Below are 277,432 nucleotides of genomic sequence, written 5' to 3'. Positions count from 1 at the left end.
TGTTGTGTTGAACACAGAATATTTGAAAACCTGGGATGTTGAGAGATGATTCCAGAACTTCCCCTTATGGAGCTCACATCTACCTAAGGTGGTCAGTTTAAGACAGGTCAAATTAACTCAAATTAAGGCAGAGGAAACAACTGGAAGAGAATTGAATGGTAATTCTAAGAACCACAGGCTCCTGGAAGTGAAACAAAACCCCTGGAAGAGGACACCTGACCGGGGCGGGCCTTAAGAGGCTGAGGTTTTAGTCAGGTGAAGACCTCAAGGATGACTCTGTAAAATGGATCTTGGTGTTCTTATTTTACGGACTTAGAAACTGAGGCCCAGGAAATTTCTGTAACAGTGAAAGCTTCTCATTGGCCTCTCTGATTGGGATCACATCTTTTTGGAAAAGGAGAAATGATTCTTGCTGCAAACAAAGGTTCAAGGGACCACTGAGCCCTTGAATACCACATGGATGCTATTTCCTAGAGAAATAAACAAAGCCTGGGGAACATATACAGAAGTATTATCTTCACTACCAATTAGTGTTGTTCATTGGGGCAAGAGAGCTCTTTTAAAGAGTCTTGCAAGCAGATTGTAGAACACAACTTAGGACAGCAGAGTTGAGACTTGGGCCAACAGTACAACAGATGTACCTGGCATCTGTTAAAGGGCAAGGTGCTCAGCCCAGAGGTCCCTGAGTAGTCCAAGTGGAAAAAGCATCTGAGATCTATTTTTTCTCCTAGAAAAGAAGCAGTGCATCTCATGGTTCCATAAACATAGCTATTAACATTTAATAGTTTATGTTACACCCAGACAGCAAAAGCTAAGGGACTTACGTTACAGTGAGTAAGATTTCAACTCCATGTATCTGCTCTCATTTTCTCTTCCTTTCCCTTTTAAAGGTTCATCCCTAAGGAGGGTTAGCTGGGTGGTAATATGGTGAATACATTCTGGGTTGTAGGTCCCTGCAGGCCCCTTTCTTAATTTCCTCCCTCCAGTGCCAGATAAGATCAGCATTTCTACCACTAGTGTTTCATGACTGTGGTTAAAGCATCTCAGTGCTTAAATGCTAATAATACTCTTATGAAGAATCATAGCATGAATGAATTTCAGATTTCTTCCTAATAGCAAATTTCTCCAGCAGAGAGAAAAACAGAACAAGGGCTCTGCACACCTCACAGGTGTCTTGAAGGATTGTTTTCATGATGTGCAGATGAAGAAAACAACGAGGTTGGAGGGGGTGCCAAAAATGAGCTCTGTGCTTCCCAATCCTCCATAGTTCCTAGGAGCTCCTGCAGTGGGTCCACGGATTGAATATAAAACAGAATTTACAAATGATATATATATAAACAGAACAGAATTGATAGCTTTTCCTCTCATTGGTTACTTGTTTGTCATCAGAAATGAGTATGATCTACAGTTTTTTATTATTCTTTCCATTGGGAAAGAGAAAAATTTCACTCAACAAACATCTATTCTGCACCCACTTTGGACTGGGCACTATGTCAGGTTTTAGGAATGCAATTTATAAAACATATGATTCCATCATTTGGAGCTTACCATCTAGTAGGGAAGACACCCTAATGCAAGTAAATAAACAAAATCATTACAAATTGTCGTAAGTGCCAAAAAGGAAACAGAGAAATGCTAACAAAGGTGGAGGAGGGATGTTCCTCAGAGAGGACTGGAAGAAAGGAGGTAACACAGAGGCTGAGATCTGAATGCTGAGGAGAAGCCAGACACTGATGACTAGAAGAACTGAAGTAGGAGAACCCAAATTCCTTCCAGGAAACCCCAAAATGTGAGTGACCTTAACCTCAGTCTGATCCAACATTCTTGAAAGACACAGAATTCAAGCAGTCTGTAACTAGCCCCTAAAACAACACCACTTGGCACCACGTACCTTTTCAGTAAAAGCCTCAAGGGACAGAAAACTCTCTTTACTCAAAGAAGAGAAGGGTGGTCTTAATTAAAACAACTAAATATCCTATGTCAACATTCTAAAAAGCTCTATTTGATGTTGCAACTATGATTTCCACTGGGATTGATTCTTGTAACACGCTTGGGGACTTCTAAATCGGGCCCATTCCCTAGAGTCCAGGCTGGTGGGCAGAGAAGACTGGGAAAGAGCCAGCAGGGTGTGGTCCAGAGGAGGCTTGGCATCAGAGGAGTCAAAACAGTTAGACTCAAGTGCACAGAGTGGGGGCAGTGAGGAAGGAGGGAGAAGCACAGCGGTGGGGAAGCCAGGCCACAGAAGTTGTACAAGACGCCAGGCACGCAGGCATCACTGGGGACATCTCTCAGCCAGCAGCAGGGTAATGACCCTTGATCTGGTTTTTTGGGGAACTGGGCCTCTAGACTCAGAGGGGGGTGTTGACATGGGCAAAGCACAGCTTTAGCCTAGGAGCTGGGTAACTAGGCAATGCATTGGGACAGAGCCTTGAACAGAATACAAGGTGGGTACTCATTATCAGAGTTGATGTGAGGTGCTGCTAGATATATTTATTGATGGTAACATATACTAGATGACTTCAAAGTCATAAATCTAAGGAATGGCCAGTAGTGAGACTTCCACGCACCTCATCAAGCCAGGTGGTCTTTGATGGTGGGTGGGAGATGATTTTTGGCAGGGGAATCTGATACTGATCTGAAATCACCCCAAGCTGGCATCTCCTTCAATTCCATGGAAGGCTAACACAGCCCTGGGAGGTCATGGCCAGGAAATGGCTTAAGTCCCCTCTGTCCCTTTAACCTAGCTAAATTTCCATCACTCTGACTCAAGGCCTTATGGAATGGGGTGCATTCACTTGTGAACAAGGGTTTCCTCTGAGAGAAACTGAAAGCCAGGCATGAACCCATTCTGGGGAGCTCTTACCCTGGGCTCTGGAGCCTGACCAAGCAGAAACCCCCTGGGCAGTGGACATTCAGAGCAGGGTAGGAAGTTGTTCTATGCCTTCCTGGGACATTTTTTTTTTTTTTTAAGGATTGAAATATCATGTAGAGGGGCTTAAGCTTACAAACATTTAAGCCAAAATTGTACATTTGGAAACCAGTGTCAAAACCTACGGAGGGTGTCATTAGCTGGGGAAAAGCCAATTAAAAAAAAACCAAAACCCAAAACCCACCATCTATTTTGGAATTGTTAAGTGCTATTTTCTAGGCTCTGTGCTAAGAGATTTTATGAATTCATCCTTACAATAATCTTATGGTATCATTTGACACACATCCCCTTACAGATAAAGAAACAGATTCAGTAACGTGCACAATTAGTAGGTGGTAGAAGTGATATTCAAATACTTCTCTTTGTCTACAACCTGCTTTTTTTAAGTGCTTCTCATATATTTTTACGGAAAAGAGCAAGATTCAAAGTGTACCCCATCACAACTCCAATGTGTAAAGTAGGCAACTAAAAGAATAAAGATTTGAGGGGCGCCTGGGTGGCTCAGTTGGTTAAGTGACTGCTTTCCACTTGGGTCATGATCCCAGGGTCCTGGGGTCGAGCCCCGCATGGAGCCTTGCACAGGGCTCAATGGGGAGCCTCCTTCTCCCTCTCCTTCTGCTGCTCCACCTGCTTGTGCTCTCCTGTTCTCTCTCTGTCAAATAAATGAATAAAATCTTTAAAAAAAAAAGATTATTAAAAGAACAAAGATTTGAAAGAAACAAAAATGAAAGTGGTTGTGCCAGTACAGTGGATCTGTGGGAACGCTTTAATTCTCCTTATTTCTAAACTATTTTAACTTTATCATGTTATTTTTATAATTAAAAAATTTAAAGTATATTTATCTTCAACCTTCGGGCTAAATTTGGTGTTCCCCTGGGGTGACTGCTGGAAGCTGCCTCTCTTCATTTCCGCAGTACTCATGCCTGGGAAAATCTGTCTTTATTTGGGCTCTGAATGCCACCCTTAAATGGAATAAGGTTAGCCTGAGGCACCCACCCCAGGGTTGGGGCTGTCGAAGGTCGGCCCGCTGCACCTCTGGATGTGGCTGAGCATTGCAGGGAGTGCAGGGGCGCTACCCAGCCGCACCATCCCCCTGCCCTGAGCTTGCACCCCTCCCCCCAAGTGCAGTGAGTGTGGGAAGCTCTTGCTCTATGTCAGGTCAGGGCCACGGGCAGGCGCTGTTTGGGCAGCTTGGGAACATACCAGTGGGAGAGTCCCCAGGTGCTCAGACCCGGCAGGAGAGGAGAACCATGCCATATTCCAAGGGAGAAGCTGCATGTGGTAAGTGAGAGGAAAGTGGCACTGTGGGGCCTTGGGGCAAGGCAAGGACCAGGGAGAGCAAAACCGCAGGAAAGGCTTTGTAGAGTTAAATGCCATCTGAAATTGACTGTGAAATATGAGTAGATTGTATGTTCCAGGAACCACAAGGAAACGGGATGGGAAGATGAAGCCAGGAGGTGGCAAGTGCACACGTGGAGATTGCTGGAGAGTGTAACTGACTCGGAGGGCAGTAAGGAGCTATGGAGTTTCTTTGGGGAGTGGGGTGACCAGCGTGGTACTCGAGGCTGACTAGAGACAGAAGCTTGTCAATAGGCTACAGAGGGAAGATCCTAGAGGCTGGGAGGCTGTGGTCATCCATGAGGCTCCCTTTTGAAGCAGGGATGAAATGAGATAACACAGAGCCATGGAGACTAGGTATAGGGTGGGGGTTGTGGTAGGAGAAGGAAGCCAGAGATAATGAAGAGGTTTCAGATCTGTGTGACCATTTATTCATTTATTTCAACAAAATTCATTCCATTCATTTAGTTAATAAGAATATAACATGGGCCTGCTTTGTGCCTCACTCAGTGCCAGGACCTGGGGACCCAGAGAGGAAATCTGTGGGAAGACAGTGATGGTTATGCAGTAGAGGGCTAATTTTAGACCCTTTATCTCCATCACTTCAGACCCTCTTAGCCTCACCTGCCTCTTGTTCCAGCTGCCTGTGGGTGTGGACCCACTTCACACAGATGCACCTGCCACCCCTCCAGGCTTCCCTTACTGACATGGGTAGAACTCTGCTCAGCACCTATCCCAACAAATGAACAACCCAGAACTGCTGAGTAATCTGTGCAATATAGGGCAAAGCTCTGACCACGAGGGGACAGAAGCTCTTCTTCCACTCCTACCCCCACCACCCTCATGGTTCCGAGACCTAGTTCTTAGCACTTCTTCAGGGTATAGTTAGATTGAACAACCGGTCCCACTTAGCAGTGCCTAGCTTGATAATACATCTTCCTATTGGATCTACTGCCCTCTCTGTCTCTCTCCCCTTATTGCCTACTCTTGCTCCCAGAACTGTACACCTTAATAAGGTGTCAGCACATCAGTCTCTGCCTCAGACTCCACACCCTGGGGAATCCAGATTGAACCAATGATTCTTACTTGAACTCTAGCTGTTCTCACTCTAGGCAAAATTACACAGCATTCAGACCAAGCCTGGAACATCAAGGTTAATAGCAATACTTCACTTCTAGAACAAGTACAGTATAGGAGTGTAGGTAAAAAATCCTGACATTTCTGTTCAGCATTTATAGAGAATCCCATAGTTTCTTGTGTGTTAGTCTTGTCTGCCTCGATAGATCTTAACTCCAAGACCCTGTGTCTCACAGCGTTTAGACAGTGCTGGGCAGGCAGAAGATGCCAGAAAGCATCTGCCAAGTTGAACCAAAGTTGTTCTCTTTAATTTCCCTGGATTCTACGTTGTCTTTCGCTGCCTCGTTTTATCTACCAGCTAGTTTCCAAAAGGGCATTTCCTTCCTCTCCTTGTACTGCTTGTGTACGGTAAAATAGCACTGTTAGAAACTTCCACCTAGTGTGAAAGTGTGACCATGCTCCAACAGATACCGTGGGATTATACAATGTTTTATCCAAAGAGCTCCCCCTTCCCAAGCAGTGGCTTTAGAGGTTTTGCCTAGGAAATATCCAAAGCTGATTGCTGCTGTCTGCTTCTGTGTCCCTCTTCCCAGGACAAGTCCCCTCTCCCATCCACCCTTACCAACAAACCATAACAATCTCCCTAGTTTTGTTCAGCTTTTTAGTAGGAAAGAAAGTTAAAGTGTAGAAAGAAATTATTTTCCCCTCCCCAGTTAATTAAGGACATCACTGCCACTAACTTGTCTTTCTTCCTCTCCATCCCTAAAATAGTCTCAAGATTTGGGGAAAATAAAAAGTTGCTCTCTAGTTCTCTCTCTCTCTCTCTCTCTCTCACACACACACACACACACACACACACACACACACACGACAGGGCCCCTATCTTAATATTTACAACAGCCCTTAACCCAAAGGGCTTTCTGGGAGTGGGAGGTAGCCAAAGCAATGGTGGCCTTTGTCTCGGCCTCCTCTGCCAGGCTCAGGTGGAAGACCAGGGGAGGAGGTGTTGAGTCTGGGACATCCAGGGCACTTCGGCTGCTGAGAGAGTAAAAGGCACCCTCTGACTGCTGGGGCTGGCTGTTGTTAGGGCATGGATAGAGTTGCTCCAGTGGCAGCTAAGCTTTCAAGGAGAAACACGTCTGGCTTTTCAAATATGCACACTTTCTGTTTCCTTTTCCTGGCACCCACTTAGACCCTGCCATTCCAAACCCCCTTGCTCATTCCTTCCAACACTTTCTGTCCACCCTGCTGACTTTCCCTGCCCACCAGCTGAGCACTGGGTCATGGGCAGCTAGGTTCATGAACAAATGACTCGTCTTCCCAACTAAACCCCGGGACATTAGAGAGTACATATGACATTTCTTTCTGCCACCCTCTGTCTCCTGCATCACAGGATTTTTAAAACAGAAAGGAATCTCTAGCAATTAAATTCAAGTTTTACTTTCCAGGAAACAGCCCTGGAGAATGAAGAATTCTCAATGTTGAGCAGTTGCCCAGCCCAATCTCCTAATTGCTGCTGCCATCTCTCCCTTGCCTGACAGCAGTCATCCAGTTTCTTCTGAGCACTTCCACTGGCAAAATAGCAGAGTGGTTAGGATCAGTCAGCCTGGTTTCACAGATCTGGGGTCAGAGCCCAGTTTTCTACTTACGCAACTTTTTGAGTTCTTGTTTCTCATCTATGAAATGGTGTGATAGCTTTTAACTCATAGGCCTGCTATGAAAAGTAAATTAAGCAAATAATACCTAGTATCAAATGATTACTAATTAAATATTAACTATTATATTATTGAGCCATTTCCCAAGACAACCCAGCCCATCTTCAGGTAGCTCTGTTAGCAACTTCTAAGGTTTCTTTTAGTTGAAATCTGTACTCATGGAGTTTCCATCTTGTGTGAGCTGCCCTAAGTCATCAAGTGAGTTAGAATGAGTGGCAGAGTTGGGACTAGAATGGGCCAGGCTGTCTGTGAAATACATGCTCCATGAATCAAAAAAGAAAGCAATTTGCCATAATAAACTGCTATTATAATTATTCCCATAGAAGCAAAGTGATTTCCACCAGCCTCAGGGCTGGTTAATGAAAGACTCAGTTAAAATCAGTCTCCTCTCGGGGCACCTGGGTGGCTCAGCGGGTTAAAGCCTCTGCCTTTGGCTCGGGTCATGATCCCGGGGTACTGGGATCGAGGCCCACATCGAGCCCCACATCAAGCCCCACGTCGAGCCCCACATCAGGCTCTCTGCCCCACAGGGAGCCTGCGTCCTCCTCTCTCTCTGCCTGCGTCCTCCTCTCTCTCTGCCTGCGTCTCTGCCTACTTGTGATCTCTGTCAAATAAATAAATAAAATCTTAAAAAAAAAATCAGTCTCCTCTCTAGTCTGGTGCTGTTCCACTACAGGTAGACTTTAATGAGTTTCTCTCTGTTCCATCTTCACAGATCAGAGAGGGAGGTGTTTGTAGATGCAGCTAGGTAGCAGCCCACCAAGAGAACCCCCCCATCTCCCCTGCACACTTTCTTATGCTAATGAATGGGTTAAAGGACAGGAATAGTTCTGGCCTACAAGTATAGTGGAAAGACAAGATTAGTTCTTCAGTTCCAGAGGGGATCTTACATCAAAACTGCAAAAACCTTCTGCTTCCAGAGAGCCTCTTCTGTAGAGATGGTGGTACAAAGCATAGGATAAACCACTGGGAGCATCCTGGGGAGTTGAGGACAGGATAAACACCCAGAACATCTGAGAAGGTTGCCAGAAGGTTGTTTGGAAAAGCATTTACCAATTCTATGGCAATGGGGTGAATTCAGCACAGGCTGAACCTCACACTTTCATCCCCCACCACATATGATAAATAGAACATTTAAAAATCCATCCATACATAAAGTACTAGAAAGAGAAGTCTTCATGGACCAGAAATAAAGTTGTCACCCTAAAAGAGGAGAGGAGAGAAAAAGAAGAAGAAAAAAAGAGGAGAAGAAAATATATGGAAAGAACCTACAGTCACAGGCAAGGACTGGAACCTCATGATCCATGGAAGGAGGAAATTCATAAACACCATCAAAACCACAGTTTTGAAAACAAACAAATAAACCAACCACAGTTTTGATGCCCAAGCAAGGATAAGGTCATTGTTCTTATTGGTAGCTCCCTTACTGGCAATGGGTCTGAATCAGAATTCTTGAGTAAGGTGATATCTAAAAAAGGGAAATTAGAATAACTCTACCTTTTCTCCTGAAACTGCATTTAAAAATGAGGTACTACCAGTGGCTAAGGAAGAAGAGTCACCAGCACAACACACAGGCACAAACCTCTATGATGAGTTTAGGCTTTCGTATGACTCTATTTTCTCAGAGCCTAAGTCTTGAGCCAAGTCTCAAGCAAAAGATCCGCTTCGGTGCTTTGCATTGGAATTGCAAAGTCATTCCACAGAGAGGTCATCATAGTATAGGAGTGCATATGGTACAAAATGTCATGGAATGGGTAATGAAAAATTGATTGTGGTGATGGACACACAACCTTAAATATCCTAAAAGCAATTGAATTATACACTTTAAATAGGTGAATTATATGGTAGATAAGTTATATTACAATAAAGCTGTTAGAAATGTTATGGAAGATAAGCTTGCAATTCTTTATAAAGCATTTGGGGAAAGACAAGACCATGATACAGTCATCATATCCAATAAATCAAAAGAAACACATCTGAGAAAAGAGAAGTAACAGAGCAAGTTGAAAAAGACTTTAAAAATGCATGTTTAAAATCCTCAAAGGAGGACACCTATGTGGTTTAGTCAGTTAAGCATCTGCCTTCCGCTCAGGTCATGATCTCAGGGTCCTGGGATCGAGCCCCTCATCGAGCTCTCTGTTCTGTGGCTAGTCTGCTTCTCCCTCTGTCTCTGTGATCTGTCTTTCTCTCTCAAATAAATAAAGTCTTTAAAAAAATAAAATAAAACCCTCAAAGGGATAAAGGATGGAGTAACATCCACCAAAGAAACTGGACTTACAAAGCAAGAACATGCAAATATGAAAAAAAAATTCAAGTGTGTATCTTTAAAATGAAAAATAGAACATTAAAATTAAAAAAAAACATCTAAGTTAAAGATTGGACAGAGCTGAAAAGAGAATTACTGAATTGGGAAATAGAACTGATGAAATTTCTTAGAATTTCAACACAGTTAATTAAAAAACTAGAAAATCTAAAAAGGAAATGAAAAGACATGGAGGAAGTCCAATGTGGTCTAATGAAAGAGTTTTAGGAGAGACTTAAGAAAATGACAAAGACACAATAATTGAAGACAGAATGGTGGCTATTTCTAGATCTGAAGGAAGTCATAAGTATTCAGCTTTATAAAGCTCATCAAGTATTAAATATGATAAATATCCAAACTCCATATTACAGATAAACTATAAAACACAAAAATAACCCAAAAAAATCCCAGAATTTATGGAAGAGATAGACTAACTGTAAAAGAACAATGGTAGACTCCTCATCAGCAACAACAGAAATTCTTCGGTAAAATGCAGAGGGAAGAATCCAAAAATTTAGCGAGATAGGAATGTTGGAGGATATATCACATAGAACCCCACTCATTTACCTCTTAACTTTGTCCCTGAAGAGGGCTCAAAGACATTTCTCTTTGCCACCATATTGAGAAATGCATGCCTTTTAGAGTAAAGAAGTGACATGACTCTGGAGAACTGATGTAATTCTGTAGCAAGATGGAGAAAACTGTCATTTTCCCACATGAAAGTTACTTGATTGTGGTGTTTTCTTTTTGTTGTAGAAATAGAATCATTTTCCAGATGAACAGCTGCATACTAAGTGCCAGGGTATGTATTGACTTACTATGCTAAAAAGATTATGTTTGGAACTAAATGTAGCCTCCACCTGATTTAGTTTATGAGGGTCCACTGTCATGCTCCAAGATCTGTCTTTTACATAAGCCAAACAAATAAAGTAAATGGGAGTGTGAGGATTGTCCTCCTTGCCTCTTTCAAGGTTTTATTAGTTCTAGTCTCTGTGATTCCACCATCGTAAACAGAGTGCTTTGGTTTGTCATTTCACTAGGGTAGCTTCAAGGATTCCACTTTCTTCCTATCATGATAGCCTTCACAGTACAGGTCAGGAGAAAAAGAAGGATTTTTTTTTTTTTAGTTTTTGAGTATCTTTATTCCCAGTATATACTAAGGAATATGGGGGTGGGTGGGTGGGATGTATTTGTAATCTACTGGGACTACTGTGATATGGACAAAGCTACAAATTTCATGTGTTTCCTTCTTACCATGTTGGCCAGGGAGGAAGCCTGAGGTAAAGTCACCTACCCTGATACCCTATGACATGATGCCCTCCCCAGAGACTCCACCCTGGCTTATGTGTCAGAGAGGTATTCTGGGTCCTCAGGGTTAATCTCAGAGCCAGCATTCAATAACCTCTGAAAATGTCTGGGTATTTCCTTCCACCACAACATATAGTTACCTCCCACCCCATCATTATATCTAGCTCAAAGACGAAGGCCTACTTGGGGAAGACTAGAAAGATTTGTAGTATATACTGGTGGCAATATCTCCGGCTACTTTCTCAAGGATTTTCAGCCTTTCTTTCATTCAAAGGGCTCTGGGTCTTTGAGTTGATCCTGATCTAGATTTTCTACCGTGGTGATTCAAGTCAGGCTTATATTTTTCAGACCTAGAATTCCTTGGATTATACAGATCAAGAAGGAATGTATTGAGCTGCTCCTCCATGTTGCTCCTAGGGATGCATTATTCACTTAACACAAGGATTGCTGTGGGTCTAACTTGCTGATTTTACTCTGGCCCTGAAGCCATTTATGGTAACCATGCCCATCCTGTCTCTGATGGCTAAGTGCTGCTACATTGCCTCTCCTACTTCAGGATCCCATCATCTCCTATGAACTCAGGGAACACATTTCAGTTGCAGCATCTCCCACCTTCAGTCCTAGCTTAAAAGAACATGGTTTACAGATGGATCTGCACAATATGCTGGTGCCAACAGTTAAGTGGACTCCTGTAGTAGTATAGTTCTTTTTAAGAGGTGTCTCTGAAGGAATGTAGAGGAGAGAAATCCTTCCATGTGCAGAGCTTTAAATGGTACTTTGTCTGAAAGGAGAAATGGCCTGAGATCTAGATCTAAGCCAATTCATGGACAGTGACTAATGGTTTGAAAAAATAGTTAGGAACTTGGATGGAGTAAGTGAGGGATTTATGATAAAGCATTTCTGGGAAAGGGGCTTATGAATGGATTAATCACAATGGGTCCAGGATGTGAAAATGTATTTATTCCATGAGAATGTTCTCCCAAAGCTGTCCACAATGCAGGAGGCTCTCAAACAGTATACAAGATGTCTTGCCCTATGAATGTAAGTCAGCCTCTCCTAGTCACCCTCATATTTAATCATATATTTAATCATATATTTAATCAGTGAGGTTATGAACATCATCACAGTGGCAGGGTTACAATTACAGATAGGATACAGCATGCGTTTTCCTTCATGGAGACTGACCTGGCCACCATCATTTCTGAGTATCCATCTTCCCTGAAACAGTTACTAATATTGAACCCTCAGTATGGTACCACGACTACAAGATACCAATCTAGGGCTTGTCTGAAAGATTAAATTAAATCCTTTAATGGTGGAGTAGGCAACAATTTGGTTCTCACTGAAATAGGTATTTATCTGGATTTGCATTTTTCTCTCTGCCTACCATGATGTCAGGAACATCAATTAAGGCTTTAATGAATGCCTGATTCAGTGTCATGAAATTTTACATGACGCTGTTTCTAGCATTATGGTAATGCTAGTTTGTGTAACCCCCAAATTGTGGTTTAACCTAACCTACATTTATTTCTTGATCATGTAATGTTCAGTGTACACGTTTCATATGGGTGGGTTTCAACATTCCTTTATGTGGTGTTTAGGAGCCATCTTGTGGCTCCATTATTCCCTAGAAACTCAGAGTTCTCAACACTCAGATGGTAGACTAGAGGAGAAAATGTGGATATTCCCCATTATCTTCTTCAAAATCCCAACCCATAAGTGATACACATTATTTCTACTCAGAGTCCATTGGTGATAGCTAGTTATATGGATCTAAGGGATGCTGGGAAATGTAGTCTACCCCAACATCAATCCTATACCATATGAATATTGGATGGACAGCTAGTCATCTAGGTATAATGTTATCAGCTTGTCAACAAGGTTGACTGGTCATCAATACTAGCTCACACCTTTCTTTCCATACTTACACACTTAGCATGCACACACACACAAACACACCCAATCTCCCACACCGTCACTATATCTAGCTCAAAGACGAGGATGTATGGGTGATATACAGTAATCTCTAGCAAGTCTAGATGTAGCTCCTTGTGGTACAGAGACCTATATCTCAAAGACAACTATCATCTCTCCACTAACAACCACTCAAAATACAATGTGGAAGCAGGAACAGGAAAACCAAAATAAAATTCCATTTTAGAAGAGGGAAGAAGTAGCAGGGCAGTCACTTATCCACAGCAATGATAAAGTCTTGCTGGGTAGACACAGTAAAGACTGTTTGCTCCATTGTGTGAGGGTGGAATTCCTTGACTAAACCTAAATTCTGATCTCTGGAGGAATTTCCTTGTCCATTGTTCTCTCTGGGGTCTGACTGCAGCTTTGACCCTGAGATCGTGACCTGAGCCCAAGGCAGAGGCTTTAACCCACTGAGCCACCCAGGCGCCCCCCCATGGGGTCTGACTACAGCTTTGAAAGACTGGTCCATGTCCATTTTTCCTCCACAGCTTTATCTGAAGTGAGGATTGCTGAGCTGGCCATCCTTGGGACTCTTATAGCATTCACAGCTTGGGGAAAAAAAAAAATATATATATATATATATATATAGCTGGAACTATATAGCTGGAAAGCTAGCGCAAATTTAGAAGAATGACAGTTAGTTGTCTTATCTTACAAGGTGTCTGGGGGGAGTCGTTTTATTTTTGTTTTTGTTTTTGTTTTTAGAATCAGGATCATGATTTCTCAGACAACAGAGTTCTCTCAAATACAGTAGGCTTCTGGGGCGCCTGGGTGGCTCAGTGGGTTAAAGCCTCTGCTTTCAGCTCAGCTCAGGTCATGATCCCAGGCTCCTGGGATCGAGCCCCACATCGGGCTCTCTGCTCAGCAGGGAGCCTGCTTTCCCCTCTCCCTCTGCCTGCCTCTCTGCCTACTTGTGATCACTCTCTGTCAAATAAATAAATAAAATCTTTAGAAAACAAACAAACAAACAAACAAAAACAGTAGGCTTCTAGTCTATTTGCTTCCGGTCAATTTCATGTGCCTATAGACATGCCCAGAAATCTTTCCTAGACATAAGTCTTGATACTGCCTCGTTTCTTTGCTTCCTCATCCTCATGCCTCTGTCAACTCATTGGAGGCTACCCTGAGGCCGTCTGAAGCAAAAGCTTGAATATAAAGTTGAAGTTGATCTTTCTCATAGACTGAGTCCCTCTATGTAACTGTGAAATCTTAATGAACCTTTGGACCTTTGCTGCACACACATATTTTGTGTCTTAACTCCCGTTGTTTGGGGATCAGATGATTTGACTTTTCCTATTCCATAAGGTCCCGTATCTCTACTATCCCTAACACCTCCCATTTCCACTTCATTAGATCACTAAACCCAAATCATTTCAGTGTCTGCCTGTGAGGAACCTGACCCAAGATCTTTGTATATGTCTGTCTCCCTTTTGGGATATAAATTCTACCATGGTGAAAACTTTTTATGCTCATTACTGTATCTCATTGCTTAGACTAGTGTCTGGCACACAATTTAAGGTGCTAAATAAATATCTATTGATCGAATGAATGGAATAGGAACAACTAAACCTTTATTTGGTAAATGAATGAAATAAATTTAGTGCTCTCCTTGAAAGATGTTCTGGTAAACATATTTTCTTTCATTTCATTATACGCAGTGATGTTTTATAGGCTGTAATGCAACCCTTATGGATTGGCACTTTGGAAGTCTGCCTGGTTGGCCTATGCCCAGCTCTCACTGAATGAATGAACATGGTGTGTGCCTACAGCTAGGAAAATAGCAGAGGACACACAATGGGGGGAAGTGAGGTAAAGCAGGGCTTGCCTTCTAGGTGCAGTCGGGTTGGGACAGCTCTACCATTGGCAATCAATATGGACAGAGAGTCTGCAAGCTGCCACCACCCTCTATACAAGCAGTCACATTTCCTTTTGGCCAAGCAAGGAAAAGTCACCCTTTCCTTGTGGAGATGTGGGAGAGGAGGGATTATGGCAGTTCTAGGTGTTTCCCCCTGATAAGACAAACCCTGGGGCCTGATGCCTGGTCCCATTGTTAATCCATCGCTTCTTTAGAACTTTGCTGAGGGTGGAACAGGGGTGGGTTCAGTTAAAACTGGCTAAAAATAAGCCTTGAAACAGACACTGCCAGGAGCAGGTGTTTGGGGAAAGTCGAGTTTGACTTCTGAAAAGGAGTACCTCATAAGGCCTTTGCAAGGGGAGAGTGGGCACCTGATGGCAGTGATGCCCTAGGCCCCATTAAGGAAGGCTGTCCAAGACTTCCAGCCCACCCCCAACCTCTAATACCACATACCACACCCCCATCATGGCTAGTCCCCATGACTTTACTACCTCTTGCCCAATATAGATTCACAAAGTCACCACCTTCTGACTCAAGGATTATAGAGACTCTCAAAATAAGTTGCACTGAACAACTGCTGTACCCAGAAACAGACTGAGTGTAAATTCCAAGGCCCTAGTTCCAACCCCCTCATACTTAAGCCCCTGTCTTGTGCCCCTGTAGGTACCTGACTGGGAAGCAAATAGATGCAGCAAGTCTTTCTGACCCTGTACTCCATTTTTATACCAAGAAGAGGGTTGGCCACGTCTAGGTCAATGCATTTACAGCTCTCTGTAGTGTGAAATTCTTCAAATACAATGCCCTATCAGCTCACATACAGAACTCACACTGAACAGTCCTGAATGAATTGCGGAAAAGGTACGGCTGAACTTCAGCCACTTGGTTCCTCCTCTGTCTCTCCCTCCTGTGGGCCTGGGCAAGCTATATAAGCAACCCTTCTGTCATACTCAGGGAAGAAAAGTGTGAGGGCCAGAAAGCCCCAGCAGAAAGGGACACACTGAACAGAGCCAGGACCTGGAACTAGATCCTACCTCATGTCAGTATTATACCAAGGAAGCTGGGCCAAGCTAAGCTTTTAAACCTGTGTGTGTGTGTGTGTGTGTGTGTGTGTGTATCTAGATCTAGATCTTGATCTAGATAGATAGATATACATCTATCTATATATCTAGATATTGATATCTACATATATAGATAGATGTATGCGGGGTGTCAGTGGCCTCAGCTGAGAGGAGAGAGGCCTTGAGGGTCAGGGATTCAGGCAGGGCCAGGGACTATGAGCAGACTGTCTTGGCCCAAACAGAACTATAGTGTTTACAGTGTTAGCATTTGCAGATGACAGTGGAGAGGAAATCATGAAGGATCCAGTTTCCAGTTACTGGACAACTTTGAAGGTCAGAATGGGAAGCCTGGATCTGATCCAGTGGGCAAGAGGGAACCACTGTAATTTTCTGAGCAGAGGAATATCTCATGAAAGAGATCCCAGAAGAATAGTGTCCATGTCCTCATAAAATTGGCCCTAAAGAGGCCTGTGTCTGGACTATACAACTTTTGATAATCACTTCATAATGTCTCTTGCATCCTCTCCTTCCCTTCCATCATCTCTGCCCCACCTAAGTTTAGTTGCCCAGTTGTTCCGCCCAGGCCCTTGCTCAGCTTCCTACTGGTACTCACCTTCCCTCCCCCTGTATGAGTCCATCCTCCTTTCTGATGTGGCGGTCTCCCTGAAACACAAACCTGGCACAATATGTCACTGCCTCCTTCAGTTCCAAAGCCTGGCTTTGAGAGTCCTCCACGGTGATGCTACAAGCCTCCCTTTCCAGCATTCTCCTCACTACCCCCACCTACACCTGAGGCTCCCCATGCTCTTCCCTGTCCCTGGCTGACGCACGCTGCTCCCTCCACCCACTCTTCTTCCCCTCTCCAGCATCCTTTACCTTCTCTCAGAGCCTCTGCTGAAGATCTGCTATTCCTTAAGGCCTGGTTCTAATCTCGTGCCCCTCAAAAACCCTTTTAAGATCCTCTGAAATAGTCTCTCAAGGCACTGTGTTTGTAAATCTAGTGTATCTGGTCTAGCACTTATCTGTCTGCCTAGTGTCAGGGTTATTTATAAATGTCTGTTTCTCCTATTATGCTGTACATTCTAAGAAAGCAAAAACCGAGTTAACAAAATATATAGTTGAATTTCTTGTACTGGCTAGCAGAGCTTATTAATTTTGGCAGGTGGGTAGCTCTATAGAAATTTTTAAAACTAAGAAGAGCCATGCTGAGCCCAGGACACTCTGAACTTTCAAGACCCACACACTTCCTAGCCCTGTTCTATGGTAGGTGAGGTCAGCACCAGATAAGAGACGCTGAGTAGGCCAAGAATCTCCCACACCTCTCCCAGCCCAGTGTTATGTCTAACAGTGGAGCCAGGCTGGCGATTTGGGGACAGGCATGTCGTCAATATCATAACACTAGGATGTTACCCACCACGTGACTTAAGTCCCTTTGCTCCCCCTCTGGATCTATCATCTGACTATGGAGACTGGGGGGAATACAAGCACTTAGCAATGAGCAGAATGGTTATTTAGAAGAAACAGTAGCCATCTGAGATAATTTACTGATCCTGTCTACATGAAGGGCTCAGGACCACAGACTGTAGGAGACATAATCCTGAAACATTAAGAATGATGATAAAGTACAAGTCAGTTCACAGCCTACAGATAGGTTGTGGTCCTGAATCACATGTGTTGGAACTTAATAGGCTTACTTCAGAGAAACCTATGAACAGGAGAGGGAGGTTTCCAGGCTATTCCACAGGAACTTATTAAACTCACAATGTAACTAACTATAGTACCTTAACATTACAGACCTCAAGCAGCCTTTAAAACCTGACTCCAGCAGAAAAAGCCATTCACTGTAATAGGGAAAGCTATCTCTGCCAAGGGCAGCCCCAACACGGACTTGGAGATCATGTCCTCTGCACAGGCCGCCACAGTGACAGAAGTTCTGAGTTCCTACTGCCCTCTGCTAGCATAAATGGCTGAAAGGGAGAGTCTCAGGAGTTTCCAGTGTTTGTAAGTGGGTGCCTAAGTGTCCCCAGCAGCAAGAAGAGGGGACTTCATCTGTTTCCTTCAGATGGGAGTCCTTGCCCAGATTGGATGCTTATATGGAATAAATGTTCACTGAAGGTGATTTGCAAGCTGAGAAGAGTCTATATGCTGAATTAAGTGAGTTGGAGAATGTCGGAGGTGAAAAGACTGTTTAAGGTTGGCTAATCCAATCCCCACATTTTATAGAGCAGGAAGCTGACAGTAAAAAAGCCAGATGACTGCCCTATGGTTCCACAAAATGAGTGGCACAACAGAGCTGTGAATCCAGACCTTCCACGGAGCAAGTCATTTCACTTGAGCTCAGTTTCTTCTGCTGCTAAATGGGAAGGATACCCCCTCCCCTGCTGTGAGGGTTATTGGGAGGTTCATATAAGAACCAGCACATTTAGGAAATCTTTACAAACTGCAAATGCCATGGAAATGGTAGCTACTTTTACTTCATCTACTCTGCCTCTAACTGCCTCATTCTCCAACTTGGTGCTAAAATAAGTGACACGGGAGCCAGGATGTGTGGTGGCAGGACACCCCAGAGGCAGCAGCCCTCAAATCCTGCTGGCCTGCCAGCCTAAAAAGTGGTGTGGCTGACACCTCTCTTTGGATAGGCAGTAGAAGTGTGCCCCAGCAAGAGGGGCTGATCTCCTGGAGAAGGTTTCTGAGCTTCAGAGAAGACATGCTTGTGAGGGACAATACTAGAAGCACCCCCAGATGTCTGTCAGAGTGGCTCTGGGAGCACCCTCAGTGTCCCAGGAGGCTCTAGAGAGCCAGGAGTGAGTCCTCAGCAGAAGACCCTCCTTAGAACAAGCTACTCTCCTCCATATCCCCACTTTGCCCTTTCAAATAGACTGGTTTAGGTTGCCTGCCCATGTTTTATCCTCTCCCACATGCAGATGTTCTTGGAATAAGTTAAACAGTATCTTGTAATTGTTTGCCATTGATGGGTTCCTTGTTTTTTTCCCCCATCACTCTACACTACTCTATATCACTTTTAGAAGTGTTCCATCCACTACTGCTACTCAGTTAGTGGGTTACAATGGCTGGTGGGAGCTCACACATCTGGGTGCCAATGGCTTGCCGAGTTCTGATTGATTGGTTTTCCTTGTGGCCCTGTTGATCCCAACATCTCTCTGTGCTGAGTGTTCACAAGATGGCAGGTAATGATAACAACCTCTCTGACAGTGACGTCACATGGCAAGTATGTTACCTCTTGTAAAGCGTGGAACAGCTCTAAGTAGAAATCATAGTGGGAGTTAACTTTTATTGAGCAGTGGATGTCAGTGGGTGATGTGGGTATTACCTGGAAGATCTTATTTAAACCTCACCACAGCCCTCTGAGGTGGCTGGACTATTTTTATTTACATTTTACAAATGAGGAAACTGAGACTTCAATAACTTGTCCCAGGTCCCACAGCCAGCAGAGGAAGTGGGATCTGGTAATGTCCATTTAGGTCAGTGGATTTGGTATGTGGAATTACCCCAAACTGGCTTAAAAATAAAGGTACCTTTAGGCTACATCATTTATGAAAAGTGCTCTCATGTGCACAACATGAAAAAATGATCACCCTTAACCATTCTTTTGTTTTAGGCCAGGAAGGGGTTCACAGTGGTCTGATGTGAGCCTGTGGCCCAGAGAGGATCTTGTGTGTAGCAGGCTCTACGTGGACACCAAGTTCTCCTGATGGTAGTCGCCTCTGTAGGTTAGTCTAAGGTACCCCCAAAAGGGCTGAGCTGGACCCCTCCAAGGTCAGGTGACTTTGAACAACAGGAAATCATGAGAGAATTCCAAGGAGTGCCTACCTGCCAGAGTCCCCGTGAGCTGATCCTCATGGGTGCCTATCGAGTCTGATAGGGCCGTGGGCTCTAGTGGGCGCGACATCTGAGCCAGCGTGTTGCCTCACATGCGACAAGGCTGATGCCAACCCACGCAGCCTCTCTTCCTGTGGCCTCTCCCCCTTCCCTCTCTCCCTCAGGAGACCACGAGGTGGGGTATTTTGTTGGCAAGCTCTGTGAATAGGGACCTGTCAGGATAGGAAGGGGGTGGGCATGAAAATCTCCTTGTCACCACAAGCACAGCTGAGACTGGGCCCCATCCAGTCACACTCTGACACCAGCTCCCACAGCAGCCACGCCCTCAGCTCAGTTTCCAAGAATCAAAGTGGCTGTGCCCAGTGACTCCTGGGGTGCTGACAGAGCTGAAAACTCGGGCTAAAAAGTGACTCAACACAAAGTCAGAGCCTAAAAACAATGCTTTCTCAGCCCATATCCCCATTCTGTTCCTGTTTCTATGTCTTACTCAGGAGATATTCAATCTGTCTGTTACATGCTAAAGAGGAGTACCACACACACAGCAGTGTCAACGTTGTGATGGTCCTGTAGAACTTCTCTGTAAAGGATTTCAGCGGACATGTGTCACAGACACACAGGAAGCCCAGGAGGCCAAAGGTTTGTGTCACACGGAAAGCACGACTTCTGCCAAACTTTGTGGTTCGTTAAATATTAATCCACAAAGGCTCATTCCATCTCCTCCAAAAGGGGATGGCATGATAAAAAGGATAGGAAGACATCTGGAGAGAGGAGCATTCCAATTACCAAGCAGAAGACTTTTACTCCAAGGTGAAACAGCATCCCCTTTCCTTTGCCCTGACCAACCCCTCCCCAGCTCCCTTACAGGCAATGGTGGAATCTACAGAAGCCTGAGAGTGTCTAAAGCAATGTTATCGCTAAGCTTGATAGTGATTGTCCCGGCCACAAAGGGACTAAAGGTAGTGAGCCCACAGTTCTGACCTCTTGTGAGCTGGAGAATTCCTTTCTCTTTGGGGATGCTGAGACTTCAAACTTCACGGAGGAGTCTCTATGATGAGAACAAGGCAGGCATTGGAGAACCACTCAGCCACTCAGAGCCCACATTTCCTTCCTCTGATGGATGCCTTCTGTACTGCTGCTTTGCTCACTTCCTGATTCGCCAGCAAAACTAGGTCAAAGTAACTTTAGCTCAGTGTGTGTCACTATTCTGGCCAGTCCTCCAACAGACCCACTCTATGTAATAAGTGTATGGACAGTGAGTCCAAAGAACACACATTAAAAACACAGAAGCAGTATGGAACAGGGAGAGGGGATAAAAAAGAAAACAGTGTGGGACAGGAATCCATGGGACAGGGAAAAAGCAGTTAGTAGTTTAAAAGGTTCCTGAATAAACCAGCAGTGATGAGGAGCCATAAACTGAGGAGTGTGACCACATCAATTCACTACACCCGAGGGTCAATAGAAAATAAATGAATAAATGAATGAATAAATAAAGTGGCCTGCTTCAGAATTAAACTCTGAAAGAGTACATTGGACTGAGACAAAAAAGAAGTCACCACTCATTCACAAAATAGTCACTGGAGGTTTGGGGAAAACACACTCATGTTTACACTCTGGTTCTGATTTGATATATTTAAAAATATAGGGGCGCCTGCATGGCTCAGTCGGTTAAGTGTCTGCCTTCAGCTCAGGTCATGATCTCAGGGTCCTGGGATCAAGCCCCACATCTGGCTCTCTGCTCAGCAGGGAGTCAGCTTTTCCCTCTTATTCTCCCTCAGTACTCTCTGTTTCTCTCAAATAAATAAATAAAATCTTTAATATATATATATTTATATATCTTTAATATGCAGATTAAAGATTTTATTTATTTATTTAAGAGAAAGAGATATATAAATAAAATATATAAATAAATATATATAAAATATATAAATAAAAATTTTAATTTATATATTAAAGATTTATATATTAAATTATATTTATATAATTTAATTATATTTTAATTTAAATTATAATTATATATTTAATTTATATATTAAAGATTTATATATTAAAATCTTTAATATATATTAAAGATTTTATTTATATATTTTATTTATTTACATATTTTATATATATATATATAAAATATCCCTGCAATTACAACATAGTGGGAAAAAGTCAAAGTCATTGTAGAAAATTCTGCCACTTTTCTTCTGTTGAGTGCAAAGAGATATAGTAAAAGTGCCAAGAAAGAAAGAAATACCATGTGTGTGCCTGGTATACAGCAAATACTTAATAAATATTTATTGCACAGTATACAAATTCAGCAATGCATATTTTGTATGCTATATGTATTAGAGATGCACACTATTGTGCATACTTTATGTATGTTTTCTTGCACTTTCTTTTCTTAAATTTTTTTAGAATTTTTATAAACATATAATATATTTTTATCCCCAGGGGTACAGGTCTGTGAATTGCCAGGTTTACACACTTCACAGCACTCACCATAGCACATACCTTCCCCAATGTCCATAAGCCCCCCACCCACTCCCTCCCCCCACCAACCCTCAGTTTGTTTTGTGAGATTAAAAGTCTGTTATGGTTTATCTCTCTCCTGATCCCACCTTGTTTCATTTATTCTTTTCCTATCCTCCAAACCCCCTATGTTGCATCTCAACTTCCTCATATCAGGGAGATCATATGATAATTGTCTTTCTCTGATTGACTTATTTTGCTGAGCATAATACCCTCTAGTTAAAAATGGATGATTAATAAGAATTCTAAGGTTAGTTTTTAAAAGACACAGAGAAAATGTTTCTTTTTTTTTTTAAAGATTTTATTTGTTTATTTGACAGACAGAGATTACAAGTAGACAGAGAGGCAGGCAGAGAGAGAGAGAGGGAAGCAGGCTCCCTGCTGAGCAGAGAGCCCAATGCGGGACTCGATCCCAGGACCCTGGGATCATGACCTGAGCCGAAGGCAGCGGCTTAACCCACTGAGCCACCCAGGCACCCAAGAAAATGTTTCTAAATAGAACTTTTTACCTGTTATTTGTCAAGATCTAAAATATGGTTTTCTTGCAGGATACAAAATTCAATGTGCAGAAATCTGTTGGGTTTCTATACACTAATAATGAAGCAGCAGAAAGAGAAATTAAGAAAAAAAATCCATTTATAATTGTACCAAAAATAGTAAGATACCTAGCAATCAACCTAATCAAAGAGGTAAACTATACAACATTGATGAAAGAAATTGAAGACAACACAAAGAAATGGAAAGACATTCTATGCTCATGGATTGGAAGAACAAACATTGTTAAAATGTCTGTATTACCCAAAGCAATCTACAAATTTAATGCATCCCTGTCACAACACCAACAGTATTTTAAGACAGTCTCTTCAACAAATGGTATTGGGAAAAGTGGTTAGCTACATGCAAAAGATTGAAACTGGACCATTTTCTTAGACCTACACAAAAATAAACTCAAAATAGATTGAAGACCTAAATAAATGTGTGATATGAAATCATAAAAATCCTGGAAGAGAACACAGACAATAACATCTCTGACATCAGCTGTGGCAACATTTTTCTAGGTATGTCTCCTGAAGCAAGGGAAATAAAAGTAAAAATAAACTATTGATATTACATCAAAACTAAAAACTTCCGCATAGCAAAGTAAACAACCAAAAAACTAAAAAGCAACCTACTGAATGAGAAAAGATATTTACAAATGGTATATCTGATAAAGGGTTAGTATCCAAAATATATAAAGAATGGATAAAACTCAATACCTTAAAAAAACAAATGAGCCAATTAAAAATAAGGCAGAAGACATGAACAAAGTCTTCTTTACAAAGAAGACATACAGGTGGCTAACAGACACATGAAAAGATGCTCAACATCACCCATCATCAGGGAAATGTAAATCAAAACTACAATGAGATATCACCTCACACCTGTCAGAATGGCTAAAACAAAAAAACACAAGAAGCAACAAGTGTTGGCGAGGATGCGGAGAAAAAGGAACCTTGGTGCACTGTTAGTGGAAGGGCAAACTGGTGCAGCCTCTGCGGCAAACACTGGAATTTCCTCAAAAAGTTAAAAATAGAACTACCCTACCATCCGGTAATCGCTCTACTGTGTATTTAACCAAAGAATACAAAAACACTAATTCAAAGAGATACATGCCAATACCCAAATTATGGAAGAAGCCCAAGAGTCCGTTGATAGTTGATAGATGAATGGATGAAGAAGAGGCGGTATGTATATACAACGGGAAAATAGCCATAAAAAAGAACAAAATCTTGCCATCTGCCACAACATGTATGAAGTTAGACAGTATTATGCTAAGCAAAATAAGTCTGTCAGAGAAAGACAAATACCATATGATTTCACTCATATGTGGAATTTAAGAAACAAAACAGATGAGCAAAGGGAGAAGAGAGAGAGAGAGAATATCGCCCTCGGCCCGCAAGAACGACAACCAGCCTGGCATGGTGTTAATACTTCGTCTCTTTATTTCGACAACTTTCTTAGCTTGTATGTGTCAGGGTGACCAATAAGGGGCCAAACAATGGGGAGAGCCAATGAGAGTCCTGTTACTATGCTGATTAAATTTGAAACAGCCAATGACTATGTCCTCCTTTAGGCGGGCTTCACCAGAAAGTTCGTTGTTTACTTGCAGCGTATTTTGCTGGCAGTGAGCCAAGCGCCATCTTGTAATGGCGGGGATTTTCCCGGCCGGAGGCGGTCCCCGACAAGAGAAACCAAGAAACAGGCCTTAACCATAGAGAACAAACTGATGGTTACCAGAGGGAAGGGGGTAAAAGAATGGAGGAAACAGGTGATGGGGATTAAGGAGTACACTTGGGGTGAGCACTGAGTAATATATGGAACTGCTAAATTAGTATACTGTGCATCTTAAACTAATATAACACTGTATGTTGACTGCACTGGAATTAACATTGAAAAATTAAAATAAAATGCAATGACAAAATTAGCATTAAAAAACAAAACAAACAAACAAATAAATAAGTTACAGTTTTCATGATTGCTGAATGTCTGTCAACTCATTGTTTTGGATAGTCAACTGAGAGTCCTGCCCTAATAAGTCCTGGAGGGAATACCACTGAAATATTTTAAGTAAAGTGATGCCCACAACAATACTAGATTCTGGACTACTACCACTAGTCTGGACTAATCCTATCCCATCTTTAATTTTTTGCCCTCATTCCCTCTCCCTTCAGGTCCAGCCACCTCTGTCTATGAATGTTCACAACTTTGTCCATGTGGCTCTCTGTGCCTGGAATGCCCTGACTGAAACTTACTTCAAGGCTGGCCTCAAGGTCACTTCCTTTGTAAGGTGGCCTCGGTAATCCATGACAGTAAAAATCATTCTCTTCTCTGTACTGCTTGGTACTCCTGTGGCGCTTTTCACCCAGAGATGTCTGTTTCCCTATGTGACTTCTCCTTTGGCTTCAGGATTCTTGAAGACAAGGACTGGGACTTATTTGGCATTTTATTTCCACATGGTGCTTGACATATGGTAGATAGGAAACAGGTAGTTGCTGAATAGACTTACTGAAGAATTTTGGGTCTGCATTCAGCATTCTCTGTTTCTCTACTAACTAATGATGCCCTACAGCTGTGGTCAAAGCCAACCCCACCTCAAGAAGCAGAAGCCAGATGTCCTAACTCCTTTGTTGGGTCTGCTTCTTTGGCAACAGCCACTGGTCCTCCCAGTTTTCTCTTTCATTCTGTTTTCTACTCATCTCTATTTTGTGCTTCCCCAGAAGTGAGAATGAGTGAAGCCTCTGTAATGCACACTATTTGAAAAGGTTTTCCTATTAAAAAATGATTTTGTAGAAATGCAATTAAGCTACATTTTACATACTTCTGTAGCCCTCCCAGCACTGCATACCACAGTTCTTGCCTTGAAAACTATTTGCTCAATTAATACGTGGTTTTACCTAATGCTATATAATTCCAGGGAACTTAAGATGTTTAAGACAGTCAAATGATTCATTATGAGGATACCATTTTTTTGTGGGGTATGTAAGTGGGGTTGGGGAAATGAAGTGCCTGAAAATTCTGTGCCTGCCCTAACATTACTCTGACAAGCTACTGGGAGACTTGACATATGCAATTGTGGTTAGCAAACCTGTTTCATGAATGTAGCAAAGATGGACTTCCATTCAACCCATGTAAAAATAAGAGCAATTTTGAATCATTTGTATCAAAATGGATGAAAGTTGATTGTACTGTACATAGAAGCACAGAAAGTCCCCACATGCCCCTCTCACATCTAGCCTATTTTAGCCCACTAATATCATAAGAATAACATAAATTTAAAGCACTTTTGGAGAAGGGGCTTTAGAGATCACTTAGTCAAGTTGTTCTAGCTCAGAGACTGTACATACTCTGGACAATGGTAGAGCCAGAGCTATCTGTAATATTTCAAAAAGTCCAGTGAAAACCATGCGCTTACCAGGAATAATATGACAAAACCTCTAAAGAAGTCTGGTCTATTGATATTTGCTTCTAGTTAGGCTTTTGTGAATTCAGGGTTATAAAACTGGATGATTAAAATCTCTGATTAATTACAGATGGCAAAATAAATTCTTTAAAATACAGAGGATTTTTAGAGGAAGATTAGTCTTTCAAAAAAAGACGTGCATGCAGAGAGAGACAATAAAAGAGGTCCATGGTGGTGAAAAGTTTGCAAACTACTGATTTCACCCAACACTTTCACTTCACAACCCAGGAAAGGAAACCCACTGCGGTAGAGAGACTTGCCTGGGTCACATGGCTATTTGGTGGCAGAGTTAGTCCTCTATTTCCTGAACCAGTGCTTTTTAAAAGCTCCCACACTGGAACATTATCAGCTGCCTTCCCTTCATCTGTTTCTGCTTCCTGCTTTTTCCTAACATCATTGTGTGGCCCAAAGAAGCAGGAGTATACCCCACCCAGAGGGAAGAAAAATGAAGCAGATAGCCAAGAGCAGGAAAAGCTGGAGACCAGCGACACCCACTACTTAGGCTATGATGAGAAGTGCAAGTGTCCTGGGGAAATCTCTCAGGACAGGAGCTCAGAGGGATGGTGCAGATGACTGACAGAGGTGGCTGAAGGAAGTACACTTGACAAGAATAAAAATGGCTTCTGTTTCCTAGAAGCGAGGTCTTCCTCATCAAAGGGGCATTGAGAATGGGAGACTCATATACTCTGCTGGCTCATGATGGCAAATCACTGGTCCTGTGGGGTGGGGTGAGTAGGCGTGTGTTTTGGTAGAGAGCCAGAAAATATAAAGAGAAATAAACACAAAGGTGTAGAATGACTACCAGTTGTGTAGGGGACACACTTGCTTCTTGAGATTTCTAAGATTTCAGGAGCCCCCACTAGCTGGGATAGATTTTATTCCCCTATCTCTACCCCAAACCCTAATCATCCAACAGGGTTATTCTCATGAGCAGTGTTCCCTACTCAGAATATTTCCTTCTCTTTCTCCTCCCTCCACCCCTCAAAATCCTACAGGACCATTTGACAAAATTCTACACTCAGCTTTCAGAAATACTAGTATTTTATAACATGTTGTCTCTCTTGATGAGATTTCCTAGCCCAAGTGGAAAAATACAAATTCATGAAGGGGGACAATTCAATTCTTTACAGTCTGATTCATGGAAGATTAAAGAAAGACCAGTCTTTAAAGCTCATCGAGTCCAATCTCCTTATTCTACAAAGCAGGCATCTGAGTCCTGGGGAAGGAAGTGGCTGGTTTTCAATCATGTAGCCAGTTCGAAGGAAAACCAGTTCTCTTTAGCCTTTACTGTTGGATAGGAAATGGTTCCTTCCCTTCAAGAAGTTTGTGGTGAAAGAATTGCTGCAGGTACTAGAAGGGTGGGTTTGGGATAGAAAGACCTTCCCAAATCATTCCATGTAGGTGGCTACCTACTAGGTGTCCCCTACCTAGGGCACCTAATGGTGGTTCCTAAAAATCTGGATTAGAGCTGAGGACCCTGTAACAGATAAGTTAAGGTATCATCACAGCCAGAGCCAAGCATCACAAAGTCCCGTCCCTTGCGTGCTTATGGTTTCAGGGCAAGCAGCACCAACTGTCTGCAAACTTATTTTCAGATTTTTGAATTGATAGAACAGATCGAGAAGAAGGCATTTGTCTCAGGTCTTAGATTTGGGGGAACATTCCAGTTCAGTATGGTTGTCTTGTAGCTTTTCTCTGTTGGCTGTCTGTAAAATGTGGTATTCTTCATGGCTCTGTTCCCCTCCTTTCCCTTATACACTTCTTTTGACTAATCTCATCCATTCTGTTACCTCATTTGATTATCTCCTGGCAGTTTCCCTGCGCCCCAGGTCTCTAAGTTGAATGGACATCTTCCCTCAGTTAAACTGTTAGACTCCATAACTTTCAGGGAGCCTTCATCAGTCCTTTCCTCTGAGGCCTACCCTACACCTACCACCCTGACTGATTGATACCCTGTGATCTACCATTATAACAGGCTGTGCCCACAGTTTATTATCACTGATAATGGTTATGATGGTTAATTTTATGTTTCAACTCCATCAGCTACTGGGTATCCAGATAACTGGTCAAATCTTATTCTGGGTGTTTTTGTGAGGGTGTTTTGGGATAAAATTAACATTTACATTGGTAGATTGAGTAAAACAGATTGCTCTTCCTCATGTAAATGGGCTTCATCCAGTCCATTGAATTTTTGAATAGAAAAAAAGCTGACCCTAATGGCTTAAATAAACAACTCCGGAAACAATAGATGTTGATGAGGATGGGGAGAAAGAGGAAGCCTCTTACACTGTTGGTGGGAATGCAAGCTGGTGCAACCACTCAGGAAAACAGTATGGAGGTTCCTCAAAAAGTTAAAAATAAAATTACATTATGACCCAGCAATTATACTACTGATATTTATCAAAAGGATACAAACATAGTGATTTGAAGGGGCACATGCACCCCAATGTTTATAGCAAGAGTGTGCACAATAGCCAACATATGGAAAGAGCCCAAGTATCCATCAACAGATATTGATAAAGAAGATGTGGTACACACACACACACACACACACGAATATTAGCCAACAAAAAGTATGAAATTTTGCCATTTGCAATGACATGGATGGAACTAGACTGTATTATGCTAAGTGAAATAAGTCAGTCAGAGAGAGACAAATACTCTATGATTTCACTCATATGTAGAATTTAAGAAACAAAACATAGGGGAAGGGAAGGTAAAATAAAATAAAATAAGATAAAAAGAGAGAGAGGCGAAACATGAGAGACTCTTAACTCTAGGAAAAAACTGAAGGCTACTGGAGGGAATGGGGGTTGGAGGATGGGGTAACTGGGTGACGGGTATTAAGGAGGGCAATTGATATAATGAGCATTGGGTGTTATATGCAAACGACAAATCACCAAAACTCTATCCCCGAAACTAATAATATACTACAAGTGAACTAAATTGAATTTATTTTTTAAAGATTTATTTATTTATTTATTTGACAGAGAGAGAGAGAGAGGGATCACAAGTACGCAGAGAGGGAGGCAGAGAGAGGAGGAAGCGGCTCCCTGCTGAGCACAGAGCCCAGTGTGATGTGGGGGCTCCATCCCAGGACCCTGAAATCATGACCTGAGCCAAAAGCAGAGGCTTAACCCGCTAAGCCACTCAGGTGCCCCCTAAATTGAATTTAAATAAAAAAATTATTAAAGAGAAAAGGCTGACCCTCCCCTGAGTAGGGAAGAATTTGATGGCCTTTAAACTGGGACATTGGTTCTTCCTGGTTCTACAACAGTCTGCTGACTTTGGGACTTGAACTGAGACGTTAATTCTGCATATTTTGGACTTGATAGCCTACACAGCCATGTGAGCCAGTTCCTAATAATAAATCTCATATACCTTATTGATTCTGTTCCTCTAGAGAACCCAAATACAATAGTTACAGTTATTTATTTCACTGTTTTACTATGTGCTAAGCACAAACACATCCCAACTGCCCTTACTCCTCTATATACCCATTCATGATGGGTATTAACTCTATTTTATAGATAAGGAATCAGGCTCAGAGAAGGACAGTAGTACGTTCTAGGTACTCTCATCCCAAAGTCCAGCACCATGCTATATTAATAGGACTCATCAGTTTTCTGGTCACTCCTCTGTGACCCTCACCAAATAAGAGGTTTCTTTTCCTCTCTCTGCACTGCTGACACTCATTAGATCCCAAACCAAATATTTTAACTTTACTTCCAAGTTGCTTTTGACAGACATTCCAGTCATCTAAAGATGGAAGCTAGGGAAATTGGAGAGCACTAAAGATGCTAGATTTTGGATATACTATCAAGTGTTACTCTAGAATGTTAAAGAAAAAAAACTGATGGGAATTTCCCACTACCACCTTTCTCAGCACAATGCCTCTTGCCTATCGACCATATTAAATTTTCCTCATCAAGATCTTCAAGTCTGTCCACTAATTAACTTTTAAATGTTAATCCAGAGAAGACAAAATTCCCATTTCATGATGAAAGTCAGTGGGAAATAGAATGCACTTCATTCAAGCATTTATTCGTCCATTCATCACTATCCAGTGGCTACCATTTTTCAAGTATTGGGCTAGGTATTGAGGTTGACGGATATTTCTAGATTATAGAGGATAATGTGTTCTTATATGTTACCAGGTAAACTTTATTTGCAGAAATAGAAATAATATGAGATGCACTATACAAATACAAGATTTTAAAAAATCTATTCTCTTTCAAAATCTTTCCTTTTTTTAAAAGGAAATTTGAAGTGATTGGAGGTTTTTGATTAGTATTTAAAGACTGACAACATTCTGCAGAATGAATTAGAAAAATAAATGAGAAAGAGAGAGAAGGCAGAGAAGCCAGGAACATATATTAAGGAGCAACTAGAGTAAGTTGGAGAATTTTGTAATTAATTTTCTAGCCCTAGGTACTGAAAACAAAAATGAAAAGGGGATGGGGTGGGTGAAAAAGTATCACAAAGAATTCACAAGATGTGGTAACAACCAGATGTAAAGGGAAGGGAAAAAAAGTGACTCTTGGGTTTTGAGAGGGGGTGGCTTGAAGAATGGAATTTGGAAGGAGGGAATGGTTTGGAGGAAAAAAGCTCTGTTTGAGATATATTGAGGGTGTGGGAATTTGGTTTCTGGAGGGGCTACCTGGTGAGAGATGGATGAGGTGGAATATAGGACCGCATGAACCATGCTCTCTTGTTCCATTCAAATACCCCTTTAGGGGGCGCCTGGGTGGCTCAACAGGTTAAATCCTCTGCCTTTGGCTCAGGTCATGATCCCAGAGTCCTGGAATCTAGCCCCGCATCGGACTCTCTGCTCAGCAGGGAGCCTGCTTCCTCCTCTCTCTCTGCCTGCCTCTCTGTCTACTTGTGATCTCTGTCTGTCAAATAAATAAATAAAATCTTAAAAAAAAAGTACCCCTTTAGTTGATTCACAGGAATACTATATGGTCATTTAAAGTGATATTTAGAGGGTGATGTATGGAATTGTTGAATCATTATATTATATACCTAAAACTGATACAACACTGCATGATAACTAACTGGAATTAAACTGAAAACTTTTAAAAACTTAAAAAAAAATAAAAATGTTGATATCTTCATGAAAAAAAAGTGATGTATTTGGGAACATATTTATTAATATGAAATAAAGTTTGTGTATTAAGTGGAAAAACCAGTGAAAAGAGAAGTCTGGAAGTATTTACCCCACATGTTAACAGTGGTTATCTCTGGGTGGTATGGTTATGGGTGATTTTTCTTTCTTCTTTATGAGTGGCATTTTTAAACTTTTAGCATAAATATGCTACTTTTGCCCTCATATGAGACTGTCCGCAGGTCACAGGCTGAACGGGATCTGCTGCTCCCTTCGGTCAGTGTAGCTCCTTCCTCCTGAGCTGGTGTCTGGGAACTTCCCACAGTTCTCTTCCTGGAGAACACTCCCTCCTCATAACAGGGCAGTCAATGAAACTGCAGTGGCCACAGCTGAGTCATCCTCAGCAACTTCAGTCCTTCGTGGGGGAGCAGAGCTCCCCCAATGCAATATGCAGTGGGGAGGGAAGCAGGGACATCTTGGGGCTATGAGGACATGAGGTCTTCCCTCAGCCCCACACTAGAAGGCATCTACCTCTTTGAAGAAGTCAGATTAGGAAGCATGGGGAGATGCCTGGATGGCTTAGTTGGTTAAGTGAGTCCTGGTATCACTCGGGCTTCTACATCAGTCTCCCTGCTTCTCCCTCTGCCTGTTGCTCCCCCTGCTTGTGCTCTCTCTCTCTTCAACAAATTAATTAATTAATTAGTTAATTAATTATGAAAAAGAAGAAAGCCATATGGGGACAACTGGTGAGGGAGATTTTGGTCCTGTTGGGGAGAGAAAGCTCAAACTTCTTCTTCTGAATGGGCTAGGAGTCCTCTGAGTGGCCTGGGGTGGCCCTGCTCAATCTCTTTTTTCCTTCCCCATTACCTAGGAGCTCTCTGAATGTGGAAGCCTTTTTCTTTCTAGGCCTTCCTGGTGCAATTGAATGAGCACATGATTGGCACCCAAGGATGAGAATATACATTCTGGCTCCACCACCTTCTAATCAAATGGGTGCCAGGCATTGACACTCTACATCTATTAACTCATTTAATCCTCATACCAATCCTAAGAGGCTGGTTAGTCACCATAAATATTATGTTAATATTTCTCCCAGAGTTGGGCCATTGGAATGCTCTTCACTCCAACTGCGTCTGCAAAGTCCTTCAATGATTTTCATGCTGCCAACTCATGTACATTTTCCTCATTTTACATCATCTCTCTGTGCACGTAAGCTGACCAGTATCTCTTATTCAGCTTCCAAGATTCTCTCTGTTTCCCTCCACTCCCCAGACCTAGATTTACCTGTTGTCTTTCAGAATCTAGTTCAGACTCCACACCTCTGGGAAAAAATCTCTGACTCCTGCCTCTCTCCTCTCTAACCAATGATTCTCTCTCCTGTGTTACCTCCTGACATTATATTGTTGTATTTATTATATTAATTTATTTATTTATCCGTGTCCCCTATTAGGTATAGAGTTCCTTGAAAGTTAAACCATACTCCATTGTTCTATTCCCAGTATGTTATATAATATAGGTCCTCAATAAATTGCTTATATGAATCAATAACTTAATAAACTGATGAGAAAGCCAGGCATATGAACAGCTCATTTAATAAGTTTGCTAGGGAAAGACGAATGATGGTTGGAAATGGGACCAAATGGTAAAGGAACATGGTTTTATATGTGTGTGTGTGTTCATTTTACCTGGGAGGTGGCTAAGACCTGAGAAAAAGTGGTCTGAGGAGAGAGGAAAGGTTTTTAGGAAAGGGGAGAGTTAATCATGTTTGCAGACTGAGGGGGAAAAGTTTGTGGTAAAGAAAGAAGAAAGGAATGTGTATGGGGAAATGGCTGAAGCAGGAGCATGTGAGAGAAAGTCAGGATGGGCCCAAGAGCACAGGTGGAGGGAACAGCTGTGGATGGAGGAGAAGCCAGGGCTCTCTCCTCACCAGCTCGCACTGCCACCTGCTCTTTCACTACTCTCCTCAGCTGGGATTCCTACCTCCTCTGGCACCAGCATGTCCCCTACTACCTCAGCTGCCTGCCAGCACTGCCAAGACCCAGCAGAAAGGAAACAGATGCCGCTTCTCCTCTCAGTAATTCCTGAACTCTGGTGGTGGCAGGATCACCACCCAGATTCTAATAATTCCTCTTAGACCACAGAACAGAGCTACCATGTGCCTTTGGTTCTCTTGCAGCTACCCTAACCCCAGAGATCCTTCCTTTGATTTGCTCCTTCTTCTTACCATCATTTCTTCCTTAGCTACCTAAACTTGACTGAGAAGATATCATGAGTGAAACCTTATTACTTTTATGTATATACTTACTAGGCATGAAATGGTCAAAGAAAAACATTTACTTACAGTGTGAGTGTGTATAGTGGTGGTGGTGTTGGGAGGGGTGGTTTCCATTGGCAGAGAGTTTGTTTTTAGCTCAAATCTCAATCAGGAAGTTATTCATTCCAGCAAAGGCACTAAATAGACTGGGTCAGAAAACAAAGATGGGTCACCAAATGCTCAAAGAAGTGTAGATTCCGCTGAAGCTGCAGCTCCTTGCAATTTAAGAGAGAGAAGCTGCTCCAGAATAATAATCAGCTGGACAGGCAGAACTTTATAGAGCTTTATATTCAATTGCTCATTTGACAAATATCTGGGTGCTTACTATATGGCAGACACAGTGTAGACACTAGAGATTTAATACTCAATGAAATAGATCCACCACCAGATCCACCACTCAGGAAGATTACATCCCAGTGAGGGGAGACCAAAAGTAAACATCTGATATGTGGGTAAATGATATGGTTTATCTGAAGATGATAATTACTATGGAAAGAAATTGAGTGGAGGTATGGTGGTCGGTCTTCAAAATGGTGCCCAGAGACCTCTCTTCACTGTGTTTCCTCCCACACGAAATATGTCTGGCCTATGGGACCATCAGGATACTGCAGAAGGGATGGTGTGTAACTTTCAAGACTAGGTTAAAATTGATGTAACTTCTGCTGGCTATCCCTTGGATCACTTGTTTTGGGGGAAGCCAGCTGCCATGTCATAAGGCATACTCAAGTACCCTGGGAGATGTCCACGTGGAGATAAACTAAACTAAGGTCTCCTGCCCATAGCCAGGTGCATAAGCCATATTAGAAACAAATCCTCCAGCCCCAGTCAAACCTTCAGATGACTGCTGCAGCCTGGGGTGATGCGTGACTGCAACCTCATGGAACAGCCCAAGCTGGGACCCACTCAGCACTCCTCATTCCAACAGAAACGATAAGAGATAAGACATACTGCATTGTTCCTTTAAAATGCTGTTTGGGATAATGTGTTAAGCAGCAATCATAACTAAGACAAAGGAGAACCAGGAATAACAGCAAGGTGGGGTGGGTACTACTGCAATTTTAAGTTGAATGGTTGAGTAAGCATCCTTGAAAAGGGAGCACTTGAGCAGAGCTTTAAGGCATGGCTTGCATGGAGCACTGGGTGTGGTGAAAAAAAGTAATGAATAATGTTTTTCTGAAAATAAAAAAAAAAGAAAGAAACAAGATGGGATCAGGAGGGAGACAAACCATAAAAAAAAAAAAAAAGAGAGAGAGAGAGAGAGAGATCTGGGAGAGAGGCATGTATATAGCTGGAGGAAGAGTACCCCAGGCTGAGGAAACAGCCAGTACCAAGTCCTGCAGAGAGAGTGTGCTGGAAGAGTTGAGGAACTGTGAGGACTGTGTGTGGACTGGACAGACAGGGAGAAAGTTGAAGGTTAGTTTGAAGAGGTGATCATGAGAAAAGAGAAATGACTACTGGATATAGCTTCGTAGAAGTCATTGTTGACCCTGAAGAAAGAAGTTTCGGTGATCTAATGGAGATGAACGCCCTCTTGAAGTGGGTTTACGAGATAATGGGAGAAAGGAATTGGAGGCAGCATCTCTTTCAAGGAGTTTTGCTGTAAAGGGGAACAGAGAAATGAGATGTAGCTGCAGAAGGAAGTGGGTTCAAGAAAAGATTTATTTTTTAGGTGGGAGAACAACAGCACGTGGACATGCTGTCAATAGAGGGTAGGGAGACAGGGACAGGGAGAACTTCTGGCACTGTGCTGGAGTAGGTAAAAGGCAAAAGATGGGATTGAAGGTCCAAGTGGAGGAGCTGGACTTGGAGAAAAGACAGAGACATCAAAGTCAGAAAGGCAGCGTATACGCTATAGATTTGGGAAGGTGGGCCAGTGTTCTGGTGGCAACTCTTGTCTGATTATTTCTCTTTGCTCATAAGGGTGAGTCAGCAATTTTCTTGGCAATACAATGACAAAAACTGTGCATAAAGTGAACAGCATATAATAAAGACAGGAGAAGAAAGACACATCTCAGTATGGCCTCTAATTCAGAAAAAATGGCATGGCACATAGAAGAGAATCTACAGAACTAGAATAAGAGAATTATGAATTGGACCAAAACACAGGTCATTCTCTCAGCCAGACCTGATGATTTTTACCAGTACCATAGCAAGTCTACTTTATATCCTTTGTAGTTTGTGTATGCATTTATGTGTGCATTAGCCATATGGTAAAATGTAGGAAATTCTAATTCCAGAATGTGAACTTAGTCATTCTTAATTCTTCCATCTTCATAAAGTCCTGGGGTAAAAAGACTTTTTTAGTTCTTATTATAGAGCAATATCAGGATTGGATGGACCTTACCTGATTTTTGAAATCAATATGAGGGTGTCCAAAATGGTCAAAACCAGGCAAAGACAGAGAACCGCCTGAAGTTTTACTCTCAGGGATATCATACTCTACATCGTTATGCGAAGTTATACTCAAAACCCTCCTTCCCCTCACCCTATACATCATCCTTGGGTTGATGTAGTACCCTTGTTTGTCCTTTTTCTCCAGGTAAAGTGTTTCAGTTTGGGACATTCAAAAGTATCCCTTTCACTGGCTGCAGTTATTAAAATAAGAACTAGCTCCAACTGGTTCTTATCCTCTTCCTTGAGGCTCATTAAGCCCACACTCAAACATAAACCACGACCAGCTGCCCTCAAAGTTCTGACATGCTCTGATATGTTTGAGCTCCTTAAATGGGCAGACCCACTCAGCTCCTCCACCTTGGACTCTCCTACACTTGCTTTGTGCTATAAACTGAGGGGAGGATAATTCTTTATTAAGACCCATCTAGGTTAAGTTAAATAGCCTGCTGATTTTCCCTGAAATACCATGAGTTATTTTCAAGTCTCCTTACATGGCACTGGGGGAGGTTGGTGGAGAAAGGGGTGGGGAGAATGTTTGACTCATGTGTGAGAATTGTTCTACAATAGAGATTAAAAAAAAAAAAATTCTTCTGTATGTGATTTTCATTCAAACACAAAGCTTTTCTTTATTTAAGAAAGAAATCCTTAATGTGCTAACAATTGTGCGTTACCAAAGCCCTCAAATTAAATTGCAAGAGAATTGAGAAAATAGGGCTATTAAAATATTTGGGTTATTTAGCGAAGTTGAATGAGGAGGGAAAAAAAAAAGACTATTTCAGTTTCCTCTTGCCTTTTACCCTCGCCCACATTTCTTCCTGCATCTCTGTCCCACTCTCTCTGTCTTGCTCTGTCTCTCAATCACACTGACACGGGAAATAGCTTTAGAAAATGATATGAGGGTACCTTGGGAACAACATCTTGCCACAGCTTTAACTGACCACCATATGGACCCTCAGATGGAGTGCAGGGTTTGTCCTCCATCCTGCTCAGCTCCTCCCTTTCAAATCATTCCAACTGGAATCATTCAATCCATATGCATTGAGTTCCTACTATGCTCAAAGCTCTATAATCTGTAATTTGGGGTGAGGAAAGGCCTAAGTAATTGAAACATATAGACTCCTTAGAAGAAAAAAATTTTACAAAAAATAAGTAATGTACTAGACTTCATAAGTTTTTACTTTTTTTTTAAAAGTTGCAGTATCATAATGAAGGAGAGGAGGACCAAGATTTTTCCTTTGCCTCCTATTTGCCAGGCACTGTGCTCTAGAGGCTTTATCTCTTTCATTGACCTTTCACATCAAAACTATGTCATAGATACAGCCCATCTTATAGTTAGGGAAAATAGGTCTTGGGAAGAATGAGGAACCCACCCAAGACTGCATAGATGATATAGAAGGAGGGGTCACTTTCAGTGTATCAGAATAGATGAAAATGCCAGAATTTGAAGAATTGACAGGGAAGAGAGGGGAGAGTAAGTCAGGTTGAGCCTAGAAGCCAGGCCAGAAGCAGCGGAAGTCTGGGCTGGCAGGACTCAAGGAACAAAGTCAAAAGCCATTCTACACACAATGCAATGAACCAGTATGGGACAGAGTCCTGAACTTGCTGGGAAACACAGGAGAAGAGATTTCATGTCTCCTGAGGGAATACAGTCTCATACTCATCAGCATCCACTATCTATTAAAATCTAGACTGTCAGACCTTATTGAACTGGCTGCCTGGAGAACTGCTTTTATTGAACTGAGCTTTGGTGTGGTTACCCCTAATGAGTTCCATCCCAGTGCCTACCTTAAGAACTGTTGCTCTTGGTGATGGCCTCTGTGATTACATCTTCTTTAGAACATTCTTTCAGAAACTTTTTCTTTCTGGCTTTAGTAATAGGAATAGGTTGGTATGCTTGTTTTTATCTCATGACCCCTGTGATTAGAGCAGTTGATATGCTCTCTTCTTTCTGAATGATCTTCAACGATTTTGGACCAACTGAGGGCCCACCAGTAACCAAGAGCTGGGACTCTAAGGCATATATGCTCATATCCCACTTATTACTATCCTTGTTTTTCCTTTCTTTTATTTGTCTACTTTTAATTTAATTTAAAAATTTAAATTAATTTATTATCTTGATCAACTATATCTCCAGCATCTTAAATCCTTTTCTAGAACAGGGGAGAGGAGGAAGAAAGGATGAGGTAAGGAGAACAGTCAGAGACCACTAAAAGTCCGAGGATACCATGACAAGCTAAATCAGAATAGAAGGCCAATTCCTAATAATCACAGGGTGGTGAATAATGTAGAGCAAAGCAAAAGTCAAAAATAGAAACTGAATCAGGGCACAACATCAGAGCTAGTCAATTGCATGAGCCATGAAGCAAGATGGGCATTTATTTATTTTTCTTTTTTTTTTTTCTTTTAAGACAGGCAATTTGAAAGAGCTCCAGAGAGCACAGGGTCCTGTTTGAACCATGAGCAAGGACTGTTTGACCCCACTCAGATTTCAAATTGTAGCAAGAGAAAAGAGGGGGAAATAAATGAAATGTCATTCTTGTATTGCTTATTGTTAATAATGGTTTGGAAGTGCCAGATTACTAGTTTTATCCTTGGATTATGCTTCTGCTTGTGATAGTGTCAGTGAGTTTGTTTGCCCTATGGTATAGAAATGTTAATATTTATATAACCCAGAAGTGCTCAAATCTTCTGGCCTTTAAGTCCCAAATAACATTAGCTTGAGCTCTGTCCTCTATGGCTGCAAATTCTAGCCTTTTTTCAGTCTCACCTTCTTGAGTACCTGCAGTGGTCACTGACAAAAGCTTACCTGTTCCGTAAATCGTGTTTGCCGTATGTCTTCTGAACCAAAGTCCTTGTTCTAGACTATCAAGGGGTTAAGACCCTGCTTTCACCTCTTGTCATCTTATGACTTGATTCTCCAGGAGTAGCAGCTCATGCCATATCCTGTACCTTAAGTGTGAGCATAATCATATTCTGTAACCCTCCAAATGTGGCTAACCCTGGTCTGAATGTGTAATAAATGCTCTGGGTACAAGGGACATAAAACAGGGAGAGTAGCTAATAGACGTCATTACGTTTCCATGTTTGGAACCTCCAGCAGACCCAAAGTTCTTCCCTTCCTCAGTGTGAAGTCTGTCTTATCTCCTTGTCTCTATGTCTTCCATTGTCGTATATCATGGCCCCTGTTTGTGACCAAAAATGGCCTTTTTGGTACTAAATAAAACCAATAGCACACCACCCACCAAGTCCAGACCTTCTCCATCTTGTTGTCTGATGTGCAGCAAAGAAGCAATCAGGCCTGTGTGTCACACCTGCTAAAACCTGGTCTTTTGGCCTTAGAGTGCAGGTACATGAGCAAACCCCACCCGTGCCTTTCACACACGCACAATTTTCAGAATGCACAGCTCGAATGCAACCGTAGAAGAAAATGTCCTAGTACTGCAGGTAATAGATCACACTCCAGGAAACAGATCTAAACAGCATACTTAATATATGTGAAGCAGGCTTCCCTGTGGACAATGAGTGGATATTTCCATCTCCTCGACCACATTGATCACTAAGAAGACCCTCTCAGAATGAGAGGAAGGTATTCTCAAGCACACTCCAGCTCCCCCACCCAGGAGTGCAGACACAGTTACAAGTCCCCAGCTCTATCAGCATTAGGATCTGTTCTTTACTTGGCAATCTATTACCCCTTTATGACTCCTTTATTGCATCTATTCCTGATTCTGGTTTTAACACTGTTCAAGGCAGCAAAACGTCTTACACACAAAACATGAATATATGGAAATGTCCAAGTCTACCTGCAAACTAAATAATTATCATCAGAAGCAGTGCAGTCGTGCTTGTGATGTGTTGCCACTCATGCTTTCCCAATATAAACTTGATCGTTTTACCTTAAGGTTGTGTCTCCATGTACAGTCAGTTGAATATGAAAATAAGTAATAGTTTTCTAATCTTTATAACAGTTAGTGACTGAGGAATGGATCAATCCCCGGAAGAGTGAGTCAATCTAGTTAGCCTAAAGATTAAAATAACTATGTGAGTTGCACTGGCATGAGTCAGCCTTTGAAAGCTTGGACACTCCAAAGGTACCGCTAAAATGGGCCCTGTGAAGCTGAGAACCACACTCCATATTCCTGATGAGCTGGCACAGTGCGGCCATGGCATGAGGACCTTTCTGAACCATCACCTGGCCTCTCTCTTTTTGACATCTCTTCAACAATAGGAGCACTCAGGTGCCAGTTAAGGATACTTTTCATAAAATAACAAGGACCTTTTCATCAAATGGGGTTTGACTGAATAAAACTCCCAGTTGCAGAATGCCCTAAGATTTATTTTCAGCTCTTGACCACTTGCTGCTGTTGTGGTTAGGTATCAATTATTGAGTTGTTGTAAGTGTCATTCTCTGTGCTAAGCTACGTATGTATCTCTAATCTTTAAGAAAATCCCATGAGGGGGGCATTATTTTCCCATTATATAGATGATAACTTGCAAGTTCATGAAGTTCAAATGTCTTGTCTCAGGTCATACTGAAGTGGCAAAACAGGGATCCAAATAAACATCTGCCCAGCTCCAAAGCTTTCTCTTTTTCTTATTTCTTTTCTGAGTCTTTCCTACCAGCCTATTAGAAAATAGATGTTAGGGGCACCTGGGTGGCTCAGTGGGTTAAAGCCTCTGCCCTCGGCTCAGGTCATGATCCTGGAGTCTTGGGATTGAGTCCCTCATTGGGCTCTCTGCTCAGCAGGGAGCCTGCTTCCTCCTCTCTCTCTGCCTGCTTCTCTGCCTACTTGTGATCTCTGTCAAATAAATAAATAAAACCTTTTCAAAAAAAAAAAAGAAAATAGATGTTAGTAGGCACGTGTATAAATCAAAATACAATAAAGAGAGATATCACATAGTGATTTGAACAGGGTAAGTTTAATATGAGGAAATATTAACTATAACATACAGGGATTGGAATAACAAGGAATTTCCTAAGAAGCCCTCTTAAAACTCAATAATAAGAAGAAAAACAACTTGGGGCACTGGGTGGCTTAGTGGGTTAAGCTTCTGCCTTCAACTCAGGTCATGATCCCAGGATCCAGCCCTGCATTGGGCTCTTTGCTCAGTGGGGAGCCTGCTTCCTCCTCTCCCTCTGCCTGCCTCTCTGCCTACCTGCGCTCTCTCTCTCTCTTTCTGTCAAACAAATAAAATCTTAAAAAAAAGAAAGAAGAAGAAAAACAACTCATTTTTTTCAATGGGCAAAGGATTTGAATAGATATTTTACCAAAGAAGATATATGCATAGCTAATAAGTACTTGGAAAGATGCTCAACATCACTAGTCATTAGGAAAATGTAAATTGAAACCACAAATGAGATATCACTTCATATCACTAAAATGTTTGTATAATAAAGACAGATAATACCAAGTGCTGCAAAGATGTGGAGAAACCAAACCCTCACACATTGTTGGTAGGAATGTAAAATTGTTCAGCTATCTTGAAAAACAGTGTGGCAGTTTCTTAAAAAGTGAAAAAAAAAAAAAAACCTTACCATATAATCCAGTGATTCCACTCCTACGTATTTACACAAGAGAAAAGAAAATATACATGTACATAGACATGAACATGAATGCTCTGAGTAGTATTATTCATAACAGCCAAAATCTTGAAACAACTCAAATGAATTGTGAATAAATAAATAAGTGGGATAGATACATATAGTAGGCCATTATTCAGCCATAAAAAGGAATGAAGTATTGAAACATGCTCGACATGGATGAGCTTTGAAAACATTATGCTAAGTGAAAGAAGCAAGAGGCAGAAGACCACATATTGTATGACTTCATTTCTATGAAATTTCCAGAACTGACAAATCCAGAGACTGAAAGTAGATTAGGGGTTGCCTGGGGCTGGGGTAGAGAATGGGCACTGGCTGAAAATGGGTATGAGGAGTTTTAATGGGGTGATGGAAATGTTGATAAAATTGCCTTGTGATTCTGGCTGTACAGCTCTGCAAATGTACTAACAGTTACTGAATTGTACATTGAAAATGGGCACTATAATTTCTAAAGAAGTAAAGGACACTCTGAAGAATACAGGAAGAGCGGATATAAGGAGAAGCCTCTACCCCCGGGGCCCAGATAGAGCCCCCAAACAAGACCACTCTCCATATCACAGATTCCACACCCCAATCCTCTCCTCCAGCCACCTGCCCTTCCTCCAACTTCGAAGACATTTGAAGCAATCAAGCCTGAATTCCAGCTCCCCACCTCTTTACCTGCGACCCTCATCTCCTCTTTTCTCTACACCCAGCAGGTGAATGGTCCCTTTCTCCGATCTCAAAGCTGGCCATGCGCTTTGCATTCCACCTGTACCGTCCTGGGCTCTTCTCCATGCTTCCTCCCCACCCTTTAGAGTCATCCTTCCTCACTGCTTGCTGTCTGCAACAGGTCAAAATGTTCACACCTCTTCCTCCTGAAGAAAAAGAGAACACCCTCTCCAATTCTCCAATTCCTCTGTCCTACTTTTTATCTTCGTTCCTTCTTTCTATCTTCTCAAAAGAATAGTTGGCAACTAATTTCTCCCGTTTATATGTCAACTCACAGCAATAAGTTTCCTGCCTCTACCCCTCCAACTATTGTTCTCTGAAAATAAAACAATGACCTCTTCCCCAAATCCCAATCAGATAGATTCTTTCTTTCACACCTCATATGATGTGGCCTCTTTAACCACTCCCTTCCAGAATCTGTCTTCTCTCTGGGCTTCTGAGGCCCCAGCTTCTCCTGGTAGCTGCCATGCCACTGTGAGAAGAAGACTCTCTTCTCACTTTCTACTGACTCTGCCTCTGCCTGGTGCTCCCTAATATTCTGACCTAAGCCCCATTCTCTTCTCAGACTGCACCCCCTCCCTGGGTAATGTCTGCATTCTCATGGCCTCATCAACCACCTCAGAGCTCAAACTCTGTTTTCAGCCCAGACATCACCACTGAGCCTGGGAGTCAGAGATCCAACTGTTTTCTACATTTCTGCCTCTGGTGGTAACCCAAAACCTGCTCCTCCTCCAGGGCTCCCTTCTCAGTAAATGTCACCACAACCTATCTAGTTATCGAGCCAGAAATCTTGGAGATATCCTGGTCCTCTTTTTCTCCCTCACTCCCCATAATCAAATTACTAAACTCCATTGCTTTTATAATACCGTTCAATGATCTCTCTTCATAACTGACCCCTCCCTTCTATCCTTGGTGCCGCTGCCTGGCTAAGAAGCAGTATCACTTGTAGTGTGTGTGTGTGTGTGTGTGTGTGTGTGTGTGTTTTCTTTTAAAGCCAGACATGGAATTATCATCACTGGGTATGAGGACCCTGAAGCTGGAACCCCTTTGGTAAACCTCTGTTCTGAGTCAGGATTTGTCATAGAAAAAGAATCATAGATTCGGTCTATAGGACTGACGCAAGTCACCCTCAGCAGTAAAGTTGGGGAGATGTGTAGACAAGAGAGAGGTAGGGACAGAAGTGAACTGGAGAACACCCTGTCTGAGGGCAGTGATCCTGTTCTGCTTCAGTCAGCTGCACAGTGGAGATGCAGGCCGAGCGTTGACAAATATTCTAATTTTTCCCCACAGTTAGAAATTTGGATTTTTTATCTACAATCTTCCCTGTTCAACATTGCAAACAAATTCAAAATATCTTCTAAAATATCACATAGTCAAAGAAAGCATATCTCCAGGACTGCTATGACTTGCTTATGAGTTCCACTTTAGAAGGTTTTCTATCTGGGGAGGGGCATGGTAGAAATGGTGTTTGGGGAAGATGTTTCCAGCAGCAGTGTGCACAGTCCCAACTGCAAGGAGAGGGTGAAGACAGAGAAAACTAGCTGCAAACCCAGGTATGGAGAGGAACAAATCTGGGCTTGGGGGTTTGGTAGTAGTGAGAGCATGCCTAGCACACCGCACATCACAAATCAACTGAACAAGACCCAACCAGAGATGAGGTCTCCATGGCACCATTTTGCGAAGGAATCCAGTGCAGTCTGAGTATCTGCCTCCATTTCAAAGTCCACTCATCTACTGACATTTGCCTGCGTTCCTCACCCACATCCTATCCTCTTGAGGTGCCTGAGGGACCTTGGCGCTGTCCATATGGCACTGATGAGGAAGTCTGCCTGCTGGTCCCAGAGCTGCCATTGTCTCACTCCGTTACCTTATGCAAATGGCAGGCATACAGAGCCTGTTTCTCCATGTGGATACCCAAAGGAAAGCCTTCTGGACACCCTGACCTTCCTCTCGGAGATAGCAAAAGGAGCAATGAGGAAACATTTGCAAAGCTCCCACACCCACCTGTTGGCAGATGAAGGAGAGTTGCTATATAAATTATTAAGGAAACCGACCTGAGCCAAAGGGAGTCATGGAAACTTCATTGTTATGCGTGGTGCATGGCTGTCTTTTGAATATTCTGCTTCCTTGGTTTCCAGTTTCCTTTTCTTAGTGACTCTTTCTCCCTCATAAATCTTTGCATCTCAATGTTCTGTTCTTTCTTCTTTTGTGTTCTGAACTGGGAGTTCTCACAACCCCTCCATGGTTAATCTACTCCTCCAAACACCGCAGGCTCTGAATGGCATTGTGCACAGTTATTGCTCTGGAAGGCAGGTGACACCCTTCTGCCTCCACTCTCTGGAAGGCCTGCTGCCCTGAAGGATGGGTCCTGGCTGGAAGCAAAGGGAAGGGGCGTTAAGAAGAGCCAAGTGGGCAGGGAATGCTCCCACCACTCTCTCCTCCTCTCCTAGCTGGCCAAGGAAACACTCTCCAACCATTCTCTAGAACAAACAAATCAAGTGCCTGGAGCTTTTTGTAAATCTGACGGCCAGTGATCACAGAAGGTGGAGTTCCAAATCCCCCTGGAACGGCCCTTTGCCCAGAATCAGCATCAAGTGCCCTCTAGTGGGAATCAGAGGCATCCTCTCTTGAGAGGCAAATTCTCTGTCCTGTCTGAACTGGGGACTCAGAAAGTATTAGCAGATGATGGGGAGGAAATGCAATTGGTATCTTCATCACTAAAACCAGAGAGAAAGGCTTTCTTTGGTATCACGAGGAAGCTAACATATGAACAAATGTATGCCACTCTAATTAGGCCCCATGTCTCTGGCAGCAGTACATACACATGGGAGGAACCAGTATTGCTCTCTGGTTGGGGTGTGAGTGTGTCATAGGCACATAGGGTGCCAGACCTGAACTTGTGTCCCCTTTGCCCCCCACTTTTGGAATATGTTGAGGCAGACACAGCTGTTTAAACTGGCATCCCTGTTTATCTTTGTGTTCCCAGTGCCTAATAGGTAAGTGACTGAAATGAATTTAAATTGCTCTAAAGCTTGTTAACTGTAAAGGGACAAGAATATTTCAGGGGGATGATGGTTGGGCTGCGTTTCTATCACTCTGCTTTCTTATAGAGACACCCCACTCCACAGAGCTTCTGCCAAGAATCAAAAGAACAGGGTTGGTGTTGGGCTTAATTTTTTGTGCCTGGAGGGTTAACATAGTACAGTGAAAATCATGGGTTTTGGAGTCAGAAGCGACTACAGCTCAGTAAGAGTTCCTCCACTTACTTGTTGTGGTGCCTGTACAAATTTGTAGAACTTTTCTGCACATCCGTTTCCTCACGAATTTATTTAGTCTGATGAAACATAATTAAATCATGTATGGACATATTTAATGACATGGAGAATTTATGATATAGTAAGTAAAAAAGAAAAGGCTATGGATCAGTGTTAGAGAATATCTCCTTTTTTTTTTTAAGATTTTATTTATTTGACAGAGAGAGAGAGAGATCACAAGTAGGCAGAGAGGCAGACAGAGAGAGAGAGGGAAGCAGGCTCCCCACTGAGAAGAGCCCGATGTGGGGCTCGATCCCAGGACCCTGAGATCACAACCTGAGCCAAAGGCAGAGGCTTAACCCACTGAGCCACTCAGGTGCCCCAATATCACCATTTTTTAAAGTGAAATAACACCACCATGTGGGTGTCCCAAGTTTTCTTCTGTTTTGGGTCCATTGTTACCTCATGTACATAGCACCATGACAGAAACAAGGGGACTCACCTAGTCCAGGGATGCCTGTCCCCTGCGGCAGTGTCTGCCTGGCTAGTTCTTTTCAGGGCCACACCCTTGTGATTGGTCTCTAACTGCTTCCCAGGGAGGAAGCTTTGTGCATTTACCATCACACCTATACCTCTTTCCCCACAAAAACATCCTCTGAGGGTTAGCATTCCATACATGGGAATAAAGAACACTGGTAAGCTGATGAGAAGAGCTACTGTGCATTTTGGGGTTTTATAGACATTTGGGCAAAAGAGAACTAATTTAATTTAAGATTCAGGAGACTTTGTACTGTCACAAATGGCTCTGTAAGTAGTAATTATCTCATCTATGAAATGAAAGGGAAAAAATCACTGAAATGGGCATCCTATTGTCCTATTGTACTCTGTTGATAATAGTAAAAGCTGGTTCAACCCCTGGAAAAACTATCCAACGAGAGCCTTTAAAATGGCACACCCTTTAACTCAGTAATTTTGGGAATCTATTCCAAGAAAACAATTCAGGACACATAAAAACTTTATGCGCAAAGACATTCATTGTAGCATTATTTATGCTGATGAAAAACTAAAACATAAAAAAAGAAACGATAATAATCATTCAAGGCATAAGTAAATTATGATACATGCAAATGTTAGAATAGTTACTTAACCCAGTGAGAAGTGGTTTCCAAAGACAGTGGACAACGTTACGAGTGATTTTTTTTCTTTCTACTTAAATATTTACCGCATTCTATAAGAACTGAGGATAATTTTGAATTTAGAAAAAAGTAACTTCCATTATTTAAAAAAGAGTACAGATTAGATCATCACTAATGTCCCTCATCACAGGCTGGGTTCTCTAGAAGCAGATGTTGAGTTGCAGTTCAGGTATAAGGTGATTACCAGGGATCAACACTTGGGCAAGGGAGGGAGCAGAAACGGGACTAAAAGAAGTTAAACTGCAGTACAGACCTGAGGAGACTTTTGCCACCCCATTAGAGAGCTTTATAGCAAACATTATCCACATGAGGGACCCACATTGGGTCAAAATCACCTGACCTCTTTCAGTCATCAAACGGAGGCTGCTCGCAGAAGGGCACAACCTCAGGGGAAGAGTGGCCTCTGTAGCTGAGGCAGAATGAGAAGGACCTAATAGCTGGAGGCTCCTTTTGATGACACTCCTTGCAGCTGGGCAGTAAGTCTTTCCTGGAAGGGAAATCTAAGTAATGCATTTCCATATCTACTACTTCCCTCCTTCATCCAACTTCTTATGCTCTCATTTTACACACTTAGTAAACAAAATACAATCTTATATAGCACTTCTATAATGCTTTCACACATGGCATGCTTCCCTAATTCACAGAACAGAGCCAAGGAGAAGACTGTGAGCAATATTATTTAAAAGCACTGTGCAGTTTTTTCATGACATTTGCTTTCCCCACTTCAGTACAGCCATTTCATCTAAGTTTGGTTCAAATTGTGAACTACGTAATGTTAGTGCTTCCTCTTCTCAATGCATCTGTTTCCGCTGCTAGCAGCTCTTCCCCTTCTTCTGGTCAGACAGCTGTTGGTCTAATATTGGCAAATATCCCTTCACTCATTGTAATATCTGACCCTGGCCTCTCCTTCAGGTAGCTCCCTCTCTCTCTTCTACAACTGGCCAAGGCTGGAAAAAGACCAATATATTAATGCACCCATGTTCTAAGGACTAATTGCAATCACTGTTCTCCCAAACACAGTAGCATTTCCAAAGTGATTCTCATATATAACACCAAAAGTGCAGGCAACAACAACAAAAAAAAATAGATAAATTGGACTTCATCAAAATTCAAGACATTTGTATATCAAGAGGCATCATCAACAGAGTGAAAAAATAACGCACAGAATGTGAGAAAATATTTTCATATCACATATCTAATAAGGCAAATGATATCCAGAATATATAAAGAACTCCTATAACTCAACAACAAAAAACCCAAACAACAGAATTTGAAAATGAACTTTTTGACTTGTATATATTTTTCTTCAAAGAATATATGCAAATGGCCAATAAATACATGAAAAGATGCTCAACATCACTAGTCATTAGGGAAATGCAAACCAAAATCACAACAAAATACCACTTCACATTCATTAAGATGGTTATTATAAATAAACAAAAATGAAAACAAAACAGAATATAAGTGTTAGCAAGGATGTGGAGGAATTGGATCACTTGTGCATTGCTGGTGGGAATGTAAAATGGTGTAGGTACTATAGAAAATATTATGGTAGTTCCTCAAAAAAGTTAAACATATAATTACCATATGATCCAGCAATTCCACTTCTGGTTATCCATTCAAAAAGAACTGAAAGCAAGAACTTGAACAGATATTTGTGTACCTACGTTTGTAACAGTATTATTAACAATAGCCAAAAAATGGAAATAACCTATTGATGGATGAAGTGGTATTTATACACAATGGAGTATTATTCCACCTTAAAAAGGAAGAGAATTCTGTTATGTGCTATGGTGTGAATTAACCTTAAGGACACTATGCTAGGTGAAATAAGCCAGACACAAGAAGGCTACATATTATATGATTCCATTTATATTAAATGTCTATAATTGGTTAATCCATAGAAAAAGTAGATCAGTTGTTGCAAGGGGCTAGGGGAGGGGAGGAATGGAGAATGACTGCTAATGAGTTTGAGATTTCCTTTGGGGGTAATGAATATATTCAGGAATTAGTAGTGATGGTTGCACAACTTCGTGATCATACTAAAAATCACTGAATTGTGTACTTTAAAAGGGTGAATTTTATGATATGTAAATTAGAGCCCTATTTAAAAATTTTTCAGATAGTTCCAACTCCACGAAGACTTCCCCAGGCCTTCTAGTTAGAGTTAACTACTCCTTCCTGTGCACAACCTTTATATCACAACTTTATTGGGGATTCATGTAATTTTTTGTAATATACCAGCCTCTTGTGATAATTATGAGCTCCTCCTAGACAGGGCTATGTCTTGTCTATGCCTGTATCCTCTATTGGGCATAGTGCTTAAAACTCAGCACATATTCAATAAAAATAGGTTGAATTGAAGATACTGCCTGCTTTCCAAGACTTTATAATACAAGCAATATTGAGCAATCCATTTGTATTTATAACAAATAATATCCACACATTACGTGTAAGACTTCAGTGATACAAAAACAAAGGATGCGGGGCACCTGGGTGGCTCAGTGGGTTGAGTCTCTGCCTTCAGCTCAGGTCATGGTCTCAGGGTCCTGCGATCAAGCCCCACATCGGACTCTCAGCTCAGCAAGCAGCCTGCTTCCCCGCCCCCTGCCTGCCTCTGTGCCTACTTGTGATCTCTCTCTGTCAAATAACAAATAAAATCTAAACAAAACAAAACAAAAAAAAGAAAGATGCTTGGTCTCTACCCTTAAGGAACTTACAAATTTTTGGTGGAAATAAGTGCACACAAATACAGACATACCTCATTTTATTGTGTCTCACAGATATTTTGTTTTTACAAACTGAAGGTTTGTGGCAAGTCTATCGGTGTCATTTTTCCAACAGCATTTGTGTCATTTCTCTGTCACATTTTGGTAATTCTTGCAATATTTCAAAATTTCCATTACTATTACATTGGTTATGGTGATCCATTGTCAGTGATCTTCGGTGTTATTATTGTAATTGTTCTGGGGTATCATAAATCACACCCAGATAAGATGGCAAACTTAATCTATAAATATTGTATGTGTTCTGACTGTTCCACCTACTAAACATTCCCCCATCTTTCTCCCTCTCCTCAGGCCTCACTATTCCCTGAGACACAACAATATTGAAATTAGGCCAATTAATAACCCCACAATGGCTTGTCAGTGTTCAAGTGAAAGGAAGAATCACATGTCTCTCACTTTAAATCAAAAGTTAGAAATGGGGGCCACCTGGGTGGCTCAGTTGGTTAAGTAACTGCCTTCGGCTCAGGTCATGATCCCGGAGTCCCGGGATCAAGTCCCACATCGGGCTCCCAGCTCCGTGGAGAGTCTGCTTCTCCCTCTGACCTTCTCCCCTCTCGTTCTCTCTCTCACTCTCTCTCTCTCTCAAATAAATAAATAAAATATTTTTTAAAAATGTTGGTTGTACATTCTGACCACATTTAAAAAAAAAGTTAGAAATGACTAAGCTTGGTAAGGAGGTCATGTTGAAAGCCAAAGCCATATCCAGAGCAAGGTCCTGCTTCTCTTCAATTCTTTGAAGGCTCAGAGAGGTGAGGAAGCTGCAGAAAAAGAGTGTGAAGCTAGTAGAGATTGGTTCATAAGGTTTAAGGAAAGAAGCTTTCTGCATAACATAAAAGTGCAATATGAAGCAGCAGGTAGTATGTAGAAGATGCAACAAGTTTTCTAGAAGATCCAGCTAAGATAATTAACAAAGGTGGCTACACTAAACAACAGATTTTCAATGTACACCAACAGCCTTATGTTAGAAGAAGATGCCATTTAGGACTTTGGTAACTGGAGCGAAGTCAATTTCTGCTTTCAAAGTTTCGAAGGACAAGCTGACTTTCTTGGTAGAGGTTAATACAGCTGGTGACTTTCAGTTGAAAGTGATGCTCACTTACCATTCTTTTTTTTTTAATTTTTATTTTAAAATTTCTTTTCAGTGCTCCAGAATTCATTGTTTATGTACCACATCCAGTGCTCCATGCAATACATGCCCTCCACAATACCCACCACGAGGCTCACCCAACCCCCAATACCCCTCCCCTCCAAAACCCTCAGTTAGTTCCACAGAGTCCACAGTCTCTCATGGTTCATCTCCCCCTCCAATTTCCCCCAACTCCCTTCTCCTCTCCAGCTCCCCATGTCCTCCATGTTATTTCTTAAGCTCCACAAATAAGTGAAAACATTTGACAATTGACTCCCTCTGCTTGACTTATTTCACTCAGCATAATCTCTCCCAGTCCCCTCCATGTTGATACAAAAGTTGATACATCCTTTCTGATGGAGGCATAATTCTCCATAGTATATATGGACCACATCTTCTTTATCCACTTGTCCGTTGAAGGGCATCTTGTTTCTTTCCACAGTTTGGTGACTGTGACCATTGCTGCTATGAACATTGGGGTATGGATGGCCCTTCTTTTCACTACCTCTGATTCTTTGGGGTAAATGCCCATTAGTGCAATTGCAGGATCATAGGGAAGCTCTATTTCTAATTTCTTAAGAAATCTCCACACTGTTTTCCAAAGGCTCACTTACCATTTGAAAATCCTAAGGCCCGTAAGAACTATGGTAAATCTGCTCTGCCCATGCACTATAAAGGGAGAAACAAAGCCTGGCTGACAGCATATCTGTTTACAACATGGTTTATTGAACATTTTAAGTCCACTGTTGAGGACTACTGCTCAGAAAAAAAGATTCCTTTAAAAATATTACTGCTTATTGACAATGCACCTGAGTTCCCAAGAGCTTCAGTGGAGATGTATAAAATTAAGACCGTTTTCATGACAGCTAACACAACATCCATTCTACAACCCATGGGTCAAAGAGTAATTTCAACTTTTGAGACCTATTATTTAAGAAATACATTTCATAAGACCATAGCTGATGAAACTGGACAAAGTCAAAGGAAAATCTTCTGGAAAAGATTCATCTTTCTCGATACCATTAAGAACTTTCATGATTCACGGTAAGAGGTCAAAATGTCAACATTAACAGGAGTTTGGAAGAAGTTGATTCCTACTCTCATAGATGACCTTGAGGGGTTCAAGAGGAAGTAGAGGAAGTAACTACAGGGTGGTGAAACAGCAAGAGAACGAGATTAGATGTGGAGCCTGAAGATGTGACTAAATTGCTATAATCTCATGATCAGACTTGAAGGGATGCGGAGTTGTTTCTTGTGATGTGCAAAGAAAGTGATTTCCTGACACAGAGTCCACTCCTGGTGAAGATGCTGTGAAGACTGTTAAAACAACAACAGAGGATTGTTGTGATTTATTACATAAACTTCATTCACAAAGCAGCAGCAGAGTTTGAGAGGACGGACTCCAGTTCTGAAAGAAGTCCTACTATGGGTAAAATGCTGTTAAGCAGCAACACACACTACAAGAAATTGTCTGTGAAAGGAAGAGTCAATCAATGTGGCAAACCAGTGTTGCTTATTTTACGAAATTGCCACAACCACCCCACCTTCAGCAACCACCCCCCGATCAGTCAGCAGCCATAACAATGAGGAAAGACCCTTCACTAGCAAAAAGATTATAACTCACTGAAAGCATAGATGATGGTTAACATTTTTAGCAATATTTTAAAAGTGAGCTGTGTGCATTTAAAAAGTTATAATACTATTGCCTAATTTACTACAGTAGAGTGTGAACATAAATTTTGTACATACTAGGAGATCCCAAAATTCATTTGACTCATTTTACTGCAGGGGGTCTGGAACTGAACTCACAATATCTCTAAAACATGCCTGTAACTATGATACAAGGTAGAAAATAGTGCCATGTGAATGGCATGAAGATCCACACCAAACAGCTCAGTGAAGTAAAAAATGACTACCTTGGGGGTGATGGTGAAGATTTTATTGAGGTAGAGGCATGAAAGTGAGCTTTAGGGATGTAACAAGATGTGTAAATGAAAGCCTCTGGAGATGTAAATGATAGCCTCTAGAGCTATGTGTTGGACCAAACTACAAACACCTTCAAAGCAGGTGGTAAAAAGCGGGGCAAGAGAAGAAGGTAACTCTTAAATTGTCACCCACATTGATGGCATGCAAGGCCGCTGTATCAGAGAAAGGAAGACTTCTGAAAAAGGATTTTTTTGGAGAGAACTACAGGGTATAAAGCATTCTATATCCCTCCCCAGGGGTGAAGGAAGAGAGACAGGGAGATCCGTTCCTTACCTCAAATTAAAGGGCAGGACTTTGAGGGAACCACCTACAGAGCCTAATGAGTGTCTCTGGCAGTTTGAAGCACACAGGACTGTCGCCAGGCATGCACCTGGGAAACATAAATCTAGAGGGCTGGGCTGTGGCAAAGGAGCTGCTCTCCTGGAGTCCACCTGGGCAAATGATGCTTCCTTCCAGGGGACCAGGGGAGGTCCCAGAGGGAAAGGGAGTCAGTGTGATATTGCTTAGGCTCTGCTCAAAATGACCTCCTGCAGGGGTGGAGGCCTCAGCAGAAGTGAGCTGGAGGTGAACTGCTGCTCGAAACCTCTCCCTCTTCCTCAGTGCGCTCTCTCTCAAATAAATAAATAAAAATCTTTTAAAAAAATATTTTTATTTATTTATTTGACAGACAGAGATCACAAGTAGGCAGAGAGGCAGGCAGAGAGAGAGGGAGGAGGAAGCAGGCTCCCCGCTGAGCAGAGAGCCCGATGCGGGGCTCGATCCCAGGACTCTGCCTGAGCCAAAGGCAGGTCATGAGCCACCCAGGTGCCCCAATAAATAAAAATCTTAAAAAAAAAAAAAAGATTCCATTCTACCAGTTGTTCTTGTTCAATGAAAACATTACAGGCAGAAACGGGAGAAGGAGCCTCCAGAAAAAGAACAGAGGTAGCCATATTCAAGCTTTCTTCGGAAAAGGAGGCAGAGATAAGCACATCTATCCCAGGGATGGGGGCAGTGTGAGGGACACTGTAAATATAGACAGGGGGTTGATTGGAAGGGCCTCCAGTGCAAACTAGAGAGTCATTTCAATATTGAAGTAAAGGGGCCCCTGGCTAGTTCAGTTGATAGAGCCTGCAACACTTGATCTCAGGGTTATGAGTTTGAGTTCTACATGGGGTATAGAGATTAAAGAAATCTTTAAAAATAAATAAATAAATAAACATTTCAGTGTATTTTAGTATATATTTTACATAATGAATTTTAAGCACAAGAAATCAGTAAAACAAAGTATTTAAAACATTTCAAATAAAAAAATTCATAATTGTAAGTAAAATATAAATATACTTAATATATATTAAGCATTTTCCAATATAAAAATAAAATGTTGCTTAAAGTTAGCTTTACCTAAAGAAAGTTTAAGTAACTTTTTAAAAAAGATTTTATTTATTTATTTCACAGAGACCGAGATCACAAGTAGGCAGAGAGGCAGACAGAGAGAGGCAGACAGAGATAGACAGGGAAGCAGGATCCCCGCTGTGCAGAGAGCCTGATGCAGGGCTTGATCCCAGGACCCTGAGACCATCACCTTAGCCAAAGGCAGAGGCTCAACCCACTGAGCCACCCAGGCGCCCCACATAAAGAAAGTCTAATTGGGATTAAAAATGAAATAAAATTGAGATCTTTTTTTTTTTTAAGTGTTCTTAGTCTCTCAATGATATCACCATTGGGTAGTGAAAAACTCTCCAGTCCCTGAAAGCTTCTTTCTGAATCTATACTGGTTAAGGGAATGATAAGGAGATAATTGTTAAGTTGTTCTTAAATATTTTTCTCTAGCCTATTATCTTCAAACAGTCCTATCTCTTGGGTAATAACTTTGAGGAAATTTGGGAGCAGGAGGCAATGTTTGGTTTCCCTGCAGAAACAACAATTTCTTTTATTGGTAACAAGACAAATATATATATATATAAATTTTTTTTAAAAAAAGAAGTATTTCTCAGGGCACCTGGATGGCTCAGTCAGTTAAGCATCTGAATCTTATTTCAGCTCGGGTCATGATTTCAGGGTCCTGAGACTGAGCTCCTCATGGGACTCCCTACTCAGCAGGGAGTCTGCTCCTCTCCTTCTCCCTCTCCCTCTGAACTTCCCCCAGGGCATGTTGTTTGCTCGCGCGCGCGCTCTCTCTCTCTCTCTCTCTCTCTCAAGAAATAAATAAATAAATCTTTTAAAAAAAGTATTTCTCATTTGTCATCACTTCCTAACATCATAAAAATAGAGATTTTTAATGCAGATACCATATTAATACTAATAGTGCTCTGTTCATATTCCATCTGTTGGAAAGTCATTGTAATAGACAAGAATTATTTCTGCCCTAGAACTTTGCTTTGTGGGTCCTACTTTCTTCTTTTGCTTGAAGCTTGTGGAAGTATAGAAGACAGCCTTCTAAACAAGCTCACCTATATTCTGATTCAAAATTAATGAAGCTTATTTCTGGTATGTCTCAAGACACAAATGATTGAGTTTTTTTTTAACTTCAAAATAATGTTATGACACCAACAGAAACCAGTGTTCCAGGGCTACAAAACATCACAGACTCTAGAGTAGTGGACCATTGGACACTGATGCCGCAAATCATTCCATGGCCAATGGAGGGCCAACAAATGTTTTAAACAAGGACTATAGACGTAGAGGTAGACATATTTCATTAGAGTTGTAAGAGTTACAGAGAGTATTTAAGCCCACCTCCCTCTACTGAAAGGTGAGCAACTTCACCTGACAATGTGCACAGGGGGTCGATTCATGAAAGGAAGAAAGATGGGAGAAAGGCATGGAAGGCATCTCTTGTGTCCCCCAACCCCCATTCTCCCTTTTTTTTACTAAGAAGAGCTCTCTGAGTTTCCTTGGAAGAACTGCGTGCACCCCTCATGGCTCCCACAGTTTGGGTGGGTTTGACTTCCCCTTCAACTCCAGGGAAGGTCAGAAATGATTTTTTCAGGAATTAAGGATGTGTTCCAAATCTGGCAAATGAGTTTGAGGCCCAGGATTTCTGTTCACACAGAGCGGGGAGAAGCATGTTGTTTCCGGTTAAGCTGAGTGGGGAAGAGTGAAAACAGCCGTGGCCACTGTCCACCCAGAGGTAGCCTAGCAGTCACCAGTCTGAGAATAAAAGCAGTGGAGTGAGAGATGAAGCTGGAAGCTTTGAAAGAAACCAGAAACCGTCTGTATGTCTTCTCTGGAAAATATCTATTCATGTCTTCTGCTCATTTTTTACTTAGAAACCAATGTTATCTGTGCTTCTACCCAGCTAAGCCTGAGGCAGTTCTGAAGTTTTCTGTAATGTGGGCTAACTGATTCCTTTTTTTCCCTTTTTTCCTGTTAAACTAGCTTGAATCAAATTTTCAGCCACTTGCAACAGGAAGAGTTCTAAATGATATTTGAGAAAATAAGTTAATCAATCACTGAAGTAATAACAAGAAGAAAGAGACTTATTGGTGAGAAGTCATGAAGGAAAACCAATGTTCTAGTCTCACATGTTGGATGGATATCATACATACTCTATAGCACACAAATTACTAACCCTCTCCCCAATATAAATTTAGCAGTATAATCTGTGGCTCATATTGTCAGTAATTCAAACCACCTCGTAATCCAATCATAATTATATACTTACAATTATATAATTATATTATATATTTATAATATAATACGTAATTGACATTATTATTACTGATGGTTTTTCTCTTTCACAAGCTTGTGGGACAGATCACTAGGGAAAAAAATTCATTGAAGGTGAAACTATCAATCTTACCTGCCTCGATGTGTATCTTTACCTCTTTTCCCATCTTAATGGAACAGGTGACCCTTAATGAAAGACATAACCCTTCTGTCTAGGCTGATCTTTTTTTTAAAGATTTTATTTATATATTTGAGAGAGAAGAGAGTATGCACATGAGTGAAGGGGAGGGGCAGAGGGAAGGAAGAAGCAGACTCCCTGCTGAGCAGGGATTTGAGGCAGGGGGCCTTGATGCCAGGACCTTGAGATCATGACCTGAATGAATCAAAAGGAGACACTTGACTGACTGAGTCACCCAGTTGCCCCTCTGGCTGATCTTAATTGGAGCGGTGACACTTCTGTCCAAGGCTGATCCTTCCTCCTTTCTTTATCACAGCTTCTCCCATCTCCTGAGGGATTTTGCTCTATCAGTGATTCCTTTTTGTCTTAATTGTTTCCTCTCCACTGGCAATTTTCTTCCACCTTTATAAAAATTCCCCCATACTAAAATAATGCCCTCCTAGACTCTTCATCAATAGTTCTCAAAGTGTGATCTGAAGAGCTCCTATATCAGAAGCACCTGGGATGCGTCTTTAAAACACAGCGTCCTGGCCCCACCCTGATCTAGTAAGACACATTGGTTCTCTGGAACCTGGCCTCTAAAAAACACTCCAGGTGATTCTGATGCACCACGCAATTGGAGAAAAGTGTTTAGTTACCTATTCATTACCCAATCTTTTATATACTGTGTATGTTTCACTTTCCTATAGTCCTCAAATCTTCAAAAGTATCAAGCCCAGCACCCCTCCCACACACATACTGATTTGGTAGAAAAAAAGAAAACATTCAAGGAGAAAATTCCCACACTAGAAATGTAACTTCATTCATACCTAGTCTTTCTACTTTCCCTCCTGTCAACATGGAAAATACTTTCTCCTTCTGAGGCTAACTATGACATCTGAGTTCATTTTTCATATATTTCTACCCTTCTAAGCACTTCATTCACTTTTTATCCTGTCTCTTATATTTTTAATCTTTTATATTATATATATAATATTATATATGTCTCTTATATTTTTAATCTTTCCTTCTCTAGAGTCTTCCTTTATCATTTAAACACATGAACAGTTGATCCTTGGACAACATAAGGGGTTAGGAGCACCGGCCCCTCCCTCCTAGCATCCGCAGTTGAAAATTCACATATAACTTTTTTAACTCTCCCCAAATTTAACTTCTAATAGCCTACTCCTGACCGGGAGCATTACTGACAACACAAGCAATCAATTAACACTTATTTTGCATGTTATGTGTATTATGTACCATATTCTTACAATCAAGTTAAGCTAGAAAAAAAGAAAATGATGGCAAGAAAATCATAAGGAAAACACATTCAGTACTGTATTTACTGAAAAAAAAATCCATGTGCCACTATACTCATTCACCTCCTTTTCTCAGCTAAGCTTTTTGAAGATTCTACGCTGACAGCCCTTTTGCTGCCCACTTCTATTTAATTTCCACCCCACTATTTCCTTGAGACTGCTCTCACTAAAATGATCCAAAATTACTTTGTTGTTAAATCCAGTGGACACTCAATCCATACATTATTGGACTTCTCAGTCCTATCTGACACTGATATCTATTCCTTTCTTGGAACTTTTCTTCTGTTGGCTTCCTTGCTATCTCTTTTCTTCCCATCTCTGTGCTGCTCTTTCCCTCTCTCCTTCTCAGGTTTCTTTCCCTCTGCCCTTCCCTTAAATGGTGGGCTCCTAGAGTCCTGTCCTAGCCTCCCTTTTTTCTCTCCCCACTCATCCCAAGAATCTTATCCATGCCTATTGTTTCAATTAATAACTAAGTGCAGAAAAGTCCCATGTATAGTTCCTAGTCCAACTCATTCTGAGCTCCTGACCCACATAATCAATTATGTAGAATGCATTTCTACTTAGATGCCTCACAAGTCCCTTATAACATATAACATATATACCTTGATAACTTCCACTCAGCTTCCTTCTAGGTGAATGGCATCCTCTGCAAGCTGCCCAAGCCGGGAACTCCTTCTTCCTTTTCTCTCTTGTTAACCCACACCCAGAATGCTTCAACAACCTCCTAACTGACCTTCTCCTCCTTGGCGTCCTTCCAATCCAGGGTGATACCCTGGAAGAGAAGACCACAGTTGTACTGGCCATTAGGTCCTAAATATTTGCCATAGGTTAGGTTTGAATTTAGGCTTCGAGCTTCCTGCAATTAAGGCAAAAATGAAGGAAAAGTAATCTTCATCTTTTTTTAATGCTTGTTCTAATGCTAACACATTTCTCTAAAAGACATTTTTTAGGAGGAGATTTATATAGGAGGCAAAAAGCAATGAAATGGACAACGTCCTCCACAACATTCCTGTGATATATCCTACAATTTCATTCAGCAAGTATTTATGCAATACTTGCTATAAGCCAGGCACCGTGCTCACGACTGCAGATAAAGCAGCAAATGTGGTTGTTTTTTATCTAATCTCACGATTAAAACCAAGTTTTGGCATCATATTAAAAGCGACTCTCTGTACACAATTTGGTGGGAGGAGGCTGGTTTCCCAAGATATCCCTGCATGATGGCAAAACCAGGGGCACAAAAACAGTAGTTCAGTTCGTCCACCTCCTCTCTCCTCTCCTGGGGCCATCCCTGGAGCATGATTTCAGGATTTCTAGCCTTTCCTTTAAACTGCCGTTTACCCACACTCCCAGCACCACCACACAACCACTTACTCAAGATTCACAGGACTCCCGAGTGGTTGTCTCCTATGTGCCGACAAACAGTACTCTCAACTACCACATGGAATCTGTCATTTTCCAACTTACCTGCTCTGGCTTCCCGCAGAGATCTGCTGCTGAGACATCACCAGCACTGTTACCCCACTACACGTATATGTCCTATCCAGACAAGCCGCTGCTGTTGCTCATACAGGTCAGAGGTGCTGCTCGTAATGCTTGACAAATCTATGCTGAGGCTGCCAGAGTGCAGGGTGCAGACCTGGGTTGCCTGTCAATTCCTGCCGAAGGTACTGGCACCCGGATGCCAGTGTTACATCACCTTGAAGCTGCTCTGATGTGCTAAAACTCCCAGGGCTCAGGGCCCTTCTGCACAAAAGTTGTACCATGTTTCTGCCAAACTGCTGAGAACAGCTCTCTCTAACCACTGGGATTACATTTCATCACACGGGCTCTGAAGCACTGTTGTCTGAAACTCTTGATGCCTTATTTAGGCTACAGAAAAACAGTTTTCAGTTTATAATTACATCAGGATGCACAGTAAGACTCTGAAGAGTGAGTCCATCCATGGGCTAGGCTAGTGGGAAAGCTGTGACAATGTGCAGTGTTCCAAAATGATCCTTTCCCCACAGTAGGGCATTCATAACATTCTATCTTGGTGAACAAGTTTAGACCCCCGGCAAGAGTTGTACTCCATAATTATGTTTATGTTGTCTTCAAGTTTGGTCCAGTTTGATCCAGGACTAGAATTTAGAAGGTTTTAAGAACTCATTAGAGGACATACATTTAGACTCTTTTCACAAATGTCCCTCCTCTCAACCTGACCTTTGCCTTCAGATAGGCATGGCTGGTTCCATTGTGCCCTGTTTGTTGCAAAGATCTGGAACGCAGGCTTCAAGCAAGCCTACACGCAAGAGAAACCAGACCAATAGGCACCTATGGGTTGTTTAGCACTGGACACCCACAGGCAAGACCTGAATTTTTCCACAAGAAATACTGTGGATATGAGTGAACACATCAATGAGCTTAAAGTTCTACATGTTTGCGACAGTTTAGGCTTCTTTAAACTTAGAAGGGGTGTAGTAAGTGAAGATTAAATATAAAATGCCTAGTGCTGCCCTTCGCAAATAATCATCACTCGGTAAGCTGGTGTTGGGGCTCTTAGCTTCAGCGACCTTCCAGGACTTCAAGAAAATCTACACACCTTAAATTACTCCCCTCTGCCACCCAATTCTACCCCAGTCTTCACTTGTCCTACCCTATGGACCAGGGAAACTGGCGGATTCACTCCTACTACATTGGCCACCAGTCCTTGACTTGCCCTGCTGGTGCTGAGAAGCGAGGTCCACTGTACCGGGCTACCAAACACCTCTAAAGCGGGGGTGGGGGGTGGGGGCGGTGTCCGCCGCGCGCGGCCTTGTGGGAGTTGTAGTTCTCAGAACTCAGACCCTCCAAAAAGGCGTCGCCGCGGCACTCGTTTTCCCATGCTCCCAAGCGCGGATCCTCTTGGGACGAGTCCTTGGGTGGGGGAAGAGGTGTGTGGGAGCTTGCGGACAAAAAAGTGGAGCGTAGTCGTCTGTGTTCGTGGAGTCTGCGGCCGAGGAACTCAGGGCTGGTTCCCGTCCCTTCGGAGCCCTGGAGGCCAAACTTGGATTCCAAGTTTAAGGTTCCCCAGAAGGTGAAAGATTCGGAGCTGAGCTTCCCCCTGCCGGGTCTGCGGCGGGAGCGGCCAACCCCGACCCGCGTTAAAACTCCCAGGGAGTCCTCACTTCTCCCACCGCCGCTTCTCCCACCACTCTCCCACTTGGGGGGTCTCCCTTAGGGCCGGGAATCGCTGCAGTCGCTGGATGTGCGCTCCGGCGGGTTCCCGGGAACTTGGGGGCGGCCGCTGAGCCCCGGCGCGAGCGCAAAGTTTGTATTCGCCTTCTGCAGCCTCACGCCCGGGGGCTTCCACCATGATCGGCGGTGTGTTCAGCGTGCGCATGTGGGCGCCGGTGGGCTTCCTGACCTCGCTGGCTTACTGCGTTCACCAGCGGCGGACGGCCCGCGCCGAGCCGAGCAGGGCGGAGAACCAGCATCCCGTCGACCGGAGTCAGCTGGAGTTGAAAATGGTGCAGGTCGTGTTCCGACACGGGGCTCGGAGCCCTCTCAAGCCGCTCCCGCAGGAGGAGCAGGTGAGAGGTTGGCCTGGGCAGGGGTTGGTGGGACAAGGACCTCGTGGTCGACCCGGGCCAGACCAGACGCCCTGAACACTTCATCTTTGGAGATTTACCTTCACTGAGCTGGATTCTGGCAGGGTCCAGACCAAGGGAAAACTGCAGTAGCCAGTTCCGCCCTCAGCTCTTGAGCAGAAGCGTTGCTGGCCTGGTACTCCTAGCCCTCTTTCCTCTTAGGACCCTTCATGTGTAAGGCAGCCCTGGAACTTCCATTTGTGCCCTTGATGGCTATGGTGTAGCACAGCTGGTAACACTTAGGTGCTTATTAAAGCGCCTAGGGATCTTGTTAAAATGAGGTTTCCAGTTCAGCAGGTATGAGGTAGGCCTGAGATTCTGTATTTTAACAGATACTGGGGTGAACTTGAGAACGAAGGTGTAGTGCGTTTCTGTATGACTGTTTTGAAGGTTGCAGGAACCTTCTTGGCAGGAACCAATGTAACTGGGAGCAGGGGTCACAGTGGGTAACAGAGCTCAACACCTTTGGAAACAAATTTTTACAGCCGCTTTCTCTTAGGGTTTGCTGGAGACCATTTGAGATCCCTTGAAGGCTGGTTTTTTGTTTTTTGGGTTTTTTTTTTTTGGTAATAAGTGCTATATCTGGGGGCTCTCCTTTTCTATTTTGGGTTTCTAAAACTCTTGTGGAAGGGACTTCAGGTAGGAAAGCATTTTTAATTGGCTAGTCTTGCGGCTATAATGTCTTAAAATCTACCTGATTTGGTCAGGATAATTATGATTAAAACACAAATAATTAGTTTTTTTCAAGTGATTAACCTTCCTGGCTTTGATTTTTGGGGAGAAGCAGTGAAGGTCTCTGACCTTTGATACCAGGCAGGCCTGTAATTGAAGAATTCTGGCTTCCCAGTGAGGATAAAGAGGCAACCTAAAATCCTCAGGCCCCCTGACTGTAACACTTAACTGTGGAGTGCTTTTGCATTATTAGTCCTCCAGGTTAATGTTGGAGCAAGTTCAACAGACGTCCAAACCTGTTTTTTGGCATACTTTTCATGATCATAATTGGTTTCCAGAAACTCTTAGGATTGTGTCCTCACACTGTACAATGGAAAATCCAGCTTTTAAAGCTGGTCAGACATGAACTCAAACTTGTAAAGTTTGTAAAGTCTTACCACATAAATAAATAAATTTTGGCAGGCAGTTAATTCCATTATCAGATTTCTAGTTAGTCTTTCTGAATGGCTATACCACTTTCTAGTATTGGAGTATCTAGTATCCACTTTTTGGTATTGGAGTTTCTTTTTTCCTCTTCCTCCTTCCTTCACCCCTCTTCCTTCCTTTCTTTTTGATGCTTTTTCAATCCCTTACTCTGCCTTTTTGTATTGGGTCACTAAATTTTCCTTAGGATTTTTGTACATAGCTTGTCTCATTTGCACTCTCTTCTCCATTTATTCTTGTTACAGAAACTGGAAAATAATATAGAGGTAAAAGACTCATGTTAAAAAACAAAGTTATCAGTGGTAGCAGGACAATAAAAGTCTGAATGTCTAGGCTTAGACCTAGTATATGTATACTTCCTTAAGGGGCTGGGAAAGATTTAGATTCTTACAGGACTTTATCTTGAGCCGGTATGTGTGTGATGGGTACCTTCTGCCATTATGTTGGAAGGGGCAGTTTGTAGCTCAGATAGAATGCCATCTTCATTCATCTTCTGTCTGTGTAGGCACAAAATAAGCATCTGAGCCCAAGGCCTTGCTTTGCAGTTAGGGAAGGCACATTACCTCTCCTGCCTGTTCACATTCTCAGACTTCAGGCAAATGTATTAGACATCTTTGATTATCTCCTAAAAGTTGTATGCATAAAAGCCGGGGGTGGAACCAAGCCTCTTTCAGTTTAGGCTATGAGCAGGTGTCATCTGCTTCCTGTAATTTGTTTCTGGATGTTTTCTCTCCGATTTTCTTTTCAAGATCCAGTTTGGTAGAGGTTGTTACTGGGATTTTCTAATCTTCCTGCTTCTGCTATTAACTGTAGTTAGAAGGACTACCTGGCAACAATTCTGAAACTACAGCTGCCTTTGGTAGATATCTTCAGACTTGTGACTGGTTTATAGATGAACAAAAGTGACAAGTCACTTCATTCAGTTATCTCTTGCAAATCTTGCAAATCTTCAGAAAGTAGCATTGTCTAAAATTAGATTTTTTAAAAGTTTTTTAAATTTATTCATTTGAGAGAGAGAGAAAGAGCACAAAGAGAGGGGAGGATCAGAGGGAAAGAGAGAAGCAGACTCCCGTCTGAACAGAGCACCTGACACAGGACTCAATCCCAGGACCCTGGGATCATGATGTGAGCCGAAGGCAGATGCTTCACTGGTGTCTGGTGTTAGCCAGACAGGTGTCCCTAAAATTAGATGTCTTACTGAGTTGTTTTCTTTTGGCTTCAGTGGCAGTTGACTTGTCTTCCTCTAGCAGTGCTTGGGAAATAAAACTCTGGAACTTGATTGGCTCTTTTTTCTGATTATTAGGTTAGATCCAAGTACACATTGACAAGATAAAAGAGGCCCTACTTTCAGAGTTCCCTCAGCTCACCTCTAGGCAAGATGGCCTCCAACTTAGGCAGGTTCCTCAGTTTTTTATAAAACAAAGTCCAACTTAGCTCAACTCCGCTATTGATTAAGGAATTTGGGTTCCTATTTACTTGGTAATGTAGGCAAGGTGGGAAGTATATCGACAGTCTTACTGTTACTTAATACTTACCCGAAGCTCAGCTAAGAAGCAGTATTCAGGAAGCAGTGCGTGAAGGATATGCCAGTGAGTCCATTCATTACTCTAGAACAGTGTTCTTAACTGCTTGTTCTTGACAGGACATTGGATTCAACTGGGGAGCTTTAAAACGCTAAGGCCCAGGTCTCCCTCCTAGAGATTCTGATTTAATTGCCCCAGAGCATGCAGACATGGCAACAGCCTCTCTGGTGAATCTTTAGAATTATCTGGACTAGACAGCATTAAAAGAGCTGAGGCCCCACCCCAGGAGATCCAGATGTGATGAGCTCAGGATGGGGCTCAGGCATTAGTTTCTTTTTAAAATCTTTTTTCATGATGCCAGTGTGCAGCCAAGGTTTAAAACCATTGCTTTATTCTAAAATCTACACCCGGAAGGGTTTTGCTTAGTTTTATGTAGGTTTTTTTCTTTTACCTTTGGAATGTGGCATATCAATCTCAGTATAGTATTGTCTTCACAGAAATGTGCTTTGGTGAGATCCCATCATTCTGTGTTGAGGAAACTGAGAAACAATCCCACAGAACTCATTGCTGTGACTACTGAAAAGATGTTCATTATATTACTCTATCCTCCCAAGGACCCTTGGGAGGAATTTGTCTGTTAGCATTAGAAATGGTGTGCTTCTCCCGAATAGTTGTCTTGCTTTTATCTTTAGGCTTGTCTAGCTGATCGAGTTTCTGCTTTACATAAAAGCCAGAAGGCTTAGTGCTGAATCTTTGGCCCACCTACAATTAAGCATAAGGATCTTTATAGTCTATGTTTTGGAGATACATTATTCTTATGTCCAGTTTTTTTGTCCCTATACTTGTTTGCTTTTGTCTTTCTCGCTCACCCTGAATTGGTTGTTTTACTATACTTTAGGTCTTGCTGTCATCTACTTTATGTTCTTTTAAAAATGGGGCAAAATAAGTAAGTAAAATTATAAAGTTAGCCTTTGCCACTAACTTGGAAGCTGAAGAGCCAGAACAAGAGTGAGAGTGTGTATATGGGGTAGACACCATGTATAGAACTGGTGTATCATCTGTTAAAATTTTGAAAACATGTACCGCAGATTTGACATGACCTAGATTTCCAGGAGTTATCTCCTGGGAAACAGGAAAGACCCTCTGTTGACTGATGTCCTTAACAAGAGGAGATTTCTCTCTCTCTTTTTTTTTTTTTAAGATTTATTTATTTATTTGAGTGAAGGTATGAACAGGGAGAGGGGCAAAGAGAGAGGGAGAAAGAATCTCAAGCAGATTCCCTGCTGAGTGAGGAGCCAGATTCTGAGACCATGACCTGAGCCGAAGTCAAGATTCAGATGCTTAACCAGCTGAGCCACCCAGGCGCCCCAGGAGATTTCACAGTGAGGCTGACTAGGCCCTGTGGACTTGGTGTGAGGACCTGGACTAAACATTGGACTTACAAGATTGGGTAATTCAGCATTGGGTGTAAAAGAGATATGCTGAAGGAGAGTAAAAAGAGATTCCAATTATGGGAATATGCTAGAAGCCCTGGGAACACAAAGGAGGTACCTCAAACTTAAAATGTCCAAAACTGGACTCAACATGTCACCTGTCTTCTGAGCTGGTCTTAGTTTTTAGTCACGGAGGATGTCTTGTCACCTTAGACACCCAGGCTTAAAATCAAAGGAAGTTTTTTCTTTATTCTTCCTCATTCACCTACCAACATAGGCCCCAGATAAAATTTGATGGACTCACTTGCCAGGTTTGACTCACATGTCTTGCATCTACCCCTTTAGATGAGGCCTTAGGCCCTCATCAGCTCCATTGCAGACATCTTGAAATTGGCTTCTGCATCAGTCTTCCCATTCCAGTAATGATCTAGGCTGTTGGTTTTCAAACTGTTCTTTGGAGCCTGTAATCTAGAGAGATGCCTAGTGGCTGGGGCTCTGTACTCCCACTCCTACTTCAACTGGAGGAACTCCAGTTTTTGGCTTTGTATATGGAAAACTAAAGTCAAATTCTATTTGGTATTTGCTAATGAAAAAATCTGAAAACTGCTCCCAGGTTGAGGCAAACCAAACCATTTCTTTCCTACATGCATTCTTCACCATCTCTGTTTTGCTCAAACTTCTACTGACTTTGGAATTCTGAATACCACCCTCTCCTTACCTACCTCTCACTCTCAAGTCCACATCTTTGCTTGTCTAAATCCTCTTCACTTCAAAGGCCATTCTTGCGTGAAACTTCTTGAATTCCCAGCCAGGAGAGAAGGTCTTTCTTGTCTTTGAGCTACTAGTGGCCTTCATCTGGTTTCTTGTAGTACATAGTTTATTTTAGTGCTATCATTTATATTCATAGCTCGCTGTCTCTACCGATCTAAAAACCCAGAAAAGGCAGGGTCCTGTTATCTCCGTCTTTGTGTCTTCCACAAGGTCGGGAGTTGTTAATTGTACCTACTGTGTGCCAAGCCCTTTGCTAGGCTTTCAAAATGCAGGAGTAATAGACAACCTCATCTCTGTTCTCAGAGCAGGACTACTGAGCAGGACAGACGTAGTAAAGGAACTCTTCTAATCCAGTTGGTAAAGGCTACCAAAAAGGGCCACTGAGGCTGCATTGAGAGGGTGGGACATGGTCACAGCTTCCGGCAGCGTTGAAGCCATCTTGTGGAATGAGCAGAAATCTTTCCAGATGAAAGGAAAAGGAAAATTTCACGTAGAAGAAACACGAGGTTGAAAGGCCAGGAAGTGTGAGGATTGGTGAATTGGAGACAAAGTTCTATGGCTAGAGACTAAGTCTGTAGGACTGGGAAGAAATGGTGAGGAGATGGAGGGGCATAGGCCCTTGTGAGCCCTTAATGGGTTTATGCAGGGAAGTTATAGGATCAGAACTTTGAAAGGAGCCACGAGTAAAAGACAGTGGGAAGAAGGTCTGTGTTCTGAACACCCAATCTTCTGATATCAGTTGCTGTAACCCCTGGCTGCAGGTGGGAGTGAGACAGTGCCTTTTGAAAGAATGGAGGGCTTCCTGAAAGGAACCGGGGATTCCCAGTGGTGCTCTCCTGGGCTGTTTCTGGGAGTGGCCAAGATAAATATGATGATCCATGACAGAGTTAAGTTTTCAGATGTTAGTTTTAAAACAAAACAAAGTGTTGGGGGAATAGAGTTAAATATTATTCTTGTGCTTTTTAAGTGCTGTAGTAATTCAGATGAGAAGACAACACGCTAAAAGCTGGAGTAGTCCGTGGTGGAAAGTAAGACTTGAGCTATCATTGGACCTTGAAGAGAAACTGGATGGGCAGGAGAGACAGGAATCTCTCCAGGCAAGGGACGCAAGCTAAAAGAAGATGCAGAGGAAGCAATGAGTATGGTCTGGTTTGGAGAGGAGAGAGGCATAGTGACAGTACAGCTGGGGACAGGGGCTGGGCCAAGGTATAGAAGTTGTGGAAGGCCAGGTGGCCAGGTGTTTATCTCTTGAAACATTGGGAAAAAGCTATTGATATGATGGAAGTGGCTTAACAAGATTCATGGAGGGGGGTAGATAATCTGTGTAATAAGGTTTTACACTCTGACAGAAAAAAGAAGGACCTTTGGGAGTGACTTTTTTCTAGCCAGTGATCAACAGAGTCTAGTGCATGGCTGGTGAAGCAGTAGGGGAGAGCTGGAAGTTTGAGTTTTGGGGCCTAGCAGAATTATGGCATCATTGTGAGTGATGTAGTATGTTGAGAAGAGGAGCTGGTATATGGGAAGAAGAAAAGACTTTTGTTTTTAAAATTGAAGTCATCACATCTGACTCAATGAATGTAAGAGTTTCATGGGCAGTTGGAGCTCTGAGACCTGTGGCTACTGGTGATGTTTGGAAGCCATTATAGTACAGTGGAGCAGGAGCCACATTGCAAGGAGAAAAGGAAGATGGTGAAGAAGTGAAGGTTTCTTGGGGGCAACGACTTGTTTGAGAAATTGGATGAAAGGAAGGGAAATAGGTGGTAGTTAGAAGGGACATTGAGTAGAGCCTTTAAGGGTGGGGAGCCATAGAAGCCTGCATGGGGTTGATTCCTAAAGTATATGCTCACTGAGATTATATTATGCTCATTCATTTGTTTGTTCATTCATTCACCAAGTGTTTGCATGCCAGGCATTCTGGCCATTTCTCCCCTTTACTGCAGTCTGGGCTTCGTGCCAGAACAACATCTTAACAGTGAGTACTAGTGGAGCAATAACAGGACTTGAGCGAGGTTCGGCTGGAATAATCAATTACAGTCTTTTCTTCCCTTAATTGGAGCTAAAGTTTCTTTCCTTCCCATGGGAAAGTTGTGGGTGATTCCAGCTATGTCTTCCAGGTGGTGCTGGGTATTACTAAGTTTCAAGAGCCTTCTAAACAATGTGTTGTTTTTTGTGGTCACAGCAGGCAGAGTGGAATCTCCGGCTACTAGAGGTCCCACCCGAAACTCAGTTTGATTACACTGTCACCAATCTCACTGGTGGCCCAAAACCACATTGTCCTTTCGACTCTCAATACCCTGAGACCAAACTGAAGGTGAGCAGTGCTTCCCTCCTCTGGGAAGCCCACTATAAAGTTTCCATGGTTCTCTCTGGGCTGAGTTTAGCAGGCTGTGAGGTATTTTCGTTCTTCTTTATGTCTCTGCCCCACATTAGGGGGGCATGTTTGCCGGACAGCTGACCAACGTGGGCATGCAGCAGATGTTTGCCCTAGGAGAGAGGCTGAGGAAGAACTATGTGGAGGACATCCCCTTTCTTTCGCCAACTTTCAATCCAATGGAGGTCTTGTGAGTCACTCAAAAAAGGGGTATTGCACCCAGTTTAAGGTCTTAAGCATGAGGAAACCCATACTGACCCCCCAGATGGTTCCTGTTCTCATCCAACATAGTTTGGGGCAGTTACCTTGTATAATAGGATCCTGTGAACATGTGGTCGATGGAGGTGACATTCATTGGCTTTTGGGTCCCTTGGGGCAGCCATCCCACAGAGAGAGAAAGGATTCTTCCCAGCCCCATAGCTCCCCCTATGTGATCTTAAAGCCTCCTGGGTGCTCTGTAGGATAGGGTAGTATATATACTTGAATCTTCCTTTTATGAATGTCTCTGCCTTTTTTTTTTTTTTTTTCTTCCAGCGTTCGTTCCACTAATATATATCGAAATCTGGAGTCTACCCGGTGTTTGCTGGCTGGACTTTTCCAGTGTCAGAAAGAAGGTTCGAGTTTGGAGTCTAGAAGTCAGCCCCTATCCCAGAGGACCTTTCTTCTTGCTTCCAAAGCCCTCCCCGCCCTCTTCCTTGGTGCTGTTCCTTTGGTTTCTCTCCTGCACGTGTGGCTTCCATGCTGTGCCTACTCTAGTGGGCCTTCCGCTGCCCTTGCCATCCTGTCCTCCACACCTACAGTGATGTGTCAGCCACCCTGATGTGCCCGTGGCTCCTGACTTCTCCTCTTAGGCTTCTCCACAGGCTGCATGAGGCAGCCCTAGCCAGGTCTTGTGAACAGTGTTGGGGCTTTTTGCTTAGGTAAGACGCTACTGAAAAGGAAGGCAGGCAGGAGGGATACTTAGCTGGGACCCAAGCCTGTTGCTATTGCTCTGGTCTTGGTTATAATCCACAGCCTGACCCAGATGGTATTAACAGTATTCTGTTCAGTCTCGCCTCACTGAGGAGGTCTAGTGAGTTGGGGTTTTGACGTGTTCAACCCGTGAATGATCACAGCTAATAGTACTCAACCTTTCACCACTGAGGACCACATTTATTATTTTCCCTCATGGATCTCATGTCTTGAGGCCCTTTGACTAGCAAATGGAACTGCATTTTGTCATTTGTACTTGATTCAGATTTACATTTAATTGCCGGTCTGAGTTTCGTATCAACATGACCTCACCAATATTAAAATACTAAAATGGTGCCATAAGGCAAAGGTTCTTGCTTCACTTCTTTAGCAGTATCTCAAATAGATACAAAATTTCCGTCGGCTTTTAGAAAAATAAACTATGTAAAATAATAGAAACCTCCAGGCCAGAAGAGGCTGGCCTTCCCCACTGTGGGTTGGGTACAGCTGCCAATTCCCGCAGCAGTTGGATGCCGAACATAGACAGCATGTGTCTGCCGAACATAGACAACAGAGAGCAAACAGAGTGTGCTGCCCTTACTTCCTAGAGGCTGCTGGACTTCTGAAAACTCTTCGCTTGCCCATCTTCTAAAAGGCAAATGTCCTCTCCTCAGAAACAGCGGAAGTATGATTGGAGTAGCAAAGCTGTTTCTTAGAGGCAGCCTGACTTACCAGCAGGCCTCAGACTGAGACTGCCCCATATTCCCAACAGGGAGGGAAGTGGTAGCATCGCTAGCCACTGGACCCAAACATCCTGGGACTCTAATTTGACCGTGTATCAAACCTTTTTTTAATTGCTTTTTTATACTAACCTGTTTAATTCTTTTTAATAACCCTACGAGGTAGGTAATATTATTCCTCATTTACAGATAAGAGAATTAAGGCACAGAGAGGCTAAATGACTTTCCCAGGGCCACAAAGCTGGTAAATGGTGGAATAGGGATTCAAACTCTGGCAGTCTGGTTCCAGCATCCATACTCTTCACCTTTATGCTGTGCTGTTCAGAGGACATTTGGAGAGGGCCAAATGGTCATTGGTCATTTGCTCAACAAAGTGTGTCTGAATTTTGATATTATGGTAAAGTTACCATATGCTACTGGAGTTTTGACTATCAACAATTGAGAACAGCAACTCTTTGGGGTTTAGATTCACCTAATCACCCCACATACTGACTTCAGTGAGTTCCAGAGAGCTGCTGATAGAAGTTTTTTCTTTTGCCATCAGAGGTCAGGCTTGATTTGAGTGGAAAGGAAAGCTACCACAGGCCCTTGCCATATCTGGCACAGAGCAAAGCATGGGAAGGTGTTAGGGCACCTTAATGGGAGGGGATAAAGGTACTTATAAGCTCTGAGCAGCAGCAAGCTACTGGAAGGTATACAGTTGACCTTTGAACAACATGGATTCAAACTGCATGAGTCCACTTACACACAATTTTATTTTTTTATTTTTTGGTAAATACTGTACAGAACTACAAATGTATTTTCTCTTCTTAGGTTTTTCTTAATCACACTTTCTTTTCTCTAGCTTACTTGATTGGAAGAACACAATGTATAATACATATACAAAAGATGGGTTAATCACCTATTTATGTTATCAGTAAGGCTTTCAGTCAACAGTAGGCTGTTAGTAGTTAAGTTTTTGGGGAATCAGAAGTTATATGTGGATTTTCAACTGTTGGAGGGGGAGATCAGTGACCCCAACCCTCAGTTGTTCAAGGGTCAACTGTATAAGAAACTTACTTTGTAGCCTAATGTGTGTCTCTTGACAGTTCATCTAGAAACCTGGCTTTCCTTTTGGGCAAGGCTCTGGGGCTGACAGGTCTTGTGACCTTATGGTCACCTTTCTTACATTATCATGTGCTGAGTCATCGTATTGGTCTAGAGGATTGGACTTTGAAAAGCAGGAAAGTCACCTAGTTCTGATAGAGTTGGGGATAGCCGGTTCTTTGTTAGAATGCCTAAAGGCAGGAATCTTTGGGAAGGGGTCAGGAAAGTGCCAGTCTGATCCAGGTCTGTGCCTGCTCTAGTCTATATGTGGCCCAGTAGGAGGGGCTGTGCCAGATAGAACAGGCTGCTTCTTGCTTTCTGTCTTTTCTCAGACCACAGGAGAGCTCCTGTTGGCAAGGCCAGGGCATGTTGAAGTTAGTAGCCTGGATGGTCTGCCTCCTCTAGCAGAGAGGAGAAGACAGGGGTGGGGATGCTGGGTGAACAAGCTAAAGCCTCTTCCTGCCTGCGCTCCCACCTTCCCTCCAGGACCCATCATCATCCATGCTGATGAGGCAAGCTCAGAAGTCTTGTACCCCAACTACCAAAACTGCTGGAGCCTGCGGGAAAGAACCAGGTAACTGCCCTGGCACCTTGCTCACCAGTTGGGGACAGACAGCCTTTTATTCTCGCTGGCAGCCTGTGCCTGAACTCAGGCCCTGCCGAGGCTTACCAGGTTGGTGGATAAGGGTGGGAAGGATTGCTTTACATTAAGGCTTGACCTTGCTGTCCGGGAAAGGAAGAAGCTCTTGTTCACAGTGACAAGCTCATAGTGAAGGTGCAGCAAGCTCTCTCCAGCCACATCCCGGGCCGGAGAGATGGTATGTACAGCCTGAGCCCGGTGCGCCTTAGAAACCATTGTCCCTGTGACCATCATGGGCTCAGAGAGGGCAGATGAAAACACCAACAGGTTAAGTAAAAGGTGATTAAGCCAGTGGTTGAACTACAAATCCATATTGGCAAGCAGAAGACACAGATTTCCCTTCTCTTACTAATTTGCTGCCTTGCAGAAGAGATTGGTTTGGACTGATGACACTTTTCAGTGTTAAGATATTTCTGGGCCACCCGAAGTATGTGTTCCACAGAAGAGAGAGAAGGTTGTTTGCAAGTGGACCTAGGCTGCTGTTGTATTGTTTTTGGTGGAATGGAAGAAGATGCTAGAGTGGAATCTGGAAATTCAGGCTTTTATTCTGGCCCTAGTCCCTGCTATCTTACTTTCTTTCTTTCTTTTTTTTTTTTTAATTTCTTTTCAGCGTAACAGTATTCATTGTTTTTGCACCACAGCTATCTTACTTTCATAGGTCATGTGAACTCCTAGAGCCCCAGTTGACTCGTATAAAATGGGAATACCAACTAACCCCAATGTCTTGTTATTGAAGAATGAATGAGATCCCAATTGATGAATGAGATATGCTTTGTAAACTGTGTATTACTCTATAATATACAGGATTACTTTTTATTTTTTTGCAGAGGCAGGAGGCAGGCTGCTTCTTTGCAGCCAGGAATCTCAGAGGATTTGCAAAAGGTGAAGGAAGGAATGTGCATCACCAGTAATGATGGAGTAGACTTCCTCAGCCTCTTTGACAATATGGCTGCTGAGCAGGTTGGATAACTGTTCTCCAGCCCCTGGGGGTCGGGGGGTCAGCGATAGGCACCTAGGCAGGCTGGCTTCTGAGTTAGAACTGGGTAGAGGGGAGTGGGTGGAGGCTGCTGTGGTAGGATTTATAAGTGGAATGGCTGTCGGAACTGAGGGCTAGGCCACAATCAGGGAGGAGTCCTCATTTGGTTAGGCGCATGGATATTTAACTCTAAATCAGAATTTCTTAAGGCATGTTCTCCAGAATACCGGTGATGTAAGTGTGAATATTTTGGGCAGGTGTGGGGTGGGTGACGGGTAGCGGAGAGTAGAAGACAGGGGTGGTCTTGTCTGAAAGTTGTTGTCTGAAAGTTTTGGAATCCCTATTATATCACTTTTTGAAGAGTCTGTATGCACTGAAGCATATTAAAGAATCTAAGCAGTAAAGAAAGCTGGTCAGTCTTTAAATCTATTTCCCCCAAACTTACTTAGCCTAGAATCTTTTTTCATCTAATAAATATTGAAGACCACACGATGTGAAAGTCTTCTGCAGATTCAAAAGCCAGACTCCCAAAGGTGCAGTGTAGCCTGGCTCCTTCTTCCCTCTCTTGTCAGGATGACAGTGTGCCCTGAAGGCAGAAAGGTCCTGTGCTTGTGGGTAAAATAGGGATACGGTTATAAGATCAGGGTTTATATAAGGTATTTACGTGGCATACTTTGTAGAAAACCATTTTGGGGAAAATGAAAGTCGTGTAGAAATTTATGAATTCCTTACTCTATATTTTATTATTTTTTATGGTTTTAAAAAATACAGATGTTTTAAATAGGTGGGGAGCCATCAGAAGGGGAGGAAAAACAGCTCTTTTTCTCCCCCTTGAGCCTTCAGATCTCTAGGAATTGCTTCAGAAGGGCCTTGGGGACATAGCTTTTCTCCCTCCCCAGGAGAAGATAGGCCCCCGAAGGTTGTGTGAAAGCCAAGCAGCTGCCAAGCTCAGTGAGTGAAAAGTGTTTCTTTGTAAAACTGTCCCCGTGGTCCTTTCAGGTGCACAACCTCCTGAGCTGCCCCACGCTGCAGAGATTTGCACGAATGATTGAGCAGAGAGCAGTGGACACAGTCTTGTACGTTATGCAGAGGGAAGACAGGTGAGCAGCCTCGTCAGCCACCCGCATCAAATCATGCTTGGCCACACCTCTCAGCCTGTGGGCATGGGGTGGGGGCGGGGGGTGTCCCCTGGCCTGCTCACACCTGCCAGCTGGGTCTCTACCTGTGCTGAGGTAAAAATCACTATGAATGGATACAACACTTAAGTCCTTAGCCTTTGGAGCAGGGACTGGTGCCATGGGGCTTCTGTTTGCTGTTATATAGAACCAGGAGCCACCACTCGGCTGAGTTTCTCTTAAATCACTGACTTCCTCCCCTTTAACTTTACCTTTCAAAGGGCTTGGGTCGGGAGAGCTGATGGAAGACTACTGACTGCTCACTTTGTTCATCAGTCTACAGCTTACAAGGCATTTCCCTGATCTCGCTCCAAGGGAAATGTCATTATCCCTGACCACGGCTGAGTCTGCCTTTATAGATGAAGAAACGGCCTGGGTGATGATGCGGGCTTTCTCACCTAGGCTTGGCTAGCATGTGGCAGAGCTGGGACACAGACCAGATCTTCTGGCAGTCCTGTGTTTTTTATGTTGTTGGGACTCCGTTTCTTGTCTCCCAGAGGGGAGTTCCTCTCTTATCAAATGAAACAAAACAAAACAAAAGAAAAGAAAACACCTTCTTTGATTGGTTAAGAAACATTTGGCTTGCACTTAGAATAGGTAAGTTGATAGAGGAGGTGATGGGAAAAAAAGGATCAGTCCTGGGGAGGAAAAAGCAGCTAACATGTCAAGAATTTTCAGGGCCTGGTACCGTAAGAGTAAGATTAACCTCTGGCTGCTTCTCTCCTGCTCAGTGTCAGTGTGTCCAGAAGGCTCCTGCCATGCCACCCAGCTTGCGACTACTCACTGTGATTTTTGCTCCCTTCCTTCATCTGTTCTTGAAGTAGCCCCACCAGACCTAAATTGTCACACACAGTCCCCCCCTACACACACACACACAGAGCGTAGGTACTTTAAGCTTCGCAATCCATGCATTATCTGTTGCAACTATTCATCCCTGCCCAAGTGGCACAGAAGCAGCCATAGACGACATACAAATAGCTGGGCACAGCTATATTCCAGTAACACTTTATTTACAAAACAGGCAAATGGCTTGGATTTGGACAATGGCCATAGTTTTTCTCCCCAGTGTAAAGCATTTTAAATAAGATCTGATTCTTCTTTCCATTTCGGTTAGCCCTGATTTCACAAAACTGATGTTTCTTCAAGGACGAATTAGAAGGCCTCGCAGTGCCATCCCAACTTGGCCTGGCCTACGTACATTCTTCTGGAAAGTGTATGTTGCATGTGCTTTGGTTGCCTACTCCTCATCCACTGCTTCAGCGTTCCTTGACTTAGAAAGGTTGTCCTTTATTTACCCAGTCATCATGAAAGAAGGATTGGTCTAACCAGTCATGATGACCCCACTCCCTTTGGTCCATGACTGGGCTCTGGGAATTCTGGAAGAAGTGTTTTCCTCATCTTTGATCAAAGGGGAGAGGCACCAAAGCCAAGCCTTTTGGATGCTTGCCAGCACAGCTCCGTGCTTTGTTTAACACTGTGGGATGACAGGCGTGGAGTTGCGGTAACTGCCTTGTGATCCTAAGGTGGCAAAGCCGAGGGTGAAAGTGGCGAAGCCACAGCACCAGCCCTGCAAGTGAGCACTGCCACTGAGCTCTGTGTCACACCACATAGATAAGACGGGTCCCTGCTGTCCAAACTCCAGAGAAGAGAGTCTGGTCCCTGGGAAGCAGAGTTCAGGATGCTCTTCCTTCTGATTGCTTGTCTAAGGGCCTTCTGTAATTCTTGGAATAGTTAATTAATTAATTAATTAATTATTGAAACAGCCTGTCCTTCCCAGCTTTGTTCTTTTATTCCTGGAGGCCTAGTTCTTAATGACTAATCCCGGGTACCAGTCCATTACAGCTGTGTTTGTACCAGGTCTGTGCCCTGGTGCTTTTGTTGTTGGAAGTCTCTGTGTGCACAGAACCCTCAAACTGAAGGTGCCATTTCTCCCCTTCCTGCCTGTTGCTGTCCCTCATGCATTTCTTGTCATCTTCTCAGCTCTGTCTGATTGGGCTTCTGAGGTCCTTGGGGGCAGGCCCAGCCTGCCTTCCTGTATGCCAGTGCCCAGCAGCTCCAATGTTGTTTTCTTGCCATAGGGAAAGCCTTCAGATGGCCGTAGGCCCACTCCTTCATATTCTGGAGAGCAACCTGCTGAAAGTTGTGGACCCTGCCACTCCAGCAGACAAGACCAGGTACTGCCACAACAACTCCACTTTGTGCAGCTGAGGCCAGGAGGGGCCTCTGGCTGTGGGGAGGGAACTCTGGTTTTAGGGGGGGCAAGAACCAGGCTGACAGTGCAATTGTTAAAGAGGCCAGGAGTCCCAGAGATATTCACAACATTGTTACCTTTCTTCCTGTGGCACCCATCCTACCATGGTTTAAAATTTTTATATTAACAAGAAAAAGCCTGTATTTGTTTTTTTCTTTTCTTTTCTTTCTTTTTTTTTTTTTCCACTATCTGAACATGTGTGAAAGAGTAGCTAATTATGATGTCACATGGACACATAATAGATGGTTTTGTTCGAACACCTTCACTGAGTGTAGAGAAGGGTATTTTAAATGTTGGCATTTTAAATGTTGGAAGTAATTTCTGAACGTTCAGTGCTACTTTTGTAGTGCCTGGAACCCCAGTTAGGGGCACAGATTTGGTGTGTTATGTGTCCTGGGCCCTGACGGAGCAGAGCATGGTCCACGGATGAGAAAGAGAGATTGTACGATAGCTAGAAACTCACGAGCCTGAGAACAGGAGAGGCCGGTGAGGTGCAATAGGAACATTCAGGAACTTTGGGCCAGATTTATTTATTTTTTATTTTTTTATTTTTTGGCCAGATTTATAATAGCAGATTGTGCCCATGCCCTTCCCTATCCTTCTCAGCACCTGCAGTGACAGTATATTTCTAACCGGTCCTTTTCGCCTTGCCCCCCTTGCCTTGTATCTGTAGAATACTAGTGCTACTCTTCTAGTTCAGGAGTGAACACATAAAATCCTTGATCTTTCCAAAGAGAGAAATACAGGGGATGGGCAGATAAGATTAAAATGGCTCCATTTTTACTGATGAAAGCCATTTGGAGACTATGTTGAAGGCCATACAGGCTTCTTAATATTCCTTTGAAATGAACTTAATTCCCCCAAACTACAAGCTTCCCAACAAGGAGGAGAGCGTGCTCTACTAAACTCATCACACGGCTGAGCATAGGAAGAACATTTGCCACAGGCAGGCAGATCCCAAGGAGGGAAGGGAGAGGTAGGGCCAAGCCATACATACTTAGTCTCTAAAGCTCACCTGGGGAGGAACGAGTGGGTGGGTGGACAAGCAGATGGGCTGGAAGGGACCAGGAGAGCTACTCCAGTGGGGATCCCTCCTTATAAAAACATGGGAGTGGGAATAATGTCTCCCCCCCAACCATCTCTTTCAAAGAAATTTTATACCAGGCTCACTGACTTCTAGATGTCACCTGATTTCCGGGTTAAGTGTTTCTTACTCAAAGGAGGCAGGCAGTGTTCTGGCCTCCAGAGTCCTGAGGTAAAGGACTGTGGACTGTCTTCTCCTTGCAGAAAGCTGTACCTCTACGCGGCTCATGATATGACCCTCATGCCTCTCTTAATCACCCTGGGGATTTTTGACCACAAGTGGCCCCCATTTGCTGTTGATCTGACCATGGAACTCTACCAGCACAGGCAATCTAAGGAGTGGTTTGTGCAGCTCTATTACCGCGGAGAGGTAAGTCCCGTGAGGTGCAACTAGGTGGTAGCTAGGCACCCTCCCTCCAACCCACCCATCTGCTTTAGCACCAAATCCCCCTCCTTGGGCTCAGGGGAATCTCCTTGGTACAGTCAGCTCTGTAGATCCAATGGAATGACTCACCACCATGACCAGGGATACGGCAGAACTGAAACTGTGGTGGCAGGCTGAGATTTGGGCCTTATGGCATGTCTGCTACAGACTGCTTCTAGAAAAGGGACTGCCCTCCTCTTCCCCTGAGTGTCTCTGTCAGGATGTAACACCCTGACTGGGAGGCCTGTTTTGAAAGTGAATGATGATGTCTTTGGGAGGCAGTGTGCGTTGTCGGTGTTGCGGGGGCTTTGCTGCACCGCAGGCTGCTATCTAGGGCACATGCTAGAGCACCCCCCAGAGATTAGACCTTTTGCTCTCCCAGCTTAGGGGTGTAACGTGACTGTGTCTCCCCAGGCAGCTCTGCAAGCAGTTCTTGAGTAACAATAAGCAGGGCGTGGTGTTCCTACTCTGGAAGCTGACCAGGTGGTGGGGCCTTCTCAGCTGCTCTGTGTGTGCATACGCACTCCATTGGGTCAAACCTCTCAGACCTCTGGGCACAGGGGAAGATAGTGGGCTGGGGTCCTTAGGGGCCTTGCTGAGTTTTGTCTCTTCCACAGGAGCAGGTGCCAAAAGGTTGCCCTGACCGGCTCTGTCCTCTGGATAAGTTCTTAAACACCATTTCAGTTTATACCTTGAGCCCAGAAAAATACCACACACTCTGTTCTAAAGTCCAGGTGATGGAACTTGGAAATGGAAAGTGACTGATTTCTACAAACAGGATGTTAGTTTTTCAATAAATGCCTTTACACACTGCTTCTGGCTGTCATGTTTGGGGAAGACAGGAACAAGGGTTAATGTATTTTAGCAAGGGTTGTATTTCCTTGCTGTGGTTATACCAAGGTCTCTTCTTGAGAGGAAGAGAGGTGTTGAGACCAAAGGGACATTTCCTGTTTTGTGGCTTGATTTCCATGCCTGGAAGCCTCTGCCGTGCTGCAGGCTGGGGCCATCAGGACCTTGCAGAATTGTGTTGCTTCTGGGACTTCAGTTCTTTTTTCCTGTCTTCATTTCACAAACATATGTTGAGCACCTACTAAGTAGTGGACATTATACAAATGAAAAGGTTCTGCCAAGCTGTTTCAGCCTTGTGGGAGAGGCAGATAAGTCAATGATGACAATGCAGTTGCAGTATGTTTTATTCTGTGATAAGGTGCATCAGGGGCTATTTGGGTACAGAGATTACCCCCCAGCCCCAGCCGGCAGGAGCCGGTGTGAGGTAGGGGGAAGCAGTTTAGAAAGGCTTCTTGGGGTGCGCCTGGGTGGCTCAGTTGGTTGGGCGACTGCCTTCAGCTCGGATTATGATCCCGGAGTCCTGGGATCGAGTCCCACATCAGACTCCCTGCTCGGCAGGGAGTCTGCTTCTCCTGCTGACCTCTCTCCTCTCATGCTCTCTCTCTCTCTCTCAAATAAATAAATAAAATCATTAAAAAAAAAAAAGTCTTCTAGGGAAATTCCATCCTGATCTGAGTAGGAAAGGTGAGTAGGAGTTAACCAGGTAAGCAAGGATAGAGTGTTGTGTGTGGGTAGAAGGTGAGCTTGAAGGTTAGGGGACATTGCTGGTCAATGAGATGAGCTCTGCAGTGAGGACCCAGCTGGAAGATGCACGGCAGACATTTGGCTTCTCATGGCTGTCTGGAGTGGGGATGAGGCCTCTGCAGTGGTGGGCTGGAACCACTCTCAAAATAAGAACTCCACACATTTAACTCGGCCTCCTAAGGTTCCTGATGAGCCCTGCTATTTCCTGATCCTTATCAGTTTTGTCATTCTTCCCCAGAAGCTCTTTCAGACTTGCTCTGATCTCAAACCACCAGTCTCTTAGGGAAAAGAGCAATCAAAAAACCTTTCCACTTCCAACTATCTTCATGTTGATGACTCCCAGACTTCTTCTCTAGCTGATGTTTTCTCATCTGAGCTTCATGACCTTATGACCACTTGAATGTCCCAAAGGAACAAAATTTTCCACATCAGAATCAAACTCCTCTTTCCTCTCAGACCTGCTCCTCCAATCTGAATGAAAGACACCCCCACCATCTGCTCAGTTGCTAAACCAGAAACCCATCCTTGTATTTTTCTTCTCACATTTTCCTGTGTCTAATCAGTTAAGTTCTAGAAGTCTCTCCTATTTACTGTTTCAGTCTCCACATCTTTCCATCTTTGAGCACTGTTGTCCTCTCGCCCATCCTCACTCTAATTACTATTATTTCTTATTTCACTAAGAAAGTGAAAGCAATCAAAAGAAGATTCCTTATCTCTTCACTCCTGACTACCAAATCTCAACCCATAAGACCTTCCTTCCTGTTCCTAAGAATGAACCATCCCTACTCCCACCTAAGACCAACCTTTAGCTTTGCACTGACTCCTATAATTATCTTTTTTCTGCAGTTACTTTAATCTTCCTACCCTAATTATTCCCATTAGCATACATATATACAGTAAAAATCTCCTGTCTTAACACTTTTTCCCACATCTTTGAACTATTTGCTACTTTCTTTCCCCTTCACAGCAAAACTTACCAGAAGAGTCGTTTATACTTGCCATCTTTGATTCTTCCCTTCCCTTTCTCTTTAGAACCAGCTGTGATTAAGTATTCACCCCACCACTCCATGGAAACAGCTTTTGTCAACATCATCAGCGACCTCTGAGTGTTAAATCCAATAGCCAATTTCCAGTCTTACTCAGCTTCTCATCAGCAGTCATGGAATATTTTCTTCATTTGGCTTCCATGACAAATACTCTCGTGGTTTTCTTCCAAATTCTCAACTTCTTAATTTTTGCTGAATCTGCCTTTTCCTTATCTCTGAATGTAGGAGTATCTCAGGGCTCAGTCCTTGGATCTTTTCTCTACCTTTTCTTCTGTACTGTCGTCTCAAGTAGTTCCATAGCTCATTTTTTTTTAAAGGGTCTGATTCTGCTTTTTGTTTGTTCATTTGTTTTGTTTTTATTTTTTTAATATGAATTTGAGTTAGTGAGCATGCAGCGCAGTATTGGTTTCTAGAGTAGAATTCAGGGATTTATCACTTACATACAATACTCGGTGCTCATCACGGTACCCTTTCTTAATGCCCATCACCCTTTTAGCCCATCCCCCACCCACCTCCCCTCATCAACCCTTAATTTGTTCTCTATATTGTTAAGAGTATCTTATAGTTTCTTTCCCTTCTTTCCTTTTTTTCTTTTCCTCTGTGTTCATGTTTTCTTTCTTGAATTTTATGTATGCCTGACACATGTATTTGTCTTTGTCTGAATGACTTACTTAGTATAATACTTTCTAGTGCTATCCATGTCATTGCAAATGACAAGATTTCATTTTTTTTCTTGATAGCCGAGTAATATTCTATTGTATATACATACCACATCTTTATCTTTTCAACAATCAGTGAACAGTTGGGCTCTCTCCATAGTTTGGCTATTGTTAATAATGCTGCTATAAAGATCGGGGTGCATGTACCCCTTCGAATCTGTATTTATGTCCTTTGGGTAAATTCCTAGTAGTGCAATTGCTGGGTGGTAGAGTAGTGCTATTTTTAACTCTTTGAGGAACCTCCATACTCTTCTCTAGGATGGCTGCACCACTTAGCTTTCCCACCAACAGTGCAAGAGGGTTTCCCTTTGTATCCTTGCCAACCCCTGTTGTTTTCTGTGTTGTTAATTTTAGCTGTTGTGACAGGTTTGAGGTGGTATCTCGTGGTTTTGATTTGTATTTCCCTTATGATGAGTGATTTTGAGCATCTCTTTATGTGTCTGTTAGCTATCTGAGTGTCTTCTTTGGAAAGGTGTCTATTCATACTGTCTGACCATTTCTTAATGGGATTACTTGTTTTTTGGGTGTTGTTTGATAAGTTCTTTATAGATTTGGGATACTAACCGTTTATCATATATGTCACTTGCAAGTATCTTTTCCCATTCTGTAGGCAGCCTTTTAGTTTTGTTGATTGTTTCCTTCACTGTGTATAAGCTTTTTCTTTAAAAAAAAGAAAATTATTTGTGTAGAAGTTTTTTATCTTGATGAAGTCCCAACAGTTCATTTTGCCTTGCCTCCGGTGACGTGTCTAGTTAGAATTGCTATGGCTGAGGTCAGAGAGGTTTCTGCCTGTGTTTTCTTCTAAGATTTCAACGGTTTCCTGTCTCACATTTAGGTCTTTATTCATTTTTTATTCATTTTTGTGTATGGTGTGTAAGAAGGTGGTCCAGTTTTATTTTGCTGCATGTTGCAGATACTGCCTTTTTTTCCCTTGGGTATTTTTTCAAGTTGTTCCATAGTTTAAAATATTTTTACACAATGGCTCCTAAATTTTTACCTTCCGTCTGGACTTTTCTCTTGAATTCTAGTCTTCTTTCAACTGTCTACTCAACATCTCTACATGGATAGTTAAGATAATTTCATTTATATTAAACTTGCCACTGTCCACAATAACCTAATTCTCCTGCCTCTACAAACCTACTTTGTCCCACAGGCTTCCCCAGCTAGGTAAATGGGACTGTCTTTCATACAGTTGCTTGGGCTAAGAACTTGGGAATTACCCTTGCCTTGAGACTTCCATTGCTACTTAGTTTCAGTGTTATCGCTCTCCTTTTTTTTTTTTTTCTTTTTTTAATCTCTCTCCTTTTCAAAGTCTCCCTATTTCTGCCCTTCCCTTCTTCCCCAACTTATTCTCAGCATAGGTACTTCTAAAGTGTTGTCAGATCATGTCACTCTCCTGCTCAGAATTCACCCCTGGCTTCCTATCTCAAAGAAAGAGCCAGTTGTCAAGGCCTTATGACATCCTCTTCTAGGTCTTCTGTCCTCCAGCTGCACTAGCCATCTTGCTGTTCTTGTATGCCACATAGCCATGCGTCATTTCCTCACCTCAGCTCAGGACCTTTGCACAAGCTGTTCCTTCTCCTTGGAATGCTCTCCTAGACATTAGCTTTCTCTCTTCATTCATAGCTCAGCTCAGTGCCAGCTCAGAGAGGCCCTCCCATATTATCCTATGTAAAATATTCCAGACCCCTGTCTTCCCTCTACCTGCAGCCTTAGTTATACTGTCACCTTGTGTTGCAGGCTGAATTATGTCCTCTCAAAACTGATATGTTAAAGTCCTAACTCCCAGTACCTCAATGTGACTATGTGTGGAGATAGGGCTTTTAAAGAGGTAATTAAGGTAGATAAGGTAAATTAAGGTAAAAAGAAATCATATGTGTGGGCCCCAATCCAATGACTTAGGAGAATCCTCTTGTAGGAAAATTAGGACACCGACACAGAGGGAAGACCACGAGAAGACACAGGGAGAAGGTGGCTTTCCATAAGCAAAGGTGAGAGGCCTCAGAAGAGACCCACCCTGTTGACACCATGATCTCACATGTTTAGCCTTCAGAACTGTGAGGAAATACATTTCTGTGGTTTAAGCCACCTGATCTGTAGTATTTTGTTATGGCAGCCCTAATCAACCAATACGCCTTGTTCTGTTGGTTTTTTTCCTCTGATGGTATTTATCAGTACTTGATATTACACATCTATGTATTTATCTTCTTGACTAGAATGCAAGCTCCATAAAAGACAGACTTCACCTTGTAAAGATGTACCTGCAGCATCAATAGTGCCTAGCACATGCTAGCACTCAAACATTTGTGGAATAAATGAATAATCCCCTTTTTCACAACTATCCTGGGGCCCATAATCATCCTCCTGGGTTACTTGGTGGCTTCCTAATAAGCCATATCCTTTCTTGCCTTTTGTTTCTCTGTTAGACCTGGCCCCTGCTTACCTCTCCAACCTCATCCCTCACACCCTGGCCAGACTGAACTGTTTTAGGAAAAGCCAGTCCCGCTCCTCTGGCCTCTGGTGCATATTGTTCCATTCCTCCAACCCTTGACACACTTCCTTTGCCTATCTAATCCCTGCTCATCTAGTTGCTTCTCGTTTTTCTGCTTGTCTCTCAGTAGAGAGCTGTCTGTCTGGTTTATTCTTGTGTTCCTAGAGCCAAGTATAAGACATGGTACAAAGTGGGCTTCCGAAAAGATTTATTGAATGGTTTCTGAGCTCCCTTTGCCTGGCGCAAAGGTGGCTTCTGTGCACTCTTCCCCACTCACCACCAGGGGGAAGCATGGAGTAAAGGAAAACAGGCAGGTTTCTGCTGGGTTCTAATTCTGGCGCTACTTTGTGCAGAAACCCTGACAGGGTTTTCTGAGCCTGTTTTTCCTCTCATGTAAAATGGAGATGATTATACCTACTAATTAGGGGTGTTGTGAGAAATAATCGAGTAAATGTAAGGGACTTCAAAGAGTCTTTTGTGCCCTCTTGCTGTCTCTGCCAAGTAGATTCTGAGCTGTGACAGGTTTCCTCACCTGGTGGGGAACTTTGGGAGAGTATTTTCCAGCTTTTTTCTCTGCAGACTGCCTCCTCTCTTACCCCTCACCAGGGGGAGTGTGCCTGTGTGTACAGCGGAACCTTGGCTCCCTTGGGCTCACCAGTAATGTGACTGTGGGCAAGCCACTTAACTTCTCTGAACTTCTGTTTTCCCAGCTCTTACACAGGGATGTTAATATTTGTCTACTTGACAATCTGTCCTGAGGATGGGTGTGAAAAATGCTTCATTGGCTTTGGCCTTGACTTCTTTCTCGTAATGTTTTTAAAATGAGTACTGTGCTATTAAGATTAAAAGGATTTGCAGAGTGGGTCTCTCCTTGGATGGCCAAAGTTAGGGGCTCCCAAGATAGAGTAAAGTGGTCACTCTTCTCCCACATACCGGGGCTTGCTTGGGTAGATTTACTTCAGTGGGAATTTACCTGACAGATCCTCTGGAGGGCCACATGCATTCTCTTACTTACAAAGCTCTTGGCTCTGGCAGGCACTGGAATGAAATAACTGTCTTTAGACAAGGCCAGTCACTGTTATGTATGAGTCCCCTTTAATAGTTTCATGTAGATGGTTCAAACGACAGCTAGGTGTTCAAAACTCTGAAGGGCCCACCTACAGAGAAGAAGGAAGAGAAAGAGTCCTCGTACCGCCCTACTCCTAGTCCTCAGAGCACCAGGACCTAGCATGCTGACCTGTTTGAATTTATTATAAGCAACTCAGGTCTTTGCAAGTGGTACCTGACACTCCTTCTCCTCAGCTGGAATCCTCAAGGGTGCTGCCCATCTATCTGTAGAGGAGGCTGGGAGGAGTTAAGAGCAACTATTTTGTTCACTATATGCCAGGGAAGTATCATTCTTCAACCTTGGCACTAAAGCTGTGGTTCCCTGTGTACCCTGGGGCTGCTAGAGAAAGTGGGAGTCCCTCTGCCTGGCTGGGGAGTACTTCAGGAAGAGGGCTGTGTGCTCTGTTCAGACCCTGCCCTCTAGTGGCCCAGGGGACTGTCCTCGCAGTCCTGACCCTCCCAGTCCATCCTGCCAGCCTCTAGGAACCTGGTCCCTGTCTATGGGTTGGTGGAAAGAGAACTGAAATGCACTCTGCTCAATAAACAGCAGGTCTTCCCAGGACTCCTTTTTTTCTACCTGGCTTTTGAAATATGAGCTTCCAGCTTCCAACTTTGAATCTGCATCTTCATGTGTTTGGGCCTTAAAGAAACTAGAATTCATGGCTCACTCTGTGCCTGGAAGTTTATGTCACAATGTGTGGTGCTGAGATTTTTAGAGAAGGCAGGCATGTGCTTTGAAATCAAAGGGACGACCTAGGTGAGCCAGGAAAGGACAAATGCCCTGAGGCTGGGGCCAGTGCTGGTGGGGCTGTTTATACCGGCTGGGAAAGCAGGACATTTTTCTCTGAAGCAGGCTTTCCGCAGAGGAAAATCTGGATTTGAGAGAGATTAAAAGTCTCAAAGGTAAAGGAGAGATGTAAGGAAATGGCCTGCACTGAATCACGGCAAAGGACAGTATTCATCAGAGAATTAATTTGGAAGGAAATAGAGTGTGAAATAGCAGCAAGGCTTTCAAGTCTGGGCACTGTGGCCTTAGAAACCCAGTCGGTGCTTCAGAGGCTTGCCAAGGTCCAGTCTGGGAGCTAGCTCCAGAGAAACAGCCGGGGATGTCCAGAGACCACAAATTGCTGAGCTTGGAAGGAACTGATTGAGTGTGTAATTAAGGGGAGGGTTGTATAACACTTGGGTAAGTAGAACTTGATGGGGTCAAACCAACAGGGCTTCTGGGAGATGAGAGAGCAGTCCCTGGGGCTGTTAGTAACTCAAGCCAGATGCATAAAGTTAGATATGGCTTATCTGGGCCTTGTGGAGATGAGGATGGAAGAGCTCAGAGAGGATGGAAGAGCTCAGGAAGGAGAAAGGTTGAGTGAGTGCTCCCTAAGCCAAAGTGTCCCCAGATGCTCTAAGACCTTACTGGTTCTGTTCTGGGAGTGAGGTAACATTAGAGAGCAATGGGAAAAATCCCTGGAAACTGAAAGAGCCGAGAGGCTGTGACTCGGCCAAGGTCTTATAGCATGGAGGAGCTGTACTGGATTTTGAGTCCCGATTGTGCATCCAGAGTGTGTCTTGCGGTGCCACAGTGATGGTGACAGCTGGAAGAGACCTCCTCAGAGTGTAAAGAGGGAGTCCTATACCAGGCAGTAGGGAAAGGGAATCATTCACAGTACATTTGTGGTTAAGATAGGTATGTGTAGGTTGGATACTGAAACAAGATGTATTCATAACTGGTTGAATTCCTAAAGCCCAGATCCTTAGTATTACCTAATCCACAAGGCCCCACGTGACAGGACCCCTGTCCACCCCTCCAACTTCATCCCCTGCCTCTTGTTACCCCCTCAGATCTTGAGACATTGACTCCTGCTTGTCATTCAGACTTTACCTTAAATGTGAGTGTCTGTCATGTGGGATATTTCCTTAGTGTTTATGTATATGTTTAATTTAGCGTTTACTTTTGTAGAGACACAACAGAAGCCTGATAGTTCACATACAGGCTCTGCAGCCAGACTGCTTAGGTTGATGTTCCATCTTTTGGGATCTGTGTGATCTTGAGCAAGTGACTTAACTCCTCTGTGTCTCAGTACACTTAATTTAGAAAATGGGAATAATAGTTTTACCTCACAAGAATTTGTGAAGAGCAAACATGTACATGTTTAGAACAATGGCTGGCTCATAGTTAATGTCAGCTATTACTATTTTTTGTTTTTGTTTTTCATATCCTGTGTTTCTCCCTCTGTAATCAGCAAGAACCTTGTCTGGTTTGTTCACTGCTGGACATTTCTCCAGCGTGTAGATCATGACTTGGCACATAGTAGAGTCTCAGTACCTATTTATTGAATGTATTTGCTGAATTAATAAAGTAACTAATTCAGTAGTTGTTTTTCAGGGAAGTGTTTTGTGTTGTATGGTAGGCCTCTCCCCATTTGGATGTTTTTCAGTAGTTTGAGGAAAAATACAACAGAATAACCAGAGAGTGCAGGCTGGATATACTTACTAAAGACATAAAACCAGGAGGCATAGCTTATTGAGTGACTAAATGAATGAGTGAATAAATGATAGGTCTATTCAATATGTCCATGCTAATATCTTTTTTTTTTTTTAATCCTGGTCAAATATTATGAGACAAAACTTACTGGGAATAAATACAAAGATCTTGATCTCAAAATCAGTTGCCCACAACTGGATAAGGGTTGTCGTGAGCAATTCGTTCAGTGTGAATCAACAGTATGATGTGTTCCTCAATTCTAAATGTGCTGTGGTACCTGAAATGAAGGAGGTGATGGTTCTGTTCCATTCTGCAACAGCTCAGAGAACTCTGCTCAGATCTGGGGGCCAGGCTTGTGATCAGAACTAAACAAACATGCCAGCTGGAGAAGGACCATCAAGGGGGAGGGATCAAAAGGGCTGAGACCATATGAAATATTTTATTTATGTGGGCTCTGAGGACTGCACTCAGACCAGTATGTAGGCTATAGGGACGTAGAGACTTTAGGTCAATATAAGGAAAATCTATGAAAGAATCTGAGCTGGCCACGGATTGGGGCTTACCTCATTTGTTTCCATGATTTTTTTCAATTCTTCTTTAATTTCCTGGTTGACCCATTTATTCTTTAGAAGGATGCTGTTTAGTCTCCATGTATTTGGGTTCTTTCCAAACTTCCTCTTGTGGTTGAGTTCTAGCTTCAAAGCATTGTGGTCTGAAAATATGCAGGGAATGATCCCAATCTTTTGATACTGGTTGAGTCCTGATTTAGGACCAAGGATGTGATCGATTCTGGAGAATGTACCATGTGCACTAGAGAAGAATGTATATTCTGCTGCTTTGGGATGAAATGTTCTGAATATATCTGTGATGTCCATCTGGTCCAGTGTGTCGTTTAAGGCCTTTATTTCCTTGTTGATCTTTTGCTTGGATGATCTGTCCATTTCCGTGAGGGGAGTGTTAAAGTCCCCTACTATTATTGTATTATTGTTGATGTGTTTCTTTGATTTTGTTATTTATTGGTTTATATAGTTGGCTGCTCCCACGTTGGGGGCATAGATATTTAAAATTGTTAGATCTTCTTGTTGGACAGGCCCTTTGAGTATGATATAGTGTCCTTCCTCATCTCTTATTATAGTCTTTGGCTTAAAATCTAATTGATCTGATATAAGGATTGCCACTCCTGCTTTCTTCTGATGTCCATTAGCATGGTAAATTCTTTTCCACCCCCTCACTTTAAATCTGGAGGTGTCTTCAGGTCTAAAATGAGTTTCTTGTAGGCAGCATATTGATGGGTTTTGTTTTTTTATCCATTCTGATACCCTGTGTCTTTTGATTGTGGCATTTAGCCCATTAACATTCAGGGTAACTATTGAGAGATATGAATTTAGTGCCATTGTATTGCCTGTAAGGTGACTGTTACTGTATATTGTCTCTGTTCCTTACTGACCTACCACTTGTAGGCTCTCTCTTTGCTTAGAGTACCCCTTTCAATATTTCCTGTAGAGCTGGTTTGGTGTTTGCAAATTCTTTCAGTTTTTGTTTGTCCTGGAAGCTTTTAATCTCTCCTTCTATTTTCAATGATAGCCTAGCTGGATATAGTATTCTTGGCTGCATGTTTTTCTCGTTTAGTGCTCTGAAAATATCATGCCAGCTCTTTCTGGCCTGCCAGGTCTCTGTGGATAAGTGAGCTGCCAATCTAATATTTTTACCATTGTATGTTACAGACTTCTTTTCCCGGGCTGCTTTCAGGATTTTCTCCTTGTCACTAAGACTTGTAAATTTTACTATTAGGTGATGGGGTGTGGGCCTATTCTTACTGATTTTGAGGGGCGTTCTCTGAACCTCCTGAATTTTGATGCTCGTTCCCTTTGCCATATTGGGGAAATTCTCCCCAATAATTCTCTCCAGTATACCTTCTGCTCCCCTCTCTCTTCCTTCTTCTCCTGGAATCCCAATTATTCTAATGTTGTTTTGTCTTATGGTGTCACTTATCTCTCGAATTCTCCCCTCGTGGTCCAGTAGCTCTTTGTCCCTCTTTGGCTCAGCTTCTTTATTCTCTGTCATTTGGTCTTCTATATCGCTAATTCTTTCTTCTGCCTCATTTATCCTAGCAGTGAGAGCCTCCATTTTTGATTGCACCTCATTAATAACTTTTTTGATTTCAACTTGGTTAGATTTTAGTTCTTTTATTTCATCAGAAAGGGCTTTTATATCTCCCGAGAGGGTTTCTCTAATATCTTCCATGCCTTTTTCGAGCCCAGCTAGAACCTTGAGAATTGTCATTCTGAACTCTAGATCTGACATATTACCAATGTCTGTATTGATTAGGTCCCTAGCCTTCGGTACTGCCTCTTGTTCTTTTTTTTGTGGTGAATTTTTCCGCCTTGTCATTTTGTCCAGATAAGAGTATATGAAGAAGCAAGTAAAATACTAAAAGGGTGGCAACAACCCCAGGAAAATATCAGAAGAGATCCCAAATCGTGAGGGGGGAGAAAGGGGATAAAAAGAGGTTCAAAAAGAAAGAAAGGAAAGAAAAAAAAAAATTAAAAAAAGAAAACGAATAAAGAAAAATATAAAAAAGAAAAAATATATATATATTAGATAAACTAGTTAAAAAACGTTAAAAAGGAGAAGGGTAAAAGTTAAAAAAATTTTTTAAAAAATTACTTTAACTGCAAGACTAAAAAATCACAGGGAGAAAGCCATGAGTTCCGTGCTTTGCTTTCTCCTCTTCTGGAATTCTGCTGCTCTCCTTGGTATTGAAACTGCACTCCTTGGTAGGTGAACTTGGTCTTGGCTGGATTTCTTGTTGATCTTCTGGGGGAGGGGCCTGTTGTATTGATTCTCAAGTGTCTTTGTCCCAGGCGGAATTGCACCGCCCTTACCAGGGGCCGGGCTGAGTAATCCATCGGCTTTGCTTTCAGAAGCTTTTGTTCCCTGAGCGCTTTCCGTAGAGTTCCGGAGGACGGGATACAAATGGCGGCCTCCTGGTCTCCGGCCTGGAGGAGCCGAGAGCCCGGGGCCCCACTCCTCAGTGTGCCCTCAGAGAACAGCGCCCAGTAACTCCCGTCTGCCTGACCTCCGGCCGCGCTCCGAGCTCACCGAGCCTGCGACCGGTTCAAGGTAAACCTGAGCTGTGAGCTTACTGTCGGCTCTGTCTCTGTAGCCGGCTTTCCCATTCCAATACCCGCAAGCTCTGCGACACTCAGACACCCCTGATCCTTCTGTGACCCTGCGGGATCTGAGGCCACGCTGACCCCGCGTGGGCGTCGCCCCGGTTTAGCCTCTGGAGCGATGTCCCTCAGCGGAACAGACTTTTAAAAGTCCTGATTTTGTGCTCCGTTGCTCTGCTGCTTGCCGGGAGCCGGCCCCTCCCCCCGGGGTCTATCTTCCCTTGGCTTTGGATTCACTTCTCCGCCAGTCCTACCTTTCAGAAAGTGGTTGTTTGTCTGTTTCTAGAATTGCTCTTCTTCTTCTCTTCGATCTGCCGATGGATTTGCAGGTGTTTGCAATCTTTAGATAAGCTCTCTAGCTGATCTCCTGCTAGCTGAAGTAGTCTCAGCCTGCTACTTCTCCGCCATCTTGACTCCTCCCCCTGGGCTTACCTCAGAAGATTCCTATCATGGAAGGATTTTGAGCTTACACTGGCATTTAGCTAGAGTATTATAAAGGTTCAGACACTATCCGGGGGTCTGGAATTAATGGCTTTTAAAATCTCTCCCCACCCTGAGAATCTACAGCTCTGTGATTCCATAGCATCTTTCATTCCCTATGAACAGTTAGAAGCAGGCCTCATTTTTCTTTTCATGTGGTCAGGGATGAGGTTTGGTCCTCTAATTTGATGATTCTGAACTTTAAAGAAGGAAGAGGGAAGTGCCTGGGAATCTGGTGACCTCACTATAACCCTTTAAAGTCCACCATGTTGGGCCATAAAGTCCACTACGCTTGAAGGCGCCAGGGAGTAGTAGCAGCTTCTTGGGGCTGCTGCCATCATCCCATCTTACAATTCCATTCTGGTGCAATTTTCTCTAAGGTTTTCTTGTGCTACCTTTCAGTGCCCAGGAGAGAAGTGAGAGGGCTCCCTGAGTCTCCCTTCTGAAAGAAGGAACAGTTTCCAGCTGCAGCTAGAACCTTCTTACTGCCCAGTCAGCACATCTGTGAAGCTTTGGAATTTACTCTCTAGAACAGCCATTTCAGATCTCTGCATTGCAAGCCCTGGGGTAAATCTCAAAAATGCTCTGATAACTCAGGTTGTACTAGGTATATGCACATATGTTATCTGATATCCATCTCACAGAAACTCTGTGACACTGAAATGTAAAGCAGCTGGCTCAGAGAGATCAAAGTCAATGATCCAGCAAGAGGCAGAGGCAGGACTCAATCCACCTTTGACCTTCGGGTCAGCTTTTCTTCCCAGATCCTCACATCTGTCCTCTGGGATGTTGCTTTCCCTTTGCTTTGTCTCCTTCAGTATATGTGGTACCTCCTTCCTTTTAGTATCTTCCTTTCTCAAAAGCTACATCCACCTGTGCTCTGGTTCTTTACCTGCTTCTTATTATCTTGCTGCCAAGGATGGCATGAGTTCTCTTGTATCCTCAATCCCTCCCATTCAGTTGGTTTCTTTCTTCTGGTCCTAAAATAATACTATTTCCATTATTTCAAACTTTGTTTTCCTTTTAACTGTCATCCTTTCTCTTGCCGAGTACTGTCAGACCTACTGAGTGAGTTTAATTCAATGTCTCCTTGTCTTTTTCGTACCCGGATCCTTTCCCCTGGCAATTTGCCTTCTATTTCTTTACCAAAAATGGCCCCCAGGAGACCAAAGAGCCATTGATCAATTTTGAGAACCATTGTTAGTGTCCACACCATCCTTGATTTCTCAATAGCATTTGACCCTGTGGACCACCTCCTATTTCTTGAAAGCCATTCTTCCACCCCCTCGGGATTTGTGTAACTCTATACTTCTGTAACTACCCCAGTGACTGATTCTTTATCTGGATAACCAGTTCCCCAACAGTTACATGAGAGAGGTGGGCTAGGGTCATTCTAAGGTTTCTTCACATGCTATGAATTTCAGTTTCTTTGTTGGAACTTCTTCCACCCCTTCTGACTGTGCCAGTCCTTCATGACTTAGTTCTATCCCTCCACTTAGTTCTCTCTTCTCTCACTTCCATGGAGAGTTAATCCATACTTGTCTGCATGTAGAGGAATTCACATTTCCATAGCTATTCCAAAACTCTCACTCCCCTGCCCTTATGTCCAGCTCTCTGCACATAGATGCTACATCATCCCTTCATAGTTAGCACTTCCTCGGCTCCAATGAGCACTGGCTTCCCAACTTCCCCAGTTTTTTCCCATGATACCAGAGGCTTGGATGAGGTGCAGCAGAGAGAGGAAAAGGGCCTCTGAGCTACATTCTGAGAATATAAGAAGAAAGAAACAGGCTCAGTGTCTGGGGAAAAGGACTTAAGAGCAACAAAATGAAACCATTTAAGTCTAGATCCTTCTCTCTTCCCTAATAAGTCTTTCCTAAGAAAGAAACGAATCTTCAAGTCAAAAAAGACCAAACACTGTTGAGATGGCTGAAAACCTTAGACAGATGAGCACATAGCTCCTGGTTGCTGTTCATGAGGTCAGATCTTCATGTACACATACATAACGCCTTGAGGTAGAGAAAGAAGCTCTAGATGTTACTTCAGAGAATAGTGTAGAAGTTAAGATGTTTTTGAATTTTTAGTGTCAGAGAGCCAAAATACAAAGGCATATGTGGTCCTAGTGTTTTAAAACCGTAAAATGAGAGACTCCAAATTCTGAATACCAAGAGCTCTTTTTCCCAGTAGCATCTAGAGTGGACTCTTAAATAAGTAAAGTTTGTGAGCACTTAGGAAGGAAAGCCGTAGTCAGCATTAGGAATCAACAGTTAGTGAAACTATCTCTTTTCTGTTTAGGTTAATAGAACAGTGGATCAAATATTCCCAAGAAATTTGATAAAAGTCCTTCCAGTTAGTTTATGTTTCTCAGTCTTCATGTTGGCAAATTCTTTTCCTTTAGTCGTATCATGCCTTTCTTTGTAATCACTTGTTCAGTGTCTGACTTCTTTAGTAGACTATGAACTTGGTGAGGACAGGATGCAACCATGCCTGGCCCATTTGCTGCTATACCCATAATTCCTGGCTTTGTACATTTTGACAAAAAATAAATAAAAGGATCAGTTACTTAATAGGTAGATGTAAAATGTGAACCGGGTGATAATAGACATATAAGTGATTGCAAAAGTGCATTTCAAAATTGATAAATTATTGAATTGATGTCAATCTAAAGATCAGCTCTAACTACAAAACTCTTAGACAAAAACATGAAGAAAAGCTTCATGGAGAGGAGGGAAGATGGCATAAGAATAGGTGACTTGTATTTCGTCTGGTCCCTTGAATTCAGCTAGTTATCTATCAAATAATTCTGAACACCTGTGAATTCAACCTGAGATCTAAGAAAAGAATTGCTTCAGTTCTACAAATAGAAAAGCGACCCATTTTTTTGCTGGGTAGGAAGTATGGATTCATGGATCTGAAGGGATATATAAGAAGATAAACCACGGGGGGAGGGAGCCTCCATAAGCCTGCTACTGGAAAGTGATAGAGGAGTGGAACACAAAATCAGAACTTTTGAAAGTCTGCTCCAGTGAGGGACCTCCCTGCTTGAAAGGTGCTCAGATGGTGAGGTGGACCAGAATCCTAGGTGGGACAGTGTGGTCTCGGGATCTCCAGGATCACAGAAAGAATAGGGGTGCCTAAGTGCAGCAGAGTCCCCAAATATTGGAGTGGGGAAACTGGCTATAATCCGCGAGCCTGGGAATGGGCTCTCAGCCCAGGAATGGGCTTTTGCCAGAAACTGTGAATCCCAGGATGATTGGGTGACAGGTGGGGGCCCAGCAAGCAGCAGAGCTGCAATGAGACTCCCCTCCTTCCCTTCAGAGGATCCACACGGGTGCAAACTGCAGGGGTCTGCAGAGCTTGGCTCACACAAAAGTGATTGAGAGAAAAACAACTACTGGGTCACGAGGGGAGGCTTTGAGAGATCAGTGATACCATAAAGCAAAACAATATTAGAATAATTGGGGTCCCAGAGGAAGAGGAAAGAGAGAGAGAGGGATGAAGGTATATTTGAGCAAATCATAGCTGAGAACTTCCCTAATCTGGGGAAGGGGACAAGCATTCAAGTCCAGGAGGCACAGAGAACCCTCCCTCAAAATCAATAAAAATATTGCACATGGAACATTTTCCATAATCGATCACATACTGTGTCACAAATCAGGTCTCAACTCGTACCAAAAGATAGGGATTATTCCCTGCATTTTGAGACCACAGTGCTTTGAAATTTGAATTCAGTCACAAGAGGAAATTTGGAAGGAACTCAAATACTTGGAGGTTAAAGAGCATCCTGCTAAAGAATGAATGGGTCGGGGTGCCTGGGTGGCTCAGTGCATTAAGCCTCTGCCTTTGGCTCAGGTCATGATCTCAGGGTCCTGGGATCAAGCCCTGCATTGGGCTCTCTGCTCAGCACGGAGCCTGCTTCCCCCCTTTCTCTTCCTGCCTCTCTGCCTACTAGTGATCTCTCCCCCCCCAAAAAAAAAAATCTTAAAAAAAATATTTTAAAAGAGTGAATGGGTCAACCAGGAAATTAAAGAAGAATCTTAAAAATTCATAGAAGCAAATGAAAACAACTCTTCAAAACCTTTGGGATGCAGCAAAGGCAGCCCTGAGAGGGAAATATGTAACAAGACTTTCAAGAAACAAGAAAGGTCTCAAATACACAACTGAACCTTACACCTATAGGAGCTGGACAAACAACAGGAAATAAAGTGTAAAGTGTAAACCAAGCAGGAGTTGGGAAATAAAGATCAGGGCAGAAATCAATTAAATAGAAACCAAAAGAACAGTAGAACAGATCAATGAAATTAAGAGCTAGTTCTTTGAAAGAATTAGATAACCCGCTAGCTAGAATTATCAAAAAAGAGAAAGGATCCACGTTAATAAAATTATGAATGAAAGAGGAGAGATCATGACCAACACCAAGGAAATACAGACAATTATAACAGAATATTATCAGCAAGTATATGCCAACAAGTTAGGAAGAAATGGGTGCATTCCTAGAAATATGTAAACTATCAAAAGTGAAACAGGAAGAAGTAGAAAACCTGAACAGACCCATAACCAGCAAGGAAATTGAAGCAGTCATCAAAAATCTCCCAACAAACAAGAGCCCAGGGCCAGATGGCTTCCCAGGGGAATTCTACCAAACATTTAAAGAACTAATCTCTATACTTCTGAAGCTGTTTCAAAAAAATAGAAATGGAAGGAAGACTTCCAAACACATTCTGTGAGGCCAGCATTACCTTGCCCCAAAACCAAAGGCCCTATCAAAAAGGAGGATTACAGACCAACCAATATCTCTGATGAACATGGATGTGAAAATTCTCACCAAGATACTAGCCAGTGGAATCCAACAGTACATTAAAAAGATTATCCACCATGACTAAGTGGGATTTACCCCTGGGCTGCAAAGGTGGTTCAATATTCACAAATCAATCAACATTATATGTCACATAAAAGGACAAGACCCATATGATCCTCTCAATTGATGCAGAAAACGCATTTGACAAAATATAGCATCCTTTCTTGATTAAAACTCTGCACAGTGTAGGGATAGAGGGAATATACCTCAATATCATAAAAGCCAAGTATGAAAAGCCCACAGTGAATATTATTCCCCTTTTTAAAAAGATTTTATTTATCTGACAGAGCACAAGCAGGGGGAGCAGGAGAGGGAGAAGCAGGCTTCTGCGGAGGCTCCCAATGCAGGGCTCAATCCCAGGACTTTGGGATAATGACCAGAACCAAAGGCAGTTGCTTAACCAACTGAGACATCATTAACCCCCAAATATTTTCAGAAAACTGAGAGCTTTTCCCTTAAGGTCAATAACATGACAGGCATGCTCACTCTCACCACTGTTGTTCAACATAGTACTAGAAATCCCAGCATCAGCAATCAGAGAACAAAAAGAAATAAAAAGCATCCAAATTGGCAAAGAAAAAGTCAAACTCTCACTCTTTGCAGATGATATGATACTTCATGTAGAAAACCCAAGACACCACCCCAAAATTGCTAGAACTCATACAGGAATTTAGCAACATGGCAGGATATAAAATCAACATGCATAAATCAGTTGCATTTCTGCACACTAACAATGAGACAGAGGAAATTAAGGAATCAATCACATTTCCAACTGCGCCCAAAACCATTAAGATACCTAGGAATAAATCTACACAAAGAGGCAAAGAATCTGTACTCAGAAAACTATAAAGTACTCATGAAAGAAATTGAGGAAGACACAAAGAAATGGAAAAACATTCCATGCTCATGGATTGGAAGAACAAATACTGTGAAAATGTCTATGCTACCTGAAGTAATCTATGCATTTAATGCTATCCCTATCAAAATACCATCAGTTTTTTTCAAAGAAATGAAACAAATAATCCTAAATTTTATATGGAACCAGAAAAGACCCTGAATGTCAGAACAAAGTTGAAAAAGAAAACCAAAGTTGGTGGCATCACAGCACCAGACTTCAAGCTCTATTACAAAGCCATAGTCATCAAGACAGTATGGTGCTGGCACAAAAACAGACACATAGATCAATGGAACAGAATAGAACACCCAGAAATGGACCCTCAACTCTATGGTCAACTCATCTTTAACAAAGCAAGAAAGAATGTCCAATGGAAAAAAGACAATCTCTTCAACAAATGGTGTTGGGAAAATTGGACAGCCACATGCAGAAGAATGAAACTGGACAATTTCCTTATACCACACACAAAAATAGACTCCAAATAGTTGAAAGACCTCAATGTGAGACAGGAATCCATCAAAATCCTTGAGGAGAACACAGGTAGCAGCCTCTTTGACCTCAGCCACAGCAACTAGAAACATCACCAAAGGCAAGGGAAGCCAGGGCAAAAATGAACTGTTAGGACTTCATCAAGATAAAAAGATTTGCACAGCAAAGGAAACAGTCAACAAGATTAAAAGGCAACCTATGGAATGGGAGGAGATATTTGCAAATGACAGATAAAGGACTAGTATCCAAGATCTACAAAGAATTTATCAAACTCAACACCCCCAAAACCAAATAATCCAGTCAAGAAATGGGCAAAAGACATGAACAGACATTTCTTTTTTTTTTTTTTAAAGATTTTTATTTATTTATTTGAGAGAGAGAGACAGTGAGAGAGAGCACGAGCGAGGAGAAGGTCAGAGAACGAAGCAGACTCCCCATGGAGCTGGGAGCCTGATGTGGGACTCGATCCCGGGACTCCAGGATCACGCCCTGAGCCGAAGGCAGTCGTCCAACCAACTGAGCCACCCAGGTGTCCCTGAACAGACATTTCTGCAAAGAAGACATCCAAATGGCTAACAAACACTTGAAAAAATGCTCAACATTACTCAGCATCAGGGAAATACAAATCAAAACCACAATGAGATACCTCCTCATACCAGTCAGAATGGCTAAAATTAACAAGTCAGGAAACAAGTGTCGGTGAGGATGTAGAGAAAAGGGAACATTCTTGAATACAAGGTGGTATAGCCACTCTGGAAAACAGTATAGAGGTTCCTCAAGAAGCTAAAAATAGAGCTATATTAAGACCCAGCAATTGAACTACTAGGTGTTTACTCCAAAGATACAAATGTAGTGATCCAAAGGGGCACCTGCACCCCAATGTTTATAGCAGCAATGCCCATAGTAACCAAACAATAGAAAGAGCCAAAATGTCCAATGATGGATGAATGGATAAAGATGTGGTGCGCACACACGGTGTGTGTATACACATACATACAATTATACATAAAATGGAATATTACCATCAGGATGAAATCTTACCATTTACTTCAACATGGAGGGAACTGGAGGGTATTATGCTGAGCAAAATAAGTCAATCAGAAAGACAATTATCATGATTTCACTCAAATGAGGAATATAAGAAACAGCACAGAGGATCATTGGGGAAGGAAGGGAAAAATGGAATGGGAAGAAATCAGAGAGGGAGACAGCATGACACTTTTAACTATGGGAAAGAAGCTGCAGGAGAGGTAAGTGGGGGATGGGGTAACTGGGTGACAGACATTAAGGAGGGTATGTGATGTGATGAGCACTGGGTGTTATGCAACTGATGACCTACTGAACTCTACATTTGAAAGTAATGATGTATTATATGTTGGCCAACTGAATTTAAAGGAAAAAAAAAGAAAAAGAAAAGCTTCATGACATTGGATTTGGCAGTGATTTCTTGGATACAACACGAAAAGCAGAGGAAATAAAAGACAAAATATACTAGTTAAACTTCATGAAAATTTAAACTTTTGTGTATTGAAAGATACTATCAACAGTAAAAAGGCAGCCCATGGAATGGGCAAAAATGTTTACAAATCATATTTCTGGTAAGGGATTGCTATCCAGAATATATAAAGAGTGCCTACAATTCAATGCACAAACACATGTACACACACAAACAAAATGGGCAATTCAAAATTTGGCAAAGGACTTAAACAGACATTTCTCTAAAGAAGATATAGAAATGGCCCATAAGCACATGAAAAGATGGTTACTGTCACTAGTTATCAGGGAAATGCAAATCAAAACCAAGATGAGACACCACTTCACAGCCATAAGGATGGCTATTTAAGAAACCCAGGGAGCACTTGGCTGGCTCAGTTACTAGAGCATGTGACTCTTGATCTCAAGGTTGTAAGTTTGAGCCCCATGTTGGGTATAGAGATTACTTAAAAATAAAATCTTTTAAAAAATTAAAAACCCAGAAAATAACAAGTATTGACAAGGATGTGGACAATGTAGAACCCTTGTACATTGCTAGGGGAAGTATATAATGGTCCAGCCACTGTGGGAAAATTTAAACTTAGAATTGCCGTATGATCCAGCAATTCCACCTCTGTGGAATTCAAAAGAGAAAAGAAGTTAAACAGGTGAAAAGAAGTTTAAGGAAAAAAAGTTAGAAAAGAAGTGAAGGCAGGGATTCAAATAGATATTTGTACACGCGTGTTTATAGCAGCATGATTCACCATAGCAGAAAGTAGACATAACCTGAGTGTCCATAGACAGAATGGATAAACAGAGCGTGCTATACAATACATGCAATGGACTATTATTATGAAGCCTGAAAAAGGAAGGGAATCTGACACGTGCTACAACAGGGATGAACCCTGAGGACATCATGTTAAGTGAAATAAGCCACTAGTAAAAGGACAAATACCATATGTTATCATCTATATGAGGTACTTAGAGTAGTCAAATTCATGGAGACAAAGAATAGAATGGTGGTGGCCAGGGCTGGATGAAGGGGAAAGTGGGGAGTTACCGCTTATTGGTTATAGAGTTTCAGTTTTGCAAGATGAAGAGGGTCCTGGAGATGGATGGTGGTGATGGTTGCACGACAATGATGTACTTAATGCTGCAGAACTATACACTTGAAATCATTAAAATTATAAATTTTGTTGTGTATCTTTTTAACCATAATAAAACAAATAGGTTTTAAAAATGTAGCTCTAATTGTGAGCTTCAGGATTTTATTCCAGGCCCTTTTATCACTTGGATGAAAATCTTAACATCTTTGCTTTTGGTACAAAAATCAGAGAAAACAAATGCAAAGGATATTAGAACAGGTTTCTAAAGAATTCTGGATTTCTAAGGGATTCTAAGGATTCTGGAATAATAGATCAAAAATGGGTATTGAAATTAAAGAGGAATAATTGTATAATTCTGAATTCAAGATAAGGAATAAACAAAAAACATATGGAATTAGGAGCAATGATTTGTTTTACATGCGAAAGATCTTGGGGTTTTCATTTCTTAAAATTCCAAATAACCCCATAGTAAGAGGAGGGGAGGTAAACTTTGGTCTATTAGAAGAACTGTGTTTTGATAAAAGGAGACAACAGTCTCATTGTGCTCTGTGCTGATCAGATGATAGAGGGCACCAAATAATGTCTTTGTTCTTAGCAGTATACTTTCAAGAAGGTTGTAAACTCTAATAAAGCAGGATAAAACTATGGGAGGTGTTAGGGTACTCAAAACTAGACCTCATGGGTCTTGATGGGCCAGGGGATTTAGCCTGGAAAGAAGAAAATTAAGAGAGATCTAATAACTGTTTTCAGATATCTGAGAGGCTGCCATGTGAAATAAGGACTGTCCTTATTCTGTATTTACACATAAGGGCAAAATTGGGATGGACAAAAAGCTAGGAGAAGCCTGAGTCATTGTGTGGAGAATTTTCTGAATATTAGATCTGATGACATTTAATAGTGTGGTCTCCTGTTACTGGATGGCCAATTGCCAGGATGACTGCAGGGCAGGAGCTTGGTCTTTCCAACACCATGATTCTTTAAGTTTCTTGGTCTCAAAATCTTGGCATCTTGACTCTTCCCTCTTCTTTCCCCCAGTATCTGATGAAATCTTGGGGGTTCTTCCCTCACTTGGACTCTCTTGGACTGACGCTTCACTCTCCATCACCAGCAGCCTTGCCTCCTCAACCCTGGAGGATTTGTGCACACTGCCAGTCAGATTTCCCAGCTTTGGGGCTGCCCCTTGCTTTGAGCCATTCTGTCGGCCCCTGCCAGACCCATTTTATACAGTACTTATCTTATCATGCATTTCCCCTGATCAAGACTGAAAAGTGGTTTCTACTGTTTCCCATATCAAGATGAGATTTCCTTTCTTGGCTTTTGGAACCATTCTTCTTTCCCTTTCTTTGCTATTTCATTCTATTACTCAAATGACTATTGTAGTGAAGCCGTTCCCTTCAATTTCAGCTGGTCTGATCACCTTCCCCTGTTCATTCCCACTTCTGTTCCCTCATCTGTGTTGTCCCTCTTTGTGTCCTCCACCCCCAGCTTTATTATAGGGACCACCTCATGTACCACAACCACTATGACATCTTTCCTGACCACCGACAGTCACATGGATCCTTCATTTCTCTCATCCATCTGAAAAGTATTTACAGATTCCTCTTAGAATGTAAGCACTGTGCTAGATGCTGGTGAATCCATGATAAGAAAAATGCATCTCTTGACTTCATAGAGCAGGTGAGATAGACTAAACAATTGCTATAAGGAGCACAAGTGTGATGTTGTGATACAAAATGGTGTGTGTGTGTGTGTGTGTGTGTGTGTGTGTTAGGGTTGGGTGGGTAATCAGAAAAGGCCTTTCTAAGGAGGTAACAAATAGGCTGGGACCTAAGGAGGTGAAGGTATCAGCCAGTGGGAGGGGCTAGAGTCAAGCGCATGCCAGTCCAAGGAACCAGTGTGTGAGCCAGAAGCAAGAAGCGCTTGGCACACTGGAGACACTGGACTTAGAATGGTTTGGCTGGAGCGTAGTGAGTAAGGGTAGAAGGGCATGAAGTGAAACTGAAGAGGTGCCTGGGGCCAGATAAGCCATATGAAAGATCTTAGATTTTATATGAATTGCACTGGGAAGCCATTAAAGATCTTTAAGGAAAGGATTGATGTATATAAGCTAAACATTCTAAGATCCGTCTGGCTACTATGTGGAGAGTAAACTGAAGAGCAGCAAGAGTAGAAGTCAAAATTAAAAAAAAGAAGAAGAAGAAGAAGAAATGAATGTAAAAAAAAGGTAAAAAATATAAAAATAAAAAATAAAAATAAAAACAAGAACAAAAACCAAATAAAAAAGAGGAAGAAGAAGAAGAAGAAATGAATGTAGAGGCACCTGGCTGGCTCAGTCAGAAGAGACTTCAACTCTTGATCTCGGGTTATGAGTTCAAGTCCCACGTTGGGTGTAGAGATGACTTAAATGAATAAATAAAAACTTAAGAAAAAAAAAAAGAAATTAATAGACCAGGTGAAAGATGGTAACTTGAACTGAAATGGAAAGAAGTAGATGGATTTAAGATATGTTTGGAAATAGACTTCAGAGGGTTTGCTGATGGTTTTATGGGAGAAGTAGAGAATTAAGAATGCGTCCCGGTGTCTGGCCTGAGCACTAGGTGGTTGGACCTACATCATTTATGTAGAGTAGGTGTGAGGGAAATTTAGAAGTTCAGTTTAGGACTTGTTAAGTTTGAAGTGCCTGTGAGACTCTCACAAGGCAGTGTCAGGGTGCCAGTTGTCTCTACAAGTCTAGAACTCTGATGAAAAGGCAGAGAGAGAGATAGAAATTCTAGAGCTATTAGCATGCGAATGGTGACTGGATGTATTAGAAGAGTAAGCAGAAGACCTGGGGCCAAGCTGAGGACCTGTTTGTAGGAGGATGGGGATGATCGAAAGCAAGGGGAAAGAGTCATAGTGCAGGAGGGGGGTCAGAGGTATCACCCCAAGACCAGTAACTTCGTTCTGTATGGCCTGAGTCTGTCTTTATTGGCTAATGCAGAAATTATTTCAGTATGTAATATGACCAGGGAATATGGTGGTGTGGAGAATAGAATATGGTCCTGCTCTGTAGTCATTGTTAGCATGTGCCTTCTCAATGAGATGTATGTACGTTCCTTGTAGGCAACTACTACAACTTCCTTATATTCCACTGTGTCCAGCACAGGGCAGGATATAAAGTAAACGCTCAGTGCTTCTTGATTAAGTGGTGGTAAGACCATCTTATAAAGGCCCTTGCTAAAACCATGGGCTCTGTTGCACAATGCTAAAGATAATTTCTTTCCTGGGCCAGATGATGCCTGGTACTTTGTATGAGTATGATCTTTGTATTTCCTTACTGGTATTATTACACTTTGAAATGTAATGATCAGGGCACCTGGGTGGCTCAGTGGGTTAAGGCCTCTGCCTTCAGCTCGGGTCGTGATCCCAGGGTCGTGGGATCGAGCCCCACATCGGGCTCTCTGCTTGGCCTGGAGCCTGCTTCCCTCCTCTCTCTGCCTGCCTCTCTGCCTACTTGTGATCTCTGCCTGTCAAATTAAAAAAAAAAAGAAAAGAAAAGAAATAGTAATGATTATATTTTAAAGGACTTGCAGGCACTAAGAACAACAGGAATGAAGAGAATTCTAGGGATTCTTCAGCTTCATTGACAAGGAAAAAACAAACTAATCTTCATGGTAGTGTGTTGACATTTCAAAACTGGCATTTAATTATTTACATACCTTAGTATATTAAAGGTACATATACATGTGTATAAATAAATCTGTGTGTGTGTGTAAAAATTTTTAATAGCACAACTACCAACAGCTAGGATAAAGAACTTCAAAGCCTGGGAGAACTTTTGCAGTTGGGGAACAAAATAAATAACAGTAATCCATGATTCCCTGTAACCAAACTCGATTTTTTTCAACCTGTTCTTTGGAATCCCAGGGTCCTTCATAATTGCTGTGGGCTTCGAGGGGCTATTTTGCAAGGGAAGACTGAGTTCGTATGTGTTTGGTGAAATAGGTGCATTTTCCCATTCTTTAAATATTGTGAGGAAATCAGTTCTGAACCTTCTCTTAATCTCTGTCCGTGATCATAGACTCACCTTCTTCCCCTAGCAGTATTGTTTGCCAAGCACAACTAAGCACTGAGCGTTTGGATTGAACGTAGTGGTGATGTTTCAGTCTCTAGCAATGTGAGGGCCTGGCTCGGCTGCATCTGATGCTGGGAACCAAGAGCCAAAAGCCTGTGCATAGAGCTCCTGTAGCATCACTGAGAGCTGAACGTGAGTGCTTAGATCAGATTGATATGCAGGGATGGGCAGGAGTCCCCAGGTAAAGAAGCTCATAGAGGGTTTCTGTGTGGGAAGGGAGGAAAATGAAAGTTCCTAGAAGCTTGGTAAAGAGTAGAAATAAAGACTCCCAGGAATTTTTAACAGAAAGAACTTGGGCTGCGGGGAAAAAAAAAAAAAAAGAATCTTGAAAACTACAGTCCATCCTGAACACTAACTAATTGGACACCGACTAACACCGAGACTTATAAATTTCTTCTGCCCTGAACTCTAGCTGCAAACACTGGAGAAAAGAGCGTAGCTAGCATAGAGCTGTGCACATGCCGTGTGGTATGAAGAACCACTCAGAGCTGAGAGTCATCCCAGTCCTGTCCCTGTCTCCCTGCCACAGTGGAGACCTGCACTTCGCTTGGGCTGGATTTTTTCAACCTGTTCTTTGGAATCCCAGGGTCCTTCCTAATTGCTGTGGGCTTTGAGAGACTATTTTGCAAGGGAAGACTGAGTTCTTGTGTGTTTGGTAAAACAGCTGCATTTTCTGCACTTTAAATATTGTGAGGAAATCAGTTCTGAACTTCTCTTAGTCTTCTCTGTGATCATAGACTCACCTTCTTCTTCTAGCAGTATTGGCTGCCAAACACAACTAAGCACTGAGCCAGAAAGTTAACAGTTGGAGTGTGGTCACCTGTAGGCAGAAAAGAAGTCGCATCTATTATAGTAAACCAGATAAAGAGCCATGTTGAAGACAATTTTTGCTTCTACAACCCTGTAGCATACCTTCTTTTTAACCCTGTTTATTATTAACTCCCTCCAATATAAAATGTTTAGCCACAAACTATTTTGTGTGCTTTGCAAACTATTTGCTTTAGATGTGTCATTAGAATTTTATCACCAGAGTAAGATGCCATGACTTTTCTTAAATACAAGGGCTTGTGAGTTTGAAAAACAATTACTGCTCTAGGTTAGAGAAAAGAAAGTGGCAATAAGGCTCAAGTTTAACTTTAAACAGCACAGAAAATACAATTTAATGTTTTTTAAAGCAAAAGAGATGAGTTTGTGAGCTGAAGGATTTTGCAGAATAAGCAAGTCTTTGCAAGTGACCTTCCTGTGTTCTTCCACACCACCCCCAGCTTGTTTCCCACAACACAGCACACTTCTCTTGAGGGGCCAAGATGATCACCTGAGTCCCTTGCTTAAAACGTTAATGAGGGTGCCTGAGTGGCTCAGTGGGTTGAGCCGCTGCTTTCAGCTCAGGTCATGATCTCAGGGTCCTGGGATCGAGTCCCACATCGGGCTCTCTGCCCAACAGCGGGTCTTCTTTCCTTCCTCTCTCTCTGCCTGCCTCTTTGCCTGCTTGTGATTTCTGTCAAATAAATAAATAAAATCTTAAAAAAAAAAAAGTTAATGAAGTTCAGGCTCCTCAGTGGGCCACACCGGACTCCCTGTGACCTCTCCCCCTCACCTCATCTCTTACCTCCACCTCCTTTCTAATACCCATCCAGTTTCAAGAGGCAGGTTGTTGCTGCGCCCCCTTCCTCTGTTTAAATGCCAACCAGCACCTTCCACCCAAGGAAAAATCACCTTCTGGTTGAGGCTTGATGGCACATTCCTCTCTGGCTTGCTGCACTCTGTGCAATCCCCACAGTAACCACCTTATTGTAGTCTAATGATCAATTTACACACCTATTTCCTCGTCCGAGCCTCAGCACAATTCGGGACACACTGTAGGTGCGCTCTAGATGGTGGTTGCTGAGGAAATGAGTCCTTGTGTCAAACACAGCTTCCCTGTCCTCTCAGTACTTTGAAAGTTCTCAGAAAAGGAAAAGGAAATGACTAAAGTGTAGACCGTTTAAACAAAACACAACCACCACCCTGCCAAGGATATGCCCCTGTCACTGGGTGGGAGGAAGAAGGACTGAGGCCAAGAGCCCAGTGCCTCTGGGGAAGTGCTGTGATTTTTCTACAACAGTCAGGACCAGCTACGCAATCTGAGGGGCCCAGTGCAACATGGAAATGTGGGGTCACCTATCCAAAGATTATTGAGAATTTCGGCAGACCTAGCCCCGGCCCAGGGTATCTGCACAGGTCTCACAAAGTCAAAGCTGGCCCTGTTGACAGCAGGAAAGTAAGGGAGACTAGGAGAAATTTTGGATCAATTTTTTCAAAGAGTAGCTTTAAAATCTGTAAATTTGTTTTAGAATTTCTGTTTTCTCATGTCTCACCCCTCATAAGACCCCTACGATTATTTTTCATTTGGAAATATAGATTCTTTCAAAATGTTTTAGTCCACATTGTTTTACAAAAAATACTGCATACTCTGGTTAGTCCTTAAGGGATCCATACCCCACCACGTAAGCCCTGAAATGAAGTAACACATCATAATTGTATTTCCTCCATTCCGTCCCCCAATTTGGGGGGGGACTAGCTGGGCTTTCCCAGGATTATGTTAACATGAAATATCTTTATCAACCTTTTGCTAATTTGTAAAAATTAGTTCTCCATGCAAAAACATCCAGTCTCTCCAATGTGATTTTATTTCACAGCATTCTTAGTAAATTAGAAATTGTTCTGTTTAAACCCCAAATGAACTTAGTTTATCAGATATCATTGTGATGAAATGTTGTTGGTATCTGCTGACAATGTAAATGAATGAAGATTTATGAAGGGGTCTTCTCAAAACTCAACTACTCAGAGGTAGGGGAGCTCATTTGCACTGCTGCACGTTCTCCAGCAGGGGGCCGCGTAAGCAGTGCCACATCCCCAGCTTCTGGGGCCACCCCACTCCTGTGCACCCTAGGCTTCCTCCTAGGGACAGTAGGAAGGGGACCATGCACTACCAGTGAGCACAGCACTATTAGGTGGAGCAGGGAGTGAGCCACCCCACAAGCCAGTCCAGTGGGACAAATGCCTTCCTTGGTGAGGGCTCGCCTCTCACACTCCCCCTACTTAGACGTTTCCCTGCTCTCTTCCATATACCTGAAAGCCAGAGAACTGAGGAATATGGCAAATTAATTAAACAGAACGCTCATTTTAGTCTCCTCACATAGAATTGTCACCATGCAGGACCATGTGAATAGATCTGATTGTGCCAGAACTCTTAAACTTGAGCTCCGCTTTCTCATCTGCAAAGGCAATGATTACCACCTACTTCTTAGACCCCTCAAAGATCCACACAGGGAGGTGACTGGTGGGGGAGGAGCTGCTACAGTCCTCTCACTTTTTTGCCTGGGGCTCTTGTGTTACTGAGCTGACAGGGCCACCGGCAGTGGAAGAGAAAGAGGCTCTCAAACTCACTTCTAGAGAAAGTCACAAGAAGAACTCCTGTAGAACACCAGCAGAGCCCAATTTGTATGAGTCTGTCTGCAGATGACTAGGTACCTGCTGCTCCTACCTTCTGCTTTCACGTGTGAACAAACACGCACACAGACACCCACACACCCAGCTAAAAATGCCTACAACTCAAAAGAAAATACCCACACCAGAACAAGCCCCAGTGCACAGAAACACAAACAGCTAGTCCCTCAGACAGGGACCACTGCAGCGCTGAAGGAGTTTGGTGGGAGGTAAGCCATGCCCAGAAGGAGCAGAGCCCCAGAGCGGATGCCGGGTGGAAAGGAGACAGAAAGTGCAGGAAACCACGATCTGCAGGTACAGTAGTAATGTTTTACCTTAGCAAGATCCAGGGACATTTCAGGGCTTGTGCAAATGACTGAAAATATACCTTTAGCCTTAATTACTTCACACCATTAAATTGGCTCTCACAGAAATTCCTGGGAACGACCATTAATTACCTCCAGAGGTAAATTTCCACACTGGGGGCCGGGGCTGCTCTTCCGCTTACAGCTAGGCCTTGGTGACGGAGCAAGGACAGGTGTGTGGGACAGATCTCCAAGTGGTTGTTCCTCATCCACAGGGAACATGCTTCACCTGGGTAGGCACTTCTGTCGACTTCCCCTAAACTTCTTCATCAACCAACTCCGATGCCAAGCTGCTATGCTTCTTGGGGCATGTGGCAGCTACTGTGCCCAGCACTGAGCAAACGGGAATCCAAGTGAACAGAGAAAGGCAATTCCATTTTGTAAGAAACAATATATTTTATTTTTCTGACACCACAGCTCTGGTGAGTGGTTTGTACCAAATTTAATGGAGGTTACACAGAACGTTTTACGCATGGGAGGAGGAGGGAAGGGAAGGAACCACAAAATTAAAAACAAAAACGAAAACAAAATCCTGGATAGCTTTTAGCATCTGTTCCACTCCCACACTGATAAATTTCACTTGGGAATTCCTAATAAAAGGAGAACAGAAAACAAGGTGGGCAGGGAAGGGCATGTTGGGGAAGAGAACGGGGAAAGAAGACCATCGAGCATCCCAAGCACAGGCCTTTCCCTCCTGGAGCCAGAGCCCCGACGACACTCAGCCTGGAAGGCGAGGCTTCTTCCTTAGATTTACTTCCCCCAAGTAACACCGTGTATTGCAGCTGCCAAAGGGAAAAGGGAGGAAAGAAGGGGTCATCCATGGCGGAGCATGCCACGGGGGAAGGAAACACATAACCAAGGAGATGGGGAGGGAGAAGGGAGGGAAACTGAGAGAAAAACGTGAAGGTGGGTTTGTAGACTGGGAGAGACAGGCAAGTGCCGGAGAGCACTCGAACTGAAAAACAAACGTCCTAAGCTTCATTATTTTTAAAAAGAAAAATCTCCCCCCTCCCCCCACCCCTCGCTGAACTTAGTTCCTTTTTTTGTGCTTTTCATTAATACTCTGCTCTGAGGTCGTAGTTTGGTTTTTTTCTATACACTGGAGTTGAAAGAAAATAGTCCAAAGGTCTGAAGATGGATTCTCCACCTAAAGTAAACAGCCCAGCATTCCTGTTCTCCTCTTGTCCCAAAGACTAAAGTCTCTGCTAAAATCCCTTTTACAATATAGTACAGTACACAAAAAAATAAAGCCCAAAGCAAAAAACAAACCAGAAAAGAATCCTGGGAGAAGCCAGTCCAAAGGACGTAAACATACAGAGAACGGTGCAACACATGACCGATGGCAATTCTCAAAGCACAGCTACAGATTCCCAAAAGTAGGTGCCATCATGGGATACCCAAGTCCACAAAAATAATTTTTAAAAAATAAATCTTAAAAAAAACACACCTGTTGATTAAATGAATCATTTGTTTTCAGGTAAATCCATACATTCTCGAGTTCCCCCCTCCCCCAAAGCAGCCCTCCGGTCTCTGTTCTCCTATTGCATGACCAACAGTACTCCTGGAACTCCCTCAAAGCAGCTCTCAGGACCTGGAATCTCATCTTGACAAGGATCGGCACATCCAATCTTAGCAGCTTAAAACATCATGTTTCCTGGGTTGCCAGGTCCTTGGCTAAATCCACCCATGCCCACGTCGGCGGCCATGCCCCGGGGCCTCATCTGTGGAGGGATCATGATGTTCTGTTGGGGTCCCATCATGCCCTGCATGGACATCATCATGCCTGGAGAACCCACAGGCCCAGGGTGGGTGTAGAGCCCAGCAGGCCCCCGATCCTTGCCAGGAATCATGCCCACGGCGGCAGCTGGATTGCTCATTAGGGTAGGCTGGCCGGGCATGGTAGACTGTGCTGGTGACATCATCCGATGGTGAGGTCCCATCATGCCTTGCTGGAGAAAGGCTGGTGGTCTCATTGGGTTGTGGCCCGGCATGGATGGGGCTGTACCAAGAGGGATGTCCGGAGTTCCCACTGGCCCTGGGCCTCCCATGCCAGGTAATGCTAGTCCCATTCTGGGGGCTTGTTCACCCATCATTCCCTGCATGTGCGAAAACCCAGGTCCGGGACCCTGGGGCTGTTTACGGCCTGGGACTTCCCCTCGAGGGAAATATTGCAGTGTCTGGCTAGGCTTCTCGGATGGAATAATGCGAGACAGATCAAACTCCGGTATTCCGGTGGCTCCAGGTCGGATGACCTCCTGCAGATCTGGGTCTGTAAACACTGAAGGCATGCTGTTCCCCAGGACAGCGAAGGAGTCGGGACCCCCGGGGCCTCCAGGCTTGCAAAGTGCTGCATCTGCTGAACTCTGAGGCAGGGTGCTGGGGCGGCCGAGGGGGCCTTCTCCTGGGAAACCCATACCTCCTGGGAAGTTGCCCTGCCCCCCACTGGGGCCATTGTGAGGGAATGGAACCTGCTGTGGAGGAGACTGCACTGGAGGGAAGCCCTGGGGGAAACCCATCCGTCCTTGAGGTACCATCGGAGGTTCCTGGGACCCATGCCCCATAATAGGATTGTGTGACATCAAGCCGGGCCCCATTGGGACCCCATGAGGAGGTATGTTGGGTCCCATGGCATTCGGAGAGGGCATCTGATTGGAGTGAGAAAGTGGCTGGGTCATTCCCATTGGGCTGAGGGTTGGCATCGGAACCACGGGGTTTGGACCTGAAATTCGAGGATTCTGTGTATTAATGCCCATTCCTAGAAAAATAAAGATATCAAAAGAATCACCTTAACCGAGAGCAACTTAGAAAAACTAAGAAATTCAATTAACAACAACAACAATAAAAGCCACACATATCACATGTGCAAGGGACTCTGCTGGGAAAACACACAACACGAAATCCCTGCCCTTCAACAAGATTAAAATACATTTTGGAGCCTATAAGCCAAGAGCTCTACAAGAGGATATATTTTGAGTGTTAAACTGTATGACATAAGGATATGTAGAAAACAACTAGGAAAAAAGTCACCAGTGTGAAAAGTTACCAATTAATATGTAAACCAATTTAGCCTTCTTCATCGGAGACATTATTTAATATAGAAGTGAACTCATCTGAACGACTTAGGTAAGGTCCTCTTGGAGAAAGAGGGTTAATCAGTCCTGCAAGTCCAAGAATCAGATATAGCAAGGAAACCAAACAGTCCTTTACCAATTGACATTTGGCACTTTTTTATACTGCCTTGCAAAGAGAGTGTTTCAAACTCTAGGTTATATGAAACACTAAAGAAATGATAACTTGTAACAGAAAAGGAAAGCGTGCTGGTTCTATTGTAGTCTCGGGCATGTAAGTATTTGGTGTCTCTGTAGAATTACCACTGAGTATATTGAGAATGGTGCTTGCTAGGAAACAGGGGCTTTCCCCTGTCTGAAATCCTGTGGCTGCTTGTGGTTGGAGGCTGCTCTTCCAGAAAAACACTTGAGAACTAAAGACATTCTGATCAGCATGTTAAAAAGAAACGGCTTTCAGTATTTGCTCCAGGAGGATTCCCCACCCCCCTCCCACCCCCTCAAAAGGGAAAAAAGAACCCATCCCGGTACACAGAAACATTAGAACTTCTGTTACGGAATTGTAAGCACTCTAAGCAAACCTGCTTTCTGACAAACACACTGAATCAAACGAATACAAACTTGTTTTCGTTTTCTTCCTCTGGCCAAGACACTAATTCTACTAATGGTACTCTTTCTCAACTCATTCCATTTCCATCCGTTGAGGTCTGCCGCTGTCGAGAAAAGGCATGCGAGAAGTCTCTCTTCCCTCTAACACTGGCTCCATATCCTAGCTTCCTGATTTCTTACCTGGCATATTATTCATCGATGGCAAGTTGGGAGAACGAGCTGGAGGGGAGTCGTCATCGGAGCTGGCCACAGTCTTGATGGCGTCGTGGTATAAAGGGGTTGAACTGGGCATTGCAAACTTGGACATTCGAGACATCATAATAGACAGCGGGTTCTGGGAAAGGGTTGGCTCTGGAGGCATGGTGTAAGGTGTACTAGAGGGAAGACTTCCAGGGATATTCACAGAGGCAGACTGGCTGGCTGTAGGAGGTGGGGGGCCACCTAGAAGAAAGCAAAATAAAACAACGGGCCAGGAATTAGACTCCTCTCAAAGGCAGTTGGGCCTACATAGTTATGAACTAGCAAGGCCACGAATGAGACAAATGAACAGGACAGTGTTATTAGACCCAGGACACGAACCATCAATCTTCTGGTCAAGCTCCGTGTGTGTGTGCAGAGGGGCGACCACAGCGCAATATGGAGGTGACAGGTCCGCAGAGGTGAAGACAAACACACCAAGGATGCGTCAGAAAGAGAACTTCAAGCTTGGGAAAAGCATGGTTTAGGGACAACTATTCCCTGAAAAGAGTGTGAAATAAACGGCTCTCTCCCTTGCCCATCACAATTCGGAATTCCACTCAGGTGTCTGGTCCGCCGTCGAGCTAGACCAGTGACGGGAAACCAGGTGCGAATTGTGTCACCCTGCACATGTCCTCCATTAATTTCCATGAGCAAGAGGGCTGAACGAAAAGGTTCTGAGGCAGCCGTTCCTTGGTACTGCTTTTGTGAACCGCTACCCAATGGAGAAAGAGACGCTTTAGCTGGGCAGGATCCCTCTCCTATCTTATTCTGAGTCTAGTTTTCCTCCAGCCGAGACAACACAGACCTAGTATTTACTCATCTTCCACGGACCACCTCTGGTCCTAGTCACAAAACCACCATCATCAGCAAGAGCTTCTCCTAGGAAGAAAATACTGACAAATTGCTGCCGATCTGTGAGAACAGCAGTCTACCAAAGAAGGTTTTGGTAACCACCTCTGTGGTCAACACACACTTACAAGAACCACTCTGCTTCGGATTACACTCAGAGCCTGTAGACGGGAGGGCAGTCCCTTCGGGTGTCCAGTGGGCAGGTCTACTACTTACAGAAGCCACATTTACCCAATGACAAGGGGTTTTATTTCACCGTGTGTTCACTGTGAATTATTCCATGAAACGACACATGCTTCCACTTCTCCCTCCTCCTCGGAACAATACTATCTGACAACCGTATCCTGTGCTAAGAGCCCCATGTCTCTATCAGGACCCGACGCTTGTGCAAAACCCCGTGGGAGCACTGATCATGCACCCGGCTGCGAATGCATCCACCTGCCACAGGCCACCTCCTCCAACTGCAGAATCATGCTAGGACAGCAATTTTTCTTAAAGTACATCAATCAGGCTTTTGCAATCTCCGGCTACAAGGCACAACAGGGAAGACGCGAGCATACTGACCTGACTCTACACTGCCCAGCATGGCTGGGGAGGCCATGGTGAGGGGTGCTTTATGGTTTGGAGGGATCCCGGGACTCTGAAGGGGAGGTTTTGGAGAGGAGGTCCATCCAGGTGACGGGGCAGGAAGTGATGGAGACTTGAGGTGAACAGGCGAAGCAGCAGCAGACCCCAAGACAGGGGGGGACTTAATGGAAGCAGCAGCAGCTGGGCCCGCCAGCATGCCTGCCAGCTGCGATGGAGTCTGGGGGGACTTGAGGTTCCCCGAGGGTGAGCCCAGCATTGGTGACTGGACTTGGCGCATCGTGGGAGATTTCAGAGGGTTAATGCCTGGGGAATGTACCTGGCTGCCTGCCACAGATATATCCAAGGGCTTCCGCCCCAGGCCACGCTGGACTGGAGGAGCTGTGTTGAGGCTAGCGGGGTTACTGGAAGGGTTGAGAGGTAGTGGTGGCATGTGACTGAGCCGGCTGTTAGTCCTTTGGTCGGGCCCAATGGGTTCTCTGAGATTCCGCAAGCCACTGTTGCCGCCTGGACCCTGAGACATGGGAAGGAATGGCCTGGGGCCCATGCCGTACTCCTGCTGGGGGTGCTCACCAAAGGGCAGGGGCACCATCTTCTGCTGAGCCGGCAGCATGTCTGCGCCCCCCGGGCGTAATTTCATCATCTCCTCAGGGCCCGCCCCAGCCTCTCTCATCTTCTGAGGTATCATCTGAGGGTTGGATCCCATGTTGACGTTTAGACTGACATCTCCCTTCATCCCACTAGGAACCATCCCAAACTCAAGTTCCCGACCTGGGCCCATCTGGGGGGGCATTCCTTTCGGAAAGTCACCCCTGGAGGGACTCAGAGGGCCCTCGACGGGTATTCGAGGGAAAATGGGATTATTCCCAGGCTCCATGTGTCGCTGGGCACTTGGGATCATCCTGTTCATCTCCATGCTGGGCCTAATGGTCTCCATGCTCATCCCCGGGGGTAGAGCCAGCTGCTTCTCCGCCAGCTGCTGTTGGAACAGCTCTTCGGACAACCCTTGGGGGTTTGGGAAGCGTTCCCCTCGGCCGGGGCCACTAAAGACACCCTGGCCAGGTGGGAAGTTCCGACCATCTGTGATTTTTGGCACATCGTCTGGCCAACTGACTCCAGAAAGACCTGGTCTAGAGGCCGGGTTGGGGACATTCGGCCCCTCCATTTCCGAGTTGATCATTCCTGCAAATCCGGGCAGGCGCATCTGGCTCCCCGGCATGTTGGGGTGGGGAGCCATGCCCCTCGGGGGCAGAGAGTGGGGCATGTTGAGCCCATCGGCGAAGGGCTCGGCCCCACCAGGCCCCCAGCCTTCACTGGGCGCCATCTGGTACGGAGGCGGAGGCCCCCGGACCACACCCCGAGGCCCATGCTGATGGACCATCATGTCCTGGAGGGAGCACTGCTGCACCACCACCTGCTCCTGCTTCCTCCTTTTCTCCTCGTAGAACTCCTGCTGCAGTTTCAGCCATGCTATCTGCTCGGGGGTCATGTGGTCCAGATGCTCGGGTCCCATGGGCCCAGACTGGGAGTTCATGGAAGGTGGAACCATTTCATCTGGAGAGAAGGGCACATCTCTATGTCCTTGAGGGCCAAATGGAGCTCCCACATCAGTCCGGGGCCCGGGACCCTTCCCTAGGCTTTGGGATTGAGCCATCATGGCCTGTATCGGCCCTTCTGGTTTCTTCTGAGGTCCATCTAGTACCCCAGGGTTCTGCTGGGGTCCCCCGCTTTGTCCTCCTGTGAATTCTTTCTCGTCGGGGAAAAGCATACGTTGGATGTCTCGGAGCGTTTGTAAGGAACGCTCCCGGTGCTCCAGCTGCTCCTGAGACAGTCCATCGGGGTTCTCTCCCAGTGTAGGGGGCTCTCCACTGGATACCGGTGGAGGAGGAGGGGCTTTGGGATCTGCTGAAGAGCTATTGCTCCCCTGGGAGACAGGGGTCACCGCTCGGTTATTGGGTGTCGAGTTTGGCCCGCTACCGTCTGGGGGCAGTGGAGTGGAACTGGCAGGACTGCCTACGGAAGGAATCAGTTTGTTGTCTACACCAGGACTATCCCGGTCCAGGGGACGCGGGGGTGCAGCAGGCTTGGGTGCTGGTGCCGGGATGGGTGGAGTCGGCTGCAGTCTGGTGTTCTGGGAAGAATTCTGGTCCTGGTTGGCTGGAGCTGGGGGCTGTTGTGGGAGGGGTTTCGGATCGTTCCGAATGGCAGATAACTGTGTGTTCTGAAGACAAACGAGATTTTAAAAATCATTGGTAAGTTGTACAGAAAGGCAATTAAAAAAGCAAGACATATTACAAGGATCTGTCCCAGGCCCGTAAATCTACTCTGACATTTGCCATAGAAAGTGCCCATGGCCAACCCCACTCTGGACATGGGGATGTTCTGATTTTTTTTCTTCCATTTTCCTGTCAAATGGCATCCTCTTTCCCTTGCTAAGGATTAGGTTTCAATAACTTTATAAGCATGCCAGAAGAGAGCCACTCTGCCAAAGTGAATACATCTGAGTATCTATTTCGAGGAACAGGTTTGAGATCACATGTCTACTGTGTGTTTCTGATTCAAAGAGAGATTAGTTTCTTGGTATGTGGGAGGCTGTACCTAACACCTTTTTCTTTTCCCCGAAAGTACAACTGGGTCTGTAGGCTTCTCATTGTCAATCAAGAGGTCTGCTGTTCTCAATGGAAAGAGAAAGTACTTGTAGCTCCCGGCTCTGTACGCCACCAGCCAGAGGAAGCAGGGAGGGCTGCTCAGTTTCAGCGTCCCCTCTGGCATGGCGACTGCCAAAGGACTCCTCTCCTGGAGTTTCCAGGGGGCCTGACAGCTCTGGTTTCTGTTTTCGGTTTGTGATCACTGATTCCATATTCGATAAGAATTCGTACATTAACTATAGTAAGAGAATCCGCAGGCAGGAAGCGTCTGTGGCGAAATCTGAGGCTATCTAGCTCACGGTGTCTTTTGATCTGTTCTTTCCAATAGGCAGCCGACTGCCCTTCTCTAGGGTGGAGGAGAGCCTCGTTATTATTTATTAAGTACTGACACTACACTAGGTCCTGGGGTGAAAGCACCTCCCCTGCGGCCAGTGACACAGGTGCCGCTGGTGTCAGGAAGAGGGACGTACGTGTGCTGGGGCTGAACCTTGGCACCGCTGACGATGCTGGAGGGAGGGTCTTGAGGAAGAACAGACCTTCATGGGAGGGCTCTTTCACCAGCCTGCGGCGAGCCACACGGCCCCTTCTTTGATGCTCATTTGTTTCGACTTGTTCACTTAATCCAGTCTACTTTCAAACCCCTAAGGCTCCTCCTCACCTCCCCACTTGCTCTCTGGAATGTTTGCCTGTGTGCAAACTTGTACACGAATCGTTATGTGTACCTCTGCATTGAACAGTCTGTGTTGCTTGAACACAGAGCCTGTCTTCAAGTGTGCACACTCTCTGGGTATGTATATAAATGTTTCCCGTGCAGGTACCCATGCCCCGATGTCTGCATACAGAGACAGTGGCGGGGAGAGTTGGCTGAGCATGCATGACTCCACATGCTCTTGGGTCTCCTGCATCCCTGACTCCCTCGCTGTAGTGTCGGTGTCAACTTAAATTTCCCTCGGGTGCCATTTTAAGTTTGCATTTGTTGGCCAACTTTTGTTTGTTTGCTGGGGACAGGCCCGGACTTCGTGTCATGTGACCAGGAGAGAAGCTACAGTTTAGTGCCATCCTTTTGATTCTAGACTGGGAGTGGTGGTGATTTGATTATTCCCAATTATATCCTTAATTCCTTTTCTGACTCAGTTCAGTACCGGAGAAGGTAAAGGTGAGAACTAGAGTTAAGGTCTGTCACTAAGTCAATCAAATATTGGTTTACACTATGCTAGTCCCTGTACATTCCAGGATAATTTAAATTTTAAATTTTACATATACATATGTATAAAATGTTTAAGTATAAATTAAAATATACAAACATTTTAAATGTTTTGTTCATCCATCTTCTACCCTTCTTGAATAGCACAGATGTAGGAGGAATGTGAAATGCTTTCTCTAAGTCTAGGAAAGCCAAGCTCTGCTGTGTCAATGAAGAGGGACTCCACTGATACACAACACAGACAGAAAGGTCACCTATTTTATCTTAAACTGTCATTTGACTCATTTATTGCCACTTGACTTTTCCCATGTTGAAGAATCTGCTGAGTACTAGATTTTATGTTTCCTGAAAGCAGGGACTGTGTCTCGAACCTCTTAATGTCCACATAACATTGGGATGGGGATGCCTTGACAATGCAAGTCACAGAAACAGCTTTTGGTTCCACGTGGAATGCTCTGTGTATTCAAACAACCATTGTGTGCCTTTTCTAACATGGTTCATGGCAGGTAATTAAGTTCCAGAGAAGAGACAGACTGACTAACATTTCTTATAATTTTGGAAATATCAAGCAATTAAAAGCACTCGATGGTCCTCTCACTTTGAAGTAAGTAAGAATCATTCTGAAAGTCACTGAGACTCTAATTGGGGTGTTATCAGCATGGACCCCAGTACTGGGGGTTTACCTATTCCTTTTCTGTTCTGCAACCAACTCAAGAGCATTTGTTAGTTTTTAAAAACCTGCCCTGTGGGGGCGCCTGGGTGGCTCAGTGGGTTAAGCCTCTGCCTTCGGCTCAGGTCATGATCTCAGGGTCTTGGGATGAAGCCCCACATCGGGCTCTCTGCTCAGCAGGAAGCCCGCTTCCCCCGCACCCCGCCCCTCCTGCCTCTTTGCCTACTTGTGATCCCTGTCAAATAAAATCTTAAAAAAAAAAACAACAACAAAAAAACCCTGCCCTGTGCACAGGGTCTGAGTTCAGATTTTCCCAGAGATGGCAGGAGAAAAGAAATTGAAGTGCTCCATATAGCTCCTTTTTGATTCTGGGTCTTTCTTTCCTAGTAACCCATCAGTATACCAGCCCGCAAAAGCAAAGGCCAGTACAGCGTCGTCTGCCTGAAACCACGCAATGTCTCGAGGAGGGGTGCAAGAGATGCCTGAAGCACAGCTTAGACCATATCAAGACTATCTCCCTGTCAACAGCATTCCCCAGCTCCCACCTTTACAGCTACCGGAGTGCCTTTAAACCACACACCACTTTCAAAATGGCCTACCAGAGGGGCTGTGCTTCGCTCTGTCTTGCTGTTAGAGATGTTCTGGATGTGGAAAGAGACGATAGTTTCAACCTGGCCCTTCAACACAGCTTCTGCAGCTCTGCAGAGACGAAAGAGAGGCACACACTAGGACTTGCTTCTGTCCCACCACCTGTAATGCCAAAGCACTTTAACCCCTGATTGAACTTGTGAGAGAAGGAGGGCGGGTCTGTGTGGAGAGCCACCAGAAGTGTTGAGTAAGAATCAAGAAACACAGGTTTTCATTATTCGTGTCTATCATTTACCACCAGACTTCTGAAATCTAATGAGAGCCATTAGCAAATCTCAAAAGAGACACTAGAAAAAAACACCCAAGATTTTCTCCTTCAAACCAATACACTGTGGTAGGTGTTTTATAGAATCTTGGTTCCAAACCCCAACCATGAAAGGCAAACATGAAATCTCACAACACCTAATGATAATTTAAGGCTGTGGAAACTCACTCTGTATGTATGTAGGGTAATTCACATTTTCTATAAATTAAGTAAGTGGCTAAAAAAATCTGCTGATCCACCCACCAGAAACATAGGTACCCAAACATTCACAGTACTTATCTCTATGAATTCCAGACATATTCTTCTCTTAAGTTATATTTTCTAATTATTCTGAGATAGACACGTATTACTTGTGTTCTTTAAAAAAGAATACTAAACTATAAGAAAGTGTATATTGTGTAATCAATCTCTTTTATGTTTAAAAAAAGATCTCTATGTATATTATAAGCATAAAAACTTTCTGGCAGGAAAGCCAAAGAAGAATCATCAATGGTCGCCTCTGGGGAGAGAGGGTAGGGAGGTTTCATATTTTATTTTCTTTTACCCCTTTCCGTACTATTAACTCTAAGTGAGAATATCCCCGGTGAGGGGAAAACAAGGATTACTCTTCAGTGGGAATAAGAACTTCAGTGTCCAAATGCACAAGCCATGTCAACAGCGAGACACAGCTATTAACTTACTTATTGGCCATCTCAGTAGAAAACACATACACCACTTTGGCGGGAGTCTTCTGAGCAGGTGTGGGCTCCGGGGCAGTAGTCTGGCCATGGGAGGGGGTGGACGACCTGGGGGCTGCAGCATTGGATGGGGTCATCGAGTGTGGCGTGTGCTGGGAATCCTGGGACTTTATGTGGTCAGCAGAATTACATTCTAAAAGAATGAAAAGACTCGTGTCATAGAAAGAAGAAAACTTATGCCAGCATTCATAGCACCACAACACAAACCCACCTTGAGAATGTCAAAGAGGAAGTACCCTGCTAAGAGGAAACCTCTCCACCTCATAAAAATTCCAGAACACTTCTCCTGAAATGACCAATTACAAAGCACTGTCCCCCACCACCCCTAACCTCACCACCTCCTTCCTTCTCTATTACGCACCCTTCAGACATTAGCACAAAGGTCCCTCCTTCCTGGAAACCCTTTTGGAACCTCTTGGACTGGATGCCCCTGTGAGTTGAACCCACAGCCCCCAGATCCCCTGATTTCAGCATTTATCACATTTATTGTAATTGTTTAATGAGCCACTATGCAGGTGCCCTCAGATTCTTACAGCCAGCAACCGAACGGTGCTGACCATGCCCCCCACGCCCAGCACGTGCAGGCACTCCCACAGGCCTCCCACTAATACTGGGGGGAAGAGAGGAAAGACAGGGAGCAATCGCTCAGATTTCCGTTTCTAATTTGGACTGGTGGGGAGGGTGTCCCACTTCTACTCCTGGAATGCAACTTCATGCTCTGGCCTATAGTTAAGATTTTTGGTTTTATAGTAGGAGAAAAAACAACAGAAGTCGTAGCTGCTGGCCCCGCCTTCTTCCCAGCTGGCCAGGTTTTGCTGCCTCCCTTGTTTCTAGCACATGTAGCCACCCAGTCCAGCCACACGGGAATCAGCTGTGACAAACCCCACGGGTGCCAGCGCTTCCTCTTGTCACTACAGCTCTGGCAGAGTGGTGGCCAAAGAGTACAGACCCCAAGTCTTAGAGGGCGAATCCGACAGAGAAGAGGAGAGGCCCGGAGAACTGCTCCAGTGTGGGCCCCTGGCGGACACAAACTGGGGCTTAATAGTGAAGAAGAAATAACAGGGAGGCCAGAAATACCCTTAAGAACGTGGTGAGGACCGTGGAACATCTGCCCATAAACCCCGACTCATGTGCGTCCTCAAGAGCAAGGACTCCTCCACAGGGTGGTTCCCGACTGCTCTTCAGTCAGTAGGAAAATGAGAAGGAACAGTCCCATCTTAATAAGCTGTGAGGTGAGCTCCTGAATCTGATACCTACTCTCCCCACTTGGCTGCTCTTAGGCTCTCCGGCACCCACCAACGTCAGGGGCCTTCCCTCGGGAACGCCTACTTCCCTCTGAGTCTCAAAGATCTTATAGACATACCTTTAATGTCAGAGTCATCGTTTGGAGTCCCAGGATCTCTCTGATCAAAGGAGTCGGCGGAAATACTTCGCTCCCTTTTCCCCTTGCCCTTGGCACCATTTCCAGCCCCATTCTTCAGCCCCATGCTCCCACCTGGGCCAGGGAGTGCTTTAGGTGTATGGCCCCCACTCTTGGAGTCACAGGGGGATGGCTGGGATTGGCTGGCTGAGCCCCCCTGTTTACCCTGATTGGAGAATTTGGAATCCAGCTGGGGGTTTCCAGATGGGGACATCACTGTAGGGGGACGGACCATCACCTCCTGCTTTGACTTAGGGCTACTAAAAGAGACAAATAATAAAGGGAGATCAGATGCCGGATGCAGCCGGTCAGCCCAAATCAGGGAGAAGCAATTTTTAGAGTAGGTCAAGGAGACGCAGAGGACTGAGTACCCGCCCTAACTTTCACCTCAGTTCCTTCCCCGCTCCCTCCAACCCCTCTCTCTTTTCAGCGCTAGGTGCTAACTAGCCCAGAGGAGGCTCAGGCAGAGTGGCCTGCCAGGTCTCGGGAACCCTAGAGTCACATGGGGACCCATCTCTAGGGCTTCTGTCAATAAAGGACAATGGTTTCTATGTACATAGAGAAGTGACTCTCATACTAAGACTAGCTCAGAGCAAACAAACAGGCATCGTTAAGATCAAAATACTATCCACCCCCTGGCTGACAACAAGGAGCAGCTGTAACGAGAGACTAGCTTCCCTGCTGGAAAATACAGCAGGGCCCAGAGAGCAGGAGAGGAAACCTGCTGGTGAGTGGCAGGTTAGGGAAACCCTCCCAGATATGAATCCCTCCAACAAGCAGTACCACACGCCAGGGCACATGCGCTCACGGGTGCCCCAAGGGAGGAGGAAAAAGTTCTTTAAAAAACATCAATTTCAGTACTGTGGAATGCAGGAGAAAGCTTCACGTTGGGGGGCTGGGGGCCCCTAGGGGACATCCTAGGACCTTGGGCCTCCTCACCATCCCAGGCCTCGGTTTCCTCACATGCCAGGGTTAGTACACCCACTGTACCGGGTGGATTCTAAGGTCCCTTCCGTTGTGCTTTGGTGAGGGGGGAGGGATGGAAAAGGGGCACAGTCAGGGAATAACGGGCAAAGCGCTGCCACAAAGTCTGAATGCACTGTAGCCTGTTGACTCGTCTGTTTTCTCTTCCTTTCCCCATTTCTTCCACTTCAACACACTGTGCCCTCAATGAGTGTTCGAGGTCCACCTCCGACACACCCCCCCGCCAGGGGCAGCTGGGCAGGCCGCAGCCCTTACCTCTGTGTGTTTCCTGACGGAGAATTCCTCACTTTAGGGTTACTGGAATGCATTGATTGAAATCCTGAGCTTGCAGTCACAGACAGGGATGGGCTCACCGAGTTCCTCTCGGGCAGCAGCAGAAAGAGCTGCTGAGAGCAGTGGCGGCAGCCCGCTGCTCGCTGGGGGCGTCCCTTAGCGCTGGCCACCTGTATGCCTTTTTCCTCTTTGTTTTTCTCTGCTGTGGAAGTGGGTCCTTTCCCCTTGCAGCTCCAGCATTCTCTGGGGGTGTGCCTCCTGCTGCCAAAGGGAAATCTCGCATCTCCAGGGCACACTATGGGAAAAGGCCACCCAAAAAGAGTTGGGATCAAAAACACAAAAGATATAAAACACCCTTACAACAGGATCGAAGGTAAGGTGCTAGCCAGCTGGACAGTGCAGCCTCTGGGTTGCTCCTTGGCTTCAGCGGGCTTCAAGGAGCAGTGGTGTCCATGCTCTGACACTAAGGCCCTGGGAGAGTGACAAGACTTTCTGCCAGGCACACAAGCCTCCTGCCTTGTAGCGTGGACCCGGTGTTTATAAGCAGGTGAGAGAAACATTTTGTCTTCAGCCACATATTCTCCCTTCCATCTCTCTACTTCCAAATACAAACCAGTCAAACACCTGGGTTTTTCTTTTCTCAAAACCATGCCTTGAAACTGCAGGGTACTCCAAATCCAAAGCTACTATCTGGTCCTTCACCTCAAATGGCCAACAAGACACTGAAATGTAACAAACCCATCCTAATTCAAACCACGAAACAAATGAATCTATGTTTCTATTCTTAGGGCCTTGTGGTGGGACACTGGAGGAGTTACTTCTGAAATCAGCTGTTGAGCCAACACCAAGTACAATCATTTCTGCCCCCTGACTTCCATGATCTTTCTATTAAATTATGCCAAGGATGTGTCTTGCATTCTCACTGTTTAATGAGGGGTACCCTAGGCATGGGGAAGCATGGGAATGATCCGTAATGCTGAAAGTAAAAGAACATCTCTGAAAGCTAAGATATTTTCTGAGCCAATTTGCAAGGCTAATTTGAAGCATAAAGGTCAAGAAAATATTCCCAAACCTAGCCAGAGAACAAATGAGAAAGCCCTTTACTTAAGGACGCCTAGACTAGATACACTTTCAGTCCCTTCTCCTTCCAGGGTAGGTCCATCATGGCTTTCTGGTAACCACTGTCCCCCTCAGCTCTCTCCCCACCTTCTGCTATCTTGCCGCTGGGGTATGGGGCCAGAGGAGGAGATAAGATGTAGGATTCTTGGCTGAAGGACCAAAGGGAGTTAGCAGGAACTCAGGTTCAGATTCAGCTTACATACCCTTTGAGAGACTCCAGAACTGGACTAAGTTCTGGGAGCTCTAGTCCAGGTTTTGGCACCGAGTAGGATCACTGTCAAGTGCTAAATGTCTCTTTCTTCATTTGGAAATTTGCAACAGGAATACGGAAGTTGTCAGTGCACCAGATTACATTTTTTTCTTTTTAAGTGAAGAAGTCAGGAAAAAGAACTAGAATAAAATGTTACGGAATGTTCCTATGCCGACGTTAGGAGAAAACATCCTAAAACACAATTTTTGTCTCGATTACACTTAAGGTTGTATTTTTATTCCCCACCCCCCCTTCAGCTTTTTCCTTTTTCTTTTTCAGTTTAAACTATAAAATTGACCGTGGTTGTCAAGTTTGACATATGTGATCATAAACCATTTCATAACCTCTCACTAAACATCAGGAATCACTGGAAAAACAGAAGTAGCAAATGAATCTTGCATGGACAAAGCCATCAGAAAACATTTACCTCAGGAACAGAAAAGCAGTCACCACCTAGATAGTCCCCTTCTGTAACTTCTGGTACTTTCTGTCTGCATCACACATTCTAGCACTCAATCACATGTCATACTGAATAGTCCTATGTGTATGTTTCATCTCCCTACGTAGACTTTGTTCTTTGAAGACAGGAATCTTGTTTTAAAGTTCTTTGGCTTGTCTATAATCGTCAGCGTGATGTACTAAGATGTGGCTGGACCCTCCGTGATTTACCCAGCTTCTCCCAGAAAAGAAACACCTGGCATTTGTGTTGTACTCTTTTTCCAAAGGAACTCTGAACATATTACAACTATCGAATTGCCTCCATCTGCCAGGCATTTCTAATGAGCCAATAGCAACGATGATTTCTAATGATACTATGAGCATACCACTCTTTAAATTCAAAGTACTCCTACAACCAGTCTCTTGTTCTCACGAGTTGCTCAAGCTTGATCAACAGGCCTGCACAGATGAGTGGCCAGAGCGCACATGAGCGGAAGGCAGGGCCTCTCCCAGGTTTGCCCAGACCCTGCTCTTCCTCAAGGCCATCTCCTTACCATGACTTTATGGGTGGAGACTGTGCAGAAGGCTGAAACAAGCATGTGGACTCACTGAGAGATGGGCAACAAAATCTAGGGTTTCAACCCTTGATCTAGGGAGTTGTTGGAGGAAGTTACCCTAGCCTTGGCCTAAGCCGAGCAAAAAAAAATCCCACCTGGTATCTTATGATATAGTTCCAAAGACTCAAATTAGGCTCTCAGGCTCCTACATTTATTTACAGGGTAGGCTCAAATGTTTTACTTTAAGAACTGGAAAACCTTTTCCACCGAAGAGACCTTCATTAGAAAAACACACAGATTTTGTCCTCTGCTACAAAGAAAACTCCTAACTTTAAGATCCATTTATTCAACTCCCTTTCCTTCTTAGAAGCTATATAAAATTCTTCCTAACTAGGGGTCAGGCACTCTTTTAAGTCCCTTCGTACTAAGCTCACTGACCACAGCACCAGGAGGCAGGTACCCCTATTCTCCCTATCTCAGAGATAAGGAAACTGAGCCTCTGAAATGTTCAGCTGTCTGCCTGAGCAAGGTGGGTCATCTCCGAGTTAGCCAGACCCCAGTGCGTGGGAGAGCTGGCACAGGGCCGTGCACCCTGGCTGTGCTCTTTATCACTCCAGTGCCTGTCAAGATAGGGACTCCGGGGACATGGGGAGCCAGTGTGCAGAATCAAATGCTCAGGAACACAGTACCAGCGTGTGGGTGAACTACTGCTGGGATGACTACCATTCTCTAGCTCACTTGCTTATCCTGCCCACTGTCATTTCGTATCTTGTTATCTCCAACTGTCCCCTTCCCTCCCGCCCTCCCTTCCGTCAGTGCATGGCTTGCCCTGGCTTAACAAGAAAAGAAGTCACCACGTCAGACATGACATGCTCAGCACCAAATCTGCAAACCCATTTTCCTAGTACCTAGCCCTCTCCTTCTTCTCTACTATTGAAACAGACAAAACAGCCCCCTTTTCCCCAGAGGTCAGTCCCACCATGGGTGGTATAGGCCCCATTCCTTCTAGCTTTCTGAGAGCTCTCTCTCTCTCTTTTGGCCTTCCCTGCCATCTCCAGGATATTTCCAACCACTGCTTGGACATGGAATAGTCTCTTCCAGCATTGAGAAAAAAACAAAAAAATTACAGGAAAACAAAGCCCAGCTCTAACATGTTATTATTCCCTTCCAGAGCCAAGTCTCCCCAGGGTTGACAAGCACACAGTCTTTACTTCCTTACTTGCCATTTACCCTTTCGCCATTTTTAAACCAACTTCCCCCCTCTACCCCTATCTGGATCACAGAAACCACTATTTTGGTTCAGGTCACCCCTGGCCACTGCTCTAACCTCATTTTACTCCATCTTGTAGACTGCCAGCTGATCGCTTCCCTCTCGAAACTCTTCTCTTTCGGTTTCCATGGTGCCCCACTTCCCTAGATCTCCTCCCGCCTCTCCAGTCACTCTCTGTGTGCCCCCTGTGCTGGCCCCTTCTCTATGCGATGTCTAGAACTCTGAGGTCCTTGGGACTCCACCCTGGGGTCTCTCCGCCTCTTGTTCAGTAAGCTTTCTCCATGCCAACCACTCCCAGTTTCCCAACCACTCCCAGTTTCCCGTCCCCAGTTCAGCTTCTGCCCTGTGGGCCTGAACCCACAAATGCCACCTGGGCATCTCCCTAGATGTCAGACTCAACAAGATGGGCCAGGAATTCATCTCCAGATAGCCTGCCTCCCCAAAGTGTTTGTCTTTCCTTCTTCCACACCGTGGTAAATGGTACCCAGCTGCTCATGCCACAAAAACGGGCATCATTCCCGACAAGCCTCTCCCTAACCTCAAGCCTCCATCTTGAGTCTGAATATTTTTGCCAAGTGAATGAAATCATGGCTTCAGAATTTCATCTTCAGAAAGGGAAGGCAGAGACCAAGAGTGATTTGTCCATCCCTATATTCCCAGCACTTCCTATAGCACCTGGCACGTGGTGCTCGCTCAAAAAATATCTCTTGAATAAAAGTTGGAAGCTTTTCCCCAAGCTCATCTTTCTAAGCCAGCGAAGCTCTCTAGTGCTACAGTCCATCATCAGACTACTCACCCAAACCCCAAGGGTCACGATACTGCAGTGCTCATCCTGGAGGTGAGGAGGTAGAGGAATCCAGGAACCCCCTTCTCAAAGGTCCCCTCACCTGGATGAGGATAAAGAAGAAAAATCTCTAAATGGCTTTAAAAGAAAATCAACTATACATCTTGCTACTGAATATCTTAAGAGCAGATTTCCTATGTATTCTAGAATGTGCGATTAAGAGACAGTTGTCGTCTCCCATGTAAAGGGAATCAGCTTCCAAATTTTAAAGAGTTTATTAGCCAATCTGTAGACATCTCAAGGCCCCTGAGACCTTCCCTCCTCCCCAAATGCACATTTTATTTTCAGAGACTGGGAAATACTGAGGGCAAATAAAATCAATGTTTCTACTTTCCAGATTTCGGGGCATTGAGTAGGGATAAAAAAAAAAAAAAAAAACCTCACATTTTTTTGCTTCTGCCGACTCCTTGTTAGTGCAGGGAACTGGAGCTAATGGGGAAGGAGAAAGAGACAAACCTGCAGACGTGCTGTTGAATTCACGGAGTGAACTCAGTCGCAGCCCTCCCTCCTCTGAACCCTCACTGCACAACAAGCACTCAGCAAGGAAAGGTATTTTCACATGCTTTTGTGAGAATGTGGGGCTGAACAACCTGGCCAGGTGATTTCCTGTGACTGAGTGCCTACTGTGTGCAAAATGCTACACTGAACGGGGCTAGAAGAGTAAGAAAACAACAAGCTACTGGTCAAGCAGGACGATTTTTAACATTAGTCCTCGTAAAACAAAATTATAACCGTGAGTCTCCTCCTTTGCCCAGATTTTATAGTTCTGAAATTGCAAGAAAGAACCAAGTTCCAGATTGTCCTAAGGCCAAATTATTTTGGAATCTTTTAAAGGAGACTCTGTAAGGTTGCCACAAAGTGGTAAATAAATTCACAGATTAATCTGACCAAGCTCAGAATCACCTCTATGATTCCAATTTCATTCTTCCGATGATCCTTTCCCACTTTCCTGCTCTAAGAAGTCAAGTTTATTACAACTGTGTCATGTTTAATGAAGTTCATTTTCTATGCTATGACCACTACTCCATAAAAGGCAGAGTATCAAACTTAGAATGTGGAACTAAAAGGCCACAGGATTCCATTCTGAGCTCATTCTTAACTTCTGGCATGCCAACTTCTAACAGCTTCCTCTCAGCAAAAGTACACAATGGGAAGAACGATCATTCCCCAACATGTGGAGGAAAAATCTATACAATGCATATATGCATGCACAGAAAACCCTGGTCCATACAAAATACTAATGAGTGTTTTCATCTTCGAGGGGTTGGAATGCCTCTATTGTCCTTCAAGCTAACAAACCTGAAGCAGGCATATAACTTGTATCAAACTAAAGAGTCTTGACAAAAGTTAAGGGTTCAAAAATGAATTTCTATCATTTAGAATAATGGCCACCCAAAGTAAAATTTCAGCACAAATTTCCCTTCTTTGTGAAATCCTCCTTGATTCCCAGCTGTCCCTAGGAATGTCCTCTGGGGCCCTATAGCACTAACACTCGAAAAACTGTATCTCTGTTATGTGTAGACAGAGAGCCCCCTGAGGAAAGGGTCATCATCTTAGCACCCAACACCCAAAAGAAACTCAATAAATACTGGGTGATTCAGGGATTATAATGAGTGTGGAGCTTAAGTTTTGCTACCCTTGCCTTGCATTTACACAAATCAATGAAGACATGCTAAAATAACCTAACTTCCCACCACCTGCCTTTCCCATGAGGTGAACTAGTGCAGAAGGTCACAGAAAAATGGAAGGTAACTATGCTTACACTTTTGACTTGCATTTAACTTCATGACTTTTGCCCTGGGAACTGCTAAAATAACGAACAAATGTAGTTTTAACTTACAAGAGACCCTGCAGAAACAAGCAAAAAATCCAAAATACTCAGGTGAATCACAGAAGTCTTATGTTCATCATCAGGTTCCTTACCTTTCAAGATGTCCAATCTGCTCTCTCTTCTACATTGGGACACAGAAGAACTTTCCAAGAATGAGCTCTGCCTCCCAAACTGAAGGGAATTTTTAGGTCAAAGTGGAGTGACACCAGCTAGCCCCACATTCAGTCCTACGGGGGTGAGAAGAATAGAGAAGTTCATACCCCAATTCACCGACTGCAAAGAAAACCACCCATTCCCCAGTGCTCTGTGGCCAAAACAGTATTTGGAAGGAGCAGTGAGAAAATAATTAGGTCAAAAATGGGGAAGGAAGGCAAAACCACTAAAACTCAAAATGCAAGATGGAGCAGTACAGCCCAAATCCATCCCATTGAAGCCAGGGTTGTTTATTAGAAAAGCAAAACCACTAGACACAAAAGCCTCCTGCTAATCATTGCTTTGAACTTTCTCCACGACCAAGAACAGTCACCAACAGGTGGCAAAATGAACTTTTACTTCCTATCTTCTTTATGTCCTTGTGTTCAACATGATGGAGATGCTGAAAAAATATTGCAAAAGCCTAAAATTCAAGTGGCCAGAAGATACTTTAACTTTCAAAAATCTGTTGGGTCTAGAGAAGGAGTTCTTGATGTGGGACACACTGGCTCACATGGGGTCTATGGAGAGACTTTGTGGTCGCTGTGAACTTACTGGGGAAAACTTCCATCTTTACTCGCAGTCATTCACCTCTAGCAAAAGTTTGTACTGCCTTCAATTGTGAAGTGAGGGAACAATCAGTGGTAGGCAGTATTAGCAATCCTGTGACTGTCACCAAGACGCACCATAGGACACTTCCACGTGGCATTATACTTGTTGCTGATATCCCAACAAAATGTTTATACTCATCCCTACTTCAAAATTACAGTATGGTGAGATCTACAGCTATGTTCTGTTATTTAATAGGTTAGAAAGAAGCATATAAATTACTGTATCATAATTGTTTAATATTTTGTTAACTGTTACCTTGTCACTTTTAAGACTATTGTGTTCCATTTTATGCATTTTAAAAATCCAAGTCTTGAAAGAGGTCTTACACTTCATTAGGTTGCCAAAGGGGTATGTAGGACATAGGAGGCTAAGAACAAATAAAGTTGTTCTAAAACAAAGTTCCTACAGATTCTAACATCATAATCACCAGGGCAGACAGACAAGTAAGTTATTCCACCAACATTATTTCATAGCTGGAAAAAAATTAAGGCACCACGAAGCCAAGTAACATGTCCAAAGTCACTAAAATTTAGGATGGGCATCTGCCTAGGTGAGCATTCACAGTACGTATATTCCTACTCTTCCATGGGGACTTTTTCTTACATTCCACAATTGTCATCACTACGACTAACTTCCTACTAAATGGGGAAGAGGTATCACCTTTCAATATTAGTAGAAAATCAAAACCCAAACGATAGAACAAGATGGATGTATAAGGTACTCCTTTTCACTCTGATCAACTATACTGCCGTAATTGTTACAAAGGCTGAATCTGGTCTGTTCTTGAGACAGAGTAATCTTTTAGAAGGGAGAAAAAAGTTGGGCTATATCATGTCTCATTCTCAGACACGTTCAAAGCACTTTGCAGATAGGCATTCACTTGTTAATGGGTTATGACGGGTTAGGGCAGTGGTCTCACCACTTCATAAATGGGAAAACTGGACGATAAATACAAAAGATTGGTTCAAAGTCCTAAAAGTCAATGGGAGAGCCAGTTTCCTGATTCCAAGTTCAAGGCTCTACCCATTATACCAAATCATCATGAGCAAATATTTAGTTGATTATAATGCTTGGGACACCTCTTCCTCTTTTTTTTTTTTTTTTTTTTACCACCCCTATAAGCCAGAAAGCATCTTCTTTTGATTCACAAAAGCAAATATCTCATAGAATAAATTCCAATGTACATAAGTACGTTTTCACCAATGCTCCTCATCTAAAAATCCAAGTCAGGGATCCTGAGCTCAAAAGCTAAGTTACATACAAGTTGTCTTCTAAGAAGAGAACAGTGTGGAATTGTTCCTTCATCTTTTAGTCAATGAGCTCCTTATCTACCTACCATATCTTGTGGAACTATTATCACTTTAATTTCAACACTGTTATTACAAAATTATATTATAATGGTTCAATACCATTAGATCCTCAGTCCTAAAACTGTGAAATGTTACCCCTGCCCCAATTCTGCCTTAAATTTTCTCTTCTTATTTAAACAACTAATTAGTGGAATCCTCAATCTTCAAAGCATCCTTACATCATCTAACTAACTTCTCCTTTTATTAATTCATCTCTGTCTTCAACAGTTTGAGTCTTTTTTCAATAGTTAATAAGGATGTCTTTCTTAAATTTGTACTTAGGACCAAAACATTATTCACAGTAACATTAATTCCTTGCTAAACTTCCCAAATCACTAGTATCAAGACAAAAAACAAAATCAATAAAGCGATCATGTTGCAGAATCTCCACGAACAGTCAAAAAGGTTCTTAACCCACACATGACTGTTACCCACCCATATCTTTTTGCCCTCCCAACCCCCATCTCTCAACTATTTTACCATTCATCCTTCCTACCTGCTACTTCCAATTCATTATTTTGTGCTCTGTGCACAAGAGTCCAAATCTCTGGTCTAAGAATGAACACTTATATCTTGTATATTTCAAATGCTAGTAACCCACTACACATCACTGACCCAAATGAATCTCTTTACACAGCCACGAAATCACTTTCCCATTGCAGTCACTGCCAGTCTGCCTCAAAGCCTAACTTCACACCAATTCCATCACATCTTAGAGTCTCTCTGCCAAGTGATAGATACTTTATGTCCATTTCTTTGCCTTGTCTACTAACTTTTTCGGTCCCCAAATGGACTGCAATTTAAATTCTAAGTCCCTCCTCTCTAGCACAGACCAGGGCCCCTGGAGGACAGATTTGAGGCCTCCTCCTTCAGGCCTGCGAACCTTCAGGTAAGGCCCCCAGCGACAATATTACAGGCCTCTACCCTTCCCTCTGAACATAATAACCAACCCTGATGTTGTGTTCCTTAGGATATCTCCATTTCACCAGGCTCACCCAACACTAACCAGTGACATCTTAACAGCCTTCGCAACTTTCAAAGGTCAATGACCAGGGTTCCACTTTGGAAATCACTGGTGTGTCCACGACCCCCACAATGACTCAGTGACCTACACATCACCACCTCACCTACTAGAGCCCTTTACTACTCATACATGCTTTTTAGCTTTCACTTCCCTTCATCCTTCAACAAGTCACTGGCCTGCAAAGTCCCCTTTACCTCTCTATCCACCTCCGGGGTCTTACAGACCCCACCAAACTCAACCTGAATTCCCTTATTTAGCTCTCCATCTCGCCCCTCCAAAGCCCCTTCATCCCAGGACCCTGGGACCATCCCATCTCCTCACTTAGCCTCTCCCAGCGCTGCTTGGGACACAACCTCTAAAAAAATCGAGAGACGCCGAGGTCTCTTTCCCCCCCGCTCACAGAGCGGTGGGCAAAAGCCCCCCCCTCCTCCCCCACAGGTTTCCAGACTCAACTCACTACATCCGCAACCTCGACCCCCGCCCCTTTTCTCCCTCCCCCCCAATCCCACGGCTCTCCGCGGCGGCGGCTACCCCTGCCCCCAAACCCGCTCAAAACACGCGGACGCGAACCCGGCCCCCCAACCCCCCGGCTCCGGTCCTCCCCTCCCCCTCCCCCCCGAGGTGCCACTTACCCCCGAGGCGGGAGTGGAGGAGGGGAGAGGAGGAGCGGAGTAGGGGAGGGGGCTTCGGTCCGGGGCGGCTTTCAGCCCCGGGGGGCCGGGGCCGGGGCCGGGGCCAGCGGCAGCGGCGGCGCAGCGTCTCCCCCCGGTGGCGGCAGCGGCGGCGGCGGCGCCGTCCCACTCCCGCAGGCACACATAGGCTCCATTGTCCGCCGGCGCCTCCCCCTTTCCGGCTCCCCCCTCCCGGTCCCGCCCCTTCCCCCTCCCCTTGGCCCTCCCCCAGCCGCACCGCGCCACGAAAGGTACCGCCGGCCCCGCCTCGGACGCGAGCAGCGAAGTGCCCCCTCCCCCTGCCCCGGCGTCCCGCCCGGCGGGGGAATGGGGACTGCCCCTCCCCGCCTCGGCTCAAGGCCCGCCGCCGAGAAGGGCCCGCCCCCCTCCAAGGGAATGTCATTCGTCCCCCTCCCGGAACGCGCGCAATGGTACTAACCCGGCCGCTTCCTCCTCCCCTTCCCAGGCCTTCCCGGAGAGGCACCGCCTCCGGAGCCCCGCCCACCAAGTGGCCTCGCCTCCTTGACCCCGCCCCTCCTTCTAACATTTTACTATGGAACCGCCCACGGCCAGCACCACCTCCTGCTTTGCATGGACACGCCCACCGGTCCCCGCCCCAGTTCGTCACCCGGCCAGAGGTGACGCCTACTCCCCACCTTAAAGAGGCAGAGTCCTCTTTCTCAACTAAAAAAGCCTCCCAAAGGGCCGGTGGGGTGGGAGGTGCGGCCCAGGAGCGTTTCTTCTTTCCCGCACCGTCCTCCCGGCGTGCACACTCACCCGGACCTCCCCACCGCCTGCCGCAGCACTGGGGAGCAACCCGAGGGGACCAGCAGAAAGCGCGGAGGGGGGCAGGGCAGCGTGGAAATTTGGCCATCTTTGACAGAAACGAATAGGAAGCTGCCAAAGGAAGGGGTCTTTCCCTCACACTTTCCTGCTGCGCTGGTCCCAGCCTACTCCTCCTTCTTCAAGGCAACCCCCCTCACGCCTCCGGGATGCCACCACCCTGCCCCATCCGCTCTCCGGTCCCCGGTCTTCACCCGTCAATCAGTGCACGGTGCTGGCGGTTGCCGGCTTTCTCCCCTCCCAAGGGAGCAGGCCCCTCTCGGGTTGCACTCTTCTCCACCCTTTCCAAAGCCGATTCTTGCCAGGGTCCTGCGAACGCGGTGGCTGTTGCAGGGTCTCTCCTTCCACGTCGGGCCCAGCCCAGCCCCGCTCACGCATCGCTACCTAGTGCCCTAGAGGACCTTCTGCTCAGATCCTCGAACGGCTTCACGACCGCTTTTTTTAATCGAAGTATCGCTCCCCTGATTTTTCGGAAGGCCTGCGCTTTGCAGAGCTCGAAGCCCAGGCATCCCGGCACCGTCCCCTGTGAAGTGAGAAGATAACCCATTAGGCTGCACTTTTTCTCAGAAGGAAAATGACGAGGCACGTTGCTGAATAAAGCTCAGATTCCGGCTACTCCTGTTTTATCTTTGTGGCCCTTGTTGCTGCCGTGACCAACTATTATTATACAGACCTGTCTACTCACAGTCCTTCCCAGAACACACTGTTGTTCCATCTCTGTGTATGTGCTTTGTAGAGTCTTGATCTTATTTGTTTCTGCAACTACGAGTACTGGCCCCACTGCCTTTCTGAATCAGTTCAGTCAAGACTGCCTATGTTATAACGTACTGCGTATTCTCCCTAAAGACAGAGGCAACATGGCCAAGAGAAGTAAATAAATTTTCCTTGCTTTTGCTTCTACCACCCATAGGTTTAACCAGGATACTTAATTCTGTGTCAATTTCCCTGTTTATAAAATAGGAAACCTTCCTTGGGGGCAATCTTTTAACTAATGGTGCTGGTTGTGAAGGATGTTGCAGGAGAACCCTGAATGATAAAGCTTTCCAAACCACTTAAAATTCTTGGGTGACCATGTAAGTTTCTATACCATGTCTCTCCAGCCTAGATGCTACGGAAAACTGTTTTTTCACAGCCAGATGTTTCCCCTTTGTCTCCAATTATGACTGAGGATATAAATAAAGAAAAAACACGACTGTACATATAAACAATATAAATCTAAGATCAATTGAAGGATTCCAAATGGGAAATAATTAAAATCCTTTTTTGTCGGGGGCGCCTGGGTGGCTTAGATGGTTAAGCATCTGCCTTCAGCTCAGGTCATGATCCCAGGCTCCTGGGATGAGCCCCAAGGTGGGCTCCCTGCTCGGGAAGCCCGTTTTTCTCTCTCTCCCTCTGCCCCTACTGCTCCCCCTGCTTATATTCTCTCTCTCTGTCAAATAAATAAATAAAATCTTTTTTTAAAAAGATTTTAAAAACTTTAAATACTTTTTTTGTCATGTTTTGGCAATAGGTGAGAACCTCTGTAAAAGAAGACAGGAGGAAAAATTAAGGTACACATGTAGGGAAAGACAGCTAAACCCAGGAATACGCAAGAATCATTTGGGATTGCAGAAGTAGATGGAAAAAAGGGATTTACAGAGTGGACCTATAAGCGAAAACCACTGCTAAAATAAGCTCCTGAGTGGAGTGTTCCAGCCCAGGTCACTTCTACTTACAAAGCTCAAAGACAAGCTCATTCTAACAATACACGTACAAAAAAGTCTTAACCATTTTACTAGGCATTACACCCTCCACTCTATGTGTCAAAAGTCAAAATTATTTACTGAACCAGAAGAAAAATGTAAATGAATACTAAATGTGCAACTCCAGGGTGAAGGAAGAATAATATTAAGAAGAACGTGTGTTACAAGTCATGAAATCTACAGGTTAGAGTCTCCATAGCAATGTTAACTTAGCTACATTTGCACGTGGGATAGAACTGCGTTTTAAAATAGTATTTATTCTATCATAGTTTATTTTACTAGAATTTTTGTCTTCTGAATTTTCTAATTTCCATTCATTGCCATCTCACTTGAGAAAGAATTCTATTTGGCTATATAAAGATCTTGCAGGCTGTCTATACATAAATACTAATGGATAATGATGAAATCATTTTTAAAAGCATCCTATAAATAAACACTTCAAACTGTTTCTGCTACTCTAGAAATTCTAAGAGAAATCATTTTTAATCCAAATGGTAACATTGGTAAAAAATAACGGCTTTTGACGTGAAAGAGACCTGGGTTTGATTTTTTTTTTTTTTTCCGTTTTGAAATTTGCTTCTCATACTGACAAGAAGCACTCACTGTGATGCAAACATGGATAGCATAAATTTGGCTTCTTAGTTCTCCAACTAAGCACCGTATCTTTTATTTCGGTTTTCCTCCAACCTTCTCTACCGTAAATTTCTGCTTTCAAAATGCTTCTGTTCCCTCAGCTCCTGATAAACTTACCCCGAAATTTTGGGGTTGGAAGGAACCCCCTCCTATTTTATGGAGGAGAATTCTAAGACACAGTGGTTTAATGACTTGCCAAGATTATGCCCAATTTTAGGGAGTAGAATTTAAGTCCAACACTCTTCAGCACTGTTCTTACTCCCGTGGGTTGTTCATTCCCACTAATATTTATCATTGTAGAAGAGAACATGACGTTCTACTCTCGGGATGATGAAAGTAAGACTCAGAAAGGTTGAGCCCACTCAGCCAGCTGGTGCTAAGGCTGTAAGAGGCCCTACCAAATTCTTGCCTTGGTCAAAGCCCTTGGTTTGTCCACAATTTCCTACTTCTTATACTGTTTTTTACCAATTCATCTACCTCATTGTCCAGACCAAAACGGGCACCCCAAAGGAATACCACTAAGAGAGTCATTTGTGACTGCAAATGAAGGTTTAGGAGGGAATGGTGTCTTGACTTTCACAGTGCTCCTCCCCTATGCTGTAAGAAAAGAGCCCGCAAACAATGTCTTTGTTAGGTTGCCCATGAAAAAGAAACAAATCTCCGTATCCCAGCTTTCATGAGTTCATTTAGTCAATGGGGAGTCTTAGAGATTCATCCCTACTGGGAAAATTTAGGGCTAAGTCTCTCTTTTGTGAGGAAGAAATCAATATTCATTCCCACCCCCTTCCTTCCCAGGAGCTCCTCCTAGGACCATTGGCACTCTGATGTGAGTGTGGGTCTCCTATGTCACCACAAATCTGCTGTCCACAGTCTGGGTATTAGAGGCACCCTCTCTATGAACGCTCAGACAGATCTATGATAGGACACTCAGATTTCTTAAAAAGGTGCCATCACCTCAAACCTGTATGGTTTTGTCTCCTGCCCTCACTGTCTGCCTTCTTAAAGTCAAACTTTGTGACTTCCAGCCTGCTATTTTCTGAGCCCTAAATGATTGATACATCAATGCTGATCCTCTTCCCCAGATTTCCAATTTCACACAGCCCATGATGGCTGAACCAGAAACAACCGGGGTACTCCATGTGCTCCAACAACTTCTCCCCAAATCTCTTCATCTTCATGCCAGTTCTTCACATCTGTCATTATTGTCCCACATCCCTTTTGCTCTTTAAATTCCACTAATTTACTATTTCATTTTATTCTTCACCTCTTTCCCAACAATAATTCTGGGTAAATATTTCTACTATTTCATTTCATTTTGTTCTCCCAGACATTCCTCTCAGAATGTTGACCTTCAGATACACCTATTTGACTTTTCCTGGGTTCTACCTTCCATCCTGGATGCCTCCCACTTCCCACAGTCATCCTCTCCCCAGCTTCTCTGAAGCTGCTACCCAACCACTGCTGCTTGACTCTACCACCATGGTTTGCATCCAGGTTGTTCTCATTTGCCGCAATGCCTTTTTGGAATCCTTGGCCACCCATCATTCCAGTAGTGGAAAGTCTTAATGCTGAGGTGTACCCACATTTTTGTTTCCACCCCTGTGCTGCCAGACATTACTAGAAAACAAGAAAACCCACAAAACCAAAGAAAGTGGGTCCCAACCAAATTTGGGGCAATGAAACTTCAACTGAACTTTGTTACTATTTACTTGACAACTCCTTCATGTATCTTTATAACCTCCTATATCATTTCCCACAACAATTATTCCAAATTTTATCTGCTACCTCTCCTACATTGTAAGACCTACCTTGTCATCTCACCCCACCACTAAAGACGCTTCTTGCTCGGTTTTCTGTCTTCCATTTACTTACCCCCTCGCTTTAGTATCTCAGTAAGATCTTTAGTACTCCAATACTCTTTTTCCCTCTTCCTTTTCATTCTCAATTTATCCAAAGGGTAACCTATATTCTCATAATTCCTTTTCCTCCTGGGTAATTAACCCAACCAACCATTCTACCAGAATTCTCTCTTCAACATGGTCAAACTTAATCATCCAAAACATCCAATGAATAACCTCTCCCTTCTTATAGTTTGAACTCCAAGATAAAATAATATTCTGGTTTTGTGTTCCCCCCACACACCCCCAGTTTTACTGAGATATTTTTGACACATAACATTGTATAAGTTACGGTATACAATATAATGATTTGATGTATGTATATATTGTGAAATGATCACCCTATTAAGTTCAGTTAACTTCCCTCGATGCACACAGTTACAATTTTTTGTGTGTGTAATGAGAACCTTAAAGATCTCCTCTCTTGGCAACTTTAAATATGTAATACAGTATCGTTGACTATAGTCACCATGTTGTACATTACATCCCTGAACCTGTTTATCTTATAACTGAAGGCTGCTACCTTTTGAACACCTTCACCATTTTGCCCCACCCTCTACTCCCTGTCTCTGGTAACCACCGATCTCTTCTGTTCTTGTAAGTTTGGGGTTTTTTACATTCTGCTTATAAATGAGATCATAGTGTATTTGTCTTTCTCTGACTTATTTCAGTGAGCATAATATCCTCAAGTTTCATATGTGTTATTGTAAATGGCAGGATTTCCTTCTCTTTTACAGCCGAAGAATATGCCACTGTGCATATACACCACATTCTTTTTCAATCCATTCATCTGTGATGGACAGACCTAGATCATTTCCATGTCTTGGCTATTGTAAATAATGCTGCAATGAACATGGGCATGCAGATGTCTCTTGAGATAGTGATTTCATTTCCTTCAGATATATACCTAGATGTCTGTTTCTTCATTGATTTAAATACCTCTTTTTGTCTTCTAATTGTGAATGTTCCTTAAAGCCTTTTGTTCTTTCATCTTTCCTCTCTTCAAATCTCCCTACAACATCTCTCTCATTCTTCTAACTTCAGCCATTGCCCCTTTGGAGATGACCAACACATCCTAGGTCTCTTGAACTTCAATCCTGTATTTCTACCTAATCAGTTTGGTCATCTAGAGTCAACTTTACAGGTCAAAAAAACAAATTCACCGTCTTTCAAAATTAAGTCTCACCTCTGTATTCATCATCTTTAACTTAGCTTCAAAACTTTGGCATTCATTCTGACTCAAAATCTCCATCTATTTATTTCTTCTCAGTCACCGGTATCCACAAATTTCCCCTTAAATCAATTTCTTGTTTTCTGGTCCCAACTTGGGTCTGTTGTAATAGCCTCCAAGTAGTCATTCCTGCCCGCCTCAGCCAATTCTCCATGCTTCTTCCTGTAGATCTTCCTAAAAGACCCATTTATTATATAGGGCCCCTCTGCCCTAAGATCAATAGTGTGGCATAACAGGAATAATATCAGCTTGAGAATCACCTGGACCTGGGTTTGACTGAATATTGGATGGCAATTTACTAGCCAAGTAACTTCAGAAAGAAGAAAAAATGTTCTTTTCTTTCTCATTCTTTATAGAAGTTAAGCGTTTAGATCACCCATTTTAGAACATAACCTGGGTACACAAACATTTAATATCCTCTACCTTTTAAGGTAGTTCCTAGTCTTGACCTGCATCTTGAGAACAAAATCGTACACTTCTCTGTGTTTTGCGATCATTTAGTAGTTGCCATATTAAGTGAGCATCTACTAAGTGAAGGGCATCTTGGGGGAGGTACAAAAAATGAATCGGGTATTCAGTGTATCAAATTTTGTCCTTAAAGTCTAATCAGACTTATACAGGGGAGTCATTCATTTAAAAAAAGGGGGAGGGTTGTAGGGGGGTAGTTCAGTAAGTGCCAGGCATCATGCAAGGTCCCAAAGATTCAAGTAAATGTAAGATAAGTCCTTTCATGCTGGGACCTGGGATCACTCTAGTTAAAAATACTGACAAGTGAACACTTATAATCAATTATAATAAATGCTATGAAATGGATAAATACCAGGTGTTTGGGGCACACAGAAGAGAGGCATCTAATTCAGACATGAGAGTCAGGGAATGCAACAAGACCTGAGGGGAATCTCAAAGAATGCGTAGGAGTCAGGCAAAGGACTCAGCAATGTGCAAAGACTAAGCTGTGTGACAAGTGTATATAAATAACCACAATACAAGATAGAAAGTAATAAATAAGTGGCAGAGCAGAGACAAAAGTAAAATGGCCATCAGAGGAGATACATTATACATGGGGGCTGGGGGACATGAGCAGAAACTGCTTCATGGAAGTGGAGGCATTTGAGGCAACCTGAGGGGTCAGAGGTCAGGTTGATCAGGCCCATAGTGGGGCCAGATGACTCCTTGTCTTCTCAGTGTTCTACGCAGCACCCTGTACACAACGGCACAACACCTTGTCTGTTGCCATGATGATGATGACAATGATGACGACATCTTGGCTTTTCTCATGAAGTTGGTTCTTCTGATTTCCTAGAATGCTTGTACAGGGAGACTCAAGATTCAACAGAACCACTTCTGGGTGGAGGGGCCCTCGATCAGGCTCGCCTGGCTTTGAATCCCAGCTCCACCATCAGATGGCTGTGTGATCTTAGAAAGATTACTGAAACTCTCTAGGGTTTAGTCTTCTCTTTCATAAAGTGGAGCAATGATAATATTTTCCTCAAAGGATAATGTGAGGAATAAATGAGCGACTAAATGCAGACCTGTAGGACTAGGGCCTTGCACAGTAAGTGACCAATAAATGTTGGATATTCATATATTTTCTCATAACGGAATTGGCCTTAGGGGAAGATTTTAGGAGCCCTGAGATTACCTCCTCAACACTTCACTTATTCCCATGCTTAAATCTCACTCACTCGTATGTCTTCCATTCTCCTAACACATTCCTTTAAATTCTGCCATTAGAAATTCATACCTTTGGATTCAAGATGTCACTTCCCCAAAAGACTTTGGGAAGGGTAACACAACAAAGGGTTAACCCTGTTTTATTTTAATAATCTGTCTGGCCAGATCTCTATTCTCCTTAACTGTTAACTGTACTGAGGGAATATTGTGGGGAAGAAAGGAAGGGCTAATTCTAAAGCATGTAGAACCTTCCCTGGAAACTGAAGCCAGGAGATGCTCAGAGGGTTTTCTGAGGGCAATAGGTCCTCTGGGATTGGAAGAAGGGATGGACTAGAGAGAGATGCCAAGAAGTAATGAGAAATACAAAAACAAGGTCATTTGTGTCAGTAAAGACATGCTTTACTAACTTAACAAACAGTGCTGACCTTGATTTAGGGGACTCTCCATCCACTGCCCCTTTCTCTACTCTGTTCTGAGTTTCAGGATAAATAATTTCACTTGGGATAAATGCTGAATCATTTCAACGAAGGAGACTATGCAGGTGATCAAGAAACCCCTGGTTTTAAGATTTCATAATGACTTTTACATGTTTTATTTCTTAGTTATTATTTGTAATAAAAAATTAATAAGCACTTAATATGTGTCTTAGTGGCAAGTTCAGTTGAGTGAAAATTTCATTAGAAGGTGAAAAAACAGGGGAGCCTGAGTGGCTCAGTTGGTTAAGTTTAACCGTCCAACTCTTGATTCAGACTCAGGTCATGATCTCAGGGTCCTAAGGTGAGCATTGCATCTGGGGCTCTAGGCTCTGTGCACAGTGGGGAGTCTGCATGAGACTTTCTCCCTCTGACTCTCCCCCCACTTGTGCTCGCAAGTTTCTCTTTCTCTCAAGTAAATAAATAAATCTTCTTTTTAAAAGGTGAACAAAGATAGTCTTTGTCATGAATCTTACAGTCTAGTCCAATAGAGAAAACACAAAAAGTTTAATCACAATCAATTCCTCAATTGTATTGCAAGTATAACAGACATGAAACAAACTCTGGGCTTCCAGGGGTAAAAAAAAAAAAAAAAAGCAATGAGTAGAATCTTGAGCAATCATTTGCAGCATTGGAAGTTGAACTGGGCCTTAAAGGATGGGATTTGAACAGTTCCAGGAGGGGACAGTGACCCAGGAGGGAAAGGCAAAGAGGCAAGCAAGAGACCGAAAGAAGAACAGCATGTGTGGGCAGAAAACAATAATAGTAATGATGAAAACAAGCCATCATAACAGCTGCCCTTTACTGAGTATTTGGTATATGCATGTACCAAGCAATATTCTGACTATGTTCATATCGTCTCATTTAGGACCCACAATGGCCCCACAAAGTATGAACTATAGTTCCCATTTTACAGTTGAGGGGCCAGATACTTTGAGAGATAAGTCACTGCCCTAACATCATGTAGCTAAATGATTTAAATGATTAAAGGCCAAGTCATTCTAGGGTGAAAGCTCTTAGCTCTCCAGAGTACAGTCTCTCTTAGTGCAGGTGGTAGGATGCAGCAGCAAATACAATTGAATAAATAGGGTAGGAATTCATTACATAGAATATAATTTAAAGAAAACACGCAAGAATGATATACTATGAGGTTAAAAAACAAAACCAGAAACAAAGCCCGCAGTTTACCAAAAGCTGCTTACGGAACAGGCATACCTTCTTCACAGGGTAATCCAGAGTGTGATTTAGAGTTATACCCATTTTACAGATGAGAAAATCAAGATGGAGAGGTTGAATGACTTGGCCAAGCCCCACAGCTGTTAAATAGCCCAGCCCAGATTTGAACACTGGGCTGACAGCAAAGCCTGTGTTCCTCCTGCTATTCCACGCTGCCTCTCTCCTTGATCAAGGGAAAAACTGGGTAAAAATAACACTGGTGCAATCTGCGGCATTCTTCAAAGCACTTTCAGATTCACAGCCGCAACAGATCCTTACGATAACCCTGGGATAAGTTTGGAAGAGATCTCCCTCATCCATCATGATGAATAATAATAACAGTCAGAATAATCATTAAAATAATAATCTTAGGCAGCACTGAGTGTTCCCCCTATACCTGGCTCTGTGCTGAGGGCTTTACATGGATTGTATGGTTGACTTACAGCAATCCTGTAAGATAGACTCTGTTATCATTCCTTTTTTTTTTTTCCCTGTTATCATTCTTAACTTGCACATGAAGACACTGGGGCTCACGGAGGTAAAATGACTTAATGAAGGAGGCTGGACTCAGATAAGTTGCAAGCACTCACTCAAGGTCCTATGACAATGAGTGTGATCCCTGGACGAGAACACAGGTCCCCCACTTCCACAGAACTAGAGCAGACAGGGAGAGGAGCTGGAAGGCTACAGAAGTTTAGGGGTGAGGTGAGGCAGCCCCAGATGGACTAACATGAGGGAGACTGAAGACGCCGCACAACCAGGCGCCATCTGAGGAAGGCTATAGTGGCTCACTTCTGAAGCATGTGACCAGAAGAGGAAGGAAGAAAAGCTTCAGTTTGGTTTCTAGCCTAAAATGGGTGGAAGTAGTGGTGGGGCATTGTGATCAGAACCAAGAGTAGTTCAAAAATGACCCTGGTCCACAGTGAGACATACCACATGCCAACTCAGGACAGCCGTGATAGAAAAGATGACCTCGAGGGCTGCTGGTGGAAATGTAAAATGGTACAGCTGCCTTTGAGAACAGCTGAGTACTTTCCTGAAAAGTTAAGCATAAGTTTACCATATGACCCAGCAATTCCATTCCTGGGTGTCTATCGGAGAGAAATAAAAATGGGCCCACACAGACTTGTATGCGAATGTTCTACCACAGCATTATTCCTCGAGGACAACGAGTGAGAAAAATCCAAATGTCTATCATCTGCTGAATGGATAAATGAAATGTGGGGTGTTCCTCAGCAATAGGAATGAAGGACTGATACCCACTGCAGCATGTACGCACCTCAAAATCACTACGTGAAGTGAAAGAAGACAGATGCACAAGACCGCGTATGCCATCATTTCATGTACACACAATGTCCGGAAAAGACAAATCCATAGAGACAGAAAGCAGATTAGGGGGGTCAGGAAGAGGGAACAACAGCAAATGGGTATCTTTGTGGGGTTAAGCAAATGTTGGAAAACTGGACTTTTGGTGGTGATTGCACAACACTGAATTTACAAAAAAAAAAATCATTGAATCTTGCACTTAAAATGGGTATGTAAATATGGTATGTAAATTATATCTCAATAAAGCTTCTTTTTTTTTTTAAAGATTTTTATTAATTTATTTGACAGATAGAGATCACAAGTAGGCAGAGAGGCAGGCAGAGAGAGAGAGAGAGAGAGAGAGAAAGGAGGAAGCAGGCTCCCTGCTGAGCAGAGAGCGTGATGCGGGCTCCATCCCAGGACCCTGGGATCCTGACCTGAGCCGAAGGCAGAGGCTTTAACCCACTGAGCCACCCAGGTGCCCCTAAAGCTTCTTTTTTTAAGAAAAGTGAAGCTGGGGCTCCGGGGTGGCTCAGTTGGTTAAGTGACTTGCTTTGGCTCAAGTCACGATCCTGGGATTCCGGGATGGAGTACCACATCGGGGGCTCCCTGCTCAGCAGCGAGTCTGCTTCTTCCTCTGGCCCTCCCTGCTCTCATGCTCTCTCTATCTCTCAAATAAATAGATAAAATCTTTTAAAAAAGAAAAGAAAAGAAAAGTGAAGCTGGCTCGTGAAGCAACAAAGAACAGTTTTAGAATCATAGGCGACCACTGGACCCTGAAGAGGAGAGGTCCTGCCAGGGGAGAAGGCAGGCTGAAGATGCGGAGGTAAGAGCTGAAGCAATACAAATGAATGGGTTCACCAAAGAAAAAGGCAAACAAGAGAAAAGGAAGACATCAAGGACAAAACCTTTGGTGTCACTACCATCGGGGCAGGGATGCCGGTCTGCCTTGGCCGATGTGGTGTTCACCTGGTAACAACAAGTCCTATTAATACTAAAATGTCCTTAGATTCTCCAAGCCTGCACCCACTGAGCACAGAGGTACGTGCCCCATGGCTTGGCAACCAACAGGGTTAGTCTACTTGGGGGAAAATTGCCTCTAAGTGGCAAAAATACACAAGGATAAGTAGGAATGGACTGAATATATTCTGCGTTTTGATGCTAAAAAGAGAACTGCATAAACATGTCCACCCGAATTAGAAAGAACATCAGCATTAGGGAGTGCGGTGTTTCCAGAGCTGTGATATTTCACTTAGTTGCTGACCACCAAGAAGGGTGGGCCTGCACCAACGCTGGAATCGGGCTCTTTGGCATCCACATCGACTTCTGAATTTAGAAGGAGCCAGCACACATTCTCCTGTAAACTCTGCACCTGCTTTCCCACTTCAGAAGGCAGCGACCCCTCTTCCTCCAGCCCCTACCCCAGGCTTAGAACTCTGGGGAGGAGGATCCTCCCGGGCTAGGGACTGAAGATCCCCTCCTTCCCCCAAGGCCTGACAATCCTTTTTTTTTGTTTTTCCTTTCTCATTTCCAGTGAAAATGAAGCAAATTTAGACTACTGTCCTTGGTTGTGAAATAAAGGGGGGGTTGCGGGGGAAGAATCTGGGAGGTCAGGATGGAAGTGGCAGGGTATAGAAGAAGCCACCCAAGGTGGGAAACACTGACCCTGGCTTCAGGACTACCCATCACCCACATCACACGGTGAGGGGCAGCTAAGCAGGGTCTCTTAATCCCAGGTTCATCTGGAGACCAAGGCTGGATTTCGGATTGAGGAAAAAATATACATTTACTTTCACTAACTTCTAACTCCAATTTACCATTGCCTTCGAATATAAACTTGGGTGGTATGAGCCATCCATGACTTTTTCACTGACAGAATCACAGATATTTTTATATCACCTTAAGGTTGTGGCAGATATTCCAAATATCGCTTATACTCATTGCTGATGACGCAATTACGGTAGCTATTAAATCTGCCACTAGACCTTTTTATTAATGTTCTAATAAAGAAGCGCATATATTAGTATACCACATATCTTTTTTTAAAAAGATTTTATTTATTTATTTGACAGAGAGAGAGAGGTCACAAGTATGCAGAGAGGCAGGCAGAGAGAGGGAGAAGCAGACTCCCCGCTGAGCAGAGAGCCCAATTCGGGCCTTGATCCCAGAACCCCAAGACCATGACCTGAGTGGAGGCTTAATCCACTGAGCCACCGAGGTGCCCTAAAGCATTTGATATTTTGATCATATTTCATTATAACTCTTTTTGTAACGCTCAATATTTTATCCTAGGTGTTTAAAGTCATAATTCCATCCATGGGCTTCACCAGGCGAACCAAGGTGCATCCATGTCACAAAAAAGTTGGAGAATTCCAGGACTGGAAAAACTTACCCCAGTCCCCATTCAGCACCACCAAAAATGAGCCTCCCTACAAAGCAGGCAATCCCACCATCAGAGAACATTTCCTTCGGGTTTTAAAGATTCCCATTAAAATGCAAATACCCCCAAAGGAGAGGAACTTCTCCCAGTGTTATTTGTTAACCCCTTAAATAGGGCTGTTCCGCAGCTAGTTGAGCACAACACCCTACAATTCAATTAAACAAACATTTATTGAGCTCCTGCCACGGCTAAGGAACAAGGCTGGGGGATAGAGAGGGAAATCCTGCAAGATTTCTCCTCTCAAGGGTGCCTGTGATCTAACAGAAGGAATAAAGCAAGTGCAGAAAAGACAGAAGAGAAATGGTAGGGAGAATTGCAAGGAGCAAGGCGCGTCCTGGGGAAGGGATGGCTCCGAGGAAAGAGACTCCTTCAAGGCCACATTCCAGGATGGACTGAGTATGGAATACAACGGAATACAACGTTGGCCAAGTTCACTGCCCAGGGTTGTTCAATAGGTACAGCACGAAGTCAGCTACGGCGGCGGAGCGCTGTGAGGTAAAAAGGGGCTTCGAAGCACAGAGGAGGGAGTGACTTAGTGTGGGTGGGGGCAGGGGAGAACCTAGAAAGACTGTTGATCGTGATGAATGTGGCACGGAGGAAGTGATACATGAGCTGAGCCTAGTAGGATAAGTTTAAAAAGAGAGAGGGGATGGGGGAAGGGTAGGGGGAGGGGCACCGCATTCCTCGACGAGTTACGCGCAGAGGGCCTTTTCTGGGGATGCATTTAAAGTGAGAGTTTATGGACAGTGGAGGATCCAGGCAAGAGGTGGGCCTGGAATTGTAAAACAGAGCTGTACTGAGAAAGGATCTCAAATTTTAACGCGGAGGAATTTATACCCCATCTCTTTGGAACAATCAGGAGGGTCTTCATGAAGTAAGGCCTTCATATTTGAGCTGGGCCATTAAAGCATTAGAAAAATTTCAACAGGTGGAGATGGGGCAGGCGGGGGGTGTTTCTGGCCACGGAAACTGGAGAGCCAGGAGGGTCTGAAAGCACACGGCTTGGTGAGAACCGCGCGGCCAGGCCCCAGGGTCCTGGGTGGGGGCGAGCGGTGCACGGGGGGGGGGGGGGGGGGGGGGGCGGACCCGCGCACACCTGGCTGCAGGGCGGTGGGAGCTGGGGGGAGCAGGGCGGCCGGGTTACCGCTCAGGTTTCTCGCCCCAGAGCCCACCCTCCAGGTCAGAACCTCTAGGGCTGGAGCCTGTTTACCAAAGGCTGGAGGTGATATTGAGGCGCAAGAAAATCGTTTAGGGGCTGAGTATGGAGAAAAGGCCAAAAAGGAAGGTGGGCTTTGAGTGCTGGCGAAGAATATGCACTTCAGCTGGAAGGTGGTGGGGAGCTGCTGAGAATGGACCCAGAGGGGGAATGGTATTGGTGGAGCCCAGAGTGCTTAGGAAAGATTTAAGGGGCAGAAGAGTTTAGGAAGGAAAGTGTGGGGACCCCATAAAGGGCTATTACAGGGGTCCAGGTAGGGAGTCCGGAGGGCCTGAATCATGCAATGGCAGTGGCAGAGGGAAGAGGACAGATGCAAAGACGTTTGGTGACAGAATTTACACGGCTCACTGGGCAACCGAAGTGGGTGGAGGGGCTGAGTCACACTTGACTCCAGGGATCCGAGCTAGGCAAGGAGAAAACCAGCAGGACCATCATAAGAAAAGCAGGGGAGTAAGGCGCCTTTGTGAGGAAGGCTGTGTGGTTAGATGTAAAGCATTGGCACAGTCAGAGGCCAAGAATACTGTTGATTTTTACATTGAGGGAGGACATACCGTGGGTAGTGGGATCCAGCAGGAGACATGGGTGGCTATGGGGACTGGGAGGGGGCAAGAGAGGGCTGCAGGGCCTGCCTTTATCACCATTTTGTTGAGGGACCCCTAACAAGGTGACAGGAGCTGGGAGCTGTAAACCTAGGCCAGTCCCTTCCCTTCTCAGGAGCTCCCGTTTCCTCTTTGGAAAAGCAGGTGATAATAAAACTTATCACCCACTCATCTCATGGGAGTGCTGGAGAGCAACCAATATACATACATAAATAAGTTTAAGGCACTCAGCAAGAACAAAGTGTGCTAGAAATGCTAAACAATAATAAATTCAGCCACCTCCTCCTCCGCCATGATAGTAAACAAGGTGTCTTTTTTCAGAAACAGATGTGGCCAACAAGATACTAATTCTGAGGCTGTCTACAGCTTCTAACAAGAGGTAAGTAAATCTAAACTCTCAATTTTCAAGAATTCCCTCATGAGAGAGTCTAAGTGTCCCTAATACCTCCATCAAATGGAGGGCCTGGGCCAGACTGCAGTTAGTCAACACAAAAATTATTTTATCATCCCACCTTCCATTCTAAGTATCCATGTGTGACTATTATCAGCATCCAAACTGCAGGCAGTCCCCACCATCCCCCTAAGCCACACTCTTTGTCACACCCCTGAGGTCCCTGTCTTGGCAGAATGGTGCCGTATAAAATATTCAGATCCTAGGTAGGATGTGTACCATCTACAAGGGAAAGAAGGCTGTCAGACAGAAAAAGGAAAAGGAAAAAACAACAACAACAACAACAACAACAGCGCTCCTCAAATGACAAAGATTGCAAATCCACGTTAAAGGAACACATCTCTAATGGTATGTTCCATGCAGAGCCCATCTCTTAATAAATCCCATACCAGTCTCTGCTCCCCTAAAGAGCAGACCCGATAGGTAATAACTCCCCTCCTCTGTGGTAAAATCCAATTTTCACACCTGGTAAATGAAATAACTCCACTGTGAACCAAGGTCGGGTTGGGGTGAGCTGTTAACAGAAGGTTAGGGGCTGTGCCTCATGTAACAGCTCTTCTGGGAACCCCTTCTAGAGATTTGCTCTTTTTATGCCAGTTGATACTATTCAGCCAGAAAACCTCCAACCTCCTAGGTCACAAAAGCTAAAGCCCTTGTCACCTGGAGTGGTTATGAATGAGTGCTATGGTTCACGGGTCACATATGTGTGAGGCCTGGCCTTGGCCTTTACCTCTTGCTTCGTAGGAAGGTTCCTTACCATTTGTGTACTTTTAGGAGATAAGCTCATACTGCATTGCTGACAAATTGACCATGAGACAGGGTGATGCTACTGAAATTTACCATTGTATAGGAGTAATACACCAGAGGAAGAAAAAAATATAATGCCCAAATCCAACTAGGAGCTGTGTACTGTGCAGACCTAATCAAGAACAACAAAGTGGAGGTCAGTTACAAATCAACAACGACCACACACACACACAGAACTGGAATGTGGGCCAGGAACACATCCCAGGATACATAAGAATTTAGTAAAGGTGACATCACAGATAAGTAGGGATAGGGAGGATTACTCAAGAAATGCCACTGACGGGGCGCCTGGGTGGCTCAGTGGTTTAAGCCTCTGCCTTCAGCTCAGGTCATGATCTCAGGGTCCTGGGATCAAGCCCCACATCGGGCTCTCTGCTCAGCAGGGAGCCTGCTTCCCCCTCTCTCTCTGCCTGCCTCTCTGCCTACTTGTGATCTCTCTCTATCAAATAAATCAATAAAAAAAAATTTAAAAAAAATAAAAAAATAATAAAATAATAAAAAAAAAAAGAAATGCCACTGACATAATTATTCTACTGTTTGGAAAAAAAATTAAGATCCTCATCTCACATCACATAATAAATTCCAGAGGAATTAAAGAGATAGATATAAAAATAAACCAATTTAAAAGAAAATAATGAGAAAATATAGATGAATATTTATCTGACTTTGGGGACAGGGAAAGATGTTCTTAGAATAAAATCAAAGGAAGAATAAATAAATAAATAAATTGATAGATTTGATGAAATAAAAATGTAAAGTTCTGTATGTAAAAAGAAAAAATCATAAAACTAGAAGGCCAGCAACCTAATGGAAGCAAAGTATTTCCAACAAATAGGATTTTAACAACTATGACTGAAAATAATTGTATTAATATAGAAAGAGCTCATACAAAGCAGTATGAAAAAAATACCCAAGTTGAAATTTGACATTACAATTTTTAACATTTCAAAATTTACCATTTAACACACATGCAGAAAATTAATAGAAAAAAAAATCACTTGAATTCATGAAAACATTCATTCTAACTAGAAATGGAAGAAACAGTAAATCAATTGTATTTTCTGTGTTGGCCTATCTCAGGGTGTAAATATTTGTTGACTTGTTCAGATTAACAAAGAGTAAGAAAATCCCATCAGCAATTTGTACGATTACATAGGAAGGGCTCGGCAAACTGTTTCCGCCAACTATTTCCGTAAAGGGCAGACAGTAAATATTTTCGGGTTTGTGAGCCACGAAATCTCTGTTGCAACTATTGAGCTCTGCAACTATAGAGTGAAAACAGCCACTGACAATCTGTAACTGAAAGAACATGACTGAGTCACAAAAACATATTCTTCATGCAAACTTATATGTGAATTCTATATAATTTTAACATGTCATAAGATATTGTTCTGATTTTTTCCCAGCCCCTTAAATGTTTAAATATCATTGCTAGCTCATGGTCTGCACAAAAACAGTTCATGGGATGGGTTTGCCCTGTCCTAGAGCAACATTTATGAAATCAATTTGATATCAAGAGGCTTTGAAAGGCCTTACACAGATTCGTCAGTATTACAATAATCAGGTACACATACTTTTTTAAAATAAAAAATTAAAAGTATATACTCCTTTCCCTGATTGTCCTAATAATTCCCTTTCTAGGAATTATTTATTTGGAAAAAGGAAATGTAGAAACTTGGAAATTCAGACAAAGAAGCATTTCAACATCGAGCAGAATGGGGATGGTTAAGTACTTCTGGGACTTTCATACAATGAAATATTAGGCAGCCATAAATCTCTTGAAAAAACACGTATGACATTCGAAAAATCTCACATAAAAGGTACGTGAAAAAAACAGAATATAAAATGTATATATCCCATTTTTGCAAAAACATTTGTAATACAATTTATATAGAAACATGTATATATAGAGAGGAAAGAATGAAGGAAATAAATTAAAATGTGAATAGAGTCATGGATTCTGGATTTGTGGGTGATTACATTTTTCTTTATTCTTTTGTTCTAATTCTATAGTGAATAGTTATGACTTTTATAATTAAGAAAATACACTGGGGTGCCTGCCTGGCTTGGTCTGTGGAGCACGTGACTCTTGATCTCCAGGTTGTGAGTTCAAGCCCCGTGTTGGGTGCGAAGATTATTTAAAAATAAAGTCTTCAGAAAAAGAAAGCACCCTAATATTATATTTAAAATAAAATAAACTGGAGGAAAGGTCTGGAAGCTTAAGTTCACACAAAATAGTGAGAGAAGAAAAAAGAAAATTCTTTCAAATGCAACCTAAATGTAAAATCTTGACAAAATCTGCAATGAAAACCAGACCCAGGCAACCCAAAGTCGCCAGGTTCTAAAATTCATGTTCTGATCAAAAACAGCTGAGACCTGGAATCCACAACTGCCCCTACACTGAACACAGCCAGAAAAAGAAGCAGGAGATGAAAAGGCTGCCTTGGGTCCTTGTGCACCAGTGGGGCTGGAGATGGGGATGCAGATGGTTTCTTATTCCTACCCCTCATCACCTCCACCTTCCCCCAAATAATAAACCAGAAAACAGCTCTTGTCTCAAGCTTTAGAAGGATGGAATAAGAACTCTACAACCAAGGCTTGCTTCTTTTGTTTTAGTGTGGAAGAGGTATGGTTTCTCTCTTCCAAGTGTTACTTAGCCATTTCCACCTGGATGCATCTTTTGCTAGAGAGAGAGGGGAGTTAGAGCAGCTTAAGGAGATGGAAGTTTCCCTCAAGCACACTTTAACAGTTTCACAGTTTGGTCTAGAACCTGATCCGTGGACAATTAGTGCATGGCTATCCTCTGGGGAGTTTACTGTATGCTAGTTGACATGCTACACCTTTATATTGGTTGCGTCAGTTACTTCTAAAAAGAAGCCAATAAGGAGGACTTTTCCCAACATTGAGCAATTGTCATACCAGTCAAGACATACCCATAAGCCCTGGAAGGGTCAAATAATTTGCCCAGGGTCATTAGGTAATAAGGAGCAAAGGCAGGTTTCAAATCTTACTTCCAAGTTTTCAGTATCAGTGGCTGAAATACTGAAACCGGATTTGAAGAAGAGCAGATAGAGCACAGGTGTTACCATCAAACATACCAGAGTTCTGGGTTCAAGATCATAGCATGCATTGATTTTTCTTGACCTCAGTTTTCTCACCTATAAAAGGAGGTAATAAAACCTACCTCTCAGAACTTTTGGAAGTTCAGGGCTAATATAAGGAAAATACCTAGCACATAGTAAGTCCTCAATAAATGGTTGCTAGGAAGAGAACATAACTATGTATATATTTTTTCTTCCCTTCATTTCCAGAGATCTTTAATTCTTTGCTTTTCTATTTAAGATAAGGGAAGCATGCCTGGGACAACAGGTTTGGCAATGGGGCTACTTGATGGCATGTTTATGCTTTAAAAATCGTGTCTAAACTCTCTAAGACCACAAACCACTGCACACAGTGCTTTCCTAGAAGAGCAAAGAGCAATAAACATATTCCTGTAGGAAGACTCAGTTTCACAGAGCCCCTGAGATGAGCCAAAGGAGAATTTTCTACCCACAAAGAGGAAGGTGGTAAGGTCCTTCACTTCCTTTGTGGTTTTAACCTAAACCACAACTCCTCCCTTTTCGCTATAAGTCGTTTCTTTACATCCATTCAGATGCGTGTTAGCTTTCTCCCACCTAATACGTCACTCCCCTCTCTGCCATATGGATAACTATCATATGCTTCCTCCGAGGAAAGCGTCTCCAGCACACAAAACTGGTTTTGAGCTGCTAACACAACCCATCCATTCAATTGCTGCCTGCATGGGAGTCTGTTTCCCGAGACCTTTGGAAGGCTCTGGAGTTCTTCCAATGCCCAGTCTTGTGTTGGAGGCAGAGAAGAGGAGTAAGTATACTGTACATCATTTAGGCAAAAGGGGAAAATCTTCCTGCTCCAAAATGAATGAGAACATCAGGGTTTCCAGTTGGAGACAAATGGAGGAAATGCAATGTTCTTGTTTTGATTTAGCCTTTTTATTTTTTCCTTTTTTTTGTTTGAGAGGAGAAAGAATGAATGAAAGGGGAAATAAATGCAATGCTCAAGCCAAAGAAAGGAAAATCAGAAAATCCCCCCAATGTGGTAGGTTCAGGAAGGTGGGCAGACAGCTGTCTCCTCACTGCTGCTGTGGTTCCTGAGTTAATATTTGCCAGACTTAGCATTCCTGTGAGTGCCGTTGGGATAATGGGCCCCACTCAGCATCACGTGAGTTCTCCATCTCAGCCGAGGGACAGGATTTCAACCATATCACACACAGCTCTCATTACTTGTAAGGAAATGATCTTACTGAGGAAAGCAGCACAAACCATAAACACATTTACTTAAAAAGGCAAAGCTGTTAGGTATACCCCTCAACTTCCGGACTAACAAGGTGTGCTGGTCTTAGCTGCTGATGTCTGAGTCCAGAATAGCATTTCCTAGAGTGGATCCAAGAGCCACTTCGGGTCACGGGCTGTGATGCGAGAGGGACACTCTCAGGTTTAACTTTCTTGCCCAAAGGGGTAGAATAAGATTGATTTTCTAAGGAAGAATTTACTAAGTACCATCTATTTCAAGCAGTGTAAGCTATCCCAAATTGTAGAAAAAGGAAATTGCTTGCCCTTGAGAAGTTTATCACCTTCTTAGGGAACCAGGATGCCAAAAATCAGGATTCGAAGATGAGAATCATTAGATCCATCCTCACTCTTTCCCTCCCTCCCTCTTTTAGGTTAAACAACAACAACAGCAACACTGGAACCTGGAGAGGCTGAGTGACTGTCCTTGGTCACACACCTAGTAAATTCGCAGAGACAGAACCCAACTTTTCCAGCTCCAACACTGAGGGCCTTTCTCTCAGACTTCACTTACAGCTCAAAAGGAAGAGCTAGAACAAATAACTGTACAAAAGTTAATATGACACAAGCCACATGTCCAGCAAAGTGTTATGGCATGCAAATAAAGGGAATGCAAAGTCTGAATTGAGTTAGTACAGAAAGTTTTCTTTGGAGGAAGTTCTTAATGAGGTGATTGGGTAGGAATTGTCAGAAATTCAGTTATACCAACAACCATTTCAGAATGCCTAATATGTACAAAGCACCTGACACAGAGAGGAGGAAGCCTAATAAGATGACTATCACATGGTCTGTGCCCTGAAAGGTAGCAGTACTATCAACTTTATTAATGGCAGAAGGGAAACAACTAAAGAAAGTCACACAGTGACTAGCTAGCAGGAGGAGAGAGGCAGACTCTTGAAAATATTGTGAAGGCAGAGAAAAACTGGCCAGGAAGGAAGAGGGGATATACTCTGAGAGGGAGAATTCAAAATAGTTTTGAAGTGTCACAGAGAAGGAAGGTTTTCTAGATTTAATCTGGGTAAAAGGGAAACAATCCATTAACTTCTACCCCCCAAAATATTTGGAATTTGTCCTTATACTGTATTAATCTGTCATATTGTTTATAGCCAGATTCACTAAGAGCTTGATATCATGAAAACATTAAACACATACACACCCACGTGCGCACACACACACACACGTGCGTGTGCAAAAAAACTTTGGAAGCACTGTTCCAAAGCTCATAATGGTCAAATCCCAAAGACAAAAAGTGCCTTGGAGATTGGTCCAACATCTCATCACAAATGAAAAGATCAAGATCCAGAAAAACAAAGCAAAAACTTACCTTTCCACTAAGGAAGGCAAAAAGGGTCAGGCTCAAACTAGAGCCACTTTGTTCCAGCTCTAGTGGTTATAATTTCTAAGCCAAAAATTGGGACACAAAATACAAGTGCATTCGTAGGCATAATAGAGCAGAATATTTAAAATAAAGAAAAAGGTTAGTGTGGTCCTAGATGATGCTTCCAGAACATTCCACCACACTGGTCCTTTTGTTTGCCAAAGGCATGTTTTTAGAAAAGAACATAGTCTACTCAGAGTCAAGAGAGCCTTCCACAGCCATAAAAGAAGCATCAGAGTCCATCTCCATTTGAGCCCTTGGTGAAAAGAAAAGCCATGGGGACTCTAGGCAAGATTCTGATAAACAAAATGAGATGATAAATAACCTAAGATCATCAGTTCTCAGGAAACCAGGTTTCCTCAAAGCCTAGCATGTGTAAGGCTCAATAGATTCTAAATACAAACTATAGTAAGCTGATGATGACCTTGGCTAGTGTGGTCTTTGGGTATCATAAGATACTCATATTGAGATAATTTTAACCTGGTTTATCTGTTACTTCCATAAATGCAAATCCAGTTATTTTAATATCATAGTTAGATCATTTCTGGCAATTCCAGAGCCAAAAAAAAAAAAAACCCTCAAATATTAGTGCAATACTGCAGGAAGCTTTGTGGATTATTCTGGTACTAAAATAGTCATCCAAGATATACATACACCAAGCCCTGTCCACATAAAATAATATAATTATGTCCTTTATATAAAGAGACTTTTTTCTCTTTTGGTGGTACTAGTTTGCAGGAATTCATTCTTACTTTGTCATCTAACTCCTTTAGTGACAGGGAGCAGCAGTAAGTTAAGTTCCTCACAGTGACTGGAACCCATCACCTCTGCCTCATTATGCTGCTACTAAATAGCCCTGTGGAAACATCATCCTAAGAGTTGGTCAGAACAGAAAAAGCCAGAAAAATTCAGGACTCACACTTGATGACGTCATTGTTGTCATAAGTCAAACAGCATTTCTCATCCATTAGTACCAGTACCTTTAGTACCATTCAAATTTCCATAAATCCCCACCATGTTTAGTAATAGCTTTGTTAAAAAATAGACTCACAGAGCTTTGCACTTTGGGTTTCTATGTATTGAATGTCTCATTCTCACTTCCTGTCTTTGCCTAGACTGGGAAGTAAGCTGATTCACTGATATGATTCAGTGTGGGCTATGGTACTTGGTCAAGAAACAATGTCTTTCAAAATATATTTATTTGCATATGCATAGAGTATCTCCAGAAATGTATATGCAAAACTGGTTGCCTCTGAAATGGCTGAGGGATGGGATTTACACACTTTGTGAATTTTATACTTTGTGTATCATCTACTCATTTGCAAAAAAATGTTTAAAAATTTTTAAATGAATGAACAAATATTTTGGGGGTGCCAGGGTTAAGCCACTGACTCTTGATTTCAGCACACATCATGATGTCAGGATTCTGGGATCGAGCCTGGCAGTGGGCTGCACATTCAGCAGGAAGCCTGCATGAGATTCCCTCCCTCTCCCTCTGCCCCTATCCCCACCCCCCCACCCTGCTCCTACTTTCTCTTTCAAAAAAGAAGAAACCAGAAGTTTAAAAAATAAATAAATATTCTTGTTGAGCTTCTTAATCCCTAAATATGCTTCAGCAGTGACAAAAGATAAATAGCAGTTGATTTCCAACTTGTTGGCTCCATTCTGATCCAACCTGCTTCTTATTCCTCCACAATGCATCACGTGTCACATTTTCTTTAAAATATCCGCAGAGTTCATTTTTTCAAAAGTTGCACATTAGGGTCTATTTTATTTATTTATTTATTTTTAGTAAACTCTGTGCCCACAACATGGGACTTGAACTCATGATCCTGAGAGATCAATAGTTGCATGCTCTCACAACTGAGCCAGCCAGACACCCCAGCGGCAAAGTTAATTTTTTTAAAAATTCCTGAGAATTTTGAGAAATGCAAATCAAATGAGATATCAACTCACACCTGTCAGAATGGCTAAAATAACACACACACTCAAACACACAAGAAACAACAAGTGTTGATGAGGAGGTGGAGAAAAAGGAACACTCATGTACTGTTGGTGGGAATGGAGACTGAAGTCACAGTAGAAAATGGTATGGAGATTCCTCAGAAATAAAAAAACATAGAATTACCATATGATCCAGTAATTCCACTACTGGGTATTCACCCAAAGAATATGAAAACACTAATTCAAAAAGATATATGTCCATTGCAGTATTATTTATAATAGTTAGGATGTGGAAGAAACAACCCAAGGGTCCATCGATAGATGAATGGATAAAGAAGATGTGGTAAACAATGGAATATTACCCAGTCATAAAAAAGAATAAACTCTTGCCATTTGCAATGACATGGAGGGATCTAGATGATATGAGGCTAAGTGAGAAAAGTCAGTCAGAGAAAAACAAATACCGTATGATTTACTCATACGTGGAATTTAAGAACCAAAACAAATGAATAAAGAAAAGAGACAAATAAAAAAGCAGACTTAACTACAGAGAACAAACTCATGGTTAACAGAGGGGTTATAGGTAGGCCATGTGAAATAGATGATGGGGAGTAAGAAGTACGTTTGTAACAAAGAGCACGGAGTAATGTACAGAATTGTTGAATCACTATACTGAAACTAACGTAACACTGTATGTTAATTATACTGCAATTAAATAACTTCTGAGAATTTTGTGTCACTGTTTGAAATAATTGGACATTCTTGGAGTGTGCCAAAACCGTGGTTAGGAATCACTGAAATACAGATTCTAAGAATGCTAGTCACATTTTTTAAAAATTGGCAGGATCCAATGATATATAAGTGCACATTAAATTCTATCTGGTTTACTCAAATTCTCTTGTACTTACTAGATCAAATTATCGATTGTTTGAGTATGGACAAAAATCTCTACATTGTAACATAAGTTGAAGCATTAAACAGATAAATATGGTGAATGGTTAAGGGATCTATCACAAAATTATAATACAGCATTTTGAAATGAGAGTAAGGAAAATCTATTCTTAGGGCACCTGGGTGGCTCGGTCAGTTAAGTGTCTGACTTTAGCTCAGGTCATAATCTTGGGGTCCTGAGATCAAGCCCCACCACCAGTTCCTAGCTCAGCAGGGAGCCTGCTTCTCCCTCTCCCTCTGCTGCTCCCCCCACCCAAATAAATAAGTAAAATCTTAAGAAAGAAAGAAAGAAAGAAGGAAAATCTATTCTCTGATCCCTCCCCAAAACACATACTCATTGTATGTGTCCTACTAGAAACTTAACTTCAGAATTTTAAACACGAGTTAAAAAAGAAGCGTGTTGAAGTGAAAAACACATACTATATATAGCAGCACATAGAGCTGAATTCAAATCACCCCAACTTTCTGACAATGTATTTAGCTCGTTTGTCACTCGTCTGTCCACTATTGGCTCTTTGCTAGGTTTTGAGCATTGGGCACGGAGCAGGGGCAGATGGAGCATAAACTACAATACGGTGAGTGAGGGAAAACCAAAGAGGAGCTCTGTGGGGGAACAAACCTGGTCTGGGGACAGAGGTGGCCTTCTGGAAGGTGATTGACGCTTCAAAGTGAGACCTGAGGGGGTGGCCTTGGAGTTATCTGGCTGAAGCAACTCTCTCCCCTTCAAGTTTTATTTTTTATGTAAAACATGGGCAACCGTAGTTATCTCAGAGGTTTTCTCGGAAGATTTAATATTTTGATATTTAAAGCATTTAGCGCCATATCTAGCCCATAGTAAATGCTCAATAAATGATAGCTATTATTGTTTGTTTTTTTCGGAGAGTATCCTCTGGGTTACAGATCAGGCAGCCCTCAAAAGTATAAAACTTACACAACGGCCCTTCCGCTAAATGCTCACGTTCTCCCGCACACACTGCCTGGCAGGGGCGGGGGTGACTAGACCCCACGCACAGCGTCTGGGCAGAAAGGCTCACGGCTTATAATCACCAGGACCATGAGGGCAGCACCCCCACCCCCCATATTTTTTGTCACGGGGTTAACATGTTCTGTGAGTCAGATCTAAAGTCCCAGCCCCCTCAAAGGCTGCTGGGTCTCCCTGTTTAATCAGACATGAAACAAATCGCGTGCTGCGGCAGAGGCGTACAAACACGCTTTAATTACAATATTGTAACACCAATTAGAGATCTATCTAATCGAGGACTCGGCACTTCCTGCTTGGATATTACTCCCATGTTGGGATAATTACTGCTAATTAAGCTTGGAACTAATTAGGCTAAATGATCTCGTTTATACCAACAAAGATGACTTCTAGGAGTTCATAAGAAAAACGAGGGTGATTTTATCATTCCTGGACTATTTGGCATTTCACACTGGAAATAAAACGCCATCCCCTGCCATCAAGGTGCACAACTAGCTAGTTCCCCCGGAATTCTGGTCCCAAATGGCAGTAGGATCTTCGTTTGTTCCTCACAGGTTCTCCTACAGTCAAACGAATAATATAAAAGCAGCGTCCACTCAAATCCACTGTCCTTCCACAAATGACGAGCACAGTCTCACGAAGGGCAGCCCCCAGAAGCAGGGACAGCGGTAGAGGGGGGTTCCGTGAGCAGCCTTGCAGAGCTCGCTTGCCTTGACTTTATGTTTCGTGCCTCCCAATATTCTTACCACAGTATTCACAGCTCCGAGTAAGGTAAGGGTTTCGAGGTCAGTCAGACCGATCTGGGTTTGGGTAGATTATCTAGTTCACCTAAGCTTCAGTGCCTCGTCACTAGCATAGGGATAATAATGCCATGTAGTGTCTGTGAAGATTAGTGAGATAACACATGTGGAATGCAAGCTGATACTTGGCACACAGCTGTCCTCAATAAGTAATAGGGATTTTTTTTTTTTTTTCCTTCAAGGCACCATAATACTCACTTCTGAACTAAGCCTACATTTCACTTGCCCTGCTTCTCTTTTGTGCTTCCTTGTTGGTAGTGGGAAAAAGCACATGACAGAAAGTTAAGGGATCTCGGTTATTTTCCATTTTGTCTCTAATTAGCTGTGTGACTTGAGCGAGTCCCTTCTTCTTCCTGGAAAATTACATTCACTATATGTAGTGAGCCAGGTTGCATGAATTTTTGGACTTAGCCCTTAAGTGGTACTTCCCCATTTTAGAGATGAGGAAACTGAGACCTAAATAAATAATATTCGAAAACAGAAAACAAACAACAAAACAACAAAACTTTCACTGCTATTAAAGGACAAGGTCAGAAATTGAACCCAGGACTCATTCCATAGGCTACCCTCTTAATATATGTTACAATGAATTGCCTTATTCTCCCCTCCCATTTGACATCTCCAAGGACCCTTCTGGCTAAGAATCACTGTTTCTGTCCTGTGGGGTGAGTCTCTCAACCTTGTTCTTAGCCAGCAACCCTCAACTAAGGAGTCTTTTTTATTTTTTTAAGAAATCTCCACACCCAATGTGGGGCTTGAATTTACAACCCTGGGGGATCAAGAGTCGCATGCTCTACCGATTGAGCCAGCCAGGTGCCCCTACAAAGAGTCAATCTTCTACTTCTTCTTCTTCTTTTTTTTTTTTTAAGTAGGCCCCACACCCAAGGCAGGGCTTGAACTCATGACCCTGAGACTAAGAGTTGCATGTTCTGCCAAATGAGCCAGTCAGGCACCCCCTATTTCATGTCTAATCCATGCTCCATCCTAGGGGAAATAAGATGCCCCTGTAACACAAACACCCTGACAAATTTATATTCATTAGACTACCTGTCTTAGAATTCCTATATTGTGACAAACATTTGTCCCTATCAGAATTACATATTGTAACTCTTTCCACAACAACAGAACTAACTTCCACCTATTTGTGGAAAATCCTTACACTACCTTCTCTGGGCTCTAGCACCTGGGTTTTACTATTTTTTCTTTCATCTGAGAAAAAAATTCTAGGGATTCTCCTGTTCTCTCTTATCTTCAGAGTCTAATAAAAGACTCCACAAATATGTGGGCACACATACACACAGTTATTCTTTGCTGGAATGCTGTATCAGGGGAAAATAAAAACCAATAAACAAAGCTCAAACCTCTGTTCTGAAGTATTACAGAGGATTGAAACCTTCAACCTGTGGACCTTTCCTTCTAGAGAGGTGTTAATAGGATCAGAATGCAATACGGGCTAGTCATCGATGGTCAGCTCAAGTCAAGAATTTCCTGAGCCACCTGAGCGGCAGCTTATCTGGGAAGTGATTTCTATGGATGCTAGAAAAAGCTGGGATGGAAACACATCAGTCCCCTGACCCTTAGGAGCCTTTGCAACAAAAGTCTGATCTCAACCTGGCCTCTGACCCATGTCCCATTGGAGTGTAAACTCTAGGAGGACAGAATTGTCTTGTATGGTTTCATCTCTAGTCCCCAGAACTGGGCCTAACATAGAGTAGATGTTCAGTAAATGTATGGGGAGCCAACGAATAGAGCCCTGGGTTCCAGCGCAGGTGCTTGGAGGCAAAACTAAGGAAGATTATACGCCTCTTTAGACATGTCAAGGTCTCTTGCCTTTAGAGCGTTCCCTCTATGGCATGTCCTCAGAAGATAACCTACAGCAGTTTGGGCTGTTCTTCCACTCCTCTTTCTAGAAGGTTCTCACACGTTAACCTGTGGGCAAGGCAGTCCCTGGGTCTGATTCCATCACTCCGGGGTCTTTCTGTGGAGGAAAATGGGAGTAGGATGCATGGAAAAGGATGCTTTTTGCCCACTAAGGAGGAACAAGGGACCTCAATGTCCCCTAGGGCAGGGGGGCCGGTGGTAAACCCTACCCCTGTGCCCAGATCACTGAGCTCCAACCTGGAGGCCTGCCTTTGATGGAAAAGAGGGTCTCTGTCTGCAGCTAACTCTTAGGAGACCAACAAACCCTGAACCAACCCTTGCCTGCTGGAAATACTCCGCCTGGGGATGGTGTCAAGTTGGCCCCTTGCTTGCAGGGTGGAAACGTCAGTGACGGCTGATCAGAAAGCACAAGGACAAAGAAGGAATAATGGATCTCTGGTCTAGACCTCACTTTTTTCCTAAGTAAACTGGGGATAATAAGAACAATCCTGTTCCCCCCAGGGTGGTAAGGACCAGAAGAACTAATGAACGCCGCAACTGATTACACCCTGCAAATGCCATACAACAGTGAGTTATTACTCTCCCCACTAATTGTCTCTACTGGTGGTGGGATAGGCTTCAGAATGTCTGTGACCCAGGGGCCCCTGGGTGGGCCCCGTGCCTACAGCGTGGTGGATGGGAGATGCGCAGGCAGCTTCCCTGAGACTGAGTACCAGTCTCTCTCTGCCAGGGATTGATTCTGGCTGCTCACTGGGCAGGATGGCTCGAGAGCTTTGGACCTAAGCAGCAAATAACACACACGTGGTATTCCCGGCCTCCATCTCTTACTTTGCTGGAGATGGATTTACACAGATAAAGAACTACAGGAGGGAAGGATTCCTTCCTCGTTTGCTACGGATCACAAGGATGGGTTCCTTGTGGTCCAATTGGCTAAGAGCTCGGGGAGACCTGACAAGTGAGGGACTCAGGGAAAAGCCCTTGGTCCCAGAGAACCCCAGTGTGACAAAGGACAAGAGCACACTTCTGAGGAATCCTGAAACAGAACAGGAACCTGCCTCTTAGCACAGGCCTTGAAAACTAACAGGTGAATGGGGCACCTGGCAGGCTGAGTCGATGGAGCATGTGGCTGTTGATCTCAGGGTCATGAGTTTGAGCCTCACTTTGGGTGTGGCGCTTACATTAAAAAAAAAAAAAAAAAACAATAAAAAGAAAATGCTTAAGTGATTAAGAGGATGAAAAATGAATGCATATATTAGTGAATAAATAAATTTTCACAAAATGAAGAAAGATTTTATAAGAAGGATCATTGTGTCATTCTCCTGATTCTCATTTTGTCTTTTATGTTAATACAGAGTTTCAATATATCACTTTCGTTTCCTTAATAGAACTGAGATAACTCAGCTTCCTGGGCTACCAGGACATGCAAGTCAGCCAGAGAGGTGAGGGTGGTGAGGGAAATATTCTGAACCCCCAAATCACAGCATAGCAGTTCTAAGGGACAATGTGGGTATGTCAAACCATCCCTTCATGTGACAGATGAGAAAATGGTGACACAGGAAGGTTATATGATGTGCCCAAGTTCACATAACTGTGCTCCTCTGGAAACAGCATGCTGGGATATTTGCCTAAGAAAATATACCAGCTTTCCTTCCCTGAGGTGGAAAAACAAAACCCCAAAACATTTTACATTGGTTGCTTTAGGAGGAAAAAGTCAATGAAATTGCCAGAAAACAAGGCCTCCCATTTATGGCCATCAGAAGTAGCCCAGTGAAGATGAGACTGAGAAATCCAAGACTGACTCCTGCAAAGGACAGGGGTACCAGGAAGTCACCTGAGGCAGAGTTGTCAGGGAGGCCATGTCCTGTCTGTCCCTGTACTTCATCTGAGCAGGATAAGCTCCAGATGGGGCCAATTTCTTTAGGACTGTGTATACCCACCCAGTTCACTTTAAGGAATATGCCTGTCCTGAAACTATTATCCACCATCATGTCAAGTATCTGCTAAAAAAATATGATGGGGGCACCTGGGTGGTTCAGTCAGATAAGAGACTGCATTTGGCTCAGGTCATGATCTCAGGGTCCCGGGATCAAGTTTCACTCCGACTCCTTGCAAGGAAAGGAAGCCAGCTTCTCCTCTTCCCTCTGCCTGCTGCTCCCCCTGCTAGTGTATTCTCTTTCTCTCTGACAAATAAAGTCATAAAATAAAATAAAGGAACATGATGGCACATTTAGGGAGCTAAAGGGCTAGAATGTCCCTAGCAAGAATCTCACCATAATGCCCAAATTAAAACGGATCTTCCTTAAAGCTTATTTTTCCTGGAGGTATGAAAGGTGTTTTAAAGTTGGAAGCGTGGGGCACCTGGGTGGCTCAGGCAGTTAAGCAACTGACTCTTGATTTTCAGCTTAGGTCATGATTGCAGGATTATGAGATCGAGTCCCATGTTGGACTCCCTGCTCTGTGGGGAGTCTGCTTGAGACTCTCCCTCTTCCTCTGCCCCACCTACCATTCTCTCTCTCTCTCTAAAAAATCAATCAATCAATCTTCAAAAAAAAAAGTAAAGTTAGAGGTCTGATTCAATTTCTCCTCTGCATTCAAGCTTTTGACTTATTCATTTGTTCAGCTGGCACTTACTGGTTCCTATTCTGAACCAGACAATGGCTCATGAAAGAGTAATTACTGTGATGACTGCCCACATCTCTGCCCCTGAAGCCTGGATTATCTATTATTTTTCTTATCTGAGAAATGGTTCCCTCTTGTTGGAGGAGTGGAGAGGGGCAAATTTATAACTGGTTGGTTTAATGCATCTGATCATCCTCAAACAAAAGTCACATGTCACCCAACCAGAGCTAAAGTGAAGGAGGTAGGTCGGCAGGCAGACCAGAGAGCAGAGAGGTCAGAACTGCAGGCACCGAAATGGTTCCATAAGCTTCTAGACAGGAAGGCAAATGTCACATATGGAAAGATCATGTTCGTTCATCCATTTGGTGATGCTCATACGTGCTGAGCATCTCCCAGGTGCCAGGCACTGTGGTACGGGTGGGGTCACATCAACCTTGCTCTGAAGGATCTCAGGATTTAAAGGAGGGAACATGAACGTCCACAAAATCATGATGGAATGAAGTAAGTCCTAAAAGAAGTACATACACGATGTCAGGTGGAGAAAGAAAATGCTGAATTTGGAGACTTTTTTTGAGGTGGAGTCAATAGATCCTCATGTAGAAGGTGAGGGAGGGAAAGAATTCAATGAGTCCAAGGCTTCTAGCTGAAGGCACTGGATGAAAGGTGGTATTATTTAACTAGGAAAAGGGATATGGGAGGAGACTCCGGCTTTTTAGATGAAAGCGAATGTCTTCTGTTTTACTCAAGGTGGAAAATCAAGGTTGAGGTGTCTATGGGTAGTTGAAAATGAATTCAGGACAGAAATTGGCCAGTAATGTTGCAGGAAGGAGGAAGGAGGAAGGAGGGGCAAAGGGATAGGATGATGAAGAGGAACAAAATGTGGAGAGTATAGATATGTAAGAATTTGTACACAACCTGTGCCCAAAGAAGATGATGATGCCAATCTCCTGGAACCTGTCCCACTATGGAGAAACTGCTCCCACCTAGGTCATAAAGGGCTTCAGATTGTCAAAAGAAGAAAGCATCTGCCAGCCTGCACCTGGCCTGACTTCGGGATTTGCACTGCGGACTCTTTGGTGTCCTTCTGGTTCCTTTCCTCACTGTGACATCTGTGACACCACCTCTCTACTTCTCCCACTCACTACCTTTTCCCAGCTTTTCCTCTTCCTTTTCCTTAAGAATCGGGGATTCCCCAGAGCTTCATTCCAAGACCTGTCTTTTTATTCAATGTGCTCTTCCTGGGTGATTGTCTGTAACTTCGATTGCCACTTACGAACAGATGGCTCTCAGACCAACATCTCTAGCCCAGGCATCCTGAGGAACACACCACAGTTGGCACGCAGAAAGCACACGATAAACGTTTGCTGAAATGAGCTGAGCTCTAGCCAGACTTTTTCCACCACAAGCTCCATTAGGTATTGCCATCAGGATGTCCCATAGTCTTCAGATTCTTCAGATTCAGGAGAAACAGAGCTCATTTCCTGTGGCTGATCCTCCTTTTTTAAGTTCTATTTTTTCTTTTTGTTCATAAAGTGGCACCTTTAATACCCAAGCTCCTAAATGGACACCACTGTCATAGTGTCATCCTAGACTCTTTCCACTCCTCACTCCCACAATAGCCTGTAGACTCCATCTCCAAAGTCTTAAATATGCCCCTTTCTTTTCATTCTCCCTGCCAGGAGCCCTCACCACCTCTTTCCTGCTTCCTTGCAACAGTCTACTGCCCCCAGTCTTGCCCTATTCCGAAGTACCATCAGAATGATCCTACAGGGTGAAGTTCAAATTCCTTGTCATGGGACAGACCTTTCTTCCACTACACCCTTGCTCATGCCCTTCTACTTTCTCCAAAAAGAATCCTTTTCAAGAAAATAATTATTCACTAAGAAGACTTGGTTCTCAAAGAGCTTCATGATTTTGCACTTTCTGTTCCCTCCTACCAGGTGCCCTTCCTCAGCTTGCCTCTCTTCCCTGATTGCTCACCCAGAAGACTCTTTTAGACCTTTAACACTCCATCTGAGAATTTTCTCCTTCCCTTGCTTCCCCCAGCTTCCCAATGGTCACCTTCCCTCCTCTAGGCTCCCATTAATGATTTGTCACTTTCTACCAGACTGTAATGAAGGTATTTATTTTATGATTTCTAGGAGGGGGATCCTTAGCACCTGACACAGTGGTGGGTACTCAGGAAACGACTGGATAAGTAAATGAATGATGAAAATGGTGAGGAAGAAGGACAGTTGAAGAAGAAAGCCACGGGGTAGGTGCGGCACCTGGCTGGCTCAAGCAATAGAGCATGACACTCTTCATCTTGGGTTTGTGAGTTCAAGCCCCACGAGGCGTGTAGAGATTACTTAAAAGTAAATAAAGAGGGGTGTCTGCGTGGCTCCCAGGCCACCCAGCTCAAGCGTCTACCTTCGGCTCAGGTCATGATCCTGGGGTCCTGGGATGGAGCTCCCTATCGGGCTTCCAACTTAGTGGGGAGTCTGCCTCTCCCTCTGCCTCCCGCTCCCCCTGCTTGTGCTCTCTCTCTGTCAAATGGATAAATAAAATCTTTTTGGAAGGAAGGAAGGAAGAAAGGAAGGAAAAAAAATTAAAAATAAAAAAAGCAAGACATGGGGAAAATGTAAACACACACACCACAATACAAATAAAGAGATGCCTCTTCTCTTGGACTGCCCTCTGCTCTGGGCTTAGACAGAAGGAGGCCTTTCTCCAAAGATGAGCTCAAGTCTAATTATTTCATTTATCATGTCTTTTAGGAAGATCTGTGGGAAAGAGGGGAGAAGGTAAGAGATGATTGCTAACAACTTGCCTGACTTTGCCCTCCTTTTTCATCTGATCACTTTCTATATTTGAAAAAGAAGTACAATCCTCCCCCTCAGATAGCTAGGGGTTTAAGAAATAGCAAACTATTAGTATTTGTTCTGTTTGGATCCACGTGAAATGACTAAGAAACTTGTTTGGTTTTGTTTGTTTGGTTTTTTTCCCCCCAACAATCTTTCTGGTTCAGCAATGCCCAAGTATGAAATTTCATGAGAGAAGGGATTTAAGCATTGTTAAAAGAGATCTTGTGGCTCCTCATGAGTCCAAAACTTTGCAATGCCACAACGCCCAGCATTCTGTGTGGTGTGGGTCAATGGGGCATTTGGTACAAAGAATTTTCTCTGTCAGGTTTTAAAGCCTCTCAAAGCTGTGGAGTTACATCTCTTACGAGACCGTTCTACCACGGTTTGGCCCTAAAACCCTTCAATCCTGTGACAGAGCCTAAATGGGGAAAAGCAACATGACTAGAACTTTCTTGGGATGAGAGGGCAACTTGGACATCTAAAAGGACAAGGCATTGGGAGTGTTGGCACATCTGATGCTTCACATGCAGGGGCTCCCATTCTTAAGGGGATGCCGCTTGCTTTGTCACAGAGCATGTAAGGGGTTGGCTAGCATTTGTGTGTGCAAGTGAGGTGCTGAGCAGTTTGCCTGCAATTTGCAAGTGCAATTATTAGAGCTGAAACGTAACAGAATTTGAAATAGACTGCCAGTAGCAGAGTGGAAAGGCAGTCAGACCTGCTGGGTCACTAGCAATGCCACCTTCAACGTAGATAAAGAGATGTCTGCATTAGGAGGAAGGAGAGATTGGCTCCTGAGATTGGGGTGGGGGGGGGTCCTAGGACAGATTTAGGCTCCATTATGCAGGAACACTACTTGCTTTCACTTCTTATGGTCTCATTATTTCCACCCATATTTTCCTCAGAGTTAGGCTTTATTCCCCACCAAGGGTCGGTTACACTCCAAGTTTGATGCTTTAAGAAAATATTGATTTTTGTACCATTAATTGTTGAGCGTATCTGGTTTTTTAAAAGTATTTTCTCTTTGCTTTTGCTTGACTGGAAAGTAAATGAATGGGTTCCATTTTGTTTTTTCCCTTCTAGATTTCCCTCAGGCATATACCAAGTGTGTGTGAAATGTCAACTCAGTTAGAATATTTTGGAAATAAGCTATCTATGACTGTGAAAAGCAGGCTAGAGTAGACTTCTCTTCCTAAACTTACTGATGATAATGCTTAATTCATATACATATATGGAAGGACAAAACAACCATACAGTGCAAAATTGCAAAATTTCTGGCACACTTCCTACTTCAAATGTACCCTGTTGTCTCTAGAAATGCTTGAAACCAACCATCTGGTCTGCAACCAAATCTTGAAACCAAGATCCTTTGTCTTGATGATAAATTTTAAAAATATGTGCTTCCCTCCCCAGACCTTTACAAACTGTTGATACACTGGGCCTTTGATTGTAGGCTCTCACTGAAGATTAATTAAAAGGATAAAATTGAAAAAAAAAAAAAACACAAAGACTGTTTTTTGGGGTTCCAGCAACTTGGGAATTGCAAGTGTTGTTTTGGTTGTCCAGGAAAGGGCTGGCAGCGGGTGAGGGGGTGGGGGTGGAAATGGGCGGAGCTGGAGGGACAGAATTAAACATCTGTTGGTCACCTACTATGCACCAAGGGCTATTTGGCATTTAACATCCATACTGTACAAAACCCTGGGGTATAACAATCTCCATTCTAAATTCCCTAGCAGTTTACTTAAAGATCAATATTTCATGATTTAAATAAGTGCGAAGATGAAGTGAAGCCAACTCACGGAAAGTGAGCTGACCTGGGGAATTTATTCAAATTATGAATCATGGAATGCTCTGGTTCTCAAAGCAGCCATTTTCTAGGACACTTGGAACTTAGAGGCAGAATGGAACGGCGTGTTCTCCAGCTTTCAGCACACCCTCCCTAAGATGGGGGGCTCACCAAGCAGTCCTTGGCCAGGCAGGAGAAAGATGCCAAACGACAACAGCAAGCTACTTGTAAATTCTCTCTGTCGTATTTTCTTCTGAGATGGATGGTATTAGCAGACTTGCAAAAGGGGTATCAGCCTACTCTATCACTCATGTGTCCACAGTTTCACTGCGAAAAGAGCAGTGGAAATCCACTGAAGAGTTGTATGGGCTCAAGCAAGTGATCTCACCTCTCTGGGCTTAAATGTTCTCATGTGTAAAATTAGGAAGTTGGAACTGATGATGGCAAACATTCTTACGATTCTTGATATTCTAGCATATAGGCATTGGCAAGTGCATTAGGTTTTAATTTTCTCATCTGAAGAATGACTAGCTTGGTGTTATCATGGCTACAGAGCAAGAGGAAGCATGGAAAAGTGGAACTCAGGGAAATCAGGAATGGTGCCATGGAACAGAACTTCCAGCAAAGATGGAAACATTCTTTATTTGCACTGTCCAATATGGTAGCCATTAGCTACATGTAACTACTGAGTACTTGAAATGAGGCCAGTGTAATTGAAAAACAGAATTTTATTTCATTTTATTTTTATTTATTTAGTTTAAAGACTTTATTTATTTATTTAGAGAGAGTCAGAGAGCTCAAGAGAACACAAGCAGTGAGAGGGGCAGGGTCAAAAAGAGAAGCAGACCTGGGATCATGACCCAGGTGCCCTTGAAGAACTGAATTTTAAATTTTAAATTTAAATTTCATTTAATTTTAATTAATTTGAACGTGAATGACTGCACGAAGATATTAACTACCATATTGGATAGGACAGATATTGACTTCATTTTAAGCTAAAACTTTAAGTATAAAGATAAAAGATTAAGGGAGTAGTTTGGGAATTGTTTCAATTGAAGAACTATAAACAGAGCACTATTATTGTTTTAGACCCTCTCAAAAAAAGGGTGGACTCAGGGGTGCCTGGGTGGCTCAGCTGGTTAGGCGTCTGCCTTCGGCTCAGGTCATAATCCCAGGGTCCTGGGATTGAGCCCCGAATCAGGATCCCTGCTCAGTGGGAAGCCTGCTTCTCCCTCTCCTGCTCCTGGTAGGAGTACTCCTGGTGTACTCCTGTACTCCTGTACCAGTACTCCTACCAGGAGTACTCCTACTCCTGGTGTTCCTCTCTTGCTGTGTTTCTGTGTCAAATAAATAAATAAAATCTTTAAAAAAAGAAGAAGGATGGACCCTCATTTTGTAATGATGGCAATGATAACAGTATCTTACAACTGTATACAACTTTATGTTCTCCAAAGTTCTTTCAGGCTATAATTTCATCCTCACAACAACTCTGTGATGTAAAAGACAAGTAGTATTATCTCGTTTTACAGATGAGGAAATTGAGACCCGGATGCTTGCCCAAGATCACAGGCTTAAAACAAAAATGAAGTAGAAATCTGAAACAATCACTTCAGACTACATTTCCTCCAGTTCCTTTCTCAGGCAGTTCAACCTCCAATCCTTCCTCTTGCCTAACTTCACCACAGAAGTGGAAACAAATGATATAAACAGGATAAGAATAAGAATGTTGAGGAAAAGCAAGGGACTCGATCTTCTACCAACTAGATAATCCAATCCTGAAAGAATCAAGAGTTAGTTGTGTCTCTTATAAACAAAAGAAAGGAGTGTAAAATGAACTCTTACTATGTGCCAGGCATTTTATAGATGATAATTGACAGAACAATTCTAGAAGGAGCCTTCTCAGCAGCATTTTATTACTGAGAAAGTTCCCCACGAGATCACACACCTATTGAGTAGTATAACCAGGATCCTGTTCTGCAGCTTCCAGCTGTTTCCAAAAGCCACATTCATGTTCAAGAAAGAGAAAGATTCGCACCCCCTTCCCATGCTTCCAGAACACTCTCCCTCCGCACATACCTCACCACAGAAGACACCGATCAGCTGTTAGGCATGCAGACTCTGGAGTCACTCAGACTCCATCTGAACCTCAGATCGAACATTGCTCATGGAATTTAATATTTCTGGGTCTCAGTTTCCTCAACACAAACTGGGAAATCTTTTTACTTGCTGTACAAGGTTTTGAGGTGGATTTAGTGAGACAGTTTCTGAAAATACTGAGTATAGTGCTTGGCACAAGTGCTTCATGAATAGTAGTTATTAATATTTTACAATATTATTAAGGGGCTGCAGCCTCTGTGAGCAATTCTGAGACAGGAATTTCAAAAACTATTTCAGATGAGGTGGCATTCTGGCTAAAGTCTACCAAGTAGACCATCTCTGGAGGACAAAACACACTCACTGGGACACTGTAGGTTAAGCTGGAGACTTTAAATTTGGGATCGGTGACTGAGGCAGAAGCAGTGAAGAGATGCCTTTGCTCAAAATGGTCCAGGAGCTGACCTGTCCTGACTTTTCATCTCCTGTAAGACAAATGTCACACATGGTCCTCTCTTGCCTTCTAACCCCACATACCCAAGTCCTTGCTGCCCATGTCTATCTGAGTGTGACAGCTGCATAAAAAGCCAACATTCCTCCCACCCAAAATGGATTCACATTCATCCATTCATTCACTCGACAATGACTCATGAAGCCCCTCGTATGTGCCAGGCATGGTTCTAACAGACCACAGCTCTGAACAAGTCACACTCTTAGAGCTTGCTTTTGGTAGGGGGGAAGAGACACACACAAAAGAAACAAATAAGATCATTTCAGATTATGGTAAGTGCTGTGAAGAATAAAAAGCAGGATGATGTGATAAAGAGTGGCTGTAGGCAAAGGGCATGGTAATTGATTGGGAAGGAAAGACCTCTCTGAGGAGATGACATTTAAGCTGAAACCTGACAAGAGAGGGCCAGTCAGGTGAGGAGCTGAGGGCAGTGTTGTGGGCAGAGGGCACAGTAAACACAAAGGCCCTGAGGCAGAAACGAACGAGGTGCCTCTGAGGGACTGCAAGGTGGCCAACAGGATTAACGTTGACGCCGAGGAGAGTGCTAAGAGAGAAGGTTGGAGTCCATCAGGAGCCAGCTTATGTGGCATTTACACTGGGCCATGATAAGGAGGTTGGATTTTATTCTAAATGCAGTGGAAGGCCATTTGGATATTATTCAGCAGGGGAGCAATGAAATCTGATTTGCCTTTTAAAAAGATTACTCCTAATCCCACCATCCCTTTGCCCACACACGTCAGCGCAAACGCACACACCCAGATTCTCTTAGGAGCCTCACCATTTGCCAGCTATCTGTCCTGTGTGAGTCTCTCCTTGCCCCACTTCAATCTTATGCCAAACTGTCCCTAATGTTTCTGAAGCTCAGCTTCTCTCTGCATTTCCACTGCCATCACTCCAATTCCAGTCCTCAGCCCTCGGCACCAAAAATACCTCAGTAGGACTCTCACTGGTCTTTCAGACTCTTCATCTCTCCCTTCTGAAACCCACCCCACATACCACAGCAAATAAATCTTCCCCAACTAAAGACCTGCTTACATCACTTCTCTGACTGGGAACTTTCAATGGCTCCCCACTGCCCAGGAAACTAAATGGTAATTCTTGAAGTGTTCGAGATCTTCCAACCTAGATTCTGAACTGTGCCTATGCTTTGGCCAAACTGGTCTCCTTGCTTTTCTCGGAACATGCCTTACTTTTATTTACGCGGTTTCCTGGGTCTGAACGGATGTTTCCTCCAGTTGCATCTGTTGAGATCCTATACTGCTCTATCCCTGGAGTCGAATGATATCATCTCCATGACGCTTTCCCTGTTCCTTCTGACTAGATGTGAACCTCCCACAGGATTTTGTCTGAACCTTTTTTAAAGTATGTATTATATTGTTCTTATATACAGCTCTCTACATACGTGTCTTACTCCTCTACTGAATGATTAGTTCCTCGAGCGTGATTACTGAAGCTTACTCATTTTTCATGCTTGTTAATCCCGAGCAGAGAGCATGGCATGTAGGAGGTGGTTAATAAATATTTGTTGAATGAATGAATGAACAAACAAGTCAATAGAAAAATAGACCTGAAATTCCTCTTTAGGCAGCATTGCTCTATGAAATGATTTTAGAAAATTATGAATAATCATAAGAAAGAATAAGAAAAAGGGTCTAGCCCTTTCATCTTCACTATGGCATCTAAGGGCTCCTGGGAAACACAAATAAGCATGGAAATAGGTTTCCATTGTTTTACATGGAATGGATGTCAGAAAAAGCCACTTGGGAGTTGCTGAAAATTATGCACTGTGTTAACAGTGCCCTAGGACATAGATTCCATGTCTGTGGCTCCCCACTTCCCACAGTCCTTCAGTCCCTAAGGTAGGCTTATGGGAAATAATGTAGAACCATTTCCCTTAGCAATTAATTTTGAGTTGAGCCGTTCCTTTGCAGAAAAAAAGATAAAAGTTTCATCTAATTCCCTAATTCTTCACTGTAGTATTAGCATTCTAGAAAGACTGAATTAGTGTGTTGGGGTTTACCTCAATCAATTGTGTTGTGAGTTCATTTATCTTAAGTGACTCTGCTTTGGAGGAAAGGTACTGAAGGAACTTCCTTACAGAGAAAAGGCCTCTATTTAAGTAGAAAATGGGTATATTTGCTGGTGAAGCAAGAAGGTAATATTTCTTCACTACTATCTTTTGTTTCATGCACTGATCTTGAGTCTCTTTACGAAAGGAGATAACTGGATGTCCCTGATTTTTTTTTTAAGATTTTATTTGAGAGAGAGAGAGGGCATGCACACAAGCAGGGGGAGAGGCAGAGGGAAAGAAGAGGGGAGAAGCAGACTCTCCGCTGAGCAGGGAGCCGGATGCTGAACTCGATCTCAGGCCCCTGGGATCATGACCTGAGCCGAAGGCAGACGCTTAACCAACTGAGTCACCCACAAGCCCGTCCTTGTTTTTTAAGTTATACATATTGTTAGTACATTGTTTCATTGTGAACCATCTGTTACTAATTATGGCTGAGAATCATGGAACTCTCATGAAGCAATGGTACCTGTATTCCTTATTTCTTACTAGTTAACAAGACTCCTCCTGGAAGATTAAGGGATACACCAAAAATCTGAGAGAGAGACAAAAACGTGGCAGCTGATCCTTCCTCAGGTGGCTTACCTCACCCTGGGCTGCTGCCACTAGTGGATCCCGTCCATGCCAGCACACCTTCTGGCCTACCAACAAGCTGGATACCAGGTGTGGTTTCAGAAGCAAGGGTAGTTCCTTGTATGGTTTATGTTGCTTTTCTTTTCTTTTTAAACCTCATAGTAGTAATTTATTCTGAAATATGAAGCCCCTGTAGCATGTCCTAAGGAAGGGAGTGAAAAGCAAGGCTTTCTAACTCCTGGGTGTGTGTGACTTTATTACCAAGAGTTTAGGTAAACAGCTTTCTACCAGCATCTTAAAATCTGTTTTCTTTGCTCCTAGTTCCTCACTTTCAGGACTCAATTACTCAAATTGCCCGAAGGTCCAGGAAATTTTTTTCAAACACTGTTTTTACATCTATTCTAAGAGAGGTCCACAGGAAGGTGAGGGTGTAAATCCTATTTCTAGAGAGGAGTGAGGTATCCATGTTCATGGCTGTGGTACTCCAGGAGAAGGAGGAAGAAAATGCATTTCTGTTATATTTGGCTCTTTGAGATCAGAAGTGCTCTCCCATAACTCAGGAAAATGAGGTAATATTTGCATCTCTGGATCCCAGTAAAGTAATTCACAATGGATACAGCCACGCAGAGCGGATAGGATGGGAAAACCTGTGTGCAAATCACAGTTCCACCCTTAGCAAACATGCAATCCCAGGCAAGCTACCTCCTCAGTGAGGCTCAGTTTACCCAGCTGTAAAAGAGGAGCTGTATTATCCATCCATGTTATGTGGGATGGCGTATGTGAAGCATCTGATATTCTTCTAGACAAGGTAGAGACATATGGGGGGGGGCAAGATGGAAAAATGTGGTGGATTGGTAACTCAACAACTAAAACATTACCTAAGACTTCCCAAAGAGCTCTGTCCCTGTCCCTGTCCTACTCAATCTGTACATAGAAAACATTTTTTAATGTTTTTGTTTAGGGGCACCTGGGTGGCTCAGTGGGTTAAAGCCTCTGACTTCAGCTCAGGTCATGATCCCAAGGTCCTGGGATCGAGCCCCATGTCGGGCTCTCTGCTCAGCAGGGAGCCTGCTTCCCTCTCTGCCTGCCTCTCTGCCTACTTGTGATCTCTGTCTGTCAAATAAATAAATAAAATCTTTAAAAAAATGGTTTCGTTTATGGATGTTACAAAATCAGGAGTCATGACCATTAAATGCAAACAAACAGAAAGCCAAAGTAAAAAAATCCTCAAAATGTCAATTCTAACAAAACTAACTTTCAAAGTGATCAAAGCAGAACAATTTAAGTCCAACATATAAATCACTGAAGTCCAGGTTGCCTACACAGCAGCATGTGTTTAAAAAAAAAAAAAAGGGCAGAGGAGAGGAGAGCAAGGAAGGAGAAATCATGGAGCAAGGAGAGCTTACATTTCTCTGATGAGGTGCTGGAAAAATCAGATGTACTTGCAGGTTGTACCAAGAGAAGTATGGTACCTAAAGCAAGGGACGTAATCATTCTCTGTTCCTGTGTAGCAAAATGATCAATTCTAATGCCTCTCTGTAAAAGGAACACAGAGAAACTGTAGAGTGACCAAAGAGAAAAATTTCCAGACTGTGTCCTAGAAAGAACTTGGAATGTTCAACTTGGAGAAAAGGAGACTTAGAGGGATCCTCATAGCTCTTTCAAATATGGGAAGGGCCACAAGGGGTTAAGACAGTGAGGTCAACTCTATATTTCCACAGACAGAACCAGGACTAGGGAGTAGATGAAAGCAGCACTCACAACAGGTGCACTGAAAGAAGCTACCTGAGTGATGGAGTGACCAAGTGATTTTCCTGCTGCTGATTCTCAGAGACCGTGTGGCTCCTTGGGGGAGTGTATCATCAGAGGTTCAAGCACCCGATGTGAGACTGGCTAGAGGAACTCAAATTTTCCTTCTATCCTTAGAAATCCATGGCCATCATTGACCCCAGCGTCCCTCACAGTTTTTCCCCTGAAGAAACATCTTCAGGAGCTAGGTGAAAAGGTAAATGCTTTTAAAATACAGTGTTTCTATTTTTATTTAAAAAAAAAAAAATCACAGGGTACCTGGGTAGCTCAGCTCAGATGGTTGGGCACCTGCCTTCCGCTCAGATTGTGATCTCTGGGTCCTGGAATTGAGCCTGGAGTTGGGGGGGAGGGGTGTCCCAGCTCAGCAGGGAGTCTGCTTCTCCCGCTCCCTCTTGCCTCTCCCCTGCTTGTGCTCTCTCTCTCTCAAATAAATAATAAATCTTTAAGGATTTATTATTTATTTGAGAGAGAGAGAGCATGCATGAGCAGGAGGAGGGGCAAAGGGAGAAGCAGGCTTCCTGCCTAACAGGGAGCCCGATGTGGGACTCAATCCCAGGACCCTGCGATCATGACCTGAGTTGAATGAAGGTAGATGCTGAGCTGACTAAGCCACCCAGGTGCCCCCAAATAAATAAAATCTTAAAAAACTATTTTAAAAATCTGAGTTATGGGCAAGCACTGATTTCAATCCGCAGCACAAGACTATGAGAAGGGAACTGGATTTGGAGATGCTAATTTGGGCCAAATTCCAGCTCTGACACTTACTAGCTATTTGCCTTCAGGCAAATTACTTGACTTCTCTGAGTCTCACTTTCTTCATCTAGCAGTATTAATAATACTTATTTCAAGGGTTGTTAGGAGGATTAAATGAGATACCATATCACATTGATAAGATGGGTATTTTTTTACCCACATTTTAATAGCTCAGAAATCAAGATGCATTTTACCATTGGTAGTGAGCTATAGTTTAATTGGGAGTATTATTTTTTCTTTCTTTCATAGCAGCACATGAAGTAATATGGATCTTAACAAAAATCAAGGGCAACTTATATTCAAAGGAATATGATAACATATATTAAAAACTTAGTATAATGACTGGCACACAAGGAATGCTCAAGGCCTTGTTAATTCCCTTCTTCTTTTGCTAGACAACAGCTTCACAGCCTCTTGAGAAACAGGGAGGTCCTCAAGAATTAATAATTGGAACTGATCTACAGATTCTCACAATGGAAAATTAATGAGAAGGTTCACATGGCATCCTATGGAGCATTATTTCTTTTTCTTTTCTTTTTTTTTTTTAATTTCTTTTCAGCATAACAGTATTCATTGTTTTTGTACCACACCCAGTGCTCCATGCAATCCATGCCCTCTCCAATACCCACCACCTGGTTCCCCCAACCTCCCACCCCCCTGCCCCTTCAAAACCCTCAGGTTGTTTTTCAGAGTCCATAGTCTGGACTCTGGTTCACCTCCCCTTCCGATTTCCCTCAACTCCCTTCTCCTCTCCATCTCCCCTTGTCCTCCATGCTATTTGTTATGCTCCACAAATAAGTGAAACCATATGATAATTGACTCTCTCTGCTTAACTTATTTCACTCAGCATAATCTCTTCCAGTCCCGTCCATGTTGCTACAAAAGTTGGGTATTCGTCCTTTCTGATGGAGGCATAATACTCCATAGTGTATATGGACCATATCTTCCTTATCCATTCGTCTGTTGAAGGGCATCTTGGTTCTTTCCACAGTTTGGTGACCGTGGCCATTGCTGCTATAAACATTGGGGTACAGATGGCCCTTCTTTTCAAGGCATCTGTATCTTTGGGGTAAATACCCAGTAGTGCAACTGCAGGGTCATAGGGAAGCTCTATTTTTAATTTCTTGAGGAATCTCCACACTGTTTTCCAAAGTGGCTGCACCAACTTGCATTCCCAGCAACAGTGTAAGAGGGTCTATGGAGCATTATTTCTATTTTACACACACACACATTCTGTCTATATAATTTATACAAATAGTTTATATATATATATATATATGTATGCATGTACACACACACATATATATACACATATATCTTCTAAGATATATACAAATATGTTATATTATATATTAGAAATATATATTATATATGTTACATATTATATCATATATATAATATATATATTCTTTATCATCCCATTTTCTGTGGTCATGTAAACTTTCCATAATTTTCCGACGTTGCTTACTGAGTCTATTTTGGTCCCAACATTTATTGAGCACAAGGCTAAATGTTTTGCCTACTTTCTCTCAGGAAAAAGTACACCTTTGTCATCACCAGCGGTCTACCACCATCCTCCAAACCAATCACCTACCGCAGAATGTCTTTGTCAACTTTAATAGCCTTCAGATCTGCCTTCTTTCCTCTTGTGGTGCTCAATTCAAGATGTTTTACATTGTCACAAGAAACATATTAAAAAAAAAAACAAAAACCATGCTCCAATATGTCAGTAAGGGAAATTTTTTTCATGACCTGGCTGGCCCTGCACCTGACCACCAGAGAGACTTTTTGTAGTCAGATACTGTGGTGATTTTAAGTGTGGATTTTTCTCCACTAAAGACCTATCTTGTCTTTTATAAAATGTTATCAAGCATCCCTGTCTCAATGTTATTTTGTGTTATTGAGTTACCCAGGTTAATTATCCATTACACAAAATCCAATTCTTTAGAGCTGCCTTATGTTTAACTATTTAATGGTACACATAATCTTACCTTACATTAATATTAGGAATTCACTTGCTAGCTCTTCTCTCTCTCTCTCTCCCTAACATAACTTCTGGACAGTTGATTGCTGCTTAGTACTCCCAGCAGCAGGTGTTCAGGGGCAAAATTACGTTTTATTTTTATGGGTATGGCTAGTTGGCCAATTAGTTGACATTTATTGAGGGCTCACTATATACCCATCACTGTGCTAGATTCTGGGACTACCTGGAAACATAAATGCTAGACCTTCAAGGCATTCGTCTTCTAGGCCAAACATAAAACAGAAGCCACACTGAGCAGAAGCTCTCTTAAGTGACTGACACAATGGATTATTCTACAGCCTCCATTCTCTCTGTAAATGTAAAGACATAAGGCCCACGATGCAGGGTGACCACAGCTAGTGGGAGGCTCCTCGAGGACGCCTGCAATCTGCTATTCCCACAGCCAAGTTGTCTGCTCACTGGAAGTCAGTATGTTTGTTCCCAGAACTCATTGATTGTTCCCCAAAACAATAATCATTGTTATTACACAATTTAATTAAGCTTACTTAAAGTAAGGAATGTGAATAAAGAAGAGAGAAGTTGTGTCGACAAGATCTAAGGAGAACGTTTGGGGAAGGCACATGAAGGTGTGTTACTAAAAACACCTGCTGTCTATACATGTGTGGGAGAGCCGCCTGTAAAACACCACTAAAAATCTGGAAAAATCCGATTGCCTCACAGAATGTCTTTAAGATCTTGCTCCGCTTTAAAGAAACCAAGACAAAATGATTGCGAAAGCCTTGGAGGTGTGGCTTATATGAGAAATAAGACGCAGAGCTCTAATGGGAAGCTTGAAACTCAAAAGACAAGTGAGGCCATATCTCAAAAACTTGAGATATGTTTTAAGTTGAAATAAAAGCTTAAGGAACGATTCCATCATTTTGTATGATCCCTGCTTTAACTCCCTTGTTCAACTGAATCATGAACTATTAATTGCATAGGGTATAAGGATTTCTACTTTAACATAAAGAATGTTAAAAGCTAGAATACAGGGTACTAAGGCAGGCAAGATGACTTCTTCTAGGGGAAGAGAGGGCTTATGATGGGCTCCATGGCGGAGATGAGTCCTGAATTGTGTGCCAAAGGGTAGAGTAGGAGTCTCTAAGAAATTAAGGAAAAGACCAGTCGCTCCTCAGGGAAGGGATCAGTATAGTCATGTAAGTCAGTTTTCTAGACTTTCTCAGTCCATCCAGAGGCATGAAAATGCAGGTCTGACTCTATTTAACCATGTGTTCTTAAGCAAGTTGTCTGTGCCTCAGTGTTCTCTTCTAGAAGATGAAGACAACTGCAGTCTATACCTCAAAGGGCTGTTGTGAAAATTATGGAAGGTGGTCTTTAAATGATCATGCATTAATAAAAACATGGCAAAATTATCTTTAGGCTTTCTAGGAGCAAGGGAGTAGGATGGTCTGTGGATGGTCTTGGAGATGAAGAAAATGTGGCTTGCCTCTTTTAAAATCTCCTGTCATGGACAAAAGCCATAGAAAGTTCAAGAAAAGAGAAGGTGTGATGTAAGCTCCCAGGTGCCAGGAGCCATGCTCACCCTTGAGACCAGCAAGCCAAATGGGAAAGCAGGTACTCTTAACAACCAGCACTCAATATCAAACATCACAGCTCACCTACCAAACCCAATGAGCCCATTTGGTTCTGTCAACAAACCCATAAAATAAATATTACTACTATCTCCATCTTACACATGAGGGTACTGGGTCTCATAGACGTCAAACATATCACTCAAGGTTGGACAGAGAATAGGGACTAGAACCTGGTCACCTAATTCCAAATTCTCTGAGCTTCCCAACACCCCTGGCTGCCTTTCTCATGGGTCATTTGGTTCACAAATCCTGAGCTTCAATGTCTTGTATTTGTTCATTTGTTAAAACTTCTCATAGGACAGGATGCTGCCACTAATAGCTAAAATGAGGGCTGGAGATTATCAGGGATTTCAATTATCCTGCCTATCTCTGACCTCCATTACCAAGGATAATCTGAAGCTAGCTTTAGCAATTTTCAGAAACTTTCATTAATTTTAAATAAATTTATACAATGTCATTTTCCCCCTTTATCCAAATTAAAATGTCCTTGTCTTTTCAGTTTCTCATTATAGGCAAATCCCTTGCATGTCTTGGAGACAGTCTGTTGTTTTTCTCTAGATCCTTTGTATTTCTGCTTTGTTTTCTTTGAAATAAAAGGACCCACTGCCGAATTCTGATTCTAAGGTGAAGTCATAACATCAATGTATATCATTAAAATGTTTTATTGTAATTACAGAAATAGTCAATGCCAAATTATGTGCACTATATTATTTTCTGCATCATTCTTTATCCCATTCTCAAAGTTAATACAGCCTATTATATCTCATTCATTCTTCTGGCTGCCTCTGCACAGCAAGCAGATGTCTCCATTGAGCAATCCACAATGAATCCGAGATCTTTTTCCTGAGCACTTACAAGTAGAGTAATTCAGAGCCCATCAGTGAGTATGAGCTGTTTCAATTGTTCCTTCCAGTGTACATTAGCTTGCACTTGTCTACATAAAATTTCAAAGAATCATAGATATTACAGATGGAAAAGACCAGTTAGTTTATCAGGCCTACCCACTCTGCCAGCAAAAGCAAGCATGAGGGTAATTCTATCAGTTCATGCTCTTTTAATGATGCTTATTAATAATAATTACAATTACTGTTTATACTACATGGTTTATTTCATCCTAAAATCAACTAAAAGTGTTTTTTTTTTTTAAGCAACCTTTCTTTTCTTAAATAGAACGAGCGCTCAGACATCAATGTTACCATATGCAAAGCCAGTCCAACGAAACCCAGAATTCAATTCAGTTCAGTTCAGTGAACATCTCTGAGTACGAACCACTTGTAGGGCAGAGGCCACGCTGGGGGTTTAGAGGGATCCACAGGTGAATGAAACCAAAAGCTCCGCCCTCTTGTTTACCACCTATTAAGGGATTTGTGATAGTGAACATTCATGCTATTACAATCATGCCAAGAAAAGAACCAGATAACACAGCCGCTATAGGGATGGAGAGACTCCTCAGGCTCTAGGAATTAAGAAAGGCTTTGTGAAGAAAGTGACACTTGAGCCAGACCTTGAAGGGAAGTTGAGCAAAAGGTCCATCAAAACAGTTTGGAAAAAAAGGGGACATAAGCAAGAACAAAACCAAAACAACGGATTTTGGCTAGGTTTCTACCACACGCCGCAAAGATGAGTATGTGCGTTCTCGTTCAAGTGGACAAAATCTGCAGACGTCTACAGGCCTCTTGAAACAGGATGAGGCTGTGGAAACTCAATTTAATTAACAACTTAAATAACAATCAGAACACACAGATTACCAATCATGAATATACTTAGGAAGACAGGCAGAATGTTTTAAATTAGGGACGGTCTCAGGGCGCCTGGGTGGCTCAGTGGGTTAAAGCCTCTGCCTTCAGCTCAGGTCATGATCTCAGGGTCCTGGGATCAAGCCCCACATCGGGCTCTCTGCTCGGCAGGGAGCCTGCTTTCTCCTCTCTCTCTCTCTGCCTGCCTCTCTGCCTACTGGTGATCTCTGTCTGTCAAGTAAATAAATAAAATCTTTTAAAAAAATAAATAAATAAATTAGGGACGGTCTCAAAACAAACAATTCTTTTTTTCAGAAGACCTGGTATTGTCTGTAAGAAAAACTGGGAACTCCCAACCATGGACTAAAATCTCCAATCCAGATCTTAAACGGATAAATGACCCACTTGCCAGTACTTTAGTTCTACTTACTTAACATCACACCATACGGCCAAAAGTTGATGCTTGTGTACCATTGGGCCACTTGAGGGACTTGTAGGTTCTTGTTGGGTTGCTAGGCAATTATAGATCCTAGAACCTAGGATCTAGAATGCATAGAAAACAAGATTCCATTTTCTGGCTCCTTCAATAAAGACACACGTAAGTGCAGACCGGGAAATGCAAATATATACTTACGATTAATAAGAGTAGGTATTTCTCTACGTTTGGTCAAAGAACCTAATCTTTGGAAACACTCTTAACTGTCTATCTATTACCACAATAATTAGCTACTTCATACCCCTCTTAATAAAACCATTGGTCTGAAGAAGGAAACTACAGAAGGATTCTTGTTCTTCTGTATTTGTCCCCTCGAAGACCATTGCAAATGTTATCTCCTGTATGCTTTCCCCAGGTCCTTTTACCGCCACTCCCTTCACCAGCAAATTGACTGTTCTCTTTCTTGACTACCCCACTTCTTTGCTCCATTGCTATACGCTTTATTAGTTGTGTGAGAATCTATTTCTTTCCACCAGAATGAAAGCATCTTAAAGGTAGGAATTCAACCTTACTTGCCTTGCATTCCCACAATGCCAAGTTCCTTTTTCACTGCCTGACAAAAGTAGACATTCAACACATGCTCGTTAAATCATTTCATCAGGTCTGAGAGACCCATTTTGACATATTTCAATTATTAAAATATTTTGCTTTGTACCTTTTCCAAAATTTGCCCTTGTCTGTCTGATCATAAGCCTGTGTGTGCCAACCACTACCTGTCATTCAGTTAGTGCCCGCCTCTGATAGGTGAACTGCAAAAACACTGTCCTACACAAGGTCTGAATCTTGATTCAGTCATATGCACATTCATCCACCATGTGACTGGAACTTTGGAGTCAACTGGACCTAAGTTCACACAGACACACAAGTTCTGATTGTCACTTACTAGTTGTATGGCTCTGGGCAAGTTAAACTCTCTAGACCTCAGTTTCCTCAACTATGAGATGAAAACATAAATAGCACCTAGCTTCGCTTGAATTAAGACAACACTCAGTGTTTAGCACATAGCAAATTCTCAATTAAATACTAACACTGTAGCCTTGTTCGTAAAGTAGACATAGTAATACAAGTCCTTGTGGGATTCTTACATGAAATAAATGATATAAGAAACAAAGTCTTACCCCACACATTGTTCAATCAATGTTTCCTTCCTCACTGTGTGCTAGGATAATTGCTACAATTAACTGAGCACCTATTACATCCGAGGTGATGTGTACCAGTCACTTTAAATATATTATGCCATCTAATTTAATTCCTATAATAAGCCATTGAAATAATAATCATTATCCCTATTTTAAAAGTGAGTAAACTGAGTTTCAGAGAGAATAAATAACCAGCCCAAGGGCATATCAGTAGTTCATGACAGATTGCTCCAAATGCTAAAGTAAGAGGGGTCAAGAATAGAATAGGAAGCAGAAAAAGAAAATACAGGCAGGAAGACTAGGCAGAGACTCCCTAAGAAGTTTAGTATTCCTATTTATACCCATTCTGGTCTTCAGTTTTGGGATTATGCTTGCTTTTTAAACCAGCCTCTGGGACCTGAGAAAATATATTGTCACATTCACTATTCACACACTCCTGCTTTTTCATAAATGCATGAAATGATGTCACTCATCTAAGAACTAAATCTAACACTTTTCCCTCTCCTAATTTTTTTCCTGGTTATAAATTTGCTATTTGTTCCCACAGTCTTCTTATTTCTGTTGTACTAACTGTCAACCCTAAAACATTTTACTTTTTAATAACCTGGTTATCCTGAATTTCTTATATTTCCATAATGGACTTACATTAGATATGTCAAATACATTTGTCACCAACTACATGAAAGGGAAGATGGCTCTTCCATAGTTCCTACTAAAAGGCACCCCAGTTTTATACCAAGTAGCAACTTCCCGCCCCACAGCCTCCAGGCTAGAGATGCACATCTGCCCCTTGGGCAAGACTAGTTAGGGACCTAGAAGAAGGGCAATGAAAAGATGAGCTGGGTTACTGGATTCTTTCTTGGATATCTGAATTAGAAAAATCTGAGAGAATGAAGGAATTATCGGGGGAAATTACAAATGAAAGAAGACATGAAGAAGAAGCAAAGGGAGGAGGGTGGAGAGGGTAGAGTTCTGGACACGGTAGGCTTGGCAAGTCAAAGGAGCGACACCAGGTATGAGCAAAAGCTACGAGATGGATAGAGGTTACCCAGAGTAGAGCTAGAAGACCAAACCAGCATGCAGCAATAGGAACTCAAGGTGAGAGAACACACAGTAAGAGAATGAGTTTGAGATAGGCAAAGAGGTTGCTCCTAGAGCTATCTCAGGACCTGAAAGACTTACAGCTCTAATTTCAGGTTCCATCTGTGAGCATCATCACAGTGAATGCTGCTTTCCTCGAGGAAACCACAACAAGTCAGTTCTTTGCAACCAGAAGGCCTTTTCTGGAGGGTTCAACATTTAAAACCTTTTTTATGAAATGAAGATTAAATTGCATTGTCCCCTTTGTATCAGATGGGTTGCAGCTGCAGATTCCTGGAAGTCAGGCATCACCTTCCTACCTTGCGATTGTCCAGACTTCCTCAAAGATCTCTCTATTTTCCCCGTTTCTGAGATGGAAGAAACTTCTCCTATTCAGCCACTACCTAAATAACAACTCAAACTTCACCACTCATTTATCACCCATGATCCTCGAACATAAAGAATAAACTCTCAGAAACGGGAACTACAAGGCCCAAGAAGGAGAAACATGGCTTACAAGTTTTAGGGGAGAAAAGTCAAGCATAAGTAAAGGAGAGACTCAGAGATATTCAAAATACTTTGTTATGAATGTAGAATTTACTCTTTGCAAAGGAGGAGAAGGGTGAATATCTTAATATGAAAAATTTCCTTTTTTACCGTGGAACATGAGGTTGTATAATTTAAGATTTTTACCTGTCTTTCTTTTTTTGTATTTAGTTAAATTTCTTAATAAGCTACATTTCAATGTGAACTGTTCACTCTCTGGACAGCAGTTATTGACCAGCTGCTGTGCCCCATCCTGTGCTTGGCAGTGGGGGTACAAAAACTAAGACAGTCCCAAACCTTGAAGAAGCTACAGCCCAGAGCAGGAGGCAGCCTATAGGCAGCACCGTGTGGTAAGGGACACATAAGCATTCGCCCAGCCCAGAAGGGGTGGAACAAAGATATGGTCTAAGACGATTGCCAGAAGAAATGTCCAGCTTAATTTAAGTCTTGAAGGAGCAGTAGGAGCTGGCTTGGAAAAGATGTCCAAGCAAAGGTAGAAACCTGGCCATTAGCACAGATTCTAAAACCCTGCATTCTTTAGACTGTGGTTGACTTAGGGGCACCTGGGTGGCTCAGTTGGTTAAGTGTCTGCCTTTGGCTCAGGTCCTGAGATCGAGCCCTGCATCGGGCTCTCTGCTCAGCCGGGAGCCTGCTTCTCCCTCTCCTTCTGCCTGCTGCTCTGCCTCCTTGTGATCTCTCTCTTTCTCTCTGTGTCAAATAAAGAAATAAAAATAAAATCTTTATTAAAAAAAAAAAAAAAAAAGACTGTGAAGGCACCTGGGTGGCTCAGTGGGTTAAAGCCTCTGCCTTTGGCTCAGGTCATGATCCTGGGCTTCTGGGATCGAACCCCAAATAGGCTCTCTGCTCAGCGGGGAGCCTTCTTCCTCCTCTCTCTCTGCCTGCCTCTGCCTACTTGTGATCTCTGTCAAATAAATTTTTTAAAAATTAAAAAAAAAAAAAAAACCACTATGGTTGACTTAAACACCCTGGTATATCCTGGACTTCTATACAATAAACTATCAGTCCAAGCATCTTTAGAAAAGAGAAGTATAACTTTGACCCACATTCAAAAATTTCCTTACTCACACACCTTGAGTAAATTTTTTTTCCTCAACCAGACACTAATTACACAAGGCACAGGGAAAACAGAAAATCCAATGTATCTAGTATTAGACAAAATGAAGGACCTCGAATTTCCCAAGTTTCTCTTCGAGCAAAAATGATGGCTTGGTTTCTTTCAACTGCCATTACTGTTAATTTTTAGTTTGTGTCTTTATTTTTCAAGGAAAAGAATGATTATGATTTTCATGGAAATTACTAAAGCTCTCCAAAGCTTTTAATTAGAGTCATTTTGAATCTTTAAGTGAATAACATAAAAATACTTTTTTAAAAGTTTTCTCACTTTAATTTTAATTCTAGTGTAGTTAGCACACAATATAAAAATATTTTTGATAACTACTTAGACCATTAAAAGTTAGATTAGCAACAATGATATATAAAATATGCTTTTCTTTTCCTGTACGTTTGATACTCATCAATAACCACATTTCACATATTTCTGTAGAGTATGTTCTTATGTTCAAAAAAGCTTGCTGGTATATCATTTCACAAACCCGTTCATGTTTTCCCAACTATAAAGTCAATAACATATTGCTCTTAAGTAGTTACTTCTTGGGATTTTATGAAGTTAAGCAAGCTATCCAATGATAGGAATTTTAAGGAACTGAGAATAAAGGAATAGTATAAATTTAAAAAATTGTTATATATGGTCTTCCAAATTCCTTCCTCCAGTTATAAAGTAATCATATCTTACATACTTTTTTTTTTTCAGACAGAAATAAGACCAATTCAAAGAGAGTCAGTGGTTTACTAATCCTCAAAGTAGCCTTGAACTAGTCTCCCTTGCTACAAGCAAGAGGATATTTATAAAACATGGTAGAAGATCTTACTCTGGATTCTGAAAATTACATTAAGAGCTAGCATGTGAAATTTTTAAATTATATCTTTCCAAAGATTTAACCAATTTCAAGTGAATAGTGCTTAGAATTACTCATATGAAACATGATTAATAAAAACATCCTTCACTGTCCAACCTGTCTGTCTCACTCTTGGCCACGTCTCAGAAACCGTTTATCACTCACATCCTGAAGGTATATAACATTTATATATAGCACACATCATATCAGCAAGTCTTCAGCAATATCCTTCAGGAGTTGCATATCATAAAGATCGTCAGTAGCCCTGTCATCCCCCAAAGCACAGCGTTTAACACATAGCATGTATTATCCACACCTCGGTCACTTCATCTGGTCCCTTGTACCCTCAAAACAATATGTAAGCACAGCACAAAAAGGAAGGGCACAATTTCTGTGACAAAGCAGTAAGAGCAGTGAAGCTAAGAGATGTACCCAGGGCCCATCCATTTTCAATTCATACTTATTATACAGGAAGATATGCATTCAAAACAGCCTATTCTTTTGAAAATCGTTCTTTAGTCTCCTCGCACATGTGCCTGCATGCTGACTGGCCAATTCTCTTCAAATCCATAAATTAAAACCCCACTTTTGCCTATTGTGCTTTTCACTTCAAAATGTCAACATAGTTGGGATGTATAGGAATGAATCCCATTATACCCACAACATTTCCCCCTTGGGAGCCACGGGTCTAGAACTGGGCTTTGTAAAATGTGACCAAGAGACCAGATCCACAGAATTTTCTATTTGCAGAATTAGAGAAATATGGAATAAGAGGAAGGAAACAGGAGTGATGTAGCCCAGCCCCATTCTTAAAAGGAGTCTGGAGGAGCAGAGTGGGGAGTCCTAGGTCATAGAATGGTAAAACCAAATCCAGAAACTGGTCCAATGCACTTGTAAAAAACATGTAATGATTAAGTTAGAATGGGGGACTCTTCTTTTTTGAGCAACAATCTAAATCTTAAGTCTTTAAAGGAGTAAATTTGGCTAGGATATCAATGGTGACTGCCTCACCTCTTTGCTTTTCATCTCTTGTAGAGATTTGGCCTAACAAGGAGATTTAATCAGCAAGCCATCCTGTCCCTTATTTTCCTGTGAGTCCTTGGGTGAGTCACATAACCTTACTTAAATATAACAGAAGGATAACGGTATTACTTAATTCACAGGGCTATTATAAGAGAGGACTGAGCAGATATTTTAAAGTGCATTAAAATGTCAAGGTTTAAAAGAAATGGAGAAAATTTCCATTTTACATCTTATATTTGTGTCTCTTGAGAAACACACACACACATACACACACACACACACACACAATTCCCTTCACCTGAGCTACAGGCAAAAGCAATATTTGTAACCAAGAAGTGTGGGGAATGTCCCAGATGTTGTGTTGGTTTTAAACCTCCGGCAGGACTAGGGGTTCTCACACTTTTATTTACACGCAGAACCCACACGATGCAACCTTTTAAAATGTGATCAATCTCCATTTTTACTCCCCTAGAGTTAAGAATGGCCTGATCACTGCTGTCTAGCTCCCCAGTTCTGTTAAATTTCTTCCTCAACCAGATCCTTGTTTTCACCACATCTCAGCTCCCCACTTGGCTCACTCCTCTCTTCAGATTACTCAGATTGCCTCCCCCAGAGGCAGCGCCCCAGTGAGTAACACATTGGGGGGCGGGCAGAAGTGATCAAATACTTGCAAATGAAGTCATACAGCTCACAGGAGAAGGCAGGGGCCACAGGTGCCAAATGCAGATGATAGCTGCAAGCGCTGGGTAGGGCTGTGGCTACAATGTAGCTACCACGTAGGCCTGTACTTCACTGTGAAAAAACGTCGGGGGTGGGGGGGGGCACAGAAATGACTCTCATTTTGCTCATCACACGACCTCTGTAGGTTCCCAAAGTACAGGCACCAAACCTATGATTTCTGTGTGGGTGGGCATGCCTGCCTTCCTTTTAAACTACTAAATTAGTCTAGGGAAAAAAAAAAATAGATTGACACCACTGAAGACAGCACTCCTCTGAGTACTAGAGAAACACACAATGTAGAAAATAGTGATACAAGCGAGACCCCAAGTCGGCCTGCATGGAAACGACTGGCATTGCCACCATTCCTTCTCTCCACCCAAGACCAAAATGGAGTTGGGCATGCTCCTACTCTGGGAGATTCAACCAGTGAGATTTTAACAACCCAATCGAAATGGGACTACGGTAAGATGAAGAGGCTGTAAACTTTTTTCACCTTTAAAGATATGTGCCCTTGTTAGGAGGAATGGGAAAAGCCATTTCATTACACTATTGTCTTTGGAATTTCAAGATGACAGTGGTAACGGTGGAGTTTCCTGCAGGTAAGTGTTTCATATGAACTGGGGAAACTAAGGAGTAAGTGAAATGAGACAAGAGCCTCACTAACCACAGGTCTTTTGCAATGCCCATCAGAGTTTCATGGTGTGCAGAGACTAGAGCTAACGTGAATCACCGAGATGACTCTCACGAGGAGTGTGGCATTATTTACTAATACAAGTGTAAAGAGTTAATAGATACAACTTGGGTCTCTGTTGCATTGTGTGAAGAAGTTGGGGGGCTGCTTTTTACTGTCTTTGGAAACAACAGGCCCCCTATATGCTGTACTAGTAGGAATGCCTCCAGTGGAATGAGAATTGGCTGGGGCAAGACCTCAGGCAAGAAAAAAAAGACAGCTAGCTTATGTCTAGTTACAAATTTAGGACAGTTACTTATATAACTCTATGTTCTGCCCTATTAGAGTATCTGCATGCTGTTCAGTATAAGTTATCATTATCGTAATTACTAATTTAACCCTGTGGTTAATGTTGATTACACCACCAAGATTACATGCTCCCTGAGAGCAAGGGTGCGTCTACTTTATTTTTTCCTATGTCCTCAGCACCCAGCAAGGTGCCCAGTACATAGTTAATGCCCCTAGAGTATTACTTGAATCAACAAGTGAGCACATGAATGAATTCACGAGAACTCACACCGTGACACGCAGTCGCCATGTTTGCTCCATGTGCCCTGAGCAGGGCTAAATGCATTGCTATCGTCCAGCACAGCAAACAGATTCCAAAAGCTGCCTGTCTTTCGGGCAGACCCAAGTGCTGGGCTGTATAAGATCGAGTATGGAGGCCAGGTGAGGGTGCTGACTTGACAGCCTTCTGGGCATTCTGAACCCCAGGGTAGGGTCCAGAGGCTACCTGGCTGCAATGAGCCCCCCTCAGGTCACTGCTGATCTTTCCAAGGCTTCGGTGTCCTCATTTAAAACTTGATGAATAACCTTTTTTGTCCCTTGTAGTTCTGAAATTCTAACATATTAGGTAGATATCCAGAACCTGAAATATTGCCAAAGACAAACCATGGTAAGATCTTCTGCTTACAAAGTGGGGGAAAAATTAAGTTTTAAAATACAAAGTTCAGTTCCATTCCAACAAAACATTTTATGTGTGTGTGGAGGGTGCTTCTTGCCAGATCCAGGCCAGTTAATATCTTTCCTTCATCCTTTCTCACACCCCATAGTCGGGTTCTCCAGGCTTCCAAGGGAAGAAAATAAATATTCTCAACCAGGGCTGGCCCTTTGCTTCAATCTCTATCACAGGGAGTCAGTCTGATAAACACTTGCAGTTAGAATGGAAGGAGGCATAGCCTCCTAGACTTTTGCAGATTTTTTTGGAAAACTAGAAAGAGTCACAGAAAACCTCAAATTAGGTAAGAGAGTGAAATTCCCCCAGAGAATTCAGAGAGAGCCACAACTGAGATCCTTGAAGCAATTGCTATGTAAGAAGAGAAGAAAGGAAATCCATGGCTCAAGAAAATAAGCAGACATTTTTTTTTCCTTAAAAAAAATTTAAAGATGAGTATTAGGCACTGATTTCTGCCTTCTATTCCCATCTCTCAAGATGACACTTAAAAAAGCAAAAGGTTTTATCCACAAAACCACCAGTGAGTAAACAACCTTCACATTCTTACCCTCACATACACACAGTAAGATATTTACTCTCTGATAAACAGCAATTGTAAATAAATCTCATTTAATCTCTAAAAGCCACAATAAAAATCTTTAACCTCCAAGGTAGAGTTTACAGATGTGTCTGGAAGGCCTGCCAGCACCAGGAAACACAAGGTCTTGAATAAACTACTATAACAGGAGGCACATTTTCTCTCTCGAGCATCTTACACTGACCTTCTTTTAAACAAAATATGTACAAGGGAGGAGGAAAGGGGAAACCCAACCCCTCCCACCCCATTCTCTGTACAAATCAGCCAATAAATCTAACGAAAAGACACAAGAGAAAAGGACAGAAGCCAACAGGTGGAAAAAGGCTTTTTGTTTCCTTAGAAATGCTCAGACACTTGATCTGTGTTCCCCGGTTTTGTCTTGTTTTGTTTTGTTTTTTGTCTCAGGGTGTCTTTAATGATGGTTTGATGATGATGATGATGATGATTACCAAGAATAATGATAACACTTCTACTTGGTGATTCCACGGTAAATCTAGCTTGAAGATTTCTCCATGCCTTTCAGACATAAAGCTCTGTTCTGTTTTACCAAATCCCAGGCAGATATGCAGCATCCCCAGGACTCAGCTATCTGGATTGTATAGATGGGGGAAACTGAGGCAACCCCCCCTCCCGCCCCCTCCCAATCCCCCCTCACACAACTCCTTTACAGTGACTACCACCAGAGAAACCCTGAGACTGGAAAAGTTTCTGGATTGTCTTGCCGCAGAGTTGTTCTCTTGCTCTCCCATCTCGCCTGCCTTGCCGCTCTGCCTCGGGAGTCTGGGCTCCAGTGATAAGGTTTGGGGTACCTCCCCTTCAGAGGCGCGCCAGGGCAGTGTGGGGGAAGTCCACACACACACACACACACACACACACACACAAAGCTCGATGCAATCTCTGCGGGCACTCGGCAGAGCCCCAGCCAGCCCTCACTCAGCCTGAGAACCACAGCTCCAAGCTTGCAAGGCCTCCCTGGGCTTCAGGCTGGGGCTGCTCTGAACGAGGGCTCTGCCCTCCTCTCCCCCTCTTTCAGGCTTCTCTCTCTTCCTCTCTCTCATTTTTTTCCCCCTCGCACCTCCACCCTCACACCCTCCTCCCACCCCTCTCCAGCCACCCCTTCTCCCCCACCAACCCAGAGGCACAGATCGTGTTACTGGGGTTCCCTAGAAAGAGGGGCCATCCCCAGCCCTGCGCGCCTTGCAAGACTTCCAGGGGCAAGGCAAGAGCTCCAATGGCAGGACCCCAGCGCTCCTCCTGAGCAGCGCAGGAATGAGACCCCCACTTCCAGGCACGGGCGAACGAGCCTGCCACAGAAGAAGGAATTGTTAGGGCTCTTACCTTTTTTATGAGGAGAAATTCTGGAGAATCATTTCAGAGACTGAGGGGGGAAAGTGAATGAAGACAAAAAAGACCCTTTTCCTGCAATCCCTGGCCTCCTGGTATCAAGACACTAGGACAACATCAAAGCAACTTAGGGGGAACACTTTAGGGGCCTATTGTCTGCTCTGGTCTGATCTGTTTTTCTTCTGACTCCCCCTCTTGCTGCGGTGACACTTGGTACGGCCCAGGCATTCATGCCAAGTAGCTTTCACACATGGAAGCTTGTCTCAAGCAATTGCTGACAAGCCACAAACAAGACATTCTCCCTCCCTTCTTGGTGCCCCCCCACTCCTCCCCCTCCACCTTTTCCTCCTCCCCCCTTGTCTCCCCTCCTCCTTTCTTCTGAATGCAAACTAAAACTCTCCAGTGACAGGCAGGCTCGCAGGCTTGGCCTAGCTGCGCACGCAGACACACACACACACACACACACACACACTCTAACACACACACACACACACTCTCTCTCTCTCTCTCTGTCTCTCTCTCTCTCTCTCTCACTCTCCTCTCTCTCTCCCTCTCACGCAAGCAGCTCAGCTAGTTGCTGCACTGGTGGAGTTAAGAGACAGGAAAAAGCCTAGGCTGAGTTGGGGGCAGGGAGAGAAAGAGAGAGGGAGCCGGAGAGCGGGAGAGCCTCCCGTGTCCTGGTAAAAATGGCAGAAGAGAGGTGAGCCCTTTGGAAAAACAGCAGTGGCCACACACGTGTGCACACAGACCCACACTGGGAGGCAGCCTGAGCTCCAGCAAGAGTGAAATAAACCACCACAAACCAAACAGCAAGGTCCCATCAGCTTGAGGCTGGGGGAGTGGGGAGATAAGAGAGTAGGTAGACCCAGCTCCGGGGCTTCTGTTGAACGTTAAGGTGCCTTTCTTTTCTAGAGTAGAGAAAAACTGGTTCCCGAAGGATCCGGTCTTTCTTCCCTGCATAATTGAGCAAAGACCTGAGCTACTAGTTAAAATAAAACCATGAAATGTGTAAATGTGCGAGTAAACTTTAACTGTGGGTTCAACTTGTACCCAGGATATTTTTAAAGTGGATTTTTTTTTTCCAGAAACCCTAGAGAGCAGTAGCAAGGAGAGTAGTAACAAGTAGTGTAAACTCTAAGAGCTGTGAAGTGTGATGCTGAAGTTACTGATTGCCAGGCGGCTGGGATTTATGGAGGGTGGGCACTGCGAGTCGCGGGGGAAGGGTGGGTGAGTCTCTCAGAGCTGTTTTCTAGGAATGAGGGGGAATGAGGTAGGATAATGAATATGGCATGAAGCGAGGCAGGAATGTGATTGGTGAGGAGGGAGAAGGGAGGTGGGGGTGTAAAGGAGGGAAGGGGGGGAGCACTGCATTTAAAAAGGAAGAAGAAAGATGGAAGCCCAGAGATTGAAACATGCGAGGGGGGAAATGAGATGGCAAAGGAAGGCAGAAAATGTGAGTGAAAAGGAGCACAAAGGATGCGCAAATTTGCAGATGGCATGAAATCAGGAGGGCCAATTGAGATCAAGAAGAACGACAGGATGATGATGTGACATTCATATTTTTAGCATGTTGTGGAGTCACAGACCTGACAAGGTCTCCCCAGCCTAGGCCAGGAAGTTGCCCCTCTACCCGCAGTTGCTGGAGAGAAGCTGAGCTCCTAACGGGAGCTAAACCAGATCTGTATTCTTGCAGGAAGGTGGCTTATAGCCTGTTTCTCAGAATCTTCTACAAAATGCAAATTACGTGAACACGCATCACTCACTCCTTCGTAGGGGTGCAATAAGGAATAAATTATGACTTTTTACACTTAATACTAGCTAAATGGCTTGTCACTAACTAAAAGTAACTGTATCGAAGACACATCCTTGTTCCTGCTGACTTTACCCCTTAGTTTGCTTCTCCATTACGGTTGATCCCTACAACTGTCTACCCTGACTCTCATTCATGCTGATTGTGAGAATATTTTTTTTTTAAGATTTTATTTATTTATTTGACAGAGAGAGATCACAAGTAGACAGAGAGGCAGGCAGAGAGAGAGAGGGAAGCAGGCTCCCTGCTGAGCAGAGAGCCCAATGCGGGCCTCAATCCCAGGACTCTGAGATCATGACCTAAGCCGAAGGCAGCGGCTTAACCCACTGAGCCACCCAGGTGCCCTGATTGTGAGAATATTAACTACTTTTGATTGAGTATTTACTTAATTTTTAGCACATTCCTAAACATTTATACTATGAAGTCATTTCTCTTAAGACCATCTCCATGTCCAGATGCTAAAAAATGAAGCACAGAGAGGTTCAATAACTTCCCTGAGGTTACACAGCAACGTAGCAGTGGAGCTCAGATCAGACTCAGACCTGTGTGATTCCAAAGCCCCAGCATTTAACCACCATCTCATGTCCTCTGACCGCCTAGCTCAGGTTCTCCATAGTACCCCACTCAGCCATACAAACGCATTGTTTCTTTCTGTACCCAAGGTTGGGTTTGGGTTTCTCGCTTTGAGCCAGGGGACCTTCTGACCTCCCCTTAATAGACTACTGACTCACCGTCCACTTCTAAGCGATGATGACTCACGATTCACAATGAGGCCTTTAGGCAAGAATTGCACGAAGGGTCAACTTAACCTTTAATGACCACGCGATTTGGAGATTTGCTGGCAATGGGGAAAGGCTGCTGAGGCCAGAAAGGCTTCCCTTCCTAAAAAATAATAATAATAATAATAAAATCAAACTAAAAACACCTGCAAGGTGTGGCTGCTGCTGCTGCTGCTGATGACAGCAGGTGACATTTATGAAGCTTTTTCTTCTCTTAAACAACCCCATAAGGTATAAGCAGTTATTGCTCCCATTTTCTGGATGGAGAAGCTGAGACACAGAAGAGGTGTGGTGAAGTGCCAAGCTCACTGAGGCAGAAAGTGTGACTGAGCTGTGGCCCCAGGCAGCCTGCCTCTCCAGAGCCCATGCCCTCCAGCCCATGCTATGCAGTAGCCGAAGGAAGTGAGGAGCCCTTCTGACCCTTTCACTCTAAGTGAAAACCTAAATGCTTGGTGAGAGAGAGCAGAGAGGGGCAACAACAATGCTCATGTCTTCATGTGGCATCTCCATGAGGAACTAATGGAGAAGAAAGCCTGTGCCAGGCCCACAAACAGACCCAGTTCTCTGATTCCTCCACAGCCCCACCTGGGCAAGGACAGCGCATCCTCAGACTCTGGGTCAGAACATGTTGGTAGGAACACCAGGTCGGACTCTCTTGCCTCCAGCACTGATGGTTACCGCCTGCCAAGTCCAAAGAGCGAAGAAGTGGAAATCCAAATAGATAACAAGATTACTGCTTGAGTGCTTCTCAGCTTATTTTACAAGACTTCTGAATGCTAACTGCAGGGTATGGAAGAAAATGCCCTGAATTCTTGGGTAGACCTGGGTTCGAGTGCTATTTTACCACTCATAGGGATAGGAACCAGGCTCTTCTGGCCAAGCTTTGTTTCTCCCATTTATAAAATGAGCTGATGCCATGAGATCTAGCACCTTATCCAGCCCTACGACACTGTCATCCTGGTAAGTGTCCAGTTGATGAGGAAAAGACAAAAAGCCAAGGGAGCTGATGAGATGTATGTTTGGGTATGCACATGTGTATGTGTGCCGGAGAGGGTCATGAAACGAAGGGATGGAGCAAGAAAGACCCTTGTTGGACTGGTCTACCCAAATTATGGCAGGCCTCTTCCAAAATACCTTCTACATAATAGCTATTTTTCACTTTATTTTGTTTCACTGTTGGAATTCCCAACAACGACAACGTCATTTGCTATATTAACAATCTTTTTAAAAAGAAAACGCCTCTAGAGAGGATAAAGAATATTAGCCACTCACACGTTAGTGTAAATTATTTCGTTAGACTGCTTTCCTCCGAATATCTAATTCATATCGAATGGCCATTTAGGTTAGAGAGTGAAGTGGAAAGGGGGAAGCGAGTAGATAGTTTAAGAATTGAGAAGAGTCTTGGTGTCAGGCAGGTCGGATGTGGGGGTTGCTTAGAGCAAGAGAAGGTAAGCAGGCACCAGGAGATGGCATAAACTATTAGAAGGTGGGGACATCATAAAGGCACCTGGCTGGCTGCATTAGGGGAGCACACAACTTTTGATCTCAAGGATGTAACTTTGAGCCCCATGTTGGGTATAGAGATAACTTAAAATTAAAATCTTAAAAAAATAATAAAAATTTAAAAATAAAGGAAGAAGGACCCTGGCTTCATCTTTCTCCACATTCCCCTTTCCCTGCATCTGGCAAGTGCTCACAGTAACTTCCTATGGGGTCAATATGGGGCTTAGTTCCATTTAAAACATGGTTTTCATGAGGGAAAGATGTTCAGCCAACCAAACACCCAACTTACAAATAAACGCTAAAAAACCCAGCCCATTCATAATTTGATATCTATCTACCTGTACATATTTAATTGTGGGGGGAAATGTGGGAGTCAGACAAAAGAGGTTTCTCTCTCCTCCACATTTCTGGAAGGTGAATTATCTGACATGAAGGAGAGAATCAAGCAGAAAATCAGGAACCAAGTTTCAAGATTTAGCAAGATAAAGCAGCAATTTAGAAGCAGGCAAGCTTAGAAATTACCTGATCTGAAAATAGCCATTTCTCCTAATAATAAATTAAATATATCACATTACATAAAAATATAGCTACCTCCCTCCGCCCCCATGATTAAAAGACAGGGTGAAGTTACTGGGTTCTGGAATGAAAAGACATGAGTCCCAATGTGATGTACTTACAAGCTGAATGACCTTGGTCAAGACTTTTAATCTTTCTGAGCCACGGTTTTATGATACTTCCCACGGTATCATGAAGTGATGAGTTCCCATGTGAATGGGCTTTATAAAGAGGAGAGGGCTATACAGATTTTAGCCAGTGGTAGGTAAAAATCTGTGACGATAAGAGCACTACTCTGTGTCAGGCATTCTCTTTATGTCCAGTATCTCATTTAATTGTCACAAGTCCCCGCTACGGCAACACAATACAGTGTGTTTATGTATTTGATCTCTAGAGCCAGACAGGCCTGGTCTTGAGTTACCGTGAGTTACAATCACTCTGTGATTTTGGACAAATTGCTCTACCTTTCTGAGTCTCAGTTTCTTCCTTTGCAAAATGAGGATATTAATAGTGCCTTCCTCATGGGATTATTTCGAGGATGAAATGAGATGATGAATGCACATGACATAATTAGCGCAGTGCCCACACAGAAAGTAATCATCAAACATTAGATGTGATATTTGTTTTCATTTCACAGGCGTGGTGAGATTAAGAGCTTTGCCCACGGTCACGCAGCTCGTAAATAGAAGACGTCCGAATGTGGTTCTGTTTGACCCCAAACCCCTGCTCTTTACTGCTCTATATTGTCTATCTTGCCATTGATTTTTCTGAACCACGGGTAATTGAAAGGACGTACTAATTGCATCATCATTTGCTTTACCTTTATTAGCTTCCCACGTGAACTGTGGTCTGTAAACATAAACACTCAATGAATATACTTTTCATACAGAACATCTTGGAGAGATGAGGTTATTATTTAAAAATACTCCTTGAAAAGATCCCTCAAAGTAATCCGGAGTACAAGTATCTCAGAAAAGCATTACGGCAGACTCGTGTTCTGGAACTTAAAAATTATTAGTCTAAATTTCATCGTCTCTTCTCAGCTGAGCTTCAGGTCAAAGAAGAGCATTAAGTGCCCAAAAGGTTCAGTATGGGAGAAAGAACAAAGCACGCAGGTAATCCGCAGGCAGTCTCCCCAGACTTTAAGAGACATGCAGAAAATTGAGAACTTCCATTTTATGGGCCAAAAATATTCCAGGGAGCCCAACTTAAGTTTGAATATATATATTAACAAGAGATTCACATTACTGAGCTCCAGTGAGAGGTGGCAGGTGGAAACAGATCATCACATAGCAAGGAACAGAAATCCCCTCTCCCACAGAATGAGTGACTGCAGCTTCTTCCTTCAATCTAAGCGACAATAAATCAGAAGAATGGGCTCCATGTGGGGAGGTTGAGAGGATAACCATTCTGGAAGCGGCCACCAGAGTCAATGCCCCAAGGTCCTAACACACCACTTTTTTTTTTTTAAACACTATCACACTATTTTCAAAGCACATTTATTTCATCTTATTTTTTTTCCCAAGCTCCAAATGTTACAAAGGACCTCTGAATGCTTTCAGCAGACCCTAATTAAATGATGAAGGAAAGTCAGTTCCTGTGTGTTTGATTCATGTTTATGATTGTCATTTAAGTGTGTGAACTGATGATAACTTGAAGTCCTGTGCTCGTCCAGGGGAGACCAGGCACCTATGCGAGTGCCCTCATGCACAGTCCTCTGGGGGAAAGATGGGCCCAGACTGGCATTAGTAAGCATTCCAACTCTGCAGGGTGTAGAACGTCCATTAGGAACAAAGTGTATGTGTAATAATACAATTGACATATCAGTGGGACAGAAAGGCCACTTTGTCCCTTCTCCCTCTCATCTAAGCAGGATCTGCAAGGGAGCTTAGACGGCCCTGGGAAAGGTCTGAGGAATTGAGCTTAGCCCAGGCAAGGAAGGCACAAACTGGAACAGCGGGCTTTGGCCAAGGGCTTTATCTGTAATGCCCCATCCCTGAGATCTGCTTCTATACGAAGCTTGCAGCTCATCAGAACAGAAAGAGGCAGCAGAACTAACTACCAGTGGGAGCAACGGTTTTGGTAAACAATGAGCCAACTTCTTCCCCAAGGGAGCAGATCAGAGGAGCTGTAATCACACTGGAGTGAAACTCTCCAGCAGTTACACAGACAGCCAGGAAAGGACTGCCTCCCCTGACTGCCTCCCCTGACTGCCCTCAGGTGCTGTGCTTCCCTGGCCTTGGTTCAGGGCAGACGGATTCAGGTATGATCTGGGGCACTCAGCTGCTCCAGGCCTGCTTAGAAGGCAGCCCAGAGAGCAGCTCCCTGGGCCACCAGCTACAGCTTCATAACGCTCTGCTCCAAGTGGCCGTGAGTTCCCTTTCAGCTGAGAGGGGGACATATAAAAGGATTTCTTACTAGCCTGGCTCCTGAGTTGGAGTTGTTCTGCCCTGCAAAGCTGGAAAGAGATAATTGCTCTGAAACGATTACAGTTGCATTCCTAGTACGTCTGGACCTGAGGTTGTTTGACCTCTGAAAACCTGGAATGGAAATAATGCAATTATCTGAGCTAAAGACAATTTAATAAAAAACAAAACAAACAAACAAACAAAAAAACACTGAAGCCGGGAAAAGGAAATTTATCTTTTATGCCACATGTCTTTTGCCTAGCAATGGAATGTGTACCTTTCATAAAGATGAAAGATGCGGTGAAGACTGAATAGAAGGTGGTATTTTCAATTCCATTCAATAAACATTTCTTATTACCTGTTGTGTGCAAAACACTGTGCTTGGACTTGTGCCACCAAAACCAGTATGACTGTCTCTGTTCGAAAGCAGTGTGCCATCTAGTTAGATGAAGAGAGAGATGCTTGCAAGGAACCACAGTACCAGCCATCCTGAGATAAAGGAAGTCAGAAGGGATCACAGGCATTTTTTTTTTTAAGCAGGCCCACCATGGGGCTTGAACGCATGACCCTGAGATCAAGAGTCACATGCTCTGCTAAAAGGGCCAACCAGGCACCCAGGTAATGCAAGCATTCGAGGTACCTGCCCAACACATTCCCTCCACCCACAGAGAATAACGGCCCAGCCACCTGCTCAGAGAAGCTCTGACACTTGTGTTTATACCATGCAACCAATTCCCCTGGACAGCATTCTCTCTCCCAGAAATTTAATTAGGACTTCACAGAAGCGAGTTGATCTCTCTTAGCCCTAGCATTGAGAGAACTCCTGAGGTTAAAAAAAATAAAAATAAAAAAATAAAAAAAGTAATGAAATCAACCTATTTGGAGAAGTAGCAGATGAGAGTCCACATGGCCTGAAAGAGAGAAAGAGAGGAAGAGAGAGAGAGAGTCCTTGGTTGTCTGCTTTCCAAAGCACAGTTGTGGCTCTGGTGGAGGCTTCCTGACTTCAGTTCCTTAACATGTTCCTGATTCTAAGTTACCCCCCAACTTCACTCCCTCCCCACTAGACTAGCTCTAACGTGTTTCTCTTTCTTTCTTTTTTTTTTTTTTAAGATTTTATTTATTTATTTGACAGAGAGAGGTCACAAGTAGTCAGAGAGGCAGGCAGAGAGAGAGGAGGAAGCAGGCTCCCTGCTGAGCAGAGAGCCCGATGCGGGACTCGATCCCAGGACCCTGAGATCATGACCTGAGCCGAAGGCAGCGGCTTAACCCACTGAGCCACCCAGGCGCCCCTAACGTGTTTCTCTTTCTTGCCCCCAAGAGAGGATGAAACTCTAACTCCGTCCAACCCTCATAAATGCCAAGCAGGGAACTCGTTCCGGATGCACATCAGATAAATTGAACTCACAAGGAGTGTGAGGCCTAGTAGGGGTGCTGGTAGGTGAAAAGTACATATGCAGTACTATAAAAGAAGTGTGAAGAGAATCTGGGGAGGAAACAAGCATTTATGTCTTCAGAAGAATTTTGGGAAGGTTTCACAGAGGATACAGTGTGTGATCTAAACCTCGAGAAGGATTTTAACAGATTTGGTGGGATAATGCGTTTTGATCAGAGGAAAGCGTGCTTCCTGCTGAGAAGGCAGGAAGGGCATGTTAAGGTATGACTTCTACACTTCATTGGCTCTCTGATTTTCAAACGCGCTCCAGAAAGGCAAGAGAGTGTGCCCCCTATGACCCACGGGCCATATTCGACCTGTTGCATTTTTGTATGGTACAGCCTGCAATCCAACAAAGGTTTTGACATTTTAAAATAATGCTTGGGGGTGCACCTGGGTGGCTCAGTGGGTTAAAGCCCCTGCCTTCGGCTCAGGTCATGATCCCAGATCCTGGGATCAAGCCCCACATCGGGCTCTCTCGAGCCTGCTTCCTCCTCTTTCTCTGCCTGCCTCTCTGCTTACTTGTATTCTGTGTCTGTCAAATAAATAAATAATCTTAAAAAAAAAATAATGCTTGGGGACGCTTGGGTGGCACAGTCTATGAAGCATCCAACTCTTGTTTTGGCTCAGGTTATGACCTCAGGATTGTGAGATCAAGCCCTGTGTTGGGCTCCATATTCAGCGCAGAGTCTGCTTGAGATTCTCTCTCCCTCTCCCTCTGTCCACCCCCACCCCTGACTCCTGTTCTCTCTCTCTCTAAAACAATTACATAAATAAAATCTTTAAGATAAAACAAACAAAAAAAATAATAGTTGGAAAAAATCAGAAGAAGAATATTTGGGGTGCCTGGCTGGCTCAAGGGGTTAAAGCTTCTGCCTTCTGCTCAGGTCGTGATCCCAGGGTTCTGGGATGGAGCCCCACATCGGGCTCTCTGTTCAGCGGGGAGCCTGCTTCCCTCTCTGCCTGCCACTCTGCCTGCTTGTGATCTCTGTCTTTCAAATAAAAAATAAAAAGTCTTTAAGAATATTTCATGGCGAGCCCTGCATCGGGCTCTCTGCTCAGCGGGGAGCCTCCTTCTGCCTTTCTCTCTGCCTACCTCTCTGCCTACTTGTGATCTCTGTCTGTCAAATAAATAAATAAAATCTTAAAAAAAAAAAAAAAAGAATATGTCACGGCATGCGAAAATTATATGAAGTTCAAATTCTGGTCTCCACTAATAAAGTTTTATAGGGACACCATCGCCCTTATTCCTTCATATACGGTCTACAGTTGCTTTCGTCCTGTAACCATGAAGTTAAGTAGTTGCAACAGAAACCGCATGGTCTGCAAAGTCCAGACTATTTCTATCTGGCTTTCTTTGCAGGAAAAGATTGCTGACCTCTACCTTATATTCCAGGCTCCAGAGGTTTCCTTTGAACATTTGGGATGTGATGATGCCACTTTCAGAGAGTGTATATCAAATATCCATTTATAGTGGTGTTATCAATATGTACTTTGTAGGACTGTTTTGAGAATCATCTAGAATATCTGTCATGTGAACAAAGATGATATATATATCATCTTATTTAAATTTCCTGGGATGCTTGGGTGGCTCACTTGGCTGAGCACACAACCCTTGATTTTGGCTCAGGTCATAATCTCAGGGTTGTGGGATCAAGGCCCAAGCTGGGCTCCAGCTCAGCAGGAAGTCTTCTTGCGAATTCTCTGTCTCTCCCTCTGCCTTTCCCACCTCCACTCACACATACACTCTCTCTCTAAAAAAAAAAAAAAACTTCCAAGAACTCTATGACATAAGAACTATGATTGCCCTCACTTAACAAATCAGGAAACTGAGGCACAGAAGACCCAAGGAACCTGTCCAGGACCACAGAGCTAGCATCAGTAGAACCCTAATGTAAATAAGGCGGTATGAGCCCAGGCTTTTCCTCTTCTCAGCACAGCACATGTGCACTTCTTATGTTATGCATTTCTTGTCAGAACTTTTTAACACTGTCCATCTATTACTTTTGTAATTAGGAAAAACATATACTTTAAAAATAAATAAATACATAAGTACATAACATGGTTCCTGGACACACAGTGAGGACGATGATGGTGGTGGTGGTGGTGAGGAGTAGGAAGGAGGAAGAAGATGGTGGCAATTTACATTTATTGGCCTCTTCCTACAATGTACCAGGCAATCGGCATGCTAATTAAGTTGAGGAGGCATTTGCTAACTTGTTATTATTGCCGATATTACTCTTTTCGCCAACAGTTTTTTCCCAGAGGTGTGCTGGGGCTGAGTGGATCTGGAATGGAAATGGCATCCCAAGTCTCCATGCTTAGGGCTATGAAAAGTTGTCTTAATATTTCTCCCACTTCCTTGCCATGGTAGGTAGTCAGAGAATGGATGAGTGTAGATGGGTGGAGCAGATGGCTCCTGGGATCAGGTGGAAGAGAGATCTAAACCTGGTTCCAGCATGCACTTGGCACTGCAACCTTAATCTAGACCTTATGTTGTCACATTGGACATATTTGCCCTACTTTTCCAGTTCCATCTTATGGACAGGACAACAGGTGTTCCAGATCACTGGAAAGGCCCGCTGCCCCGCTGTCAGGCCTCCCATGGCCTGAGAGTCTCTCATGAAAGATTCATTTCTTTGAGTTAAAGTTTGGCCAAGGAGAAGTAGGAGGGCCTGGCTGACTCAGTCAGTGGAGTGTGTATCTCTTGAACTTGGGGTTGTGAGGTCAAGCCTTCCATTCAGTGTAGAGATTACTTAAAAATAAGATCTTAGGGGCACCTGGGTGGCTCAGTGGGTTAAAGCCTCTGCCTTTGGCTCAGGTCATGATCCCAGGGTCCTGGGATCAAGCCCCACATCAGGCTCTCCGCTCTGCAGGGAGCCTGCTTTCCTCTCTCTCTGCCTGCCTCTCTGCCTACTTGTGATCTCTGTCTGTCAAATAAATAAGTAAAATCTTAAAAAAAAAAATAAGATCTTAAAAAAGTAAATAAAGTTTGGTCAAGGAAAGGTGTCACAGAAAGCCACTGACTTTGCGGTGATTTAATTTCATAGAATCCTAAGATGGGAGAATGAAGAGTCACCTAGACTCCAAAGCCTCCTTGTTCCCGCCTCTAAACCCCTTCCTTCCTTTTTCCATCTCTAGTGAGAGAGGAGACCTTGTCTGTCTGTGCCAATCCTTCTCTTACTTTGGGTTCCCCTCCCCTCTCTGTCCATCATATTCTTTCTATACCATCATCCTGCACCTCCACTGTTTCTTTCCATCAGTATTTATGTTAGTTCAAGTACCCCCCATCTTAAGATAAGATTAAAGTAAAATAAATTAAAATAAAATAAAATAATAAAATAAAATTTTAAAAGGCCTCCTGGGCTTCAATACTCTTTCTGGCTACTGCTTTGCCTCATTTTTCTCCTCAGCCCGACTGCTTATAAGAATTTTTGATAGACGGGGCACCCGGGTGGCTCAGTGGGTTAAGCCGCTGCCTTCGGCTCAGGTCATGATCGCAGGGTCCTGGGATCGAGCCCCGCATCGGGCTCTCTGCTCAGTCGGGAGCCTGCTTCCTTCTCTTTCTCTGCCTGCCTCTCTGCCTGCTTGTGATCTCTCTCTGTCAAATAAATAAATAAAATCTTAAAAAAAAAAACAAAAAACAGAATTGTTGATAGACTCTGAGGGACACATGATAGAATTCCAGATTTGTAAAACAGTCATATGGTTTGGAAGGTCTGGTTCAGCCCCGAGGAGGAAGAGTAAGTGGCACAGAAATCAGTCAAGGAAAGGAGGAGAGGAACATGGGAGGCTCCTGTGGACAACCTATTTCATAATGTTATCTAAAATCAATACTAACCTCTCCCACCAATTAATAAATTATAGTGGGTCTGGGTACCTGCTCAGAATATGTCAGCTATGTACTACGGGGGTGGAGGTGGGGTGGGAGGTAGGTTACAGTCAAGTACTTACCACTGCCTTTGAACCATTCCGTTTTGTCTGGGAGGCAGGATATACACACTGGATTAAGGTATCCGTTCAGGGCAGTGCATGATTAAGGCTACATGAATGATCTAGATTAGTGGTCCTCAGACCACAGCATCAGCATCCCTTAAGAATTTGCTAGCAATGTAAATTCTCAGGTCCCATCCTAGCCCTGCTGAATTTGGAACTGGGGATCCCAGCACTCTGTTTTTAAAAAGCCCCACCCCCGTACCTCCCGCCCCCGCCAGGCAATTCTGATGTGAGCTAGAGTCAGAGAAGCATGGGGTAGGTAATGTGGAATCCTGGCTAGAGGTCCAAGTCAAACTTACCACTCAGCATTTAAATTTGATTCTGATCAATGACAGAGAGTCATCCAGGAAGGGCAGCCGCGGTGGGTGGATGTATAGGGATAAGAATGCATAAACCATAGATGGAAAGGAGGCAAGGGTGTTGCGGGAGGGAGGAAGGCCAAGGAGGCTGGGGACCAGAAGCAGTGGCGTCGAGGGAGTGGAGGTGGCTGCGGAGGGCGGGGCGAGCGAGCCCTGAATATCAGACTCCTTTGGGGACATAGAAACCGCTTCTAGTTCTCTCCAGAGAGGGCTCCACCTGCCACATTTCATTTCTTTCTCTCCTTTACCTACTCAGGCATTCTCTCCCAGCCTCTCATCTCCAGAAGGGAGGATCACCCCCTTCTCCTTGGATCTTTGCTGCTCTAATCCAGGAAGGTGTCTCTTTCCCTGCCTCCCCCATCAGTACGTCCTCCTTCTTCTCCCAATCCACCCCCTCACTCCTGCTGCCTATGAGACATTATAAACCCCTCCTTTGAAAAACGGGGCCTAGAGAGGCTACATGATTTGAACAAGTTCCTATTCAAAGCGTCGGGGGGGCCACACCTGCCTCTTCGATTCTGAGAGCGTGTACCCGGGACTCGTTCAGCATGGATTAGAAGCCGGGTGTCGGCGCCGGCTGTTCACGGGGCCCCAACAGGGAAGTCACACGGGGGCTCTGCGGAAGGCTGTGCAGAGCGGCTGGAAGCAGCTCTCTGTGGGAAGTCCCTTCCAAAGCCCAGAGGAATGCTTTCAGGCTTGCGGCCTTGTTTCCCAGTGGGATGTTCTCTCAAGACAGAACCTCCACCGGCACCTTTAGGCTCTGATGTTTAGGCATCATACTCCCAGAGAGGGAAGTTGGTGCCCTGGGATGTGCGTTGGTGTTTGTGTGTGTGTGTGTGTGTGTGTGTGTGAATGCACAAGGGATGCTCCTTCTCTTGAAGGTTTTCAACGCAAGACCAAGGTTTTAAGCTAGCAAGGTGATTTTGTCCAAACTGTTTAACGTCTCTTCTTGGCCTTATCTATAAAATGTGGATCCTAAGGTCAACCGACAGAGTCCCTGTGAGGATCCAATGAGAGGGTCAAGCCCAGTGTAAATCACAGTTGAGCCTTGAACAACATGGGAGTTAGGGGCACCGAGCGTCTGCTGTAGTTAAAAATCCAAGTAAAACTTTTGACTTCTCCAAAAGCCGTTGGCCGGAAACCCCTAATACCACAGACGGTTGATTAATATATATTTCGTGTGTTACATGTATTATGCGCTGTGTTCTTACGATAAAGGAAGCTAGAGGAAAGACAACGTTATTTAGAACATCATACTGAGGGGCACCTGGGTGGCTCAGTGGGTTAAGCCGCTGCCTTCGGCTCAGGTGATGATCTCAGGGTCCTGGGATGGAGTCCCGCATGGGGGGGGGTGTCTCTGCTCAGCAGGGGGCCTGCTTCCCTCCCTCTCTCTCTGCCTGCCTCTCTGCCTACTTGTGATCTCTCTCTGTCGAATACATAAATAAAATCTTTAAAAAAAGAACATCATACTGAAAAGAAAATACATTTTAGTTCTGTACTGTCCACATCACACATAAGCGGACCCACGCGGCTCACACCTGTCTTGTTCAAGAGTAACGACATACGGCCCACGCAATAGCTCGTGACCATGGGGGTCTCTCAGGTGCTCTTCCTGTTTCCTCCAGCCTCTCCTCACTCCACTAGACCCTGCCCAGTGTTGTGAACCGGTTTTCCTAAAATAGGATTTTTATTATGGGCACGTTATTATCTCAAGATATTAGTATTCGCCACTCCATCTCATTACTCAACATTTCCTTTCATCTTCTCTACTTAATACATCTGACCTTCCAGTCACCAGGTTGTCCCAGGAACAGGACAAACAAAGAGAGGAGCTGGGACTCTTCTGGCCTTTCACCAGGAGAGACCGGGAGGCCCTTGCAGGCCTTATGAGCTGCACGAGGCTGGGAGCTTTGAGGAGCCTGCCTACGGACCTGGGAACCGTGACGTCTCAGGAGTGCCACGTGGAGGGTGACACTGCCCAAGCGCCAGCTCCTTCCCCAGCGCTTGCTGAGGCCCAGGGCCTCTGTGTCCACTCTGAGCATGGAGCTCCCCACCAAGGAGTGGAATGGAGGCTAGAAATAAGTTCTCTTTTGGTTCTTGGGTATTTTCGTTCAAGGCTTGACATTTAAAAAGCTGTTACTGACCATGTTGTTTCCCTAACCAAAGGGCCTCAAGTGACTCCTTACTGCCTTCAAACTCAAATCCATATGTTATCCTGTCATCAGGGCTCTCTACAGTCTACTCATCCCTGCCCATCTGGCCAGACTCACAGACTGCTTGTCTCTTGCTCCAGCTTTGCCTGGCTCCTGATTGCTGCTGGGTCTATACCTCACCCACAGGGGTCTTCACTGGGTGTCCCACAGCTGCCTCACCCATTACCACCATACCTGCCTCCCTTATTTGCTATAGTTCCCCTCCAGAGTTGGTGCCACAAGAAACACATTTGTGGAAGTAGAGACCTAGGGGTCCTTCTAGCCCTTCTCCCCTTTTCTCGCCACTCACAATGCTCAGGAGAGTCTACTACTTAAATAATTTTGACTCTGTCTTTTTCTCTATATTCCCACCCCACTGCTTTCGTTCTGGTCTTATTATCTTGAGTTCTGACTACAGCTCTGCCTCTTCCCTTCCCATCCCTCCCGCACTGCAGTCAGAGGGGTAGCAGTGTATAGGAGTGAGACAGAAAAGCTGCTTCTACTCCTTACTCCTGGAGTGAACCTGGACAAGTCTGTATATTTCTCTGGAGGTGATAAAGGTTATTGGGAGGTTGAGGCTTGTAAACCACAGCTGGCCCTACCCAAATAATATAAGACACTGTTATCATTATCTTTCCAAAATGCAGCTGGGTAGGTCATTTCCCCTGAAAAATTTACTGATTCCCTTTCCTCTGTACAAAGCCCAAATTCCGTAGGAGGAGGTAAGTGCCCTGATGATATGATCTCTACCTGCCTTAACTAACTGATTTCCCATCTCTCTTCATCCGCCCTTATACACTGGCTTAGGCAGTGTGTTCATAAGGAGACTTTGCACTTGCTATCCCTTGTGCCTGTGGTGCACTGACTCCCTTGTCACCCACCGAGCCCCCACCTCATTACAGCCTTCTGCCTACTACTTCACTTATACCTTGGTTGTTACACTTACCACACTGTAATCTTCTTTAAAAAAAAAAAATAGCGTCTGCCTCCCCCATTAAACTACCCATTAGACTACCCATTGAGAGAAGGGATGATTTCTTATTCCTCTTTAAGTCACACAACAGATATTTCCAAAAAACAAAGTCTGTTCAATGAATCAATGAATCAACAAAATGCAAACCATGTTCATTTCCACTTCTGCGAGTTTCCTCCTTGGCATCCCGTCCCCTACCCCCATACATTTATACTATACCAAGGCTTCAAATCAAATCAAATTCCACCACCCTCAGAAAGCCACTCAGAACTACTCAGATCCATCTGCTAATGTTAACACTGAGGAAGCCTGTAAAGCATGATCCCGTTCTGCCCTGTCTCGGAGTGGTTCTCATACAGACTGACACCAGTTTTAAAGTATAGGCTCCTTGAAGACAGGCATGTAGTTTCCTGAGCTCCCTATCCTTTATGATCTTCTTCAGCACAGTGGCTGCTTAGTAAATGTCCATCAAACAAGGAGTCAGTAAATAAGTATTTGCAAGAATGAACAAATGAATCAGTGTCTCTTGTGTCTTAACATATTGTAGCAGGTACCTGTTTTGTCCACCTAGGGATGTATTCATATATGATCTTAGTTTTTTTGTCTACTGTATTCTTTCTGTAAGAGATTGTAAGCCCAAGAGCAAAGTCTGCCTCATACTGCTTTTCTATTTCTCGCAACCCTGATCACATTGCTGGAAAAAAAAAAAAATAGTACGAATTTCGTAAATACTTCTTGAGGAATAGAACCAGCCTCTCTGACTAGTAACGGAAGTCACAAACTGTACAGAAGGAGAAATTGGTCTGGTGAATTACAACAAGTTCTACTCGGTGTCTGTGCTTCTTTGCATCACTGTTTTTCTCCTGTTCTGCTCTTGTTCAAGTCTGTTTCTCTAGCCTGCGGCTAAACATTACAACCAGCTCAGTTCCCACTACTCCATCCTATTCAATGCCAATAGCAGTTTTCCTGGGGATCTTTCCTCCGTTAATGACTGCCATTGCCTGCTCCTATTCCAAACTGATCCCGAGGATGAAACTGTGGCCTTATCATCGGCCTGTAGATTCAGTAAGAACAGGAAGATTTTCTCTCTCTTTTTTTAAATTAACATATAATGTATTATTTGCCCCAGGGGTACAGGTCTGTGAGTCATCGGGTTTACACATTTCACAGCACTCACCATAGCACATACCCTCCCCAATGTCCATAACCCAGCCACCCGATCCCTCCCCTGTTACCCCCCAAGCAACTCTGTTTTGTGAGATTAAGAGTCTTTCATGGTTTGTCTCCCTCCTGATCCCATCTTGTTTCATTTTTTTCCCTCCCTACCCTCTATGACCGCCCCACACTGTCTGTCAAATTCTTCATATCAGAGAGATCATATGATAATTGTCTTTCTCTGATTGACTTATTTCGCTTGGCATAATACCCTCTAGTTCCATCCACCTTGTTGCAAATGGCAAGATTTCATTTTCTGATGACTGGAACGAATATATATATATCTCACATCTTTATCCATTCATCTGTTGATGGACATCTAGGCTCTTTCCATAGTTTAGCTATTGTGGCCATTGCTGCTATAAACATTCAGGTACATGTGCCCCTTTGGATCCCTACATTTGTATCCTTAGGATAAATTCCCAGTAGTGCAATTTTTGGGTCATAGGGTAGCTCTATTTTTCAACTTTTTGAGGAACCTCCATACTGTTTTCCAGAGTGGCTGCAATAGCTTGCATTCCCACCAACAGTGTAGGAGGGCCCCCCTTTCTCTGGATCCTCACCAACACCTGTCATTTCCTGACTGGTTAATTTTAGCCATTCTGACTGATGTGATGTGGTATCTCACTGTGGTTTGGATTTGTATTTCCCTCATGCCGAGTAATGATGAGCACTTTTTCATGTGTCTGTTGGCCATTTGGATGTCTTCTTTGCAGAAATGTCTGTTTATGTCTTCTGTCCATTGCTTGATTGGATTATTTGTTCTTTGGGTGTTGAGTTTGATATCTTCTTTATAGATTTTGGATATTAGCCCTTTATCTGATATGTCATTTGCAAATATCTTCTCCCATCCTGTCGGTTGTCTTTTGGTTTTGTTGACTGTTTACATTTGCTGTGCAAAAGCTTTTGATCTTGATGAAGTCCCAATAGTCCGTTTTTACCCTTGCTTCCCTTGTCTTTGGTGATGTTTATGGAAGAAATTGCTGCAGCTAAGGTCGAAGAGGCTGCTGCCTGTGTTCTCCTCAAGGATTTGGGTGGATTCCTGTCTCACATGAGGTTTTCCATCCATTTTGAGTCTATTTTTGTGTGTGGTGTAAGGAAATGGTCCAGTTTCATTCTTTTGCATGTGGCTGTCCAATTTTCCCAACACTATTTGTTGAAGAGACTCTCTTTTCTCCATTGGACATTGTTTCCTGCTTTGTTGAAGATTAGTTGACCATAGAGTTGAGGGTCCATTTCTGGACTCTCTATTCTCTTCCATTGGTCTATGTGTCTGTTTTTGTGCCAGTACCATACTGTCTTGATGATTACACATTTGTAATAGAGCCTAAAGTCTGGCGCTTTGATGCCTCCAACTTTGGTTTTCTTTTTCAGCATTGTTCTGGCTATTTGGGGTCTTTTCTGGCTCCATATAAATTTTAGGATTATTTGTTCCTTTTCTTTGAAAAAAATTGATGGTATTTTGATGGGGATAGCATTAAATGTGTAGATTGCTTTAGGTGGCATAGACATTTTCACAATATTTGTTCTTCCAATCCATGAGCATGGAATGTTTTTCCATTTCTTTGTGTCTTTCTCAGTTTCTTTCATGAGTACTTTATAGTTTTCTGGGTACAGATTCTTTGCCTCTTTGGTTAGGTTTATTCCTAGTTATCTTATGGTTTTGGGTGCAATTGTAAATTCAGTTTCTTGCAGACAGCATATTGATGGGTCTTGGATTTATTTATTTATTTATTTTTTTAATCCATTTGATACCCTGTGTCTTTTGATTGGGGCATTTAGCCCATTTACATTCAGGGTAACTACTGAAAGATATGAATTTAGTGCCATTGTATTGCCTGTAAGGTGACTGTTACTGTATATTGTCTCTGTTCCTTTCTGATCTACTACTTTTAGGGTCTCTCTTTCCTTAGAGGACCCCTTTCGATATTTCCTGTAGGGCTGGTTTGGTGTTTGCAAATTCTTTCAGTTTTTGTTTGTCCTGGAAGCTTATCTCTCCTTGTATTGTCAATGACAATCTAGCTGGATATAGTGTTCTTGGCTGCATGTTTTTCTCATTTAGTGTTCTGAATATATCATGCCAGTCCTTTTTGGTCTGCCAGGTCTCTGTGGATAGGTCTGCTACCAATCTAATATTTCTACAGTTGTATGTTACAGACTTCTTGTCCCAAGCTGCTTTCAGGATTTTCTCTTTGTCACTGAGACTTGTAAGTTTTACTATTAGATGCCAGAGTGTTGACCTATTTTTATTGATTTTGAGGGGATTGTTCTCTGTGCCTCCTGGATCTTGATGCTTGTTCTCTTCACCAAATTAGGGAAACTCTTGCTATAATTTGCTTCAATATACTTTCTGCCCCCTCTCTCTTTCTTCTTCTTCTGGGATCCCAATTATCCTAATATTGCTTTGTCTTATGGTATCACTCATCTCTTGAATTCTCCACTTGCGGTCCAGTAGTTGTTTGTCTCTCTTTTGCTCAGCTTCTTTATTCTCCATCATCTAGTCTTCTATATCATAAATTCTCTCTTCTGCCTCCTTTATCCTAGCAGTAAGAGTCTCCATTTTTTTTTTTATTACACCTCATTAATAGCTTTTTGGTTTTCAACGTGGTCAGATTTTAGTTCTTTTATTTCTCCAGAAAAGGATTTTATTTCTCTGGAAAAGGATTCTCTAGTATCTTCCATGCTTTTTTTGAGCCCAGCTAGCACCTTGATAATCGTCATTCTGAATTCTAGTTTTGACATCTTACTAACATCCATATTGATTAAGTCCCTAGCCGTCGGTACTGCCTGTTGTTCTTTTTTTTGTGGCAAGTTTTTCTGCCTTGTCATTTTATCTCGATAAGACTAGATGAATGAGAGAACAAAATACTAAAAGGGTAGCAATGACCCCAGAAAAATATATACTAACCAAATCAGAAGAGACATGAAACTGTGGGAAGAATGGAGGAAGAAAAGAAAAAAAATACATATATATTTGACTGACAAATAGAACAGAGTCACACACTTGATTTTGGGTGTATTTAGGTCTGTTAGAAGAAACTATCTTCCAAAATCTTAAAGAAAGAAAACATATATATATATATATATATATATATGGATAAACATGATAAAGGGATGGAATATGATTGTAAAGATGAAAATTTTAAAAGATTCTAAAAAGGAATTGATAAGATAAGAAGTTGGTTGAAAAAACGGAAAAAAAAAAAAAAGGAAAGAATGGGATCAGGCTATAGACTAGAACAAAGCCATGCACTAGATTTAGGGTATATTTTGATCTATTAGAAGAAATTTTATCCCAAGATTTTAAAGAAAGAAAAACCTGTATGTATACAAAAAATAAGGTTAAATACCATGAAGGGATAAAATACAATAATTAACAATAAAAATTAATACCGATTTTTAAAAAGGTATTATAAGATAAAATAGTTTAAAAATGTTAAAATAGGAAAGAGGAAAAATGTTAAAAAATAAAATAAGAAAAAGTAAAATAAAATAAAATTTTACTTTAAAAGACTAAAGGATCATGGGGAAAAAAAGAGATGAAATCTGTGCTGCTTTTCTCTAGCTCTGGAGTTCCACAGTTCTCACTGATTGATGAACTTGGTCTTAACTGGATGTTCTTGCTGATCTTCTGAAGGAGGGGCCTGTTGCCATGATTCTTAAATGTCTTTGTCCAAGGAGGAATTGCATGGTCCTTGCCAGGCACCAGGCTAAGTAATCTGCTCAGGTTCACACTCGGGAGCTTTTGTTCCCTGAACGCTTTCTATACACCTTTGGAGGATGGGAATTAAAATGGCGGCCTCCCAATCTCTGGCCCCATAGGAGCCAAGAACTCAGGGTCCCACACCTCAGTGCACCCTCAGAGAAAAGCAGTCAACCTTTCCTGTTTCCCTGGTCTCTGACTGCGCTCTGTGCTCATCCAGCCTGGGCCTGAGCATTTCTATGTCTGATGCACAACCCCATTTGGAGTGTCCAAACCCAGCTGATTCTTGCAGCAGCTCCTCCCTTCTTGTTCTTCTCCTCCCAGAGAAGGAAGGTGAGTCTGCATGGATCTTCCATGGATCTTCCACCTGGGGGGTCCCTGCTCAAAGAGTAGTGACCCGACCCAAGTAGTGCCTTGGATAATGGTTTAAGGTAACCTCGAGCTGAGAGCTCACTCCTCAGCTCTGGCTCTGTAGCTGGCTTCCCCACTCTGACACCTGGGAACTCTGCCACACTCAGACACCCCTTGTCTTTCTGTGACCTCAACCACACTGTCCCTGTGAGGGCTCCACACTCCGCTTAGCCTCTGGAGTGACATCCCTCAGTAGAGCAGACTTAAAAGTTCTGATTTTGTGCTCTGCTGCTCTACTGCTTGCTGTGAGCTGGTGCTTCCCCACCATGGTCTCTCTTCCCATATATCGACTTGGATTCACTTTTCCACATGTCCTACCTTCCAGAAAGTAGTCGCTTTTCTGTTCCTAGAATTGTTGCTCTTCTTCTCTTTGATCTCTTGTTGAGTTTGTAGGTGTTCAAAATGGTTTCATAGCTATCTAGGTGAACTCCTGGGACCTGATGATATTTAGGTCTCCTATTCCTCCACTACCTTGCTCCTTTTTCCAGAATTATTTTCTTATAACAAGAGCAAAAAGCAACAATCTTAAGAGCTAACATGTAGGGAGAGCTTGCAATGTGGTGGATGACAAACTCTCTGCCTTAAAATTTTTCATATTAAAAATTTTTTAATAACAATATCTGATTACATTTCATTGTCAGAGAGTTGAAACATTCAGGAGTACATAGAGTTACAAAACACAAAATGCCAGAGCGTTTTTTTGCATATTATCAATTAACCCTTGTAATGATGACAATAACTAACAAATACATAATCAGACACTATTTTACACATTCCACATGTATTAACTTATTTTAAGCAGCAGCACAACCAGTTGAGGTAGATGCAGTTATTTTCTCCATTTTACAAATAAGGAAACGGGCACAGAGAGGCATAGAGAGATTCAGTAACCTTCACATGTTCCAGTGGGGGAAGTGGCTGAATCTGGATTCAGAAGAAAGGAGCCCTGGCTCTAGCATCCATATTTTTTTTTAAAGATTTTTATTTATTTATTTGACAGAGAGAGATCATAAGTAGGCAGAGAGGCAGGCAGAGAGAGAGGAAGGGAAGCAGGCTCCCTGCTGAGCAGAGAGCCCGATGTGGGACTTGATCCCAGGACCCTGAGATCATGACCTGAGCTGAAGGCAGCAGCTTAACCCACTGAGCCACCCAGGCGCCCTATCATCCATATTCTTTATTGTGATGTTTTATTGCCTATGGAGCAGTGCTCACATTATTCCCATTCCATAGGCTTCTTTATTCAGCCAATAGGAAATATGTATTACCAGGTGCCCTACACAGTTCCAGGATGTCACCATGAGTAAGACTCTGTTCCGGTCCTCATCGGGTTTCCATTCTGGATCAGGACACTGTGGATAGGAATTACATATAGAGTGAGGGCTGACTGGCCTGTAGGAAGCAGCACTGGGACTGTCAGGTTTGACTCCAAGGCCAGTATCCTTAACCAGAGGCCATACTGCTTTCCCAAACAGGTTCCATGTCAAAGGCCTTGGAAAACCTCATAAGGATGACTGGTGACACAGAAGCAGGCATTTCCCACTGTCCTCTCTCCTCTCCTTCCCATGTTACTCTCCTGCTCCTTCAAGTACACCTGGGTAAAATTTAGGCTGATGGCATCACACAGGGCCAGAGAGATTGCTGAGGAGAACAAGCCCCCCGACCACCACCGACAGGGCATTGCTTTATTCACCCTTAAATGAGCTTAACTCTTGGTAATCTTACCAGAAACCCTAGTTGGTAATCCTCCCCTCTTTATTCTCCCTGACAATCTTCCCACCCCCACTTTCCCCACCTAATTCAAGACCTTTGGGGTCCTTACAAGGGAGAAGTTCTGTCCAACCTCAATCTCTCCAGTGATGTCCCACTATCTGGTCTGGGTCAGTCTCCTGGAGTCACTGAGACCATCGGCACCTTGTACATCCTTGCTTCTCACTGAGTTAAATCACCCTGTTCCTCTCAGCATTCAGTCTAGATCTTTTTCTCAAACTCATATCCCTGTGAGGTCCTGTCTGAGTTCTTATTATCATGCTTCACTTGTGAGGCACAAAACTCAACATGGTCTACATTCAGAGAGGGTCAAGCCTGTTTCCAAGATCAGAGTAAGCCAGTCTGATGGCCCTTCCTAGCACACTTTCTGGTGAGGACACTGTGGAGCTGAGTGGTCTGGGGAGCCTCACTGTCTGTAGCCTGAGCAAGTGCCAATCTGGGGATGGACTGGTGGTCCTGGGAAGTGCAGAGACCTGGGGACCTAGGGACAAAGGTATACACAGGAGTCCCACAAAGGGTGCTTAAACCAGGCTGAGGTTCAGCTCTCTCCTTCCACAATTCTGGGCCTGGGAATACAAGAACCCCTTTCAGCTTTCAGAGACAACTGGAGGGAAGGGAGGGCATAGGGCTTGGCTGCTTCACCCTAAGTGAAGTACCTCTGTACTACACAAATGTAAGGTTCTCCATTGCTCAGGCCTCGGGGAGCTCTCTGAAGACCCCCTTGGCTCATGAAATCCCATAAGACAAATCCAAAGGAGGAGATAGGTCAGGGGCCTGGGAGGTTTGGTAAAAGGATTCAGTACCTCCCTCCCTGTGTCATGTCACATGACTTTCTCCTGGGTCTGGAACAGCTACTTTTCAGGGATGTGGAGAAAAAGCAACAAGTTTATTCTTAAGCTTAGTCCAGATTCTTTTCAAGCACATGAACAGGTGGTAAATTTGGGGAAGTGATTCTAAGGAATAGGACTGGGGGCTTAGGGGTCTTGTGAAGATTGAAACAGGAAAGAAATAAAGAAAAGCCAATCCGTGCATACTTTATAGATCTGATCATCACTATGGGCAACCAGAGTTCAGTCTTAGTTCCTCTGAGGAATGCTTGTCTAATGCATCTCAGACTCAGCAGCCTGCAGGGTAGAAGAGGGAAGTATCAGTCCAGCGCTTCCACTCTCTGTTGATCAAGTGCTGTTCCTGGGGTGTCAACTTCCACACACACTTCCAGGTTTGCACGTGTATCAGATCAGTGGAGTACATTCCTGCAGGCAGGAAGGTCAGGGAAGCCGGGAAGGGAAACTGAGGTCTGCTCAATGCACCAGAAGGTGTGGTGCTGTCAGATTTTGCTTGCCTGGCAGCTGGTGACTGCAGTGATGGCTGAAATAGCAAAGCAGGCTGAGAATGTAGGTGGGGCACCGGATTCAGAAGGAGTTCTCTTTCCACTCCCCTCTGCCTTCAGAATCAGATCATAACTATCCTTCAAAGTTCAGTCCTCTGCCATGAAGATTTCCCAAAGGAATCTTGTCACAGCCAACTTTCCCCTTTAATCTCCTAGAGTACATTACCCAATCGCCACTTAATTTTTGCTTGATTTGTGCTACACACTACACACTACAATGGTTTTACTCCTTGGATGATACTGTAAGGGCAGAGGCTTCATGCATCCCCACTCACAGGGCCTGGTAGAGTGGGGGACGTAAAACAGGCCTGTCAGTTGTGTTCATTAAATCTAATGGTTATAAATGCTATTAGCAATAAGGTTCTGCAGTTTTCAAATATTTGTTAGAAAGCATTTGCTCTTTCTTGCCACCATAGGCTAAGTTGTAGGAATGGAAGATATGAACTTGGTTGAAGATTTTATTAGGGTTCTGGATTTAAAATTTAGCCAGTGGAAGCATGTTACTTTCCTACCTCCCAAAGTCTTCAGGTTGTCTTGAGCAGAAAATGTACCTGTGACCCCCTCTTTGAAGGTCTGATGTGTGCCGGACTGGATGTCCCAGCTGGTCATTACTTCCTGTGCCATTGCTCCCACTTTAGCCTGGCTCACCCCTTCCTTCATAAACATTTTGGGGCCAAATCCACTCGAGTCATTGAATATTGACCCAGAGGCTTCTATGGGGACCTCTGGTGATTTTCTTTCCTTATTTTTTAATTTATAATTTTATTTATTTATTTAAAGGTTTTATTTATTTTTTAAAGGTGTTATTTATTGATTTATTTGTTCATATATTTATTTATTTATTTATTTTAAAGGTTTTATTTATTTGAGGTAGAGAGTGAGAGTGAGAGAGAACACGTGTAGGTGGGGAGGCCAGAGGGAGAGGGAGAAGTAGATTCCCCACTGGGCAGGGAGCCTGATGTGGGGCTTGATTTCAGGACCCTGGGATCATGGCCTGAGCCAAAAGCAGATGCTTAACTGACTGATCCATCCAGGCACCCCTAAGATTGCTACTATCTTGGGACAGTAGTAACTGATCTTTTGAGAATTGAACCACTGACCTTAACCTCATTGGCGCAATGCTTTAATTAACACAGACTAGCCCATCATGATTACCTTGCTACCTAGACTAAAAGGGAGCACTGGACATGAATAATAGAAGCCATAGGTAATTCAACCTAACAGACAGCTAATGAGGGCATATGGCATGCTGGCCTCACATTACTTGGGGGGTCCCCTAAAAAGACCATTACGTTTGGTATCAGAAACCCTGGGTTTGAATCATGGCTTTGCCACTTAATAGCTTTCTGATCTTAGGTCAGTCATTAGGTCAGATGTCCCAGTTTCCTCACGGGTAAAATGGTACCAATAATTTTTTGTTTTCTGTGATTTTTGTGAGGATCTAATGAGATGCTACATGTGAAAGAACGTTTAAATAGTTAAGTGTGAAATATTACTGGTGTTATGTAAAGATGAACAAGACCCAGTCTCTACCTTGAAGGTTCTTAACTTTGGCTGAGTCTGACAGGGCTGAATTCTCCCACAGAGAAAATGTCTTTGAGGAACAAAATCAGGGCCCTGGCCCTCTTGAACAGAAGGGAACCTTCTTGTTGAAATAACTCTCCTTCCCTCCACAGGGGTCTCTCCGCCTTCCCAACCAGGGAGGTGGCTGTTGATCTTAGGCCATCTGAACAGGCAGCAGCTAACTGCTAGGGAGGGGCCCCTACCCCCAATAACACATAAACACACTGTGGAGAACTGACAGATATATTTGGGTAGACCCCCAAGCAGGACATATGTAGATGTTCCGGAGCAAATCATTCTAGACAAATGGTCTAAAAATCAAATTTGTAAGGGCTCCTGGGTGGCCCAATTGGGGGTCCAAGAATCAAATTTCCCCACAATTGCCAGCATGACAACCAGTCAGACCTTTAACAACTAATTAAGTTGTAGAAATATTAGTAGTCATGCACATATTTTGCTAGTACTTAAGAAAACACATGGAGAAAAAAAAAAAAAAGAAAGAAAACACATGGAGAAACTAGAGTTACTCAAGTTTGGGAACCCTGTAAAATGGTTAGAGTTCAGGCAAGGTTGAGAAAAACTGGAGACCTTTAAATAAAACCAAGGTTGGAAAGATTAGGGGATTTAATTCACTAGAAAAATCATTAAGCCAGGAATAAACAAGAAATAGATGAATACAAAGTTCTGTCATTTATTCGTCTGGTATTTATTGAGTGTGAGGTGGCAGGCTACATCCCAGCTGCTGGGGTATGTAATAAATCCTCTTATCTGGAGGGTGTACCCACCTGCTAACCGCTAAAAACTCAGAGATGCACCCTTTTCCCCACCTGTAGTGGGGGAGCACGGTCCTGAAGTTATGTCCCCAACACAAACACACACACACACACTCTCTCTCTCTTCCCTCACCCTGGGAGGGGGGCTGCCCGCAACCAACGGCCAATTGTTGTGGGTGGGGATAAAAGCTTAGCCCCCTTGCTCACTGGAGGTGGGACAGTCCGTACTGTCATCAAGACCCAGAGCCCCCTCTAGGACCAACTTGAGGCTGGACATAGTGGAACCCGCGGCTGATTTCTCCTTGCCCTATTCCGTTTCCCTGGTTCCTAAGGGTTTCACTAAGAAAGCACTCCCTCAATAAATCACCTGCCAAGAATCCTCACCTCCTTCAAAGGAACCCAACTTATAGCAAAGTATGACACTGTATAAATCAGAAGCAGTCTCCGCCTTTTGGGAGCTTGTTTTGCTGGCAGATACTAAAAAAGAAACAGGTACTTCCAATGTAGAAGTAACAGCAATAGCATCAGGAAATCCATGGGGCTCTGGGAACAAGAGTGGGTCACAGAGAGATTCTTGGCAGTGCACACTTCTGAGATGAGCCCTGGAGTGTCTAGGGGCGGGCTGGGGAAAAAGGTGGGGCCAAGGATTTGCCAGACACAAGAATAAGGAGGTAGAGAGGTACAGTTGGGAGACACCATGAGGTTTGAGCTCAAAATTGCAAGTGACTAAATGTGACTGAAACCAAGGGTGACAGCGACAAGAAAAGAGATCAGAGAGGTTAAAGTGGTTGGGGTTGTGAAGGGAGCAGTGACCTAGTAACAATTTTGTATGCATCCAGGGCAAAGGAAAAACAGTGAAGGGTTTTAAGTGGAGAATACATGATAAGACTTCTATTTTCAAAAATGTCCTGGGCTATAAGAATGGAGAAAGGACTTAAAAGGGCAAGGCTGGTGGTAGGGACACACCACCAGTCCATATTTCAGTTTTCATGGAACTGTCAATAGCATTAAAGAAAAACAGGTTCAAGTTCCAGCTCCAGCCCTTCTGGATAACTCTGGCAAGTTATTTATTCTCTCTGGGCTTCTCATGGCCTTAACCATGCAATGAGTCTGCTAACAGTACTAACCTACCAAGTAGGCAAGAACATTGAAGGAGCTAAGGTATGAAGAGGGTTTACTTACTTAATTAATTTACTTATTTATATATATGCATGCATACTTACATACAACACTTTACACCCCAAAATCTCTATCAGAATTATCTGTTATTATCCTGTGGTCGTGGATACTAGAGCAACATCAGTGGGAATGGAGAGAGGCAGATGGGGCCAGGAGTTGGAGGAGATGGAATTGGAAGGACACATAACTGGTTGGATGTGGCAATGAATAAAGAGAGGTGTCTAGGATTTCTGTTAGGGGGCAGGTCAATTGCAGCACTCTTCATCGTGATGGGGCTTTAGGATGGGGTGAGGATGCTGAACGGAAGCTCTGTCCAGTTCTGGCCTTGTTGCTTTTGAACGTAGCCTATGAGGAACCCAGAGTGGAATTGTCCGGCAAGTAGCTGCACGCGTGAACCTGAGGTTTCAAAGTGAGCTCTGGGTGAGAGGTCACTGGTGGGGTGCAGGAGAGAACCCAGGAGTATATCCTGAGAACAGAGGCAGCCCAGAGTGGAGGTGTGGAGACCTGGCTTGTCCTCTCAGGGAACTCAGGGGCTGGTGAGGGAAGCAGATAATTAAACAGATTTTTAGAATACAATGGCTATGTTTTGAACTAGAGCTCTGGGGTGGATCCCAGGGGTTGCAGGAACTGAGGAGGGGAGCACCACTCCAAAGGTCAGAACTAAAACTGGAGATTGCCAAATGGGTGGGGGTAGGAAGGAAAGGGTGGAACGACTTGGAAAGGGTTTTTTAAATATGTTGAACTCAGACAAAATAACCAACTGTAACATCACAGCATTAGGAAGAACTTTAGTGCAGTTGAGTTCCACATCTCTGAGGCCATGCTATTATGGAATCCTTGGGGTTCTGAGGGGCCCCTGCAATTGGGGCCAGCCATAGTGTGGGAAGCTGAAACCAAGCAGACACCAAACTGGAGAGAGTGTCTGCCATTGTCTTGCAAATTGGGACTGTGTGCAAGCTTTCTTTTGAAAAAACTGTGGTTACTCCCCTCCACCTCAAAACCCCAAGTTATTCACTTACATCAAAGCACCAAAGAATCTGAGGCCCAGAGAGGTTAAGTAACTTGCTTAATTTCAGGCAGCTAATTAGGGATCAAGCTGGGCTGGCATCTAGATGTTTGATTCTCAGGCTGGTGTTCCTTCTTGCTCTCTCTGGGGCCTTATACTTTTAATTTCCCTAGTCTACATTCAATTGTATCTTGACATTTTCTGAACTATGGTAAAAGGGATGTGTATTTTAAAATATCACAGGAATAAGGCACGGGAGGGACATTATGGGGGCAGCCATCAAAATCATTGACAGTTCCTGGTCTTTCACAAAGATCTTTCATGATCAAAACCACTTTCCAGGGCGCTTGTGCGGCTCACTCAGTTAAGCGTCTGTCTTTGGCTTAGGTCTGGATCCCAGAGTCCTGGGATCCAGCCCTGCATCAAGCTCCCAGCTCAGCGGGGAGTCTGCTTCTCTCTTCCTCTGCCCCTTCCCCTCCTCATGCTCTCTCTCTAAAATAAATAAATAAAACCTTAAGGGGGAAAAAAAAAAAACTCTTTTGGTTCCTGTAATGGCAGCTGTAGCAAGTGAACCCAGGCAGAAGCCCCTCAGCCTTGCTGGGGACCCAGGCACAGCCTGATAGCCATGATCTCTGGTAGATGATCGTTCTCAAGAAAAGGTAGTCTCCTGACTCTCATGCAGATTTAGAATGCGCATGCCTTCCTCAGACATTTTCTTTTACTGATTTTTATTTTAATTTTCTTTTTAGATTTATTTTTTTATTTGAGAGAGAGAGAGACAGAGAGCATGCAGGGGAGAGGGGCAGAGAGGGAGGGAGAGGAGTCTCAAGCAGGCTCTGTACTGAGTGTGGAGCCCAACAAGGGGCTCCATCTCAGGACCCTGAGATCACTACCTGAGCAGAAACCACGAATCTGACGCCAACCAACTGCAGCGCTCGGGTGCCCCTTATGGCTTCTTGTTTTTAAAGTTGTCTCTACACCCAACATGTGGCTCAAAATCATGACCCAGAGATCAAGAGTCACACGTTCTACCCCCTGAGCTAGCCAGGTGCCCTGTTAGAGAGTTTGTTTAATTCAACCAGTGAGGGAACTAGACACATGCTACAACTGGTTCAAAGAGAATCCAAAGAGAACAGACCCGTTTCTAGTTCAAGAATACTGAAATGAATGTGCAAAAAGGGGCAAAACTGGCTTCTTCCGTGGGGGTGTGGGAGTCATCTGACCCTCTCCCTGAAGTACAGAATTTGCATATCCATAGACAGGAATTAGTTTGCAATATTATCTGTTATCTACAATTTAGAGAGGTGTAAAGTAGATCCCATAGAATCAAAATCAGATAATGCAAAGGGTATTCTACAGATAATAACCTTTCCAGTAATGTGCATGTTTTTCCTATACCTATGATAAGAGCAGAAGCGCATTTTAAAAAATATTTTATTTATTTGAGAAAAAGAGAGGGAGACAAGGAGTGAGGTTGAGAGCATAGGCAGGGGGAGGGGCAGAGGGAGGTGAAGAAGCAGACTTCCTCCCTGAGCAGGGAGCCCAACACCCGGCTCTCAGGCATGAGGCAGGGTTGAATCCATGGACCCTGAGATCATGACCTGAGCCGGAGGCAGACACTCAACTAACTGAGCCACTCGGGTGCCTTGCAGAGGCACATTTTACAAACAAACATGGGGATTTCACGTTCCTTGCCCTGCTGTGTGTGTATATATATATACACACAACACAAATACACATGAGTGTTTGCACACTTACACTCAAAAAAACAAAAGCTTCACAAAACCATACTTATTCTTATGGCATCAATGTGTCCTGATTTTTTCTATTCTACTATTTGTTACTGTTGGTATCTACTCATGGATCAAGGATTTACAACTTGAAAACAAGGGACTAGATCAGTGTTCCTCGAACTATTGCAGAGGACTTGTTTTTAAGTTTTGTGGGTTTGTTTTTGTTTTTTCTTTTACAATTTACAGCCCTTCATTTGCTGATAATTTTGTAAAACACAATAAAAATAAATTACTAGGAAATTTCAGTGAAAATAACCCCCCAGATTTAGAAAATGCAGGCCCAAATTTTATTATTAGATTCAACAGCCATAAAACTGGATGTTGGGGCAAAGTCAAATTCCTATTAAAGTTTCAGACACTTACTCACACTTTCTGAGTTTGGTTCCCACACACTGGAACGGTCGTGGAGTCCACCAGCCCTTGAACTGCACTTTGAGTAGCACCAGTGAGATGATCGCCAATTAGTAGGCAGTCCTGGGATATTTTTTTTCCAGAAACAGACACCCCCTAGGCCTACTTCCATCAGGGGTCTTACTGGGGCAATAGGAGAGAGACACGTCCCAGGGCCATCTGGCAACAGCAGCCGCTCAGTGAGTGAAAAGTTCTATGGACACTGGGGGGATCTGATTTCAGAGGTGGTCCTTCATCCTTATGTTGTTCACCACAAACATGACCTGGCTGTCCTCTCCAGCTGCTCTTCCACATTCATCTTCTCGATGCTTCTCATAGTACTGACTGATTCTTTTTTGGAGTTTACCAGTTCAGATTCCTACAAGAACCTTATTACCCTATTTAAACGTCACTTCCGTTGAGCTTGCTTGACAAAGTCTGGATCTACTGCCTTTCTATCCGGAGTCGACTATGCATTCAGTCAGAGAGCAGAGAGCAGGCTCATGTGGTAGAGAACATGGCCACCCTCATTCAAGGAGCAGCCTGGGGCTTTGTCCCTCAGCACAGTAGGGAATAGGAGGTCAAGGCCAGGTATCCTTTGAAGAAAAGATTGGCCAATCCAAAATAGACTTTACAGTTCTCCATTTTCAAACCTGGAGTTATCCTGAGACGTTACTCTCTAGGAGACTTAAGAAGGGCAAAGCTGTCACAGCAGTAGCTCTCATAGAACTTGTGACTCCACTAGAGCTAGACCACAGACAGACACTGGAGAATTTACCCATGCTCAACAGGGGCCTCCCACATCTGTCTTTGCCTTTATGAAGTGTACGTCACGGAGCTTTGCAAGTCTTCACACTCCCAGTTGAAACAATAGTTTAGAATCTCCCCCATAAAATGCAGTAGAACACCCTTTCAGAAGAATGACTATAAACGCAATGAAATATATAGAATACTGATGTTGTATGAGACACAAATGGTGGGGCACTGAAATTTTCTCCCCAAAGCTTAGAGAGAACCGTTGCCCAGCGTAAGTTATTCTTATCTGAGCCCATTACACATTAATCCATGTCAGGTACTTTAAGGGCAGTTCATTGATGGTCACTGCGAGTTATGTCAAATTCTGGAATGCCGAAGTCTGTAGGTGCTCCTACACCTCTTCCCTATATCCTTTCATTTATTTCATTTCATACCAAAATGAACAGGCATATTACTTGACGCTTAGATTTCCCAGGCTAGTCCACATTTCCCGTATAGAAGATGTGTATAAAGTGCTTAACACAATATTGGCTGCATAGTAAGTACTCAATAAATGTTAACTCTGACATACATATGTATTAAACCTATCATATCTAGATTACTTGAGTTATTTTTTGGGCGTGGGGTTGTATTGCTGCCTGCTTAGATCGTAGCTATCTTCATTATTCAATATGGTTCTGCTTTCTCTTAAGTTCACAGAAGTGTTGTTTGCTGGGGTGGTTTCCACCATTAGTTTTTAAGCTCATCGGGGAAGGTCTTTTACAGCCTGGCTAACTCCCCACTGTTATTCGCACCAAGAATGCTCGTGCACAGTGGGTACCCACACACGCTGCTGGCTGGCTGACTGATTGATATACTCCCACCTTCCCTCCATCCCATAATAAGCTTCCATCACTGCAAATATAAGAACCTCCTTATCTACATCTCCTGCCATCCAGAACAGTCTTCCTCCGCCTCCCTGCCTCATTGACTCACCATCTCATTTTACCCTTTCTCCCATTTCCTGGACCTTCTGACTTTGTTTTTCTCCCTAGACCATCATTTCAACTCAGGGCACACATTATTTAGTTTTGGAATGTGTTTCCCATTTGCTGCTATATTTTAATTAGATTGTACCCATTTTTATGGAGCCTACCAGGATAAATGAGTCAATGGCTCAAAGAACACTTGTGAGAAATGAAAAGCTCCATGCAGACTGTCAGGGAAATAAAATACATATTTGAGACCAGAAGCCGAATCTATGGGCGAGAAATCTTCCTTAGCTCACCTCTGTGAGGCTGCATCTGGGTTTTTGGTTTTTTATTCTTATTTTATTTATTTATTTTTAAAAGAGTTTATTTATTTATTTGACAGAGGAAATCACAAGTAGGCAGAGAGGCAGGCAGAGAGAGAGGAGGAAGCAGGCTCCCTGCTAAGCAGAGAGCCTGATGCGGGGCTTGATCCCTGGACTCTGGGATCATGACCTGAGCCAAAGGCAGAGGCTTTAACCCACTGAGCCACCCAGGCGCCCCTGGTTTTTTATTTTTTTAAAGATTTATTTATTTATTTATTGAGAGAGTGAAAGCATGTGCTTATGGGGGGGTGGGAGAAGGGGCAGAAGCAGAAGGAGACTCTCAAGCAGACTCCCCCACCCCCTGCAGAGCACAGAGCCCAATGCCAGGCTCTATCCCAGGACCACGACCTGAGCTGAAACCAAGAGTCGATGCTTAACTGGCTGAGCTACTCAGGTGCCCCTGGGTGAATGTTTTTAAAGGAATTATCTGAATGCAGAGGGGGGATGGGGTGGCTTATAACCTTGGCCAGCTGGATGAAGAAAATTCAGATGCTAAAACAGATCTGTGGAGTTAATGAAATTCACAGTCCTTTGCCCTAACTCTGCTTCACCTGGTTTGAGCCCATTAAATGGCAGCCATAAGTAAGGGAGTGAAAAAGAGGTGAAGTGAACTTCTTTGCAAACCCCTCTCTCTACCCAGCTAAGCAGGTAGATTCAGGAGGGAAGGTAACGCACACAACCTCTTGGCTCCGTGCTGAGTGTGACACCAAAGTTTATGCACATTTATGCACCTGCAGCTTTTTTTTTTTTTTTTAAATCAAGTCTGGGCTAATTACAGGATTTCATTGTATTTTCATACATATAATAATCTAGTTTACTCTGTAAATGATTCATTTACAATTCAATTAAACAGCCAAGGAGAACAAAATGTTAAAATAAACATGTGTTTAAATAAGATACAATATATATAATTAGACAAAATACATAACCCTATCTTAGTGTTTGATTTGCACAATAATACAAAACAGGTCATTGGAGGCAATGCCAAATATCAGGGATTAGGCGACCTTTACAGTCCTGCCAAGCTGGAGAGTTTATGATTTTGTGATCTGAATGAAGAATGAAGAATTCAGTGCGTCATCCAAATGTTTACAGGAATCCAGCTGTTTGATGTCAGGTAGACAAAACACCCAGACAACTGACAGAGGCATTTCATTTTCATCCAGATGTTTTCCGGCATTGTGTTGATTCAGCCTGACACATAGAAAAGTTAAGTGACTTAGCCGAGACTTGTGACAAAAATCCTCTGAATATAGCGGTAATGAAGTTGTGTAGACATTTGCCATTTGAGTACCCGTAGCACTAGTATTTGGAAACTGCCTCCTGATGGCTTCTGAATCCATGAGATGAAAACAGACCATCTACTTCGTCCCATTCTTCAGTGTTTGCTGTCCTTTCCCCCCTCCCCCCCCCCCGACATACACCTCCCTAACCAAGGTCTGTGTTAACCTGGGCTCTGACGCACGACCAAGCAGGCCCCTCCATCACAGGGCGGTGCACAGTGGCCTTTGTCTCTGAAGCCGCTTCAGCTCACGGCAATTGCTGGGTCTCTGGACATCGTTATCTGGGCCAAGTGCCGGCCGGATCAAAATTTCTAGCCATCATAAAGGTTGATTGCGGCACAGGCAATCACAGCCACCATTTATCCTACTATTATCATGGTCAATAATACAACTCATCTAGATTTGGCTGTGATTCACAGGGCTGAGGTGACTGATGCTGACCAAAAGTCCTAGCCACACTCAATAAATCCAAATTTGTCCTTGGGTTTGCAGCTGCAGCTGCGGTATGCAGAGTCCTGTGCTGTTTGCAAATCAGCCTCTTTGACTCGGAAGGCTTCTTCCGGTGGCTTTGACTCCCAATGAATTTCCCTGTGCCTGATTGCTGCCTATTCCATGCCCGTCTGGTCCCTCTCATGCCCAGATGTCTTGGGCTTGACCATTCCATTGAAATGGTGCTTCTAAAACATCTTTCCCTGAGACCCTTCCTGGCTTCTCTTCTTCCAGCACCCTGCTCCCCCACTTCCTTTCCCACTGCCTCCCTCTAGCCCTCTGCACAGACCCTGCTGTTGCTACTCACCCTGCCCGAGTCTGGATGGACTGGCCTTGCCTGTCCAGAGACTGTTTCTAGACTAAAACTCCCTATGCGACCTTGAGCAAGTCACACACCTCCCTGGGTCTTGCTGTTCTTATCTCAACATGAGAGCATTGGACTAAATCGGGTCCGAGGCCCCTCCAGTTCTAAAATTATATTATCTCTCTAATACTGTTAGTGTTAGACTGGCTGTCTTCCAAGGTGTCACTGCTCATCATTCTATCTAGTTGTTATGCAGGGAGGGTTTTTTTTTTTTGGAGGGTGAAAAAAATGAGGCTCCAGAACTAATATCTTGAAAAGTGATAAAATATGTCTGCTACCCTTTTCATCCTCATGAGCCCCCTCCTTTTCTTCTCTGTTGAATTTAAAACTCAGAGACTTACATATACACATTATGACAGTTCTGTCACTTCCCCAAATTGCACAGTGAAAACAGGGAAAGGTGCAGGTAGGCTTAGCACCCTGAGTGTTATACAAACTGTGGTGCTTCTGGGCCCAGGCCGGGACCATGTGGTAGCAAGAAGCTCTGCACAGCGACACAGAGGGGCTGAGGGAAGGTACCCTGAGTGCAGGTGAATACAGGGAAGGAACATTCACCTGGAACCTCCAATCAGCACCCTGTTTGGCGTTTAGAGAGGTCAGTTCCAGAAAGGAAAAAAAAAAAAAGAAAAGAAAAGAAAAAAATTTAGCGTACACACAGTGTTTAGAGGGTTCCAGATTTCCAAATGAAGTGTCTTCTATGGAATTAAGAGCTTGTCCATTCCTGGTATGGGTGGTCCAGGGCAGATCACATAAACGCATGTTTATATGGGTAACCTCAGGTGAGGGAACGTCCGGGGCAGTTTCCAAGCAGTTGCAAAGGAGGTTAGTCTAAGGAGTAGGTGCTGGGATGGAAGAGAGGGCAAGTCTATACCCCTCCTATGTGAAGGAGCCGATGGGATTGTTGCTGTCATGGTTGTTTCTGTAATTTGAAACCACCAGATGATATAGTGATCGACCTTTCCAAAATTCCTGGTGATGAGTAAAACAAAATCTCCTGAGGGACGCCTGGATGACTTAGACAGTTAAATTTCTACCTTTGGCTCAAGTCATGATCGCAGGGTCCTTGGATTGGGTCGACATTGGGTTCCTTGCTTAGCGGGGAGTCGGCTTTTCCCTCTGCCTTCTCTGCCTGCCATTCCCCTGCTCATGCTCTCTCTCTGACACATAAATAAACACAATCTTAAAAAACAAACAAACAAACAAAAAAACAAAGTCACTTGAGATTACCCATGATTTTAGCCTCTAAGTTTAGGAATGATACTGAGTAACTCTATCTGTAAATGAAGTCATAAGAGATCAGACGCCTGTCTGGAGCAGAGTAACACTAAATGAGAATGGGATGCCCACCTCTGTTTGCAACCAGCCAGAGAGTACACATACTTTGCTGAAGTGGGCTGTTGCAGGGTACAGAGGATGACAGAGAGGAATGAGTCCCTCTCCTGCCCACCCAGGAACTCCTCACCCTCACATCTATTCCTCCTCCCCACCCCCGCCCCCATTTCTGACACTTCTTTCCCCTGAATCCAGCAATCAAGAGTGTGCTTTGAAACTCTATTAGCATTTTATTCCTCTCCAGATCATCTTCTCCGTGGCCAGGAGAACCTTTGGTCAGGTTATCCCCTCCCCCAAAGTTTCTGGAAAGAGCAAAAGCAAGAGGGGACAGCCAGGGTGTTTGGGAAAGGAGATGCTCCCCCTCAGCACCAAAGTGGTCACCAAGTCTCCTTAGGGTGCAGAGAATTGGCCTAAAGAGCCAAACTGGATTGGGCTGGAGTCAAGCTGTGGTGTGGAGGGGTGAGTATAAGGCTTTGGCAGCAGCTGCCAGTGGAACCAAGTTAGGGATGGATCCAACAGAGATGATGCGGAATGCAACCCCCAGCAGGTCCTGGATCGCAGAGGAACCTCCACGTGAGAGAGCATGGGGCAAATCTCAGCTGGAGTCCCCGAAGGGACTTGGATACTTCAGGATCTCTTGACTATTGCTGAGATGGTGGGTCCAGAAAGGAGGTGAGGAATCTGGAAAAGTAGGAGCTATCAACTGTGCATAATTTTTTACTGTTGTAAGGATTCTACAATTTTACAGCTTATAAAGTACAATCACAAATACTATTCCATGTAATTTTCACAATTACCCAGTCTAACAGAGAAGTAGTTATAATTAACTCTATTTTGCAGTTCCTTCATTCATTCAGTATTATTTTGAGAGCCTTTGATGTACAAGGCACTATGCCGGATCCTCGAGATACCGCAACAGACGGGACTACATCAACAGTTGGAAAGTAATCGCGATGAAGTAATTGGCTCATTGTCAGGACTGCAATGGGGTCATCGCAGGTAGGTGAAGAATGTCTGGGGATGAATCAGAAGAAATATGGCTGGGGGGCGCCTGGCTGGCCCAGGCGGTGGGGTGTGTGACTCTTGATCTGGGGGTTGTGAGTTTGAGCCACATGCTGGGTGTAGAGATGACTTAAAAATAATATATATATATATTTTAAAGAAGAAACACAGCTGGAAAGAGAGGCAGGAACCAAGTCTTAAAGGGCCTTGGAAAGTAAGGAAGGTGAATAAGGGAGATGAACAAGATGGAGAACAGAAGACACTGTTTTCTGACTTGGCCAGTTGGTGGCTAATCATGTGATTTTACTAGGCGAGGGAGTCTGGGAGGAAGAGCAGGTTTTGAGGGAAAGATAACACGTCATGTTTGAGACATGTGTCACTGTCCCAAGAGTGGGCAGTTGGAGAAAAGTGTCTGAAGCTCAGGAGAGGAGCACAGGCTGAAGTTAGCTGTTGAGTAATATTTCTATGTGGATGGTTACTAAGGTCAAGTGGGTGAGATTGTCTGGGGCGAGTAGATGGAGAGAGGAGAAACAGGCTCATGCCAGAGCTCCAAGGAGGTCTAAGAGCAAAGAGAAGAGAGCCTACAAACGAGATGGGACAGCATTGTTTCTGTTGCGAGAATAATCTTTGGAATCAGACACCTCAGGCCGTCTGTCTCTGGGTAAGTTGTTATCACCCCCGTGAGCCTTTGTCTCTTCCTCTGTAATGGGGCAATAATAGTATTCACCTTGCAGAATAGTATGGAGAAAATTTAGCAAAATTCTGGCACAGAGTAAGCCTCAATTACTGCAAGCTATTATGTTAATTATGTTTAATAAGAGAAGGAATGATAATAATGAGAGGAAGCAGCAGCCAGAGAAGCCAGAGGGTATCAGACAAAAGTGATGTCATGAAAGTTGAAGGAAGTGTTTACGAAAAACTGGTCGGTCAGACCAAATGTGCTGAGAGGTCAAAGTAAAAGGCCAATGAGGGTCTGTTGGATTAAGCTGCTGGTAGGACATTGATGACTTTGGCAAGGGATATCCCACTCCATGGTCCAAGCAGGGGAGAGGCCTGGGGAAAATGACTAGGGAGATATGGGTGCTCAGAAGAGTCTGGTGGCTTAGTCAAGGTCATGCGGCGAGCACGACAACTCTGTTTTCCTGTGGTAACCGAAACTTAGATCTCCAGACTCTGAATTTGGTTTGTTTTCCACCTGTGGGATCCAAATAAGTGATTTAGCAAGTAAACGGGACTCCATGCCACATTAACTGAGGAGGAGAAGGAATGAAAATCCTGGAAAGGGTGGGGGTAGGGGGTGCATCCTGCAAGGCACAGAGGGTGGGAAGAGAGGTAAATGGGCAGACCTGTTCCCAGCAAGGGGAGGAAATGGGATATAAAGTGAACAAATATTTACTGAATGCCTGTCATGTGTTAAGCATGTGGGGAGGTTGAAGAAATAGACATGAGATGTGAGTCCTGCTTCTAGGAACAAGACACAACCATGTGGAAGCTTCAAGGCCCAAACAGTGGTTAAAGCAGCAATAGGAGGGTTGCCACAAAGCAATATATGGTTTATCACCAAATGAGTTGTAGCATACAATGAATGGACTGACTTCTTCAGACCTCACCAAGGAAGGCTCACCTGGGGAGGTACAATTCCAACCTGCTGGCTTCATGTCACCAAACTGGCCTTCTTAGCAGGGGACAGGTTCTCACATCTCTGGGAATTGTGTGATGAGAATGGGGTTGGGGGAAGGAAGACAGGGAAACCATCTCTGCGGGGCAGGGCCCAAATCTACTGGGCACCCCATAACCCAGCTACCCTCTACTTGGCTCAGGGTACATGATTGTGTGTGTGTGTGTGTGTGTGTGTGTGTGTGTGACCAGAGGAAGGGACAGAAGAAGACACAGAAAAACAGACATATAGATACAGAGATATAGAGGAGATAAAAACGTAAAATGAAGAATATCTGGCACATGGTGGCATTCATTGGATAAATGAACAGAAAGTCCAAGGAGACACAATCCAAAGTACATGGGAAAGACTGAGCCACATTTTGGGAAAACTTCAGGGTCAAACTTAATCCTCACTCTTTTCACCTCTATAAATGTAGACAAGCTACATAATATTGGGTGCCTTTTTTCCCCCTTTGTCAGAAAAGCAGGGATAGCAATCCCTTCCTTACCAAGCCATTGTGAGGCCTGAATGAGATGACACATAATATCCAGCACACATTCTGGTCCAGAGTCTATGCTCACTAAATATCAGTTGTCAATGACAGTTCAAGGTGCTTACAAATGGTCACCTTTTGCTGAACTTCAAGATGCTTTATAAATATTAGAATCTGAAACCTTGCAAGACACTGGGAAAGTGGGTAACAAATGTCATAATCCCTCTTCTACACATGGAGAGATTTGGCATTGAGAATCAGGGTTTCGCCAGAGGAATAAGCAATTCTGTGGGAGGATGGGGAAGGGAGGGGAAGGAAGCAAAGTCTCCACAAAGATTCTAGAACACCCGCCTTCCTTCCCTTCTGCCCTCCAGCCAGCCCTCCAGCCAGCCAGCAGGTGGTGGCGTCAGATTACACTCCTCTTCCCTGCCCAACCACAAGCCCAGACTGGGGCTGGCTGGCGGGGGAGTTTGCAAAGATGCCGTGTAACCCTGGGCATTTCTTTCTCAAAAAATCAGACAGCATTAAGGGGATGATCTCTGATCAGACCCAGCATTGGCTCCTTCGGAGAGCAATCTACGAATCAGACTCTTTTTGGCAGCCTTTTCCCACCTCCTTGGTGACAGCTTGATAATAGCCGGTCCTGGTGGAATTTTCTCCCCCAGGACATTCCTGCAACTGAGTTGCTTCGCCCTTTCAAAACACCAGTGAGCAGAGCCCAGAAAACTGAAACAGCCTTCTGGTCTGATTAGCGCTGCATTTCCCCGTTGTTCTGATTTGCTGTTGTGTTTCCTATGTGTGAATATGATCATTTGTTAAAGTGGACTATTTGTACGATTCTTCTCTTTAATTTACCCCCATTACTCAGCACCCGAGAAATTGAGAGAAGTTAGTGCCTTACACTTAAGATTTCTGGGGTCCTCGCTACAGGGGGTGAGTATGGAGACCCAGACCCCGAGGGGTTGCTCAGGGTCTGGACCCGGCTCTTGCCGCCTCCACCTGCCCGTCTTCAGGCACGGGCACCAGGGAAACACAGCATCTTTATGGCTGATTTGAGTGTTTGTGTGTCAGAAATGAGTTCCTGGAGAGTGGACAAGAATGGGAAGTGGATAGGAATTGTGCTTCAGAGAGGCCTAGCAGGGAGAAGAGGCCTGGAATACGAATGAGATGTGGAACTTTGAAGGGTGCTTGGCACACAGTAGGTGTTCAGTTCAAGTGACGATTGAATGTGGGGAGAATAGAACCAAAGCAGCCGCAAGAACGGGTTCAATGCTCAGTTCTTAGGCCTGAGACTTGGAAGGGATTATCTGCCAGTCACCCCTGGGCTGTGGCTTAGCCCCCACTTCATCAGGATAAGAATTTATGTATTTATATTTTAAAGCTCCAAAAAGTAGGAATACCTGGGTGGCTCAATTGGTTAAGCATCTGCCTTTGGCTCAGGTTGTGATCTCAGGCTCCTTAGTTGGAGCCCTGAGATGGGCAACATACTCAGCAGGGGAACCTGTTTCTCTCCTCCTTCTATTTTTCCCCTCTGCTCATGCTCTCTCTCTCTCTCAAATAAATTTTAATAAATAAATAAAGCTCGGGGCACCTGGGTGGCTCAGTGGGTTAAAGCCTCTGCCTTGGGCTTGGGTCATGATCCCAGTGTCCTGGGATCGAGCCCCACATTGGGCTCTCTGCTCTGCAGGGAGCCTGCTTCCTCCTCTCTTTCTTTGCCTGCCTCTCTGCCTACTTGTGATCTCTGTCTGTCAAATAAATAGATAAAATCTTTTTTTTTTTTAAAGATTTTATCTATTTATTTGACAAAGAGAGATCACAAGTAGATGGAGAGGCAGGCAGAGAGAGAGAGATAGAGGAAAGCAGGCTCCCCGCTGAGCAGAGAGCCCCACGCGGGACTCGATCCCAGGACCCTGAGACCATGACCTGAGCTGAAGGCAGCGGCTTAATCCACTGAGCCACCCAGGCGCCCCAAATAAATAAAATCTTTTTTTTTTTTTTAAAGAATTTATTTATTTATTTGAGAGAGAGACAGTGAGAGAGCATGAGCGAGGAGAACGTCAGAAAGAGAATCAGACTCCCTGTGGAGCTGGGAGCCTGATGCGGAACTCGATCCCGGGACTCCAGGATCATGACCTGAGCAGAAGGCAGTCGTCCAGCCAACTGAGCCACCCAGCCGTCACCAAATAAATAAAATCTTAAAAGAAAAAATAAAGCTCCAAAAATCAGGAAACAGATATCACTCCTTGTTTAGAACTCTCCTTCCCTCCTATGGGAAGCAAGCTCATTTGCTCTGGATCTGTCCTGAAATGAGATGAAGAGGTTAAAATTTGTTGGCATTTTTGAGGGAGCCCCTATTTGCACTTACGGGTACATGGAATGACTCTTGCCTTGACCTTCAGTTCTCCATAAAACTAGCCTCAGTTCTTTAGTGTTGGTCAGGATCTTCTTTTTTCTTTCATTTCTTTTTTTTTTTTTTTTTTAATATTTTTTATTTATTTATTTGACTGAGAGAGAGATCACAAATAGGCAGAGAGGCAGGCAGGGAGAGAGAGGAGGAAGCAGGCTCCCTGCTGAGCAGGGAGCCCGATGCGGGACTCGATCCCAGGACCCCGAGATCATGACCTGAGCCGAAGGCAGCGGCTTAACCCACTGAGCCACCCAGGCGCCCGATCTTCTTTTTTCTTAAAGGTTTTATTTATTTATTTGACAGACAGGGATCATAAGCAGACAGAGGCAGGCAGAGAGAAGGGGAAGCAGGCTCTCCCCAGAGCAGAGATCCCGATGTGGGTCTCGATCCCAGGACCTTGGGATCATGACTTGAGCTGAAGGCAGAGGCTTTAACCCACTGAGCCACCCAGGCGCCCCTAGTCAGGGATCTTCTTATTGATGGTTCACATCGGCCTCTTGCCACGGCCACAGCTTCTGTCAAGGAATAATCAGGCTGGATATGATGAGAAGACCGCTGATTTCGGATCAACAACAGCTAAACTCCTAGAGCCCTTAGCCACGTCCTAGGGCCGCACAAGGGGCGCCTGGGTGGCTCAGTGGGTTAAAGCCTTTGGCTCCGGTCATGATCTCAGGATCCTGGGATCGAGCCTGGAGTTGGGCTCTCTGCTCAGCGGGGAGCCTGCTTTCTCCTCTCTCTCTGCCTGCCTCCCTAGGGCCACACAAGAGTCATCTCAGCTTATCGGTCAGCATCTCTATGAGGAAGGTGTTATTGTTATCCCCAAATTGTGGATGAGGAAAACAGAGGCACAGAAGAGGCTAGGGGACTAGCCCAAGGTCACACTACAGAGTAGCAGAGCCTGGATTTGAACTTGAGGTAGTCTGATGCCAGAACCACACCCCTGCAACCCTCTGGTGAAGTGGTGCTACCCCTGTCTGCTTTTCGTGCTCCTCCTCAGCTCTCTGGCTGGTGATTCGCCATGAACTGGGCTCTTACTGTCTTTTCTGCTGTTCTGCATACACGAATCTTTCTCCATCTCCGACTCAGCTTTTGGTTTTTCCTCTACAAGTTCTTTCCTTCATATATCCATTTTGTTCTAGATTATCTCCTGGGTGCAGGTTCTGTGAAGATCTGGAGGCATCTTCCAAAGCCCTGATAGCCTGAGTCCCCTTTCCTCTTCTCATCTCTTGCCCTTCTTTATTTTATGCCACTGGAAACACAGTTAAGAAGGATTTTCAGGGTTTGACACTGAAAGCATCTCAGAAATGATCTTCCAACCCATTCACTTTGTCCATGAACACTTACATCTACAGAACTAATATGTGGCACAGTCTTGTCCTAATTCAAACTTGATGTCTCCTCTTTCTTTTTCTCTTTAAGATTTTTATTTATTTGACAGACAGAGTAAGCACAAGCAGAGGGAGCAGCAGGCAGAGGAAGAAAGAAAAGCAGGCTCCCCACTGAGTAGGGAAGCTGATGCAGGACTTGATTCCAGGACCCCAGGATCATGACCTAGCCAAAGGCAGATGCTTAACCGGCTGAGCGACCTGGGTACCCCTTGGTTTTTCCTCTTGACTCCTTGCTCTAACCTTAGTACCCAGGTACATCATAGATAATCATTATCACTTGGCCTTCTGTATCAATCTGTGATTCAATTTTTTAGTCTGTAGAATAGGAATAGTATTCATGTTTACCACTTAGAGTTCTAGTGAGGACTAAATGAGTAAATACATATAAAGAGCTTAGGTTAGTGCCTGAATTCACACATGTTAGTTTATTATTTTTTTAAATTCTACTTCAGCATATTTTATTAGTCAATTCTAAGCTAACATTTCCAAATACAGTTGATCCTAGAACAGTATGGGTTTGAACTGTGCAGGTCCACTTAAATGCCGGCTTTTTTCTTCTAATTTTATTTTTTTAATTATTATTTATTTTTTTCAAGAAGGGGAGGGAGGGGCCAAGGGAGAGGGAGAGGGAGAATCTTAAGCAGGCTCCATTTCCATGTGGAGCCTGATGTAGGGCACAATCTCAAGACCCTGAGATCATGACTTGAACCGAAATCAAGAGTTAGATGCTTAACCGCCTAAGTCGCTCAGGTCACCGAGACACTCCAGTATGTGGGCTTTTTCAGTATAGCACTGTAAGTGTATTTTCTCTTCCTTGATTTCTCATTAACATTTTCTTTTTTTCTAACTTACTTCATTGTAAGAATACAGTATATAATACATGTAATATACAAAATATGTGTTAACTGTCATCCATAAGACTTCTGGCCAACTATTGTTGGCCATTTAGTATTAGTAGTTGGCAATTAGTAGGAGAGTTTTGGAGGATCCAAAGTTATATGTGGATTTTTGACTGACAGTGTATTGGCGCCCCCAATCCCTGCACTATTTGAGGATCAGCTATACTTTCCGTATGAAGACATTTTTGTCCAAACATGGACTTAAAATACAAACTTCTTCAACTGACCTTATGTTATTATTAATATGTTAACTGAAGATGTTGCATGTAATTTAAAAAACACTGTGAAGCCTTCCCAGGCCTCGTTCCCTAACCAGAGGCTTTGGAAAGGTCAGTCACACATTTTCCTTTGCTTCCAAATATCCTGAACGTTGGATCATTAGTGTTTCCCATTCCCACCCCTGCAATGCTGTGGGAAGCTTGAGGGCATAGACTAGTCCTGTTCATCTAAGCACTCAGTAGCTGGCACATAGTAGGTACTCTGCACAGATTTATTGTTGAATAAGTGAATGAATGCAGCATCTGCATATCTATGTTATTCCTTCCTCACCCTTCTACCATGACCATCAACTTCTTTCTAATATGTGTGCATTATATGTATTTTTTTCTGGCCTGACTTTTAAAAAATTCTTTTCTTATCTATCATTGAGTTTATTTATTCATTTTGAAGATTTATTTATTTGAGAGAGAGAGAGTGTGCACCAGTGGGGGGAGGGCCAAGCAGAGGTGGAGGGAGAGGGAGAGAGTCTGAAGCAGAATTCCTGTTGAGCATGGAGCCCATTGGGGCTCTGAGTCCCACAATCCTGAGATCAAGACCTGAGCTGAAATCAAGAGTAGGTCACTTAGCCAACTGAGCCACCAGGCGCGCCTCTACCATTGAGTTTGAAACAAAAATATAAACTGTCAAATGCAGCCAGATAGCTGGCTTACATAGAAACCATAAAAAGGAACGTGTAAGCGAAAGTCAATCAGAACGCTCCGGGATGATACAGGGGAGAAGGTGGTCCCATAGCGAAGAGATGCTGCCAGGTCTTGAAGCAGCCCTAACCCAAGACAGAGGACAGAGCAGGTGGCTGAGGGTCAGCTTTGTTGATAGATGTACCTGGACTTGAATGAGTAACCTGACCTCTCAAGCTTCTACCTTACCACCAGCACAATGGGGTTGATAACTGGCACCCCTCTCCTAGAGCGTTTGCAGAGTCTGAGGTCATTCAGGTCCAGTGCCTGGTACAATGAAGGACCTTGATAAGCATTTGCTGTAGAGGAAGGGCTGGCCTTCAACAATCCCCACCCTCACACTTGAGGACATCCCATCCCCTTATTCCACAACCATCTGGTCTCTTGGTTGGACCTGAGAATAATTCTGGGAATTGGTGGGGAATATGTCCTTCTCTAGGTGAATGATTGATCAATCTCTTCTAAAAGGAATTTCTCACTTGAGGCTTGAACCTGAACTGAATTCAGTCACAGACCCCAGCCCCGTGGGGACTTTCTCTTTCTTCTCTCTCCAAACATACAACGTGAGATGCAGCCACCTGGAGAGAATCTGTTGGGAATAGCCAGGCATCTCTCAGCAAATAAAGAGCAATAGCCATCATTTTCATCATGACCATCATCATCATCATCATCGTAGGTTAATAGGGCACATGTGCATTAAGGACAAATGTGAGCCATAAGCATAAGAATAATAATTTATAGGAAATAAGATCATTCATTTTAACTGTACTCTCCACTCTCCTAAGCTTCAGTGAAATTATACAACCAAACAAGCAGCAGACAGACACCAGGTTGAACATGGTTACCAGAAAAACTCCCTGCCTTTGCTTTGTGATTGGCTGAGCGTCTCCTGAGGGCAGAGAGCTTTTTAAGCAGCTGGTGCAAATGGATGCCTTTCTGAAATTAACCAGTTGATGAATGTTACAGGCATCAGGCTCCATTCCAGGGTTGGGCCAGGCTGTGCTCAAACTGTGTCTTTCCCTCACACCCTTCAGGGTCTTTGACTAACGAGGAGATGAATGGTAGGGATAGGAGTGTTGAGGGTAGGGGGAAATTAGAAAGCAACTATAAGATGCTCAGCCCTTGGGGGTTGGTGCTTTTCTCCCTTGTGCATCCTGGAATCTGTGTGCAGCCCCTGCCACATCCACAGTTTCTGGAAACTTGTTCATGTAAGAGCAAGAGGAGGAGGAGTACCTGTCATTTATGTATGTGGTACAAAGATCCTGTCTTTTGAGCAGGCACACTTGACCCCGGCTCAGGTACTTATTCACTGTGTGAACTTGTGCAAGCAATTTTACACCGCCTGGAACAAAGTGGGTGCTCAGTAAATGGTATGTTGATTATTGATACTTTTATTGTTACTGAAGGAGCCAAGAAGGTCTGAGTACCGATATCAAAGCCCAAGAGTGCTGCTGTTAAAAGCTTTTTTTTTTTTTATTCTTCTCCTAAATGGGTCTGTCTTCTCCTTCCCTTCCTCCTTTCCTCCCTCCCTTCCTCCCTTCCTTCCTTCCTTCTTTCCTTCCTACTTCCCTTCCTTCCTTTCTTTCTTTTCTTTCTTTCATCTATCACTAAAGTATGATTTACATACAAGGTGAATCCTTTTTTAAAAAACAGATATGGGTTTTGCCTATACTGAGATGTTAGTAATGCAAATTAGCATGCCTCGCTTTTTTATTCTTGACCTGAAAGAGGTGAGGGGTTATAAGATGAGCTCTGCTTACATCGTGATGTTGCCTAAAGTTGAACCCATGCATAAGGACCACTAACATGAGCCCAGTGGAGCAGGTGCCTGGCTGGCTCAGTTGGGAGAGCACACAACTCTTGATCTCAGGGTTGTGAGTTTGTGCTCCATACTGGGTGTAGAGATTACTTAAAAAAAAAAAAAAAAGGCATTCAAAATAAATAAATAAATAAATAAAATGAGCCTGGTAGAGTACTGTATTTTACACAAATGAGACTGGTAACTGAGTTTCTCTAGTCAGGCTTTTGGAATGAGATCTACACATGCAAATGCTGGTCAGTCCTGTTGCTTCTGTCCTGATGGAGTAGCAGGGTGGGGCTGGCCTGGTCCTAGCTTTACCACTCTTCATTTGGCTCTGGCCAGGTGTCTCTTGTGATCACAGTCTCCTCGTTTGCAAAATGAGAGGATTGCCTTTTAATGGTGACAGACCCCAGGAATGAAGAAGTGGTTGGAAGAGCAGATGAGAGATAAGTCCAGGCCAACCTGCACAGGGCTAGTAAATCTGGTTATGAAGAGTAGCAATTTCTGCTTCCCAAATGACCTTAGGAAACCAGACTCAATATTTCTGAGGCCACATTGGAAATGTTAGCGCCCACTCCTGAGTAGGCAAAACTATGTGCATGTCACCCAAATAAGCAAAGTTCTTATAAGGCTGAAACTGCCACCCAGAGAGGGAATTCGATTTCAAAGTCTAGCCACGGGGTGCACCTGTCTCCCTCTTCTTTCTGTTAATGCAGGCTGCCCCTCAAACATCTATTGACCTTTAATTCATGGCCAGCAAATTTGATGGTACTACTGTTCATAACCTAAGAATTTGTGCAATAAATTTTATTCTTCTTCGGGGTTGTAAACCTATTCCAAGGCCAGTTGTTGGGCCTGGCAAGGTGATCTTTTAAGTGTCTACTTACTATTCTGGCCACAGGCTCTATTACCTAGAAAAGTCCTTAATGAAAATGGTGAAATAAATAAGCAGTTGATTGGGGGCGCCTGGGTGGCTTAATGGGTTAAGCCTTTGCCTTCAGCTCAGGTCATGATCCCAGGGTTCTGGGATCGAGCCCCGTATCAGGCTCTCTGCTCATTGGTTTCCCCTTTCTCTCTGGCTGCCTCTCTGGCTACTTGTGATCTCTGTCTGTCAAATAAATAAATAAAATCTTTAAAACAAAAACAAGCAGTTGATCAACATAGACTCAGTTATAGGAACACTGATGGACAGCAACTGGCACTGGACTTATCTGTGATGAGTAGGTTCCTCTAATAATACTCTCACCCATGTGTTCCCTTGGTCCTTGACCCCTGCCATGGTGTAGTTACAATGTGCACTGAGCCTTATCTCAAGTCCAGTTCCTCTGTGCATGGCTCAGTGACATCGAGCAAGAGTCCTGGAATCAGAAAAACCAGTTCCTGTGCCCATTCTGCTGCTTACCTGCTGCGTGACCTTGGGCACAGATGCTCCCTCTTAGCCTCAGCTATATCATCTACAAAATGGGCGATACCAGCACCCTCCCAGGCATGAAAAAACAAAACCCAACTGAGTAAATCTGAAGATCTAATTGGCTTCCTTAACCAATTCATTAATGGGGCAGCGTCCTGTTTAACCAAGTACAGAGGTGCTTCAAGAAGATGTAGGACATGAAAGACTTTTATAGGAAGGACAGTGGGGAAAGAAAGTTATAAGCAAAAGAAAAGAAACAATTGTTCCAGTCAAGATCACATTCCCTTAGGGGGAAAGGTAGGGGTTCTTATTAGGCGAATTACCTCATGTTCCTTCAGGAGATGGAGAGGGCCCCCGTGACAAATTATCTCATTGGTGTTTATCAGAAAATTCCTGACTGACAGGCTAACACTTACATTTCTGGGGGAAGGTTGGAACTGCAGCTTGGTTAAGTATTAAACCTGGGGTTTGGTGACTTGGCCTGGCCCATGAGATGCCATTTTGGGCCTGTGGTTTTCTTTTTAACGCAGGCTGGTTGCAAAGATCAGTCAAGGTCACCTGCAGGAAAAAAACCCATTGCAAACTCTAGGGCTTGGTGGACCTGCAAGCTCCTTGCAGCCTGACCGGTGATTTTGGTTTTTGCTGTACGTGATATGTAATGCAGTGGTTCTCAACCACACGAGAATCATCCAGAGAGCTTTTAAAGAATACCAGGGCTTGGGCTCCACTCCCAGATAGGCTCATTTAATTGGTTTTGGGTGGAGCCCTCACATTGGTATTTTTAAAAGATCCCAGGTGATTCTCCTGTACAGCTGGGACTGAGAACTATGTTTGGCTCCTAGCCGGGGGCTCATTTCTGCTGGGTGAATGAATGATTCTAATGATGACTTCCTCTCCCTGCCCTTTGGAGGAGTATGCTTTGTACCGGAAGGAAGGATGTTTCCTGTGTCGGCTTACACTCAGGTGCCTGGCTATTTCTAGAATTGCTTTGCAAGAGCGTCTGGACTTTCATGTTAGGAAGGTGCTCACAGTGACTGACATGCTGGTGGGCAGAGCCTCTGAAGGCTGGGGTCGGGGCAGGGGACGCGGGGGAGCCTTGCAGCTGCTGTTTGGCCACTGGGCTGGCATCTCTTAAGTGGAAGCTGGCCAGGCTTGTGGTAGGTGGAAGAGAACTGGGTTTCCCTGGCCTCTGATCTCCTCCTGCCAATTAGGTCAGGTCAGCCTCTGGCTATGTTACATGCTTTAGGAAGTTCCCGGAGGCTTTCCCGCTGTTTACCTTGTGGAGACAGTTCAGTCAAGGTTTTTAATAGAACAACTCAACGTGAAATTAATTTCCTGGGTGAGCTGGTCCTGAAAGCGCAGGAGTGTTACGACTCCAACTTAAAGAGATTTCTTCATTTCAGCTTTCGACCCCTACTTTCTTCCAGGAAGATTCTTTTAGAGTATTCCATCTGCCCAAGAGTGAGTGCATGCGTGTGTGCGCATGAGTCTTTCTCTCATACACCAACTACACCATTTTTAAAAAAAATTATTTGTCAGAGAGAGAGAGAGAGCACAAGCACAGGGAGCAGAGGGAGGAGCAGGCTCCCCGCTGAGCAAGGAAACCGATGCAGGGCTCCATCCTAGGACCCCAGGATCAAGACCTGAGCGGAAGGCAAATACTTAACTGACTGAGCCACCCAGGTGCCCCTACACTATGTTGCAAGACATCAATTTACTACAGATAGGTATGTGGGAAGTCCTCCTTCCTTTTCCTCACCTCCAGGCCTGTCCACTTTGAGCTTTCCTCCAGAATTCCTTCTAGACTCCTCAGTCAGGAGCAGCCACTCCCTTCAGAACTCTGGGGAGCCTTTTTTCATGGCCCTTCCCACATTCCCATTTTTTGCAAGCACTTCAAAGAAAAGGGGTACAGTGAAAGCATAGGCAGAGCTGAGTTTACACTCCAGCGTTGCCACTTATTTGCTGGTTGGACTTGGGCAAGTGAATTAACCTTCCTGGTCCTCATCTCTAAAATCAAGCCAAGGAAACCTGATCTGGAGGATGGCTGGGAGAAGAAACGAGCTAAGGTAAATAAGGTGATACAAGCAATGTCTGGAGCAGAATGGTGGTTGCCATTGGGGACAGGGCTCCCTGGTGTTCTAAATCCCCCACACTCCTTTGTCCATTGAAGGAGCTCCACACATACCCACTGATTGGGGGTGGGTGAAAAGATCCTGGGATCCAAATCCTAGGACACCCAGAAGGAAGACACACTCTTTCCCAGCCACCTTGATAAATTAAAAAGATACATAACACATATACATCCTATGGTTTTCTTTGTTATGTTTCTTTAAGCGCTCTATAGTACTGTTTCCTCCTTTACTCTGAGGCAGGGAATTACAACCAGATGGGATCCTCTGGGGGTGATGACTTAAAGCTGCTTTGTGAGGATGAGCTAGCTCAGAGAGGACCCAGCCCCTGGTCAGGAAGAGAGGAAGGCCTGGGCATTTGGCAAATGTTTCCTAAGCGGCAGGCCTGTCGCCCACCAGCTGACCGACGGAACATGATACGTGGCATGGCAGAAACACTAGTGCCCGTTGTACAGACCAGGGCACTGATGTTCAGACAAGCTGGGCCGTTCGACCAACGACACAAAATGGGACACACAAAACCCGGGATTCTTGGCTCCAAAACCCTCACACCGAATTTTGAACCAGAGGACCTGTGATAAGACTTGTGATTGTCACTCTCCAGCCCAGGGCCTTCACCGTTCTGAGGCTCCCATTTCCTCCCTCGCCTCAAAGGAGGGAGTGTTGGGCCACGAGGTAATGACGGCTGGTTCTCCCGTCTTGGTCCTGGTGGCCGGCCTGCTGTACCTGTCACAGCTAGTCTCTGCAGCCCTCTAGTGGTGCTTTGCGGGACACCGAGTGGCGCCTTGCCTTCCCGTTGCCATATTCACAAAGGGCAGATGCGGACTCCCAGGGCGTCTGGGAGCTCTGTGTCCTAAGGCCTTGGCTGATGACCAAGACAGATGATGGGGCTCAGAGAGGCCCTAGAGACAGAGATGAAGAGACTGATTTCTAGAGCTTGCTATTTTTAAAACTTTTGGTCCTGTTTGTTCTATGCTAGATCTGGAACTCTCACTCACTCTTGAATGTTAAAGAATAAAAACCCCACATACAGATTAAAAATTTCATTTTAAATCCATTTGTGAGATGTACATACACGTGCCCTTGTTTGCATCCCACCAGCTCTGTACCATCAGGCCCTCTTGGCGTCAGAGGGAGTGCTGGTTGCCAGCACACGTAGGTTCAAGGTTTGGCTCTGCTGTGTGTGCACCAGCTATGTGACGTCACTGGTCATTTCGCCTCTCTGCACACAGAACTCCTCACCAACAAAATCAGGAGTTCGGAGGTAGAACCTTTGCAAAGTCTGACATCTTATGCACATTACTGGAGTGGCTGCTTCTTTAGAATGGTTGATTTTTACCATCCCATCCAATCTTTCCCTTTGCTATTCTTGCCAAGGGAAACATGCTCTTCTGAGAGCTGGGATAGCGGATGTTGGGTAAGGATATTATTTGAAGCTATAAGCAGAGTACGGGTAGCAAACATGGCCACATGTACCATCTGCATGGGGAAGATGCCCACTTCTCCATTGCACCTTTTCCCTGAGATCCAGACTTAGCCCCACCTGTCTATTCCATTTGGAAGTCTAACAGATATTCCAAATGTAGCATGGTCCAACAGAACTATTGATTCCCCATTCGCAAATATATTCTCACATCTCAGCCTTCTTCACCTTAGTCAATGGTACCACCCTCTACCTGAGCACTCTGAAAGCCCTTTCTTTCACTGACACCCCAGCATCTAGACTTTCAATAAACGCTTTGGCTCTACCTCTAAAATATAGCTCAAAGCTGACACTTCTATCTCCACTGGCTGCTAGAACACATCATCCTCTCTCTACCTAGGTTATAGTCACAACCATTTAGACTTCCATACTTTTCCTGGAATCCATCCTCCACCACAATTATTCCTAAAAGCAGAGCAGAGCACCCCCTTGCTTAAATCCATCTAGCAGTTTTGCCTTTGCACATAGAATCCAATCTAAAGGCCTTATTTTGCTGTTTCCCAAGCATCTGCCCATCCAACCCTGCCACTCTCGCCAGCCTCCCCTTCCTCCACATGTCCATCACTCATCTCATGTTGCTTTGGCCATTCTGGCCTTCCTCTGTCCTTAAGATATCACAGTCTTTCTCTTCTCAGGGCCTGTGCGGGCCTCTCTGCCTCCGAGTCTCTTCCCCTAGATCTTGGTATGCCCCTCCCCCCATCATCAGTGTCACCTCTTCATCTCAAATGTGACCTCCTCTGAGCAGACATCCCTGGCCACTTCACTGAGGCAGCCCCTCAGTCACATCCCCATATTTAGTGTTCTTTCTAGTCCTTACACATGCCTAGTATGATTTTATTTATTTGTTAAGAGTTAACAGGACTCATAGCATCTGGGTGGCTCAGTCGGTTTAAGTGTCTGCCTTCAGCTCAGGTCATGATCCCAGGGTCCTGGGATTGAGCCCCACATGGGGCTCCCTGCTCGGTGGGGAGCCTGCATCTCCCTCTTCCTTTGTCCCTCCCCCTGCTTGTTCTCTCTCAAATAAATAAACAAAATCTTAAAAAAAAAAAAAAAGAATTTACAGGACTCTCCACACTCTAGTGTAAGCCCCTTTAGGTCAGAGAATGCACTCATCTTGCTCACCAATGATTCCCCAGAGCCTTCCCTTGTGCCTGTCACAAAATTGGTGTTCAAAAATATTTGGTGAGGAGCTGACCGATAAGCTGGTGGGCACCGCTTACTTCACTAACTCCCAACTCTACAGAGTTGGGTTCTTCATCCCAGCATGCACTTTTGTCATCCAGAGGAAAAACAGTTTCCAGTCATGGCAACTTTCCCCATGCCAGTCTTAACTGAACACACTTTTCCAGTTCTGGGCTGGCAGAGTTGGAAGCAATGAGGGGACGTGTGTATGTGTGCCTGCATATGTGTTGTGGGGGAGGGCAGGGATTTCATATTAGGGTTGAGCATGGTAGATGATTTTCAGTTGCCTTATCCACTGCTGGTGTAAAGCACCAGGTGGCAGCAGGGGAGTGTTACTGCGCTTCCTTCCCAGTAACCTCGTGTTGTGCGAAGTGGACAGTTAGATACCACCCCTGTGCAGAGAGCTTGCAACCCATAGATGGATCTGTTGTCCTTACATAAAGGTCTATATCTTCATTTTCACAAATGTACACACTAAGTGTCCTTCTCTGCAAGATACTAGGCAAGGACTGTAGAATCTTGGCAGACGGGGAGGAGGAGGGGGTCTTGCTTTGTGGAGATAACAGGAATGTGGATGGCTGCACAGGCCTGGAGCAAATAAAGGAATGGTCACATAGTGTAATTATTTGTTGCCTTGCTGTTCAGTTTTTTATTTGTTTGTTTCCTCCTCTAGACTGAAAGTCCCTCAAGAAGGACGAGACTTTTCACCTTTGAACTCTGAAACACAAAGCAAAGAGCCTATGACATCAAAGGGACTTAATAAATATTTGTTGATAGCATGAGGAAAAAAATTAAAAAATAAAAATGAGAAGGGAAAACAATGAATGTTGTACAGAAAGAAGTTAAGAGCATGCCTTGAGTGAAATGTATGAGGTGCACGCTCTTGACCCCAGTTTATGGTCACCTTCTTTTGCCTTTTTCTCCTCTTCAAGAAAAGGCAAGAAACCTGCCATGCCTGACTTTAGTGGAATATTGGCCATGTAGAGCTCTTCAGACCAGAAATTCCAGTTGAATGAGTGCGATTACTAGCCAGAGAAAATCCTCAAGACATATTTTCACTTAGATGTTCAGCACAGCCCACCATTCCCTTTTTTTTTTTTTTAAGATTTTATTTATTTACTTGAGAGAGAGAGAGCACAAGCAGGGGAAGGAGCAGAGGGAGAGAGAAGCAGGCTCCCCACTGAGCAGGGAGCCCAATATGGGGCTCGATCCCGGGATCCTAGGATCATGACTTGAGCTAAAGGCAGATGCTCAACTGAGCCACCAGGTGCCCCACCGCCCAGCATTCTTAGTGGTAAAGAGCATCAGTGTGCACCTGGAGACCAGATTCTGTGTTTTCAGTCTTTAGCATCTTAGTATCTTTATTACTGCCCACACCATGAAAGACAAAGGGCATGCATCTTACTTCTCAGCCCTTGACCTTCTGGAGGTGAGTTTCCCTTCATGTACTTTTCATGTCAACGCAGTGCCTCCCAGTCCCACAGCAAAGGGGTCCTAGAGCATGTTTTCCTTCCCTGGGTGAAGAGGTGGTGAGATGGGACAGAGGTGACTGACAGGCTTCAGAAAGAGGAGAGGCAGACAGGAAGAGAAACCCAAGCCAGAGACAGCTGATGTCCAGAGCAAGAGACAGAGGAGGACACTGGGAAGAAGGAACATGAGAGTGTCTGCAGGAGTGGCTTTCTCCTGGTCACCTGCCTAAACCTGCAAGTGCAAGTTAGATTTCAGATTAGATTTATATTCTGTTCAATTTTATTCCTAAATATAGTTTAAATTCCAAGCACAGAATCCTATGTATCCTCTCCATCCCCAAATCCTGTCTCCTCCTCCAGTCCAGGGAGTCTGAATTTGAACTTCCTTTAGCGATAGGGAAAGTCTTTCCTTCCACAATGATGGATTAATACTTAAATAAATAAATAATGGATTAAAACGTAAAACTGCCAATAGAGGTAGCACATTGGTGTGAATGAATGTCAAAACACACCTCATTGCTCCTTTCTATTGTTTGCAGGGAGGGGAAGGAACCATAAGGGAAAAAAGCAGGAACTGGGGACCCTGGCCAAGCGGTTTCTCTTCATCCCTCTGTTGAGAAGAGAGGCTGTGGACCAACTCTCTCTGTAAAGAGCAATGCAGGCATTTTTAGCAGTTCCTAATCTCTATTTGCCCTTCATCTGTTCCACTTTTATAATAATCTCTAAAAATGAACACAAGCATATTCTGAATTATGGATGATTCTCTCTCTCTCTTTGTCAAAGATTTTATTTTTTATTTGATAGGGAGAGAGAGAGCACAAGCACAGGGAGCAGCAGACAGAGGGAGAGGGAGAAGTGGACACTCTGCTGAGCAGAGAGCCCAATGTGGGACTTGATCACAGAACCCTGTGATTATGACCTGAGCCCAAGGCAGATGCTTAGCCGACTGAGACAGAAAAGATGAATATAGCCTTCTGATTTTGGTGCCTGGGTTTGTGTCTGTTTGTTATCATGTTCCTGCCAAGTGAAGGTCAAATAATACTTCCAAATCATCTATAAATGAAGGTTTCTGCTAGTTCAGGAAAGTAAAAGTACTGGGAAAATTTTCTTCACTACCATGTGACAGAGAAAAATAGAAAGGTCAAACTTGAAAGAATCTGCACATGTCAGTGAGTATAGCATTTGTATAGTATTCATATTTTAAGTGTTTTCCTTGTATGCTTTGCTCATACTAACTTACTACAGTTCAATGGCAGAAAATAAGTCAATATGCGACAACTAATTTGCTTAAAAGAATTTTTTTAAAAGATTTTATTTATTTATTTGACAGAGAGAGATTACAAGTAGGCAGAGAGGCAGGCAGAGAGAGAGAGGAGGAAGCAGGCTCCCTGCTGAGCAGAGAGCCCGAGGTGGGACTTGATCCCAGGACCCTGAGATCATGACCTGAGCCGAAGGCAGCGGCTTAACCCACTGAGCCACCCAGGCGCCCTAAAAGAATTTTTTAAATTACAGTTTTTTATTTGGGAGGGCTGTACCCCTACATTGATTGACCCATCCAAAAATAAACCGTGGTTAAATGGGCTCCATTTAAAAAAAAGAAATTTATCAGCAATGATATGATGATTCAAATGCAGGTCTATTGTGCATAAAGTCAGATAAACCAAGTTAATAATAAGATGTCATGTTTATGTTTTTACCAAAAAGCCCCGCATCGGCGATTTTGCTTAAACAAAACCACACTACATGTCACATTAACTTAATGCAGTCAATTTGAATTTTAGTGGGTTTGCTTATATTTAATTTGTAAATTGATTTTGGTTTTATAGTTATTTATATGAGAGCTGTATGCATAAGGAGTGGAGTTTACCCCTAATTTTATGATTGTACATATTTATGTAATTTTATAATAAAGTCATCTAAGTTAATATTTTATATGTCACATAATAGTTAAGTTTGAGATGAATTCCCTGGACGAGACTTCCCAAAGATTGTTCTATGGGATGCTAGTCCCAGAAAAGAAGCAACCACAACAAAATGCATTTGTTAACCTATACATTTAGAAAATTCATTATAGCTCCCCTTTGGGAATTTATAGTACATGTCAGCATACTTTTACATGAGAAAACTGTTTAATTTTGTCTGCAGTTTTCCAAAACTATTTGACTACATAAAACTATTTTTCATGGAATAATCACGAGATCTTATGAAATTCTCCAGAACACAGTAATGAAGAATTGTTCTAGACTAGGCAGAAGCAGATCACACACTTCTCACTGAGGAGGTAAGCAAGGTAACCAAATCTGAAGCTTTGACGGGAATGTGGCTCCAGGAGGTGAGAAGAATTAAAAAAACAGAAGTCTTTTTTCTTCTGCAAATGTTCATGATTCCTCTAAGGAAGGAAAGGTTGGGAGCATACTGAGTGTCCAGACTGACTGTGTGGATTACTGTCTAGTCTACAGCCAGACTTGATGAGGACCATTTATAGAAGGGAGAAGCACGTGCACAAGGATGCTCTCTTCAGGGTGGCCAAATGAGTAGATGTTGGTGAAGGTTACTATAGAGCAGATTTCCGTATTTGTCCAGATGTCCAAAGATGAAATGACTACATAGCACATGTGCCGGCCCTGAGTGGCTCAGACAAAGGCTGAAAGGCAATGTGGATACAATTCAAGTATCAGTTAAGTGGTTGGGCTCAATGGTTTTTAACCTTGAGTTTCTATGAGTCAACACATTTGTGATCAAATTTAGATATGTACCCAAGATAACAATGTACTCTACAGGATCATAAGAACACTTAAGTGGTACTGTATATTTAAAATGTTGACTCCTTAAATCATTCCAGCAACCCAAAGAGGGGGGCACTGATTTTATCCCCACTACATGCATGAATAGCTGTGATGAGGAAATAGTCATGCTCATCACTATCCCTTTAAATTAATGACCACAGACCTCAAGTGGGCATTGATGCTGCCCAGCTATCAAACTATATCTCTCTTCCATTTACTCTTCTCCAGCATCTCCCCAGTCCCCACTCTCAGCCAATCCTAGTACTTCCTGTGTCACAGAGAAAATTGGAATAATCAAAGGAACTTCCACAGTACTCCTACCAACTCCCATGTATTCTGCCTCCCTACTATTCTCCCGGTTGAAAGACCTACACTCCTAACTAGACCAACTCTCCCATCTGTGTACCAGATCCCACACTACACCATCTACTCAAGGCCATCACTCAGTATCACCCCCTCTTCCTCCCACATTATCAATTGTCCTGTGTGACCAGTCATTTTCATCATATGCGTTCTGTCATTTATCTTTGAAAAACTTTATTTCTTTCACCCTTGCCTCTCTTAACCCCATGCACATTTCAGCTGCACCACATTTCTTTGCTTCTCTTTATAGCAAATGCCTCAGTCAGCTAATTGTTAATGCACCCAGTTCCTCTCTTCCCATTCTCTCATAAACTGATTCCAGTCAGGCTTTCACCTCCAATCTGCCACTCAAACTGCTCTTGTCAAGATCACCAGTGGCTGCCAGACGGCTAGATCCAATGGACACATCTTATTCCTCTCCCCTGACCTATCTACAGCATTTGACATCATTGGTTATTTCTTTCTCACCTTCTGTGCTTGGCCTCCTGGTAACACAATTTTAGCTTTCTTCCTCCTTCACTGGCTGCTCCTTCTCTATTACGTTGGCTGGTTCCTCCACTTCCTCTTCATCTGGAAGTGCTCCAAGGTCCAGGTTTTGAACTACTTCTTTTCTTTTCTTTTCTTTTAAAGATGTTATTTATTTATTTGACAGAGAGAAATCACAAGTAGGCAGAGAGGCAGGCAGAGAGAGAGGGAAGCAGGCTCCCCGCTGAGCAGAGAGCCCGATGCGGGACTCGATCCCAGGACTCTGAGATCATGACCTGAGCCGAAGGCAGCGGCTCAACCCACTGAGCCACCCAGGCGCCCTGAACTACTTCTTTTCTAATTTCCCTGGTCATCTCACCTAGTTTTATGGCTTTAGAATGTCACCTAAATGCTGTGGACTACAAATTTGTCTCGGGCCTACACCTTTCTCTTGAGCTCCAGGCTACTTGACATCTCCAGCTGGATCTAATAGACATCTCAAATGTAAAAACACTAAGGTTCAGATCTTTTGCAGTGAATATGGTGCTGCCCTATCCACATCCCCTTTCAGGACTGAGGCTCCTATCTCACTGGCTACAGGAAGGCCTTGCCTAAGAATTGCTCTCTAAGACAGCTGAAAGGAGCTGTCTTGCCTGAGGTCACATAATCCTTGGCACCTCTCTACCAATGCCTGTTTGATGTGGGAGCTACAAAGGCCTCAATTTGAGACAACTCTTAAGGGTCTTCTAGCTTTGCATGGGATCAACAGAGGCCTCTGTCAAAACTGGATCACTTCTCTGTCTGCCTGACCCTGCTTCTCTCACACTCATTATAGGTGGGCTCCTGCAATAGGAATCCCTGTCTCAGATCTGTTTTCTGGGGAATATGGCTAAGATAGTAAATACTGAGAATATTCCTAGGAAACAGACTCTAAAAAAGGATTTTGGAACTAGATCACCAGCCTATTGGCTGGGTGTAAAAGCCTCATCACTGGTGGAAGGTGGTATCCTTTATATAGTGGTTTTTATTTGTTTTATTTATTTTTTATTATGTTATGTTAGTCACCATACAGTACATCATTAGTTTTTGATGTAGTGTTCCATGATTCATTTTTTGCGTATAACATCCAGTACTCCAAGCAATATGTGCCCTCCTTAAACATATCACTGGGCTAACCCATCCCCTCACCCCAACCTTCTAAAACCCTCAGATTGTTTCCTGGAGTCCATAGTGTCTCATGGTTCATCTCCCCCTTTGATATCCCCTCTTCATTTTCCCCTTCCTTCTCCTAACATCCTCCATGATATTCCTTATGTTCCTCAAATAAGTGAAATAATATGATAATTGACTTTCTCTGCTTGACTTATTTCACTTAGCATAATCCCCTCCAGTTCCATCCATGTTGATGTAAATGGTAGGTATTCATCCTTTCTGATGGCTGAGTAATATTCCATTGTATAGATGGACCACATCTTCTTTATCCATTCATCTGTTGAAGGGCATCTTGGCTCCTTCCACAGCTTAGCTACCATGGACATTGCTGCTATGAATGTTGGGGTGCATGTAGCCCTTTTTTCCCACTATATCTGTATCTTTGGGGTAAATATCCAGCAGTGCAATTGCTGGGTCATAGGGTAGCTCTATTTTTAACTTTTTGAGGAAACTCTACACTGTTTTCCAAGTGGCTGTATCAACTTACATTCCCACCAACAGTTTAAGAGGGTTCCCCTTTCTCCATAACCTCTCCAACATTTATTGTTTCTTGCCTTGTCAGTCTTTGCCATCCTAATTGGTGTAAGATGGTGTCTCAATGTGGTTTTGATTTGGATTTCCCTGATGGCTAATGATGATGACCATGTTTTCATGTGTCTGTTAGCCATTTGCATGTCTTCTTTGGAGAAGTGTCTGTTCATGTCTTCTGCCCTTTTTTTTTTTTCAAATTAAATAGCTATTTTTAAAAATTAAATATTTTATTTATTTGTTTATTTGACACACACACACACACACACACACACACACACACAGGTCACAAGCAGCCAGAGAGGCAGGCAGATAGAGGGGGGAAGCAAGCTCCCCGCCAAGCAGAGAGCCCGATGTGGGGCTCGACCCTAGGACCCTGAGATCATGACCTGAGCCGAAGGCAGAGGCTCAACCCACTGAGCCACCCAGGTGTCCCTGCCCATTTTTTGACTTGATTATTTGGTTTTTGGATGTTGAGTTTGAGAAGTTCTTTATAGATCTTTGTTATCAGCCCCTTGTCTGTAGTGTCATTTACAAATATCTTCTTCCATTCCATGGGTTGCCTTTTTGTTTTGTTGACTGTTTCCTTTGCTGTTCAGAAGCTTTTGATCTTGATGAAGCCCCAAAAGTTCATTTTCACTTTTGTTTCTCTTGCCTTTGGAGACGTGTCTTGAAAGAAGTTGCTGTGGCCAATGTTGAGGAGGTTACTATTTATATTCTCCTCTATAATTTTGATGGATTCTTGTCTAACATTGAGGTCTTTCATCCATTTTGAGTTTATCTTTGTGTATGGTGTGAGAGAATGGTCGAGTTTCATTCTTCTGTTTTCTAATTTTAGCTACCATCACCAATTGTTCTATCAGCGATTGAGAGGGATATTGATATCTCTACTATAATTGTAGATTTACTTACTTCTCCACTCAGTTCTTTCAGTTTTTGATGTTCTGTTATTAAATTCATACAGTTAGGCTTGTTATATTTAATCCTGGTTATATACCTTATACCAAAGTATACTTTGTTTCTCTTTGTCTAGTTTAGTGATATGAGTCAGTAAATTTCATTTTCAGTCTCAGTCGTATTTGCATATGTTTCTTTTTTGTTCAGGGCCCATTTAGATATACCTCACTAAGAAGCTCTCATAGACAGAATTTGTTATTACCTCTGGCATCCATAATGAGCATGGAATCCACTGAGCACAGATTGCATGTGTTTGTTTTAATTTTAGTGATCATGGATTGCATGTATTAATTTTAATTATGGATTGGCTGCTCTTGGGTGAGACATATATCTCCTCCCCAAATAAGTGTGTGATGGGTGGGGGGTGAGAGAGCTGACATGATATAACATGACTGTACAGGGCTACTCCTTAGTTAGGGCCTATGGATGTGTCACTCTTTTAATGAAAAGTGGAGAACATACATACCATCGATGACTAAATATAAGATTAACCTGAAATATAAGATGATTTACCTTATAAGCTTTATCCATGTTGTTTTTTCCTCAGCTGCTCCTAAGGTGCTTAGTCCTTCCAAGGAAGCTAAGGCCACACTGGAGTGAGGCCCTCTCCTGATCTGGTGACTAGCCCCACACTTGGCAGTGTTCGTTCAGCATTTGCCCACACTATGGCCTCCCTCTTGCAACTTGCCTGCATCCATTTAACCCTCATCCTACATGATGATGAGGTGATGGTCACAAAGGATAAGATCAATACCCTCATTAAAGCCTCAGATGTAAATTTTGAACCTTGCTGGCCTTGCAAACAAGCTTGTTTGCAAAAGCCATGGCCAATGTCAACATCAGGAGCCCCATCTGTAATGTAGGGGCTTGGGGACTCACCCCAGCAGTTGTTGCTGCACCAGCAGGGGTCCTGCTCCCTCCACCAGGTCTGCCCCCACTGAAGAGAAGAAAGTGGAAGCAGAAAAGAAGACTCAGAGGAGACTGATGTCAACATGTGCTTTGGTCTTTTTGACTAAACCTCTTCTGTAACCTGTTCAATAAGAAATTGAAGTCTTCAAAAAAAAATTGTCTATGTTGTTGCATGTAGCTGTAGCTTATTCACATCCTGTTTAATATTGCATTGTATGAATATACCATATTATCCATTTTTCAGTAGATATTCATATGGAGCTCTATTGCTTTTCAAACTGTATTGAAAATGCTTGTTTATTCTGTCATACAACAGAGAAAATTGTGAAGTCATATTTTTAGGACAAATTACTAAATATATAAGTTTCTCTCCACTTCCCATCTCTCTCACCATTTCCATCAGGAATAGCTGTTGCATATCTAAATATTATTACTTGTTTGATATCATTTAAAGCTAATTAATCTTTCACCACCTGAAGTGCTTGGTAGTTCAGAATAAAATAATTAAGAATGTGCTGTAACATGAGACTTTCCAAATAGCCTTCTTTTCTGAGTGGGAGTATTGCAAGAGAAATGAAAAACATGTCCACAAAGTACCTATACACAAATGTTTATAGCAGTTTTGTTCCTCATAGACCTAACTGGAAATGACCCAAATTTCTATCAACAAAGTGAATAAATAAGCGTATTGTGGGATATTTATATAGTGGAATACTACTTGGAATTAAAAGATAAAATTATTACACTGAATCTCAAAAATATTTGGTAATTTTTGGAAGATCACGTCTTCACTAGGTTGTGAAAGCAAAGCTAAGCCAAAAGGGGACTGGGTTGAGGTAAGATCTTAATGACAACAAGCCAGACATCAAAATAGCTAGAGGGTAGTATTCTAGCTGAAGGAAGAGCAAGTGCAAAAGCCTGTAGGCCAGAAATGTCATGCTTTGTTGAAGAAGGGAGACCCCTTGTGGCTAAAGTAGCAGATCTAAAAGAACCCTAGGAGCTAGGTGGAGTTGGTGTTAAGTCTAGAGACAGAGGCAGGAACTAGATTATGCACAGCTCTACAGCCTATGGTAAGGGACATACCTTTTTTTTTTTTTCTTAAATTAACATATAATGTGTTATGTGTTTTGGAGGTACGAGTCTGTGATTCATCAGTCCTACACAATTCACAGTATTCAATATAACACATACCCTCCCCAATGTACATCACCCAGCCACCCCATCCCTCCCACTCTCCTCCCCTCCAATGTACAGCTCTACAGCCTATGGTAAGGGACATACCTTTTTTTTTTTCTTAAATTAACATATAATGTGTTATGTGTTTTGGAGGTACGAGTCTGTGATTCATCAGTCCTACACAATTCACAGTATTCAATATAACACATACCCTCCCCAATGTACATCACCCAGCCACCCCATCCCTCCCACTCTCCTCCCCTCCAGGAATCCTCAGTTTGTTTCCTGAGATTAAGAGTCTCTTATGGAAAAAAAAAAAAGAGTCTCTTATGGTCTCTCTCTCTCTCTCTAATTTCATCTTGTTTCATTTTTTCCTCCTTTTCTTTATGAACCTCTATCTTATTTCTCAAATTCCTCATAGCAGTGAGATCATATGATAATTATCTTTCTCTGATTGACTTATTTTGCTTAGCGTAATACCCTCTAGTTCCATCCATGTCATTGTAAATGGCAAGATTTTGGGGGTTTTGATGGCTGCATAATATTCCATTGTGTATATATACCACATCTTCTTTATCTATTCATCTGTTGATGGACATCTAGGCTCTTCCCATAGTTTGGTTATTGGGTACATTGCTGCTGTAAACATTTGGATGCATGTGCCCCTTCAGATCACTACATTTGTATCTTTAGAGTAAATACCCAGTACTGCAATTGCTAGGTCATAGGGTAGCTCTATTTTCAACTTTTTGAGGAACCTCCATACTGTTTTCCAGAGTGGCTGCAATAGCTTGCATTCCCACCAACAGTGTAGGAGGGCTCCCCTTTCTCTGGATCCTCACCAACACCTGTCATTTCCTGACTGGTTAATTTTAGCCATTCTGACTAATGGTGGTCATTAGTGACATGGTATCTCACTGTGGTTTGGATTTGTATTTCCCTCATGCCGAGTAATGATGAGCACTTTTCAAGTGTCTATTGGCCATTTGGATGTCTTCTTTGCAGAAATGTCTGTTTATGTCTTCTGTCCATTGCTTGATTAGATTATTTATTCTTTGGGTGTTGAGTTTGATAAGTTCTTTATAAATTTTGGATATTAGCCCTTTATGTGATAGGTCATTTGCAGATATCTTCTCCCATTCTGTCGGTTGTCTTTTGGTTTTGTTGACTGTTCATTTTTCTGTGCAAAAGCTTTCGGCTTTGATGAAGTCCCAATAGTTCACTTTTACCCTTGCTTCCGTTGCCTTTGGCGATGTTTCTAGGAAGAAGTTGCTGTGGCTGAGGTCGAAGAGGTTGCTGCCTATGTTCTCCTCAAGGATTTGGATGGATTCCTGTCTCACATTGAGGTCTTCCTTCCATTTTGAGTCTATTTTTGTGTGTGGTGTAAGGAAATTGTCCAGTTTCATTCTTCTGCATGTGGCTGTCCAATTTTCCCAACACCATTTGTTGAAGAGACTGTCTTTTCTCCATTGGACATTCTTTCCTGCTTTGTTGAAAATTAGTTGACCATAGAGTTGAGGGTCCATTTCTGGACTCTCTATTCTGTTCCTTCAGTCTATGTTTCTGTTTTTGTGCCAGTACCATACTGTCTTGCTGATTATAGCTTTGTAATAGAGCTTAAAGTCTGGCGCTGTGATGCCACGAACTTTGGTTTTCTTTTTCAACTTTGTTCTATTTGGGGTATTGTCTGGTTCCACATAAATTTTAGGATTATTTGTTCCTTTTCTTTGAAAAAAATTGATAGTATTTTGATGGGGATAACATTAAATGTGTAGATTGCTTTAGGTAGCATAGACATTTTCACAATATTTGTTCTTCCAATCCATGAGCATGGGATGTTTTTCCATTTCTTTGTGTCTTCCTCAATCTCTTTCATGAGTACTTTATAGTTTTTTGAGTACAAATTCTTTGCCTCTTTGGTTAGGTTTATTCCTAGGTATCTTATGGTTTTGGGTGCAATTGTTGATGGGACTGACTCCTTAATTTCTCTTTCTACTGTCTTCCTATTGGTGTATAGAAATGCAACTAATTTCTGTGCATTGACTTTATATCCTGACACTTTATTGAATTCCTGTATGAGTTCTAGCAGTTTTGGAGTGGAGTCTTTTGGGTTTTCCACATAAAGTATCATATCATCTGCAAAGTTGACTTCTTTGCTCATTTGGATGCCTTTTATTTCTTTTTGTTGTCTGATTGTTGAGGCTTAGACTTCTAGTACTGTGTTGAATAGCAGTGGTGATAGTGGATAGCCCTACTGTGTTCCTGACCTTAGAGGAAAAGCTCTCAGTTTTTTCCCCATTGAGAATGATATTTGCTGTGGGTTTTTGATAGATGGCTTTGATAGTATCGAGGTATGTACCCCCTATCCTACACTGTGAAGAGTTTTGATCAAGAAAAGACGCTGTACTTTGTCAAATGCTTTTTCAGCATCTATTGAGAGTATCATATTTTTCTTGTTCTTTCTCTTATTAATGTATTGTATAACATTGATTGATTTGTGGATGTTGAATTAAACTTGCAGCCCCAGAATAAATCCTACTTGGTCGTGGTGAATAATCCTTTTAATGTACTGTTGGATCCTATTGGCTAGTATTTTGGTGAGAATTTTTGCATGTACATTAAGGATATTGGTCTGTAATTCTCCTTTTTGATGGAGTGTTCATCTGGTTTTGGGATCAAGGTAATGTTGGCCTCATAAAATGAGTTTGGAATTTTTCCTTCCATTTCTATTTTTTTGTAACAGTTTCAGGAGAATAGGTATTAATTCTTCCTTAAATGTTTGGTAGGATTCCTCTGGGAAGCCGTCTGGTCCTGGGCTCTTATATTTTTGGGAGATTTTTGATGACTGCTTCAATCTCCTTGCTGCTTATGGGTCTGTTTTCTATTTCTTCCTGATTAAGTTTTGGTAGTTTATATGTCTCTAGGAATGCATCTATTTCTTTCAGATTGTCTAATTTGCTGGTGTATAGTTGCTTAAAATATCGTCTTATAATTGTTTGTATTTCTTCAATGTTGGTTGTGATCTCCCCTCTTTCATTTATGAGTTTATTAATTTGGGTCCTTTCTCTTTTCTTTTTGATAAGTCTGGCCAGGGGTTTTAAATCTTATTAATTTGTTCAAAGAACCAGTTCCTAGTTTTGTTGATCTGTTCTATTGTCTTTCAGTTTCTACTTCATTGATTTCTGCTCTGATTTTTATTATTTCTCTTCTCCTGCTGGGTTTAGGAATTCTTTGCTGTTTTTCTCCAACTCCTTTAGGTGTAGGCTTAAGTTGTGTACTTGAGAAAGGCTTGTATTGCTATATACTTTCCTCCAAGGACTGCCTTTGCTGCATCCCAAAGATTTTGAACAGTTGTGTTTTCATTTTCATTTGTTTCCATGAATATTTAAAATTCTTCTTTAATTTCCTGGGTGACCCATTCATTCTTTAGTAGGATGCTCTTTAGCCCCCATCTATTTGAGTTCTTTCCAACTTTCCTCTTGTGGTTGAGTTCTAGTTTTCATTGTGTTGAGTTCATATTTTCATTGTGGTATGAAAATATGCAGGGAATGATCCCAATCTTTTGGTACCAGTTGAGACCTGATTTGCGACCCAGGATGTGATGTATTCTGGAGAATGTCCCATGTGTGCTCGAGAAGAATGTATATTCTGTTGTTTTGGGATGGAATGTTCTGAAAATATCTGTCATGTCCATCTGGTTCGTTGTGTCATTTAAAGCCTTGACTGCCTTGTTGATCTTTTGCTTAGATGATATGTTATCTAAGCAAAGACCCTTTAAGTATGGACAGAAGACATGGACAGACCATTTAAGTATGATAAGTGTCCTTCCTCATCTCTTATTATAGTCTCTGGCTTAAAATCTAATTTGTCTGATATAAGGTTTGCCACCTTAGCTTTCTTTTGATGCCCATTAACATGGTAAATTGTTTTCCATCCCCTCGCTTTAAATATGGACGTGTCTTTGGGTCTAAAATGAGTTTCTTGCAGACAGCACATCGATGGGTCTCTCTCTCTCTCTTTTTTAATCCATTCCGATACCCTGTGTCTTTTGGTTGGGGCATTTAGCCCTTTTACATTCAGCGTAATTATTGAAAGATATGAATTTAGTTCCATTGTATTGCCTCTAAGGTGACTGTTACTGTATATTGTTTCTGTTCCTTTCTGGTCAATGTTACTTTTAGGCACTCTCTTTCCTTAGAGGACCCCTTTCAATATTTCCTGTAGGGCTGGTTTGGTGTTTGCAAATTCTTTTAGTTTTTGTTTGTCCTGGAAGCTTTTTATCTCTCCTTCTATTTTAAATGACAGCCTAGCTGGATATAATTATCTTGGCTACATATTTTTCTCATTAATGTTCTGTATATATCTTGGCAGTCCTTTCTGGCCTGCCAGGTCTCTGTGGATAGGTCTTCTACCAGTCTAATATTTCTACTGTTGTATGTTACAGACCTCTTGTTCCAAGCTGCTTGCAGGATTTTCTATTTGTCACTGAGACCTTTAAGTTTTACTATTAGATGATGGGGTATGGACCTATTTTTAATGATTTTCAGGGGATTTCTCTGTGCCACCTGGATTTTGATGTTTGTTCCCTTCCTCAAATTAGGGAAGTTCTCTACTATAATTTGCTTCAATATACCTTCTGCACCTCTCTTTCCTTCTTCTTCTCCTGGGATCCCAATTATTCTAATACTGTTTTGTCTTATGGTATCACTTATCTCTTGAATTCTCCCCTTGTGGTTCAGTAGTTGTTTGTCTCTCTTTTTCTCAGCTTCTTTCTTCTCTATCATTTGGTCTTCTATATCACTTAATCTCTCTTCTGCTTCATTTATCTTAGCAGTAAGAGCCTCCATTTTTTATTGCATCACATTAATAGCTTTTTAAATTTCAATTTGGTTAGATTTTAGTTCTTTTGTTTCTCCAGAAAGGGATTTTATTTCTCTAGAAAAGGATTCTCTAGTATTTTCCATGCTTTTTTCAAGCCCAGATAGCACCTTGATAATCATCATTCTGAACTCTAGTTCTGACATCTTACTAATGTCCATATTGATTAGGTCCCTAGCTGTCAGTACTGCCTCTTGTTCCTTTTTTTTGAGGTGAGTTTTTTTTGTCTTGTTATTTTATCTAGAGAAGAATAGATGAATGAGAAAACAAAATACTAAGAGGGTAACAATGAGCCAAGAAAAATATACACCAATGAAATTAGAAGACACTCAAAACTAGGGGGAGAAGAAAGGGAAAAAAATGATTAGGCTGGTGAATAGAATAGAATAGAGCCACACACTGTGTGTGTGTGTGTGTGTGTGTTTATTTCTTTTCAGGGTAACAGTATTCATTGTTTTTTTTTTTCCAATTTATTTATTTTCAGAAAAACAGTATTCATTGTTTTTGCCACACCCAGTGCTCCATGCAATACGTGCCCTCTTAATACCCACCACCTGGCTCCCCCCAACTTCCTACCCCCTGCCCCTTCAAAATTCTCAGGTTGTTTTTCAGAGTCCATAGTCTCTCATGGTTCACCTCCCCTTTCAATTTCCCTCAACTCCCTTCTCCTCTCCATCTCCCCATGTCCTCCATGTTATTTGTTATGCTCCACAAATAAGTGAAACCATATGAAAATTGACTCTCACTGCTTGACTTATTTCACTCAGCATCATCTCTTTCAGTCCCGTCCATGTTGCAACAAAAGTTGGGTATTCATCCTTTCTGATGGAGGCATAATACTCCATAGTGTATATGGACCACATCTTCCTTATCCATTTGTCCGTTGAAGGGCATCTTGGTTCTTTCCACAGTTTGATGACCATGGCCATTGCTGCTATAAACATTGGGGTACAGATGGCCCTTCTTTTCACGACATCTGTATCTTTGGGGTAAATACCCAGGAGTGCAATTGCAGGGTCTTAGGGAAGCTCTACTTTTAATTTCTTGAGGAATCTCCACACTGTTCTGCAAAGTGGCTGCACCAACTTCCATTCCCATCAACAGTGTAAGAGGGTTCCCCTTTCTCCACATCCTCTCCAACACACATTGTCTCCTGTCTTGCTAATTTTGGCCATTCTATCTGGTGTAAGGTGATATCTCAATGTGATTTTAATCTGAATCTCCCTAATGGCTAGTGATGATGAACATTTTTTCATGTGTCTGATAGCCATTTGTATGTCTTCATGGGAGAAGTGTCTGTTCATATCTTCTGCCCATTTTTTGATATGATTATCTGTTTTGTGTGTATTGAGTTTGAGAAGTTCTTTATAGATCCTGGATATCAGCCTTTGTCTGTACTGTCATTTTAGAGCCACACACTTGATTTTGGGTGTATTTTGATATGTTAGAAGAAAATGCCTCCCCCCCCAATTTTTTTTTAAAGGTTTTATTTATTTATTTGACAGACAGAGATCACAAGTAGGCAGAGAGGCAGGCAGAGAGAGAGAGGAGGAAGCAGGCTCCCTGCTGAGCAGAGAGCCTGATGTGGGACTCGATCCCGGGACCCCGAGATCATGACCTGAGCCGAAGGCAGCGGCTTAACCCACTGAGCCACCCAGACGCCCTGCCTCCCAAAATTTTAAAGAAAGAAAAACATATATATCTATATATAATGTATATATATATATTATATATAGTATATATATAGTATATACCCTTATTTTTGTTTACACAAAAATAAGGGTAAACATGATGAAAGGATGGAATATGACTGTAAAGATGAAAATTAAGGGGTACCTGGTTGGCTCAGTTGGTTGGGCTACTTCCTTCAGCTCAGGTCATGATCCTGGAGTCCTGGGATCGAGTCCTGAATCTGGTTCCCAGCTCCATGGGGAGTTGCTTCTCCCTCTAACCTTCTCCCCTGTCATGCTCTCTCTCACTTTCTTTCTCAAATAGATAAATAAAATCTTTTTTAAAAGATGAAAATTAAATAAGATTTTAAAAAGGGAAGTGATGACAAGTTGGTTGAAAAAAGGAAAAAAAAAAGTAGAGAATGTGATCTGGCTGGAGACCAGAACAAAGCCATATGCTAGATTTAGGGTGTATGTTGATCTGTTAGAAGAAACTGTATTCCAAAATTTTAAAGAAAGGAAAACTTACATGTATACAAAAAACAAGGTTAAGTACATTGAAGGGATAGAATATGACTATAACAATGAAAATTTAAAAAGATTTTTAAAAAGTTATTGATAAGATAAAATAGTTAAAGAGGTTAAAATAAGAAAGGGGAAAACTTAAAAAGAATAGAAAAAGAAAAAATGAAATTAAAAAACATTTAACTTTGAAAGACTAAACAATCATGGGGGAAAAGCCATGAATTCTATGTGCTGCAGTCCCCTAGTTTTGCATTTCCATGTTTCTCATTGATCTGGAACTTGGTCTTGGCTGGATGTTCTTGCTGATCTTCTGGAGGAGATACCTGTTGCAGAGACTCTCAAATGTCTTTGCCCGAGGTGGAATTGCACTGCCCTTGCCAGGAGCCGCCCTAAGTAATCTGCTTGAGTTCGCTCTTGGTTACTTTTGTTCCCTGAACACTTTCTGTAGAGTTCTGGAGGACGGGAATGAAAATGGCAGCTTCCCAATCTCTGGCATGGAGGAGCCGAGAGCTCAGGCCCCACTCCTCAGAACACCCTCAGAGAAAAGTGCTTAATCACTTCTTTTTCCCTGGTCTCCAGCCACACTCTGTGCTCACCTGGCCTGTGACCAAGCACTTCTGTCTCTGGCTCACAGCCCTGTTTGGAGTCTCTAAACCCAGCAGATTCCTGCTGCAGTCTCCCAGAGGAGGAAGGTAAGTCTCCATGGATCTGCCACTTGTGGGGTCCCTGCTCGAAAAGCAGTGGTCTGACTGTGTATCCAATCATGGTTTAAGGTAACTCCTTAGCTCTGCATCTGCAGCCAGATTCCCCGGTCTGATACCTAGGAGATCTGCCACACTCAGGCACCCCTGGTCTTTCTGTGACTCCTGAGGGTTCTGAGACCACACTGTTCCCACAAGAGCTCCACTCCCCTGCTTAGTATCTGGAGTAATGTCCCTCAGTGCAGCAGACTTCTAAAAGTTCTGATTTTGTGCTCCACTGCTCCACCGTTTGGTGGGAGCCCACCCCTCCCCCTGCAGTCTCTCTTTCCATATATCACCTTGGATTCACTTCTTGGCAGGTCTTACCTTACAGAAAGTGGTCGCTTTTCTGTTGCTGCTCTCCTTCTCTTCGATCTCCTGTTGAGTTTGTAGGTGTTCAGAATGGTTTGATAGCTATCTAGCTGAATTCCTGGAACCTGATGATATTTCAGTCTCCTACTCCTCTGTCATCCTGCTCTTACCTCAAGAATAAACATTTTTTAGGGCTTAGTATGTACACACAGAAGACCTGTCTTTCAGGAGCTTACAACACACTTGGAGAAATACCTAAATGGTAATTTCAGTGAAAATATGTTCAGCTTTATTCTTGAAAAGTACTTTTCACTGGATATATGTTTCTTTTCTTTTCTTTTTTTTTAAGAGTTTATTTATTTATTTGAGGGAGAGAGAATGAGAAAGAGAGAGACCATGAGAAGGGGGAGGGTAGAGGGAGAAGCAGACTCCCTGCTGAGCAGAGAGCCTGATGAGGGACTCGATCCTGGGACTCCAGGATCATGACCTGAGCTGAAGGCAGTTGCTTAACCAACTGAGTCACCCAGGAGCCCCTGGATATAGGTTTCTTGATGGATAATTTTTCTAGAACTTTAAAGATGTTATTCTATTGTCTTTAGGTTTGCAATTTCTGACAAGACATCCATGATAATTCTTATCTTTGTTTCTTTGTATGTAATGTGTCTTTTCCCATTGTTATTTTCAAAATTTTCTATCAGATTTTCTTTCTTTTAACAATTTGATCATGTCATACATAAGTGGTAATGTGTGTGTGTGTGGTGTGTGTGTTTATGTATGTGTTCTGCTTGTAGTGTACTGAGTTTCCTTGATGTGTGGGTTGATGATTTAATAAAATTTAGAAATTTTTAGCCATTGTTTTTCCTAATGCCTTTTCTGTTCCCCTTCTCTCTCTTCTCCAGGGATTCCAGTTAGCTGTATGTTAGGTCATTTGGTATTGTCTCACAAATTACTAAAGCTTTGTTTTTTTTTCTCTTTTTCCTTCTGTGCTTCACTTTGCATAGTTTCTGTTGCTATGTCTTTAAGTTTACAGATCTTTTCTTCTGTAGTTTTTAATTTGCTATTAGTCTCACAGTGAACTTTCTTTCAGATATGGTATTTTTTATCTTTAGAAGTTTTATTTGGTTCCTTTTTATGTCTTCTATTGCTCTTCTCATTATGTTCATGTTTTCTTTTACATTATTGAACATATGGAACATATTTATAATAGCTGCTATAATGTCTTTATTTGCTAAGTATATCATCTCCATCATTTTTGGATCTGTTTATACTGACTGTTTTTGTCCTGAAATTGCATTTTTCTCCTTCATCTTACATATGGTAAATTTTTAATTGGATGCTAGAAGTAATGAATTTTATATTCTCGAGTTCCATATTTTGTTACATTTCTTTAAGAATGTTTGATTTTTTTTTCTATCAGTTTAGTTAGTTGCAGATCAATTTGATTCCTTCAAGGCCTGTCATGAAATTCTTTAAGAGAGATCTAGAGGAGCCTTCAGGACCAATTTAGTAATACTTCTTTTCTTTCTTTCTTTTTTTTAATAGGCCCTATACCCAATGTGGGGCTTGAACTCACAGCCTTGAGATCAAGAGGCCCATGCTCTACCAACTGCACCAGCCAGCACCCCAAATTGAGCTATACATCTAAGGTATGGTTCTTCTGGTATCTCCACTGACTGCCTTGTGTATCCAGTGATATCTCTACACTTCACATTGTGGAAATTGGAATGATTTCTGGACCTGGGAATAATTTGGCTTACAGTTCTTTATCTCTGCCTGGTGATTGGTTTCCCCAGAGGGGATTCTTGCCTAGTTTCATGGTGTTTCTTCCTATGCACGCATGAATTGGCATTCAGTCAAGGATTCAAGGAGATGCTAATGTAAATTTCTAGAATTCTTTCTTTGCACAACTGCCTCCTTTTGAATATCTTGCTCCACGAATTCCAGGGTTCTTAACCTCCTTGTGCTCTACTTTCTCCTCAAAAGAATGAGATGGGCTCATAAGACTGGGCTTTGTTTGAAGTCTCTCCCTGCACTCCAGATGGGAAATTACCTCCTGGCTGGAAGCCTTGAAATGGTAGGGACTACTTTGTTTTCCTTTTCTTAGGGATTCCTGTTTTGCATCTTGTCCAATATCTGAAATGTTTGTTCCTGATATTTTTATAGTTTTTTTTTTTCTGATGACATATCCTTTTACTGATGCATGACTGGAAGAGGAACCCCAGGAGTATACATTTCATTTCATCCTAAGAGAAATACACATAGAAAGTGTTCTTTCTGAGGGAAGACAGAGGAGTATTTGATTACTGGTTTATATTTTCAAAATATCATTTGAGCTACCTTGTAGAGAACAAACAAGAATGAAGTAAGAGTAGAATCAGAAAAATAAGTGTAAGAATAGTGCTGGAATCTGAGTGGTTAGGCTCAGGTTTGTGGTAAGGTTAATGAGATAGTCTTCAGAAACACAGAACTCAGTCATAGATTGACTGCTCAGTGTGGTTTGGAATTGTGTGATGGTGGAAGACAAATAGAAAGACAGATAAAAGGATGGAGCATTAACACCTTTATTTTGAACATAGTATATTTGTGATGTTATTTGACATCTAAGAGGAGATGTCAGTAGGCAATCACTTCTATACTTCACATGCTCAGGAGCAATTTATAAACCAGAAAAATAAATTTGACAGTTTTATACATATAGGTTTTAAAGCTATGGGAATGGATAAAGCAATCTTAAGGAGGTAGGTAGTAAAAGAACTAAAACGAAAACTAAAACAGCCTCTTAGGTAGGGAGGGCATATAATAGATTTCTTAGTTTATTTGTAAATATCCATCTCTGGAAAATCAGAGAAGATCAAGCAGATATTGGCTGTAAATATGTCAAATGTTCAATGCAGATCAATTTGGTAGTGGACATGTAGCAGATGTTCTAGAAATTCAGGTTCCAGAAGGAATAATTCAGTACAGTGTGGAAGGCAGGACTGACCCTGGTGGTTGTTACTATGAGTGTGTTCCCCGGGAGAGTTGCCAGATAAATAACTGAGAAAACCAGGAAGAACAAGCCCTGTAGTTTGGATGGTTGGAAAATCCCAAGAAAGTGAATTCAGTAACATTTGTTTGATTGTTCATTTCCAACGGTGTCACAGCTACAAAACAAGGAGAAAAAGAAACCATAATAAAATACACCCCAAATGGGTTTGTAAAGTTGTGGGTTGTGTCAAATGACTTTGGTTACAAAGCCATCTGGACTGCAAAAGGAAGCCTGCAGGGCTGTCTTCAGGGAGACCCTCACTGCTCCTCACTAGACAGACCTTGCAGGATGAAGTCCAGGCACCTCCCACATAGGCTTCTGTGCCTGCTAGAGGGTAAGCATAAAGGCAGATGTGGTCCAGCCCTGTGTGAGTCTCTGCATTAGAGTGAGCTTATTTCTCACTAGTTATGAAAAAACTCCCTTCTGCCATTGTCCTTACTGTATTATATAATTTATTTATATAAGCACTCTTTTATTATTATGAATATGTGTTTATAGATAAAAATGACAGACACAGGGGGTTTAATCAGATTAAAACAGCCAGCCAGCAAGCCTGTAAAAACCCTAGACTTAGATACTCTGATGGCAACCCTCTCAGGTCCCCTCTTTCTTTGGGAGCTTTGTACTATCACCTCACTATTGCTCAATAAACCTTGTTTTGTTGCCCATAAAAATAATAGTAATAATAATAATAATAATAATGATAATACCACCAAAAAGTGCTTACCACCCACAGGATCAGTTTTATTTCAATGTATTTCTTTCTATTCTTTTTTTTTTTAAAGATTTATTTATTTATATGGGAGAGAAAGTGCAAGGAGGGGCAGAGGGAGAGGGAGACAGAAAATTTAGCAGACTCCTCCCTGAGCTTGGAGCCTGATATGGGGCTTGATCTGAAGACCCAGAGATCATGACCTGAGCTGAAACCAAGAGCCAGGTGTTCAACCAACTGAGCCACCCAGGGGTCCCTCTTTCTATTCCTTATCTCTTTTCCTCCTCCCCTTTTCCCTTACCCATTCTCTTTTTCTGTCTCTCTATTTATATCTGTATATGTATCTATAGCTTCACAAAATAGAGCTCTTAGTTTATATCCCATTTTGTGTCTTTTTTTTGCTAATGTCATAGTGCAAACATTTTCCTACACCTTTCAGTATATTTAAATGTACTATTTCCAGTGGCTGTATAACATTATATTATGTGGAGGTATACATTAAAATGTATTTAATTAATCTCATATTATTGAACATCTAGGTTGCTTCATGATTTTGCCAGTATAGAAGTACTATGATAAGCATCTTTATGTAATTACATATGATCCTTTGCTAATTTATTCAAGATGAATGTTTGATTCTGTGCTTTTTAACATATTGCTTGAAAAATATTTTGAGGGGAGCAATTTTTGTTTTTTATGGAGTTCATCTTCTTAATGAGATTAATTCTCTTTTTTTCTTATTCTTTTTAAAAAACTTTATCTTATTTTTTCAGTGTTCCAAGACTCATTGTTTATGCATCACACGTGCTCCATGCAATGTGTGCCCTCCTTAATGCCCACCACCAGGCTCACCCAACCCCCACTCCCCTCCCCTCCAAAACCCTCAGTTTGTTTCTCAGAGTCCACAGTCTCTCATGGTTCATCTCCCCCTCCAGCCTCCCCCAATACCCTTCTCCTGTCCTTCTCCCAATGTCCTCTGTGTTATTCCTTATGCTCCACAGGTAAGTAAAATGATATAATAATTGACTCTCTCTGCTTGGCTTATTTCACTCAGTCACTTATTTCACTCCTCCAGTCCCATCCATGTTGATACAAAAGTTGGCTATTCATCCTTTCTGATGGAGGCATAATATTCCATTGTATATATGGACCATATCTTTTTTAAAAATTTCTTTTGTATCACAGTATATTTTATTTATTTTTAAAATTTTTTTCTTTTATTAATTTTTTATTTTTTTAATAAACATATAATGTATTATTAGACCCAGGGGTACAGGTCTGTGAATTTCCAGGTTTACACACTTCATAGCACTCACCATAGCACATACCCTCCCCAATGTCCATAACCCCACCACCCTCTCCCAACCCCCCTCCCCCCCAGCAACCCCCAGTTTGTTTTGTGAGATTAAGTCTCTTATGGTTTGTCTTCCTCCTGATCCCCTCTTGTTTCATTTATTCTTTCCCTACCCCCCAAATCCCCCACTTTGCATCTCCACTTCCTCATATCAGGGAGATCATATGATAGTTGTCTTTCTCTGACTGACTTATTTCACTAAGCATAATACCCTCTAGTTCCATCCATGTCGTCGCAAATGGCAAGATTTCGTTTCTTTTGATGGCTGCACAGTATTCCATTGTATATATATACCACATCTTCTTTATCCATTCATCTGTTGATGGACATCTAGGTTCTTTCCATAGTTTGGCTATTGTGGACATTGTACTACTGCATATTTATCCTAAAGATACAAACATAGTGATCCAAAGGGGCATGTGCACCTGAATGTTTATAGCAGCAATGTCCACTACATGGACCATATCTTTATTCATTCATCTGTTGAAGGGCATTTTGGCTCTTTCCACAGTTTGGCAATTGTGGCCATTGCTGCTATGAACATTGGGATACATATGGCTTTTATTTCACTGCATCTGTATCTTTGGGGTAAATACCCAGTAGTACAATTGCAGGGTCATAGGGAAGCTCTATTTTTAACTTCTTAAGGAATCTCCATACTGTTTTCCGAAGTGGCTACACCAACTTTCATTCCCACCAACTGTGTAAAAGGGTTCCCCTTTCTCCACATCCTCTCCAACATTTGTTGTTTCCTGTCTTGTTAATTTTGACCATTCTAGCTGGTGTAAGGTGGTATCTCAATGTGGTTTTGATTTGAATCTCTTTGACGGCTAATGATTCTCTTTTTAAAGTTTATAAGCATTCAGAAATTTTAATCAACACATTAGTTTTAGGACAATTTCTTTGATATATTCTCTCATTAATAAAATTGTTATTAAAACCAAGATTTCCCCTTTGTCAAATAGTTTGTCTTTCCTAAGGGAGGAATTAAAATGATCACCACCTTTCTATTATTTTATTCATTTTAAAAAAGATTTTATTTATTTATTTAACAGAGAGAAAGAGAAGGGCGGGTAGGGAGGGAACACAAGCAGGGGAATGGGAGAGGGACAAGCAGGCCTCCCACAGAGCAGGGAGCACTATGTGGGGCTCAATCCCGTACCCTGGGATCTTGACCTGAGCTAAAAGCAGGCATTTAATGACTGAGCCACTCAGGTGCCCCTAGTTTATTTATTTAAACTCGGATCTGACACTGGTATATCTGTTCTAGATTTGAAGTCAGTAAACTGCAGAGGAAATAGTGGGCTTTGGTGTCAGATAGATTTGAATCCTGGCTTTGCCACTCTGATCATGGACAAGTAATCTCTGTAATCTCTGCCTCAGTTTATTTATCTAAATGATAAAGGTCATTGTATCTAGCTCATATTTTCTAAAAAACGATTACATTTGATAATCTATTATTCCATGTACAAATCTCTTAAGATACATATACTCCTCAGATCTCTCTTCCAAATGCCTCCCACACATGTTCTCACCAGATCAACTGCTAACTCCTTAGTCCAGGCTAACAGCACCTGCCCCCTGGCCTGTGCAACATCCTCCTTGCTAACTTCCTAGTCTCCATTCTTGTCTTTATTAGTCCATTCTCATAGTAGCTGGAGTGACTCTTTGTACTGATGGTCCCCAACTTAGAGTGGTTAAACTTACGATTTTTCAACTTTGCAGTGGTGTGAAAACAATAGGCATTCAGTAGAGACCCTTCTTCAAGTTATGAATTTTTATCTTTTCCAGGGCTAGTAATATGCAGTACCATTCTCTCTTTCATGATGCTGGTCAGGGGAGTCCTAGTTCCCAGTCAGCCAGGAGATCACAGGGGTGAACAATCAATGCAACTACAACAATTCTGTACCCATTAGGTCATTCTGTTTCTCCCCGTCAGAGCAGTATTCAATAAATTATATGAGATCTTCAACACTTTATTATAAAATGGGATTTGTGTTAGAAGATTTTATCCAACTGTGGGCTAATGTGTTCTGAACACACTTAAGGTAGGCTAGGCTAAGCTATGATGTTCAGTAGTTTGGGTATATTACATGCATTTTGACTTACGGTATTTTAATTTACAATGGGCTTATTGGGGTATACCTTATAAGTCAAGGAAGATGTGTAGATACAAATCCTATCATCCTAGTCCTATGCTCAGTCTTCCAGTGCTTCCTCATCATACACAGGAAAAAGGCCCCAGTGTCCTAGCTTCTGAGGCCTGTATGATCTGGTCCCTGATTATTCGAGATTAATTCCTACTCCTCCTCCTATTCTCATTTGGCTTTATCCACACTAGACTTGTTGCTATTTTCAATCACACCAAGCATGTTGCCACTTTTTTTTTCATATATACAATGCAAATTTATTCAGTCTTTAAAAAGAAAGACCTACTGCTTTTGCAACAATGTGGATGAACTTTGGGGACAATAAGCTAAGTAAAACAACCCAGACACAAAAAGTAAAAAATCAAACAAACAAACTTCATGATATCACTTACATGTGGCATCTTAAAAAGTTGAATACAGGAAACAAGGTAGCACAGTGATTATGAATGCCAGGGAGGTGGGGGAAATATGAAGACATTGGTCAACATGTCACAAAGTTACAGTTAAGCCTAGAGATCTAAAGTACATCATGGTGACTATGGGTAATAAAATTGTATTAAGTAGTACAATTTTGCAAAGAAAGGATATTTTAAATGCTCTTATAAAAATGGTAATAATAAAGGATGTATATAATTAGAAATAAAATAAAATGAAATAAAGACAAATATATAACATAGGTTTGTAAGAGAGCTATTAAGCATGTTCCCACTTGCTACCCCGTTTGCCTAGAATTTTCTTTCCCTAGCTATTTGCACAATTCTTTCCTCTTTTCCTCCCTCCTCTATGTCACCTCCTTGGGGAGGGGTCCTCTAAGGCCTCCAGCTGAAAGAACCTCTTGCTGTTCCCTTAGTCTCCTTTATTTCTCTTTGTAACACTAACCATTATCTGACATTTAGTAAGGCATAGATATCTACATGTATCTTTAATTTCTATCTTCCCAACCAGAATATAAATTCTGCGAAGGCTGGGACTCTTCCCAATTTTGTTCACCCCTCCAGTCTTAATGCCTACTTTGATATCTGGCATACTGAAAGGTGCTCAATACATTTTCTTGAATAAATGCAGTAATGAACAAACAAATCAATATACATTTTTTTCAAATGATTCTGTAATCCATTACATGTTTTTGGGCAAAGTCTAGTTTAGTTCCTTTCTATTATTATTTCCATTATTCTTTTCTATTTTATCTAATTCTACCTTATCTGGTCTTCTTGGGTATCCTCCTTTATTTTGGGAAAGCTATTATCAGTCATCATGAGTATTTTAATCTTTAAACTAGAAGGTATGACGTATGTTCAGATTTTAAATATTGCTTTCCATATCAGTTGTTTTACCACACCATTCTAATTGTTCTTCTTTGAACAAGACCTTGTTTTCCTCCTTTGAGCTGACCAACACAATTCATGCTAATAGTTTTAACTCCATATGATCATTAAAAATACCTCAAACTCTTCTCTGAATAACAGGAGAAACATATGAATATTAAGTTTCTTAATGTAACCTTGCTTGGCAACTGAAGAATAACATTTACAAACTGTCTGATCAACAAAAAAATGGAGACCATTCTGACAATGCTATTGCCATTCTACCATGATTTTTTTACAACTCAAAATGGATTCTGTTCTCCTTTGGCTCAAAATACTTCAGGGGCTCCTCATTCTCTATAACAGTGGTTCTCAAACTTCAGTGCTTATCAGAATCACTCAGAGGACTTCCTAAAAATGGATTGCTGGCCTCATGCCTAGTTTCTGATCCAGGGAGTCTCAGGAGGTCTGAGAATTTGCACTGCTAATGATTTCCCAGGTGAGGTTGTTATTACTCGTCTGAGGGCCAAATCTGGAGAACTACAGCTCTGTAGAATTCAAACACCTTCACACAGTGTGCAAGTCAGTATATCATAGTGGTTAAGGTAGAAGAGATAGGCCAACCCAGTTCTACCATTCCCTAGCTTGTGACTTTAGAAAGTTTATCTTATCTCTTTTGCCTTAGTTTCTTCATCTGTTAATGAGGACAATTTTAATAGTAGGGCTTTCCTCTTAGATTCATTGTGAAGTTAAATCTCGTAATACCTAGAAATCACTCAACACAGCCATACAGAATAATCCATCCCCAAATGCTTATAACTCTTCAAGGCTCTTCAGGAACTTGCTGCTACCTCTGGGGATCTTTCAAACACCAGTTCTTTTCACCCTTTGTTCCTTGGTTCATGGCTTTTCACTGTCTGGGATGCCTTTGTTTTCATTCTACTTCTTCCTGGTAAATGGTTACTCTTCCTTTAATACTGAATTCTGACAATCCATCTATCTGAAAGCATTTTCTGAGCTTCTTAGATGGGGCTAGGTGTTCCTCCATGTGGACAGTTTACTGTCTGCCTTATATTTGTGATGCATATTTGTGGTGATGATCCCATGGCAATGAAGATGAACTTTCTATTTTGTTCCACTGACTATCTCTCAGACACATTAACAGCTAAATATAGTAAGAGGTGAGCCCAATGATAGAGAAATTCCTAGAGCATTATGGGAACTCAGAGGAAGGACAACATCTCTGCTTTCATTTACAAAAACCCCAAAGAGTGACACAAATTACCAAAACTGACTCACTAATTACACATTCTCTCCACATACTCTTTGTCAGACCATGTCAATTAAGTTTTTGTTTCTATCAGTTCATCAAAGTGTACCTTGTCCAAGTCACCAATAAATTCCATGTAACCAAATCCAAACACCATTTCCAAGTGTTTATCTTACTTGATTTATTTGACATAAGCAATTATTGAGTTTCATTTGGCTGTGTGACAATACTTTGGATTCTCCTCCTACTATATTGGATGAGACATCTTGTCTTTTTGATAGCTTCTTGCTATGGTCTGAATGTGTTCCCCCCAAAATTCACATGTTGGAATCTGAACACCTAGTGTGATGGGAGATTTTGAGAGATGACGTTCTCATGAATGGAATTAGTGATTTTGTGAAAGATACTCCATGTGAGGTTATAAGGAGTAGTCTGTGACCTGGGAGAGGGTTCTCACCTGATCATCTTGTCACCCTGATCTGAGATTTGCAGCTTCCAGAGCTGTGATGAACAAATGTGTGTTGTTTATAAGCTACCCAATATGGGGTATTTTGTTATAAAAGTCTATATGGACTAAGACACTTCTCATCTTCTTGAACTCTAAATGTTGGACTGCACAGAGCTCAGTTATGAAAATCTTTATATTTTCTTATGGACTTTCACATTGTATGTATTCTTATCCATTCCTGTGCCTTTACATTTACATACTAATGACTTCCAAATTTATATTTTCATCCCTTTCCTCTTTTGCTGAACCCCATATTCATATTGATATTGATATTCATTCATATCAAATATCTTGAATTAGGTTGGTAGTAGTAGCGGTGATAATATGTAGCCAGATTCTGAATATATACTTATGTTAAGGAAGATAAGCTTTGTGGATGGATTTGCTGTTAAGTGTGATATAAAGAACAAAAGTCAAGGATGTGGTCCATATACACTAAGGAGTATTATGCCTCCATCAGAAAGTATGAATACCCAACTTTTTTAGCAACATGGATGGGACTGGAAGAGATGATGCTGAGTGAAATAAGTCAAACAGAGAGAGTCAATTACCATATGGTTCCACTTATTTGTGGAGCATAACAAATAACATGGAGGACAAGGGGAGATGGAGAGGAGAAGGGAGTTGAGGGAAATTGGAAGGGGGAGGTGAACCATGAGAGACTATGGACTCTGAAAAACAACCTGAGGGTTTTGAAGGGGCGGGGGGTGGGAGGTTGGGGGAGCCAGGTGGTGGATATTAGGGAGGGCACATATTGCATGGAGCACTGGGTGTGGTGCAAAAACAATGAATACTATTACGCTGAAAAGAAATAAAAAAAAAGTCAAGGATGACTTTAAGATTTCTGACCTAAATAATTCTTAAAAGGGAGGTTCCAACATATATGTATCTAATAACAGAATCCCAAAATGCATAAAACAAAGCTTATAGATTGGAAGAGAGAAAAAAATATATAAAATGTTCCACCTGTATTAGTCTTGGATTGCCATAACAAGATACCACAGATTGGGTGGCTTAAATAACATACATCTATTTTTTCCCAGTTCTGGAGGCTAGAAGTCAAAAATTAGGGTATCAGAAAACTGAGTTTCTGGTGGCACCACCTTTCTGGCTTGTACATGCCCTCTTCTTGCTGTGTCCTCACATGTCTTTTCTTCTGTGTACACATAGAGAAAAAGAACTCTGATGTCTTTTCCTCTCGTTATAAGAACACTAGTCAAGGGGGGCGCCTGGGTGGCTCAGTGGGTTAAGCCGCTGCCTTCGGCTCAGGTCATGATCTCAGGGTCCTGGGAAGTAGGGACCCTGCTTCCTCCTCTCTCTCTCTCTCTCTGCCTGCCTCTCTGCCTACTTGTGATTTCTCTCTGTCAAATAAATAAATAAAATCTTAAAAAAAAAAAAGAAGACCAGTCAGGTTAGGGTCCCATTCTCATGAACTTATCTAACTTTAATTATCTCCTTAAAGGCCCTACTTCCAAATATAGTCAAATTGGGGGTTATAACTTCCACATATGAACTTTAAGGACACACAATTCAGTCCATAGTATCACCCCAAAAGCACAAAATACAGATTCTTCTCTTGTACACATGAAGCATTCTCCAAGATAGATCATATTGTAAGTCATAAAACACACCTCTGTAAATTTGAAGGGATTGGAATTATACAAAACATGTTTTCCAATCACTGTATAATAGAATTAAAAATCATAACAAGAAGACATTTGAGAAATTCATGAATATATGGAAACTAAACAACACACTCCTAAATAACAAATGACTCAAAGAAAAAAAATCACAAGGGTAATTAGAAAATACCTTGAGATGAATAAAAAGGAAGGTACAAAATACTGAAACATATAGAATTCAGCAAAAGCAATAACAGAGATATATTTTTTGATGTAAAATGCTTATATTAAGAAAGAGCAAAGAAGTACAAAAGGTATATTTGGAAAACTACAAAATGGAAAGATACTAAAGAAGGCTAAATAAATGGAAATATATCCCATATTCATGTATCAGAAGATTTATATTTTTAAGATGGTTGTACATCCTAAATTGATCTACAGAGTCAATGTAATTCCTTATTAAAATCCCATCTGATTTTTTTCTGCAGAAATTGATAAACAAATCTTTCTTTAAAAAAATTTATTTATTTATTTTGAGAGAGGGAGAGAGAGAGAGAGCGAGCATGGGGTGGGGAAGAGCAGAGGGAGAGGGAGGGAGAATCTAGACCAGACTTACCGCTGAGCATGGAGCCTGATGTGGGCTCAATCTCAAGATAATGAGATCATGAACTGAACCAAATTAAGAGTCAGATGCTTAAGTGACTGAGCCACCCAGTTGCCCTTGACAAACTAATCTTTTTTTTAAATTATTATTATTTTTTTTCCAATTTATTTATTTTCAGAAAAACAGTATTCATTATTTTTTCACCACACCCAGTGCTCCATGCAAGCTGTGCCCTCTATAATACCCACCACCTGGTATCCCAACCTCCCACCCCCCCACCACTTCAACCCCTCAGATTGTTTTTCAGAGTCCATAGTCTCTCATGGTTCATCTCCCCTTCCAATTTACCCAAAAGCACATACCCTCCCCAATGTCCATAACCCTACCCCCCTTCTCCCAACCCCCCTCCCCCCAGCAACCCACAGTTTGTTTCGTGAGATTAAGAGTCACTTATGGTTTGTCTCCCTCCCAGTCCCATTTTGTTTCATGGATTCTTCTCCTACCCACTTAAGCCCCCATGTTGCATCACCACTTCCTCATATCAGGGAGATCATATGATAGTTGTCTTTCTCTGCTGGACTTATTTCGCTAAGCATGATACGCTCTAGTTCCATCCATGTTGTCGCAAATGGCAAGATTTTGTTTCTTTTGATGGCTGCATAGTATTCCATTGTGTATATATACCACTTCTTCTTGATCCATTCATCTGTTGATGGACATCTAGGTTCTTTCCATAGTTTGGCTATTGTGGACATTGCTGCTATAAACATTCGGGTGCACGTGCCCCTTTGGATCACTACGTTTGTATCTTTAGGGTAAATTCCCAGTAGTGCAATTGCTGGGTCATAGGGAAGTTCTATTTTCAACATTTTGAGGAACCTCCATGCTGTTTTCCAGAGTGGTTGCACCAGCTTGCATTCCCACCAACAGTGTAGGAGGGTTCCCCTTTCTCCGCATCCTCGCCAGCATCTGTCATTTCCTGACTTGTTGATTTTAGCCATTCTGACTGGTGTGAGGTGATATCTCATTGTGGTTTTGATTTGTATTTCCCTGATGCCGAGTGATATGGAGCACTTTTTCATGTGTCTGTTGGCCATCTGGATGTCTTCTTGGCAGAAACGTCTGTTCATGTCCTCTGCCCATTTCTTGATTGGATTATTTGTTCTTTGGGTGTTGAGTTTGTTAAGTTCTTTATAGATTTTGGACACTAGTCCTTTATCTGATATGTCGTTTGCAAATATCTTCTCCCATTCTGTCAGTTGTCTTTTGGTTTGTTAACTGTTTCCTTTGCTGTGCAAAAGCTTTTGATTTTGATGAAATCCCAAAAGTTCATTTTTGCCTTTGCTTCCCTTGCCTTTGGCGATGTTCCTAGGAAGATGTTGCTGCGGCTGAGGTCGAAGAGGTTGCTGCCTGTGTTCTCCTCAAGGATTTTGATGGATTCCTTTCTCACATTGAGGTCCTTAATCCATTTTGAATCTATTTTTGTGTGTGGTGTAAGGAAATGGTCCAATTTCATTTTTCTGCACGTGGCTGTCCAATTTTCCCAACACCATTTATTGAAGAGGCTGTCTTTTTTCCATTGGACA

The 277,432-nt window shown here is 43.1% G+C and overlaps 2 protein-coding genes and 1 pseudogene across 9 annotated transcripts; 2 read left to right on the top strand and 1 right to left on the bottom strand.

The window, feature by feature from the left end:
* Positions 1–60,391: 60,391 nt before the first annotated feature.
* On the top strand, positions 60,392–78,519 carry ACP6 (acid phosphatase 6, lysophosphatidic). 2 transcript variants are annotated; one of them, XM_044239068.1, is made up of 11 exons: positions 60,395–60,574; positions 60,829–61,070; positions 68,189–68,320; positions 68,440–68,570; positions 68,915–68,994; positions 71,644–71,731; positions 72,625–72,757; positions 73,773–73,873; positions 76,027–76,122; positions 77,487–77,652; positions 78,324–78,519. In XM_044239068.1, exons 2-11 carry the CDS (start codon positions 60,852–60,854, stop codon positions 78,465–78,467), a joined length of 1,290 nt encoding a protein of 429 aa, XP_044095003.1. In that variant the 5' UTR covers positions 60,395–60,574; positions 60,829–60,851; the 3' UTR covers positions 78,468–78,519. The 2 variants fall into 2 exon arrangements, with proteins under 2 accessions (XP_044095004.1, XP_044095003.1); XM_044239069.1 differs by lacking the exons at positions 76,027–76,122; positions 77,487–77,652; positions 78,324–78,519 and adding an exon at positions 75,063–76,020 and having other exon boundaries at positions 60,392–60,574.
* Positions 78,520–107,937: 29,418 nt separating this feature from the next.
* Positions 107,938–191,945, bottom strand: BCL9 (BCL9 transcription coactivator). Of its 7 annotated transcripts, none has more exons than XM_044239066.1 (11): positions 191,734–191,945; positions 128,164–128,298; positions 126,625–126,669; positions 126,193–126,283; positions 121,745–122,057; positions 120,449–120,765; positions 119,029–119,218; positions 118,035–118,134; positions 112,893–115,134; positions 111,420–111,680; positions 107,938–110,284 (listed from the first exon to the last, which is right to left on the bottom strand). In XM_044239066.1, exons 5-11 carry the CDS (start codon positions 121,795–121,797, stop codon positions 109,203–109,205), a joined length of 4,245 nt encoding a protein of 1,414 aa, XP_044095001.1. In that variant the 5' UTR covers positions 121,798–122,057; positions 126,193–126,283; positions 126,625–126,669; positions 128,164–128,298; positions 191,734–191,945; the 3' UTR covers positions 107,938–109,202. The 7 variants fall into 7 exon arrangements, with proteins under 7 accessions (XP_044095001.1, XP_044094996.1, XP_044095002.1 ...); XM_044239061.1 differs by having other exon boundaries at positions 107,938–110,320; positions 191,734–191,944; XM_044239067.1 differs by having other exon boundaries at positions 107,938–110,320; positions 120,671–120,765; positions 191,734–191,944.
* A 61,804-nt stretch (positions 191,946–253,749) lies between these two features.
* Positions 253,750–254,100, top strand: LOC122898816 (annotated as a pseudogene).
* The last annotated feature ends 23,332 nt before the right edge of the window (positions 254,101–277,432 follow it).

Source organism: Neovison vison, chromosome 2 (genome assembly GCF_020171115.1).
Source record: "Neovison vison isolate M4711 chromosome 2, ASM_NN_V1, whole genome shotgun sequence".
Taxonomy (NCBI): Eukaryota; Metazoa; Chordata; class Mammalia; order Carnivora; family Mustelidae; genus Neogale; species Neogale vison.
Note: the sequence above shows the minus strand (reverse complement) of the source record. Positions and strands in the feature narration are given on the sequence as shown.

What these genes read in the sequence shown, in the direction of transcription:
- BCL9 (XM_044239061.1), bottom strand. Translation starts at nt 121,797, where the DNA reads ATGCATTCCAGTAACCCTAAAGTGAGGAATTCTCCGTCAGGAAACACA. An exon ending in CCGTCAGGAAACACACAGAG is followed by an intron (nt 120,766 to 121,744) that starts GTAAGGGCTGCG and finishes TGTCTCTTTTAG; the next exon opens with TAGCCCTAAGTCAAAGCAGG. An exon ending in ATCGATGAATAATATGCCAG is followed by an intron (nt 110,321 to 111,419) that starts GTAAGAAATCAG and finishes TTATTTTTCTAG; the next exon opens with GAATGGGCATTAATACACAG.
- ACP6 (XM_044239068.1), top strand. Translation starts at nt 60,852, where the DNA reads ATGATCGGCGGTGTGTTCAGCGTGCGCATGTGGGCGCCGGTGGGCTTC. An exon ending in ACCCTGAGACCAAACTGAAG is followed by an intron (nt 68,321 to 68,439) that starts GTGAGCAGTGCT and finishes GCCCCACATTAG; the next exon opens with GGGGGCATGTTTGCCGGACA. An exon ending in TTCAATCCAATGGAGGTCTT is followed by an intron (nt 68,571 to 68,914) that starts GTGAGTCACTCA and finishes TTTTTCTTCCAG; the next exon opens with CGTTCGTTCCACTAATATAT.